Source organism: Equus caballus, unplaced genomic scaffold, assembly GCF_041296265.1.
Source record: "Equus caballus isolate H_3958 breed thoroughbred unplaced genomic scaffold, TB-T2T haplotype2-0000451, whole genome shotgun sequence".
In the NCBI taxonomy this organism is placed as follows: domain Eukaryota; kingdom Metazoa; phylum Chordata; class Mammalia; order Perissodactyla; family Equidae; genus Equus; species Equus caballus.
In genome coordinates, this window is record NW_027221893.1 from 511,910 (window position 1) to 800,267 (window position 288,358).

Here is a 288,358-nt window from a genome sequence, read left to right on the forward strand (position 1 = left end):
ACAGCAAAATGTTCAGCCACGTGTAAATGTAGTTGGGCCCAGGAGGTTTAAGTGGACCAGGGTTTATTTCCTTCAGGTACAGTCAGACTCAAAGACACAGAAATAACTGTCACGAAGGAAGAAGCTTTCTCTCCTCACAGATTCCGAGCAAAAGAAGGCAGGGTACACCATGGAGGGCCACACAGGGCAGCACCAGGGTCGGTCAGGAGACAGACGGAGCGAGGGGAAAACGTGGGCGAGAGCCTTTCGAGTGGATTCCACGGGAAGGAAGGAGTGAGGCAGGGTGAGCAGGTGTTGGCTTGGCTGGTTTGAATCATTTCAGTGGGCTCAGGGCACAGCAGTGTCCCTGGTTGTCTGGTCCCCGTCCCTGGGGTGACGAGGGCAAGGGAAGAGTGGCCCAGAGTGGAAGAGCCTCGGAGAGGAGGGGGTTGAGGGTGTTGACTCTAGATGATTACGTACGAAAGGATTGCTCAGAGGAGTCATTTACTATCTGTAGCAACTAGTTAACCCTGGCAGGGCAGTTCCTCCAAGGTTGCCGAGGCCTCGGATGTCAAAGCCTTAAATACAGAAACTAGAAAACATGCTCATTTCACTAGGTATAACCATAATTTCAGCTCTTGTGTAAAGTCCATGATGGTTTCCAAACTAGGGCATGTTAGCAGATGTTAAAGTTAGTTCAGAAACTATGTTGTGGAGGCACAAAGGCCAGTTAGAACCCTTTATCTTTTTGCCATATAAATTACTCTAGTAAATTTTCAATTTCTAATTGGGCCAAATTGTGAACCTTTCTGGAATTAGGTCTTTTGTGTGATTGCTTCCTCCGCACGTATCCAGGTTTCTCTCCTTTATTTATCTTTAGATTGGTCTGATGGTCACAGGATGCACTTGGGGCTGGGGGAGTGTCTTTCTGCTCTGCTCTTGTTTATCAGTTTTCCCTCCAGAGAGGCTCAGGTCGGGAGCATCAGGGTTAGGGGCTCTCTCACAGCAATGGTTGTATTTAAGTCAGGTTTGAATTAACACCTTCACTGTGCCACAGGGGTGCTGTGCATTGTTTTCCTCATAACCCTGAGGATCAGAGTTTTGTGCCACCCCGGCTTAGGTGACAGGGTGCATTGGAGGAGCCCAGGGCCCCCAGCATGCAGACGTTGAGGGGTGGAAGCCATCTTCTGCTGCAGCCCTACCTTCTCCCCGCTGGGCACTGCTTCCCTCCCCCCACCTTCTCTCTGTACTTATTCCCTCGGGATATTTTTGCCTGGAGAGTCACAGTGTTTGTGTTTCTCCATCGGATGACATGTGGGCAGAACTTCAGGGTGGTTATGTGGAAAGGAACCAGGTGTCGGGCCTCAAAGACAAGTGTTCTTTCCCTCCAGGAATGCCAGTCAATCTCCCCAGTGTTGAAGTCCACATCCAGGAGGTCATTTTGTCTATGGCCGAGGTGGGGGCCTCGAGCCCCTTGATGACCAGATTAGTCCTTTGGCATGCTGGTCAGGAACAACGCTAAGCACAGCCCAAGTGTGCTGGTTCAGAGTTTCACGTTGGGAGAGAAGTAGAACACCACACGCTCCCCCATAGACACTTGTTCTTTTTGATCTGTGCCTGGGCCATGGGCTCCCATGCTCGTGGACCTCGAAACCCTTATGGGTCTGGAGAGCCCCTGACAGCAGCATGATGAGCAGCAGCACAGGAGATGGGTGAGCTCACTGCCTTTGCCTGAACAGCCCTGACTCTGGAGGGAACCAGGGAGTCATTCTGAAATCTTCCTGGGGTCATGGCCTTCTCCTTTCCTCAAGCCAAACAAGGGGTCATCCCCAGGACTGTGCTGGGGGGACACTTTCCCAAACAGTGTCTCTGTGACCGCCCCAAGCAGCCACTGATGGTCATCAGACTAGACACAGTGACTAAGGAGCATCAGCCTGAGATTCAGGAAATGGAACTCAAGCATCCACCAGTTAGGAGGTTGTGTTGTCGCTGCCCTCAGGTAGGAGGCTGGGAGACCACCTGCCAGACACAGGCCACACCTGATGGCACCTCACTCTGGGATAGAGTCAACTAAGAATAAGTCTTGCTTTCTGGGGAAGAATGAGACACTGGGGTGGGGAAGAGATGGCAGCATCCACTTGAGAGAACAGAACATGAGCTAAAGCCCAAGCTGGCCGGCAATGGGCCCTCACTCCCAAGATAGTAACTGCTGCCAATGACCCCGATAGTTAGCAAAGGAGTAGTTAGTGAGCACTGCCCAGGTGTCCTCAGGTGAGGTTGGGCCATCCTCCTTGTGATGCCAACTGTTTTAGTCACTTCACTCCATTGGTGAGAGGGAGATTTCCACCCTAGACTCATGGGGCTGGCTAAACACAGTACACTCGACAGTGGACAGGTGGAATGGACAGCAGTTTATTAGTTTATCATATATTCTCACAGCCCCAGGAGGAGGACAGCACACACCATGCAGGGCCACACGGGGACTGCACTTGGGAACAGATGGAACAAGCAGAGGTTTGGGTAGGAACAGGACTGTGTGGTAACAAGAGGGTGAAGTGAGCCCTGGTTCCCACAGGAGGGTGTGGTGGGCTTGTTGGAATGATTCTCTGATAGGGAACTGAAGCCTGAGGTCAGGAACAAGCAGGCACTGTGTCTGCTCCCTGTGATGAGAAGGGGTGTTTGGCCAGGGGCCCTTATCTGCGGGAGAAGAGGGGGCAGAGGAGTGGGGAATTGCAGTTAGGCCATTTGAAGTCCCCTTGATTTATCAGATGTCAAGACAGGTCATAATATTGAATCTTAATTTCATGCTTTATGTCACAAGAAGTTATTAAAAATAATTCTTGGCTCTGGCCCGGTGGTAGTTGGTTAAGTTGGTGCACTCCGCTTCGGTGGCTCAGAATTCACCAGTTTGGATCCCAGACACAGACCTATGCATCGCTTATCAAGCCATGCTGTGGCAGGTGCTCCACATACAAAGTAGAAGAAGATGGTCACAGATGTTAGCTCAGGTCCAATCTTCCTCAAAAAAGAAAATTAAATTAATAAGTAATTCTTCCTAGAAGTGATAACACAGTTCAGCAATATGCTAGGATAGAAAATAAACATGTAAAAGTCAGTTGTATTTCTATGTACTAGCAATGAACATGTGCATAGGACACCAAAATTAAAAGTACACTTGGGATCACTAATAAAAATAAAAGACTTAGGTGTAAATCCAACAAAACATGTCCAGGACTTGTATGGCGAACTCTACACAACACTGATAATAGCAGTGAAACAGCTAAATAAGTGGAGAAAAATACCATGTTCCTGAATTGGAAGACGAAATATAGTAAAGATGTCAATACTCCGTAACTGTTATACAGATTTAATGCAATCAAAATCCAGTAAATTGGTTTTGTAGCTAGAGACAAAGTAATTCCAAAATCTGTACAGAAAGAGAAAGGAATTAAAATAGCTTAAACAACTCTGACAAGGAAGAAGTGGGAGTAATCGAGCTACTCAGTTTCATAACTTATTACACAGGTACCGTAAGCAAGACTGTGTAATATTTGCAGAGGGATTGACACATAGATCAATGGAACTGAACAAAGAACCCAGATATAGTCCCAACAAATATGCCCCACTGATTTTTGACAAAGGAGCAACAGCAGTTCAATGGAAGAAAGTTGGTCTTCCAAGAGACTAGAGCTACTTAAGGCTTGGGAGCAAATCACAGGTCAAAACTTAGGCAAATGGAAACACAGGGAAGGAAGAAAATGGTTGACTGAGGTACTACCAGGTGGTGATGGAAAGGGAGGGATAGTTGGCGCCTAGCTCAGGAGTAAAGTTGCAACTACCCAATGAGAGCTTATTTCATCTTTCTGAATTTAGCTGCTTCTGATTGACCATTTCCACAGACGCTGGTGATTTTCCCGTCAGCTACCACACTCCAAACTCAGGTCACCACTAATTGTGTATACGGTGCCCCAGACTCCGTTAGCCTGCCCATTAGCATCGTTCTCAGGCTATATGAGATGGCAAGATGGCTCTCAGTAGCTTGAAAGGTACATCCTCCCAGGTTCAAGTCTGGCCAAAAAGAGAGCTCTTCCAGACTTAGTAACTCCTGGTTTGGTTCAACTCCTTGGACTCGTTCAGATTGGACTCACCTGGTCACCGCCCTCCCTTGCCCCAACACACACATACACGCAATCCTAAAGTATCACTGGGGTGTTCTGGGTATCATTGCCAGGCCGCGGTAAGGTTCTGCCCCCCGTGCCAAGCATGGAGCCTCATGTGATACAAGTGGACTGAAAGGAGAGTTTAGTTCTTCAGAATAAACTCTAGCTGTTGTTCGAGCAGAAAGCAATCCTGGACAGCCAAGGCAGCAAATGTCCACTTGAGCCTCATGGGGAGAAAGGCCATGGTTCATGCCCAGCTTTCTCTCCCAATATTAGTGTTCACAGGGATCGAAACTCCAGTTTCTCTTTTCTTGACTTTGTCAGAGGAGACAGACTAGCCGGCAGCCACCTTCTCTGGCTGGGACATTGTTCATGGCTCCCCCAGTACAGTCGCAAACTTGGAGGCATCATGCAGCTTGAGATGGTTAAGCTCACCATTTCCAGACTCTACTGCTATGTCCTAAAGTTTCAGCCCCTTGATCAGGAGCTTAAATGGAATGAGCTGGCCCTGCCTGAGGGAAGCCTTTGGGGTGGCCTCACAATGAAAAACTGACCAGAGTCCTCTGAATCACCAGTTTTTCTGAATCAGAGGCTCAGCAAAGAACACAAGAATTCTTTGCTCATCGATCAACAGAGGTGTATTGGTGCGGCTGCCTCCACCTTCTTCCAGTCCCCCTCAGCCTCCTCATCTAGACGGATGGGATACACACCTTCTACTGTGTGTTGTTGACACTTCATACCCACTCACACGTGTGGACTGTGTATGCTGCTGACCTCGACGACTATGCTTGTTGAGTGGCTTGCAATACCCTCTAGGCTGAGGATGAGTCAAAGAAAGTGGTGTATTTCATCTGCTAACCTCTCCGCTTGGCTAAACTGCCCCACCTCAGCCTCGCCCAAGGTCATTTCTACTTTGCAAATCAGTGACACCCATTGGTTCCTCAACTGAATGAACGGGAAGCAAGCTTTTAATATCTGATCTCACCCCGAGGGAGACAGGAGTCCTGGGTTTCTGTTGTTGTGGTTGGTTGGTTGGGAGGTGTCCACGTCCGCCGCCGGAGGGGGGGCGGGGCAAAGGCCAGGGAGCATCTGGGCGGCGGGCGTGCGCGCGCGCGAAGAGCGCGCGGCTGCTGGGCCACCTTGCGGGGAGGCGTCCGCGAGCCGCGCCTGGCCAGAGCCGAGCCCGGCGGAGTCCGGCCGCGCTCTGCTGCTCTCTCCCGGGCCGGGCTCGTCCGTGGACGCCGCTCCGTGTCCCCGCTGGGCACAGCAGCCCGGGCCCTCCACAGCCATGGCCGCTAGCCTGAGGAGGCCCTCCTTCAGCTCCCGCTCTTCCTGCTCGCCGGACACGGACGACCAGGGCGCCTGCGAAGACGATGCCATCTGGGAGAGGTACCTGGGGGCGTGGGCCTGGGGGCTGGTGGGAGGCGAGCGTGTCCCTGAGGAATAGGCTTGTGCGCCGAGAGGTGCCCGTCAGGTCGCGGGACAGCTGTGCGGCGCGCGGAGCGAGGGGGGGCGTCTCTTCGTGCGCGTCACACGTTCATGGAACGGGCGGTGTGTGCCGGGCACGGGGCCAGCCTGGGGATGCGGTGCCCGGGAGTCGGGCGCTGAAGCGGCCCCCGTGGTCTTGGCTCCTTGGAAGGACAGACGCGAAGTCGATAAGGACACTGGTCTCGATGCGTTCTGAGGAGTGCAGGTCTCCCTGTTTTAGAGGCTACGTTCCGTTGGGGTTTTCATGAAGCCTGTTGTGCCCCTGAAGCTGAGGCCGGTTCAGGGGAAGTGGCCTGTCCAGGGCCACTTGATATTTGTGTGCAGAGCCAGTGATTTCCAAAGCCCTTGACTGTGCAGAAGTCTACCTGTTAGGGGTGGAGTTGGGGCTGTCCGGGGAGCGTTGTGAGCACAGGTTATGTGTCCCACACTTGAAAGTCTGGCAAAGAAAGCGTGAGGCTCGAGGGTGCTCCGTTCGTTCCCGCCTTCCACAGAAAGTCCGGAGAGTTGACTTTGGGACAAGTCCTTCCTTTCCTCTGGTCGGTGCGTGTTCAGTGGTCTGGACACTTGGTGAGCAAGACTGACAGGGTGTTTGACGTACTGGGCCTCACAGCCTAGTTGGAAAGGACAGACAGGCAGCAACTAATTACCTAGGAGATACGTGAAAGCAATTTTGTGTTGAGTGTTGAAAAATACAGCATTTACTGTTAGACTTTGTGGCTTAGGCAGTGATGTTCAAGCTGAGAGCAGATGCCTAAAAGAAAAGGAGGACTTGTGCGGGAGAGTGTTGGGACGGGGCAAGGAAGGAGTATGGCCTGTCAGAGGAGCTGAAAGAGTGCCCTGGAGACTGGGGCCGCGTAGGGACCTTAGGGTGGGGAAAACAAAACTTTTCGATTAAAGCTGGCGCTTTCTATAGGTTTATGGAGACCAAGCATGGTGATTCAGAACATGGACTCTGGAGCCAGACTCTGTCAAATGGGTCCTAGCTCTGCCACCTATGGGCTGTGTGAACTTGGGCAAGTTACCGTACCATTCTGTGTGTCAGTTTCCTGATCTGTAAGATGGGGATGATTATAACACACCCTCCATAGGTGAGTGTAAAGCTGAAAGGATATTTCCTATCAGTAAAGTACTTAGAGCAGTGTCTGGCCTATAGTAGGTGTTAGTAGTGGTTGATTAAATAAATGGATAAATACATACATAAGTATTAAAGGCTCGGAGGCTGTCCCTGGTGAAACGTGTGAACTTGAATGGATTACACCCAACTTTATTTCCTTTCCAGCTTGCACTTGCTACTGACCGCATCTGTAGCACTGTGGAATTAGAAATAATCTCTCTCAAATTGGCTGCTCTTGGTAAAAGAATCTACTGCTGTCAAAATTATCCCAGGGAAATAAAAGCCTTTTCAGTAGCATTTTAGGGTTAGGCTTATTTAATACGTATTGTTTATATTGGTTTGTTTACTATTTGTTGGTAACTTTTTTTTTTTGCAAAGCTGCTCCGTTAAGAAAAGCAGATTAGCTATAAAATAGTTCAGACACAAAGAAAAGTAGAGAGTCGTGTAAGCAGAGCACGCCTTTCCTTGACTATCTGTCGAGAGCTTGTGTGATTCCAGCTGCTCTCTGCCTCAGACACGGTGCCCTCTGTGTGTGCAGTCATGTAAACAGTGCAGGGTCTGGAACCGGGGAGAATCTAAGGCAGTACAGTCATGCTTTGCCTAACAGTGGGCAGAAGTTCCGAGGAGTGTGTCATGGTCAGGCAATCTCGAGACTGTGCAAACACCATGGAGTTCCTAAACCTAGATGGCAGAGCCTCCTACACACCTAGGCCACATGGGACTAATCTTCTGGGACCCCCGTTGTGGACTGAAACGTCCCGATGTAGGGCATGACCGAACTGCCCAACTCCAAAGGCACGGAAGTGTACCCTGTGGGGCTTTTTAAAAGAACAGAGATGCTCAAGGCCTACTCTGGACCCACTGACTCAGAATCTACTGGGATAGTTCCCGGCTTTAAAGACCAGACATAGTCCTCATCTGGAGACATCTCATCAACGGTTTTTCACACTGGGTTTTCCCTCATCTGAAAAAACGTGCAAAGAGATTGTGAGGATCCATAATTAGTGTTTTAATACATTTTGCAGGACTCAGTGTTTTTCACGTTCCGTGATGCTGTGATCTGCATCTTCCGGGTAATGTGTTAAACCTTTAAATCTTGTCAAAAAGTCATGTCATGACATAGAGAATCCTTCTGTGAATTCCAGGCAGATTGCCATCTTTCTGCTTCCGCCTCCTCACCTTTAAAATGGGGAGAATAACGGTAACCTAGCTTTTGGATGTGAGGATTAAATGAGATAGTTGGTGCAAAGCAGTTAGCACAGGATCTGGCACAAAGTGAAGCCTTCAATAAATTATGATTATAGTAGTTTTGATTTCCCTCCAGTCGGAGTATAATTTAGTTGAAGTTAGTGGCTATGTCACAGCTGTTTCTCAGGCTGGTGTCTGCCACCCTGAGCTAAGCCATACAAATCCCTAGAATAACTTTTCAAAAGCCTGTTAGTCTCTTGAGGCTCCTATACTTCTTTAGTTTATTTTATTTTATTGCAGTAACAGTGGATTCTAACATCATATAGCTTTCAGATGTACGTTGTAATATATTTCGAATTCTGTGTAGATTACATCATGTTCACAACCCAAAAACTAATTATACTCCGTCACCTCACATGGGAGCCTCATCACCCCTTTTGCTCTCTCCCCTCCCCCCTTCCCCTATGGTAACCACCAATCCAATCTCCATGGCTCTGTGTGTGTTTGTCACTGTTTTTATCTTCTACTTATGAGTGAGATCACACGGTGTTTGACTTTCTCCCTCTGATTTATTTCACTTTACATAATACCCTCAAGGTCCATCCATGTTGTCACAAATGGCCAGATCTCATCATTTCTTATGGCTGAGTAGTATTCCATTGTGCATACGTACCACATCTTCTTTATCCATTCTTCCCTTGATGGGCACCTAGGTTGCTTCCGAGTTTTGGCTGTTGTGAATAATGCCACAGTGAACCTAGGGGTGCATGTGTCTTTCTGCATCGGTGTTTTCAAGTTCTTTGGATAAATACCCAGCAGTGGGTTGGCTGGATCATATATACGGTAGATGTATTCTTAGTTTTCTGAGGATACTCCATACTGCTTTCCATAGTGGCTGCACCAGTCTGCACTCCCACCAGCAGTGTAGCAGAGTTCCCTTCTCTCCACATCCTCTCCAACACTTGTCTCCTGTCTTGTTAACTAGAGCCTTTCTGAGCAGAGTAAGGGGACCTCTCCTTGTAGTTCTGATTTGCATTTCTCTGATCGCTAATGATGTTGAGCACCTCTCCATATGCCTGTTGGCCATCCGGATATCTTCTTTGGAGAAGTCACTGCTCAGATCTTTTGCCCGTTTTTTAAATTGGGTTGTTGATTTTTGTTGTTGTTGAGATGTATGAGTTCTTTCTGTCTTTTGGATATTAACCCCTTATCCGATATATGGTTTGCAAGTATCTTTTCCCAGTTGTTAGGTTGTGTTTTGGTTTTGTGGATGGTTTCCTTTGCCGTGCAGAAGATTTTTTTACTTTGATGTAGTCCCATTTGTTCATTTTGCATTTTGTTTCCATTGCCCAGTCAGACATGGTACTTGAAAATAGGCTGCTAAGACTGATGTCAAAGAGCATACTAATGGATAGATCCTAACTGGCTAAAGTTTTGGGGATTTCTGACTTATGGCCATTGTTTTGCAGAGAACTTTCAGAGGGAGAGTGATGCACAAAAGTGGAAGGAACAAAGCTTTTCTGTGATTCCTTTCTACAGGGGACACTTTTTTTTTTTTAAGATTGGCACCTGGGCTAACAACTGTTGCCAATCTTATTTACTTTTTCTTTTTCTGCTTTATCTCCCCAGCCCCCTACCCCGTACACAGTTGTATATGTTAGTTGCAGGTCCTTCTAGTTGTGGGATGTGGGATGCTGCCTCAACGTGGCCTGAGGAGTGTTGTCATGTCCGCGCCCAGGATCTGAACCCTGGGTCGCCGCAGCGGAGTGCGTGAAATTAACCACTGGGCCAGGGAGCCGGCCCCGAAGGGACACTTGTTGAACAGCAACCATCAGTCTGGCTTGAGGCCATTGAACATAATGGAAGTCAGATAGGCTGATAATTGCGCTTCATTTCTTCCTCACGTTGCTTCCTTTGATCTCAAATGGGACAATATTTTTCTTTTCCCGTTTAACTCACCTATGGCCCTTTTGATCCCATCCTGAGGGACAAAGACCAGTTTCCATCTCTCTACCAGACGGCCCCCAGAAACACAGCACTGGCCCTTGGTATGGTTTGGTTGAGGCTGCATTTTGACTAGATCTGGGTTGTGCTGGCTGTTTCAGAAGACAAGAAAGGGGTTCAGTTTCTATGGGACTTGAGAAAAGAGATGTACCAGAGTGGCATCTGTGTGGCCTTTGTTGAATTGATTTCTGTCACTGACAGCATATATTTCTCATTGGCCTGGTAATAGCATTTCAGGATTAGCGATTCATCAGCAAATGTGGTTGTCATTTATGGTGACTCTGACTCACTCATAGGACTGAGCTTTTCAAAGGGGAACCTTTTGGTGACAGGCAAGTCTGATCAATACATTGCCTTGGGATTTTATGTTCCGTGAAAGTTATTCCATGCTTGATACGTTCCATGGGACTCTCACTTTTTGACAACCACACAGCGAGATCCCTGGTTTGAAACAATTTCTCCAGAAAGTTACCCCTTCTAAACACCCAGAAGACTTCTACCTCACTAAATTACGGAACCTGCACTTTGATTGCTTGATTTCTGAAACTGAATGTAAAAATTTGGAGGACTGTCCTCTCAATGCCTCTTTTGAGTCTCGCCCTTTGCATAAGTTTGATATGGCCATGGCTGGCGGGAGTAACTGTGTATAAAATGCTGTCTGTGCTGTGGCCCAGACCCTTCATAAACTTCTTTTGCAGCCATCAGAAATGCAATCAATAGGGAATGGGGAGAGGCTGGTTGTTTACCCTCAGTAGGTAATGTTCCAAATCAAGCTGCTCCTTGTCTGATGGTCTATAAATTTTATATCTTGTCCAAATACATAGTCAAATGTACTTTTTTCAGGACGTCAGTATGAAATCAGCGTTTGGGGTTCTTTTTTCAGACTTATACCAGTTTCTTTACTAACTTCAGTGCTTAAGACAGAGTTCTAGTCTTAGAGTCTTTCAATTTCAACTTGTTTGTGTAGAAATAATTGTAAAGAAAAAGGTGACAATGGCAGAGATAGAATTTTGGAATTTATGGGCCAAAGGGAACTCTTTGAGTCACAAAGAGCCTCAGAGTCTTGCCAATATTGTCTTTCTTTTTTCATTATTGTAGGTTTGGACTTCTTCCATGATGGCCTTAAATGATAGTAGAGAGAACTCTAGTGCTCGAATTGCTTATGTCAGTTCTGGCATGCTAGTAGCTAACTTAAATTTTTTATCTTATGCATATATATATATGCATGATATAGAAATGGTATATTTATATATGTATATGTTTCACCTTATATCACAATTTCTTTAGGCAGTATTTTTATCCCCATTTTGCAAAAGAGTTAAGAGAAGTTTTGAGAGACTGCTAATGACAAATGAGAGAGGCTGAATTTGATTCTCTGGTCAATATTTTCTGAATGCTATGCATAGATATTTTTTGATTTTCATGTTCTCCAAGCATCTCCTCAAGGAGGTGACTGACAGGGGAAGTGCCTATGTAGGGTCTGATTCTATAGTGGATAACTTACCATGTTTATCTCATAAAAATATATGTATCACATATGTAAATCACATACATACTATATGATATTTAAATATCAGTTTAAATTTTTGTTTTAGGTTATCAAGTTACTTCCATATGGGTTGCCTCTTTTGAATCTTATAATACAAGTGAGTACTTTTAAGTTTGAAGTTAAAAAGAAGAGGGATGTTTCCAATGTCACACAGCTATCAGATCTTTTGTGTCCAAATCCAAAATTCCTTCTGCAGCTCAACTACAGCTTTTCCATCTCCACTCCTTTCGGAAGACCACACAGTTTGACTGCAATGGTAGGGACCAGGTACATCTAGATCAGCAAGAATCTCTGTGAAAGAGTATGATATTCTCAACTTTTCGAACTTTGCTGGTGGACTTGGACTTCAGGTGAAAGTAGGACAATTTGTCCTACAGGCACCACCTTGTCAAGACTTTTCCATCTACGAAGAGTTCATTGATTGGGTCACTGGGTTTAAAGAGGTTGGTTGGAGAGTTTCATTGCTGGATATTTATGACCCATATGTATTTAGAACAGAGCCCAGCGTGGGGATTTTGATGTCCTCCTTCAGCTCAATAGGGCAAGCACAGTCACCTCTTCCAACTCAAGTTATTGTCTAACATTCCTTTCAACTTGAGTAATCTTTCTTTCTTAATGCCTATTAGATAATAAAAATACATGTAATAAAGTGTATGGTTCTATAATTTGTTATGGCTAACATCATACAGTAGTTAAGAGCATCCAGCCCTGTGATCAAAGGGGCTGCTTCTTTTAAATGGAATTTGTTGATTGTCCCTGAAACATTTTGGTTACACAGAACTAGATCATATTTTCAGATTTTAACAAGACTTCCCTCTGATTTCTTCAGAGTCCCTGTTCTGTGTAGCAAGAGCTGTGGCCCTGCATCCAGGCAAGCTCCCCAGTGGAGAAAGGCTGCCTGCTGCTTTGACTGTGCCCTCTGCCCAGAGAAGGAGGTTTCCACTGACACAGGTGCAGATCTGGAGGAAGTTTCCTACTCATCCTTTCGTTTACGTCCTTATTTGTTCCCAAAATGGGGAGGATCGAGAATAGGACTGACATCTCAAAGTTGTTCTCTCATTTACTCACTGATTTCTCCAGTAAAGTTAATAATCTTCCCTATGTAAGGATACTCTTCTCTTTGACCTGGTTCACTCCTACTTATCTTTTGACTCTTTGCATTACCTTCTCAAGAAAATATTTTGAAGGGCTATCCCAGAGTGACCTGTGTTTGTGTCTACCATGGAACCTAACACACGTCATTATGAGTATCTTGGTTTTATTGTATATAAGTCTTTCAACCAAATATGAACACGTTGAAGGGTGCATGTTATTTAGCTTAATTTCTCAAGTTACTAGCACCGATGATGACACACGTAAGTGTTCAGAAACAATGTGCATGACTTAACAAACGAAAAACATATCCTATATTTCTGCTATGAACCAGCCACTGTGAAATATGCTGAGGATGCATTTTAGTACCCCTGGTTGCCCTATCACACTTGTTCTCTGCCAGTTCAGAGTCAGGGAGCAAGGAGATGAACATGATGAGTGATCACAAGGAACATTATAAGGGTCACGATACAAGTGCAGTAAATACAAATATTGGGGTAGTATCTAACCTTACTTTGAGATGTCAGAATATTCCCCACAAAAGAAACAAAAAAGTACAAAAGTGTTTTATTTTAAGTACTGAAAGATAAGTAGAATTATAACAGCTGAATAAAGGAAGACTTCCTTGTCAGAGATAATTAGAATAGCACATTTCTTCCACTATTCGGGGACCTGACAAAAAGGTCTACTGTGGCTGAAAAACAGCAAGTCTAGGGTTGCATGGGACCCCAAGATGAAAGACTGGTCCTGAAGACTTTTCACACAATAACTAACATTTTGGAATTGCCAACAGACATTGCAGTTAAATAATGAAAAACTGAAAATACCATCTACACTTAAATTTGTGGACAACATAAAATGTTCACTTTCATTCCTGTCTTTTAACATTGCTCCAGAGTTCTGGGTGGTGCAACAATTCATGAAACAAAAAGGGTGATATTTATTAAAAAGGAAAACATAAGAAATTAAAATACATCATTTTATACAAAAAATACTCCAAAGAATCAACTGAAACAGTATAATTCCTAAAACTTGAAAGTAAAACCTCCTGGATATGAGATACAAATACAAAAATATATGATTTTTCTTTTTATAACAATAATCATGTAGATAAAATGATAAAATATTCCATTCACATAATACCAGTGTGTAATATAACTCTGGGTAACTTGAAGGAGAGATGCACGGTGATTACCTAGTCAGAGGGGCTGGCCCGGTGTCATAGTGGTTAAGGTCATGTGCTCTGCTTCTGCCGCCTGGGGTTCTCCAGTTTGATCCTGAGTGCAGACCTGCACATCGCTTATCAAGCCATGCTTTGCTGGTGTCCCACATACAAAACAGAGGAAGACAGGCACAGCTCTTAGCTCAGGGAAAACTTTCCTCAAGGAAATAGAGGAATTTTGGCAACAGTTGTTAGCTCAGGGCCCATATTCTCCACCAAAAACAATAAAAATAAGAACAGGCAAAAATGAGCATTTTTGCCACAATTTGGGAAGAAGTTCCGTCTCCAAATAAGCACACAAAAAGCAGTGGCTTTCCGTGTACAAGTAACAACCCTATTAAAGATATAGCAGAAAAATATCCCAATAACATAGGAATAAATTTAAAATACTTAGTAATAAACTGCAAGTGTGCAAATCTGATTTAAAAACTTCTAAAATTTAATTGTTAATATAATACAATTTTTGAATAAGCAAAAGGCTCACATTATTTATTGATAGGACACCTTTATTTATTGATGGAATTGGAATGATAGCAAGCCTTACTAAATTTATTTGTAAATCGAAGGCATTTCATACTGAAATTTGCTTGAAAATGTGGACCTTTATGGAATGTATTTTAAAGTTGATACAGAGAATGATTTGGAGAAAATATTGGAAGAGAATTTTGATAGATAGGAGACTTCTGTTTCCAGACACTAAAATGTGTTCTTAAACTCTAACAATAAAGAAATGAGATACTATCCAAAAATACACACTTAAATATAGAACAGAACATGCAGCTGGGAATTATGTCTAATAAAAATAAATAGGCAAATGGTTAGGAATAGCAAACCTTTGGATAGTATTTATTAGATGCTAGGCACAGTTCTAAGAAGTGCTTTCCACACATCAAATCATTTAACAACAAGTATCTGCATATAAAAACAGATAGTGATATCAACTCCATTTAAAGATGAGGAAATGGTGGCACAGGAGCTTACCCAAAGTCACCCTGCTGGCCACTGTGGAACCAAATTTCAACCTGATAATCTGGCTGAACTGTCCATGCATTTAGCCAACACAGTATGCTGCCTCCTTGACGAATTAATTAAATTTTTTACTTCACAGACCAAATTTCAATAACAGTATCAACCAATATTTCTATTTTCTCTTCCATAGGTCAATTGTAATTTTTTCTAGATATTAACAATACACAGAAAAATATAAAAGAAAATCAAGATCAATATTGACAAAATATCCAAATATGTCAAGGATCAGGAGTAGTGAGCAGTTAGTAGAAACAAAACAATAAAAGGCAATTGATTTTCCTGAAGTTTCTCTTCCTCAGAATGAACATAAACCTTAGTGCTCAGAGGACTTCCACATCTGGAAGGATGGAGCAGACACACTTTTCTCTATTCCGCCCTCTAAGTACAACTAAAACGCTGGGCATATATATAAAACAAACCTACGATGATTCTGAAATGTGAGAGAAGAGACACACTTGTAGGGACCGTGGCACCCAAGGAAGGCCATGGTGGTGAGTTTCCTGGGATTTCTTTTTGCTTCATATGTCCTAGACTTGGGTCTGAAGAAGCCAACAACCTGGAAAGGCCGGAGCACTTACAACATTAAAAAGCCCTAACAAAAGTCTGCTCTCTCTATCAAAAAGATCAGGAAACGGACAGGCTAGCAAGACAGAAAACTTTTAGACAAGAACTGCTCTAATCCACTCAAACATCATGGCAAAATCTGTGGCCCACTCTCACCAGGAAAGGCCAAGTGGGGAGTGTGGACAGCCACCCTTTCCACCTGCAACAAGGCAAGCTGCCAGGGTGGTATCAGAGATGGCCAAGTGGACAGACAGGACATTTCTCACTTCTGGGCAGTGCCCAGGCCCTCTCCTGCCAGGTGGGGTGCATAGACTTCCCCCTACATGCCAACAATGAAGCACCCCTCCCCCCCAACAGGTGTTGTCTTAGAGGAGGCCAAGTGGAGAGTGAGGGCTTCCATCATGGTCCAGTAGTTACAAGGCTCCCTTTCTGTCTCAGGGTAGTGAAGCCACATGGGCAGCAGTAAGGGGGCACTCCCACTCCTCCCAACCAGGGAGCTGCCATGGAGGCCTAGTGGGGAATCAGAACTCCTACCCCACCCAGAAGAAATGGGGACATCTTCCCTCATCATGTGTCAACAGAGGCTGAGTGGAAATCTTGGACTTCTCCCTCCCCTGCAGTAACAAGGAACCACTTTTTCCTTTTCCTAGCCAGAACCTTGGCAGAAGCAGCCAGATAAAATAGAAGGTTTAAATAAAATCCAGAGCTGCATATCACAATACCCAACATGTTCTGGTTTCCATCAAAAATCACTCATCATAACAAGAACCAGGAAGATCTGAACTGAGTGCAGAAAGAAAACCGATAGATGGTAACGCCAAGATCACAGAGATGTCAGAATTGTTTAATAAATATTCTAAAGGAACTATCATAAAAATGTTCCAGTGAGCAATTATGAACATGCTTGAGAGAAATGAAAAAGTGGAAAGCCTCAGCAAAGAAATAGAAAGTTTCACCAATGAATGAATATTAGGGTCAATATCCTGGTGGTGACATTGTACTAGAGTTTTGCAAGGTGTTACCATTGGAGGAAACTGGGTAACGGGTACACGGGATCACCCTGTGTTATTTCTAACTGCATGCGAATCGACAATTACCTTAAAATAAAAAGTCTAGATAAAAAGTTAGACAGCTCAGACTTAGGAAAACAGACCAAAACTTAGCATTTCAGTGTCAATTAACACCTAGAAATTTAGGCTCATTGAAGATGTAAGTGTGGCTATTTTTGCCAATTCGTTGTTGATAATTCAGTCAGTTACTCAACAAGTAACTGTATTTGTATTCAACGATACATATGTTCAAGAAATCAATATTGAGTTCCTATTAGGTGCAACATACCAGATAAAGAGAAAGTAATGCTAAATACAAATACTAGTTATTGAGAGACTATGGTGCAGGTACATACACATATACTCATTTTTTCCCATAAAAATAGCTATGGGGGTAAGTGTATCATCATTACTATTTTTCTGTGAGTTTAGTGCACTTTGAGCATAAATTTTTAAAAATTAAGTCCATGACTTTCAACATTATGGAATAAACACGTATCAATGATTTTATTTAACTAATTAATTAATGTGGAAATCAATGAGATGATAAAAGTGGTTCTAAGAACCACAAACCTTTTTTGTGAAACAGCGGTTTCTATAGTTCATCACTAGAAGCATTTTTTTGGTGTGGAAGATTAGTCCTGAGCTAACATCTGCTGCCAATCCTCCTCTTTTTGCTGAGGAAGATTGGCCCTGAGATAATATCTGTGCCCATCTTCCTCTATATGTGGGACGCCTGCAACAGCATGACTTGATAAACAGTGTGGAGGTCTGTGACTGGGATCCCAATCAGTGAACCCAGGGCCACCAAAGCAGAGTACATGAAATTAACTGCTAAGCCATCAGGCCAGCCCCACTAAAAGCATTTTTGACAATACAACATCAACAAAAGAATGTTAGAATACAATTGCTAGGTTACATAGAAAAATGGTTAATGTCCTACAGGGCAATAAAACCATAATCTTTGGGTTTATCTTTCTCCTGGCTGCCACTCCCCAACAATGTACAGATTAACATGTAACTACACAGTGTTTGGGTTCTAATGAAACAATAAATCATTAAGTCAAACAGATATATAGTCCTAGATAAATAAATAACGCTTGTGTTGGCTGGTTAGACGATGCTAGAGTATGCCACTGAAAATGCATTCAGTCACCCTCTTACATTATTTCAAACTTTTTAATAATTTTTAACAAAATTGGTTAATAAGATTAGACCCCTAGTAAGTGGAAGAGCCCAAATTTTAATACTATTATAAGTCCAAATCTCATTTTCTTTCAAATAAACCACGTTTCCATTGAACATCCCCAGCTTAATAAAATAAGCAGGCAAGTAAATAAAAATTGCAATAAAGTGTAAAACTTGATTGTAGAAATAGAAATAAGATGTGTTGGGAAATATAGAATCAATAAGCCTTACACGAGCAAGGAATGCTACTCAGGTGAGATGATTCCAGCTCAGTCTAGAGACATGGTTGATAGTTAGGTGTAGAAGGGAAGAAAAGAGGTTCCAGGAAGAGAGAAAGAGAAGTTATACACACAGATATGAGGTTAATGGAGCATTTTAAGATTTAAAGACGGATTTCTTTTAAGATTTTAAGTGTTAAAAGCTGTAAAAAGGCTATTAACCAAAAAAGGCACTAGGTCCAGATAGGTTTCACATGGGAATCTCATCAAACATTCAGAGACAAATTTCAGCCAATTTGAACTACACCATAAAATTTTTTAAAAAGAAATCTTCAGAGTTTTTGTTATTTCTTTTTGTTTATTATAATTCAGTGTAAAATCAATGCGAACTTTTGGACAATTTTGAACTCAGTTCTACCTCATTGCAAGTTGAATGTTCTTTCAAGTTCTTCCATTAAAGCATTTAAAAAGCCCTAATTGTGATGTGTTACTTTTTAATGGACCTGAATACATTATCTAATATTTTATTTAAGGATTTAGCGTTTTCATAAATGAGGTTGGCCTACAGTTTTCTTTTTAGTGATGAATTAAATTTATGAACTTAAACCTATAGGAACTCCTCTTGAGAAAAAGTATCAAAATACAGAAATTTATCTAAACCCTATAATTTTATGAGAATTACAACTTTTTAAGAGAAAAGGTGGTGATGAACATTAAATTTAGCAAAAGGCATGTAATGGGAAGATCATCTGCTTTGAAGTCAGACAGTCTTGAGTAGAGCCAGGACTAGGGAAAGGTAGGTGAGGTGCCTGGGTGACAAAATTTAAGGAGGCACTCACTCTCAGGGTCAGGCAAGGGCGGGGTTGGCACCTGAAAGTGAGTGCTTCCTTAAATTTTGCACCTCTGGGATCTCACTTCCCTCACCCTAGTCTGACCTCCTGCTCTGAAGTCTGGATCCCAGCCCAGCCTTCACTATCTCCAAGATCTCAGGTGCGTTACTGAAGCTCTTTAAGCCTCAATTATTTTCTCTGAAAAATGAGTCGATACTGTCTAGCTACCTCACAGACTGTGGGAGAATTGAGATATATTTTTTCATCTGTCAAGTAAATTGCTTGGGATAGCACCCGCGCACATTAAAATTTGTTCCTTTATCCTTGCTATCCAATCCCTCACAAAAAAGTTGCTACAGGAGAGGTAGGTAGAACCTAGATAATAATGGACCTTTTGTGCATTGCTAGGAGTTTGGATTCCACCTAGAATGGTGGGTCTCAAAGTGTAGTATCTATACCAACAGCATCAGCATCACTTGGGAGCTTATTAGAGATGTAAATTCTGAGTTTCCAAATCAGGAACTCTGATAGTGTGGGCCAGCACTCTGCTTTAACAAGCCCTCCAGGTGATTCTAATATGCACTAATGTTTGAGACTTGTTTCTTTACAAATGTGAGAATAATTGTGGCATTTTAAGCGAGAAAGGTACGTGAATGGGTTTAAATAATAGAAACCTTAATTAGTACAATTGAGTTGATGAGACGTAAGAGGGCTTCAAGACAGAAGATAGGGTGACTCGTTAGGGAGTTGTCTTGTTAAAATAGAAGGGATTCAAATCTGAACAGAAATAGTAGAAGCTATAATGAATAGGAGATGTTTTTTAATTATTTGGCTATCAGAATTAATGCAATTTTGAAGCTTAAGTGACAGTTTACGTCTTGGCCATCTCTATATCTGCAAAACTTTGGAAGCTCCATGCGTCACTAGAGGTTATCAATAAATGCTTTCCTTTGAGTGAATGAATCCAGGATATGTGCAATCCTACCTCTATTTAAGTGGTATAGATGGGTGTAATTTTTATTTGTAAGTTAAAACTTGTTCCTCTGTGTCTGGAAGATGAACAAGAGATGATGTTAGGGCTCCTTGGCCTTTGATATAGCAAGAAAAAAATAGACAGCATTAACTTGGAATTTTTCTTCCTATAACATTCTTTAGTTTGGTGTCTAATTATAGCAATTTGTCCAAATGTGAGTATTCTGGGGCTCATGAGAATCACTGAACCCAAGTTAACGGCACTTTGCTTTTCTTGCTAGGTATGAAGCAATGTATGACATATCCAGACAATCAATACCCAAATCGTAATCAAGGTCATTGCCTCTTAAAGACTGTGACCTTATTGGCCTACGAAGATCCTCTGGGGATGGTACTTGCCTGTGCAGCCCTTTGTCTGTCTGCCCTAAGATCTGTGGTTCTTAGGATTTTTCTGAAGTACAGGGACACCCTCACAGTCAAAGCTAATAACCAGTCTCTCAGTTACATCCTTCTCAAATGCCTCATCCTCTGCTTCCTGTGCTCCTTGCTCTTCAAGGGCCATCCCAACACTTCCACTTGCATCCTGCAACAAATGACATTGGAGTCATGTGGACTGTAGCTGTTTCCAGATTTTGGATAAAACCATCGCTGTAGTTCTGGCTTTCAAGATCACAACACCAGGGAGAAAGATAAGGCAGTGGATGCTGTCAGGGGCACATAATTCCATCATTCCCATCTGCTCATCGATTCAAGTGATTTTCTCCCTTTTGTTCACCTAGATGCACATTCTGAGCCTACGCTCCTTATCATGTGTGCAAAAAGGGCTCTGTCATCATTTCTACCTTTCCTTAGGCTACTTGGGTTCCTTGGCCCTCGTGAGCTTCACCTTGGCTTCTCTGGCCAGCAGACTCCTGACAATTTCAGTGAAGCCAAGTACCTGACATTCAGCATTTTGGTGTTCTGTGGTGTCTGGATCACCTTTCTCCCCCGTATACAAGCACCAAGGGGAAGAGCATGGTAGCTGCAGAGATCTTTTCTATCTTGGCTTCCAGTGCTGGGCTACTACGATGCATCTTTGCCCCCAAGTGCTATAATATTCTGCTGAAGCCAGATAGGAACACCCTGCCAGGATTAAGTGGTAAAACAAACTCTCACAGAAAATAAATACAAGATTTTAATTCACGGACTTCATGAAACATTTAGAAAGCTTGAAAATTATATGATACCTTAAAGAGTTCTTGCCCCACATCCTGCCATGGGTAGCTACATGTTCTAACATCTTCTCCTGGTTTGGAATGTCACGGTTATTAGTATCAGATTCCTGTATATAAATCTGTGTTCTGGACTCACTGTTCTTTCATTGATTCTTTCCCTGAATGAATACCACACTGTTTTCACTTTCTCTATTTCAGAGCATGTTCTGACAGCTGATAGCACCTGTTCTTGCTTGCTGCTCTTTTTCAGTTATCTTGCGTTCATTCTTACAAATTTTCTCCTTGATTTGACTTTTAGAATTGTTTTGGCAAAGTCCATAATACACATTAAGAGATTCAGATTCAAATTTATTGAACTTAAAGACTAATTTTATTAAGAACTGACTTCTTTGCAATAAAATGTTTCCCATTCAAGAATGTGTTTTATCCCCATTTATCTCACCATTTTCACTTTATTTATCAATGTTTTATTCTATTTCGGACTGGTCATTTGGGCTGTTACATAGTGTATTGTTTGTCATACATTTCTGGAGGTTACTTGTTGCTTCCATTGATTTGTAAGTTGATTGTCTTGGACTTCTAAGCTGTGAAAAACAATAAAATGATTCTTTCTGCTCAAGCTTTATCCTTATTGCTTTCTTATTGCATTGGCAAGATTCTCTAGTACAATGTCCAACAGTAGTCATAATTGTGAGCTTTTATTGCTCTTGGTTTTAGTGGAAATGTTCCTAAAGATTTTATCTGTTAAAATTTAATCCCACAACTAGAAGGACATGCAACTATGATATGCAGCTGTGTACGGGGTTGGGGGGGGTTGGGGAGATAAAGCAGAAAAAAAAATTTATGTTGGTGGTACATTTCTGATCATACTTTTTTTAATATTTCATATGAACTTTATCTTTTTATTGAGGTAAAAGTGATTTATAGCATTATATAAATTTCAATTGTATCATTATATTTTGACTTCTATATAGGCTACCTTGTGTTCACCACCAAAAGTCGAGTTGCGATCCAAACAAATATCTCATTAATTATGAGAGTGCCCTGTCTGTGCTTTGTACATAAAATTTTTAAATGTGATAAAATACGCATAACAAAATTTACCATCTTAACCATTTTAATTGTATGATTCAGTACTTTTAAGTACTTTCACATTGTGTGCAACAAATTTTAGTCTTTTCATTTTCTGAAAATGAAACTCTGTACTCATGGAACAATTCCTCAAACCCTCCTTCCCCAGCCCCTGACAACCACTATTCTACTTTCTATCTCTATGAATTTTACTACTCTGTGCATCTCCTATAATTGGAATCATATAGTATGTGTCTTTTCACGGATGGCATATTGCACTTAGCATATTTTCCTCAAGGTTCATCCATGTTGTAGCATGTGTCAGAATAAGAACTTTGATAGTCTATTCTCTTAGCAGCTTTCAAATATTCAATATGGTATTTCGTGTTGTGTGTGTGCTTTTTGGTGAGGAAGATTGGCCCTGAGCTAACATCTGTTCCCAATATTTATCTTTTTTCGTTTTTCTTCCCAAAACCCCAGTACATTGTTGTATATTATGTCCTTCTACTTCTTCTACGTTGGACGCTACCTCAGCATGGCTTGATGAGCGGTACTAGGTCCATACCCAGGATCCAAACTGGTGAACCCTGGACCACCAAAGCGGAGCATGTGAACTTAACCACTATGCCCTCAGGCCAGCCCCCCAATATGGCATTGTTAACTATAGTCACAATGCTGTATATTGCATCCCCAGAATTTATTGATCTTACAACTGAAAGTTTCTAACTTTTGACCACCTTCACCCCCAGCTCTGGCAACCATCAATCTCTTCTCTGTATCTTTGAGTTCCATTTCTTTAGATTCCTCATATAAGTGAAATTGCACAGTATTTGTCTTTCTTTGTCTGGCTTATTTCACTTAATATAACACCCTCAAGGTCCATCCCTGTTGTCACAAATGTCAGAATTTCCTTCCTTTTTATGGCTGACTAATATCCCATTGTATATATATATATTACATTTTCTGTATCCATTCATCCATAGATGGACGCTTCAGTAGTTTCCATGTCTTGTCTATTATAAATAACACTACAGTGAACATGGGGATGCAGACATCTTTTCAAGATAGTGATTTCACTTCCTTTGAATATATACCCAGGAATAGAATTGCTGGATCATATGGTGATTCTATTTGTATTTTTTGAGGAATCTCCACTCTGTTTTCGATGGTGGATGTGCCAGTCTACATTCCCACCAACAGTGCGCATTGATTCTCTTTTTCCACATCCTCTCCAACACTTGTTATTTCTTGTCTTTTTAACAAGCCATTCTTCAGGCATGAGGTGGTATCTCATTGTAGTTTTCATTTGCATTTATCTGGGGTGTATTGCTATTGAGTTGTATGAGTTCTTTGTGTGTTTTTGATAGTAACTAATTTTCAGATTTATTATTTGAAAATATTTCTCTCATTTTCTAGGTTATCTTTTCATTTTGTTGGTGGTGTCACATGCTGTGCAGAAGTCCTTTAGTTTGATGTAGTCCCAGTTGTTTAGTTTTGCTTTTCTTGTTGCTTCTGCTTTTGGTATTAAGCCCAAAACATCATTATCAAGACTAATGTCCCAGAGCTTATCCCCTATGTTTTCTTCTAAAGATTTTATGGTTGCAGGTCTTACTTTTAAGTCTTTAATCCAATATGAGCTGATTTTTCCTAATCATATCCCTAAAGATTAGTGATGCTGCACATATTTTCATGTGGCTGTCGGCCATTTGTACAACTTGTTTGGAGAAATGTCTAGACAATTCCTTGATCATTTTTTAATCAGGTTGTTTTATTGCTGCTTTTGAGTTGTAGTCATTTTTATATATTTGGATATATATATCAGACAGTTGGTTTACAAATATTTTATCTCATTCCATAGGTGGTCTTTTCACTCTCCTGATTGTGTCCTGTGCTTAACAGAACTGTAAATTTTGATGTTGTCCAATTTATCTCTTTTTACTTCTGTGGCCTGTGTTTTTCTATCATATCCAAGAAATCAATGGGCAAATACAATGTCATAAACAATTTCTTCTATGATTTCTTCTATCAGTTTTGTAGTTTTAGCTATTACGTTTTACTTTTTGATACATTTTCAGTTATTTTTGTATATGGTGTAAAGTAAGCGTCCAACTTCATTCTTTTGCATGTCCAGTTTTCCTAGCACCATTTAGCGAAACAAACTGTCCTTTCCCTATTGAATGACCTTGCCCCCTTGTTGAAAATCATTTGCCCATATAGGTGAAGGTTCGTATTTGAGCTCTCTGTTCAGTTCCGTTTGTTGATATGCCTGTCTTTATGCCAGGGCTGCACTGTTTTGATCACCATGCTTTTGAATTAAAGTCTCGAAATCAGGAACTGGGAGTCCCACAGCTTTATTCTCTTTCAGGACTGTTTTGGCTATTTGAGGTCCCTTGATTCCATATGCATTTTAGGATAGGTTTTTCTTTCCTGAATAAATTCCAGTGGGATTCTGGTAAAGATTGCATTGATTCTGTAGGTCACTTTCAGTAGTATGGACATCATAATAACAGTAAGTGTTACAAACCTGAACCCGGAATATCTTCTCAGTTATTTATGTCTCCTTAATTTCTTTAAGCAGTGTTTTCTATTTTCTCTGGACAACTCTATCAATTCATTGGTTAAGTTAATTCCTAGATATTTTATACTTTTTGATTCTTTTTGTAAATGGAATGAATTTGGACCCTTACCTGACACAATATATACAAAAGTTAACTGAAAATATATCCAAAATCTAATGTAAGAGCCAAAATTGTAAAATGCTTAAGAAAATCTGGGGGTGAAGCTTCATGGTTTGCCAATGGCCTCTTGGATATGACACAAAAAGCACAGACAACAAAAGTAAAAGTAGATAAATTGGAATACATCAACATTTAAAAGTTCTGTTCATCAGAAGACACAACCAACAGAGGGAAAAGACAAACTATGGAATGAGATAAAATATTTGTGAACCATCCATTGGCTAAGCAGTTAATATCCAGAACATATAAACAATGATTACAATAACATAGTTTTATATCTCTTTTCAAAAGGAGCCCACATAAAAACTGTATTATTTACTTTGGCACATGCCAGAAATACACAAATAACCATCCGTACTCTTCACTTAGATTGTTTCATTCTCCAATGATTTTATAGGATTCCTGACAACGTCATAGTTGCGTGTGTCGAGGGAGAGGTAGCTGAGGAACAATCCCCTGTCTCTAACTGGGATTGTGAGCCGGCTGTGTATGCAACACCCTTGTGCCTTCAGAAACCACCCAGGCCCAGTTTCTGTAAATATTAATTCCCCCTGGTTGTGGAGTGTTACAGGGTAAATTCAACCTTAGGGCTAGGTGGTTGAGATGACACCCAACTCATGATCATTGGCTCACCTGGTTACAAAATGCCAAAAGCTGTTTCTCAAAGGGAAGATACTTACTTGTCAAAGAGAGTACAGCTGTGCTGTCAAACCTTAAGGGTCATTCTTCTGAAGAAGGTCCCAGGGCTTCCTGACATTTTTATCTAGGAGAGGTAGTATGATATAGAAATTTGTCCCTCATTTTGGCATCCCTCAGACTACTACACCTCAGGAAAGTTCATGGAGATATTAGCCCTCTGAATTTGACTGGTATTAATCCCTGAATATCTGACACAAAATGAGTCTTACAAAGTCATCAATTGTGTTATACATTTTTAGGTCTCTTCCCCTCTCTGAATGAGACTTCATTAATGTCATGGGGATAGTAAAGCAATCTATGTCCTGTCACTTATTTATCCATGTAACAAATACTCATTGATCACTTCTTTCATGTCAGGCTGTTTTATTGTCTCTGGTGAGACAATAGTAACCCAAACAAAGTCCTAGCCATCAGGGAGCTTACATTCTAGTAAAACAGACAAAAAATATAATATAACAATACAGTGCAAAATCATGCAAAGAAGGGTTACAACGTGGATGCAGGGGACAGAGAAGGGTGAGTGCCATTTGGATAGGTTACTCAGGGAAACACATTAGGGCAAGCTTACATTTAAAAAGAGATAAAAAGGAAATGAAACAGGGTCTACCACTTTCAAGACTTGATCTTGGGCTTCTCAGTGTCTAGAATGGTGAAAAATTAATGTTTGTTGTTTAACCCACCCAGTCTATGGTATTTTTGTAACAGCAGCCCGAATGGACTAAGGTAAGTACTCTATAGTGCTTGGAGGCCTGAGACCAAGTTAGAAGACTGGAATTGTGTGTTGACCACTTCATTTATGCAGCAGTCATCAGGGATATGGACCCTTGAAAACTCTTAGGGGCTTGCCCAGATCAATCCGAGGAGGTTATCCCATTCCTCTCTTACACTCAGAGCAACTGCAATTGCTGTCTTTAAGTGATAACATCTCTCCCCAGCACTCTCCTCAGAGCCTTCGCTACATTCTTATTCCAGAGAGTATACATTAAAGGATTCAGTGTGGGAGTAACGATACTATAGAACACAGAACCAACTTCGCCTTGCAATGGTGTGCGCTTGGACCTGGGCCTCATATATGAGAATATGTAGGCACCAAACCAGAGGGAAACCACAGTGAGGTGAGAGCTCCAAGTGGCAAAGGCATTTCTCTTACCCCCAGCTGAATGCCTCTGAGTGACACTATGGAGGATGAAGATGCAGGATGTACAAATTGGAAAGATGGGGAGGAGGAGAAGCAGGACACTGCTGACGCACACAGTGGTCTCATAAGCAGTAATGTCTCCACGTACCAACTTCACAACAGCTGGAAACTCACAATAGAAAGGGTGGCTTTTTAGAGGCCCACAGAAACGGAAGTGCATCAAGGACACTGTGTGAAATAGGGAGTTTATGGATGATCCCAACCATGACATGACAGCCATCATCGGTCCCACCCTTCTGTTCATGAGAACAGTGTAATGCAGTGGATGACAGATGGCAACATAGCGGTCATAGGACATGAGAGCTAGGAGGAGACACTCCGCACCAGCCACAGACAAATAGAGGAAGTGCTGGGTCACACAGCCGGCAAAGGAGATGGACTTCTTGCCAGATAGGTAGTTGGTAGCCATCTTGGGGACGGTTGTGAAGACATACATCAGATCCATAACGGAGAGCTGGCTGAGCAGCAAGTACATGGGTGTATGAAGCGGGGGATCTGCACAGATGAGGAGAGTGGTGAGGGTGTTGCCACTCACTGCAATCAGGAAGACCATCAGGGTCAAGGAGAAAAGAAAAAGGTGGGTGATGGAGTCATCAAAGAGACCTTCAAGGATGAAGTCTGCCAGAGAGGTCTGATTCCTCTGCCACATCTCCCCTTTCTGTGTCCCTTGGGAAACAGGAAGTGGAAAGGAAGAGCAACATCAGAAATACTGGGGTTCAGCATACCTCACAATATGACCTTTTGATCTACAAAAGAATCTTTGAAGAAAAATTTTTCTATTTCTAATTATACAACAGGTCAAATTGTTGAAGTAACCATTTAGAAAAAGTGAGAACTTCAAATTTCTCTTCACAAACATGGTCACTCTGAAATTCTAGAATCTTCTGGCCCCTTTAAGTGCCAAACTTCAAAACAATAGTCTCTCCTCATTAAGTAAGAAATATATAACCACCTATATATATAAGTACATATACACACAAATACACTTTTATAAAATATGTAAACACATATATACAGTTTCATATTTTTGTAAACATTTGTACTTTTATCCTTATGTATACAATAAATTTTCTATATATTATATTTATATGTATAAATAATACATGAATACTATTTTTGCTTATTATACCAGTCAAGGTTTAACCAGAGAAGCTGAACCACTAAGAAATTGATAGATACGTAGACATATACATTTAATAGATTGTATGGAAATTTGGCCCTGTGAAAGTGTGAAAGCTGGTTAAGCAGTCTGTGTGAGGCTGTTACCTTTGTGTCTGATGCTGGACATTGATAGGCCTTGTGGCAAGCAGTCACGAAGGGAAGATGGGTATGAAGTGTGGTAGATCAATTGCAGGCTGGAACCCACATGCTTCAGCTGTGACCCTGCAACGTGGACTGAAATTCATGTCCTTTCTTGCTGTCTCTGGAATTTGTGGTATGGCTATCTTGTGGAAGCTGGGGTCCTTCTTCATGAGGCTGAACACACACACCTGGCCCAGAAGTCACAGATGCTAAAGGAAGGTTGAGGGCAAGGTAGAGCCAATCTCAGGCCCAGATGCTGCTTCACAAGAGTGAGGTGAGGCAGCATATCACCAACTTTACGGTCTGTAAACAACACAGCAGCTGCTTCCCTTCAGCCTCGACATCTCCCTGAGAATCTTTCCTGTGGCTCCTCTTAGCCAGAAACACACAAACGTGGGAACTCTGGGAAATGTAGTTCATCCTAGCCACATTGACACATTACAAAGCGACCAGAGTCCATCCCATGTCAATTTGGTACACATACACATCTCCTTAAAGCACACTTAATCACAAAATAAACAGGACAAAGTCATCCTCCTGCCTAACATGGTATAACTATCCTGCATACAACCAAAATCATGCCAAACATTCATAAAAAACAGGGAAGAAATGCCCATTACTATTGTCCACAGAATGAGTCCTCCTATCCACGTGCTAACCTATTCTGTGGATGTCAGTTAGGACTCTTCCTCAGTCACTCCTGTTCATGCAAATGGACCCACAAACAAGGTAGCCATGGAAGACATGATGGAGGCTACACATGGACTCAGCAACATGGACTTCCACTCACCAAGTTCCACTGTTGGGTGCCCAACCTGCCAGCAACTGAGACCAAGATTGCATCCTTGATACGGTATTACTATCCAGGAGAACAGCCAGCTACTTGGTGGCAGAGTGGGTCAACTGGATAACTTTCATCGTGGAAGGGACAGTGCTTTGTTTTTATTACAATAGACGCTTACTCTGGATATAAATTTGCCTTCCTTGCGTACAGTTGCTGCCAAAAAACCACCTGTGGACCTATAGAATGCTTTACTCACCATAGTGGTACTCCATGAAACATTGCTTCTGCCTAAGGAACTCATTTCACAGCAAATGAAGTGTGGGAATGGGCCCATGCTCATGGAATCCACTGGTCTTAGCATATTCTCCATCTTCCTAAAACAACTGGCTTAATATGATGGTGGAAAGGGCTTTTGAAGACTCGGTTATGGCAACAGCTGGTCGGAAACACCTCATATGGCTGGGACAATGTCCTCCAGGATGCAGTAAATCCTGTTAATCTGCATCTAATTTCTGATGCTGTTTCTTCCATCAATCAGTTTCTCGGGACCAGGCATCAATAGGTAAAAATGGGAATGAGTCCTCTCACTATAAAATTTATAATTATGATCCACCAGGAAAATCTTTGCTTCCTGTTTCTGCACTTTTAGGCTCTGCTGCGTTAGAGGTCTTTGTTCCAAAGGGAAGTATTTTTCTACCAGGTGACACAACAAGGATTTCATTTACTGATAATTGAGCCTGCTACCCTGCCACTTTTGGCTCCACATATCACTGAATCAACAAGCTAAGGAGGTACTATATACTGGCTGATGTGACCGATCCTGAGTAGCAAGGGGAAATTCAGTTGCTACTACACCATGGAGATAAGGAGGAGCATGTCTGCAATGCAGGAGATGTTCTAGGGAGCCTCTTTGTGATGAAAGTCAGGGGAAACCCATAACCACCCAATTCAGACAGGACTACTAAGGGCCCAGATCATTCCGGAATGAAGTTGGTGTCACCTCACCTGACAAGGAAGCTGACCAGCTGCACACTAAGGGAATATGAAATGGGGAGTGAATGAAGACAGCTGTAAACACCAGCCGTGCTCATGTGAGCTGCTGCAAAACAAAACTGTAACAGTACAGCCCTTTCTTCCTTGTTTTGATATGAACGTTTGGTTCACATATATTAACTAAATATTTTTGTCTTCATCCTCTCCATCATCACCTTTTCTAACATACGATATAACAAAATGGTTAGATTCATATCTCGGTATTTAAGTTATATGACATAAAAGGAGGGGTATGAATCAGATAGGAGTAAATGAATTTTGCCTAAAAACCTAAAAGGATTTTGTATCCTCTTATGGGGAAAGGCACAGTGTCTTTTATATCCTCTTCTTGAGAAAAGGTTAACATGTTTTTCATTGTACATGGAAAGCTTTATCATGTTAGGTGGAAGGAAAACTCAGTACTGTCTTTATTTGGAAGTTAAGAATAGTTTAAAGAAATATGAATAGGTGCCAGGTTGAAACATAATAAAGCCATTGTACTTATGTACTTAAAAACAAACAGGATATGTGTCCTAGGTAGACCTGAGAGCCTTCAAATTATAGATCAGGCTGATAAAACTAGGATTATAATATTTAATCAACCAAATCTCCCAATCAGCCCTGTATCTAATTCTCATATGCACACTTCTCAAAATGAGAGTTGGCAGCCATGGTGAAGCCTAGTGCAAAATACTAATCTACATTGATCCTCAAAATATCCACTCTATCCCTCTTTGTGTTTTTCCTCCTAAATGTTTCGCTAGCTCTCCATGCATTCCACACTATCTACTTAGTTTCTAAAGTGAAGAATTCAGAACAGAACGTATTCTTTAAAGTATAATTCGACCATAAGAAAGAAGTCACATGTATTAACTCTCTCCATATTAATGCAGCCTAGTATCATTATATTGGCTGTCACCTCACACTGTTATTTCAAATTCAGCTTCTTGTGGACTAAGGGCCCAAATCTTCCGCATTCCCCCTGATCGCTCCAGCCCTAACCAGACATCCACACATTTCCCTTTTACTAAAATATTCATATATTTCCTATCTCTTTCCTCATTTTTTCCCCCATTTTTCTCTGTAAATCTCTGTAGCGTAACTTTTCCATCATCTGATTCATGTCGTCTCTCTTTCTGCCCCAGGTAGCTTTTATAATAATTTCCCATTCCAATTTGCAGCTCTCAACTGGCTTTTTTTTCCTCTGCCTCATCAGGCAGCTTTCCTCATGAACTGACTAATATCACCTTCATATTTAAGGAATGAGGACATAAACTGACAATGTCAGAGTGTGCGCCAGTTTCTGAAAAGGATTTCATGGATACCTGAAACACCAACATTACCTTACCTGAAATTTCCTCTGCAGAGGCTTGTGGGCAGAACAAGTATAGAAGTGAAATAGAGAGGCCAGGATAGGCCCACGCTGACTCACACATTGGCTATTGGTCATCCAAACAAGTCTTTTCTGAGGTGCTCATCAGACTTCCTTCTCTAACCCTGGAACTCTCTTTTTACTGGTGGAATGGCATAGACTATATTGTCCTCCACAGTCAGCACTGATTATGCTAACTATCCTAGTGACAGACCATCATCAAGAGCAAGAGTGCATGTAATTCTGTAAGGCTCTGGCAAGGTATGCTCAGGTTTTGAGCTCCATCAGCACACGCCAGGATAGATTAAGTAACTGGACTTCCTTAACGTCTACTAGTTGGGTCTTTGAATCATGCAAATGCTTCTGCTGCCTCTAAACCTATATTTCAGATGCCTCTCCATTCCAAACTGGCCATGCAAGCTTAGGCAATAAGAATTTCAATTAATGTTACCTGATTAAGAAGCTACATCTAACACCAGCTTAATCATCAATGGGCCTAGAGTCAAAAGAAAATCTGTTTTGTGTTTTCTGCTATTTTGAATCGTTGAAGGCACTCTCTTCTTAGCTTTATACCCCCTTTTCTATTTAATAAAACCAGAATTTGCCTTTAGCACTGGTCTTTTTAGAATTAGCCCCTTCATGACTCCATGAATGTTTTCTTATCAGGAATGAGACTTGGTCTGAAACAAGGCAAATGTGAGGGAAGAGGAGTACTGTCTGTGAGAAATGAATCAAGCCATAGTCCAGAAGACCTATGATGATGTCACCTGAGGCAAATCAAAGACACTAAGTAGATGGCATCAGAGATTCCAACCCAGAGGACACATCCTGAATCTCTTCTGAAAACCATTACTCAAGATGCCAATTACACTTGTATGCACGGAGATGAGCATTCCCAAAGGGCTTTCCTGGACTCAGTCTGTAGAGGTCAGGAGAACTAGTTATCTCAATGAACGTGGCTCTGAAGACAACATGGGGACATCTTCTCTAAGGGTCAATTAACCGTGGAGAGAAATATTCCCTAGAGTCCCTGGCTTTTTTCCATCTTGGAACCAGGTTCTCTGTACTCTTTTTGTATCCAACACTTGTGAGAAGACAGTGAGAAAGATCTAGCCTCTATTACCCACAAGACACTTTTGAGGTTTCCCCATGTGCCATATCATAGAAGAGAAGTCAAGGAATGGAAGCAGGAAGTTACTGCTAGCATTCCTCACTCTCGCTGTTGGTCATACTCCAATTTTATACACTACATTAATATAACATGTGAAAAGATTTCAGATACAGAAGTAAAATAACATCATTAGCTATCAGGGAAATGCAAATCAAAACTACAAAGAGGGATCACCTCACTCTGGTCAGAATGGCTATAATTAACAAGACAGGAAACAACAAATATTGAAGAGGATGTGGAGAGAAGGGAGCGCTTGTTCACTGCTGGTGGGAGTGCAGACTGGTGCAGCCACTATGGAAAGCAGTATGGAGTTCCCTCAGAAAATTAAGGATAGATCTACCATATGATCCAGCTATCCCACTGCTGGGTATTTATCCAAGGAACTTGAAAACACAAAGGCACAAAGATACTGGCACCCCATGTTCGTTGCAGCGTTATACACAATAGCCAAGACTTGGAAGCAACCTAGGTGCCCATCAGGGGACGAATGGATAAAGAAGATGTGGTATTTATACACGATGGACTACTACTCAGCCATAAGAAAAGATGAAATCTGGCCATTTGTGACAACACGGATGGGTCTTAAGGGTATTATGCTGAGTTAAATAAGTCAGGGCGAGAAACTCAAATTCCATATTATCTCCCTCATAAGTAAAGGATAAAAACAATGACAAACAAACACATAGCATTGGAGATTGGATTGGTGGTTATCATAGGGGGAGGGGGCAGGGGGGAGGGCATAGGGGTGATGAGGCTCCCATGTGAGGTGACGGACTATAATTCATTTTCTGGTGGTGAACACGATGTAATCTACACAGAATTCGAAATATATTATGATGTACATCAGAAAATAAATAAATAATTAATTTTAAAAAAAGAAACGTGACAGCTGCATCATGGTAAAGTCAGTTGTTCTCTTTGTCTGTCCACTTTATGTTACACCTAGTGGGACATCAATTGACCAAAAAAGGACTCGCTGCAAAGAACACCAGAATGCCTGAGACTTCCGTGCATCTATACGTCAAAAGGTTGGTGGGCTAGAGCAATGGAACTAGGGAAGCAGCCCCCTCCCCCTCCGAAGGCAGTGGCAATACAAAATGTGTATGCTGCCAGCGGTGGTTCTGGTGTCCTAACCTGAGGAGCACAGCTGCATGCATCAGCAGCCTGAGGCTACAGGAGCAGGCATGGTGCTTGTTGCATAGCCCCTCTTTGTCCCAGCAGTGGTGGGTCGTGCACACGACCTGAGGCTTCAGGACACACAGCAGTGCCAGCGACCCAGCTCCCTCTCTCTCTCTCTGACAGTGGCTCTGGTGTTTCCAGCCGTGGGTACAGCATCCACAGCACAGATATCCACAGCAAGGGTGGTGGTGCTCTGACCTGAGATTTCAAAATGCTCACCAGCGCGGGCCAGTGACCAGAGACTGCAGGAAGAACAATGACATTCGGTTTAGCCCTACCCCACCCCCCACGATGGTGGGGGGCGCCCATGCCCTGACACTGCAGGCAACACAGCAGTGCCAGTGAACGAGCCCCCTCCGTTTCCCCAGGCAGCAATGACTCTGACCCTGGTCTTTCAACATCAAGGGCTGCATTCAAAATGCAGATACCACTGGCAGAGGCAGTGGTGCCCTGATGCGAGGTTTCAAAAATCACACTTACCCACAACAACAACCAGAGGCTATAGGAGGAGAAAAGGTACTTCTGGCTTCACACCTGCCCCTCCCACAGCAGTGTAAGGTAGCATCTTCAACCTGAGGTATCAGGAGCCACAGCAGAACTTGTGACACAGCCTCCAGCGGCAGCACCTCTGACATGGGCTCTACCACCATTGGGGGCTGCATACCGGACCCTGGGCCCATGCAACACCCATAAATCCAATGCCTCTAACCCATGTGTTTCTCTGGCAGTTCTCTTTGCCCAGGCAGAAATGCATCTGTCTTGGGTGGCTGTTCCAGTTACCTTTAGCTAGTTAACAAATTATCCTGAAACTTGGCAACTTGCAAGAATTGTTTTATTTTTCTCACTATTTTGTGGGTCAGGAGTTTGGGAAGGGTTTAGCTCGGCAGGTCTTCCGTGGGGACTCTCGTATTGTTGCCATCTGATGTTGTGCAGGCTGTGTCATCACCAGGCTAGACTGGGATGATCATCCAAGATGCCGTTTCTTCTTCTTGTCCTCTTTTAAGCCTATTTATTTTTATTTTTATTTTCAGTGATTATGAAGACACATATCTATTGAAGCTTCAGGTCATTAAGCCAATGCACTCCAAATTCATTTTCTCCTATGCTGGCTGTGTCCACCATTCCCTCATCCCCTCTAACTTAGTCTGTCTCTTTCCATTTGCCTTTTTCCCTTTAAAGTTGGAGAGAGGAATCAATTTTTCTTCCTTTGGTCTTACTTCCCTTCTGCTTTCACACACCTTTCCCTTCAGGACCTCACATTAGAACTCTCCACACACCTCTTCTCTTCCTGTGTGGCCAGAGCATAAGCGAGATGGGGGATACGAATCAACCTCTTTTGTTCTGGGTCCACTCCTTCCTGCCATAGGTGTTACTAGGAATATAGGACAAGTGGTTTTCCTCAGGAATGCAATCTTTTCACAAGAGGGCAGTGCTTACAGGCTACAGAAAAATTTTCTCCTACAGAGTCATATATCTGCTAATGTGTCCAAACTGAGGATCATTGATAATATCCTTATAGAGAAGCTCTAAGCGTCTGTGTCCCACCTGCAGAAACAGAATTCTTATATAAGGGTCAGTTTAATTTGAGAAATACCTAGACTTTCTCTATATTTTACTAGGAATGAGCCAAGTTTCCTATGTTTGTATGCCAGGAAAGGGCAGGGAATAAATAATCTGTGAGGTCTTTCCTCTCCATTAGATTCTGTTTCACTAATGGTTTCAGGAACAATAGAGTTGGGCTTTCTCTTTTTTCCTACATTTAATCAAACTGCACTTGTCCTATGTCTGATTGACTGTTAATGTCATGATGCTGCCACATTTTGTTTTGCTCATGAGTAAGATGGAAATTCACATCCAAGTCCCATTACCCCTTCACGTTGTCAACATTTATATCAGTTGCCATATGAGTTAAAGTCACTACTTCTGCAGGTAGAATTGCATCTGGAGAGGAAAAGATGAAGTAAGTCCGTATAGGTCTGAAGTTGGACCTCTTCTTGCTCTTTGATGTCTTCTGCATCTGTCTGCCTTTCTATTCTTTTCTTAGTATTTGTCTAATATCTCTCTCATTCTCTGACCCTCTCTTGGGCTTCCCGCGCTTTTTTCTCCACAAGTTTTCAAAATGTAGTTCAGAAACATTTTTATCACTGTGTTTGTTTTATGTATATTCAACGTGCCATGTGTAGCTGGAACTGCTGACATTGTTCCAGGATAAGTGAAGTCTAGGGAAATTTCAGCCTCACTCAACCTACTCATTTACGTATCCTCTTTCTCTCACTCTGCCATCTCACGTCTTTGCTACTATTTTCTGATTTTTGTCTTTGTTTCTGCTCTTACCCAAGAGCCCTTTAAGAAAGTGACCATTATGTTAGAAATGATTAGATTTGTTCCCTACTTTGAAATATTAAATGAAATGCTTATGTGGCCTAATACATTAGATCCCAAATCTGACCGCTTGCTTGCTGAGCAACTGAATTAGATTCTCTAGGTTAGAAAGTGTGATCTATTTAACTATTCATTTTGTCAAAGACAGAGGAAGTGTGTTATAGTTTTAATTATTTCATCTGACCCCTCTACTAAATCCTAATACTTGTAGGAGTAATATGGGTTTAAAAACATTTTATTAAGTATACCATATATTCAGAGAACTGAACAAATCATAAGGGTACAGCATGATGAATTTTCAGAAAGTGAATCCATAGGGTAACCAGCACACAGATCAAGACAAACAATGTCACTTGCCCCCCAGAGGTTCTTATTATTCCGCTTTCCATCAGTGTCCCACAGGGGTAACTACTATTTGACTTTGAATACCAAAGCTAAATTGAGCCTGGTTTTGAACTTGATAAATTTAGAATCGTACAGGACATACTCTTTTGTGTCTAACTTCTTTGGCTCAATATTTTGCTTCATGAGATTCATTCCTGCTGTTGTGTTTAGACATTTGTTCTCGTTACTGAATAGATTTGCATTGTGTGCCTATCCCACAGTTTAATTACCCACTCTAATATTGATGGATATTTGGATAGTTTCCACTTTGGTCTGTTATAAATAGTACTCGTATGAAAATTCTAGAACAAGACCTTGGTGGCCAAATACTAGCATTCCTGTTGACTGTATGCTCATTCTCAGCTATAGCAGATACTGACAAAGTGTTTCACAAAGTGGTGGTTGTAGTAATTTACTCTCCAACCTGCAGTGTATGAGAAATCCAGTTGTTCCACTTGTTCAATCTCCTTGCCAAAATTCGGTTGGTGTGTCTGTATTTTTTATTTTAGCCATCATAGGAGGTGAGTGACTCTATTTCAAATGTAGGTTTACTTTGCATTTCTCTGGTGACTAATCATGTTAAGAGCCTTTCATATGTTGATCAGCCATTTGGATGTTCTCTGTTGTGAGTGCCTGTTCAAATGCTTTGCCTATTTTCTATTGAGTTGTCAGCTTTTTTCTTAGTGAGATTGTAAGGGTTCTTAATATGTTTTGCTCATGAGTTCTTTCTTCAACCTAAGTATTGATACCCTTTCTCTCCTCTGTAACTCTCATTTTTAGGCTTTATATGGTAATTTTTGATAACTGGAAGTTCTTAATTTTAATGTAGTGCAATGTTTCTATTTGTAGCCTGTATAGTGTTTTAACGTCCTGTTTAAAAAATCTGTCCTACTCCAAGCTCATAAATATTTTTCTATTTTTTCTTCTAAAAGAGTTTTTACTGTTATATCTTTCACATTTAGATTTTATATCCACCTGAAATTGATGTTTGTGTATGGTGTGAGGTCAGGATCAAAATGTATTCTTTCCATATTCACATCCAACTTACCCAGCATTATTTATTGAAAAGAACATCCTTCCCCCGCTACATTGTAACATGATCTGTCTTATCTGTAGGTGTGCTTCCACACTTCTATGTTCCATTTGTCTGTGTATATAACGTTGTGCCAATAGCACACTGTTTCAATTATTATAGCTTTAGTCTAGATATTTAGCAGTGTAAGTCCATCGCTTTTATTTTTCTTCTCCAAGAGTATCATGACTATTTTTGGCTCATTATGTAAGTCCCTCCACCCACCACCCATAACTGCTTTTAGTTTGATTGCCATTACATTGACTCTATAGAAAAATTTGGAGAAAATTGACATCTCTAAGTACACAGTCTTCCAATCCATGAGCATGTTGCAGCCCTCCTTTTATTTAGGTCTTTTAAATTTTTCTTAAAAATATTTTGTTGTGTGTAATCTAGGGGTCTTCTACATATTTCATCAAATTCAATCTTTCATATTTGAAGCTTTTGCTGTTATAGTTAATGGTATAATTCATAAAGTCTAATTTTCTGTTTGTTTATTATTCCCCTTTTTGTAGGGTCCTTGTAAGGTTTTGGTATCAAGATTTTACAGTCCTCATAAAACAAGTTGGAAAATTTTCCCTCTTACTCAGTTTGCTGGATAGCATTATTTAAGATTCACATAAAATATGGAAGCTGTGGGCCAGCCCCGTGGCCTAGTGATTAAGTTCACGTGCTCCTGTTTGGCAGCCCAAGGTTTGCCAGTTCGGATCCTGCATGTGAACCTACACACTGCTCATCAAGCCATGCTGTGGAGGCATCGCACAGAGAAGCGCTAGAATACACAACTATGTACTGGGGCTTTGGCAAGAAAAAAAAAGGAGGAAGATTGGCAACAGATGTTAGCTCAGGGCCAATCTTCCTTACACACACACACAAAAAAGTAACACAGATTAAAGTGATGATCAATGTAAAGTAAGAAACTATTCTAAGAATTTAAACACATTTTTTTAAAAATACGGAAGTTTGGATCCAGACTGTAATTCTAAATTTTTGTGTATATTATGATGTACATCATAATATATTTCAAATTCTGTGTAGATTAGATCATGTTCACCACCCAAAGACTAATTACAATCCAACAAGACACACGTGTGCCCAGCCACGCCTTTCACCCTGTTCCCTCCCTCCTTCCCCTCTGGTAACCACTACTCCAATCACTGTTGATATGTGATTGTTTGCTGTTGTTTTTGTCTTCCACTTATGGGTGAAATCATACGGTATTTGACTTTCTCCCTCTGACATTTTTCACTTAGTATAATACCCTCAAGGTCGATCTATATTGTCGCAAATGGCCAGGTTTCATCATTGCTTAGGGCTGAGTAGTATTCCATTGTGTATATATATACACCACATCTTCTTTATCCATTTGTCCCTTGATGGGCACCTAGGTTGCTTCCAAGTCTTGGCTATTGTGAATAATGCTGCCATGAACATAGAGATGCATGTATCTGTATGCATTTGTGTTTTCAAGCTCATTGGATAAAGACCCAACAGTGGAATCGCTGGATCCTATGGTAGATCTATTGTTAATGACCTAAGGATACTCCATACTGCTTTCTATAGTGGCTATGATACGGACCCTGATATCAGTTTCCTCACATTAAACCCAGAATATATGGGTTTAAAATCACACTCATTCCTTGCTTACTCTCTGGCTTCCTGGCTCCATAATCCACTATCCTCCATGGAGACAGATACCATCAAGGACAAGCACCTGGATTATCTCCTCCCCGCAAAGAGATACAGTCTGGTGGGAAAGCTGCTGACCAGCAAGGTCACAGGCTTCCTCTTCTCTGCAAGTAGTCTCAAGGCAAAAGACAGGCTGGTGGGAAAGCTCCGACCAGCAAGGCCATATGCTCCCACTCCCCTACCTAAAACCCCAAATAAAAACCCTTCCTTTTACCTTTGTGGGGAGTTTGGGATTTCAGCGTTAGCTTCCCTCTCTCCTTGCTCAGCGCTGTGCAAAAATAAAGTTCCTACTTTCTTCCACCACACCCAGTGTCAGAGATTGGCTTGCTGCGCAACAGGTGAGCGAACTCACATCAGGTTCAGTAACAAATCTGGCTGACCTTTCAGGGGACAGACTCATCTCCCGTGGCCCACTGAAACCTCAGATCTCCACCTGGGGAGGCAGTTTTCCTCCACTGCTCAGAGTCGTCCGTCATCCCGGCGGGTCCCAACATGCAGCTCATGTTCTGTCCACACTGTGTCCAAGAACCAACTTTCTCCAGTTTCCCAGAGCCCGAGCACAGTCTTCCCTGGCCACCCTTCCAGCTAGGAGTCTTTTTCACTGAAGCTGGCCCCTGCCCAGGGACAGGGCTCCTGTGCTTCCCCCACCTCACCGGGCCCTGCCCTCAGGCGACACCACACCCTGCTGGTACGGTGTCCGTCATCTCCTCTTACGCCATCCAGAGACCCGGTCTGCAAGTCTGGGGCTTGGGTCAGCTGCTCCTAAGCTCCCTGCAGCAATGGGAGAACTCGGGAAAACAAGCCTCAGGAGCCAAGTTGAGGGTGGCGATCTGAGGCCAGCAGAGAACCAGGGTTGAGGGCACCCCGGCCAGCCACCAGCCACATCCATTCTGTTTTGCTGATGGTCTGAGACTGCTGCCCTCCTGACCATGCAGCTCCCTGCATGGGGGCTCCCCCTACATCTGCTCTCCCTCCTGCAGGCAGTAGGTCCCTCCCCATCCCCGTGGACCCTGACAAGTCCAACATGGCTCTAACCTGTGTCCCTTCCAGGGTGGAGAGCCATCATCCATGTCTGCTTCATCCTGGAGAGGGACCAGTGCATCAGCGACTTCAATGAAAAGATGAATAATCAGGACGTGCAGATGAAGCTCTTCAGTGGGGTCTCCGTGGGCAGGAGGGGCCTTAGGGACAGTGGCGTGGCTACAAGGAGTGGGCCGTCAACATCAGCCAGCACTAGAGGCAGCTGTGCTCAGCCTTTGGGCCAACAGCACCCTGTGTTCTGATCACAGTGTGTGTGTGTTCATGTGTGTGTGCATCGAGGTGGGTGTGCAAGCCAGCCCTGTCTCTCTCTACACCACCACTGTGAGTCGACCCCTCTTGGTCACTCTGCATCCACCCAGAGGATCCTTCTGACATCCCAGACCCTTGTGGCCCTGCCTCCTCCCTCCTCCACTCGAACCCCACCACCCACTGCCCTGGCCTCACAGAACACATTTAAACATCTCCACCATGACTGACACCCCTTTTCAGGCCAGCCACCTCTAGCCAGCACCCACTGGTGTCGTTCCTGCCCTCTCACTGTCGGTTCCTTCCCCCAACACCTCCTCAGCCCAGTGGGTCTCCGTCTGCCACCCTTGCTCCATGCCCACTTTCCTTTCCCTACATCACATCCTTCCTTTCCCAGCACACACTGAGCTCTGGGACAGCCCCACGCTCCCAACCCACAGCTCTGCCCATTCCTTCCATGGTCCCGGCCAGGTGAAATCCGTCCTGGGAGCCCAACTCTGTGCCTCTCCTGCACCTGACCCCAGCAGTCAGAGGGGCCGAGGCTGGTGCAGAGCGCGGGCTGCTCCCACCTTCACATCATGACTGCAGATGTCAAGGCCCCCAGTGCCGACCATATCGTGCCCTGGCTCCCCTGACTCCTGCCTGCTCTAGGCAGCATTTCACTCGTCTGTCCCCTCCTCACCATCCACCCCTGCTTCCCTGTGCAGCACAAACCTTCACCCCAAACAAGGCTCAGTGCATGGATTGTGCACACTGCAGGCGGACACAGCTCGGTGGCGCAAGATGTGAGTGGAAGCACATATTGCTAGCTGGGAGGAGCCCAGGTGCAGCTTCTGAGACCCAGACTCCCCCAGGGAGAGGCCAGGCCCAAAGGCTGAGAGGGGTAGATACCCTGGAGTGGACAAAAGCCGCACTCACGGACTCTCTCCTCTTGAGCTTCTGGGGGAGTTCGGATTCTAATGGGTCAGGCTGGGAAGATGGGGCTCCACCCAGGGGAGGCTAGGGGCTGATTCAGGGCAACAAGGAGGAGGGCAGAAGGTCACGGGTCCCTGGAGGACAGGCACTGACAGCATGAGCCCCCTCCTCTTAATGTACTCCCCCCACAAGCCATCAAATGCAGGGACATTCCTCATGGAGGGTCTGTGTCAGGGCCGACAGAGCACTCCGGAGCCCAGGGACTTCCACGCCGTCCCATCCACAGAACGTGACTCTCTGCTCTCCAGGGCCAAGGGACCCCCTTTCATGTGGAGTCTTGAGATAAGGGAAACACCCCAGGAGCCTCAGCCACCCAGGCAGCTCCTCAGCTTGGGTGGCTCCCATCCCAAATAGAAAAATGTACAAGGAACAGTATAGAAAGGACCCATAATCCCACCACTGATCTCCAACTCAACTCGCTCCCAGAGATGGTCCTTTGTGTTTGAGGGAGGATCCAACTGGGAAATTTGTTTTTGGCTTTTCATGGCCTAACCGTCACCCTCCCAACTCTCCAGTGTCCTAGCTGGAAGGGTGAACCATCTAGAGATCACCTGGTTAGTTCACCTCCTGTGTTTACAGATGGCAGGAGCTGAGATGGGGAAGGAAGGAGGGGACTCAGGCCTGGGACCCTCCCCTCTGCACCTCAGCATCAGCTCTGCTCTGTCCCCTCACCCTCACCTGGAGAACGTGTCTTCACTGGATCCCCATCCTGCTCCTCCCTCCGCCACTGGCCACCATCCACCAGCTCCCTCGCCCAAACATGGAAGAACAGCAAGAACAACCGCAAGAGCCCTTGTTTATGGAGTTCTTGCCCTGTGCCAGTAAGGAATGGATCCTCCCACTAAGTAAGAGACAGCTTCCATCTTCAAGCCAGCCTACAGATGAAGAAAGTGACGCTTAGAGAGGTAGTCCCTTGGCCAGGGTCTCCGAGGCTGGAAGAGGTTATATCTGGGCTATGCATCCAGGTCCTTAATTCCAGAGCTTTGCACCAACCACTATGCCTTGCCTTGGGACTAATCAGTCAAAAAGGGTACAATCACAAGATTGGATTGGCAATTGGGAGCATAGCATACATACCAGAAACTATGGAAATCATACTTGCATAGCTCCATGAATTACCCAAAGGGAACACATCCGGCAACCGGTACCCACAAGAAATAGAACATGAGCTGCCCTTGAACGGCCACCTGATGCCCCCTCCCAGGTCCCTGCCTCTCCCCCAAGGGAAATCAATATTCTAACTTTCCATTTGTCTTTCTTGTCTTTGAGCTCTATTGACATGGAATCATTCTGTGTGTCTCCTTCTATGTCGAGCTTCTTTCATTACGCTTGTAAGATTCATCAATATTCTTGAATGTGGCTGTGGCTGAACATTATTTCTGTATGGTATTGCACTATGAAACATAACCCATTTTATTTGTCCACTCCACCACTGATGTCCAGTGAGTTGTTTCCAGTTTGAGGATATGCCAAAAGATGCTGCTCTGAACATCTTGTATAAGTCTGCTGGCCAACATAGGAACACGTCTATGTTGGGGACATCATTGTTGGGTCATAGACTATGTGCACGTCCACCTCTAGGAGATACTACCAGAGAGCTTCAAAGTGGATGAAATAGTTTACCCTCACAGCTGTGTATGAGAGTTCTAGTTGCTTCACAGCCTCATTAACACTGGCTGTTGTCAGAGTTTTTGATTTTGACCATTGTGGTGTACATGTAGGGGTATCTCGTCGTCATTTTAATTTGCATTTTCCTCACGAGTAATAATGTGGAGCACCCATTCATCTAATGATTCCCATTTGGGTATCTTTTTTGTGACATGCCTAGTCAAATCTCCTGCCCATTTCTTTTCATGGTGGATTGCCTGTGTGTGTCTTTATCAATTTATAGGAGTTAGTTACACATCCTAGAATCGTCTTTTGTCAGATAAATAAATGGTAAGTATTTATGCCCTTCGTGCCTGCCTTCTTTACTCTCTTAGAAGTTTCTTTAGACAAAAACAAGTTCTTCTTTTTAATACTTTCCAATTTATCCTTTTGTTCTTTACGATTAGTATGCCTTTTGTTCTATGAAATGCTTGCCTGCCCCAAGTTCTTGAAAATATTCTCCTAAGGTACGTGTCGCAGAAGGTATTTTTATAACTTCCATTTGTATTTAAAATCCATCTGGAATTGGTTTTTGTTAGTCCAGCCATTACGTAAAAACAATTTGGAGTTTTCTCCAAACATTAAAAGTGGAACTGTCATATGATGCAGCAATCCCACAGCTGGGGGCACATCGGAAGATAACAGAATCTATGTCTTGAAGTAACTTCCGCACTCATGTGTGCACCACAACATTTGTCACAACAGCCACCACAGGGAGCAAACCACGGGGCTATTCATGGATGAAGGGACAAAAAAATGTGGTGCATCTACACAACTGTATATTATTCAGCTTTCAAAAAGAAAGAAATCCTGCCTTTCCTGACAACGTGGATGTACCTGGAGGACATTATGCTGAGTTAAATAAGCCAGACACAGAAAGGGAATTACTGCATCGTCTTACTTATATGTGGAATCTGAAAAACTCAAATTCATAGAAACAGACAGTAGAATGGTGGCTCCCAGGGAGCGGGGGTGTGAGAGGGGAACGAGGAGATGTTGGTGAAAAGGTGCAAACTCTCAGTTAGGAGATAAATAAGCTATTGAGATCTAATATACAAAAAGATGACTATAGTTAATAATAATGTATTCTATACCTAAAAGTAAGTCATGGATAAAATGATTAGAAGATGCTATATCATGCAAACATTAAAAACTGTAACTGTGAAAAGTGTACCAACATGGGGGTGGTCCCATGGCCTTGTGGTTAAGTTGGGCGTGCTCCACATCAGGGGTCTGCATTTGGTTCCCCGCTGCAGACCTACACCACTTGCCAATGGCCGTGCTGTGGTGGTGACCCACATACAAAACAGAGGAAGACTGGCACAGATGTTGGTTCAGGGCAAATCTCCTCAGCAAAGAAAAAACATTCTACCAACATGGAAAAATGGTTTCTGTAATTTGAAATGATAAAACAAGCATAGAAAGCCACATCTAGGTTAAGACTGCAGTGTAAATGATGGACACATAGGAAGAAGGACTGGGGGAAAACAGGAGACAATGAGGCAAAGACGGCTTCATGTGGTGGTGGGATTATTGAGGACTTACATGAGATTTCATCTTAAATTTAATGGCCCTCCCTCAGACAAATATCAGAGACAGAAAGATTCAGCATACAAGGCTGAGAAAGCTTGTCCCTCATTCTTCCCTTCATTGATCACATTCTTCTCAAATCAGCTACAGTTGAGCTCCCTTTAGGTGGCCCCTGTGTCTTCTTTGAAAGCGTCAGGCAGTCTCCTGTGTCTCTGAAGAGAAAGGCTCAGAACTCCTTTGTGGAGGGGAGGCTCTAATCCCCCGTCCAACCCTCTGGCAGTTCCTGTCCATGGGAGCTGGGGCTGAGGGGAAATGGACCGCACAAAGAGAACTGTTCCCCAGGAAGTGATGGGAGAGGGAAGAGTGAAAGGAAGGCAGGTGGTTCCAGCCCCTGAGAGCCCTACAGCTCACAGCTGCATACGGCCCCTCCCAAGGGGGTGTGAGGGCACTATCTGTTTGTCCATCTGTGCCCCATCCACTAGAACAGACTTCTCCTCTATCCCTCAGCAACAGCCTATGGTCCTGACCACACGCAACCTATCAGACAGAGCGGAGGTTCATGAGAAGAAGTCTCTGGAAGCCCAGTGTCCTAGTCGACGGACCCAAAGCACAGTAGCATTCCCTCATGCTCCCTGATGGGGCCGGATCCAGGCAGGCTGCCCCACACGGCCTCCACATCGGATTCTTTCTCAATCGACTGCAGCCTGGCTTCTGTGCCACTGCACAGAAAGTGCTCTTGCTAAAGGAGGGTGCCCGACATCCTAAGGAGCAAACCCGAGAGCTCCTCCATCCCACTGCATCCCTGAGGAAACACTCCCTCCTCCAGGAGCCTTTCTCTTCCCCATCCATCTCTTCCTCCTCTCTAATAACTTCCAATCTGTGTCACTAGCTCAGCCTCTACTCCTTACCCTTCAGTGCTGGAAGCCTTCTCCAAGGTCTGTCTTCTGCCCTCTTCTCTCCTCACTATTTACTCCCCTGGGAGGCAGCATCTGTTCCCAAGACTTTCACTCTCGACTATACACTGTTATGTCCGGTCCCCAAAAGTCTACTGAGTTCCAGATCTATTTTTCTACAGCCTAATGAAAAGCACCTTTAATGACTGCTTACCATGCCTGCCACTGTGCTAAGACAATATCCAAGACCATCTAACAAGAAACTGAATCTCAGAGAAGGTTGGTAAGTTGTCCAAAGTCATCCAGTTACTATTTGGGGAAGCAGGGACGTGAACTCGCATCCATGTGACTTTGAAGCCTGTGCCAGAAGCACTACACTCTACCGCAACCCTAAAAGCAGATACACTCTCTACCTCCTCCTCGCTTCCCGCTCCCACCCAGCCCAAGCCCATTCCTCCTCTGGGACTCCCCGATCTGGGCTGAGAACATCAGCAGCAGCTCTTTGGCCTGTGGAGTCATGCTCGACTCCCTCTAGCTCACTCCATCCATCGAATCAAGCCCCAAATCCAGTCAATTCTCCTTACACGTCTCCCCACCTGTGTCTGCCGCCCGCAGCTCCCCAAGCGGCCTTCACCACCTCCTCCCCCAACTCCACAAAATCCTGCATCACTCACTCTCCACCTGTCCTCCAGCCTCTCCCACACCACTGCCCTGGAAGCAGATCAGACTCCAGCAGCCCCACATGCTCTCAGCAGTTAAAGCCTGCCCCTGCCCCTCCCCTTCGCCATGGAACCTTTCCTGCCACCCATCCCCAGTCTACCTGGTAAATTCCCCTGCCACCTCCCCCACGATGCCTTCTCTCTCGTGTGTTCCACCCTGGGAGACTTACCAATTCCTCTTTTGCTACTCTCACAGCACTTTCTGTTTGCATTCACTTATGGATTTAAGTATTGACTATGGGTACCTACCATGTGCCAGGCACTGCCCCAGGGATGAAAATAAAATGGTGAGCAAGACAAAGGCAGCCTGGAACACACACAGTGCTGGGATACAGTCTGGCGCAGCTAGTTTTTTTAAGCTTTTTCTGCCACAAGAGTGTCATTCCCCCCCAAACATTATCCCCTGCACAGGCTCCTGCAGGAGAACTGTGGCCAAGTGAGGCCCCACCATCCATGCAGGAAGAGCCGTCCTTGCACAGGATGCTGCAGGAAACCTGCCGCCAGCTGAGGCCCCACCATCCATGCAGGAAGAGCCGTCCTTGCACAGGATGCTGCAGGAAACCTGCCGCCAGCTGAGGCCCCACCATCCATGCAGGGAGAGCCATCCTTGGAAAGGCTACTGCAGGACACCGGCAGCTGGCTGAGGCCACACCATCTGAGCAGGGATAGCCATCCCCTGCACAGGCTCCTGCAGGAAATCTGCAGCCGAACGAGGCCCTACTATCCATGCAAGGAGAGCCATCCTTGCAGAGCCTCCTGTAGGAGACTTGCAGGGGCCTGAAATCCCACCTTCTGTGCAGGGAGAGCTATCCTTGAACAGGCTCCAGCAGGAAACCTGCCACAGGCTAGCCACCACCATCCAAGCAAGGAGAGTCTTCTGCAGACTCTGGCAGGAGACCTGCAGCTGGCTGAGTCGCAACTAACTGAGCAGGGAGAGCCATCCCCTGCACTGGCTCCTGCAGGAGACATGCAAGCAGCTGAGGACCCATCCTCCATGTAGGGAGAGCCATCCTTGCACAAGCTCCTGCAGGAGATCTGCAGCCGAACGTGACCCCACCCTCCATGCAAGGAGAGCCATCCTTGCACAGGCTCTTGCAGCAGATCTGCGGGGAAATGAGGCCTCACCATCCATGCTGGGAGAGCCATACCCTGCACAGCCTCCTGCAGGAGACCTTCTGCCAGCTGAGGCCCAACCATCACAGCCAGGGGACCCCTCCCCTACACAGGTTCCTGCAGGAGACCTGCCACCGACTGAGGCACCACCATCCGAGCAAGGAGAGTCATCCCCTGCACAGACTCTGGCAGGAGACCTGCAGCTGGCTGAGTCCCAACTAACGGAGCAGGGAGAGCCATCCCCTCCTCTGGCTCCTGCCCGGGCCCTGGAGCCAGCAGAAGCCATAGCCAAGGAGCAGAGAGAGCCATCCTCTGCTCTGGCTCCTGCTGGGGCTGTGGAGCCGGATGAAGACATAGGCGTGGAGCTGGGAGAGCCATCCCCTGCTACAGCACCTGCTGGGGCTCTGGAGCCGGCTGAAGACATGGCCATGAAACCAGGGAAAGCCACCCTCTGCCCCAGCTCCTGCCAGTACCCGGGAGAAGGCTGAAGGTGTGGCAAGGGAGCAGGGAGAGCCACCCCCTGCTACGGCTTCTGCTGGGGCTGTGCACCCAGCTGAAGCCATGGCCACAGACCAGGGAGAGACATCCCCCACTCCCCCACCTGCTGGGGCTGTGGAGTCAGCTGAAACCTTGGCTGCAGAGCAGGGACAGCCATCCCCTGTCTGGGTCTTGCTGGAGCTTTGGAAACAGCTGAAGATGCAGTCGTCAAGCATGGAGATCCATCCCCGGTTCCGGCTCATGCCAGGACCCAGGAGCCGGCTGAAGTTGCAGCCAGGGAGCACGGAGAGCCATCCCCTGCAACGGCTCCTGCTGGGGCTGTGGAGCCAGCTGAAGACACAGCCAGGAAGTGGGGAGAGCCTTCTCCTGCTGTGGCTCCTGCCTGGTCCCTAGAGCTGGCTGAAGTGGCGGCCTCGGACCAGGAAGAGCAACCCCCTGTTGAGTCTCCTGCTAGGGCCCTGGAGCCGGCTGAAGATGTGGCCACAGAGCAGGCAGATCCACCACCTGCTCAGGTGACTGCCAGGGCAAAGGAGCTGGTGGAAGCCACGGCAGCGGACGAGGGAGAGCAATCCCCTCCTCTGGCTCCTGCTGGGGCTGTGGAGCCGGCTGAAGATGTGGCCGTGGACCAGGGAGAGCCATCCCCTGCTGCAGCTCCTGCCAGGGCCCTGGAGCGGCCAGAAGTGGTGGTCTTGGATCAAGGAGAGCCATCCCATGCTACGCCTCCTGCTGGGGATGTGGAGCCGAGTGAATACGCGGCCATGAAGCATGGAGAGCCATCCACTGCTCTGGCTCATGCAAGGGCCCTGGTGCCATTGGAAGTCATGATCAGGAAGCAGGGAGAGTCATGCCTGCTCTGGGTCCTGCTGGCGCTTGTGCGGCCAGCTGAAGCTGCAGCCTCAGACCAGGGAGAGCCATCCCCTCCCCTGGTTCCTGCTGGGGCTGTGGAGTCAGCAGTAGCCTTGGCTGTGGATCAGGGACAGCCATCCCCTGCTCTGGCTCCTGCTTGGGCCCTGAAGCAGCCTGAAGCCATGGACTCAGACCAGGGAGGGACATGCCCTGCTATGCCTCCTGCTGGGACTGTGGAGTCAGCTGAAGCTGTTGCTGCAGAGCAGGGAAAGTCAACCCCTGCTCTGGCTCCTGCAGTGGCCCTGGAGCCTGCTGAAGTCTCTTCCGTGGAGCAGGGAGAGATATCCCCTGCTCCGACTCCTGCCAGGGCCCTGGAGCCTACTCCCACCCAGCCCTTTGTGGAACCCTTCCCATGCTAAGTCTGGGCAGGAGCTCCACGGGGTAGCGGCCCATGGGTTGACAGGCGCTAGAGGGATTGATAGGTTTAGACACCTGAAGACACCCTTAGCAAGTAGGTACTAAACGACCCGCACTGCACACATGGGGGCATGGGGAGGCCCTGAGAGGCACATGGCTGTCCAGGGGGACATCACTGGCAAGAAGGAGGAGCCAGGTCTGACCAGCTCTGCGTCCCCAACGCTGGCTTCTGACTCGAGCCAGGCCTCCTCGGGGGCGGTGGGATGGGCTGTGTTGGTGCAACTGTGGATGGCCGTGGTGTTGGGATGGAGGGTGAGCAGTCAGCGGCCCAGGGGGCCCTTAGGGAGGTCTCGTGTGAGCAGGAAGCCTAGGGAAGGGACCCCAGGCAGCGACCTCACTGGGCCCAAGAGAACTTGGAACCCTGGTCTCTAGGCACCCAGCTCCTAGAGACAGCCCCCAACAGCTCACTCGTCTAGCACTCGTCTAGAAGGAGCAGCATGTTTCTCTGCTGTCTGCCTATCTGCCGGGGCCGCAGCCTCAGCAGAGCCCGCAAGGAGCGCCCTGGACGCAAAGGCGGGCTCCTGTCCCGCTCGAGACGTCTCTGGACGTTCGTGCGGAGGGACACAGAGGTAACACAGGGACGCCCGGGGTGGGCCAATCCAGGCCAGGCCACCACTGTGGTCCCACTTGCACAGCCCTACGTCCCCTCCCTGGGTGTGTGTGTGTGTGTGTGTGTGTGTGTGTGTTAGTGTGTGTGTGCATGTGTGTGTGTGTGTGTGGAAGGGTGGTTTGTGTGAGTGGACCACCGCGAGGAGGAGCAGGCTGATGAGTGGTTAGAAGCCTGGTGGGCCGGGCCCATTCCCACCCCAGCTCATGGCTGATCGGGTGGGGCGTGGAGTGCCGGGCAGCACCGTCTGCCCGAGGTTTCTCCCGAGCCCCTGAGGTCTATCTGTTTCATCCCGGGGAGAATTCTGCACAGACACAGGGTGTGCCTGATGTGGGAGCATTAGGCGCAGAGGGCAGAAGAAAGAGCAGGGGCAGCTGAGCAGGGCTCTGATGCTTCTGGGCTGACTGTTGGTCACTGTCTTTGCAGAGGTCCACTCAGGACACGGAGTCCAGCTCCCCGAGGGAGGAGAAGCTGGGCAGGAACAGCGTAGCGGCAGGCGTGGGGAAAAGGCTGCCGTCCTCAGGGACTGTTGCACAAGGATCAGAGCCAGCACAGGCCCCAGCCCGTGTGCGGGGAGCACAGTCACATCCAGCAGCTCCTGCACAAGGGCAGGAGACAAGCAGCGCCCCAGGAAGGGAGCGGGGAGAGCCAGCCCCTCCTCAGGCTCGGGCAGGAGCCATGCAGCCGGCTCTCATGGAACCAGCTGAGCAGGGAGAGCCATCCCCTGCTCCAGCTCCTGCCAGTGCCCTGGGGCAGGCTGAAGTGGTCGCCAGGGAGCAGGGAGAGCCATCCCCTGCTCTGGCTCCTGCCAGTGCCCCGGGGCAGGCTGAAGTGGTCGCCAGGGAGCAGGGAGAGCCATCCCCTGCTCTGGCTCCTGCCAGTGCCCCAGGGCAGGCTGAAGTGGTCGCCAGGGAGCAGGGAGAGCCATCCCCTGCTCTGGCTCCTGCCAGTGCCCCGGGGCAGGCTGAAGTGGTCGCCAGGGAGCAGGGAGAGCCATCCCCTGCTCCAGAGCCTCCTGGAGCCCTGGAGCCTGCTCAGGCCCCAGCATTGTCCCCGGGAGAGCTCACTCTCCAACCCCCTTCATCCCCAGCTCCTGACCCATCCCTTCCACCTGCTCCCTCACCACGACCTCCCTTCCTCTCCCTGCTTCCCCTGTATGTCTGTGTAGCCGTTTATGTTGCTCGTTTTCTTGTCTTTCTTTGGTCTTTATGTAAATTGTAAAATAAATTTATTTATATTTTAAGAACTCTGCATTTTCTCCTTTTCAAGTGTACAATTCCCGAGCGTTAAGTACAGTCCCAATGCTCGGCCTCCATCACCACTGTCCGCTTGCTGGACATTCCCTTCACCACAAGGGAAGCCTTTTCCCAAAGCGCTCATGCCTCATTCCTCCTTCGCTCCCTGACAACACCTATTCTGTGTTCTGGCAGGTTTTGGTCAATCTTTTCTGGATGTATCCGATAAGCGGTGTCATGCAATAGGTGGCCATCCTAGTCTGCTTCCATATTTTCAGAAGCACTGATCCATTTTTCATTTCTCTTTCTACTTGAATAGCATTTTTCCCAGCTGATAGGAAAGTCCCAATGGCTTATGGATTAGATGCTTCAAATGAAGCCCTTTTAGTAAACATGTGCATTATGTCAGGCTACAGACCGCTCTTCTAAGGGGGACACCAGAGCCACAAGCCACACAGGAAGTGCCTGGTTCTTCCTGCGGCCAAAACACAAACAAGAAAAAGGGAGACAGCTGGAAAGACAAACCAGAACCTCGAAAGCATTCCTCCTAAACCAAGGTGAGAGAAAGGTGCAACCTCCCTCTGGACCAAAGAACTCCCGAAAGTCGTTGTTTTCAAGGGACAGAGAGTAAACACATGCAATTCCCCCGAGAGGCGATACATAGGGACGTAGGGACGGCATATGTCAGAGATGCTCGACCTCCCCTAGAGGACACGTGCAAACGTAAACACCATGGAGACGGCATTGGTCACCAGCAGACTGCCAGGTTTCTGGTCTGGTTGCGACCAGGCCTGGTGAGAATTTGGGGAAGCAGAGGCCCCCGCAGATCCCTAGAGAGCAGGGGGAAAGGGCACTGCTCTCTGGGAGAATAGCCTGCAGGACCCTTCCAAGTTCCCCAGGACCCCACCTTTGCTGGCAGTGCCAATGCCAGGAGTGTGGCCCACAGGAGGTCTTGCCCAAGGTTCCCAAGATATCTTTTCAAGAGTAGTCATGACAGCACTGGTTGCAATGGCTGGGAGCTGGGAACACAACTCAGGTTCATGGAGAGGCAATGGGACCCATGCGGCCCATCCGTCAGAACACGGATATGTGACATCAACAGGGAGACAGACATCTATGAAAATGAATGTGCGTGTGAGAGAGAGACAGACAGAAGGAGACAGAATGAGAGCAACCGCGCCAGGGAGATATGCACCAAACTGTTCACGGGGCTCGCGACTTTCCAGTCTTATCTGCTCCTGGCGGGATGTCGAAAGTTCTGTAGAATGTGCGTGTCTTCCTTTCCTAATTCTAAAAAGGTGAATATCACAGCTTCAATGAAATCCATTGATGATCCATCTTTGGAATAAAGTACATTCTTTAGTTTCTATTTTTGAAGATTTCTATTCCAAGACAATGAACGTTTATTGTAGTAAAAGAATGAATTTTAAGAGACTGAAGAATTAAGGAAGTGGCAACTCAGGAGTGCCCTTCACAGGTGGTCTTCACCTTTCCAGTCCTTTCCCTTGGTGTCCACGTGTGTGTGCACGCGGGCGTGTGTGTGTGTGTGCGTGTGCCCGTGTGCCCGTGCGCGGGGGTGCATGTGTGTGGGGTGATGCATATTCACACCTGTGCTGCGTGTGTGCACATGGATATGCCGGTGTGTGCGTCAGAGTGCGTGCATCCTGTGGGTGCTGAGTGCGGAGGCCTGCAGGGCGTGTGCTCCTCTGGATCTGATTTCTTCACGGGCGGACCCTGGTCAGACAACACTCTTCCTCTTGGATATCCCGGCATCCGAATTTCCAAATGGCCCCGATGTGGAACGTGCCCCGTTTCTGACTTTCCTCTCCCCTCCTCACGCTGATGGGAACATCAGCCTACCTCAATCTCTGATCCTGGAGGACATATCCCCAGAGGGGGAGATTCTGGTGCATGATGTCAACACGGTGTTCCGCTGTCGGTCACTCTCTGACCTTCGAGGTCTCCTTCTCTGCTGTGAGCCTGTTTTGGGAAAGTGGGGATGCAGAGAGCCTGGGGCAGAGAACTCAGGGAGGGATGGACAAGGACTGGCTGCTAGGATGCAGGTGAGGAAGGCACCAGGGGTGATCTGCCCAGCTAGAGGGCTCCCCTCCTGCCCTCCTGGTCCTGCTGCTGGCCTCATCCCTGGTCCCACCCTCCACCTCCCTAGCCCACTTTGGCCTCCCAATGCCCCTCCCGGCCTCTAACTCTCCTGAGCTGAGCAGCCTGACCTGCTGACCAGGACAGAGGATGAGGAGGGCCCGCACAATCCTGCCTGCTCTCTCTCCCTCCAAACCCCATCCTCCAGGCAGGAAAGCACATCTAGGGCAGTGCACAGAGTCACGGGGACCACCTCGAACGTGCTCCGTCCAGGGCTCGTTCTCAGCTGCATGCGCAGGACCCGCTGGACCTCGTGTGAGCAGAAGGGACTTTGACAAGGTATGGCGGAGGCCTCGTGGAAGGTGCCAGAGCTCTAAGCCTGGGGCTGGGGGCTTTAGAGAAGGTCATTGAGCACAAAGCAGAGCTAGGGTCCTCTAGCAGTGACCCTTGCCTCAGGCTCTGTGCCAGCCCCTGGTCCACACAGCCAGCAGACTCTGCTTCTGGGAGGGAGGGGCTCTGCTTAGTAGGGATGAGGGAGAGAGCCCTGGGCACCTTGGCAAGGGACTGCCATTCGAACCTCGCTTTCCTCCCCTGTGCACTGGGCTGGCAGCCGACCTGCCGTGGTGGTGTGAGACAAGTTCACGGAGGCTGCACTTGGAGTGGCTGCTCCTTCGAAGAGCTCCACAGCTACTAGCTCCCATGATGAGGAATCCCAGGAGGAGAACTGGGCCGGGGGCCTGGATCCCACCCGGACTGGCAGACCGTCATGGCACCGGATGGGGTGGAGAAAGTTATTCCAGAGAAACAAAGGAGTCAGAGCGAGTCGGGCATGCCTGGTGGGAGAACAGAGTGGGCAGAGGCCAAGGGCCCCAGGGGCTCTCCTGGGGGTGACGTCAGCAGGATCGGCTCCTGGGCATGAGCTCAGACCACACCTCTGTTCGCCACATGAGCTGTCTCTCCGAATCCTCCTGGCAGCCCAGTGGGGCACGAGGGATTCTGGTCTTCAATTCACTGATGAGGAAAGCGAGGCTTAAAGAGACTGGGTCCCTCTGTGCCCAACAGAGGAGCAGAGCCAGGACTGGAAGCCAGTGCCTGTTAGAGCCCATGGGCCCCCCTGACCAGGAACGACCTCTTTTCCCTAAAGTCCTGACAATCTTTGGTGCTGGTGCCCAGAGAGACCTCATCCTGTGGGGGGATAGGCTGGTCCTGGTCCTCGGAGAGCCCACAGTGTCTGTGGCTGGCCAACCTGGTCACCACCCCAGCCCCAGGCAAACGGGATGGCCCTGGGCCTCGAGTTCAGTGAGGGCTGGAGGCCGGAATGGGGCAGGCCCCAGGAGAGACAGGAGCCCTGAGCTCCAGGAGGTTGCAATGTGGGACACTGGGCAGAATGACCCCGGGCCGGAGAGACAGGGGTCCTGGGCGATGCTCAGCCTTTCTCTAGCTGGCGACTGCAGGGGAGGCCCTGAGCCTCAGCTTCCCCTTCTGCGCAATGAGGAAATGACTGGGCCTCGTGACGGGCTCTTGGGAGACTCCGCTGAGGAAGGACTTGTGGATCTCTTGCCTGGTGTCCGGAGCGCATTGGGAACCACCTGCCAGGCTTTCACAGTGGTCCTCCTGGGTGCAGGGTCCAGGGAGTCCCTCCTCGGCTTCCCTCCTGCTGCCCTGTCCCCAGGAATAGCCAGCATTCCTTGAGGTGGAGCTGAAGAAGATCCAGGCAACTCTGTGTTGCAGGTGACAGGGGCTCAGAGCCGGAAGGACAGCTGGACACGTTCCATGCCGCTGTCCAGGGCCTGCCCTGTGACACCGGAGCCCACCAGAAATCAAGTCTCCTCCTCGGTGGATCCCAGCTGCTGTGGCTTTAGGCACTCCCTCACTCATTCACTGAGGCTTTCATTCCCTCCTTCCTTCCTTCACTCACTCACTCAGTCATTCATTCATTTCTACTCTCACTCATACCTTTCACTCATTCAGCCCAAATCCTCTGGTCCCTGCTGTGCACCCAGCAATGTGACCTCACCAGTGAGTGTGATCCGGCGTGACCCTTGTCCCCGCGGTTCACATCTGCTGTGTGACATGGAAGACGGCCATCTCTCGGGTAAGGGGGAGTGATGAGCACCAGCAATCCGCTTCTGAACAGAGAGGCCAGTCATGCACAGGAAAGAATGGAGAGAACACGTGCACGGCTCCTCTGCTAGAACAAGAAAAGAAGGAAAAGTTAGGACAAAGAAATATGCCCTATGTTGAACAAAACATGGGCTCTGATTACAAGTGTGCACTGATTCCTAAAACCAACAAAGAAGAAATTCAATGGATTGGGGCTTGGTGACACCATTTTTCTGACCAACAATGGCATTTGAGGAAACATCTTCTAGGGCTCACACTTTTCCTAAGGCCTCTTTCACCTCCTAGCACTTCAATCTTCCTCCTTGGAAGCCTCTGTCCTGGTCCCTCCTCATCCAATGGCTCCTCTGCTGCTCGGGGGCCTGCCCTGCGAGGCCACCCTCATCCATCCGGGACTGTCCCTGCCATTGGGACAGGCTGCCCGCATTCCCCCCTGGGTCTCATGAGCTCCTGCTTCTTTTGCAAGGCTGGCACTTTCACTTAGGATCACTTGGCGTCTTTCTTTGCAGTGGTTTGCATCGTCACACACTGGGTCCCCCCGATGACTCCCTGAGGGAGGCCATTTGTCAGCATCTTCCAGGCGAGGAAGCTCAAGTCCAGCAGGCTGTACAGCCTGTCCAGAGACACGGCCAGTGTGGCGTCTCAGCAGAGTTTGGTACCCATGCAGAGGAGGATGGAGGGGAAATTGTTTGCAGGTCTTCCCAGGAAGCCTGAAGGAGGACGCGGGGAATGAGCCTGGAGGATTAAAGCCTTAGCGGGGCCTGAAGAACCAGCACCACTGTGGTGAGCATCACTCTGTCCCAGCAGGAGACCAGGTCCTGCCTGGACTGGCTCGGTCCCCTCAGGTGGAGGGAACACCCCAGGGCATTCCTGCAAAAGGCCGCACAGCCTTGCAGGAGAGGAAGGGCCCATGGGGCAGGAGAGCCCTCAGGCAGGGAGGAGGGATGCAGGCACTGCAGGGGGCCGCTATCAGTCTCCTGGGCACTGGCTCCCAGCTGCAGGGGCACTCAGGTGGGCTGAGGGAACAGGAGTGCGACCACAGCAGTGTCTGCGGCTGGGCTCTCCACAAAGGTCCCGCCCTTCTGCCCAGAGAAAGACTCATCTGCATGGCATTTGTCCTTCCAACACAAAGTGGGGTCCAAGACCACCCCTCCACCCCACCTGCCCGATTCCTTTCCACTCATCTCAAGTGACAAGCAATTCCGAATATTTGATTGGTGTTGGATGCCCAGATACAGTGGTTTTTGGGGCCCACGTTGTAACCTTGCTGGCATTTTCAAGATCTCAGGATTTTGATGCAAAACAGGAAAATGCTGAGGACCCCAGAGAGCTTTCCGGAAGCAAAAAGCTTTGCAGTACTGCCTTCCCACCAGCTCTTCTCAAAATCCTCCAGGCCCCGGAGTCTCCATCTTGGGTGCTCAGATTGCTGGAAGGATGTGCCTTCCAAACGTCCTCAGGGTGGGCTGGCAAGACAAACGGAATGGTGGAGCGAGGAATTCAGCAAATCCGCCTCCCGCACAGCAATGACCATCCTGGAGAAGCTGGCAGAAAACCACCAGGTCAGCACTCTGCCAAGAGACCGAAGGCACACAGCCCACTGAGGAGCACCTGAGGCTGAGGGAGACCAATGAGAGTCTGTGGTGTTTTCACCCAGGGCAGCTCCCGACCCCACACCCTCAGTGTCAGGGCCCTGTGACAATGGCAGGCCTGAAGGCGGCTGCTTCCCTGTCAGAAGTTGCCTACTTGGTTTCTGCACGGGTGGGGAATCCCCAGCCCCTGAGCATTTCTGGAAACTGTAGCCATCTCAGCGGCAAGCTGCCATGGAAGATCAACTTTGTAGCTGCCTGAGGTTGGATCCAGAACAGAGCCACAAACTAGCCAGAAAGTGGAGAGGGAGAACCAGGCAGTGAGACAGACACAAGGACTTGATGGGCTCCACGCATCCCTGGGGGTCTGGACGGTTTTGCGCACGTGCAGGCCTGTACACACTCAGGAGAGACCAGGCAGGTGCGCATTGTGGGGAGGGTTAGAGACCTGCCACCAGCCCAGGCCTTGGCCCCAGGCCTTGCTGCCTCCCAGAGGGTCCCAGCTGACTGAGGGGCAAAGCCCAGCCCTGTGGGGTCCCTGTCCTCTCTGGGGCTCGCATGCAGAGAGGCCTTCCCACCTGGAAACTTCTCCCTGGTCTTCTTCAGAGGGTGAGCCGAGGAGCTCTGAAGGTAGAGAAGGTGGGGAGCAGGGAGGAGAGGCTCCCGAGGCCTCAGCCCTCCTGGGACAGGAAGAGAAGGACCTGGGAGTGGGGAGGGGGACCCTGCTTTCTCGGCCCTCAGTCCCCCTCTGTGTACACCTCCCTCTGAGGAGATGGAGTCCAGGAAAACCTGGAGAGCAGAGCTGGTCCCGATGAGTAACACTCCCAGGGAGGAGGATCGGAGCTCAGCCCAGGACGAGCCCAGGGAGGAAGCGAGCCTTTCACCGCGGGACACTCCACTCACGGTCAGTGTGGCCCTGGCAGGCATGCATGTCACTGCCTGTCCGACACACCCCTGTGGAGCCGCTCAGTGGGCAGGGACTGGCCTCTGACCGACAGAGCACAGCACAAGCGATAGATCAGCCCTCCAGATCTCATTCCCCAGGCTGTCCTTCCCACTTCCTCCCGCTCTTGTGTTCCCTCCTTCTCTCTCTCCCTTTGTTTCTGTCTCTCTCTCAGTCTCTCTTACCCATGGACCTGGGGACCATGCATGGATGTCCTGAGCTCCCCTATGTAGAGGCCACATAGGGATGAACCAGGGGCATGCCCTGGCCAACAGGGAGAAAGGAGCTCAGCTCTCAGTGAAGCTGATCATGACCACGCCCACGGGAGTGATCTCCATAGCAAATCTCACCCTAGCACAGCCTCAGTTGAGGCCACAGCCCCAACCTGCAAGACGCCAGGAGGCAGAGACTCCAGCTCAGCGGTGCTGGCGTCCGTGGCCCACAGAGATGGCGAGATCGTCAGTATTTGTAGTTGAGAGGTGCAGGGTTGGGAGCAATGGAGTCCAGGAGGAGCAGATCCCTCGCGCTGCCTCCCAGGCCCTGGGTCTGGCCTGCCCTCCTCCCTCCGCTCTCCTCCAGGCTCTCTGCAGCCACACTGCCAGCCTTTCCAACCTCCTCTGGCAAACTCACTTAGGCCTGCATGTCTCTGCACCAGCAGTGCCCTCTCCCTGGCACACTGCTCCCGGCATGTGCAGGGCTGGCTCCTCCTGTCACTCTGCTCACAGCCAATGTCACCCCGGGGAGGCCTTTCATACTCTCCTACCCTGTGAGACCCCAGCCCTCCCTGCAGGACACTCTTTCTTGTCGTTCCAGTTCATGCTCTTCTCTTTCACATGTCTCGGATGTGGTGCTTTTGCCCGTCTCCCTCCAGACTGAGCTCCTGGGGCTCAGGGACCACTAGGCACTTTTTAGCACCACCCCAGGGCCGACCAGGGCTCCTGGCCCAGGGTGAGGGCTTGGCACACAGCTGCTCGATGAGTAAACAGGGGGATCTTCGGTTTCTCCTTCCTGCTTTTGACCTGCTGCAATGGTGGAGACGAACGCTAGTAATAGGAGGTGCAAGCGGGTTCTGAGGCGGGGGGATGGGCAGCGTGACTTCCACATGACTCCTCCTTTGTTCAGTTGCTCCAGCACAGCTCAGTGGGCCCCCCTGACACTGGAGGTTCCCCCCAGTGGCCAGTACTGGACAGAAGCCACGGCAGGGACAGCACAAAACCACACATTCACCTCTACTGGGGCTTCTCAAGACGGTGGCTCTGTAGGTTCTCGGTGGGACCTACGACACCAAGGACAGTATGAGGGGCTTTGGAAGCTTCCTTCCCCCCGCCCATGTATTCATTCAGCGGCGTCATCTTCACTCACGAGGCATCCTTGCCTCAGCTAGGACAATGACTCACCTCGACTTCCAAAAGAGCACCCCAACAAAAACCATCTTTCCTTCTACTTTGGCCTTGCTGCACGGTGCTCTGGCATGTCCTTCTCTAGCCCAATCCTCATCCACCAAAGCCCCTGAACCTCTCCCTAATCCACAGGCCTGCAAGGTCTGGGAAGCATTATCCCAGGGTCTTGGAGCGTAGTGGGTCATTGATGGAGAGCCAAAGCCTACAGACACTTTGCAGTCATGTGGATCACTGACTTCAAGCATCCTAATTTATACAGGAGACACTGTGGCCTCTCTCCTCTAGCCCTTGTCTACACTCAGGTGTGTGGGGTCCTGGAAGTTCCAGATGCCCACAGAGGTTGGTAACTTTCCATTTGAAGATCCTTCACTTAATCCCACTGGGATAGCGACTTTTACCATGAAGGTAACACATATACAGGCTCTGGGGACTAGGATGTGGACATCTTTGGTGACAGCCATCACCAAGCCTACTCCATGGGAAAATTGATCATCACCAGGGTTGCAGTCAAGGAGCAGGGTAACCCTAGGGAGAGATGTGTCCTCAATAGACACTGCCAGGGGAGTGACAGAGACAGAAGTGCAGGGAGTGCCGTGGGGTAGCATCTTCCATAGTGTGGCCTGGGGAGGTTTCTCTGAGGAGTTGATTTAAATATGTTTTATTTATATATTAATTTCCATACCAAAAAATTCACCATTTTAAAGTGTATAATTCACTCTGAATAGAGAACACAATGTTGAATGAGAAGAACAAAGTTGGAAACTACTTGACTTCAAGACTTACTAGAAAGCTACAGTAATCAAAACAGTGTGATATTGGTGAAAGAAACGACAAATCAATCAATAGAACAGAATAGAGAGTCTAGAAATAAACCCACAGGAATATAGTCAACTGAGAATTGACAAAGGAGCAAAGGCAATACACTGGAGCCAAGATCAGATCTTCAATCAATGCTGCTGGAACAATGGACATCCACCTGCAAAAATATGAATCTGGACACAGATCTTACACCCTTCACAAAAATTAACTCAATATAGATCATGCATCTAAATGTAAAATGGAAAACTCCAAAACTCTTAGAAGATAACATAGGAGAAAACCAAGATAACCTTGGGTATGTTGATGATTTTTTAGACACAACTCAAGGCACAATCCATGAGAAATGGATAAATTGGACTTCATTAAAAGTAAAAAGTTTCTGCTCTGTGAAAGATGATAACAAGGGATTGAGAAGATAAGTAACAGACTACGGTAAAATATTTGCAAAAACACATCTCATAAAGGACTGATATAGGAAATGCATAGAGAACACTTAAAACTGAATAATAAGGAAACAAACAACCTCATTAATCAATGAGTGAAAGATCTGAACAAATGCCTAAGTGGTTGCTGAAGATTGATGAGGGCAGGAAGAGGGGTGAATCTGCAGAGCACAGAGGATTTTTAAGGCATTGAAAATACTCTGTATGATAGCCTAAAGATGGATACATCTTATTCTCTTGTCCAGAGTTATAGAATGAACAAGGCCAAGAGTGAACGTTAAGGTAAACTATGGACTTGGGGTGAGTATGATGTGCTAATGTAGGCTTATCAATCATAACACATTTACCACTCTTGTGGGACATGTTGAAAATGGGGGAAGCCATGCATGTGTGGAGGCAGGGGGCACATGAATAATTTCTGTGCTTTCCCCTCAATTTTGCTGTGAACTTAAGACTGCTCTAAAAAATAATCTTAAGTTTTAGAAAGCGTATAATTCAGTGGTTTTTAATATATTCACAAGGTTGTGCAATCATCGATGCTAATTCCAGAATATGTTCATTACCATAAAAAGGTTCCTCATACCCATTAGCAGTCATACTCCATACTTCCTTCCCCCCAGCCACTGGCATTCATTAATCTACTTTCTGTCCTTCTGGATTTGCCTATTCTGGACATTTCCTATAAATGCAATCACACAACAGGTGGTATTTTGGGTCTGGCTTCTTTCATTTTGCATAATGTTTTCAAGGTTCATCCATGTTGTACCAGGTATCAATACCTCATTCCTTTTTACAGCTGAATAATATTCCATTGTATTCATATATCACTTTTGTTGAGCTATTCATCAGTGTAAACTGCCAAACTATTTTCCTGAGCAACTCTACCTTTTCACATTCCCACTGGCAAGCAGCGAATGAGTGAGGGTTCCAAATTCTCCATATCCTCACCAACACTTGGTATTATTTGACTTTTTTATTATAGTCATCCTGGTGTGTGTAACGTGATATCTCATTCTGGTACTGATTTGCATTTCCCTAACAACTGATAATGGGGAGCATCTTTACCTGTACTTATTGGCCATTTGCATATTAATCTGGAGCAATGCTTATCCAAATGCATTACCCATTTACAATTGAGCTATTTGTATTTTTATCATTGAGTTGCAAGAGTATATTATATGTACTCAACGGTAGACCCTTATCAGATATGTAAAGATGTGCAAATATGTTCTCCCCTTCTGTGGGTTGTCTTTCCACTTCCTTGACCATGTCCTTTGATGCACAAAAGTTTTACTTTTGATGAAGTTCAATTGACCTATTTTCCCTTTAGTCGCTTGTACTTTGGGCGTCATATGTAAGAAACCATTGCCTAATCCAAGGCCATGAAGTTTAGTTGTACATTTTCTTCTAGGGGTTTTGTAGTTTTAGATCCTACATTTACATTCCTGATCCATTTTGACTTAAGTATTGCATACGGTGTGAGGTAGGGGGTCAACTTAATTCTTTCACATGTGGATATGCAGTTATCCCAACACTGCTTGTTGAAAGACTATTCCTTTGCGATTTTCTTGGCATGTCAACTAATTCTAGAATCTGTGTGTGTTGGGTGTGGTGTGACTTACAGTTCCTTGGAATCATTCTTTATACAAAGGATTTTTTTTTTCTGGCCTTGTGGACTTTCCAACAATACATATGTAGACTAGCCATTAGTGAAGAAATCATTTCATTTATTCTGACCAGTTTTCTCTTTGTTTGCTGTGGGTATGTAATTCCACACCCTGTTACTCCCTGATGGCTGGTAGGCCTCATTGCACCATCGTTCTGGACTGGATTATTGCAGCACCTTTCAAAGTAGTTTCTCTGCCTCTATTTTTGCCCCACAAATTTATCCTCAATGCAGCAACTGGAGTGATGTTTTAAAACCAGAAGTCAAATTCGTTGTAAAATCTCACCAGAGGCTTTCTATTACTCTCAGAGTAAAAGTTAAGGTCCTTATCATGGCCTACAAGCCCAACTGAATCGGTCCCACCCTCTCTCTGACCTCATCTCTGGCCACTCTTTCCCTGTATTAATCTCTCCAGTCCCTCTGCCCTCCATTATGTCCCTGGTGCATGCCAGGCACTCTTCTACCCAAAGACTTGAACTCTATGTTCCTTCCACCTGGAATTCTCTTCCACCTGTTGATTTCATGGTTCATTTCCTTCATTATCTTTAATTCTGTGTTCAAATGTCACCTTGGTGAGGCTTGTCACAACCATGCCATTTAAAATAAAACTATCCCCTTGTCCTGACACTCCTTAAACAACTTGTTCCACTTAGATTTCTCCCCATAGCACTTATCATCTTTTAAAATAATATGTAATTATGTGAATCAATGTTCAATCAGGACACAGAAACTATACAAAAGATTGAGCAGGAATAGTTTCTATAAGGAAAAATTAAGTATAAAAGTGTGAAGAGAACTATAGAGAATAGCCCAGAATTACAGTAGAGTAGCTAAGAAAGAAACAATTGTGGGAGGGGTCCACTTCTGCAAGGCCGGGTTCAGACTTTGTCGGAGAAGGTGTGGCTGCAGTTCAGGGATGGTGGAGGAGTTTGCCGGTTGCCAAGGGCCAGAGCTGGTCCATGGTCAGAGCAGCGTTCAGCGGGTAGGGAAATGTAGGCGGACAGTGGCAAGTGCCAAAGTTCTGTCCCCTACCAGGGGCAGGTGGGCTGAGGTTATGACACCTACAGGACTCACCGGGATTCCACTTGTGGGGGTGCCACTCAATCCCCCTAGGAAGCTATCCAAGGGGATCCACTGATTCCACTGTCGATCACCCACTGTGGGTGAGTGCCTGTGGACATCCCCAGATTGTGCCACTGCTGGTTGTACACGAGGAGAAAGAAAATGAAAAAACCTGGAAGCACCCTGGAACCAGGAAGGAAGCCCCTTTGCCCTAAGCCTTCTGCTAGCAAAGCTTAACCCCTGCCAGGTGCAAAAGAGAAATGCCTACTGGGTCCAGCTCCATTATTGCAGAGCAAACAATGGAGGGCAACACATTGATGTTGTATTACAGAGGCAATCCCTTGATAACTGGTAACATAATTCACTGATTTATTTTGTTTATGTTTTCCATGCTTTTACTTCCAACTTACCCCTATTGTTATATTTCTAGTAAGTTTTTTGAAGACAGCATATGGTTGTATCATGGTTTTTAATCTACTCTGCCAATCCCTGTCGTTTAGTTTGCATGGTTAGTCTATGTACATTTGCTATAATCATTAATATGTAAAGGCTTGTATTCGTTTCCTAAGGCTGCTGTAAACAGTGCTATAAGCCAGGTGGCTAAAACATAAACATTCATTCTCTCACAGTTCCAGGAGGAGAAGTCTGAGATCAAGTGAGATGGGGAAGGTAGAAAATCCAATAAAGGGTATGCCAATGAGATGGTCACTATTGTGGGCAACTGGGACTCACTCTTCCTGAAGATTCTCTGAGACATAGGGTGGAACCATCTCAAGACTGTCCCAGGGGAACAAAGAGCTGAGGACTATTAGCCCATCAGTTACCATCTCTACTGACTTGGTAGGTGAATTCACCTGCACTTCTAGTGTCACCATGTGTGCATAGGAAGCATAGGGGAACAGAGGATGCAGGCATTGGGTTGGGAAGCTGTGACCCTCTCAGTGTGCAGGAACTACAGGTGCAGTGGGCTGAGGGGGTGGGCCATCAGCACTGTCAACCATAGTCCACCCCTTGCACTGCACTGATGCACTCATGCTCCAAACCAAATCTGTTCTGGTGAATTATGGAACTGAGGCTTCAGGGTAGTAACCAGCCACAATCTCTAAAATAATGACAGGAGATGGTTAGTAGAAACAAGCTGCAGTCCCAGCTTTCCGGGTGGTCTGGGGGCTTTAATTTGCAGCCATCCTGCCTCCTCTCCTACCCCTTCTACATGCCCACCTATCCCAGCCAGCAAGCCCTCTGGTCTTGGTGATTGTTTGGTAGCGCCATGAAAACCTTCTTGTTCCCGTATGCCAAGGAAGGCCCAGACATTGTCCCCCTTAGTGAGACATCTGGGAAGTAGCAGCTGTGAGGAGCTGTGACCACTCTGAGATTCAAAGGAGAGGTTGTGAGAGGTGTCACCAGAAGTGATAAGAGCTACAGCTGTGGAGTAGACGCAGTCATCATGGTGTGGGTGGTATAATGGTCTCCCATCATAACGGGATGCAGCCATCCAAAGAAACGCCTCAGGCCATTGTGTACTGGGGGGCGGAGATAGGTCTCCCCTCCTGCCACTGTTCTCCCAGTGGTGTCTACCACCAGTTGAACACATCCAGTATCCAAAAAAACACCACACAATTGGAAAGCTCTGTAGAGTTCACCTGAGGTGGCACAGCACAAGATGGTGGACGACGGGCAGCCCCTGGAAATCTCCAATTGCACTAAGCATAGGGTTCATGGGGGCAGCCCTGTCCTCCCAACGACCCCTACGTGGTGTTCCATCATCTTTTTCAAGGATGGAATTAAATTTGTCAATGTCATAAGATGCTTAGATCAGTGACTCCATATAATGAGGGAAATCAAGGTCTCTGGGGTACAGTCAACAAGAACAGGACAGAGGAAAAGCTCTCCCATTGACACAGAGACTCCAGCATGTTTACTAATCTCTGGTCCTAAAGTGCACTGGCCTCGCCCTTTCCTACTCCCAGGACGGAAGGTTTTCTGCTCAGCAGCACCTTCCAAGTTGGCAGTTGATTACTGGATCGTGCCAGCACCCTCAGTACAATCCCCCAGGGGTTATTAGAGAGGGCTAATTATTGTTATTTAGTGAGTACTTGGGGGTGTGCAATCGGCAGTGGTGTCCAATCTTCTGCCAGAGAGTCACAAAGCTGCCCTTGTGTGGCCGTAGCACCTGTGTACAGGGTCTACGTCAGCTGTGGGTCTCAGCGGAGATGATTCAAGCCCAGGAAGTACAGGGTCAGGGAGGGAGAAGGCCAAATTCTTGCTCAGAAGGCAGCCAGGACTGAGACCAGCAGAGCCAGGTGCCCAAGTGTGCTCAACCATGAACTCAGAGCACAGGCCCCTCGTGGCCTGTTTGTGCCTCACTCGGCCCATTTATCCAAAGGGAAGGAGATGTGAGGCCTGTCTTATAGTACATGAGGCAGTCAAAGCTGAGGAGGGAGGTGAAAGCATTTTGGAGAGTCGGGGTTTTAGAAGAATGAATGTAAGCAACTTGCAGTATTAGGGGTTTGGACAGGCTCTGATGGATCCTGGTCCCTGGCCCCACTCCAGGCAGAAGGAGGGAGGAGCCCTCATTCATTGAGCCTTGTACATGTCAGGGGAGCTGGGTCTTCGCAGGCCCACTCAGCAGAGCCTTACAAAGATCCAAAGTGATCGAAGTTGTGGGTGCCCCTGTGGGGGCGGAATCCTCTGAGGCTCAGAGAGATTCAGTAACTGGTTTATTCTTGAATGAACGAACGACCAAGAGCACCTAGCACGTGGATGGAGCTCCTCCCTACAGGCCATCGAACTCATGAGACCCGGGAATCAAGCCTTTCCCTTTGGGGAACTTAATTCTAACAGAGAAGATGGGCACTGAACACTCATGGGGAGAAATGAGCAGACAATCCAGAGAGTAATGAGTGCTCTCCGGGAAACACAGCCTGGCCTGGGGGTCCCAAATGAAGGGGGTGGCACAGCCAGATCGCTCCCTCCTGTGGCCTGGGGAGGCCCCTCTGAGGAGGTGATATTTAAACTGATCCTGAGACACAAAATAGTGCCCCAAATGCCAGGAAGAGGTGGCCTGAGGGGCCCAGGCCCAGGACGAGCAAATGCAGGGGCCCCAGGGCAGGAGAGAGCTCGGACTCTGGGGACCCTGTGGGAATCAGCTGATTGCACACCCTGTCTCTGTAGTTGTAAAGCTCAGTCCCTCTCCCCTCAGCAGTGAGAGGCCAGTTACCAGAGAACTGGCGGAAGATCCAGCCCTGGGATCCTGGGGGAGGGGGATGGGCGGGGGTGTAAGGAAGCCCTTGGCCTTCCCTCCATGACTGGGAGTGCAGACACGCACCCCTGCCCCTTCTGATAATGTCCTCATCCAGATGGCTCACTTGGAGTAAGCACCCTGGAAGGCAGGAAAAAGGGATGGTATTATGTGTCTTTTATTCTGTGGGTGGCACTTAATTGTCACTCATCAGATTCCAACAATAATGACAGTCCACCTCCCCTGATGCAGAATTGCCAGGATGCTAGGTGGGAAGGGTGTGGCCAGTGCCAAGTGTTCATGGGCAGGAGCCGAGCTGGGTATAAAGGGCAGCGCTGTGAGGACTCGCACAGCCTCCTCCAGACCCCAGTGACCTGCCGGCGGCTGTGAGCACAGACCCCTGGAGATGAAGGTTCTGTTCCTGACCATCACGCTTGGCCTGATCACAGCCCTGCAGGCCCAGGACCCTCTGTTCTTCCCCTCAGAGAACGAGAATGTGAGCCCAGGGAAGGGCGGGAAGAGAGGTATGGGGGAAAGGCGGTGACTACCTGTTGGCCAGCAGTGACCAGGGGCCTTGTGTTAGGAGGTGTCATTCAAGGTCGAAGTTCTGACCCTGTGCTCCCTGCAGAGTGTGGTCAGAGGAGCAGGAGGCTCTGTTCTTGTGTCTGCAGACAGCGCTCCTCCTTGGGCCCAGAGGCTGAAGCAGGGGAGTGGGTTCAGCATAGGGACTGTTGGTCTGACACTTTGGGAACCCAGAGGCACTGAGGACCCTGTGGAGTATAGACTCATCCAGGGCCAGGGCCCGGTCTCAGCAGAGAAGAGACTCATGGGGTGAGAGACCCCCTGCCTCTGTTTAGGGTCGGGAGCCCTGAGTGCTGGGCTGGTTCTAACAGAGCACAGGGTGTGGATGTACGGGACCCAGCCAGCCTTTGGAGGACAGCACCTGGGGTGCTGGGGATGTCTGGTGATGGCTGCAGCCCATGCACAGAGGATGGGGGTAGTGGGGTGAGGAGGAGATTCTGGGCTATGTCCGTGCTGGACTCATGGCCCCCACCCTGCTCAGATCATAGGGACATGGTATGTGAAGGCCGTGGTGGCTGACAAGGACCTGCCTAAGGAGAAAAGGCCCAAGAAGGTGTCCCCCTTGACAGTCACTGCCCTGGATGATGGAAACTTGGAGGCCATGGGCACCTTCATGTGAGTGTTGCCTCCCAAGGGTGCTGCTCTCCCCTCCTCCTCCCTCTCCCCAGGCTGCGAGGTGGCCCAGAGCAGCCCCTCTTTGTGCCTCTTCCCATCCCACTTTGGGATGTGGGTAAAATGAATGTCCCCCTGACATAGAAAGGAGAGAGTCCAGACTGTGGGGATGACAATGGAACTCGTGGGGACACCAGGGCAGAGGCCCATGTGCCAGGTGAGCTCAGGTTGGCTCGAGTGTGTTTCCTGACAGCCTTCCCCTCTGCCTCCCGTTTTCCAGGAAGGGGGGCCAGTGCCACGAGAAGCGAGTTGTGATGCACCAAACCGAGGAGCCTGGCAGATATAGCGCCTGTGAGTCCAGACCAGGCTGTGCCACATTCCCTGCCAGAGCCCAGGCCTCCCCTTCCCCTGAGGCTGCCTGCTGCCGGGCAGTCCCTGCCCTGTCCCCTCCCAGGAGCAGCTAGCCACTCCCTTCCCAGGAGTCTCCTTGTCCTGACATTGGAAAGGTTTCTCCACAGCAAGGATGACAGTACCAAACCCTCCCTCTGGATGGTCCTAGCAATTCAGCTTGCAGAGAACCAAGGGTTGAGGATGAGGATGCAGGGCGGGGCAGGTGCTGGGTGAACAAAGGAAAGAGCCCCAGCCTCTGATGTCTTCTGGCCTCTGGTGACTCCACTGCTTGGGTTGGAACCTTCCTCATGAAGAGTCTCCCTCTCCAGAGTGTGGTCCATGGTTCTGAGCAGCAGTGTGTCCTGGGCACTGGACCAGCTTGGGCACCTGGATTACGGGGCAGTCAGTAGAGCTAAGGTGGCCGAGAAACTGAAACGTTCCAAAATGTTCCCTAATGTCTCAAATATTTTCTGCAGGAATGAAGACACTAAAGACCAATTTTCTCTATGTCTGTCTGCAGTTGGGGGAAAGAGGCACATGTACATCCTGGACTTGCCAGTAAAGGACCACCGCATCTTCTACTGCGAGGGCCAGCTCGGAGGGAAAGCAATCCGCATGGCAAAACTCGTGGGTAAGAGGCTGCTGCCCCAGGTCCTCAGAGATCCACCTCTCCTGACCCACCCCCACAGGCTCTGCTTCTAGAAGTCAGTGGAACTGGCTTCAGTCCTGATTCTGGGGAATACGAACACCCTGCTTCTGTCTTTGGGGGCCTGGCACAATTTGCTGCCCTGGGGTGTCCAGTCCAAACTCCCTCAGTGACCTGACTTCTCACCAAGGGGATATGGACGCAGCTGCTAAGTCCCATCTCTTGGGGTCTGGGGCGTGAGGCCAGGTCAGCATTGGGGAGTGCACTGTTGCTGACAGAGGTCTTCTTGGAGCAATGACCCTCCAGAGTGGGGTGAAGTCCAAGAATTTTCTGGCCAGAGAGCATCACAATTCCTCCAGGCCATCAGCTTCTTCCAGGTCAGGGGTGTGACCCTGCAGATCGGTTTTGAGTGGGCCTGGGACCCCAGGGGCCCTCAGTGTCTCGGAGTGTCTCCCTGGCTATCCTCCTTCACAGGAACCTCTCACCTGGGTGGTGGCCTGTCTCCTCTGGGCCTACTCTGTATCCACTTTCGGGGGAACCCTCCATCTCAGCCTCAGCCATTACAGGACAAAGCCCCCCAAGTGCTAGGAGGCACTGTCTCCTCTTGGGGTCTGCTTCCTGAACCTGAGGCTCACCTGGTCACCTCTCCTACAGGTAGAAATCCCGACATGAGCCTGGAAGCCCTGGAAGAATTTAAGAAATTCACAGAGCGCAAGGGATTGCCACAGGACATCATCATCATGCCTGTCCAGACAGGTAAGAGGACAACTCTGCCCAGGTTCCCTGTGTCCACTCTGCATGTCCCTTTGTCCCCTATGTCCCTCCCTGTGTCCCCAACAGATTCCTCGTGTCCCACTGTGCCCTTCAAGTCCCTCTGTGTCCCCCATGACCTTCCTCGCCCCTTCCCCTGCCCCCCGCCATGGGGGAGACATCAGCGCTGTGTTGTGTCACAGGGGCACAAGGGCCCCACTCCGGGTCTCTGCTATTGGTGTCAGAGCTGCAGCTTGATGGGGTCTGGGCCCTTGGCTAGGGTCTCTTCTCATTGCTGAATTTTCCTTGGTTTCTACAGAAAGCTGCATTCCTGAAAGTGACTAGGGTAAGTGACCCTTGAAGCAAACAAGAGTCCTGGGTTCAAAGGAACGTCAGGAGTCACCAAGGCACCCCCAAGGTGGAGACAAGAGGGACTCCATGTGAGCCAGGCAGAGCCTTGTCTGCTCTGAGATCCTTTCTGGGATTTGATCCTTACTTGGGATGTCTGTCCCCGAACATCATTCCTGGGACATTTAGGGACTCCTTCTTTTCTCTGTCTCTGTAACTTGGGACCAATGGGCCAGGGTCTGTCCTCCACCACACCCATGCACCTGGTGGAAGTGGGAGCCTGCCCTCCATGCAGCAGCCCTGAGAGCATTACATATGCCCCCAACACTGCCACCCCTGAGAACCCCACACCTGCCCCCCCTCCCCTCCCCTGTCCTGGACTCACTGACCCTCTCCCTTCTTTCTAGGGCAGGGGACATCAGCACCCCACAGCAGCCCCAGGGCAGCACCATCAAGACCCTCTGTCCTGCAGGCCATGGAAGGAGCCCCTGCCTCTAGAGCCTGACCTGCTCTGCCCCTCCAGTTACCTTGACTCCCCTTCCTCCCCCAGCCATGCATCCCCTCTCCTAGTTCCACATAAAGAGCTTCAGCAGTTCCTGGTGACTCTGCCTGTCTGTGGGGGTCCCTCGCGTGGGCTGGGAACTGGGAGGAAGTGGGCAAGCCAGAGAAGGCAGGACAGGAGGACCCATCTATGTCTGCATTCTCCTTGAAAGTTGGACCAATCCAATGGGCATTAGGGTCCAGGCCGAGGGATGGGTGCTACAGCTCTGACCAAGGGTCTAATGGGGGACAGGTCTGACACCCAAGAAGCTCAGGTTCTGGGTGGTCACGTGGTGGGGGAGAAGGGATGTGAAGATAACAGGGTCAGATACAGCCCAGAGGTGATGACATGTGTGCAGGTGGGGATCACCTGGCCCCCTGATTCCCAACTGCCTAGATGTGGTGACAGGAGTGCTGGGAGGCTGCCTTTGAGGGTGCAGGCAGGAGACCAGGCTTCCAAAGGCCATCAGGATGGGGACAGCAGGACCCTGGAATCCCAGCCTGGGTGGGACTCTGCTCCTGCCCCTTCCCCCTAGGCCTGGCTGGACACATGCACTGCCCCTGGGGAGGGAGCCACTTCAAGAGGGACCTTGTTCACAATTGTAATGTCATCACTATGGTTTCCCAAATCACCCTGGGGCTTTGCAGTGACAGCCAGCCAACTGAGGTCAGGGTCTCCTTGCTTGTGGTAGGAGAGGTGAATGCAGCCCAGCTTCCCTAGAGACAGGGGGGTGCCTGGAGCTCCCTTCATGCAGGGTCAGTGCACCTTCCCAAGTCACAGGCCCAAGGTCCCCGGTGGGATGGCGAGCATCCCTGGGCCTCTCCTGAACACAGCAGGCCCCAGATGCAGACTTCTGGCACCCTGGTACTTGTAGGTTCCTTCCTTGACAACGAAATACTAGGTAGGGAGTCCCTGCATGGTGCAAGCCCCCCACAGGTTGAGGCGGTGCCCAGGGGGCCAGGCAATCACAGGTTACAACTGCCTTGGCTTTGTTTTTTCAGCTTCCATAAGGATGACAGTTCTTATACCACTGTCCCTGCAATGGCACGAGGCCATCAAGGCAGGAGCCTGGGAGGAGGGAGTCGGTGGAAGACTCTGTGCACGCAGGCCCGTGTCCTGGGATTCCAGGACCCTGTGCCATTTGTCCACCTGGTGCTGACGTGCCCCTAAGCAGCGGTGTCCCTCTGATGTGGCAGCCCCAGGGGTCTGTGCAGAGAAGGGGCTGTGAGATGGCCAGGGTCAGGGTTCAGGGTCCTCAAGGGTCGAGGGGTTAAGACTTGGGGTAGGGATGCTAAGACCTGACAAGTGACAATCCTCAGCAGAACTTCCCCAGGGTACATCCCTCCAGCTGGAGAACAAGTGGGCAGAGCTGAAGAATCCCTGTGCCCAGCCCATGGGCTCATACAGAGCCGATTTTCAGGGTCTGTCTTCCTAATTGGGGGGCAACAGAATTCCTACATGAAGTCTTTTCTTTGGTCTGGGAATCCAAGTCCAGTACCTGCCCCAGCACTGTCTGCACCACAACAGCCTTGGCCCTGCCTGCAGGCTGTCCAGGTGCCTGGTCTGTGCTGGGCAGTGGTTTTCAGTGGATTCCTGGACCCTGGAGGGCCTGGTGTCCGGGGAGGGCCTTCATGGGCAAGATGGGGCAGAACAAGTGGAATCTTAACCGAATCCTGCAAACCACACTTCCCATGGGACAGGACCCTGTATGGACCCCAGGAAGACCACAGACTTTCTCAGAGAGGCAGCTGGCATCCTGGGGACTCAAGTCCCTGCGGTCAAACCACCATGCTTTACTCCCCACGTGGACTTCATTCTGGGTGGAGCCCAAGGAGCATCCCTGAAATGAAACCACCCCAAACAGGTCCAGGTCTGAGGTCCTAGCTGTCGTGGCCTCAAAGCAATGGGTGGACAGACAGAACGAAGAGTAAGAAGCGGACCCCACATAGAGTTCATCGTTCCTACAGACAGGACCCTTCTATTTCTCCCTTTCTCCTCTGGCTTGTTTACCTGATTTCTTGCTCAGTTGGTTCCTCTGAGAATTGGCCACTGAGCCGGGTAAGAGAGCAAGAGGGGCCTTGGGGTTGATACCTGAGAAAGATCAGGAGGGAGGAAGCCAAATGAGGCAGGAGACTCTCCAAGGAGCCGAGCTGGCCCAGCGGGGAGTTGGGAGCCATGGCTGCCCATGGAGGAGCCTGCATGGTGGAAAGGCCAGCTCAGCACTCTCCTCCCCAAACTCCCAATGGGCTCGGTCCTGGGGTGCTGCCACTGGTGTCTTTAGCCAACTGTCATCCTTGCAGCTCACTGGCAGGCTCTCTCCTGAAGGGGCTCAGAGCGTCACCCTGCGTGGACACTATAGCCCACCTGTCATGTCCTGAGCGCATGTAAACACCTCTGCTCACCTTTAGGGAGCAGCTCCTCCAGGTCCTGGGAATCCTCCTTTCAAGAGGACACTCAGAAGAGAGAAAACAGCGGTCAAACCACAGCCCCTGACCCACTGTAGCTGGTCCTAGGGCCAGACTGACCCACACAGCCACCCTTCAGTAGTTGCTTCTCTATGCCACACACCCTGAGACCCCCTCCATCTCAGTGGGGCCCAGATGGATGACCCAGTTGTTCCTGTTTACTTGCTGGTTGGAGGGCAGCGTATGTCTACTCATGCTCACCACACATGGGAGCACCACGTCTGCACAGATGAGCACTCGACCCCTGACCTCTAGTTAAGAAGGGGTTGGGAAGAACCATCTAGAGCAGGAATCAGGCTGGTCTCCTCCCGAGGGACCCAGTTCAGGTCAGCTCTGCACTTAAAAGGCCCTGCTGTGCAACTCAGCAGAAGGAAATGACTCCCCACTGCCGAGGAGCTGCCTCTGTGGGGGCTCACTGACCTCAACTCACCCCATCTAGGGTCAGCCTCGAGGGGACCCAGGCCACAGGTGGGGATTGCCTAGGCCACTTGGCCAGCTACCATCACTGACCACTGCACTTTCGCTCCACATCAAGTTCAGAAACTCCACACAACTCCTGCCATCTCCTTCTGAGAGGCACAACCTCACCCTCACCCCCGTCACTAATTCCAGAATATTTTCATCACCCCATAAAGATTCCTCAGGCTTTAGCAGTCACTTCTCATTCCTCCCTCTTCTGTGACCCCTGGCAATCACTAATCTACTTCCTATCTCCCTAGATTTGCCAACTCTGAACATTCTCATAAATGGAATCCTGCAATATGTGGCCTTTGGTGTCTGCCTTCTTCCACCCAGTATCACGTTTCCAAGGTCCATCCACGTTGCAGCTGTGTCAGAACTTCATTTGCTTTATGAGTGAATGAGATCCCACTGCTTGGATAGATCGCATTTGGTCATCCATTCTTCAGCTGGTGGACATCAGGGTTGTTTCCACCCTTTGACTACTGTGAATAGTCAAACCTGACCTTTGTCGGGACCACCATCAGCGGTGATGAACGTCCAGCAGAGGAGCAACATGGCCAGGGCTGGAGGGTTCTGGGGCCTGGTAAAGGTGGAATCATGAATCCTTTGGAGCAAGAACTGGATACCTACCTGCACTTGGTTAGGGTCTCAGTCCTGTTATTCTGAGCCCCACATGGACCTGGGCCAGAGTTTTCTCTTGTGTCCTTGGTGACATCTCCCAGGCACAGCAGAGCATCTTCCTGCCCTCTAGTGGAGTGGGGACCTCAGTGAGGCCTTGGACAGGTTTTCCATTCACCATAGGTCCCTCCACCCTTTTCAGCAAGAACTGTACCGGGTAGCAGTGGGAATGTTGTGGAGCCTTCTCCTTACCATACCCAGGCACACACACACACACACACACTACAGACACACTTGCTGCACAATGTAAACACAGAGAGACACATACGCAATTGTGCACATGCACACACTCAGACAGATACACAGAGACTATTATGCACACAGAGAGACATATACACACATGTGCATGTGCACACGTGTGTACATGTCTACATACGGATATACATGTGCACAAATGAACATGTAAATTTGTGTACAAATGCATACACGAATGCACACATAGACAGACAGACACATATGCAGATACACATACATGCACACACACACTTAAGCACACATCCACAGGGACAAGATGATGCCATTTGCATTTGGTGGAAAGTTCTGGGAGCAAAATGGAGGAGGAATGAGGGACAGGGAAAGCAGAGGCCACTCAGGATATTTCAGTCAGAGATCTCATCCCAATACTTCCAAGTCTCGAGGTAGGAAAGGGGCAGCAGCAGCAGAGGGAGGAGGTGGACTGCGGGCATGCATCTGAGCAAGGCCCCAGGTGGTGTGGGGAACAGAAGTGAAGGGTACAGAGGGTCAGTGAGGTCTCCCAGGGTCTCACTGGGAGCAGTGATGAGAATACAGAACACAGGAGCCAGGGTACATTTGAGAGGAAGGAGATCAATTCCGCCTGCAGGGAGAAAGGCAACTGCAATGGGAGCCGTGGGCATCCTTGTGGGGATGTTTAGAGCGGGCTGGATGCTTTGCTTGGAGTTCAGGAGGTCTGGCGGGAAAGGGGAGGTGAGGGGACGTCAGCTCCAAGGTGGGATCTGTAGCCTGGACTGGACCAACTCTCCCAGGGATGCTCGAGGGACGGGGCTTGTCGAGGATCCCTGGGGCTCGTACAATAAAGGCCAAGGCGAGGTGGAGGATACTCACAAGGAAGCCATTGTTTATCTTGCTAACTCTCAATGCAGATGTTTACTACTTCCCATTCTGATGACATTCTCCCTTCCAGATATGTTTTTTTCAGAAGGAATCAAACCCAAGAGTAATGATGGCTAATTACAAAAATTTAAGAACATCCATTCACAGGATCCAAACAATATAATCACCAACTACACGGCAAACTTGAAGGGCCTTTATGAAGGTCAGGGAGTGGCAGGATCCTGTCTCCAGGTCAGCCTAAGCCAGAGGATAAAAGGGCAGCTGGCAGGCCAGGTGAGCAGGGAACAGATATAGGGGCTCCCACTGGGCCATGCAGCCCTCCCTCCTGAAAGCATGGCTAAGTCTGCTCTCTGTGCTATGAGAAGAGGGGACCCAGTTTATTCCCACCCACACTGAAAAGGTGAGGTGAGAATATCAGTAGGGATGAGCAGTTGGCCTGTACAGGCCCCAGGTCAGCCACCTTCACTGGCTTAGAGTCTCAATTCTGTTATTCTGAGCATCAGGTGAGCTTGGGCCAGAGTTTCCTCTCGTGTCTTTGGTGATGTCTCCCGGGGAGAGCAGAGCATCTTCCTGACCACTGCCTGAGTGGGCAGTTCAGTGAGGCCTTGGACAGATTTTCATCCACCATAGGTCCCTGCCAACCCCTTACTTCTGGTGAAATTATGGGCAAGTCAGGTAGCCTTTCTAAGATGTAGTTTCTTCAGCAAAGTCATGGTTTGGAAGGAACTTTGCATATTTTAAGTCTACCTATTAATGTGAAGAATGTTGTCCCTATTATGTGCTTATATTTTGCAAGGTACTACACTGTGGTCAATATTAAAAGTCAAACACATTATTATCAAACATGTTATAAATTTCCAAAATCCATAGTGCTGTTGAAACAATATTTGAGGTCTGCAAATATCTAGATGACACCAAGTTCCCAGTCCCTACACGGGGACCATCACAGCCTCACCTCCCTGGGACCCCTCTGTGCCTCTTCTTGGTATTTTTGTGACCTGGACCGCCCTGACACTCGGCCTTGGGCTCCAGGCCTCCCTAACACCTCACCTCCCACTAAAGAGTCCAGCGTTTCTTCCCCCTCTCTGCCCATTTGTCTCCCCATGTCCACCTTTCCTCTCTGGGTGATTGTCAGCTTTCCAGCCTAACTCTTGTCCACCTGGGCCTGAGGAGACAAGTGGCCCCCTCTCTTTGCCTTTTCTCTGGTATATGCCCATGTCTGGATCTTCCCTCTCCCTCACCCATGAAAGGATTGTTTCATTCAGTCCTGAGATTTAACCTCAGCCTCTCAAGGAACGTGAGCCGCAGAAGACACAGGGATGAGGCAGGAGCTGGTGCTGGGAAACCAGATCCTGGTGGGTGGCCATGTCCAAGATCTTGGGAATAGCATGAGTATGTGTGCTCATCATCGGAACAAAACTGCACTTGATTTCAGGGGACAGAGCTTGACAATGGTAATGGTTTAGAGGATCTGGAGCCCTCAATAGTGTCAGGGCAGAGGAAGGGCCGGCAACACAGTCATAATAATTTTTATCCTATGTTCCCAAATTACCTAGTAAATGGATAGAGAGATGGTGAATAAATGGATAGTGGGTGGGTGGGTGGATGAATGGATAGTGGATGGTTGATGGAAGGACTGAAGGATGGTGGGTGGATAGTAGGTGGATGGATTGATAGTAGGTAGTGAATGTATGGTGAAAGGATGGAAGGATGGTGGATGGATGGTGGGTGGATGGATGGATGGTGGTTAGGTGGGTGATGGATGGATAGTGGATAGATGAGTAGATGGATAGATAGATCAATGTATGGAAGGATGGATAGATGTTGCATGGATGGGGGATAAATGACAGGATTTTGAATGGATAGTGGGAGGAGGGATGGATGATGGCTGCCTGGCTGGATAGTGTATAGATGAGTAGACGACTGGATGGATGGATAGATGAGGGATGCATGGTGGATAAACAGGTGGATGGATGGATGGATGGATGAATGGATGAATGGCTAGATGGATGGAAGGATGATGGATGGATGGATAATGGATGGATGGTGAATGAATGGATGAACAGATGAGGGATAGATGAATGGATGAATAAATGGTGGATGGATGGCTTGTGGATGTGTGCACGATGGATGGTGGATAGATGGATGGATGGATGGATGGCTAGATGGATGGATGAATGAATACCTATGAGGCAACGATTGCCAAGGCACACTTGGACACTTCTAAGGTAAGTGAGTCTAATCCAATTGAGCATCACTGTGAGCTCTATGCACATCTGCTCCATCTACTGCTCTTCCTTTCTCGTCCCTTCCTTATTCTGGATTGGGGAGATGTCCAATTCTGACAAGGTTGTGGTCCTTTCACAGTTCTCCTCTCAATGAGCTCATCAACAGCCCCTCCCCTTCAGGATATTAGGGTCTTCGCAGTTTCTGTGGAAATCTCATCGGACATTTCCCACTAGTGTCAGCTTCCTCAGCTGACGCGATGGGACGGCAGACTCAAGTGGAGGGACAACTTGCTGTTTGCCTCTCGTATCTCCATCAACCATATGATCTCTTTCCTTGTTTCACCTGACTTCACAGCCCACTTTCCTGAGCTATGGACATCTGCTCTGATATTAGTCATTTTAAAGACATCTGGGCTCAGTCCCTTCAATCTTGTTACATTTTTCTCCATAAAGCCCTTATTACCGACATCTTTTTTCCCAAGCTTTCAGGAAAATGGTATACAAAGTGCTGAGCAGGAACCATTGATATCACCAGAGTAAAGTGATGCCATCCCTGCCACCCTTCGGCTTCAGAATGAACTTCAAGGTTTTTGGAATTCAGAACGCACAACATGGGGGTGTCCCTCCCTCTCGTCCCACCCCTGAGCTCCCCAATACCAATCCTGGGGTACTGGAAACAGGCCTCATCTCCTACCTGCACATTGGAGCCAGGCAGTGGCCTGCCATATAGGTCCTATGTCTTCTAATTATTAATGTGCTGGTGTTTCTAGGACACTTCACACGATAAAGATGGTGGTGGTGTTAATGAAAATAAGGGAGAGTCACCACCATGTACTAAGAACTAATTACAGTGTGGTTCCCTGGGTAATGCTTTACTTGCCTTCTCTCATTCACAACCCGCAAAAGCCCAGTGCTGTGGGTATTTGAGGAAGTGGAGGCTTCACAGTTCTCACATGAGCTGGAAGGTGAATAGACTGATAGGCACTGGGGATCTCTGAGCCCAGAGTGCGAGCTCTGGACTGGCTTCTGCTGAGACAAAGAACAGAGGCCTCTTGTCTACAAGACAGGTGGGCAAATGGGCCAGGGGCAGCCATTGTCATCCTCTTGTACCCAGTGGGGCCCCTGGTGGACTCACCTGGCAGCTCAACTCTGTAAGCGAGATGGGCAAGGAAGAGGTTTGGGGTATTCTCCATAGCACACCAACAGCCTCTCTAGGATCCTGTTGGGAACTGTCAGCAAGACAAGAATTATGTGTCCTTAGACTAGGCCTTATGGGGGAATTGTGAAAGTCACTTAGTGAGAGGCAAAATGCTCTGTTCCTCAGGGGGAAGTGGGGCTAGTCAGGGCATTGACTGTTCCGTTAGCTCATTCCATTCAGCCTACCACATGTGCTGGGTGTTGTTTACACCATCCTGGGCACTGAAGACAAGGTAAATAAGATGAGGTCCCCACTCAAACTTTCAAAGTCTTCTTGAGTGGCAGATGGGCAAGCTTTACCCAAGAGGAATGCCAGTCCTGAAGCCTGCAACCCACAGCCTCACTGTGCTTGAGATGGGAGGACTTCACCCAGGAGTGATCTCCTGGCTGAGGTTGGGGGAGGAGGAGTTTGCAAGATTCACTGGACAGTCTCCTGACCATCCATGCTATGCAGCCACATCAGCAATGCCTGGGGACATTTGTGAGGGAGGTCACGGAGGTTCACATGCTTCAGGAGATCATGGCAGTAGAGTGTGATGAGAGGTGATGACAGGGGCTATGGGATTGAAACTATCCTTTCATTTTTTTTCAGCAAAGATGCTGCAGAACCCCAGTTCAGTGTCCTTGGTGTATTGGGGTGGGACTGACAAGGCAGGGGCTGGGCTTAATGGATAAAATGGTGGCACAACCCTGGGTTGGAAGAGGCAGGATAGGCATTGAGAGAATGAGGAGCGTGCCCTTTGGTTGACAAGTCAGTATTCACACCCTGGAAACCTTGGGATGCTTCCAATGCCAGAACAGATCTCGAAGGCAGCTCCTGTTTTCTAGGAAGGCAAGTGGATGCAAACTGTTTATAATGCCCTTTGTGGAATCATTGCCTCAAAATTCAAAATCTGGTAGTGGCCACTGGCTCAACTGCATGGATGGCCTTGGCTTCCAGGGGGCAGCACTTTTGCTGGAATGTGCCAGGTGACCACCCAGTCTGTGAATCTGGGTGAACCACCATGTGACAGACTCAGCTCCTACTGTACTGTGGAAACCTCAGATCTCTACTTGGGGAGACAGTTTTTCCTTCACTGCTCAGAGCTGTCAATCATCCTGGCTCCTCCCCACCCATAGCTCATGTTCTTTCCACACCCCATCCAAGGACCAACTTTCTCCAGTTTTCCAAAGCCCGGGCACGCCCTTCCGTGATCCCCCCTCCACCTGTGAACCTGTCTCGCTGCAGCTGGCCTCGTGCCCAGGGACAGGACAATTGTGCTTCCCCGGCCTCACAGGATCCCCACCCTCAGGGGACACAAAAGTTGCTGGTACAGAGCCTGTCACCTCCTCTTATTTCATTCAGAGACCAGGTCAGGAAGTCTCAAGTTCAGGTCACCTGTTCCTAAGCTCCTGCAGCATTTGAGAGAACTCGTGAAAACAAGCCTCCGGCAGCCTTGACTGATGACAGCGATCCTGAGGCCAGCAAAGAGACGCAGGGTGGACAGCCTCCCTGCCGGCCACCAGCCGTCTCCACTCTGCACTGCTAGGGTCTGGGCCTGCATCCCTCCTGGCCACGCAACTCCCTGCATCGGGGTTTCCCCCACGTCTGCTCTTCCTCCTTCAGGCATTAGGACCTTCCCCAACCCCACAGGCCACAAGGAGTCCAACATGGCTCTAACCCATGTCACCTCCAGGTGGCAACCCACCATCAACGTCTGGTTCATCCTGGAGAGAGACCATGGTATCGAGTGCTTCAGGGACAAGATGAATAATCAGGGCATGAAGATGATGAAGCTCTTGAGTGGGGCTCTCCACAGAGCAGGAGGCACCTTAGGGACAGTGGCATGGCCACAGAGAAGGGGCTGCCCACAAGGGCTGGCACCTCTGGCAGCTGTGCTCAGCCATTGGGCCAAACTGCACCCTATGCGCTGATCAGGGTCCCTGTGTGTGTGTGTGTTCATGTGTGTGTGTGTTCGGGTGTCTGTATAAGTCTTCACTGTCTGTCTCTTCACCATCACTGCGACTCGACCCTTCTTGGTCACTCTGCCATCCACCCAGATGATCCTTCTTACATCCTGGACCCTCAGGGCCCTGTCCACCCTCCTTCACTCAACCCCTGCCACCCACTACCCTGGCCTCACTCCACACATATAAACCTCTCCAGCATGACTGATAACCCATTTCAGGCCAACCCCTTCCAGTCGGCACCCAGTGGTGTCTTTGCAGCCCAGTCACTGTGGGCTCCCTCTCCTCACTCCTCCTCAGCCACTGGGTCTCCCCATCTGCAAACTTGGCTCCACGTTCACTCTCCTTCCCCTCCATCACGTCCTTTCTTCCTCTGCAGACACTGAGCTCCGGGACAGCCCCACGCTCCTGACCTGTAGCTCTGACCGACCCCTTCCACGGTCCTGGCCAGGTGAAATCCACCCTGGGAACCCAACTCTCTGCCTCCTCCGCATCTGCCCCCAGCCGGGAAAGGGGCAGAGGCTGGTGCAGTGAGGGCTGGTCCCACCTTCACATCACAACCACAGACTACAAGGGCCCTCAGTGCTGCCCACACCTCTCCCAGTGTCCCCAGAGGACCTCATTTCTCCCTGTTCTACATACATTTCACACATTCCTTCTCTCCTCACCATACACCCTGCCTCCCTGTGCAGGACAAATCTTCACCCCACACAAGACTCAGTGCCTGGATTGTGTGCACTATATGTGTACATGGCTTGGTGGGGCAGGATGTGGGTGTGACATACACATTGCCAGCTAGGAGGGGCCTGAGGTACAGCTTCTGAGACCCAGATTTCCCCAAGTAGAGGCCAAGCCCAGGAGGCTGGGAGAGACTGACATCCTAAGGGAGACAGAGTCCACACCAGGGGACTCTCCCTTCTCCAGGATGCACGTCTTGGGAAGGGGAATTCGTGCTCTAATGGTCCAGGCTGGGAAGACGGGGTTCCACTCAGGAGGGGCTAGGGGCTGATTCAGGGTGAGAGGGAGGAGAGTGGAGGCCCTTGGAGTCTGGGCACTGGCAGTCTGAGCCCCCTTCTCTTGATGCCCCCCCCCCAGCAAGCCATCGAATGTGGGGATGTCCCTTAAGGACAGGCTGTGGCAGAGTGGACAGAGCACGCCTGAGCCCAGGGGGTTCCATCCTATCCCATCCACAGGGTGTGATTCTCTGCTCTCCAGGACACAGGGGGCTGCCTTTCATGTGGAGTCTTCAGATAAATGAACCACCTCAGGGTCCTCAGCCACGCAAGCAGCTCCTTGGCTCAGGCTACTTCTGTCCAAAATGGAAAAACGCACAATGAAGAATATAGAAACGACCTATAATCCCACCACCGATATCCAGCTCCCTTCACGCCCAGACCTGGTCCTTTGTGTTTGAATGGGGATCAAACCGGGAAATTTGTTCTTAAATTTTCGTGGCATTTCTATTGCCCTCCTGACTCTTCAATGTCCGAGCTGAAAGGACTAACCAATTAGAGATGACCTGGTTCAGTTCCCTTCCTGTGTTTACAGATGGGCAGGAACTGAGACAGGGAAGGATGGAGGGGCCCCAGGCCTTGGACCCTTCCTCCCGCACCTCAGCATCAGCTCTGCTCTGTCCCCTCAGGCTCACCTGGAGACTGTGTCTTGACTGGATCCCCCTCCTGCTCCTCTCTCTGCCACAGGACACCATCCACCAGCTCCCTCACCTAAAGAGATAAGAACAGCAAGAACAACTATAAAAGCCGTCATTCAAGGAGTTCTTGCCCTGTGCCAGCAAGGAGATAATTATCTCACTAAGTAAGAGGAACCAAAATTAACTCATTTTACAGATGAAGAAACCAAAGCCCACACGGTTAATCAATTGGCCAGGGTCTCTCTGACATAAGAAGAGGTTAAATCCAGGATATGAACCCACATCCATAATTCTGGAGTCTTGCACTAATAACTATGCCTTGGAACTAATCAGTAAAAAAGTCTATAATCATGCGATTGGATTTGCAATTTGGAGCATAGCATCCATACCAGAAAGTATGGAAATCGTACTTGCATAGCTCCATGAATTATCCAAGGGAACACACCCGGCAACCATACTCACAAGAAACAGAAGGTGACTAAGCCTCCAGTGGCCCCCTGATACACCGATCCCAGGTCACTGCCCTCACTCGCCCAAGGGGAACCAATATTCTAACTTATGAATTTGCTTTCCTTGTCTTGGAACTGTGTTTAAACAAAATCATGCAGAGTTTCTTCTTCTATGTCTGACTTCTTTCATTATGCTTGTAAGATTCATAAATTTTCTTGAATGTGGCTGTGGTTGATTTTTATTTCTGTATACAATTCCATTTTAAAACATATAACCCATTTTATTTATCCATGCCACTGCTGATGAACATTGGGTTGTTTCCAATTTGAGGAGGTGGAAAAAACCAAAGTAGTATCTTTAAAAGTACACATTTTTGTAAGAAAGTGATTTATATATACTTTGTAAGTATGGTCATGCATCGCGTAATGACGGGGATACATTCTGAGAAATGTGTCGTAAGGCGATTTTGTCGTTGTGCAAACATCATAGAGTGCACTTACACAAACCTAGATGGAATAGCCCGCCGCACACCTCAGCTATACGGCACCAGCATCAGATACACGGTGGATCATTGACCGAAACGATGTTATATGGCACACGACTGTACTGAAAAATTTAGGGAAGAACATACGCTAAACTATTAGTAAGAGTTATCTTTGGGTGAGAGGACTTTTTTGTGCTGTCAGCATTTTCTCATTGTCTTCACTGAGTATGTATTGCTTAAATAATAACAATTTAAGTGAAATCCTACTGTGTCCCAGGTGCCCCAACAAGCGCAGGGCAGTTAGGAAGACTAGGACCCGACCAGGACCAAAATGCAGGACTTGATAGTGAGACTGGCATCCAGACCAACTCGTGTTAGGATCAGGGTGACCCGGGGCAAGTGACTTAACTTTCCCTACCTCAGTTTCCTCCTGTGTAAAATGGGGATAAGAACAGTCTCGCTCCTGTTATTATGGAAACATGTTTATGATTTATTGAGTAAAATAAAATTTAATGGGTGTAGAGTTTCACATCTAGAAGATGAAAAAGTTCTGGAGATCTATTTCACAACAATGTGAATATATTTTACTGAACTTCAAAATGCTTAAGACGGTACATTTTATAGCATGGTTTTTTTTTAACACAATAGAAGAGAAACAAATTAAACTACTTTAAAAAAGCATCCTCTCTCTCATGGGGTGGTCACGAGGACTGTTTTTGGGGAGATAACGCATATAAAAGTTCCTGGCGGGCATGATGAGCATGCTTGTTATGCTCCTCTACTCCATGCCAGGTAACTCTGCAGCAGGAGTGCTGGTGTCAGAGCTTTGCAACGAGGCAGTAATGTTATCACTACACTTTTAGCCAAAGTTCTGTTCACGAAAACACTTTTCCAAAGGTAATTGTTAACCTCAGGGGGCAAAAAAAATTCTTCGCTAGGAACAAAAGGGTGGCCGTGATGTCACTGAATAAACCACTGTGTCTGCGAGCAGCCCCTCTCTGCACAGACACGGCACAACCGAGGCAGAGGGTCAGAAGCATCCCTAAGCAAGATGATGGAGAAGGGTTGCCTTCCATCCCTCACACTGCCTTCAAATAGCCTAGGTTGAAGGGATTTTTCTGATCCCCTTATTTTTAAAAAATACACAGCCCAGGGCAATTCTCATGCCTTGGCTGCCCCATGCAGAGAGGGGAGGCTGAGTCACTGGGTCTCAGAAGCTGCGGGCTCACAGCAGGGCTTGGAAAATCAGTATCTGTCTCTGAAGTGATCCGAAGTGCTGAGACCTTTACCCCAAACGGCAGTAGGCAGACATTAGCAACAGTCTTTCACAGCCTTCGAAGATGTGGGTTTCCTTCCCAAACAGCCTCGAAAGGCAGCAACGGGAGCTATCCTCTAAGATGCAGACATCTAGAATTCGGCTGCAGAAGTGCTTTCCAGAGAATCCCAGCTCTGTCTGCAGACAGGCACAAGAGACAGCTGGACTCTGGGTGACTGTGGATGGACCTACACCTGAGCATCTCCTCTCTCAGAGAAGAGCACAGCACTGTGGCTAACAGAACACCCTAAATGCTTATCTTCGAATCTAGGTCCCGTCACTAATGACCTGTGAACCTTTGGGTATCATTCTTCCCCACTCTGTGCCTCAGTTTCCACATAACATACAGCACCTCTTACTCAACAGGGCTTGCCCTGAGGATTAGCTCAGACAAAGGAGGGGCAGGGACGCATCGGGGTTTTCTTTTAGTCACATAAGCACTCAAAGGAAGTTAGCTACTCTTCCTAAGAATGCCTAACATGCAAAAGCACAATTACTGGAAAGTGAAAATCACAAAAATTAACTTCCTGCATAATCTACTGGTTTTTAAATTTTGCCTTTTCCTGAAATAAAAGAGAATTTTGAGGAAGTCTTCAGACTCATCAAATCAGTCACAAGAAATCTGGATGAGCATTCTCTTTCTGAAAACCAGCGTTCAAATACATGGGCCCAACAGAGACTGGAGGACCAGCAATAAGTGGTATTGTGTTACTCCTCCTCGTTCCTCCAGCTCCTTCACCTCCACCCGGCAAACCCTTAAAGGGAAAGGTCTGTGGTCTTCTTCTCAGGGGAATGAGGAAAGAGCCAGACTCCTCCTCCACAGCCAGGACAGGGGCGGGACCAGGGGGATCCTGTCAGGGAAGGCTGGAGCCACAGAAAGTTCAAGAACCATACCGGAAAGTGACCTGGACCTGACAACTGACCCTGGGGCTTCACAAGCCCAAGGTCCACGAGTTCCCAAGGCTTCCCTAGAGAGAGCACCTTCAAGAGACACCTTTAACACAATACACACGCACACACACAAACGCACACACAGAGGAAGACAACGTCATTGTGTGCTAATGAGAAACCCAAAAAGTACACGAAGTATTTTTAAATACAACCTATTTTTAAACAAAACATCAAGACACTAGATTTAATAAAGGAATTTTTTTCTCCCAAAATGTGGATTTCTATAAAAACTCTTACAAAAGCATAAAAGACTGAATCACACTTAAATCTATATCGTAGGCCTTACCACAAATGAAAGGAGGAAAATGACACAGAAGCAGGATGTTCTAGAAATTCCGGGCAATCTAGTTGTTGTATTAAGACTGATGAAACACCAAATCATTTCTCCCTCTCCACTTGAAGTGAATCTGGGCAGGAAGATGAACGTACGAAACCATTTCACTTGCTATTTGAGGAATTCTCTTGTAAAATGTACAATCCCTTTACATTTTCCCAGGCAGCTGCTAGGGGTTGCTAAGGAAGTGATGGAAATAGAAAATATTCTAAGTAAATAATTAGTGATTTCTGAGGGGCAGGTTCTTTAGATATTTTTCTCAGAATTGAACAGCTCTTAGGCACAGAGACTAGACAAGTTTCCTTTCTTGCTTTCCCTCTCTCTCTCTCCCCTTTCTTTCCTTCCTTTCTTTCTGTGTTAAAGAAGAGATGCAGAGTCTCCAAGCAGTGAGCTGGCAGAGGGAGATCTGGAGCCATTCTACTTGTGCCCACCTCAGGAGAGCCACAGAAGAGGATCCGGGTCCCCCATCTCCACGCAAGCCAGCAGAACTCTCGGGATGTCTGTTTTATTCATTGGTACTTCGGTGAAAGATGACGTTTGAACAGTAGAGTCTCAAAACAGACATCTGTTGTTTTGGCACCAGCGTGCATTTCCCTTCTTTGATGACCGTCTGCTGGCTTTGCTTTGGGAAAATGCCCCCATTTCATCCTCTGTGCCCGCAGGAGAACTGCCTCCCACCTCTGCTCCAGGGAGGCAGTGCCTCAAACCCCACACCCCCTCTGGCACCAAGAACTGCTTGCTGGATGTGCACGTGACCCCTAAGGAAGCAATGAGCTACCCTGAGGCGTTAGCAGAGACTTCTGGGACAAAGATGGTACACTTTTCCTACTCCATTTGGGGCAAGAAAATTGGGCTGGCACCCGCTTATGACCACAAGGGGACAGGTTTTAAGAAAGCAGCCAACCACCTCAGAGGCAGCAGAATCCAGAAGTGGGAGATCCAGTGACACTGTTTAAGCCCTAATGAGGCCACCCCTTCCCAGGACTTCTCAGATACATAAGCCATTAAATTCTTTTTCTTTTTCTTTTCTTTGGTGAGGAAGATTGGCCTTGAGCTAACATCTGTTGCCAATCTCCCTCTTTTTACTGGAGGAAGACTGTCCCTGAGCTAACATCTATGGAATCTTCCTCTATTTTTTGTATGCACACACGGCCACAGCGTGGCTTGATGACCAGTGTGTAGGTCCGCGCCTAGGATCCGAACCTACAAACCCCAGGCCACAGAAGTGGAGCACGCCAGCTTAACCACCACGCCACCAGGCCGACCCCTAAATTCTTTTTTGATTCATGCTTATTTCAGATTTCACCTGGAATTTCCGTGTGTTATAACCAGAAGAATCCTACCCAATAGATTTCTGCAGCTAAAGCTAAGTTTCAAAACACTGGGAAAGATTTTCTTTAAAAGTGCTCTAACATACCATGACTTGGGGCAATTTCTTCCTCCTGGAGGATGAGAGGTAAAGGGACTGAAAAGAGACACAAAGCCAAGAAAATCTAGGAGCATCAAGGCCAAGAGTTGAAGGTAAACCAAAACACTAGACTTTCAACCCAGCAATTCATAAGTGAATGAGAACCAGTCAGTACGGACAGAACAAACTCTCTGTTTCACGCTAAATAAGGAAATCAGCGGTTCTGGGTGAGGTCATGCGGTTTGTTGGTTGAACCTGTCATGCGATTCTCAGAATCTAAGTGGGTAGTTTACCTATTTAATATTGGGCATATATGTTATAATAATAATTTCTAATATTAAATGTCTTAACATATATTTATGGTAACGTGGTATGTTCATTGTCCATATTCAGACAGTAACAGGAATATTCTCTCTGTATCTGAACACAAATGAAAAACTAGCTAGAAAGTGGGTAGAGAACAAAAGATACTCAACTATACTTGAGTTTGCTTTAAACATTGCTTTTGGTGTTTGTTTATTATTTACTGAAAGTGAGCCTTTCCTAAAGCGTCTTATTTTCAGGGGCAAATGTGGAGGGTTAACCTAGCTTGGAAGGAGCAAGGAGCCACACACATCCCACATCTCAGGAAAACGCCTCACTCCGGACTCAGCCTGTATCGCATCACCACCCCCTAGAGGCAGTCTACTTAAATAACAGGAACGGCTAAGAGTTACCTAAGCATCTTTTCAATTGACCACAGCAACATCGAGGTCATTTTGTGCCCCCAGATCAAAGCAAGATCTTCCGTCAAGAATGGGGGGATTAAGAACCAAGAAATTAAGACACCAGAACGTTGGGTTGGGGTAGTGTAACTGGGGAACGTAGGCAAATATTAATGGCAATATTGTGTTTACCAGCATTTTCCAATGAGTGGAGCTCTTTCTTAGCACCAAGAATGTACAAGGGGAGTCCAGACAGTACAAGAAAAAGCCATATTGAGGAGGGAGGGACAGCCCAGCAGAGGCTCGAATGAAGGAGGGATGCAAGCCAAGAAATTATCTAAGGAAAAAGCATTAAAGGCAGAGCGGGCAACAAGTGCAAAGGTCCTGAGGCAGGGCCATGTTTGGCTTCTCAGATGCAGCAAGGAAGCTAATGCGGCTCAAGGAGAGGAGCACAGAGAAGATGACAAGTGAATGTGGCTGAAGAGGTTGGCAGGGTCAGATCCTGTAGGGCCTTGTAGATCATGGCCAGGACTTAGAAGTTTTCTCTAGGTTGACAACAAGCCATTGGAAAATTTAAATTAGGAGAGTGATGTGGCCTGCTTTATGTTCTAAAAGGATCACTTCCCCCAGCCACTGTGTGGAGAGCAGATTACAGAGGGCAAGAAAGTCAGCGGAACAAGAACAGAAGTCGGCTGCAGCAGCCTGGGCGAGGGATGAGGGGGTACCAAGGCAGGTGGTGCCAAATAAATAGATACACAGAGAAAGAGATATCTACTGATAGCTACCGACACACACATATACATAGACATGTATGGACATGCACGTCTATCTCCACCACAACAACACACTTATAGTATGATATAGTCTTTACAATGATTGAAGAAAATTATTTTTCACATAAAAAATCAATATAGGCAAATACATCTATATGGAAAAAGAAAAAATAAAGAAACTTGCAGGAATAATACTCACGACTGAAGTTTAGAAGATACCAAACTCTTGATATCAAAATACACACTATCAGAGCTTTGGGTAAATTTTATGTGTGCTCCTAAAATATCCTGTGACCTCCTAAAATAGTTCTGTGTTCCAACTGCAAAAAATAATTAAAAAAATACCTCGTCAATTTATTTCACCCTGCCAATTGGATTGACTTCGGATAGAAGAGCATAATGAAATACAGTATGACCACATCCTTGCGTGAGTTACTGTAGCAGACAGCTGACTGTCCCCAGACTCGTTCTCTCCTCCTTCCTGGGCACACAGACACTCAGTAAGTTCCCCAGAGTCCTCTGCAGCTGGAGGTGGCCATGCAACGAAGTCTCCCCAGCAGAAGGAGAGCGGAAGTTATGAGCGTCACTACTGCCTCACCTGCTGAAGAGGAATCCGCTCCCGGCCTTCTGCCCTCGCTGCTTCACGGTGGCTGCAATGCAGACAGGGTGCAGTCCCAGCTCCCATCACGCAGCAGAGAAAACTCTCTAAGGCAGGGGTTCTCGATCAGAGGGAGTTTTGGACCCCAGGGGACATTTGGTAACGTCTGGAGACATTTTTGGTTACTAAAACTGGGGGAGGGCCTAACTACTAGTGTCTGGCGGGGTAGAGGCCAGAGAGGCTGCTAAACATCTTACAATGCACAGGACAGCCCCCCGCAACAAAGACTTTCCTGGCCCCAAGTGTCACTGATGCCGAAGTGGAACCACCTTGCCGTTAGGCCATTTTTCTCAAACTTCGTGCATAATAATTACCCAAGTATTGTCTTAAAACATAAATTCTGCTTCAGAAAGTCTGGGATGGGATCTGAGATTCTGCTTTTCTAACAAGTTCCCTGGGGGGCTCTGGACGGCAGAGCAACCAGATGGGAAGAACAGAACGTGGGTCTCTGAACGGTCTCCTGGAGCACAGCTGCCCCCGCAAGACTGGCTGGAGTGCTCATGCACGGCTGCTGTTCAAACACACACGCCTGCACTCACTGTGGTCAGCTTGGGTCTCTCAGAGTGGCTGGTCGCCACGCAGCCCTGACTGCTACAAACTGTGAATATCAACTTTTGTTGCGTAGTAGAAAAATCATCGTCTGTCTTACGGAAGCCACTGTGTTGGGGTCTCTTTGTTTTCACCCTAACTCGTACAGTTACCATCTGCAAATATTGGATGGGTACATCTTTTGCGCTGTTTGGCGAGAGAACTAAACAGCCCCAGAGGGGGTATTTTCCAGAAAGGGAGACGAAGCAAAGGGAAGAAATGGAATGAGATGGAGACCGTTCGAGCTATCTGAGTAGAGCGTACTGCTGCTGTAACAAATGACCATTCACCGATGGCTTAACTGTTCTGGACGCCAGAACCCTGACACGGGTCTCCACGGGCTAAAATCAAAGTGTCCACACGCTGCGTTCCTCTGGAGGCTCTAAGCAAGGATGGATTTCCTTCCCTGTTCCCTAGCTTCTAGAAGCTTCCTGAATTCCTTGGCTCATGACCCCTTCCTCTATCTTCGAAGCCAGCAACAGCAGGTTAAGCCCCTCTCATGCTGCCATCCCTCTGACTCTCGCTCCGTGCCTCCCTCTTCCACTTAAAAGGACCCCTGGGATCACACTGGGCCCATCCAGACAATCCAGGATTATCTCCCATCTCAAGGTTAGCTGTCTAGAAATCATAATTCCATGTGCAACCTTAATTCCCCTTTGCCACATAATCTAGCATATTCACAGTTTCCAGAAATTAGGACGTGGTTATGGGGGGGGGGCATTATTCTGCCTTCTATAGGTGAGAAAGTAGGTTAGTCAGGCAGCCAGAAGGTAAGAAGTTAATATGCCAACCTGGAAAAGAGACAGGGTGCAGAGAAAAATGAAATGATAGGTCATTTGAGAGTAAAATGGAAGAATCTCCTGGTCACTCCCAAAGTTCGGGAGCCGCAGCGCAATCCTAAGAAGCAAGTGTACCCCACCGCTCTGTACGTTTTCAGTACAAAAGAATGACGCATCAGTGGTCCTGAGCTGGGTGAAAGAGTGATGCAGACAGAGGTTCTCCAGAATTCCGGGATCTTTATGCAGTCTGCCCTAACGATGTTTGATATCCATAGTGTGTAATAGTTTCTGTAAATTAAGCTTCTTAATCTAACTTTATGATAAGAATGCTCATCCTGTATTTCAGGTACTCCCTGGAGGGCAATATTCCAGAAAACCAGTTACCTGGGGGAATTCACGAAAACGTGCATGGATTAATAACAACTAACAGACGTAGACAAAGCAGATCCCAGCACAGCATCATCATTCTATCCTTGCAAAAGCACCATGGAATTATTAGAGGCTGGTACTCCCATTTGAGAGATAAGAAAACAAAAGCTCAAAGGCTGAACACTTATCTATGTGCACAAGGCAAGGTAGACACAGAACTCAGACTCAAAGCCTTAATTCTGACTTCAGGTTCAGCTTTTTCTTTCAAAACACAACATGGCTCCAAACAGTCCAACTGCCCTGTGACAGAGGCGCTCAGGCAGTTAGGCTCAAATACTTCCTCAGCTCCAGCGACTCCCAACCCTCCAGCCCCCTGCAGAAGGCTCAGCCAGGAGGCACCGGGAAGGGTGCCCCTGTACCTACAGTGAGTGACATATCAAACACGGGCCTCAGCGTAATGTTTTGATTGTTAAATGCCAACTATGTAATTTCGATAACGCATTTAGAGAAACATAATCCACTCTTAGAGCATAACGGTCTATCGGGAGTAATTGAACTCTTCTAAAACTTCGGCAGCATCAGCAACAAAGGCCAGGAACCAAAAGCCACGTGTTACAGTGAAGACACCTGGCTTGTGCCAGCCTGCTGTGTGACGCTGGGACTCCTGCCCGCCCTTCCAGGTCACATTCACTTTCTGTGTAACACTGGGATAAGAAAGTCTCGACTTCACGAGGCTGCAGTGAGGAATAAAGGAGGTGATGTCCTGTGCGGTAGGCAGCTTGTGGGAGACTGCTGAGCCCACATGGTTTGTTTGAGTGGGTTTCTCTTTCTTGTACCCAAAATAGTCTTGCAAAAATAGGACGTGAAAGAGCTGACAACAATTCTTAGCCAGAGTTCCCAAGAAACGTTAGTGTCATTTCTTTTCAGAAGCCTGGAGTTTTGCAAGAAAAGTTAGCACACAACAGGCCCTCCTTCCATTCAATAATTCATTGATTCAGAATTAGTGATTAATAAACTACCATGACTGAGTGCCTGCTGGGTGCTAAGCACTGTTCTGGGCACCGGCAAGGAACGAGATGGACAAGACCCCCACTCTCATGTAATCTGCCTTCTGGTGAGGAAGAAGTAACTAAGTAGCATGATTTTGGAAAGCAGTAAATGCTCTGAAGAAAATAAAACAGCGTCACAAGCTCAGACGTGGAAAAGGGTCTTTAAATTAGGTAACTGGGAGAGGTATTTTCCAGGAGCTGAAATTTGAGCCGACACCTGAAGGACAGATAAGGAGCCTAGGGTAGTTTAAGGATCTGGGACCGAGTATTTCAGGAGAAGGGAACAGTGGGAATGAGCCTGGTCCCAGAATGGAAGCCAGTGCCACAGTTTGCTGCTGGGTCCAGACCGCCTCAATTAGCCCATCTGGTAGGCAAGCAGTCCATCTGCATGCGGAAAATCACAAGCTCCTAGCAGGGAACGCCAGCAGTGATTATTCACTCCCGTGATGCTGGAAGACACCACCTCCAGTGGGAAAGAGATTTGAAACAAATAAAAGGAAATGCTGCATGTTTGTGACCAAACACCTGGGTCTGAATCTCAACTCCACATTTCGAGCAAGTTACTTGACCTCTCTGTGCCTCAGCTCCCTCGCCTGTAAAATCACAGCGCCTATCTCGCCAGGTCCTCTGAAGACTGAATGACTCCACTGCTTGGAGCAGAGCCTGGTGCACACACAGGAATACAATATGTGTCTATCACCATGCTGTCACCACCACCACCACCATTACTCTTTCCCATCCACACCGTCATCTCCCTGTCCCACTGAGAATAACCATCACTTGTCCCTGACTGGACTTTTGCTTTGCAGCAACAGGAGTGCATGTAAATTTACTGATTTACACCAATTCAACTATTAATCCACATCTTGGCACAGTCCTACCACCCCTGAATTTGGGATAGAAAACAATCAGCACCCACCGCACTGTTTATGAATCTAAACAGTAACAGCTGTCTTACCATCTTCTCCGTAATGTGGAAAGTAAGGGAATTCTATAAATGAAGTACAACATTTTCGCCACGTTCATATAACCAATACTTTCAGACCACTCTCAAACACACCCTCAACTTAGCAGCAAAGAACTCTAATCAAAGGAGGAGGGAGGGGGGAGGGAGGAGGGAAGAGCCAGGGACAAGATGAGAGGGATGGAGGGAGGGAGGGGGGAGGGAGAAGGGAAGAGCCAGGGACAGGATGAGAGGGAGGGAGGGAAGGAGGGAGGAGGAAAGAGCCAGGGACAAGATGAGAGGGAGGGAGGGAGGAGGGAAGAGCCAGGGAGAGGATGAGAGGGAGGGAGGGAGGGAGGGAGGGAGGGGGGAGGGAGAAGGGAAGAGCCAGGGACAAGATGGGAGGGAGGGAGGGAGGAGGGAGGGAGAAGGGAAGAGCCAGGGAAAGATGAGAGGGAGGGAGGGAGGGAGGGGGGAGGGAGGAGGGAAGAGCCAGGGACAGGATGAGAGGGAGGGAGGGAGGGAGGGAGGGGGGAGGGAGAAGGGAAGAGCCAGGGACAAGATGAGAGGGAGGGAGGGAGGAGGGGGGAGGGATGGAAAAAAGACATGCTAGCCAAGAGAAAGAGGTCACTTTCCATTTACTCCTCTTTCTTTGATGCCCCTCCATAAAGTACTAAAATTTGGTTCTTACAAGTCCCTTGCAACTTTTGCTAAATATATTTCAAGTTATTCTGTTTGGTTGGCTGGTTCTATAAATAGAATATTTTCTCTCATTATATTTCCAAAATGGTTCGGGTAGGCATATAGGAAAACTACAGATTTTGCATAGTAATTTCCTCATCAATGCCCTTAATGAACCCTATTATTGTTTCTAATAGATTCATGGGGGGATTGGTTATCTTAGATTTTCCAAAAGAAATGAAATTACTGGCAAATGCTGATAATTCTACCTCCCCCTTTCTTATTCTTTTTTGTATCTAACTGCATCATCTATTAATTACTGAGCAATGGTAAATAATAGTGATGATAATGGGCATTCTAGTCTTGCTCTGGATTTAATGGCAATGTTTCTAGTATTACACCATTAAAGATGATGCTGGCTTTGGGGAAGATCCCATTTTATTAGGAGGTGTTCTAAAAATTAGAGATAGATGCTAATTTAATCACATGCCTTTTAGCATCCATCAAATAAATCATAGAATTTTTCTCATTTACCCGTACTAAGAATAAGCCAAATTATTAGATTTCCTAAGATTGAACCATCCTTCCATTCCTGGAATAAACCCCACTGTGTCAGGACTTTTATTACTTTGTGAGGTAACCATTCACTTGTCCGTTTCTCCACTCTGCAGGCTCTTTCAGGTCACCGGCCATGACTGATTCATGTCTGCCCCAGCACAAAGTTGACAGTCAATACATGGTTAATGAATAAATAAATGAATGAATAACTAAAATAACAAGTGCATGGAACCTCCCAATATTAACCCTTTGTCCCTCTTTCTGGGTTAAAATACTCAGAGAGATCATACACCTGTCCCAAGTAGATCTTTATAGGTTTAATAAACATGTGGCTAGACTGGTCCCCACTTCTAGCAACAGAACCCTTGAACACCTCATCTTCATGGGGAAACTATTCCCTATGGTCTCAGTGGGACTAGCCCTGGTTGCTTACTCCCCCCACCACTCCAGGCCAAAGGGGTGGCTACATCAGCCAGGCCCGATGAGGGTACTACACAACGACAGCTTTAGGAATGAGCACATGACCCAACCTGGACCACAGGCATCTCCAGGAATTTCTTGCAGAAGCTCTTAAGAAAAGTTTTTTCAAAATCACTTATCTACCCTAAGTTTCATGTAGCCTCATTATTAGTTATCTCAGTGATCAGACATCACAAATGTGAACTTACATTTATAAGTAAAGTACTTTGTTCAGTGTGCCCAGACATCTTTAGATCAGCAAAACTGTACTCATGAAAATATGGGTCTACGCTTCTCCTTTGGAGGCAATCCATCACGGAATCTTCTTGGCCTTCGGGAACTCAGCTTTGCTTGAATGTGTGCTCATTTCATATGGGCCTTTGTGGTGGAGCCGTCTGTGTTTTAATGGAGAAGTTATTTTCTTCTCTATGGTTTACTACTGCTTTTGGTTGAGGGTATTTTTACGTGAATAGAGCTAGCTGAAAATTTTCAAGAGACCAAGAAAAGAGACTATAAAATTTAGAAAATTTTATATTTCTGGAATTTGCAATAGCATTTACAATTCAACACAATGCAGAGGAAAACAATACACTAGAGACTTCCGTAATGGGGTTTAACAATTCTGTAATTTGGGGGAAAGCATAAACCTCTCAATTTAAAAAAAATGTATTACTTCCAAAAGAATTAAATAAACATATAATGTTTGTCTCGGGTTGCTGCTTACCATCTTGCCTAAAATGTAGTGAGATAATCTATCTGAGAATGAGGCAAGGTAGAGACAAACCCGGCAAAGAATGGAAAGAGACAGAGACCTTGTCAAATCACTCACGCCCCTGGATTCAGCTTTTCCTGAAGCCACTTACCCCACAGACTTCCTAATTACATAAGCCAATAAAGCATCTTTTTTTTGTTTATAATAATTTAAGCTCAATTTCTATCATTCACAACCAAAAAAGTATTGCCTAATTGATGTGCTGCTTTGTTTCCCTGTAAATATGCTTTACACATTCTTAAATAAAGATTGAAAAAAAAAAAAGTAAAGGTAGGCAACCCTAACTAGTGAGTGTTAAGAAAAAAAAAAATCAACCGCTTGCTTTTAATGAATGGCAAGATGGGCTGAAAAGCTCCCTTAGTGAATTATAATTTCAGACTGAAATTCCCAAGACAGTTACAGAGGAGCTTGTCAAACCGCAGAGACCAATGGAATCAAGAGATTACTTGAAAGATCGTTGGTTCAATCAGTTTCAGAAATAGCATCCATTATGCAAACCCAAAACCTTTAAAACTTTCTAACGTACAACCCTGGCAATCTCTCATTCACCTAAAGTCTCAAGGCCCCTCTCCTGACTCAATTTAAAACTAAAAATGCCTGGTATGATTTACAAAAGTTAAAATAATTAAGTCATGTTATGATGGCTGGAGAACTCCAGGGAAAGTGGCCAAATAGCAACGTAGGGAGTTTGGCGGGGTCTGCCAGAACAGTCCTACCTTCTCCAGTGCCTTCAGCTCTGCAGAAAAATGGAAGGCAAAGCATGCCCTCAGCATTCTAAATGCCTCAGTCTCTCTCCACTGCAAGCGGCCTCCTTCCTACAGTGGGCTCAAGAAAATATGAGAAGGAAAGCCCCGAGAGCCTGCCCCCTTCCATCCCCCGTCCCCTTAGTGGAGAAGGCTGGCTGCAGGTACCCCAGGAAATCAGACTCTTCTCCTCCTTCGGCTCATGTCACAGTAGACCCAATTCTGGAATCGGTTTGGATTATTCTCTGGAGAGCTACTTAAGATCTGCTTCAGGGTTTGAGATCCCTCATTCAGACATAATCTTGAAATGAAAGATGATTTGCTAATGAAAAATGCATTACAGCTTTCTCTGTAGGGCCTTCTGTACTGATAGGCAAGATAAAAGGAAGGAATTGAAGGAAAATGAAGGAGAAATGCAAAGGAAAAGGAAAATTAGGAAAGAGAGAGAGGAGAGAAGGAGAAGAAGAAATTTATCATGTCATACACTCTGCGTGGGGGCACTTTTTAAGGGCCACTTCATTTCACCCTCACATAATCACTTACAAGTAAGTAACATTGAGCCCATTCTGCAGACAAAAAACTGGAGGCTTGGTGATATTAAGTAACTTGTCTAAGGTCACACAAGGAGGATGCAGTGGATTCTGACTCAGAGATACAAAAACTGGCTCCAAATAATGTTGCTCCTACAGTGCTCTCCTGCTTCCTCTGAAGGGTCTAACACAGACGTCTGCTCCAGAACCAAAGCATTTTAGTGGGCGAATGGGCCCTACGGAGACAATATAACCTCATCAGAAAAGAAACAGGGATTTAAAAAAAAAAGATGAAAAGAAAAGAAAAGGAGAGAAAGAAACAATTTAATATAAGTAACCCAACGCCCAACAGAACTAGGATGGGGCAAGGCAAAGCCAGAACTCAATTTTTCTAACTCTCAGGTCTTACTCAATCCACCTGACCAGACCCTATTACATAAGTACAGTTTATCAATATGGATCAAATAGGGGACTGCCTCGTTAATGAGTGAAAAGCTGAAAATTTTCTCAACTTATGGAAAATGTTCATTGGGAACAAATGGGAAATTTATTGGGGAATTGTCTTTTTCTGCCTCGATGTTCCTCTTTCTACCCAGCTCCTTTTGCTGTTGTTGCAATGTATCTGGGAGGTATTTGCCCCATGCTCTTGCAACATCTGCAAAGGGGGAAAACTGTAACCTAAAACAGCACACAGAAGCCACAATTCTGACAACCACAAAGGGTACGGGTGTGCCAGTTACTTTCCAAAATGAGTTTAAGCCAGAGCCACAGACTGGTAGCCGGCTGGCTGTACCGAGCCCACAGGTGGGTTTTGTTTGTCTGCAGTGCTGGCCCACACTGCGCTCGGAAGAAATTTCCATCTGTTGCCAGCATTAAACACCAGATAATTTCACATCAAAAACTGGATTTCCAGTTTCTCTTACCAACTGGAAGATCTGATAACCCTGATGCCACATTTGCACGTGGAAAAGAGTAGCTGCCCCTTTAGACAGAGCTTGTGCGTCCCAGTTTCTCCCCACCTGGTCTGTTTCACTCATTTATACAATCGCTGTGGGCCCAGAAGGCATGTGAGTTGGTGACCCTTGGTTTAAGAGGTTAAGCAGATGTAGACTGCAAAGCCAATCATTATTAGACTTTTCCTAAAAACACCCCCAATAACAGACTCTTCTCTCACTATTAAGACAGCTGTGACAGAAGGTAAGGCATATGAGACCAAAAGGATTTGAGAAATGGAAAAACCCAGCAGTTGAGTCCATTTGGATTTTTGGTCTAGGATACTCACTTTTTGCTTAGAAAATACATTCACTTTTATTATTTCATTTATTCCTCTCAACAATCCTGCAAGGCAGGCATTATTCTCAGATAAACAAACTGAAAATGAGTGATGTTAAATCAGTTATCCAACCAAGACCATCTAACTAGTAAGTTGCAAAACCCAATTTTGTCCAGCTACAAACACCTTGCTTTTGAAATAATGAAAGAACACTCTGTAAGGCCATAAGGCCTGTTTCCACCTCAGGGCCTTTGTGCCTGCTGTTCCCTCTATTGGAAACCTCTCCACCTACATATCCACATGGAAGGATCTTACTCTTTCACTTCATTTACATCCCCTCCCCAGAGAGGTTTCCCCTAACCATTTGACTTAAAATAATATCTGTGCATGCACACACACACACCCCAATTACTCTCTAAACTCCTGCTTCTCAAAGTGAGGTTCAGGGATCAGCAGCATCAGCATCAACTGGGAAGTTAGAAATGCAGAGTCTGAGGCCCCTCCCCAGACCTGCTGAATCAGAATCTGCATGTTAACAACACCCCAGCTGATCCATGTGCATTTCAAGTTTAAAAAGCACTGCTCTACAGGAGCCCTGCCCACTGGAAATGCAATGGGAGTCACAAGTGTCATTTTAAGTTTTCTACAGCCACATTAAAAAGGTTAAAAGAACGACTCGTTTGTTTGCTGTCTCCCCTACCACCCTACTAAAAGATGCCATTTCCACAAGAACAGGTCCTCCCTCTGTCTTGTTCTCCACTTTATCCCCAGTACCTAAAACAGTACTGGGCACATGGTAAACGTTATTAAGTGTTTGTTGAATGAAAGAAGGAAAAGACATTCCAGTACTTTCTGAGTGGCAGCGTGGCACAGGGAAAGAAACCAGCACTCTGAAATTGGACAGATGTGGTCAACTCAACCACTGACCAGCTGAGCAACCTTCAGCCAGTGGTTCACCCTCCGGGAGCCACCTGGAGTGTAAACCAGGAATATTGCTGTTTAACTCACAGCCTCATCATGACACCCCGATGTGATAACATGTCTGTGAAGCACCAACCACCACAATCACAGGCATTCAATCAATGCCAGCGCCTTTCCATTGTCCTCTTTCATTCTCTCCAAATACCACATGCGAATAATGGTGCTGACCACTTTCCTCTGTGTGGCATGAGCATGACTGAAGCTGTTTTCCTGAGTTATTTTCCCCCAGCCAATGGGACCTGCCTATTAACTGCTACCACTGCAGACAACTGGAAACCGTGGAGGGTCCCTTCTCAGCACCCTGGAGCTGAGTGGCTTCCAGAGCAAAGTGGTCACGGTTACTGTTCAGTCTGTAAACCACGAGGGAGGCCACAGCTCGAGTCGTCTCTCTCACTTTGATGAGTTCTGCCGTGGCAGCCAGTTGGCCTGCCACAAGGTCCCATCCCTTAGGAGAGTTCAAGGCCTCTGCCCAGCCAGAGTGTATCGGCTCATACTGAAAGGTGTGTTCTGGCTTTGCCCTTTTATTTGGGGGGTGGACAGAGGAAGGAGTGGAGGGTTTAATCTACTCCCACTTATTAATCACTGGCCTCTGTCCATCCACCAAGTGAGGCTTGCTTCTCCATAGCTTTAACACACACATCCTAATCCATCAGTCCATACTGCCCTGAAAATCCAATGCACGTGTTCTCAACTCAGATGTGTCTTTGACTCACGTTAGATCAACAGCACAGAAGAAAGCAAAACCCAGATTTAGATACAGCCTGAGGGACACCAGAAATAAAACTGCTAGGGCTGCCTAGTTGGATATGAGGAAACCCCAAGCCAGCTGTGCCGAGAGCAGCCCCAATTTCTTCTCGCTCTCCCTCTTGCTGAAAACACAACCAGAACAGAAACACTAGCAGAATTAGTAGGCTATTGGGAAACACACTGAAAAGAAAAACAAAAACAAAATAAATATATGGGGGAAATCAAAGCCTTTAATTAACCTGTGGATCTCTAACCAGTTAAACAGTAGAGTAAGATTTCAGGCAGAATACGTGGTATAACCATTTAAGTAGCGATGCCACCACTGAAAAGACGCAGTTGCATCAGGGAACCAAGAGGAAGGGTTTCTGTTACTGGTTTGAATCAATGCCACTGTTTCCTTTCCTACAATAGAGTGAGGTTGTCATCCCCTCTTCCTACATGGGAGAGAGAGGAGCCTGAAGAGGTGCAGCAAGGAAAAATCCCACAAATGTCCTCAAAGCACTGCTGTCCCTCATAAGGCTGGAGAGCGGTCCAAGGCCAGTGCCAGCCCACTCGGCTCCTGCAGGTCCAAGGGGTTTCTGGGAGTCTTCTCAACAGCCAGGTTTGGGTGGCTAATGATTACCTCTATGTTAGACAGATTCTCCTCCCGCACTTCCAATCGGCACCACTGAACATAAGGGTCTCCCACAGGCAAGTCACTGGCATAGCAGATCGAGGACACAGAGACACCGCATGGTCCTCTGAAGTGAGGATCAAGAGGATCCAGTTCTGTCCACACCTCTCCAGTGGAACAGTTCTACAGGTGGCTACCAAATACTGACACCCAATACCACAAGGCCCAAATACCACAAGTGATGGCTGAGAGTACCACCGAGCTGGAATGACATCTTCAGTAGCCATGTCACGACAGCGAGGCCAGTTCATACCTTCCTTTCCAAGCCACAGTGTAAAAACAACATGAGAAAATCTGGCATCTTCTATCCTTTCATTCAGAAAATTCTCCAGACCCTACGATGGGACTTCCTGACAAGCACTCCACCACGCACACGTCATCAACATTATTTTAAGTCACCTGAATCAAACACCCCATCTCTATTTCCAGCTGCCACAAAGCAACACAACACATGTTGGAAAGGTCTGATCCTCAGGCCTTCCTCTCCCCCAAAGGGCATCTGACACTTCTCACAAGATACACAGCTTTAAAATCAGAACTGGAAAAGACCACAGTGACCCTCATAGGGCTGAAGCTGCCCCACAGCAGAAATCAGAACATTCCTACAACCAACAATTAAACAACCGAAACCTTCCCAAACATCCCCTTCTTTCTCTGGTTTGCTGTTGCTGCATTAATCATCCTGACACCTTTTTAATTATAATCGCAAACTCGAAGCCATGACTTGCAATGTTATAAATACTGATTTTCCAGTTCAAGCAGGCATTGACTGGTTTCTGTTTTGATAGGAAGCGGCTGTTTGAAGCCTCCTAAAATGTTGCAATTAGTTCTCTCGGTTGAAACAGACAAGACATTAACAGACACATTTGCTGTTTCCATTTAACCTGCTGGAATGTTTATGCCTAAGTGTACTTTTCTCAAGCTTTGAAAGCATAAGGGGTATTTTCTAAAGCGGAAGAAATCAATCAATACATATTATATATTCATATATAATAGATATTATATAATACATACCTATAGTAATATATATTATTATATAATACACATTTGCTATATATTTCTGAAGTTAGGTTATTTCTAAAACTTTCACAGGCTGTAATTTAAACTTAGAAAGCACATCTCTTCAACAGCAAGGCAACTTGTCAGGAAACAATCCTTATTTTACCTATTGGCCTTGTGAAGATGATAATACCACTTTAGCTGACAAAGCCTGTGTTTGTCTGACAATTCCAATTAATTACTGAGACGCAACAGAGATGGGACCAGCCATCCAGATGTTTTTCAGAAAGAGATAAAAAGGGGGGGGGGGAGCAAAGGAGGTTTGCCTTTTGGGAATCTGCTCCAGTGTTTTTTAAATGTAATGGCGGGCAAGAAAGCCGGATTACTAATTTATTTTACCTGCACTTAACTTTCTACTCTCCTCTCCTTTCCCTCACCGCTGGGAGACGGTGGAAGACAAGGGAGATGAACACCTCACAAGACAGAAGCTCTAATCTGTTGCCAAGGAGGCGACGGTTAGAAAGGGCAGGGGTGCAGGATGTAAAAACTCTTAGGGCACCGACTGTCCTGCAGACCTCGATGCTCCTGATGCCAAAGCAACCCAGGGTTGCTGGAGATGGGGAACATCCTCAGTCTTTTCTAGCAAGCCAAAACTCGCCAGCATCATCTTTTTAACTGTTCCCTGTTCATTTTGCTCTAACCTGAAAATACTAAAGTCGGATTCCAGACACGCAAATACGTTTGAGGGCGATTTTGAGAGATTCCAGGAGATCTCAAAGCCCTTCAGTCAATCTAGCTATCCTGCTTCATGCCTTAGCGTCCCCAACGCAGCAGCGCTGAGCCCCACAAGAGACTGGCCTGCGAAACACCCCGTGGGCACCTGGGCTGGGGATTTCCAGGCGTGGAGCTAGGCAGCTTCAGAAAGCACCTCCCTGGGTGAGGAGCCTGAGGCAGGCAGGGCAGTGTGACACCAGCTCCCCTAGCCCTGAAATACAGTGATCCCTGGCCAGCCTCCAGTCCTCTCCGCGCTCCCCCGAGCAGCCCCGCCAGGGTCCGCACAGCCCTCGTGGGGCGAAGGGCTCTCGGGGAGGTGCCTGGATGTCGAAGGGCGTGAGAAGCCGCAGCTTTCCCTCTGGGTCTTCCCCACCCATCTATCGCCTGCGCCGAGCCCAGGGTCCTACCTGTACCACTCCAGCCCCTTTTCGTAGTTCCTGTCGAAGAAGCGTGGCTCTACGCCCACGGCCCGCACGTCCGGGTGGACTCGGATCGCCTCCAGCAGCTCGCGGGTGCCTCCTTTCTTGACCCCGATGATGAGCGCCTGTGGCAGCTGCTTCTCCCCATAGTTGGGGGTGCTGAGGGCGCCGCCCCTCTCGCTGCTCCCATTCACCGCTCTCCGGCCTGCGAGCTCCTCGTGGGTGGTGCTGGACTTCTGCGCTTCCCTCTTCAGCAGCGCGCTCTGCGCCGTGATCATCTCGCCAGGGGCCACAGGGGTCCGGAGCCAGGGGTCCCTAGCGAACCCGCTGCCGCTCGCCAGACCCCAGCCGTCGGCCCCGGGGGCAGGGGGCTGCTTGGAGGGCTCCGGAGACTCCTCGCGGCTCGCGTTGTCCGGCGGCAGCGCGGAGGGCTGTGACGGGGTGCCGAGGCGCATGGGGGGCGGCAGTAGAGAGGGTGGCGGCGGGCTCGGCAGGGGCTCGGCGGCAGTGCCGGCGGCTCCTGCAGCACCACGGGGAACTGCAGGGTGCCCGAGCCGCCCAGGAGGCTGTAGCACAGGTAGGTGACAGACAGGGACAAGGCGCAGAGAAAAAGCAGCTTGCGCGCCAGGCGGCGGCGGCGCGGCGAGAAGTGGAGGCAGAGGCGGAGGAGGTGCGGGCCACGGGGTCATCGCGGCTCCGGGCTCGCTGCGGCAGTGGCGGCGGCAGCCCCCGACGCAGCCAGGACATGGTTTCAGCCGCCGCCAGCGCCCCCGCCCGGCCCCCCCTCCCCCAGCCGCCCAGGCTGCATGAAGTGACGCCACTGCACCCCGGCCCTGGCCGCTGTCGCGCTGCGCCGGGGAAGAGCCCGGCTGCATGATCCCCCTCCCCACTCTTCCCACGGAGTCCGGGTGGCCCCCCACCACCCCCCTCAGCCTCCGGCAAGGGGACCAAGGGGGGCGCGTGGACCCGCCGGCTGCACCTGCTCCGTCTGCAGCGCCCCCGCTTCCCCGGCTCCGACGCGGCTCCTACTTCAGTCTCTGCCGCCGCCGCCGCGCCCTGTTGCAGCCCCGAGTTCCCTCCCCGCTGCTAACTTTCTGCGGGAAGAGAAAGGCGTGGATGGGAGGCGGAGGGGCCCGGGCGCGCGGTCCGCGCCGCCGAGGGAAGGGGGAGTGCGCCTCGAGCGCGCCTGCAGAGGGGGACGTAGAACAGAGGCGGCGTGCGCTAGGCCTGGGGCACCCGGCAAAGCGGAGATCGTGCCCCCCTCCCCCGCCCCGCACCACATTCATGCTGGAGAGGTTCCCCTCCCCTGGGAGCCTGGGACGCCAGTTTCTCCTTCCCTCTCCTGATACTTTCAGAGACTTAGAGCCCGACGCCTGCCGCCAGTGCCGCCCAACAGGTAGCTGGCGGCCACAAGGCGGTGAGCTCTCGCTTCCCCTTTTCTCATGGGACTCCAGGTAAACTCGGTCCATCCGTGACCCGCCCTTCTCCCTTCCTGGACATCCTCCTGCCTTTGACCCAGGAGGAATTTCTTGTCCATACCAGGATTCCCATGCCAACTTCCATCTTTCCAGCCTCCCCATCGTAACTTGAAGCTCCTGATTGGCGGAGCTTTGACACAAACCCACAAATTTCCTTGCCCTAGAGCTTCTGCCTCTGTCCCGCCACCGGTTGGTTGACTGTGCTTTCTGCTCCAAAAGGAGAGGCTGTCTCCTCCTGGACACCCTGAACCACAGATGCACATGCGCCCTGGATTTCCCTGGACCAAAATAGACTGAGACTATCATCGCTCTAAACACCTTATAAGCAGAGAGAAGTTGTGTTGCTGTGTCTGTGCATCGCTTCATTGAATTACAAAGTATCTTCTTTGCAGAGAGATTTCTGTCCCTCACGTCCCTCTCCTGGGGGGAATGGTAAACATCAGAAAGCTTTGGAACATTCAAAACTACACTTTGCTTCCTGTTTCCTTTTGCTCAGGGAGGTAGAGGAAACGCGAGGCTGGAATGGCAGGAACAGGCAGAGCTATCAACTGAGGCACTCCAGCGAACTCTGCTTCCTGGGGGCAGGGGCTGGCCCTGCACGCACCTGGCGCCAGTCTTTCCCAGAGGCTGGCTCCAGTGAGTCCTGTTTACCCTGCTAGCCACAGCTGGGTGCCTGGAGGGTCTGCTTTCACCTACAGGGCTGATGTGCTTGGCATCTCCGGTTTTGTTTGATCACATAACGGGGACAACAGTTGAAAGAAAATGTATATAGTGTCTAAATATTAACTAGATACCTAGTGCCAAAGAGAGAAAAAAATGTTGCTCCAATAACATGAACACAGACTTTTCCCTGAGTGAACAGAAGCTCACGGCTGCTCTCAGCTGGACATGAGCTTCCTTCACTGCAGCTTCAGCTCAGATAAAGATTATTCCTTTAGAATATATTTTTTATGGTACACCGGAGACCTCTGAAATGCAGAGTCTGGTGTCCTGTAAATCATTTCGTGGAACTAGGGATGCTTTTTCAAACACCACGCAACTGCACTCCTGTAATGTTAATGGGAAGGGGCCAACTGGAGCTGGGAGCAGCACAGCTTGCCCATCCCTCCTTCGGCTCCAGGCCCAGCTCTGGGTGGTCGCCCAGGAGGGCCCGGTTGCAGCAAATATTGTCACTGCTGTCGTCCATCTCCCTTTCAAAGCTAAGGCACCAGGATGCCCAGCACGTGGTCCAGGGGCCTCCCTACAGTCCCTGCCCGGCTCCCAGACTTCTCTATCCAAGCTCTCGGCAATCCAAATGAACTTGCTCTGTAGCTACTTTTACTAAAGATGTGCTTTCAAATATGGAAAGGTTTTGATAAAATGGTACTAACATTTAACCTAGAGGTGGCAAACTGGTAACAAATTAAGAACTGAATGTGGCCAGCGCAGTGATATTAAGAAGTTGAAACTGGTTGCAATGTTGTAAAATTGAGGACTTTCCCAAAAAATTTGGCTATGAGGTTTCTGCTGAAATAGTAGATCCTGCAACTTTGGGCCCCTCAGCCAGAACCGAGAGGCCCCCCTGACATGGAGCATGTGCCCTGTTCTTCACGGTGCCCCCCCAGAGTGCCCTCATACATTTATGTTACTTGCCTGGATGCTGCTAATGAGGACACTTCCCAGTGTCGCTTCTCCCTCTTGTCCACAGATAGTCCTACTTAAATAAGAGACTCTTGAAAGAACGGAACCCCGTTGGTGAAATGTTAGGCCCCACAACTGATGGGGAAGAGGTGATTTTTGGGGAGAGGAGCTTTGTAGATTTCTCACTTGGGCACTTACCTGTTTTGTTCTCCATCCAGGTTTTTTCTGGGAGCCAGTTCTTGAGAAACCTATAATGGAAAGTACGAGCTATCTACATAGGGAGAACTCAGACTTCGTTCAGCAATTCCCTGGGCGTCTGGAGACTCGATAGAATACTTTTTTCTTTTTCCGTTGCCAACACCCATGCCCATTCAGGCCTATGAGAGTTTTTACAATGCTGCTCCAACTGGTCTCCAGGCCTCCAGCGTGCCTCATTTCTCTTCATCGTAGAGGACAATAGCAGATCAATGTTTCTGAGGCATGGCTCCACCAGTGCCCTCTCTGATGCAGAAACCTTCCTCTCACTGCCTACCTGATAGACTCCAACTCTCTGCCTTAGCACTCAAGGGCCCCTCCGCCTTGCATGTATCCCACAGTCCTGCCAAACCGAACAGTACCCACTACCCAAAAGCACACATTGCATTCTTCTCTTTCACCTCTGCCTGATCAGATGATGGAGTTGAAACAAAGCCATCATTTGCTAGTTAAGTGACTTTCGGACAGGTCATTTCACCTCCCTGACCCTCAGTTTCTGCATATGTAAGTGATGAATAGTAAGACTCACCTCATATTGTTTTTATAAAGAATTAAATTGACTTAGAGAGCATATGCAAAAACAGCTGGCTCCCTGCCTGACATGCTGCAGCCACCAGTAATTATTCGGACCTAAATATTGGCTCATGCCATGCCCTGCTTCTTTTCCTATTAAAACCTTATCCTTGAAAAATCGGTGTGTACCCTTTCTTCAAAACCAGCCCAAGGTGTAAACTGAAGTTCACTTTCCTAAGCCGCTTAGTGACATTTATAACGCCAAATCTAATGCCTTAGTTTTTTTTTTTAAGCGAAAGAAGCTAACTCTGGCTAACTTCAGTTTTCTTATTAAAGAAATTGACTAGAAGGATTTATGGTAACTCACATAACTGAAGGGAATTTTTGAAAAATCAACAAACAAAAAGCAAAAATAAGCTTTGGAAGGCACAATAGAGCACAGTGTATAGTTATTATTACTGCTGTTCACCAGATATTGTCGGCTCTTCTCTGGCCCACAGAAGGGATGTATCTTCTTGGCCCCTTAAAGTCAGAGGTGACTCTGTGAGCCTTTGGCGAATGAAACTTGAGCAAAAGTGAGGTTGTCTCTTCCAGACAGAACCTTTGGCAAACAGTGGGAGTGTGTTTTTCCTGCCTGGCAGTTGTGCAAGAAGTTGGATCGAGCATCTTTTAGCTGCCATCTACTCAATCCTCCAGACTGAGCAAGGATAATACAGAGCCAGCCCCTGATGACATGGAGCATGTTTGAGAAATAAACCTTGGTTATTTTTAGCTGAGACTTAGGAGTTTGTTGTGAATACAGCACAACATGGACTATCTGACTGATGAAAACATACATATTATCAATTTCCTCTGCTGTTGACCAAAATGACTTCAGTGAGCCAATATTAGAATTCCTTTTCACAAAGGTGGATAAGTGACAGATTAGAAGTCTACACTGCCCCAGGAGTGTAGACTGATACCACGCTTATATATAGCAAAGATATTTCCTCATTTTGTCCTTTACTTGTCAATAAAAAAGTATATCTATAGAAATCTGGAGGTAAGGCTCCAGACAAAACCAACATGGTGACAAGGAGGAACATTACATACTTGTAAAAGGAGCGACAGATGAGAAAATAATAATAATGGCCGGGAACTTATAGAACCTTGCGTTGAAAGGGATCTCATATGGAACTTAGGAAATATTATAGCTGTAAGCACTACATGACAAAATCTGGTGGACGGAATTAAACAATACTTCGAAGAAAGATACCTTCAATATACTTATCTAAAAAGAAAAATTAGAAACCAACGAGCTGCTTGCTCAAGAAGCTAGACAAAGAGCGAGACAGTAAAGTCAGGAAGAAAGGAAATGATAAAGATAAATGCCAAACCTTTGTTTCTATTTATTTGCTCTTTATTTATTGCTATGGACTGAATTCTGTCTCCCCACAGTTCATATAATGGAAGCCCTGACCCCCGTTGTGACCATGTCCAGACACAAGGTCTTTAGGAAGTAATTATGGTGAAAATGAAGTCATAATGGTGGAACCTAAATCAGATAGGACTGTGGCCTCATCAGAAGTTGAAGAGATCTCTCTTTCTGTTTCTTCACACGCATACACACACCCCGCCATCTGAGGACTCAGTGAGAAGGGGACCTTATGCAAGCTGAGGAGACAGCCCTCGCCAGAACCTGACCATGCTGGCATCCTGCTCTCAGGCTTCCAGCCCCCAGAATGGTGAGAAAATAAATTTCTGTTGTTTAAGTCACCCACGCTATGGCATTTTGTTATGGGAACCCAAGCTAAGACGCTTATCTTTCACAGTTTGTTCCTGGGTTCTGGTACCAATTCCAATGTGTGTGGGGTTGGGGGTCGGGGGAGTCCCCCACACCAACAAGCAATTCTTGGGACACCAGCTGGGTGTCCTACAATTCAACTCGATTCTGACACTATGTACCCAGAGACAGCATCACACCCCACAGGTTAAGGGTTCAGCCCCACAAGACTGCCCCCACTGCAGGTGCCAACAGCAAGTCTGGGTTGTCGCCTATGCTTCTGAGCAACTGGCTGTCAGTAGGAGGTTCCCAAGACTCTCTACTCCGGTTCGACGAATTTGCTAGGGCGGCTCACAGAACTCAGAGAAACCTCTTACTTACTAGATTACCTGTTTATTAGAAAAGGATATGACTCGGGAATAGCTCGATGGAACAGACGCATAGGGCAAGACATGGGGAAAGGGCACTGAGCTTCCACGCCCTCTCCAGGTAACCACTCTCCCAGAACCACCTCTCTCCCAGACCCTCCACATGGTCACCAACCGCGACGCTCTTGGAAATCTGTCCTTTTGGGTTTTTATGCATAAGCCGTTTATTTATTCTCTTACCCTCGGCTGCTGTTTTTCCTTCCCCATTTATAGCCCAAAGCCAATCAAAGAAGGACATGTGCAGTGTGATGCTGTTCCTGTACATTTTTTAAGTGCATAACAATGTAAGAATTTGTTCATGGAGACATACACATGTATGTCTTGACTATGCATAAAAATGTAATCTTTTGTTAATGGAGCCATGCACATGGATATTCTTGGAATCATAAAGAATGTAATTAATTTTAGGATACTGATACCTATGATGAGAGAGGGAGGAGAACGGGATGGAAATGTGAATTTTAGGTGTGACGGCAACATTTTGCTTCTTAAAAACACAGATATCATTGTGGGCTGAATCATGTCCCTGAAAATTCATATGTTGAAGTCCTAACTCCAGGACCTCAAAATAGGGCTGTATTTGGAGAGAGGGCCTCTAAAGAGGTAATTAAGGTCAAGTGAGGTCACATGGGTAGGCTCCAATCCAATGTGACTGATAGTCACGTAAGAAGAGAAGATTAGAACTCAGACACACACAGAGGGAAGACCGTGTGAGGACACAGGGAGAAGTGGCCGGGGAGAGAGGCCTCAGAAGAGACTATACCGGCCAACGCCTTGATCTTGAACTTCGGCCTCCAGAACCGTGAGAAAATAAATTTCTATTGTTTAAGCCACCCTACGTGTGGCATTTTGTCATGGCAGCCCCAGCAAATGAATGCAACATCGGAAGCAAATAGGGCAGAATTGAACGTCTGTTCTTTCTGGGTATTGGGGCCGGAGATAGAGGTCATACTATGTACTCTTCTGCATATTTGAAATATTTCCATAATAGTTAAGAAAATAACAAGCAGATCCCGAAAAAGAATAACCAGAGAGTAGAAATTTATGTGTGATTACCTTACAGGCCAAGGTGGGTTTCGCGTTGGGCAGGTGGTTCTCTTCCACAGGGTGTGTCAGTCACCCGTGAATTCCCGTCTCTTGGCTCCGCCATTCCTGACGCCTGTATCATTGTCTGCAACCAATCTGCACAAGGAGAAAGAAGGAACACGGAGAAGACACACCTGCTTTCAAAAGTTCCAACCTGGAAATGGCACACACCACTTCCACTCCCATTGCATTGGCTGAAACATAGTCACACGCCACACCTCACTGCAAGTTGCTGGGTGACTGCCTTCCTGGGCACCCAGGACAAGGATGTGGACAAACAGCCAGTAGTCCCACCCACAATGTCATCAGGTTGACCCTGGTCTTCATGCTGCTGCTCAGTCCACAGCGTGTCTGCCAGGCCTATGGTTAGGGTTTAGATATTTTACAAAGGCGCGGGGTTGGGGGTCATGGTTTGGGACTTCAAAGAGGAGGAAGCCAATTCACAAGGAGACAGAAAACCAAATGTTTGCTGGGCCATCTCTAAACAAATGAGAGAGAACTTGTGTAAAATGGGCCCGGCTAGGTACCTTCTTCTCTACCACATCTAGAGTTCCCTACGTTGACAGCTCCTTCCTGGAACAGGCCTTCTGTCTTAAATTCTTTTAGGCAGTTAGGGGTGAGGCCAAAGTTTCTTTCATATATAAATTTTGAGTGTATATATGTAATTTATAGAACTAAATAAATGAATTTAAATATAGATACAATGGATTATATATTCTATTATATAGCAATATTAATATATATTATATATAGATAATCTCCTTGGTTCTCCAGAGAACCCTGACGAATACAGGAGGAGTTAATATTCTTTTATCGATGGCATTTACATTTAATCATTTGAAATTCTTAGTTATGACATTGTTATGGCTTGCAAGGAAGTGTCCTTTTCAGTGTTTCATTTAGAGGCCTCAAGATACCAATGTTAAAAAGTTTCCCATTTTACTTGTTTGGTTTGATAGGCTTTTTCCAATTGAGTGCACAGATAAACCAATTTAGGAATTTCAAAGGAGCCCCATTTAGGCCAGTGAAGCCTTAAATCACCCTGAGTAATCTGAGCCCAGTGGAACAAAAATCTACATGTAGAAGGTCTGTATTCTTTAAAGACAAAACCAGCAGGAGTCCCAGAGTGGGGCTGTTCTTTGGTGGTCCTCTTAGAAAATGGATTTCTCATCTGTATGAACTTACCAAAGGATCAAAGGCCCAAAAAAGGAGTGAAAGAAACAGAAGTTTCTAACAAAGCTGACAACGGAAGGATGGCCAGAACCAGTATCAAAGGACGCCTACAGAAAGAGTCTGGACCTCTACCAAAAATGGGAGGTCCAGGCCCAGGAGGACTTACCACCAGGAACCAGAGCCACCAGGAGGAGACGACAGAGCACAAAAGATTCTTTGCAGGCACCTTGCTTGTGTCTGTGAAGTGGCACCAGAATTGAAGGTCAGTAGCTAGGGATCCCACTTCTGTCACCATATAAAGTCAGCAAATAAGAGGCATAAACTGCAAAAGAACCAAAAAGTTTATTTGGGGTCTCAAGAATTGCAATTCAGGAGATGTAGATTCGAGTAGAAGCTCAAATGTGCTCCTAGGAAGACAAAGGAGGCAGGGGTAGATAAACGGAAAGGACACAGGCTTACAAAGGTCTACAGTGAACAGTTACTGACTGGTTCTGGCATGGGGTGAGCTGACTTGCCAGAACATAGTTGGTCCTAGGCAGACTGTCCCTTCTTGGAATGAGGAAACACTTCAAGATGTGACCTCTGCTGTCAGGTAAAGCTCAAAAGTTCAGTTAACATCTGGTGGTGGATGTGGTGTACAAGCATAAGCCCCACTTCCTTAATGGCCTCCCAGCTCCATTTTAGAAGCCTTGAAAATGGTATTCCGTTTTGTCATTGTCATCCACCACAGTCACGCACCACGTAACAATATTAACGATGTTTCGGTCACTGATGGACCACATATATGACAGTGGTCCCATACGGGTAGCACCACATAGCCTAGGTGTGTAGTAGGCTCTACCACTTAGGTTTGTGTAAGTACACTGTGTGATGTTCACACAACAGTGAAAGTGCCTAATGATGCATTTCTCTAAACATTTCCCTTTCATTAAGTGAGGTACGCCTGTACTGATTTTAGTCTTGTGAGTGTTGAATAATGAATTACTCATTTCAATTATTTGAGTCAGCCCCACTGGCTGAAGATGGTAAAGGCTGACTGAAGCAAAAAACTAAAATTTGTTATTCAACATGCACAAAACCAAATGAGTAAAGAAGAACTTTAAGTTCTATATCAGGGTTCATGTAAGGCAAAAACATTCTAAAGGAAAGATGGATTTGAGGACATATATGATTCTGAGTGTAAATGTCTGGGTACAAGCAAAAATTCCAGGGAGCATTTCAGACTTTCGAGGCAGTGGAATTGGTGAAACCAAAGTCAAGCTCTCCAAACAGTAAAGGGGGCCCAGGTAATATCTGGAGTACAGGTGGAACAGGCAGAAAATTTCATTAATGTAATTGTATGATTTCATGAATGGACAGAGTTGGAAAATAGGATGGCAGGGTAGGGCAGAGGGACCTGGAGGGCCCAGGATGGATGGAGAGATCAGCTGGGCTGGTGGGAGGAAGGGGCCATGGGCACACCCTCTTCATGTCCCCTCCCCCACCCTCTGAAACCCTTTGTGACTCTTCAGTGCTCTGTGATACAGGCCTGGGATTATAGGCAAGTGCGGACACTCTCAGAGCTCAGTTGCCTCAGGCAGCCTTGCGATTCAGAAAATGGAGTTCAGTCAATGGAATGTTCTCTCATTTCTGAATAGCCATATGGAGTTGTTTTTGAGCATCTGCTCAACATTCTTAGATAGTGACTATAACCTCACCATCGTGTGTGGGTTGTGGTTGCTTCTTCTGTTCCTGTGCTTCCTGGTGGGGATTCCATCTTTACCAACCTTGTGGAAAACCAAAATCTACCAAAAGGTAAGGATCCCTGGGCAAGCCACCAACAGGGATTTTTTATTGTTGTTTCCATTTCTAGTCCCACATTTTTAAATGAGTTGGTCCAGAGAGACTCCTAAGATGGCAAGTCTGAATAGAGGATAGAACATCATCCTTCTAGGGGAATAGGCCAGGCAGGACTAGGGGTTCAGCTGGGACTGTTTCCCATTTAAAACTCACAGACCATCTGGGTGTGGTGGAGGATTCCCGGATAAAATCCCATCAGTGATTTCACGGCCCTGCATTAGGTTATTTAGAGAGTTTGGGTTCTGTGTAGGAGAACACTGTTCCCAACACTGGATCACGAGTCACATTCCCATGACGGGCGTCATTCGACCAAACCGTCCTTTGTATTGGGCAGATCAGGAGAGCAGGGCTGAGCCTCTGAGCAGACACTGGAGTGTGAGCTCTGTCCCAGGATACAGGGTCCTATCTGAGGAAGCACAGATGTGACTGGGGGCCTCAGAGTCTATGCCCTCCTTGAGCAGAGGACTTCTGACTGAGAATATCAAGTGTGGACTCTAGCCAAAAATCCTCCTTCGAGTTTTTCAAAGAAGGAAAAATTGAAAGTATCTTATCACCTTTAGAAATTCAGAAAGGGAAAGCACACAAAGTGCTAGTAATAAAAATAGAGAGTGACATTAATCTTGGATGAATATCTGAGTTTCCTAGAGAGAGGAGCAAGCCAACTAAGTCCTCGCTCCTCATTCTTTTCTTTTTGTTCTCAGCGTCAGGGCAGAGCCAAGAGGAGAAGAAAAGGTGGAACATCAAGTGGTAAGGTTCCACCTATCCCACCTGAGCTCTCCAAGGGTGACACATCCTGTCCTCTCCATGAGGTCCCAGGTCCATGGTCTCTGAGGATGTCAGTCGCTAGATAGAGTCCCTCTCAGAAAATAGAGGCCTCAGAGGAAAGGCTCATGGGAAGGTAGTCAGAACCCGAGACATTTCTCAGATTCCTGCTCTGCCCAGCTCTGGGCATGAAGCAGTGATGGGCCTGGACAATGGGTGTTGCCCAGTGGGTTGCCGTGGGAGACGCCAAGAGTCAGAACTTCTGTGTCCTGACCTTGTGAAACTACGTTGACTTCCTGGATGATCAGACTCCTCTTTGAGGTAACCATTGACCTATGTTCCTCACATGGTGGTTTTGAACATCCCATGGGATAATGTATGTGACAGTACTTTATAAATGAAGCAACAAACACATGTGAACCTTATTAATATTATCATTGACCGTTTGACCACATCTACTGATTCTTGGGGCTTTCAGAGTTAATATCCCGTTAATATCCCAAGGGTCTCCCATAAAGGGACTCCCGTGTAACACCTATGCTTCTACCTTTATTACATGTAATTCACTCTTCTGGTTTCCCAGGTTGGAGAAACTACCAGAGGGAAACAGAGGAGAAAAGGAGGCTAATTTCTATTCTGAAAAGGTGACCAGTCTTTTCTTTCCTGATCCCTCTTTGACATGTTCTCTGCAATTCCAGGGATTCAGTACAGCCTGCAGTAGTCATGGGAGGGGTTTGCCATAGGAACGGGTATGTGAATGAACGCCTTGGGGTGAGGGCTGCTGAGTGTATGGTGAAGTCATTGATGTGGGGCATTGTGAAGGGGCAGCAGGCTTCAGGTGGCCCCTCCCCTGACAGGCCAGCAGGTCCTCCTTTCCTTGTTCTGGTCCTGGCTACAGTTTTCTACTTCCTGTCTCCCGCAGGCCCCTAGGCCGGCCTCTCGATACCACCCGCATTCGTCAACTATTATGCCCAGACCCCTCCTGTGAGGTGTGTAATAGCACAACTGCTGAAATCAATCGGCTGCTGTTCCTGGAGGACCTGGAAGATGATACTGCCTCTGTGTCCTCTATGGCTTCCACAGCTTCTGGGACTGAGTCATCATTCACTCTGTCCTCTGCCTTCTCAGAAGTCCCTCCAGGAGACCTAACACCATCCCCTCCACCTGACCCTTCCCCACCGCCCCCCTCCGTTCTCTCACCTAACCCAATGACACCCTTAGCTGACTTTCTTTCACCCTCACCACCGGGTCACTCTATGCCACCAGAGCCTATTCCTCCCTTGGAGTCCAAATTCCCAGCAGACCATTCCCCACCCCAACCCATTGCCCTTCCCCCTCTCCCACCACATGACACCCAGGCAACGGGTCCTATTCTCCAACCAGAGGCCACTCTGTCTCTGAATACGATCTTCTCTCTTGACCGCACCCTTTCCCAAGATATTAACCCCTTACCAAATTTGCCCCAGATAATGAATCCCAATGACTCACTGGCTTGTCATCACGCACCACCAAGCCTGTCTGTCTCACCACCGACAGACCACCCTTTAACTGTGACTCAATCTAAATCGGTTTCCATCTTATTGAAGTCTGTTCCAGAGAACTCATCTCCAGATAGCCCTGGTGGGTTGTCCACTTATGTCCCAACAATCAGAGGCACTGACCATTCAAGCCTGTCAATTTCAGAATTATCCTGGTGGCAAGCTTGTGCCAAAGACTTGTTCTTAGCACCTTCCACCTTGGCACCATGTGATTTTAATCGAGAGTTTCTTGCCCTCCATTCTCCAGAGTCCTCTCTGGAGAGACACCCTACAGCTAACCTTATAGAGCCTGGTAACCTCTCATTTCTCAGCCCTCATGTCCTGGCACTCCTGGAGAGACAAGTCCGAAAGAGGAGTGATTTCCTGATGTGGAAGGAAAAGGAGAAGGAGAAGGGCTCTTTTCCAAAACAACTTAGGCCAGGCCACCAACTAAATCCTTTGGGGAAAATGTCAGAGTCAAATGCTGATGAGTGTGACTCAGCATTCTCCCTTCCTTTCTGGAGCAGTGCAGGCAAACCAAAGGAGCTGCACATGCATGAGCAGCCCCCATATCCTAAAATCTTGGAGGACCATTTACAGGAAAAATGTATGCAGCTCTTCTGGGGTCTCCCATCTCTGCACAGCGAGTCCTTGCCCTCTGCTATCCGTGACTCACGTGACTGCACCACAATCTTCCTTTTCAATACCATCTCAAATGCCTCCATGGGCCAAGAATCCCCAGTACCTCTCCATCGCCCACCTCCATCCTTGCCTGAGATCCAGCCCCAACCCTTGCCTCAAACCCTGCCCCAATCCCAGCCCCTACCTCTCACTCAGGTCAAGTCCCAGGCCCACCTTAAATCCCCACTCCCAATCCTACCATCTGGTCCTCTACCCCAGAGAAGGATCTGTGGAGTGTGTTACCATAGACCCCCGGATGAATCAGAGTCTCTCACCTCATCTGAAATTCAACAACTGGAATGGAAAGTGTTGCAGAAGCAACAGGAAAGTTTGTGGGGTTCCCCCTCTGTAGTCCAAAGATCTCAGGAAGAATTTTGTTCTTCAGCTCCCAACTTTCCTTACCATCAGGCCTCCCAGGCCCATGCCTCCATCTCCACCCTTCCCGTAGAGTTTCCTCTCAGTGATGAGCTGAGGAAGAAACTGGAACATCACCTTCGAAAGAGGCTCATCCAACACCGGTGGGGCCTGCCCCGCAGGATCTGTGAGTGTCTGTCACTGATGATGCCTCCAAGAGATTTCTCAGAGATAGCTAAGTCAGAAAGCAATCGTGGACTCTCACGGATCTCGGTGAACAAAGATCTAAATGTTGGATTGAGCCAATCCAAAAGCTTCCATGAGAGGGGTTCAGAACTGCTTCAGGTAGAGAAGGAGATGGGGAAGGATCAGGGGCATAGCCCAGAGAACGGCCCAAAAGCTCATCTGTTGAGTGACCCAGAGAGCTCTTCAGATAAGGATCCGGCATATGACTCTGAGAAAGACCTAAATAGTCACATGGCAAGTCTGTCAGGGAAAGCTTCAAGGGCCTTGGAGGAAAGTCTAGATCAGAAACAACTTGAAAATGTCCTGAAAGCACATTTGAGCAAGAAGTTTGAGGAAATCAGTGAGGCTCGGCTCCCTGGGACGGTGCGCAGTTCATGGCATGCTAGCAAGCAGACATTGCTGCTTTCTGACAAACCCCGCACCCAAATAACTCAGAGGAGTTTGCCACCTTCAGTGGGTGGGGACTCCTCCCTGAATACCTTCCAGGAGCTTTGCTTCATTGATTCCAGTGCACAACAGATGATGGAAACCCATATTAAAAGTTTCCGTATGAGGATGGAGTGGGGCCTGCCCTGCAGGGTCCTTGAATCCATACAGGCGTTTAAATTGGAAGATGCTGCATCCCAGTCCTTGCCCTATTTCTACTGGCCCCCCTCAAATAACCCAACTTTGGAAGTCGACTCCAAATCCGAGGGCTTCGAGCCCCACAGAGGAAGCTCTAAATCTGTTCTTCAAGAAAAAGCGGAAACAACAAATTCAGCCCTGGTCCTGGATCGTCATTGCCCTGCTACATCACCTATGGGCAGGGAAGGACAAGGGGTGCCGAGACAATCACCCTCTGGTATCAACCAAGAGATTGCAGAGGTTGTTCAGAGGAGTAAGGGTGCCAGGCAGACTCATCTGCCTGTCACATGTGGCATCACAGGCAAAACGAGTCAGAAATTTACTCAACTAGGCAACAGATGCCCCCCAGAGCTGCCTGCAAGGCAAGCTGGTGCCAAACCTGAGACAAAAGATGAGAGAGTGAGTTCCAGTGATAGAAGAGAAGGGCGACAGGACAAAAAGATGAAGTCGGAACCCTTTTCCATGTACAACACGGCCAGGGACATATTCAGGGCCAAGGAGCTCAATGCTCTGCAGTCAAAAACTGGTAGTGTGTTGACAACCAGCAAGCCAGGAAGCTCCCAAATGATACGTGAGAATCACAGTAAAATAGAAATTACTGGGACCATTGAAAGCCCTGCACCAAAAAGACAAGTTCCCCAAGACCCAAAGTCATCGGATCTTAAGGAACATCTGTTTGGGGAATTAAAGTCAAAACTAGAGAGGAGGAATCAGAGCCAGGTCCAAGGCCAAGACACTGACAGGTCCCCTGCCTCAGAGAGCTTGACTTACAAGGCCTCACTGACTCATGCCCACGGTGTCTCCAGTGGGGACATGGGAGCTTCCCAGGTGCTGCGTGTCCATCTGGAGGACAGTGGGATCAGCAGACAGCAGCGGCAGGAGCCTTGGGTCCCTAAGAAAGACCTAAAGAGGTCCGAGGATAAGAAATTCCCACCAGCTACAATGAGACTGAGCCCTCCGGGCCCCAACAAAGAAGAGCTTGGTGGAGGGGATGCAGGGTTGGGGACATCCCAACCTACAAGAAAGAGTTTCCCTACTCAGATCACAGCATCAGAGGAGACGCTTGGGAGCAAGTCTTCCCAGACCTCATCACAGAAGGCACAGCCTCCTCCTGAAAGTCTGTTCAGAAAAAAGATGAACGACATTTTTCAATGGCTTCGTCCTGGGACAAAAGGCAAAAAGCAAGAACATCCCCCGGAAAAGGGCCGCCCCATATCATCTGCACAGAGCAGAGGCCTGGTTAAAGGGAGAGCTGCCGTTACTGGGACCACCACGGCTCAGAAGACCAGGACGGTCCCTGGGAAGTTCCCAGTGGAGAAACTGGGGCAGCGGTGTGCAACAGAGGTCACCCGCCCTCAAGAGCCCCTTCCTTCCCTGAGGAAGTTTGTGAAAACTGAGCAGAAGGCAGAAGAGCAGGCCCAGGCAGAGCCCGTCCAGGGGCATCCTTCCAACTACAGGGCTCCCTCCTGTAAAGTGCCAAACGCCAAGTCCTGCCACCAAGAAGTTGTCTTTGCTGGCCAGAATTATCCTACATGTTCTAGACGGATCAGAGACCACAACAGACACCCTCAGAAAGTCGTGGCGCTTAAAGATCAGCTATTGGATCAGAAGCGTCCCTTATCTGTGCCCCGCAGGGAGCATGTGCCCCATCCAAGCTCCACCTGCAGGCGTCAAGCCGGCCCAGGGGCCTCCAGCTGTTCTCACCACTGCTAAAGGCACTATGTTTAGGGATCCGTCTCTACGTCAACAGAAAACGCTTTTCCAGCGTTTCGAGAGCGGAAAATTTCCCACCACAAAATAATTCCTTCTCGTGGAGAATATTAATTCTCCCCAATAAATGATTCTCTAATAATAGTGATGTCTTTTCTGTGTCCTGTGTTGGGGGCATGGGTTTCAGGTAACTCAGGGCTTGTGCTTAGGGAAAAGGAGGAGTGAGTTCAGCTCTTACTGATTGCTTCCTCTGGCTTCTGAAAGGTCACCAGTGCTCTGCAGCTCTTGTTGACAAAGCGATATCACGTGCCCCCAAAAGCCCATTTCCTCCCTGATGAAGTTTGAGGAGGTGGGCTCTGCCTCCTGCCTCTTCGCTTAGCCTTAACGAAAGTGTAGAGCAGCCCACACCTTCCGCTCACTGAATGTTTTACATCCTTCAGAGAGTAGGGAAGACAGGTGTTCTCTATCCGAAGAGGGCCAAGAATAGGTATGCAATTCATAAAACAACAATGAAGAAAAAACAGTGGCTTCATCATGATTTAGAGGTCAGTGACCAGAGGACCCCACAGGGGGTGAACCCTAAATGGGATTTGGGGGGTGGGGGAGGGTATTGCTGCAGTGGATCCTGGGCTGGTGGGGGAGGGGCTAGCAACAGCACAGACACGCCTTAAGAATCTGTCATGTGAGTCATATTAATGTGTTAGGGAAGAATACTTTAAACTTTACACTGAGGTTTCCCTACTGGAAAGGCACCTGGGGGAAGTGGTTCCCCTCTGTAGGTATTTCTTCAGACTGCCAAATGATATTTTGTTGCAGAGCAAAAGCATCACTCAGCTGCCAGTAGTAACAATGTTGACCAAGTAGCCACCTACCTCCCAGGATAAAATAAAGCTGAGAGTAAGGAAAAGATGACTTGGAGTAAGCCAGGAGGAAAGAAAAAATGAAGAGGGGAAAGAAGGACCTTGCTGGTAGAACAAAGCTTTATGCCACATCATCATCCATATGGTGACCCTGTCCTGTTCCCCCCGCCCCCTCCTCAATCTGATCCAGGCATCACCACCTTGAGGCTGATCCAGGCACTGCACAGCACACTGATGCCTTATTCCAAAAAGGCACTGGGCTGTTCTTTGAATACTAAACACTATCTGCAGGGAGGTCATCAGGCATGGCATCCCCCTCTTTGGGAAGGTGATCTTGCTGCCTTCCGTCCATCTATGCTTAATAGGAATATACAAGATCTTGCCCTTAATGTGTACAGTTCACCTATCAGGATGGAAGTGCCGCCTCTGATATTCACGGCCTTGGTGGAGCCATGGTTGGTCTCCCCCAGAACATCTGCAGCTCATGAACCAGAGGTGAGTCCCAGACTATGCACCAGGTTACAGATATATGGGGGTCTCACCATGGACTGCACACATACCCACCCTTACAATAGGGGTTTGGAGGAAAGGCAACTCCACTTAGACAGACTGGGACTCAAAAATTGGCTGAGTGTCAACTGGGGCAAAATTCAAAAAGCATTATGATGGTGAGCGTGAAATACATTAAGTTGTAGATGTCTAAGTAAAATAAAGATGGTTACAAGGGTGGAAAAATAAAATACCAATTTTGTTTTCTAAAAACAACATGATTTTAAAAATGGAAGGGAGGAGAAAAAGGGAAAAATAGAATAAAATGATTGTTCTGTAAGTAATAAGAGGGGGTCAAGACATAGGTGACAAACGAAATAAGACTCCAAGTAAGGGAAAGGAATTTGAGGTTTCCAAGCCCCTTGAGGGAAGCTCTAAAAGTTTTCAGGGAAATAAGGTGCAAACAACGAATTCAGTCCCCATCCTGGATCTTCCACTCCCTGCTACCTCATCTGCGGGCAACGAAGGACAGGGGGCCCTAAAACCATCCCACTCTGATAGCGACCAGGAGCTTGCCAAGGACATCCAGTCAATCGAGCATGGCAGACAGACTTCAGAGATCCTCACACACAGCTTTATAGACAAAGTGAGTCAGAGTAAGACTGCACTAGACAATAACAGATGCAGCCGAGAGGTGCCCACAAGGCAAGCTGGGGCTGGACATGTGCCAAGGGATGAGAATGTGAGTTCCAGTGATAGAGAGGACATGATTCAGGGCCAAAAGATGGTGGAGAAGAATTGAAAACATTTTTCCACGTCCACCATGAACTTCAGGGAGATATTCAAGGCTGAGGAGCTGTGCGTTCTTACATCACAATCTTGTGACATCTTGACAACCAACAAGTTGGGAAGCTCCCAAATGGTAAATATCAATGTGAGCAAAGTAGAAACTACCCTGACCAGTCAATGTCCCTCACCAAAAATACCAGTTCCCCAAGATTCCAAGCCATCAGACATTAAAAAACAGCTCCTTACCGAGTTGAAGTTTCAATTGAAGAGCAGGGAACATAGCCAGCCTAAAGGCTCTCCCGCTGACATATCCCTTACTTCAGATAGCTTGCCTTCCGACTCCTCACTGACTCAGTCCCAGAGCGTCTCCAGTGGGGACATGGGAGCTTCCCAGGTGCTGCAAGTCCACTTGGAGGACAATGGGGATTGGCGGGAACCCTGGGCCTCTAAGCATGTCTCATGGAAATGCCAGGATAGGAATTTCCCACCAGCTGCAAAGACAGTGAGACCTCTGGACTCCAGAGCAGGAGAATGTGGAAGCGAGGATTCAGGAGTTGGGACGTCTAAAGCCAGAAAGAAGAGCCACTCTATTGAGGACAGAGAATTAGAGGGCACTTTCCCGTATCTGTCACAGAATGAACAGTTTCCTCCTGAAAGTTACTTCAGAAAAAAAATGAGGCAGTTTTGTCAGTGGATTAATTCCAAGAAAAAAATCACAGGGCAGGAAAGTCCCCAGCAAAAAGCCAAGTTCACGTCAACCTTTGCACCGCTCCGAGACCCAGCTCAAAGTGCAGCTCTCGTGAGCTGTGGGCCTCCTGAAGCTCATGAGCTCATGGCAGCCATCGGGAAGATCCTAGAGGAGAAACCGGCATGGAGATACGAACCTGAGGCTGCAGAGTGAAGTCAGCAGAAGGGGGAACTGCAGGCCCAGGTAGAGCCTGACGAGGGACATCCCTCCAACTACGGGGCTCTCTCTGACCCACAGCCAGGGGAATGGGCAAGGACCACATCCTGCAGCCAAGATGCTGTCCCTCCTGACAAGAGTTTTCGTACAAGGGTTAGACAGAAAAGAGACAGGATCAGACAGCCCTGGAAAGTTGTGGCCTTCAAGGACCAGCATTTATGCCAGAGTCAACCCCCTTCCCCACCCTAAAGGGAGTCTGTGCCCCATCCAAGACCCACCTGCATGCATGATGTATGCCACGTCCCTCCGGCCACCCTCACCTCTAATGAAAGCACTGTGTTCAGAGATCTGACTCTTCTATTCAAACAGGAAATGCTTCTCCAACACTTCCAGGGAGGAAAAATGTCCCCAAAGAAATCATTCAGTCCTTGTTGAGAAAGCATTGCCATTTTCACGAGAACACATCCTCTGATGAGAACCATGGTTAGCACAACCAAGAATACTGATCGTCCTCAATAAATGTTTCTGCTAGGAGAGAGTAGTGTTCTCTGTGTGGTGCTTTGGGGGAGTGGGTTTGGGGTTCCCAGCGCTTATGCTCAGGGAAAGGAAGGAGGGAAGTCAGCTCTGACTGATTTCCTCATTTGGTTTCTGCAAGATGACCAGTCCCTTGTAGGGGGCCTGACAGTGGCTTTCTCAGTCTTATCTTGGGTCCTGTATTTGACCTTACTCACATGTCCTGTACTTAAAACACTTTACTTTTTCATAAAAAGTACAAAAAGTTTACTCTAAAAACTTCCGGGCCTTCTCAAAATGAGAAGAACCCTTCAAGTCCAGAACTTGGCTCAACTTGTCTTTCCATCTGCTCCCTCACTATCCTGAACTATACACAGCTGCAGGGTGGGATGCGTTCCTCTGGAAGGATACAGCCAGAATTTCCCCTTGTTGCCTCAGAAAGTTTTGGAATTGGAAGTGTGGGGGTGTTTAGGCCCTGAGGTGAGTGGCAGGGGGAAATGTTGCTCTTGGATCTCTTGGTGAGGAATGAATGTCACCTGCTCCTAAGAGCCTTTCTCTCCCTCAGGAGGTCTGGGTGGTGGGCCGCGTCCCCACGCCTCAGCTGACCCTAACGAAAATGGGGGGCAGTTCACCCTTCCCCTTCCTCTACCCTTCCTGGAGCAGACGGGAGGAGAGACCTTGCAGCTCTGAAAAGGACCAGAGATATGAATATTTTCCTGAAAACGGTAACTTACCTTCATTTAGAAAAAGTTGCTGATTCCTGAGTATCTCACAGGTGAGCAGTCAGTGCAGGTGTGCGTATGGGTGGGTTTTGCGATTGTGGACACTGGAGTGGCCAGGGCAGGGTCCAGGAACTGGGTGGGTCCCACCGAAGAATCTGTTATATGTGGGGTGGTAATCTGTCTGGAAGGCACATTCTGAGCTCAACAATGAGGTCTCCCTGCATGTGAGGACACCTCAAGGAAAGGGCAGAGACGCTCCCGAGGGAAACTTCCTCAGGATGCCCAGCTTGGTAGAATTATTGCAAGACCAAGAGATCACCTGGCTATCATTTGTAGGAATGGTCGTCAGGCAGCCACCCAGAATTTGGGGCAAAAGGAGACAACAAGTAGGGAAAAAGGAATGGTGGAGTGAGTGGAAAAGGAAAGAAAAAATGAGGAGGGGAAGAATGACCTTATCATCACACCTCATGATCCCTGAGGGTCACTTCGAGCTCAAAATGTCCCTTCCAGACAGATTAACACCCCACATCCTGGCCATCCACTCCACCCAGCATTACCTTACCTAGGCCTCACCTCCTGGAGACTAATCAGGGCTGGGGGGAGCACAATGATACCACTGCAGCTAAGAGAACTTGGGATAGTCTTCGAGATTGAAGACAGTATCTCCAGGAATGCTGTCAAGGAGGTTGTCCTCTCATTTGGTGCCTGCCTTCCCAGCCATGCTACATCTTACACCAAGGTTACAGTAATTTAGGGGTGTGTTAGTTCCTATATAACAAATACCCCAAAAGTTAGTGGCTTAAAAAACCAAGTATTTATTAATTCATAGTTTCTGTTGGTGAGGGATCTAGGCAAGGCCTACCTGGGTTCTCTGCTCCAAGGTCTCTCACAAGGCTGCAATTAAGGTGGCAGCTGGGGCTGGGGTCTCAGCTGAAGGCTTGACTGGGGAAATACACACTTCTTCGCTCACTTCTATAGCTGCTGGCTGGATGCAGTTCCTGAAGGCCTGTTGGACAGAGAGCCTCAATTCCTGGATGGCTGTTGGCTGGAGTTGGCCGGAGGCAACCTTCAGTTCCTTGTCATGTAGGCCTCTCCAACATGGCAGCTTGCTTCATCAAAGCCAGGAGAGAGTCTGCTAGCAAGACAGAAGTCACAATCTTGTAAACTAACGAGGGAAATGATATCCCATCACCTTTCCCTTATTCTATTAGTCAGAAGCAAATCACGAGGTCCAGCTTACACTCAAGGGGAGCAGTTTATACAAGGGTGTGACTAGCAAAAGAAGGGATCTTTGAAACCTTCTTAGAACTCTTCCTAACACAAGGGTTTCTTCTTGGACATCCCACTGAGTTCACTGAAGCAAAAGTGACCAAAGGGACCAAGTGGATCCTTGTGCTCATCCATATCCACGTCATCAAAGGTAAAGCTGTTTAATGGCTAAGCGGAGAAACGTCTGGTAAGAAAAACATCAAAGAGATTGAAGCATCCAAAGAAGCAGGGAAAGGTGGCATGGAGGTAAAGGCGGTGTGGGGTCATCATGAACGGTAAAGTGAAAGGAGCCCTTAGAACCACCTGCCTCACCACTGCCAGTATTCAGACTTAGAGGGGAGGAAAAATTAGGAGCAAGACGGCTCATCCTCGCTTCGCCACCAAATCTCCACTCTGCTCTAGCTCCCCGACTATAGGCCTAAAGAAGCAACCTTCAGTTCCCATAGAGATAGCCAGGCTTATCGAGGAAGCAAACCCTACAGCTTGCAAGGTTTAACTTCTGCTCTTATTGGTATATTTAATATAGCACATCCATCATTTCAAATTTGCTTCTCACAGCTTGAACATCAGAGAATGGATCACACAATCGATGGCAAAGCCAGTACTAGGGAATTCAGCATGTAGCTCCCATTCTGGGATGTTTTCCACGAACCCATTGCCAAAGAGCTTCTAACCAAGGGAGAGGTGGTGGCTCAAAAGGGCTGACTTACTGGCTGGGGTCACAAGACAAGTCATACCTGGTGCCCAGATATTTGCTTCTATTCAGAGAAACACTGGATGAGGCAACGAGACAGAATTTGCACACTCAGCACATCTAGGCAGTGAACTGTCCAAATGAGGTGACAGTACCGCCCAGGAGTGATCCCACACTCTTGTTCTGCTTCTAGTACTGTTTTCCTTTCTCCCAGATTCCAGTTCCTATGGGAAAGCAGGACTCTTACCAAAAGAAGGAAAACGTATTAGCTGAACAGTGACTGGAGAGATGAGGAGGAATTTCTCTAGATTTCATGGGCTTGCTGCTTATACCCAGAGATCAGTGCTGTGCAGCTTGGGGGGCGTGGGGGGTGGGGGTGGGGGTCTCATTTACATGGTACTCTGTGGCACCTGAAGAATTTTCAGTGACATAGAATGTGATGGGAATGGGTTACCTGAATTTTTATACCCTCAAGCCCACACTCCAAACCTAATGTCAGGGCGAATAAAATGCATGAATTGACTGGTACCTTGATGTGGCTTGGGTATGGGAACCCCAGATCTCAGCTTCAGGCACTGTGAATTTCTCTGGTACCAGGTGCTGCCTAAGGGAATCAGCTTTCTTGAGGCAGCCTTCACATGGATTAACACTCAGAACTGTGCCGTAATCTGCAGCCACAATGAAGGGGCCCAGGCTATGAGAAGGGGCTCTTCTCTCTCTCTTTTTTTTTTTAAAAGATTGGCACCTGAGCTAACAACTGTTGCCAATCTTCTCCTTCTTTTTTTCTCCACAAATCCCCTCAGTACATAGTTGTATATTTCAGTTGTGGGTCCCTCTAGTTGTGGCATGTGGGACGCCGCCTCAATGTGGCCTGAGGAGCAGTGCCACGTCCACACCCAGGATCCGAACCAGTGAAACCCTGGGCCGCCAATGCGGAGCGTGCGAACTTAACCACTTGGCCACGGGGCTGGCCCCGGGGCTCCTCTTGAGGCCTTTCCTCTGGAACTTCCATTGGCCCTGGATCAGAGCCTAATTTAGGCTATTTTCCTGGGGTCACAAGGACACGTTTGGTCTTCCTTAGGGAGGCCAAGTGGAAGCTCAGAGATTTGTGGAGGCTGCCTCCCTATCTCTCCCAGGAGACTCGGGGTCTGTTCCTTCCTTCTATGGGGGCCAGGAGGTAGAGAAGGAACTGAGTATTATGCAAGTTTAGCAATGCTTCACTGTGGGAGGGGGTTGGGCTGACAAGAGTAGGTAATTTTCCTTTGCAGGGATTCTTGCCCAGCTTGAGGCAACCTTCATTTGAAGCAGGATAATGCTGTTTCTACCCTCCACCTGAGGGGATTCCAGAAGGAATAAAAGTTACCTTTCCTCATTTGTCTTACAGGAAGTTCTGGGCTTCTGGGTTCAGGAGTTATTAATGGCTTTCATGTTTCCTGAACCCAAGCAGAAGTTGTGAGATACCTGTTGTACAGTCCTGTCCAGACCCTCATGTGGGAGGAGACTTTAGCTGGCTGCTCCAAGGAGAGAGGAGATAGGGGTTGACACAAGTGCTGGGGTGAGAGAAGGAGAGTTGCCTAAAGGTAGCAGTGGCTCCAAGACCCTGAGAATCAGGATGTAGAGATGAGTCCCTTAGGTGGACGGGTTCTGTGTGGAAGTCCTCTAGGAGACAGCACAATGTTTTAAGGGATGAAGTGATGATGCTGAGATGACTAATCATCAAGCCCCATCATCTTGAGAGCTGTCGCAAGACACGGCATTGCTCACACTTAGCACAGAGGCTGTGCAGCCACTGGCCTTTCAATGGGCCTGAAGGGCTTGGGCAATGAAAGTCCCAGGGGCAACCAAGATGGACTCAAGATCACAGGCTCTTACCTACATATTTGATGGTGAATACTTAACTAAATAGGCAAAAAGCTCCCATTAATGACTAATATTGCATATCTTCCTACCCTTTAAAATGGGGTCTTTGAGCCAGATTTAATTTAGAAAAATTAAGTACTGCTTATTGTACTTCAATGTTGTGAAACAAATTTATGCTTTTTATGTATATTATCCCATTTAAACTTTACAATGCTTTGAAGTAGGTTTCTTTACCCTCTTTTATAGAACGGCACGACCTGAAGGACAGAGAAGGTAATATATATTCAGAGTGCTAGCACAGAAGAGGGAGCCAGGGATGGAGAGCCCCCTTACGCTGTGAGGGATTCTTTGGATGTAAATGATAGCAAGCGCAATTCAACTGACTTTAAAAACAGGATCTGTTGACTCAGGCACCTGAAAAAGGTCTGGGAGTAAGGCTGCCCTCACGCAGGAGGATTCATATTGGGGCTCAGCTGATGTCATCAAGTTTCAGTTTCTATCCATTTCTCTGCTCTAGATTCTGGACTGGCTACCTTGTAAGTCTGTCTGGCAAGTTCGTAGCTACATCTTCCAAACTAAAAGCGCAGCTAAAAATGGGTTGTTTCTCCCACTAGTCCCTTCAAAAGTCCCACTGTGCCTTATTGTTTCCTGTTGGGTCACATGCCCATCCCTGACCAATCACTGTTGCCAAAAGCATGGACCAATCTTTTTGGCCAAGCCTGACTTCAATGCCCTCCTTTAAAGTAAGAGCGTTAGTGATAAACAGCTCCACTTCACATGGACTGAAACTGACAACGGGGTTAGATCCCCAGAGGGCAAAAGAAGGACTATTTTTAGAAGGTGAGTGAATGCTGAGTGTCAAAATAAAAACAAAAACAAAACGGATGTCTACTTCAACCCTCTCTCTCACCACCCCATTTCTGCCTTCTTGTCCAGAGTCATGCCATGGACTGAAGGTTAGAGTTAGAGGAAATGCCAATTCTGTGGAGGACAGGAAAGGAACTCAAAGGGGAAGGAATCAATCAGAGGCCCCAACATCCATGCAGATAGACCATCCAATGATCTGATCTCTCACTGTCTGCTCCTTCTCATCTTAGAGTCCTTTACCTTCATTCCAGTTCAGTTATGGCCATATCCTAGAACTTATCACCAGCAACACTTGTGTGTTCTGAAAAAATACAGTCTGACATTCCTCCCTTTATCCTCTCAGCTTCTGCCCTCAGCATGCTAATGCCTCAACCTATTCAGGAACTACAAGCCCCTCCGTACTTTCCCCTGCTTACCTGACAACCTTTGTCTTCATTTCCTCCCTCTCCAAGGAAAACTTCATGGGGCATCATTTAATCCTAAACCTAAATATACTGCTCTGCTCTAAACAGCCTACCCCCTTCTTTCATTCGTCCTGTCTAGCAAAATCCAACTCTGCCTGTTTTAGAACTGCCTTCAAATAAGGGCCTGCTTCCTCTTGGATAAAATCACACAAGTGTGTTTGTGCCCCATAAACTTCTGTTCTACATCTGTTGCTCAGCTCCACCACTGCCTCAGAATCCAGTCATTCCTCCTGTGTTACCATGTGCCAGACGCTCTTCCAAGCACTTGGGACACCCAGTGGAGGCAACAAACAGAGGCCCTGTCTCGGGGGAGCTTCTGTGATTGTTTTCTCAGTCAACTCGCTTGCCTAAGTTCTCAAAACAATTCCACTTTCCTACACCTTGTCCACACTCCTCGCTCATTGATCATATGTGCTGGACCACCAGAGGGAAACAGAGAAGTCATCAGATGGGAACTTTTCTTCATAAAAACTTCAAAAACAAAACAAAACCAAAACCAAAATGAGATCCTCCATCTCTTCTTTCCTCCTTCCTTCCCACCATACTGAAAGGTTTCCCTCAATGCTTTCCTTAATCCTCCCAACCTGGGATCTGCCCACCCTTTCCAAGTCACAACACTTTCACATGTGTGGACTATCTGCCTTAATTATCTACTTTTCCAGAGGACCAAGACTACATTTACCTCATCACAGCTGGAAACACCAAGCAGAGCTCAGAATCCTCTGGAGGAATACATTGGCAATGGGAGGGATCTATGGGGAGGTCCTGCCCAGCATGCTCTGGGGCGGGGCCACGTCCGGGGGCAGGGCCTGAGAGACTCTGAGAGCCTGTTTGGCTTCTTGAGGGCGACGGCACTAGCAACACGGCCAGACATCTCACCTCAGGCTTCTGGAAGATATGAGTTGAGATTTAATTCAAAGACAGGTTCTGAGGAAGGTTTCTGGATGCCTGAGTGACCTTCCCCACTGCCCAGCCTGAAGGATCCTTTCCTCCATCTGCCATTTCCAATACGGTGGGCAGGCCCTCACAGCCCCTGGGCCCCCAAACTCTCACTCCAGGCCCAGCCTGAGAAGGCGCTCAGAGGCCTGGGGGCGGGCTGTGCCTGCCCAACACCACCCCCTTTGACGATGGCACTCTTAGGAACTCCACCAAGGTGAGAATAGTAATAAATAGAGTAACAATATTGACAACTGTTAAGGCTTCACCTTACACTGGCTGCCTGGCCTTGCACAAGTAGCCTGAGTCTCAGATCTCATCTATTATGTGCAGATACTGATGTGTACTCATAGGGTTGGTCCTCGGAACTGGAATGAATGAGTAAAGAGTTTTGAACAGTGTTTACCTAACACTAGAAGTTTAATATGTGCTACCCCATTATTATCACTCATTTAAAATGCTAGGCCTCCTCTTTATTATTTTAGAAGTATCAATTTACCACTCATTCATTCTTCCTTCCTTCAGAATGAATTTATTTAGTACCTAACATGTGCCAGACACTATGCCAGGGTCTAGAATACAATGGCAAGCAAAAAGGTAGAGTCTCTGCCTTCATGGATCTTACAGTCTAGAGGGGAGATCAGGCAGAAATTAATCATACGAGATTGTGTAAATGTCCCATGTTACATTCTATGAAGGGTTCATGAGCTGGTTGTCGGTGCCAAGGGAGTTTAAAACATGGGGATTTGGCCTAACCAAGGAGAAGAGGGTCTTCCTCACCCACCCCTCAGGAGCTGATAAGGCTTAAGAGGTAAAAGGTGAGTAGGAGACAACTTGGCAAAGCAGGGAGGGAGAAGTGTTCCAGGCAGAGGAATCTGGGTGATGAGAGCAGGGAGAGTGAGGAGGGAGGAACGTGATGCAGCAAGAAGAGGGAAAAGCGTGGGAGGCACCGATTAAGCAGAGTTCTCTGGGCCAAATGAACTAGTTAAGTCTTTGGAGCAATGGGGAGCCAGGGGAAATTTTTAAGTTAGGATTTCTTTATATGTGTAGGGTATTCAGATTTTAGTTGTATTATTTGAGTTTCCAAAAGATTACTGTGAATTAATACTGTGAATTAATGAATTACAGTGATTTAATGTGAAGAATGCTTTGGATGGGGTAAACAGGATGTGAGAGACCAGTGAGAAGGCCACTGCAGTAATCTACGAGAGAAATGATGTCAGCATGGACCACAATGGTGGTGACCAAAGTGGAGTAACGTGGACGGATGTGAGTGGCATGACTTCATTAATTCTAATAAGACGGAACATTTTTCCTTTTGTTTCGCTCCAGTGCCCAAGAGGTACAGGTTGGTGCAAGATGTGGGGTCTTTTATAGAGTTGGACAAGTCAGCAGACACGAAACATTTGAAAAGGCTGCTTGAACTGCTGACTAGCCAAAATCAAAGAGGAGTTGACCTTCAACCCTTTGTTTTATTCCAGCTGCAGAAGTCATTTTCAGTTACTCTCTGACTCAAGTAAACACCACTCCCTGTCACCTTATCCCTTTGAGGGTTGGTTCACTTCTACATTTTCACTGGGACATGATTCTCACCGACAGTAGAAAGTTCGGCACCCAGACCTGCAGATGTGAAGACACTTGCTCCTCTCTCGAACTATTAGTACTTCTGGGAAACACGTCCCAGTGCCAAACTGTCCTGGTCCTGAAATGACCCTGTTATTTGGGGAGGTAGTAAAGGAAATTACATGTGTTAAACCCCGAGCGGCACTCTCTTTGGACATCGAAAGGTGTAAATGATAAAATACTTACTAGACTTAAAGACCAGGGAGTAAACGGGGGGCTGGATGCTGCCCAGACTCTGTGTGTCAGCAAAACATATCTGAGCTCAGCGAAGTAATCCAGGACCAAGTGTTTTCCTCAGTGGAATAATTAGACAACAGAGGTGGGCAATTTAGAAAAGATAACTTCTTCTGTCCCTGCTTTAGAATTTCTATTACAAACAAAACCCAAGCCTTAGCAAGATTTAAGAGCATGGGACAAAGACGGCTAGATGTTGAACTGCTGGGAGTGGAGCCCACGTTTTATTTATCTTTGTATCCAAGCACATCCGCAGTGCTTGCCACAAGGCAGATACTCAGTGAATGTTGGGTGGATCAAGGATTCCTCTGTGTTTTCATGGGGTATTTATATGGTATGGGAATTCAGTCATTTTTTGCCCCACTAGGTAGAGATGGATGCTTTCTGTTCTCCATGTTTACTTTGAACACCATTTAGCTACAGGGATGTTCTAAAATGAAATAATAAGGAAACCAGCTTTAATACGATTTTATATATACAGACAGATACACTTTCTGACCACGTGCAGATATGAATGCTCTCCCTGGAAGATGCTTTTGTAACCTAAATTGCACTAGAATGAGGTTAGAGATGGGGAAGAAAGGGAAAGTAAGGCAAAACTCACAGCTTAATTTCTAGACAGGATTGCTGCTTTAAAAATGAATTTCAGGTGCTTCTTGGCATACTTGGCCCAAGCACTGGAGATTTAACAGTGATTTGTGATTTGGTGTGACCCAGAACATGGCCCAATGGTCCTCTATCCTTTGAAGCCGTCAGTCTGTTTTCTTGATTGCTGTTCTGGACTTTCTCACCGTCACTAACCATCAGGGCCCCCTTCCTTCTGCTCTGTCCTAGTGGAACAGTCCCTTGACCTTCATTCTCCCACTACTCTAGTCTCGACTTCTCCTTGTTGCCAGATTACTCTATTATTGCTTCTCAAATTGTGGTTCCCAGACCAGCAGCATTAGCATTGCCTGGGAACTTATTAGAAATGCAGATTCTCGGGCCTCACTCTGGACCTACTCAAGAAGAAACTTTGATGTGGGGCCCAGCAATTTTAACAAGCAAGGTAATCTCCAAGGTGAGAACCACTGCTGTACGTAAAGCTCAGTTCTGAGCATATCACCCCTTTGCCCAATACCCTTTATTGCTTTCCTGCCGACAACCACATGAGAGTGTGTGTGTGTGTGTGTGTGTGTGTGTGTGTCTCTGTGCGCGCCCTTCTATCCAAGGCCTTCTGCAATCAAGCACCAGCTCAGGTGTCCCCACGCAGGGAGGTGTGTTCCACAGTCATCCTAATGGGTCACCTGCTCTTCCCTCTGCTCTCCTGCCGCCTCTCTCTGTTAATGTTGGGTCCTCTGCTATAAATACCCACCTCCTCCCTCTCCTTGGAGAAACCTTACTCATTCTTTAAGGCTCACTTAAAAATTAATATTTATCTAAGGAATCCATACCTGTGCCTTTAAAACCAAATAGTACTGAAGGCTTTATAAAGAACCACGGCAGGCCCTCCCCCACCTCACAACCCCAATCCTTCCTATCCCCCCAGTTCCATTCCCCATGGAAACCACTTGAGCCGTTTCTATCATAGTTGTTCTGGTGTTTACCTCTATTTATATAACTAATACGCAAATACTTGTATTTAAAAGTAATTTTAAAATATTAGACACTAACTTCTTGCCGTGGTAGATAAAATTTGAGTAAGTAAAATTGCAGGTGGATGAAATTTGGTCGACACCCCATTCCCCTCTTCACTCTTCTCAATCTTTCCTCACTTAAATCTTTATTCATGCAAAGTTCATCTTGGCATGGAAGGTGACTCCTTTCCTGGAACGTGTTCAGAGACTGCTCCTCCCCTGCTCCCACAGAGCTGTGTATCTCTCTTAGTGCACTGTCCCCCTTGCCCTTCCACGTTTGTATGTATGTGTCTCCCATTCCCACCAGCTTGTAAGAGCCAGAAAAGTCTAATCCGTCTTTTACTTTCCCAGAATCCTCCCAGGGCAAAGCACAGGGCCTGGGATATAGCACACACTGAGCAAACGTGGCCAATTTAACCGTAAAGTAAAATATCTGCCTGACCTTTGAAGCTTGCTGGTGTGACAGCAGTACTTGGAATGAGTCTTCCCGTTCCAATGTGGTTTTCCAACATTATTGTGGGAAATAGTAAACTGGAGTCAGGAGACTTGAGCCACACCACCTTCTTGGTGACTTCTTTTAAGACCTTGGGGAAGGCACTTAATGGTTTTGCTTCCGTTTTTTCATCTATAAAGTGGCAACAATAATATCTATGGACAGAGTTGTAGGGAGGACCAAATACAACAGCACAGGTTATCAGGTATAAGGCATTACATTGATTCCTTATGTTTAAAACAAAAAGGCAAACCATTTTCTGGTAGCACATAGGGCTATAATGAACATTAAAACCAACCTTTAAATAGAAAACTTTATTTTTAGATGATCCAGGGGGTCTTTCTTCCAAGATCAGCCTAAGATTTTTTCGGAGGAAACTGTATTCTCATTGTCCTGAAATTTGAAGCAAGAAAACTCAATCGTTTAAGACCATTTGCCTATTCTTACTTGTTGATGAGAAATCACGACTACTGCCACCCTTTTAGCCTCTGAAGGAATTGTAAGCTTTGTCTTGATTTGATGGCTCAAAAATAAAATCTACCAAAGGTACGTTTTCTAAGCCTCGTCTGGCTCTACCCATTAGAAAAGTGTGAGCTACTGTTCTATCAAAACTAATTATATTTTAAATCTACAACCAAGTCTCAATTACCAAGGTTAATGGGACTACATACATACATAATTCTCTCTTACATTTATCCAGTGTTTTTAACTTCTTCAAAGCACTTTTCACTGTACTGCATATATAAAACAGATGCATTTTTTTAAATCCACAAATAAGGTAAAAAATAAATCTTCAGATCAATAATTTCAACTTTGTACCTGTCAAAAGCTATTAGAACTTGCAAAATTGTCTAATAGGACTTTCATTGCCCTACTCTCCTCTCGACCCCTCTCAACTAAGGCCAGAAAAGACCGAAAGATCTGGAGGAATCTCCAGAGGAGAGGAAGCCAGAGAGGGAAGGAAGCCAAGGACCTGGGCCATCCACAGCCTGGATCATTAGCTCCAGCGTAATTGAGAATAACTGACTGTATGTGTGACTATGGCCAGAAAATCCAGAAAGAGATAAAAAGGCAAAGAAAATGACGTGTGAGTAACAGTATTTACAGGGTCTGCCTTTGTCATTCTCTCAACAAGCATTACTGAGTGCCTACTGTAATGACAGGTGCTTTCAACAAAGAGGATGGACACAGCATGAACAACCCAGGCAAGACTGCTATTTTCATAGTGATGACCTTCCTGAATGGTGCAGACAGACAACAAACACAAAGACACACAACTTCACATAAACGAGATAACTTCAGGTGGCACTAAGCTCTGTGGAGTCCATAAACACAGGAATGTGATAGAGCCTTGGGGAAGGGATGCTGTTGTAGATAAGGTTGCCAGGGAAGGCCTCAGGGTATGGGAGCTGCAATCTGTGAGAAGAGCCCACCCTGTGCAGGTCTGCAAACCAGATGATGGAATGAGTGAACTCGCCAAGTATGCTAGAGGGAGAGGGGTCCAGGCCAGTTTCAAGGGGTTCCAGGAAAGTCACTGTTCTGTGGTTATTCACTTTGTGTCCTTTTAGGGATATTACTAAAACCTCTCCAGGACCCCGGATTTATTGCCTCTACAATGCGGGTTGCTAACACTGATCACCTGGACAGGGGAGCGCTGAGAAATAATGGGTAAACAATTGTGAGGAGCCACATAAATGCTAAATAATGCTCATGGTAATAAGCTTTTATTAAAGTCAGCACCTTGATAGGCAGCTCACAATCGGATACCTTGGCAAATGTGTAAATTGACGTGGCTGCTCCCTGTGCACACCAGCACCATCCTTTAAAACAGAAAAAAATAAATGAGCCTATGGTCATGATATTCGAAGTAGTTAGTGATCAAACAACTGTCTGGAGAGAAAGCTGGTGTGTGAAGTGTACAATGGGAGCAGGAAGATAACGGCACATCACAGCCCAGCTCACGCAGAGGATAACTCATGAATTGACTGGATGCTTGCTGGTGCACACACCATCCGCTCCAGGGTGGTACTCTAACCCCGTCAGGACTAGGTGCTGCCACCAAAAGGCCCAGCAGACAGGAAGGGGAGTGAGAAGGAGCCAGAACAGAAGCATCTCTGGCAGCAGCCCTCTCTGGCCCTCTTGGCCTTGGAAAGCCACCCCTGGGGGAGGAATGAGCAGCCAGCACCAAGGGCCCTACCTTGGAAGGGCACCAAGGAAGTGGTGGGGGGTGTGAGGGAGGAGGGATGAGCATTGCATTTCTCCCTACGAGAATGAAATATGCCAACGCCAGGAGAGACTTCAGTTGTCGTTATAACTGAGCCTCCCCACACAGAGATATGAGTCCACCCCTTAGAAGCAAATCTTCCTCCCCCAAAACCTCCCCCCAAAATATAACATTAACATCACAAAAAATGAATTCTTTTTTGTGGGTCCTACCATCTCTTTGATATAAATACACAAGTGCCTAAACATTCTTTCCCATCTCCCATCCCACATCGGCAATCAGATTGTGACACACACACACACACACACACACACAAGCACATGCTCACACAAATACCACACACACCCAATTCCTTTGTTAAGCCCTGGCTCAGCTATTATAAGGTACCTGTGGAGTGTAGGTCACATAGTAGAAAAGTTTAAATTACTGTTGCTTCTACTCTGAAAAGCAGACAGGAAGAAAAGACAATAAAAAAGAAAACACTTATTTTAAGGCTGATACTAAACACTCTACTCCACGTTCACTGAGGTCAATTTCCCACCGTGGGATGGGGAGAATCGAGATGATCTCTGAGGTGCTATGAACCCACAGTGCAGACTTCACGTTTTGAGGCTTGACTAGAAACGACGGGGACATGAAAAAGAACATGGCGAGATAATCCTAGTCTTCAGGAAATTATGGTTTAAACTGGGCTGGAGAAAGACCAAGATCCTCAAAAAAATCTAATTGATTTTAACCAAATGGAGTAATTTTAAAATGTTAAATACACTGGGATATCATATTAAAAGTATTCTGGGAGAGCATGCCGCATGGGACATGGTAAGTGCTGAATTTCCTGCTGCTAAGGGAGGCATTCCTATCTGCCAGTGTCTCATGCTGCTCAGACCTGAACCATTCATTTAGGTAGACCATTTGTCCAAGTGCGTCATTTCCCAAAATAGCCAATGGAGGACTCCAGGGAGAACTGTCCTGAGGAGATGTGGTCATCCTCAAGGCCAAATCAGTCTAGACTAAGATGGTTCTTAGCAAGACTGCCCAAAGGGCTTCTAGACTTTGTTTGGTAAGTGTTGTTAATGCCTTGGTAACAATGGACTGTTGATAAGGTGGGAGATAATGTCAGAAGGAAGGAAGGTATCCGCTCACATCTTTTGCTTTTAACTTAAGCTAACCCATAAAATCCATTATCAAACCCCAAGGAATGCTCCCAATTATTGTCTTGGACCCTTCATTTCGCTTTGCTTTGTCTTTTTTTTTTTTTTTTCAACTCTCTATTTCTGTTTTTACCTGGCACTGACTCGCTTGACTCCTCTTCTCCTCTCAGCTTCTGGCTCTGTGCTCCCCCTTTAGACTTGATGAGTAATTTTGGTTTTCCTGCTTTTCACCTTTGGCACCCCTTCAAAAATGGGTTAGGTTTATCTTCTGGCTCTTTCTACTTCTGACTGCTTGGAAGTTTGGATCATACTTAGCCAAGTTTTGATCCCAGGACCTTTCCCTGGCTTTGACCTGTCTCAGTGGCATCTGTGCTGGGCTTGACTCCTCCAGGTGAGGGCGTCGGCAAGAGGGAGGATCAAGCAAAGATCAAGCAAGGAAACAGGAAGAATACCTGGCTCAGCTTAAACTGTGCAGGGCACTGAGGCCTTGCTGGCCGTCCAGTCTCTGCCTCCTTCTTCCTCTGCTGCTTTCATTCCCTCCCGTCTCTGACTTTCAATTTTTATTAAGTTTCCACCTTCTGACTGCTCAATCCTCTTCTAGCATCCCTTTGTAAGATTGAAATGGGAGTGGGAGTGATATCCATTAGCCAAAATAAGTTCCATAGCTGGGAGAAACTGCTGAATCTCTGGTGTCTTTATAGCACTTATCAAATCCCAATTAACCATATTAGTTGGCAAACTGCTCTGGCTTCCCAGGCAGTCAGCTGGTAGGTGAGTCAATAAATATCTGTCAGATGGATGGATGCACACTCACTAGTTGTGTAGCATGGCATCAGGTACTTTAAATAATACAAAGTATAAGACTTCATCCTTGGCTGAAGAAGGACATCTTCTCACGGCCATTCACAAAAGGACTGTTTGGAAACATCACCAAGCGCTAGACCAGCTTTGCTACTTCTTCTAGAAAACAAGAAGAAATCTCTTGTTTCAAGAGATGTTTGTGTCATCTCTTAATGCACAACTGGCTTCATGTGGGCAAAAGGGAACATGAGCAAAGCCCTGGTTAAAGCATAACAGACACCCTTGGGCTAATGAACTGTCGAAGGTAGTAGTGTCAGCGGATTTTCTACATAACTGCTTTGTAAACAGCAACACGCATAAACCATAAACAAGGAGAATGAAGTGAGCACCCACAGACCCACCACTCATGTCAAATCATACAATGTTGATATCACCCCAGAAGCCTCCACTCTCCTGTCTGATAATCTTTCACTTACTTTTCTTTATAATTTCATCACCTTTATAGACTCCCATAAAACATTTAGTTATATCCAGTTTGGGGATCAAAATAGATTAAAAAACAACAATTGCAGGTGCATTCAACATCGGACATGAAAAAGAAAACTGGTTTTTTAATAAGATACTTCAAGTGTACACTTTCCGTAGGTGATCAAGACATTTACTCTTTCGTCCATTTTTATGTTTGCTGACTGCCAATCACTCTACTCCTTAATACTTCAAAGGTATTTTTCCCAAAGCTGCCTTTTGTCTTACACTAATGCTTTCCCGGACTCAAGTGAATTTTGAAGGAGACTGAGCTCATCATGATGAAATGGATGTTGACATTCCATAACCATCACTGTAATTATTCCTAATTTGTACTTTGCTTCAAAAACTCTCTTCCCTTGCCCCCTAAAGTCTGTACTTTCAGAATAGCATCTACAGCTTTAATTATACCTGACAATAAACTACTCTCACCACAAAATCTTGTTAATCACGGTGTACGTTACTATCTTCAAGTATCCTGTTTTTTTAAAACTGCATTTATATCAGGTTCCCAAAGAGTTACAATATTAGCAATGAATGTTTTAACTGTTTCTGTAATTACTGTTTGTAATTACTACAAATCAAAGTTGTACAAACTTTGGATTGGAGGCTGGTTGAATTATCTACCAAACTGGGGTGAATGGTCTTTTAATCAACTGTATACTGAACAAATCTACAGAGTAAAAACTGAGATGGAATTTGAGTGACTTGGTGTCCATCGAGAATCAAATCTGATGCTGTAGTGTTAACAAGGGACTTCAGGTCCAGAATGATTCTGTTAATCACACGTCTTCCAAATTAGTCAGTTAATGTTGTGGGTCCTGATGAGACAGGATTTAGGAAGGCAGAGAGCGGCGGGGAATGCTCCTGGTGATAGGATCCTTAGAGCAAAGGACAGAAGACAAAAGGAGAAGGCTGTATTCATGAGAAGTGAGCTGGACCATAAGCGCTATAATTAGAAGCTTATAATGTCACCACACTGCTTTCTGTAATGTAATATTTTTGTTGTCTGTTATTTTCCTTGATTCAGGTTTTGTATTTTTCATGATGTAATAGTGAGATCTAGTCTCATTTTTCTGTGTATTTGGATACACTGAGTAGAGTGCTCTGGCTGAGTAAAGAGTTTCACATATGGGAGACTTGAGAAACAAGAGTGGCAAGGAAAGTTAGGTCAGATTATGAAAATTCTTAAAATGTTTCTATTGGACTTAATCCTTCAGAAGTCATTTAGTGTTCTCTTTTCTTTTTTTGTAATTGAGAGCACCAGGAGGAAAGGAGTGTTTTTGATGATCTATTTTATTTTGTTTCTTTCTCTTTTCTTGGAGGAAGATTGGCCCTGAGCTAACATCCGTGCCCATCTTCCTCCATTTCATCCGTGGCTCGCCTGCCACAGCATGGCCTGATCAGCAGTGTATAGGTCTGTGCCAGAATGGGAACCTACAAACCCCAGGCCGCCAAAGAGGAGCACACAAACTTAACCACTACACCACCGGGCTGGCCCCATTTTTGATGATTTCTAAGGGGTAAAAACTAGGCAGGGAGATTAGGTAAGATGATATAGCAAAAATTCAGGCATTAAGAAATAAGGTTAGACTAGGCTGGCGATGGCGGCCATGGATTGGAAAGGAAGGAAGGATGGATGCAGCATCATAAGGGAAAAATTTGCTTCTTTCCCTTTGTCTTTTCAGCCATTTGGGCTTAACGGTGTTCAGTGCTCCTGATTTATTTCCCTTCCCATTTATATTTTCCTTCTTCCCTCGATAATCTACTTTTGCTTTCCCATTTTTCCCTCTCTTCTCTCCTTTGCTTGCATTCTTATCACCTTCCCTGATAGGACGATGACTGAATCGGGCAGGTAGGCATGAAATGGGAGATCTGAGTAGAAACTAACTATAAGATTTACTAATTAGAGTATGTTGCTGCTTAACACATTTTTTTTTAACCTTTCATCTGCAGTTAAAAAGAAGAAAAGAAAGGTGAGGAGGCAAAAAAGGAGTAGAGAGGAAAAGGGAGAGACTCATTTATCCATTCATTCAAGAAGTGCTGTGTTTCCAGAGAAAGAGAGAGTGCCAAAGAGATAGAGAAAACACCATACAATAATTTGTGTTATTGTAGTTGTATCATCTATTTCCCCTTCTAACTCAGTTGGGTAAAGTAGAGATGCCAGATGGGAGGCTAAAGACTAAGGTGAGATGGGCAGTCTCCCTCCCTCCCTTATTGCCTGCTGCTTCTCATATCAAAAGATGGAGTCTACATCCCTCCCCCTAGGCCTCAGTGACTGGCTCAACCAATAGGATGCTGTGGAGGTGACTTTCTGGGACTTCTGAGGCTAGGCTGTAAGAAGCCTGGTCTTTTGGAATATATCCTCTTGGGATGCTTTCTTTTGGAACCCAGCCACCACTTTGAGAGATGCCCAAGTCACATGAAGAGGCCACATGCAGGCCCTCCAGTTGGCAGCCCCGAATAAGATAACAGCCAGCATCCTCAGCAAACACAGAAATGAACCATCTTGACATCCAGCACAATAGAGGCAAAGAGGATTTCAGCCCAAGCTGACATCTGACTGTACTTCCTAGGAGACCCCAAGCAAGAACTGCCCAGCGAATCCCAGCCAATCCACAGAACAATAAGAGACAAGAATAAGTTACTGTTTCAAGCTACTCTACTTTGTTGTGGTTTGTTATACAGCAATAGATAACTTTTTTCATCCTTACACGAGACACAAAGAATATCGAAAGTTTGAAGATTCATGATGCCACCCGGAATGCATGTATATTTTTTACGTATTTTTTTCCTTTTAAAGGTCACTTTCTTATTCATTAGCCTTGAAATTGGAATTTGAATTGACCTTGATCAGAAATCCTAAGAAATGCTTAAGCAAATATTTTAAGCACTATCATATTTTGAGTACTAGTTCAGGATAAAGTGGTATTGATGTGACAAGAATAATGGATGTGTAATTAGAAGATGGAGTTTAAGTCCTAGTTCTGTCATTTATTACTGTGTGGCCTACAACAAGTTATTTCACATTTCTGCTTCCTAGTTTCCAATGCTATAATGTAATCGAAGGTATTTAGTGATGCATGACAAAACACAAACATTCAGTGAATTTCCATTTCTTTCCTTCCTATGAAAGTCCTGTACTCATAAGTGCAACCATATCAGAGCCTATCATACTGCTTCCTAAAACTAAATATTTTTATTATGTATCAAATGTTTCCCTTGATAACTATTGCATAAGCTTCCATAGTGTTGCCTTTACTAGTGTGATCTGCCTCACTTTTCCTGTGGGATAGTTTATTTAATAGATTTTGGGGACTCATCCTGTTGCTGGATTCTTACAAAGACTCTTTTGTGATAACCTTCTTTGGTTTTCAAGGACATGACCCTGTTTCTCGAGTGTGGTTCCCTACTGTAGCATAAATGTTAACAAGTTAAATGCATATCACATAAGAATTTTAATTGTTCATCATATGTTTATGTATTGAAATATAGAGTCGAATTGATATAATTGGTAACATTACCCATTTGCTTTGATTTGAGATGTCAAGTGATTGAAAAAATTTTTAATTCAGAATTGAATTACCTTGCTTATTTGAATTTATCATTTTTGCGTAATTAGGATGAACTAATTTTTTTTTTATTAATGTTATGATAGATTACAACCTTGTGAGATTTCAGTTGTACATTTTTGTTAGTCACGTTGTGGGTACACCACTTCCCCCTCTGTGCCCTCCCCCCACCCCCCCTTTTCCCTGGTAACCACCGATCAGATCTCCTTATCAATATACTAACTTCCACCTATGAGTGGAGTCATATAGAGTTAGGATGAACTAATTTAATTTGCAGTTATCCTTAAATGACTTAACTGATGTCTGCTGAGGTTCTCAAGGCCACAGGATTATGGAGTCATGCTGAACATCACTCTGTCTCTTAGGGTTGGAAGTACAAGTGCACCTTGTGAAGCCTGGAGACAGAAGTTACAAGCTTGATTTTTTCTCCATTAATGTTTTTTTTCTGTTTTGTCCCCCTCACCTCACTCTAGGCTGCGTCATGTTTCCCAGAAGGACCACATATTGCATTTGGAGGTGGTCCTCCTTTTCCAACTTTGTTCTGATTTTATGTCATTTTTACTTGGTGTTGAGCTCACATCTCAGTTCTGCAAAGGAAAGCTGGTTATTTATCTGGTAACTTGTGGTTGGAATCCCCAAGAGAGTGCTCTTTATAGAGACTGAGGGTCCTTTAGCAAATATTGCTTTTTGATGATGCATTTTAATAAGCCTTTTAAAAATCTGGATACCAGACTACCGGCTAGGGTACCTGGAAGCAATAATTTTAAAATAGTGCTTTTCAAACTGCAGGTCCTGACCAACTAGTGGATTATGAAATAATTCTAGAGAGTGTGACAAGCACTTAAAAAACAATGAAACAAAATGGAATAGATAATATTAGAGTGTATTACACGTAAAAAGGTAAGAACAGTTTCATAAAATTTTTATATTCCTTTGGTGTGTGTGCGTATATACTGATTTACAATAAAAAATAATTTATAGATTTATTTTGTGAGTTGCCATCAAAAGAATTTGAAAGTCACTGCCATGGATTTAAAGTTATCTGAAACACAGTTTTGTAATATAGCAGTTTGAAATGAAGCCCCAACAATATATGTAACAAATAAAAGCGTAGATAGGTTTTAGCTGCAAATTTTAAAGGGATTGGCAAGTTACTTTTCCTGAGAAGTCTAGCCCTGGGATGACTGGGTATTTTCCAAAGGGCCAGGAACCAGTTATCCCAATAAACGGTAGGGGCCTCAATGCTCTCTCCCTGGGAGGCTCTGAGGTAACGTTCCTCATCTCACTTGTAATGCTGCTGTTGCCTTGCTGCAGTGGCTGTTGGAAGTACTGCGTCTTCCCTAACCAGATCAGAAGGACCCAGTTTTCCCAAAGTCTTGGTCTGCCAGAAAGATGGCATTGCACTTCTCCCCGATTTGTGGGACCTGCACCCAGCTTGGAGAGCTGGAAAACTCCAGCCCTTAACTCCCCTCTTTGCTAGGGAACCACGTTTTCCTTCCCACTGGGTCCTTGGAAGATGGGAAGCAGCAGTAAGGTTACTTGTGTTTTATCCACACCATGTGCGTCTGTGTTTTTGTGTGAAGGCTGACTCACGTGGAGGAAAGTTCTATGCCTAGAATTATAAAATTAATGCTAATCAGAGTAATGCAGCATGCCACTTCCAATCTGCTAATGAGCTTTGGGGAGAGATGGCACATCTTCCTGCAGCTGATGGATGCCCCTTTTAGAGGATCTACGACATCCTCCCCAGGTCTTCACTCAGCTGGGCTAACACACTTCAGAACAAAATAATCCTCAGGGCAGGATGGGACCCCTTGCTTTTTGGTTCTTGTCCCTTGAATCAGTCTACTCTCTGTGCCACTAAAATGGCTGCCTATTAAACTCATCAGTGGAATCTGCCATACTGTGTCACTTAAACTTTTTCCATCTGCTTATGGTTTTTACTTGTTTTTCATAGAAAGCCCTGACCTAAATCTCTACTCTTCTTTTATAATGCTTTCATTTTGACCTTACTACTGCTGAAAGTCAACCAAACTCATTCATCACTGTCCCTCCCCCCAATCTCCATGAACATTATCCTGTTATCCAGGTTTTTAACATCCACTCAAGAGATTGTCAACAAAAATGGACTAAACCTTTACATGGAACTTCTTTACCCCCACATGGGACATTTTCAAGAATAGGAGCTTTCAGATGAATTAGCAATGTAGATAAATTTGTTACCAACACTAGAATCTCATTCTAAAATATTTTCTACAGCTCAAAACATGGCATAAGGCAGATTCCTATTTAAGAGAAAGGGCCTTCTTTTAAGTTGTCTTGAAGATTCTGAGACTGTCCTTACGAGCAGTGCTATGAGAGGATATGAGGCACAATCTCAGTCACCCCAAGAGTTAATTTAAATGGAGAAAGTGAGATGGTTTCCCAAAACATTGGAATTGATTTTTCCCTGAGTCTCTCCATAGTTGTAGATTCTGATAATCACAGAATATAGAGAAGGAAGAAACTTGGTGTTCCTTCTAACTGCCTCATTTCACAAACCAAGAAATTGAGGATCAGAGACATGAGGTCATTAAAGTCATCCAGTTACTTAGTTGCTTACTTCGACTAGGGTGGTTTCAGAAAGGATGCAGAAAAGTACAAGTATTTGAGAGCTAGTTAGGGACTGTATTAATCAACACTGTAATAATCAGCTCTGTGTCCTTGGGTGCTGCGACAGCTGGGGGTCCACTGCTGCAGCTGACAAATAAAGTGTGAGGAAGAAACAAAAACTGAGGGAGTCCATCGCCACTAGACCTGCCTTATAAGAAATGTCAAAAAGAGCTCTCCTGTCTGAAATGAAAAGGCAAAGGATACAAAGCTTTAAACAAGTTGATAAATAGATAAAATCAGAAAACTGCAACTCTGTATCAGAACATGTTAGTAAACAATTATGATGCAAAGGTTAAAGGGAAAGAAAGCATTAAAAATAACATTAACCATTCCAATTTGGTAACAAATTCACAATACAGAAAGAAAGAATTTTGACAACAAAAATAGCAAGGGAAGAAGAAAAGGACAGAACTTGCCTAGTCAAATGAAGCAAAAATGCTATCAGCAGAAAAAGAACTATCTCATCTGTGAGACCTTTTATACAAACCTCATGGTAACCACAAAACAAAAATTAAGGCAGAGTCACGAAACATAAAAAAAGAGGAAACTGAAAAACACATCACCAAAAACCGTCAAGCTGAAATTGTAGTGAGAAACACAAGGAAAAAGAAACAAAGGAAATATAGAGCAACCATAAAACAAAAGATAAAATGGCAATAGTAAGTCCCTATATATCCATAATCATCCTAAATGTAAATGGATTGAATGCACCAATGAAAAGACAGAGAGGCTGGACAGGTTAAGAAAAAGACCCAAAAATGTGCTGCCTCCAGGAGACCCATCTCAGCTCTAAAGAAAAACATAGGCTCAGAGTGAAGGGGTGGAAGATGATACTCCGACCAAATGACAACCAAAAGAAAGTGAGTGTAGCCATAATTCTATCAGACGAAATAGACTGCAAGCCAAAAAAGACAAGAGACAAAGATGGGCATTATATAATGATAAAGGGGATAATCCATCAAGAAGACATAACATTTATTAATATATATGCACCTAACGTAGAAGCACCAAAGTCTATAAAACAACTATTAACAGATCTAAAGGGAGAAACTGACAGCAACACCATAAGAGTAGGGAACTTTAATACCCCACTTACATCAATGGATAGGTCTTCTAGAGAGAAAAATCAACAAAGAAACGTTGATCTTCAATGAAACACTAGACCAGATGAATTGAACAGATACATATATAATATTCAACCCAAAAGCAGCAGGATATACATTTTCTCTCAAGTACACATGAAACATTCTCAAAGATCCACTGTTTGTTGGGAAACAAAACAACTCCCAATAAACTTAAGAAGACTGAAAAGATATCAAGCATCTTTTCCAACCACAATGGTATGAAACTAGAAATCAACCACAAGGAGAAAGCTGGAAAAGTCACAAATATGTGGAGCCTAAACAACGTGCTATTCATTAACTATTGGAACAACAACAAAATTAAAGGAGAAATGGAAAAATATCTGGAGGCAAATGAAAAGGAAAATACAGTGTACCAAAATCTATTGGATACAGCAAAAGCAGTACTAAGAGGGAAGTTCCTAGCAACACAGGCCTACCTTGTGAGACAGGAAAAATCTCAAATAAACAATCTAACAATACATCCAACAGAATCAGAAAAGAAGAAAAATGAAGAGCCCAAAGTCAGGAGAACAAAGGAACTACTAGAAATCAGAGCTGAAATAAATGACATGGAGAGTAAAAAGAAAATAGAAAAGATCAGCGAAACTAAGAGCTAGTTCTTTGAAAATATAAACAAAATTGACAAACCTTTAGGTAGAATAAGACAAAAAGAGAGAAGCCTCAAATAAATAAAATCAGAGAAGAAATCACAAGCAATATAACAGAAATACAAAGGATTACAACAGTATTCTTTATCAATGTTATAAACTACATTAACAAAATGAAGAATAAAAATCACATGATCATCTCAACAGACGCAGAGAAAGAATTTGACAAGATTCACCACATATTTATGATAATAACTCTCAATAAAATAATTATAGAAGGAAAGTACCTCAACATAATAAAGGCCATATATGACAAACCAACAGCTAACATTATACTCAATGGTGTAAACTGACAGCTATCCCTCTAAGAGCAGGAACAAGACAAGGATGCCCACGCTCACCCTTCTTAGTCCTAGCCAGAGCAATCAAGTAAGAAAAATAAATAAAACATATTCAAACTGGAAAGGAAGAAGTAAAACTGTCACTACTTGTGGATGATGAGATTTTACATATAGAAAACGCTAAAGAATCCATCAAAAAACTAAAAACAAACGAGCAGAAATAAAAAATCAAGAATACAATCCTATTTACAATCACAAAAAGAATTAAGTGGGTAGGAATAAATTTAACCAATGAGGTGAAAGACCTATACACTGAAGACTATAAGACATTGTTGAAAGAAATTAAAGAAGACATAAAGAAACAGAAGGATATTCTGTGCTCATGGATTAGAAGAATCAACATAGTGAAAAAGTCCATGTTACTTAAAGCAATCTGCAGATTCAACGTAATCCCTATCAAAACCCCAATGACATTTTTCACAGAAATAGAAAGAAGAATTCTAAAATTTACTGGAAACAACAAAAGTCCCCAAAGAGCCACAGCACTCCAGAGAAAAAAGAACAAAGGTGGAGGCATCACATTCCCTAATTTCAAAGTATACTACAAAGCTGTATTAATCAAAACAGCACGATACTGGCAGAAAAGCAGACACAGATCAATGGAACAGAATTGATAGCCAAGAAATAAACCCATACATTTAGGAACAGCCAATTTTCAACAAAGGAGCTAAGAACATACAATGGAGAAGGGAAAGTCTCTTCAATAAACACTGTTGGGAAAACGGACAGCCGCACACAAAAGAATGAAAGTAGACCATTATCTTACACCATGCACAAAAATTAACTCAAAATGGATTAAAGACTTGAATGTAATACCTGAAACCATAAAACTCCAAAGAAGAAAACATAGGCAGTAAGCTCTTTGCTATCATTCTTAGCAGTGTCTTTTTGAATATGTCTCCTCAGGAAAGGGAAACAAAAGAAAAAATAAGCTAATGGGACTACATCAAACTAAAAAGCGTCTGTATGGCTAAGGAAACATCAATACAATGAAAAGACAACCTAGCAATTGGAAGAAGATATCTGCGAATCATTTATCCAATAAGGGGTTGCTATCCAAAATATATAAAGAACTCAACAACAAAAGAACAAACTTAGTCAAGAAATGGGCAGAGGATTTGAACAGACATTTTCCCAAAGATATACAGATGGCCAACAGGCACATGAAAAGATGTTCAACATCACTAATTATTAGATAAATACAAATCAAAACCACAATGAGATATCACCTCATGCCCATCAGAATGGCTATTACTAAAAAGACAAGAAATAAGAAGTGTTGGAGAGGGGCCAGTGCCATGGCCGAGTGGTTAAGTTCGTGTGCGCTACTCACTTCAGCAGCCCAGGGTCTTGCCGGTTTGGATCCTGGGCCTGGACACGGCACCACTCATCAAGCCATGCTGAGGTGGCATCCCACACAGCACAGCCAGGATATACAACTAGAATATACAACTATGTACTGGGAGGGTTTTGGGAGAACAAGAAGGAAAAAAAGATAGACAACAGATGTTAGCTCAGGTGCCAATCTTTACAAAGAAAACAGAAGTGTTGGAGAGGATGTGGAGAAAAGGGAGCCCTCATACACTGCTGGTGGGAATGTAAATTGGTGCAGCCACTGTGGAAAATAGTACAGAGATTCCTCAAAAACTTAAAAATAGAATGACCAGGCATGACATCAGCATCACGGCGGAGTGAGCTCTTCCCTTAGACTCTCCTCCCTAAGAAAGAATGAAAAGGACATTCATAAACCAACAGAGGACAGGCACACAACACAAAAGACATCTGAGAGACCCATGCAGCCAAATGCCTGAAGGTGGAGGTGCTGGACCCCCCAGGAGGAAGGAGGAGGAAGTAAGGGGATCTCCTCTCCCTCCCCAGCAATGACCTAGGGCACAGGACCATGCACAGCTCTGAGAAAAGAGGGGCCTGGGGGGAGACTCTGTAGGAATGCCTTCGCTCTCCAAGTTCCCTCACATCCCATAGGAAAGCTCCACAGAGGAGGCTAAGCTATTGTGGGGTTGTCTTCATGAAGCCAGCACGCCAGGAGGACAGACAGCGAGGGCAAACAGAGAACACCCACGGGATGGCACATGCAAAAGAAGTGCCCCTCCCCCTGCTGGGCTCACAAGCTCAGCCAGTCAGCCAGGGCAAGGGACCCCGTCTAGAGTGCCCGTGCGTACATTAGCAAAGCAGCAGCTACAAGCAGGCAATCGCAGATGGGTCCTGTCAGCATAGATTCCAAAGGACAAGCACAGACACCAGGGATCACAGCAGGCTCAGAATACACAGCTCCTGAACCTCCTCCAGTGGTGGCAGGTGGAATCTGCAACCAGATACTATCTATGTGAAGGCACAAACCAACCCCATCAAATAGTATGAAGAAATATATTAATAGTCCAGACCAGAAGGAAAATGAAAAGCACCTAGAAATCAATCCTGAAGGCACACAAATTTACAATGTAAACGACAGAGAATTCAAAATAGCTAACATTAAAAAACTCAACGAGTTACAAGAAAATTCAGATAGTTCAATTAAATCAGGAATAAAATTAATAAACAGAGGGAATACTTCACAAAAGAGATTGACCCTACAAAGAGAAACCAATCAGAAATGTTGGAGATGAAAAACACAATGAGATAAAGAAAAATCTGGATACCCTGAATTACAGAGCTGACGTTATGGAAGACGGAATTAGCAATCTGGAGGACTGAAATATAGAAAGGCTTCAGATGGAGGAGGAGAGAGAATTAAGACTAAAAAGAACCGAAGAAATTCTCTGAGAAATATCTGATTCAATTAGGAAATGCAACATAAAAACTACGGGTATTATAGAGGGAGAAGGGAGGGAGAAAGGAGCAGAAAGTCTGTTCAAACCTGGAAAAGGAGCTGGAATTACAAGTAAAAGACGCTAACAGAACTTCTGATTACATCAATGTAAAAAGACCTACTCCAAGGCATAGAGTAGTAAAACTGGCAAAAGTCAGTGACAAAGAAGAAATATTTTTAAAGGCAGCAAGGCAGAAGAAAATAACTTACAAAGACCATATCAAACTTTCAGGAGATTTCTCAGCAGAATCTTTACAGGCTACGAGAAGGTAGAATGAGATATTCAAAATTCTGAAAGACAAAAACCTTCAGCTGAGAATACTCTATCCAGGGAAAAATATCCTACAGATATGGTGGAGAAATACAAACTTTCCCACATAAACAAAAGCTGAGGTAGTTCATCACCACAAGACACCCCAAACAGGAAATGCTCAAGAAGACCTTCATACCTGAAAAAGAAAAAAAAGAGTTCACAAAGCCTTGAGCAAGGAGATAAATAGGCAGCCAAAGTCAGAAAATTGCAACTCTCTACAAGAAGAGGTTAGCAAAAACTTAATTATGACATGAAAGATAAAGGGAAGGAAAACATCAAAAATAACTATAATCTTGTGATTTTAACCACAAAATCACAACACAAAACAGAATGTGTTATGACCAACAAATCAGAGGAAGAGGAAAGGGATGGAACTGGCTTAGACCAAGGAAATAAGAGGCTATCAGAAAATGGTATATCTCATCTACGAGATTTTTTATACAAACCTGATGGTAACCACTAAACAATCAGAACAGAGACACAAATGATACAGAAAAAAAGAAAACTGAGGGGCTGTCCCAGTGGCATAATGGTTAAGTTCACATGCTCTGCTTCAGCCACCCAGGGTTTGCAGCTTCAGGTCCCAGGCACAGACCTATGCATCTCTCATCAAGCCCTGCTGTGCTGGCATCCCACATACAAAAAACAGAGGAAGATTGCCACAGATGTTAGCTCAGCAACAATCTTCCTCAAGCTAAAAAAGAGGAAGATTGCTTACAGGTGTTAGCTCAGGGCCAGTCTTCCTCACACACAAAAAAGAGAAAACTGAGAAAACCATCATAGAGAACTACCAAACTGAACTGGCAGTCCAAAATACACAAGACAAGAAACAAGGGAAATACAGAGCTGCAAAACAAGTGATAAAATGGCAGCGTTAAGCCCTTATATATAAATAATCACTCTAAATGTAAATGGATTGAATTATCCAATCAAAAGACAGAGTGGTGGGATGGATTGAAAAACAAGACTCATCAATATGCTGCCTCCAGGAAACACTCTTAGCTCTAAAGACAAACACAGGCTCAGAGTGAAGGGACGGAAGATGATACTCTAAGCTAATGGCAAACAAAAGAAAGCAGTTATTGCAATACTTATATCAGACACAGTAGACCTCAAGATAAAAAAGGCAATGAGAGACAAAGAGGGGCAGTATATAATGGTAAAAGGGACACTCCAACAAGAAGACATAACACTTATAAATATACGTGTACCCAACAAAGGAGTACCAAAGTACATAAACCAACTATTAACAGACCTAAAAAGAGATATTAACAACAACATAATAATAGCAGGGGGCCCCAACAGTCTACTTACATCGATGGATAGATCATCCAGACAGAAAGTTAACAAGGAAATAGTGGAATTAAATGGAAAACTAGACGAGATGGACTATATAATAGATATATATGGAACATTCTGTCCAAAAATAGCAGAATACACATTCTTCTCAAGTGCACATGGAGCATTCTAAGGACAGACCATATGTTTCGAAACAAGATAGGCCTCAATAAATTTAAGAAGATTGAAATCACATCAAGCATCTTTTCTGACCAAAATGCTATGAGACTAGAAATCAGCTACAGGAAAAAAGCTGGGAAAGTGACAAATATGTGGACACTAAACAACATGCTACTGAACAACCAATGGATCATTGAAGAAATTAAAAGAGAAATCAAAAAATATCTGGAGACAAATGAAAATGAAAATACACCATACCAACTCATATGGGATGCAGAAAAAGTTGCCCTATGAGGGAAATTCATAGCAATACAGGCCCAGCTTAAAAAAACAAGAAAGATCTAAAATAAGCAATCTTAAAATACAGTTAGAAAATGGAGAACCAACAAAGCCCAAAGTCAGCCGAAGGAGGGAAATAATAAAAATCAGAGCAGAAATAAATGAAATTGAAACCAAAAAAGAAAAAAGAACAGTAGAAAAGATCAGTGAAACAAAGCGCTGGTTCTTTGAGAAGATATGCAAAATTGACAAACCCTTAGCCTGACTCTCTAAGAAAAAAAGAGAGAAGGCTCAAATAAATAAAATTAGAAACGAAAGAGGAGAAATTACAACAGATACCACAGAAATATAAAGGATTATAAGAGAATACTATGAAAAACTATATAGCAACAAACTGGACAATCCAGAAGAAACAGATAAATTCTAAGACTCATACAACTTCCCAAAACTGAATCAAGAAGAAACAGAGAATCTGAATAGCCCAATCACAAGTAAAGAGATTGAAACAGGTAGCTTAGTGGGAAACTACTTACCCTGACAAGGTTACCCACTCAAAGCTAACAGCCAACATCACAATTAATAGTAAAACACGCTATATTTTTCCTCAAGACTGACTTGATTTCTACTATTTCAACTTCTCCTTTTCCTTTAATGCATGGATCCTGCTAAACCTTATAAATCCATTACAATATAAAGTGGGGAATGAATAAAGAGCTCACCTGAGGGATGTTCACTCTCTGTGGCTCCTGGGCGAGTACAGAGGACTGTGGTTCAGCTGAGGGGACAGAAAGAAGACAGGGGTCCTGAGATTTAGCTGTCTTACAGCTCTTAGATTCACCTCCTCAAATCTCAGCACCCCAGTTGGGGATCATCCTCCCCATAGGCACAGGGCCCTCTGGGCCTTGAAAAGGCACAAGAAGGATCATGGACAGGCAGCAACACCTGTCTTTGTGTGATTCTGAAATGACCATGGAGCTGAAATCTGCAGTTTTTTACTGAGTGAACATAAACTTTACTCGATTGATTTAACAATAACGCATGCGTCCTTCTGGATAACAGAAAGAAATAAAAACAACCGATCAGTTGAATTAAAGGACGCCAAACGCCAAGACACTATTCCTTCATTAAAGTTAACTTAGCAGAAAAATGCTCAGTATGCATCATTTATCTATTTTTCTCAGTAATATTATTCAACCCCTGGTATACACAATCCACGGAAAGCCTAGTAAAAGAGATGGGAGGATTTAAGGCAGGAATTTGTAATTGTTCATTTCAGCTGGGAAGTATTTCTCAAAAGGCCCTTTCGATAGATGCTTTTGGTAACTTACCTGTGAGAGAGTGAACTGTCACAAACTGCGTTTCCCTGGACAAGTCACTGAAATTTTCAGGCCCAATGTCTTTAAATCTTTCAAAAGAGTTAGAAGTAGGTGACCTTGGAAAACTCTTCACAGATCATCATTCTTGGATCCTGTGACATCAGGATAACGTCACTAATGTCACATGTGGTGGTGGACATGTGTGACAGCAGCGCATCTGTAAATAGCGGGGGCCATTTAAGGGGACCGGAGACAGAACTTCCTCCCTCTGCCTGGTTGTCCCTTACCCCCAGACCTTGCCCTCACGGCTCTCCAACAAAGCAGGCTTTCCTGAGCAGCCTGCCCCTGGGCCACCCCAGCTCACCTGTACTTCCCAGGGACGGCCCAAATGCCCCACTGTCACACAGTGTGGTGGCTCCTGAAGGTGGCATCATCAAGTCTGGTTCATTCTGGGCAGGAGGATCAAGACCTGCTTCTGATCTTGCAAATCTAGCATCTGCTCCTTTCTGGGCTCTTGTCTCTGCTCTGAAGCTCTGGAGAGAGGTCTAAGGTCAGAGGGGCGCTCTCTTCCAGGTAAGACTCCCTCACAGAGGCCCCCTGCTTCCTGCCTCACAAGGGCTGGTTTGTTTCAAGGCAACTGGGACATGGATCTGAGAAATAAATTCATCTTAGGGGCAAAAAGGCTGACTCTTAGAATTCATTATAACGTCAGACTTCAAGGACAGAAAGCCTGACAATGCAGAGGGGGCCAGGCACCTCTGTCTGACCCAAGGGACCTGAAGAGACACTAGAAATCCCAGGATACATGTGACACATGGTGGGATTCCATCCACATCCTTTCCTTTACATCCCTGGGGACGCAGGGACAGGCCATGTTCCTAAGTGCTGTGAAGGCTGTAATGCCAGTCTTGGGCAGGTGTGACATCAGACAAAGCCTGAGACTGAAGCCAAGCACACCTGCCCTCGAATCCAAATTCCCTGGCTGGGAGCTCCTGACTCGAGCACATCGGGCCACCGACCCGAGCCTCGGTTTCTGGTGAAGTGGTTGTCAGGGTACATTAAACTATCCAGTAAAAAAACAAAGCGTCCTCTAACTATAACAGCAGTTGTCACTTACTTAAGGCTTCCTACCTGGCACTTGTCTAAAATAGTGATGTATGTTTCCAAACGTCGCCGTGAAACAATCATTATTAATATTTATAGATGAGAACCCTGACTCTCGCCCAGGTTCCTTCTGTCGCCCCTGCTAACAGGTGACAGAGCTGGCACTGACCGGGCCTGTAGTGCTCCAGAGCTCGGGCTCCACCGCAGACCCACGGTCACCGTCCGCCTGATAAACGCACTCCTCCCTCCCGCACCCACCGCCGCCGACATGGGCTTCTCTCCGGTCGGGCTGCAGGCGGGCTGGTCACACGATCCTCGGGCATCCCGGACCGCCCCGAACACCTGCGCCCCCCGGCAGCCCGAGGGCCGGGGTCTCCCCCATCGGCCTTACCCGCTCTGACGGCCCGCCCGGGTTTATACACCGCCGCGGGGGGCGACGAGGTCCCAGACACTTCCTGCTCCCATCCCCAAGCACAGGCACACCCTTCCCAGCTAGTCCCTCGCCCTCGGTGCGCACCCTGCATTTTCCGAGCACACCCCAAAGTTCCCCAACGGTTCTCTGGAGTCCTGAGAAGACAAACGAGGAGGCTACGGCTGCACATGCGCAGAAGGAGCGTGGCGTCCCGTTCCCGGAGTCCAGACGGTGAACCTCACCTATTTAAAACTACATTTCCCATAGGCCTCCGCGTCTACATTTCAAGTCACTTTTGGCCTTTCCGCGAAAGCGGGAGGACGGTGTTCTTAAATCTCTCCTGCCCAGGGTCCTCCGAGCCCGAAGAGGTTAAGGGTTAAGCCTGAACTCTGCTGTCAAATGCAAAGGGTAGTCCGCTATTGGCTCCCGATTAAAATAGCATTTTTTTCATAAGTCATTTGGAGGTAATTGGGGAAATTTGAATACGGATTGGATATGGAAAATATTAAAATATTACTTAGATGGTGTGAAAAAAATTTGGAGTTAGGAAGGAAAATTGACTTTGTAAAAAGAAAAAGACATGACGACTGAAGTAGTTAAATTATATAGCTGTAAAATTATAATTTTACAATTTTTCAACCTGGGACCTCCACCCTGTTCCTTTACAGCCGCCGGACCCACCAACCCCTGAGCCCCATCCTGGCGCGCCTGGGGCCCAGTGTGCAGATTCTACTGAGGGTCTGCACAGGTGCTCCAGGGGTGGATGTTTATAGGAAATCTGTTGGGTCTTCTACATTAACATTGATTCTTGCTGAATTCTCTTATTGTTTCATAAATTTTTATGTTAAATATCTTGGATTTCCATGCACATAACGACAAGTTTGCTTGCTTTTTGCTGACGTTTATAATTCTTTGTCATTCTTTACCAAATTACAGATAAAAGCACAAGAACGCTGGTTAAACTATATTAAATCAATCATAATAGACTTTAACATAAAGATCACGAAGGAGAGAAAGTGGTCACACATATGTCGTTTAACAAACATTTATTGAAAACTGACTGTACAATCGACATCATTCTAGGTGCTAGGATAGCAACATCAAATAAAAGAGAGTAAATTCCCTACCCCCATGGAGTTTATGATCAGGCTTGTTGTGGGGCCTATTAGTCAGGGTCCCCTGAAGAAACAGGTGTCAGTTGTCAAGAAACCATGGGACACTTGAGGAGAGTCTAATAAATAGGGCTCTAAAAATGTGGGTAGGGTTAGTGAAGCATCCTGTAACTAGTGTTGGTAGAGAGTTATTATCACCCCCAGGGCTGTAGTGAGAGTAGGTAACATTATCAGAACTTAGCACAAAAGGCCACCCTTATGAGAGCTGTGGTCTTAGGAAGAGAAACATTGTGAATGCCCATTACATGGCTCAGCACGGAGAGCCAAAGGAATAAATACCCAACACCTCACTTGTTCTCTTCCCTCTGATATCCTATCCTCCGTTAAGCATTTATAAACCCCATTCAATACCTATTCTTAGAATTCCATCCGCATGTGTCTCTTCTAGACCTTTTGGTCACCAATTTTCCAGTCTTATTCTTGTTTAGCCCCCTACTACCTGTCAACTCACTGAGCTACTGGACATAAATCAGTATAAATCGAAACTCAAGTACATGTCAGTTCTTCACAAAGTGAACTAAATATACCTCCTTAAACTCTACCCACTGGGAAGATTTTTTTTTCACCACACATTTCAGAACCACCCCTAAGTGAGACTGTAATCGTAGCAGCCATAATTTCCAATGATGCCACCATACACTGTAAACCCAGTTTGAAGGAGAGTTGATGGGTATGTGGCCACAGGTCTCCCTTGGGGAATGTTTATTTGTATATTCTTGTGACCAAGTTATGAGGAATTTTGTCAAAGGGACCCAGCCTTCCCTTTAGTCAAAGCCTCCTGTCTAGAAAGTAGGATATATCAAGGATTTAGAAAGAGAATCTAAATCCCTGTTGTGGTGATTTGTGTTCGTTTTCTGCCCACAAGATCCAGAATTTCACATGTATATAGATATATATCTCAAGAAGCATCTTAGTAGAATACCCATCTATTTCATTTCAATGAACTTCATGATCAAAGAGCCACCACCACTGATCCCTTCATATCACCACAAAAGATGGCTGCACATGAGAAACACTCTAAGAGTTTCAAAAAACATTTGTCAGTATCCCATTAGAGAAAATACATATTTCATTGCTTTGAAATGCAACATGGGCTGCTCCTGAGTCCACAGGGAGTATACTCATATTGATTAATTTGAGCCTATCCAAACATAATTCATCCTTCCTAATCTAATATGGTAAGGATCCACCCCCTTATGTGCTACCTAGTTTCTGCTTTATTGGGCAAGATCTTGAGTTCCTTTTGTGTTTTTGGTTTTTTAATTTCTGGATTTCTTGCAATTTTACTCTGAACATAGCTGGTTTTTTATTCCTATTATGGGCCTGGAGCCAGTAAGGAAGTTCGGACAGGGCCTGAGGATAGTGTGTATCTCCTTCAGGGGTAACTTATACTAGGATCACCCCTTAGGATTTGGAGAGAGAGAGAGAAGTGAGACAGACACTGTCAGAATTCAGTTACTCTTCACTTCTTTTTCTAAGCTCCTCAAAGCAGTGACTTTTAGTATACCTTAAAGGCCTTAAAATTGCAGAGTGTGTGGCAGGTACAACAAACTTGAACTGTCTAATAAGCCTCAAAGCTGTGCAGAGGCAAGTGTACACCTGCCAGGCAAAGTGCACAGAGTTTAGAACATCTGTTCTGACCAAGTAGTAGTATATGTTTGACCATATCCTTCTCCTCTGATAATAACTTTGGGCTTCCTAGATGCTCGGTAAATCCATGTAAGTGAAGGAATACAATTTCTTCACCTTAATCTTGACCTCACACTGATCCATCCTCGCAGTAATTGGGGGAGGTGTACTTACCTGGCATTCACCCTCATATGGCTAGTGATCATTTTATAAAATATTGAGGAACATAATGTCCCTCTTGAAGATATTCTTGTATTCAAACCTTATCTGAGTGAGTAATTGAGGCAATCTATTGAGAGCCCCAGTATATTGGATCACTTTTCAAACTGTTCAGACACCTCCATCTGGGAACTGTTTCTCTCTACACCTGTCAATATTAGATTAGTTTTATCTTTTTAGGGTTTCATGCAAAAGGAATCATACAGTGTATTTTTGTGTGGCTTTTTTTTCACTCAGGATAATGATTTTGAGATTCATCCTATAGTTGAATACCAGCAATGAAGGAACAGCCTCACACAGGGAGAAACAACTGCTTATGAAATCAAGGGAGACTCATTGTGCCCAATGAGTTCAGCTATATGTGAATCCAAATACATGTAATCATTCCAATTTCCAGGTTCCTAGACTTTCCCAGTAAATGTCCCAAATCTCATGTAATACACCTCCTCAAATTGTGGATCTAATAGTTATTGTAATTGTTTGAAGAAATAATGTCCAAAACTTCCCAAAGTTGATGAAACAATGTTAATTTACACATCCAAGAAGCTTACTGAACTCCAAGTAGGATAAATACAAAGATATAGTTTTACCTAGACACATCATAGTCAAACTGTTGGAAGCCACACACAAAGAGAAAATCTTAAGAAAGAGAAAAACAACTGAACATGTACAGGAGAGCATCAACATAAATAATATCTAACTGCTCATCAGAGAAAATAGACCCTAGAAGGCAGTGAAATGGCATATTCAAAATACTGAAAGAAAAAATGGTAACGAAGAATTTTTTTATCCAGCAAGACTATCCACTAATTATAAAGGTGAAATAAGGACATTCTTAAATTTAAAAGGACTGGAAGAATTTCTTGATATCAGAACTGAATTGTGAGAAATACTAAAGGAAATTCTTTGGGCTGGAAGAAAATGACATCAGACAGTACCTCGAATCAGCTGGAAGAAATTAAGAGAGCCAGAAGTAATAAATTTCTGGGTTTTAAAAAAAAGAATCTATAAATATATTTTCTCATTTCTTCTGTTAAATTCTTTAAAAGACATGAGATTGTACAAAGAAATAACTGTAACATTCTAGTATTGGTTTTGTAACATATATAGATATAATATATATAAAAACAAGAGCACAAGAGGGGAAAGTAACAGAGTTACATTGGAGGAAACATTCTATATTTCATAGGAATTAAGTTAATATTCGTTTGAAATAGACCATAGTCAGTTAAAATGCATATTGGAATCCCTACCACAGACACTAGGAAAATAGCTCAAAAACAGTAAAAAATATTCAATAGAGGAATTAAAATGATATACTGAAAGATTTATTTAGCACAAAAGAAGTTAATAAAGGAAGGACAGAGAACAAAAAAGCCTGAAGACAAAGAAAACAAATAGCAAAATGGCAAATGTAACTCTGATCCTATCAATAACTGCACTAAATGTGAATGGTCTAAAAAAAACAATTAGAAGACAGAGATTGGGAAAATGAATAATAAAGCAAGATCCAACTATACGTGATCTACAAAAGACACATCTTAGATTCAAAGACAAACAGAAGTTGAAACTAGAAGGATGGAAAAGACACATCACACAAATAGTTACCAAAAGATTGCTGGAGGGTTGTGTTAATACTGGACAATGTAGATTTTAAAACAAGAAATATTATTAGAAGCAAAGAGGGACATATCCAAATGACAAAATGTCATTAAATCAGAAAGATATAAAAATTATCAATGCTTACAAATGTAACAACAGAGCTTCAAGATACGTGAAGTAAAATTTGACGGAAACGAAAGGAGAAAGAGACAATTCAACAATACTTGGAAATTTCAACTGCCTCCTGTCCATAATGGATTAAAAAGAGGAAAGACAATCAGCAAGGTTATACAAGACTTGAACAGCACTATCAACCAAATTAAATTAAGTGACGTGTATAGATCACTGCACTCAATGACTACAAAACACACATTCTTTTCAATACCACATGGAACATGCTCCAGGATAGACCGTGTACTCAGCCATAAAATAAATTCAACAGATTTAGCAAGAATGAAATTATATAAAATATGTTCTCCAACCACAATGGAATGTGAGCTATCAAGAATGGAATATATCTGGGATATCCACAAACATTTGGAACTTAAATGACACCCATCTGAATAACATATGAGTCAAAGAATAAATTGGGAACAAAATTTGAAAGTACTTTGAAGTGAATGAAAATTTAAAAAATAGAATATCAAAGTCTATGGGATGTGCCTAAAGCAGTACTTAGAGAGAAATTTAGAGTATTAAACACCTATAGTGGTAGAGAGGAAAGTCTCAAATCAATAATTTAAGTTCCTACCCTAAGAAAGGAAAGAAAGGAAAATAAACCAAACTGAAAACAAGCAAAAGAAAGGAAATACAAAAGATTAGAACACATGTCTGTGAAATACAAAACACAAACATCAATAAAACCAGAAATTGGCTGTTTACCACATAAAGTTGACAATCCCTTAGCTAGCATCCCCAAGGAAGAGAGAAGATAGAATTTACCAAAATCAGAAATTAGAAAGGGACACCCACAGAGAAATTAAAGGATTATAAGAGAATATTATGAACAACTTTATGCCACAAATTAGACAATTTATAAGATATTGGCAAATTCTTAGATCCAAATTTCCAAAACTGACTCAAAGAGAAATAGAAAATCTCCATAGATCTGTAACAAACAAGAAAATTAAATTAGTAATTAAAACCCTTTCAGGGAAGAAAAGCCCAGATTCAGATGACTCAACTGGTGAATTCCATTGACTATTAATGGAGAAAATAATCCCAATCTCCCACCATCTATTTCAGAAAATATTAGAAGGAGAGAGCTGGTCTCACATCATTCTATTAGGCCAGAGTCACCTTAATTTCAATGGCAAGTGAAGACATCACATGCAAAGACAAGACCACTATCCCTCATGAATATAAATGAAAAAGCCTTAACGATGTGTTAGTGAGTGATGTCACCAAGATGGGGGAGTAGGAGATGTTAGCCTCTGTCCTCCCAGAAAGATCAACAATTAGACTGCTACCTACCCATGATCAAAAAGAGTTCTGGGAGAGCTCTAAAGCCCTCTTAAGAAACTTTAGCAACATAGCGGAACAAAAAATGTGAGAATAACCACACATAAAGAGAAAGAAGAACAGCTTCATTTTGCCTGCATCACCCCGTCCTTTAAGCTGGCATTACTCAGTGCTAAGAGGGAACTCCTCAGCTAGAAAGAGCTCTCCTTTCAGGGAAAGAGAGAGCAGAGTGAACGACCGGCGTCCCAGCCTTTCAGGGCACACAGGAAGTACCCACTTTGGTTTCCCCCCACCCAGAGACTGGCAAAGCAGAGAGATATAGAGATGGCTAGGGACAGGGAAGAAGAGCAGGGTTTACCAATATCGGGCACACAGCAGTAAAGACCACAGCTGTGTGACCTGTTCTATAGATAACCCCAACGTGGAAGGGCAAGGGGAACAGTGCACTAAGAGAGATACACAGCTCTGTGGGAGCAGGGGAGGAGCAGTCTCTGAACACGTTCCAGGAAAGGGGTCACCTTCCATGCCAAGATGAACTTTGCATGAATAAAGATTTAAGTGAGGACAGACTGAGAAGAGTGAAGAGGGGAATGGGGTGTCGACCAAATTTCATCCACCTGCAATTTTACCTACTCAAATTTTATCTACCACGGCAAGAAGTTAGTGTCTAATATTTTAAAATTACTTTTAAATACAAGTATTCGTACTAGTTATATAAATGGAGGTAAACACAAGAACAGCTAGGATAGAAATGGCTCAAGTGGTTTCCATGGGGAATGGAACTGGGGGGATAGAAAGGACTGGGGTTGTGAGGTTGGGGAGGGCCTGTCACGGTCCTTTATAAAGCCTTCAGTACTATTTGATTTTAAAGGCACAAGTATGGATTCCTTAGATAAATATTAATTTTTAAGTGAGCTTTAAAGAATGAGTAAGGTTTCTACAAGGAGAAACTTGTAGTTTCTCAGTTTACTTTTCCTGCCACTCTAGTGCCTACGACCACAGGGCGTGGGAAAGCCCTGGCCCCGGCTTCAGAGTGGCTGTGGCTTCACGGGAACATGGATGATCTGTCCCTGTGGTACCACAGCATCACGTCTGCCTGCGATCCTGCTCTAAACCAGCAGCCTCTGATACTGCCAGAATCCCAGCATCATCCCCGCTGGCAGTTCTTCATGCCAGGCCCCACCCACTGGACCAGACTCCTGAAATGCTGAAATGGACCTGAATCCCTACTTTCTCCATCCCTAGTTCAGCCTCTTCTTTTTATACGTGGCCCACGTCAGCCTCTGGACAGCATCCACGATGCACTGATGGTCTCCCACCAGAACTCATTTGTACATTTCTGCCTGTTCCTCCTTCACCCGCTCTCTTCCTGCAGAATGGCTTGGCTGCTCCTTGGAGCTCATGCAGGATCGATGTATCACTTAGAGCAGCTCTAAGGAAACATCTGGTGAGGGGGGAACAGGACTCACTCCAGGCAATTACCAGACGTAGGAGGTACTGCCGATTTCCACAACCAAATAATGCACTGCACCAAGCTCCAAGGCAGGAAAGGGCAGAGATCCTAGAGCCAGGCTGCTGACGTTGGAATCCCTATAATACCACTTACCAGCTGTGTGATTTGGGGCTCTTGATTGAACCTCTCTCTGTCTCAATTTTCTAATCTGTAAAATGGGGCTACTAATGGATCATGGAGGATCCAAGCCGAAGATACTGAAATTGGTTAAGAGGTTCTTGCATTAATCCAGACAAAAGACAATAAGGGTCTGAACTGAGGCAGTGACAGGGAGGATGAAGCTGAGGAGACCGAATTAGAAAGTTATTTCGGAGGCTGAATGGCACAATTTGGTACCAAGTGACCATGGGGGATCAGGCACCAGAAGAAGGGGACAGGTAGGAGGAGAGAGAAACCATTTAAGTGTAGCTTCTAATTTTTTTATGAGGGTAGCTGAGTAAATGTGGATGCTATTAACATTGACAGTTCACAAAAGAGACTCATATTTGCTGTGTGTGTGGCAGGGAGGGGCATATTCCAGAGAGTTCTGTTGTAATGATGACGTATCTCCTTTCATTTTCATCACCACACTGTGGTTCCGATCCTCAGATGATGAAAGTGTGTCTGCAGCCTGACATTTGTTACCTCACTTAATCCTCACACGAGCCCCATGAGGTAAACGTGCTGCTATTATCTCTGTGACGTAACAGGGTACTTGAGTCTCAGAGAGGTAAAGCAACCTGCCCAAGATCACACAGCACCTTGGCTGGGATTTAAATCCAAGAGGATTGGACTCCTTGAGCTATCAGCCTTCCAGTATTGCACATTGCCTCTCAAATACACTCTTCCAGAGAGGCGTCCTAGATATTTTCATCTGTGCAGTCCTCCTGCATGAAATAGTTCAGATTCTTCTACCTAATTTTCATTTGAAACTCTCCTTGTATACTCTAGAATTTGTCCCAGCTGGTGAAAAGGTGTCTTACCATATTATATACTTGTCACAGCTGCTCTATAAACCTGCATGTGTGCACTGTGTTGGCACGGTGTGGTTTCTGTGTCTAATTACAGTGTTGAAAGCTACTACATGCACAGATAGATATGTATATAGAGATTAGGAACACAGAGCGGTTCCCCTTTCACATAAAAGTGCATGTGCTGTAGAGGAAGAATAGCATATTTTTAACTCTTGAGCACTATTTGCTTAGCTGATAGCTAAGTGAAATGAGGGGGTGTTAGAAAGCTGTGAATAATGTTCAATATGAATATTATAGGTTACCTGGGAAAAAGGGGTTTTACAGTATAAAATGATACTGCCAAAATCCAGCAAAAGGCTTAAAAGTCCAAACCACTCTAAACATTGATTTGACTCAATCGTGCCATTTAGAACATTCCATTTCCCCAGAAAGAAGTCATTCCTGAGAAAAACTGTGCAAATGGAATGTAAGAAGGAGAGAGAAGAAAAAGTAAGATTGCAGATCCACAATGAACAGCGTCCACTTTCACCTTTTGGGAAATTTATTTCTACCCCTCAAAAAAAGAGAGCCGCAAATAATGGTTTTCCCGATGAAACCACCCCAGCTGGATCATGCTAAAAAGCTTTCAGGAGGGAAGCAGTAAGTAAATTCAACTGTTCAGATGCATTTGGAAGTCATCCTAAAGCAGCAGCCCCAGTAATCGCTGCGCCATCAACAACTAAAAGGATCCAGACTATTAGATGTGGACAACAGAGAAATAATGGATGCTAAAGAGGTCGGAAACAGAAATGATGGCATTCACCCACTACATAGCTTCAAAGCGGATGACGGGAAAATGGAGGCTCCATTTTCTAACTACTGAACTATTAAAACACACACACACACACACACACACACAGACTGATAAATGCCAGTATCAGTTTTATCACGTAGGTGGTTAAACAGTCACTTTCTTCTTCAATATTTTGAAATATACAAGGACTTTGGTCTTCTACTAATTTCAGAGATGAAGAGGCAGGACGGCTTCCTTCTCTGCCAACGTGCAGACTGGGAAGATGTGATGCTGGGGCACCCAAGGTTCCAGAACCTTGGAGGCAGGATGCTGGAACATAAGGCAGGCAGGGACGCACAAAATGTCTATCCATGAGCTTAAAGAATTGTTGGATAAGAACCAGTTCTGCTTCTCCAGCCAAGCTTTCGCTACTTGCCAAGAACATTATGCTTTGGTAGCCCAGTGATTCTTGCAGTAAGGACCCACGAAGTCTGCTTACATCAGAATCAGCTGCATCCCTTGTTGAAATGCAGATGCCCAGGCCCCAACCTACTGAAGCAGAATCTGTTGAGGTGGGGCAAAGATTCTCATGCCACTGTCCTTGAGACTTAGCAAGGTAATTAATGTGACCAGATGTCCTGGTTTGACTGGGACAATCCGAAATTCCAAGATCTTCGAAGTATTATGATATAGACTAGGGGTCCACAAACTACAGCCCATGGACCAAATTTGGCTGCCGTTTGTTTTTGTAAATGGGTTTCAATTGGAACACAGTCATGTTCGTTCATTTTTGTCTTTGGCTGTTTTGACCCTACAACAGCAAAGGTGGATAGTTGCCACAGAGACTGTATGGCAGGCAAAGTCTAAAATATTTACTATCTGGCACTTTACAAAAAAAGCTGGTTCACTCCCAATGTAGACCAAAGGTTTTCAACCATTTCTGCACATCAAAATCATGTAGGGATTTTTATAACACCACTTCCCCAGACCTAGTCCCAGAGTTTCTGAATCAATTGGCCTGGGGTAGGACTGGATATAGCTATCATTTAAAAGCCTGTTCAGGTGATTCTAATGCGTGGCCAGGAAGAGGCCAATTGCTCTAAGGGAGACTGCACATACTTTGGAACCAGGCTGAAAAGACTCTGCTCCATAACCCCTCCCTTCATAATCCGGCTGAGTGCCCTTGGGCAGCCCGTGTAACTTGCATGAGTCTCAACTGCTTTATCTGTAAAACAGAGCTACCAATAGTCACTTTGTTGGGCGAGGTATTAGGAAGATGAGAGACTATATACGCACACCTCCCGAGACAGGGCTTAGCATCCTGTGAGACTAAATAAATGGTACTGGCGGTGATGAGGAGGATGATAATGATGATAACCATGATAAAGGGTAATGCCTATGGCTTCAATAATGCAATTGGATATACATTCATTAAGCACTGTCTGTGTGCTCTGGAAGGGGAAACCTTGATAAATAAGATGTGATGACCACCTGAAGGAGCTCACAGTCAAGTAAAACAAACAGGCACGTAAGATAGTGACAGCAAGAGAAAAGAAAAACGGGCCAAGAAGATGGAAAAACGAGTCACAAGAGAAACTAAATTCTAATAAATATAGACAAACATGTAAACTTCAGCAATAATCAGGGAAATGAAAAACAAAACTCGAAGGAGACATTTTCTCCCAGCAAATAGGCAAATATTAAAAATATCCCACCTTCACAGAAGCATAATTTTTACAGGCTTTTTAAAGGGTGAATTGACAGGTTAAAATCTGCACACTTTTCAAATCCTCTATTTCCCTTCTAGGTATGTAGTCTGGAGAAACACATATGCTCTAACAGACCTGTGTAGGAACTTTCACTGTGGCATGGCTGCAGCAATGTGAACCATCTAAATACCCATAAGATGGGGAATGGCCAACTAAATCTTCATGCCTTCATTCTATCTAATTCAATGCTAAATTATTTTTTAAAGTGATTTAAATGCATACAGGTACAAAACAGACAATCACACAAAGTACTCTGTGTCAAAGATGCAAATCATAGAAAATGCCAGAACATAGGTATAATAAAGCACACACATGCACACTCAAAACAAAACTTTACTTTTTTATCCATGTATGTGTATGTAAATTCCCAGACAAGATTACTTCTGGAAAGGAAAGGTAGATTTTGAGAGTAGCCTAGAGGAGATCTTTCGCTTACTATATTGTTTGAATATTTAATAAAGTGAATGTATTCATGTACTGCTTATGTACATCTTTTAAAAGAAAAAAAAACACCAGACAATAATTGAATGTAGTGAGTATTATCAGAGAAGTATGTGTAAAGCATGATGGGGGAACCAAAAACAATGCTGCTGGGGTGGGATGGAGAGGAGGAGGTGCCGCAGAGATAGGGTAATGCTGAGCTAGGCCTTGAAGGAGATGATGATGGTGGCATCCCAGACAGAGAGGGGACCATATGCAGGGGCTCAGGGGCATGGCATGTATGCTTTCATTCATTCATCCCATTATTCACTCAACAAACATTTGTGGAGTGTCACCTCTGAGCTCAGGAGTGTTCCAGGTGCTGGAGAGACAGCAGGGAACAGACAGACAAAGGTCCCTGCCCGCACGTTGCTTCTCTTCTAGTCTGTCTAGATAGATAACGTGCAAGAAACAATCAAGACGCATAGTGTGACGGGGAGTGCTGTGCGGAGAATAATGCAGGGAAAGGAGGTGGGAGATGCTGCGGTGGGAACGGGGCCCCCTATTTTAGTTGGGGTCACCAGAGAAGATTGTGCTAGGAAGTAGCATAAACAGAGAGCTGAAGGAGCTGAAAGAGCTAGCCATGGGGACAACCAAGGGAAGAATGTTCCAGCCACAAGGACAGCAGATGCAGAGGACCCCATGCAGGGCTGAGCTTGACGTGTCTCAGCGACCACCAGAAGGACAGCATGGCTGGAGTGGGTCAGCAAGAGGACAGAGAGACGGTGGATGGAGGCTGGGAGGTGTCGTGCAAAGCTTTGCGAAATGTGGAAAGGATTTTGACTTTTCCTCTGGGCGGGGTAGGTGGGGGTGGGGAGCGGTCACCGTAGGCTTTTAAACTGGGAAGTGGCTTGATTCATTATATGTTTAAAGATACCTCTGGATGCTTGACTGAGAGGACTCCAGGGGGCTAACGTGGAGGCAGGGAGACAGTTGGGAGCCTCCGGCATTTGCAGGGTCTGCTCAGGGCCTGGGCAGCTGAGTCACGGGGCGCTGGGTCACTAGACACAGGGGTGGGAACATGGGATCTCAACAGCACGTGGACATCACTGGCCTCTTCCTCGGGTAGCAGCATCCTGATGCTCTTTGACCGACCTGCCTATACCCTTGCAGGACCCAGAGGAAGCGTACAAATGAAGGGCCATATACCACATGCCCAGGGATTTGAAAGTGATAAAGCAATCTATTAAAGTGTCATTTAAAATATGTACTATCCTCCTATCTTCATAATGACCTGGAAGGCCAAGTTCAAATTTGGAATCCTCTGGCTTCTCAGATTTTCTTGCCAGAATATAGCAGCATGGGGAGAGCTGGCTCCTGGCTTATGGCTCCCGGATCCCTACCCTCAGCCTGTTCCCCACTTCTCTTCCTACTCCCAGCTCTGCCCATCACTGTAGTGGCTTTTTGTACGTGTGTGAGTACATCATAACCTGCACAGTGAAAATGGGTGGACAGCAGTCTTTACATCCCCTCTGGCTTTCATGAGCCATGTGCCCTCGGGAGGACAGATCCAGGGAAGAGCCAACTTGGGCAGGGAAGTCCAGGGTCTCTGTGACCAAGAGAATGGTCCAGAAGAGAGGGTGCAGGTTGAGGTGGGCAAGTGCCCTTGGCCTGTGGCCTCCTTATCCCCTGGGAAGACGTGATGGGAGAAGGACTAGAGTGGAGACTTCTAGGGCGGATGACTCAGTGCAGGGATGTTTTCTGCATGGGCTTAAGAATGGCGCGGCCCTCCGCAATCAAGCCGGCTGAGCTTAGGTCACTGCTCCTTACCCAAGGGACGTGGGACACCTTGGTTGGGATTTCCTCTAAGAAGCCACACAATGGTGGTGGGAGGTGGTTCTTAGGAATTTAAATCATGAATGGAGGGGCTGAGGGAAATGTCTTGGAGCTGGTTTGTACCAGCCACAGCGTCTTGAAGAGAGTGTCGCTTAAGTCCTATTCTCTGGATTATTGGAGGTCTGCTGGTTCCAGTCCTTTCTTAGGCTTCTTTGATCAGCTATGCCTTCCATTCCATGAGCTTTCTAAGGCTTGCACCATTCAGAGATAGTTACTGTGCCTGTAACCAAGAAACCCTACAAGATGCAGGCTGTGTTACAAAGAATTCCATGTGCCACATTAGAGCGGCTGAACTTTAGTCTGCAGAAAATTGGAGGCTTTTAAACAGAGAGCTGGCTTTTTTTTTTTTTAATGTCTCTAGAGAGACACAGAAGATGGGCTGAAAGGGAAGAAACTCATCTGGCCTTCCTTGCTCCTCCAGCACTTCAAACGGTGGATTAAACAGAGGCACCTATTATGAAATATAAGTTCAACTTCAAGAAAGAAAGAAGAAATCTTCAGGGTAGGTAGGTGAGAGAGACACCAGGAGACTGGCGATGAGCAATTGAGCTCATTTTCAGGCAAGAACAAAGATTCAAGGCTGACTCCCAGGAATTAGAGATCGGGTAGTACAACATCATATCCCAGTTCAATTCTAGAAGACATTATAGAACAGATGGTTTCTGAGCAGGGAGAAGCCAACGGAGGTTCAGTATGACCAAGTCATGCCAGACTCCTGTCAGCCCCAGCCTGCTCCTGTATAGCTCCATGAACTGGAAGTCTTCAGCAGTCAGATGCATATTAGGTGCCTTGGCCTCACCACTAGTGTGGTCTTACTAACGCTGCCCTAAACTTGATATACGTGCCCTGATTCCACTCAGTCAGCTTTTCCCTAAGCCTCTAAGGTCTCTTAGTCTCTTGCTGAAACCATTATCTCAGCCCACCTGTACAGGGTCTTGAAATCCTGTTAATCTCTTGCAAAGTTCTTCCTTGACAAAACTCTCCCTTGAGAGACTGTCCTTGTAGTGGATGTCTGCTGTCTCTCCATGACCAGCATCCACTTCTCCTTGTGCTGTAACAGCTTCGTACCTGGCCTTGATAAAGGATCCTTCCTCCACTCCCACTTCCGTGCTCAGCTCGGGGGAGCTCACTTTGTCTCCAGCTCTAGAGCATATCTTTATCATATGAGCAAGGAGCCGCCACTGAAGAGTTTTAGTATGTCCCTATGAGGACAGAGTCAATGGCAGGATGGTGTGATCAGAGACGCATCTGGGGAGAATCCCTCTGGGTGCAGGGTGAGGAAGAAACTGCATGCAAGAAGACCAGCTGGAAGACTGTGGGGAGTTTTGAGGAAAGAAATGGCAGTTTGGACTAGCATATTGGCAGGAGGTGGAAGAGAAGTAGATCGACTCGAGTGACTTTTAGGAATTAAAGTCAACAGGCTGGTGATGAATTGGAGATGGGGGATGGAGGGAGAAAGAGATGTCACAAATGATTCCTAAGTTTGCGCTTTGTGCAAGTGAATGGATCACGGTGACTTCACCGATAGAGGGAAATCAGAAAGAGAAGCAGACTTGAGGAAGGGAGTCATGAAGAGCATGGCTTCAGTTCGGAGTATTTTGAAACACCTAAGAGAAAGTGTTAAGAGGCAATTGGATATACAAATATGGAACACTGAGGATGTATCTGAGTTGGAGATATTAACTTGCCAGTCCACGTAGAAAGCCAAAGACGTGCATTATATCAGTGAGAGGAGAAGAGCGAGCCAGAGACCAACCTCATAACTGCCCCCTCTGTGTTCCCTCCGACAACACTCTCTTTCCATCTTACATTTATGCTCTTGGTTTTTCTACCTCTCAAAATGCACGCACACATGACTTGTTCCTACTTAAACCCAATATCCCCCCCTGCTAATTTCTGCAGATGGTATTTTGACTTTGTTAAATATTTTTCATGGCAGAATCATAGCAATGCCTTGCACAGAGATGGCAAAAGAGATGTGGGCAAACGATGAGGCTAATTCTACTTTGTCTTTTATTGGTTCTTGAAATGGAGACACCAGGCATCTGGAATCTGAAACCCTGTACTCTATGCATCCAGACCTCCTATTCCATACTTCATGAAGCATCTCCAGTTTGGGAGATTATACATTAGGACAGGAATGGATGAACTAGTTTATGTCCTGTGGACAAGGGTCCAGCACAGAGAGCAGGCTGGAAGCCATGCAGGATGGGGAGCAAGGTAACTTGGGGATATTATCTGACTTATTCCATGTGGTCCCAAGAATAAGGGCAGGATCCATGACTTACGCCTCTTGTGTTCTTGGGCCAGGACAGGCCTGTTACAAAGCGGGCTTCAATAAATGTGTGTTAATAACTCTGCAGATGATGAATATACGGAGCAGTGATGAGGCCTGGCTGAGGATGCTGAAGATGTCATTCAGACATCCTGGCATATATTACCCTTAAGTGCTGCCTCGGTGGTTGGGCATCTGCACTTAGAACCCAGCAGAGTCTTGCCCCTGATATCAAGATATCCATGGGCCTGCCTCCCGCCGTCCCTCCCTCACCCTACCCTCCGCCCAAGAACCTGTGGAATTCAGTCAGACGCCAGAGACTCCAGGAAGGTCCTAGAGAAGAGGTGATCAGGGGTGAGACTCTCTCAATCATTTATTGCAGCTCTCATTGGCTTTCCTAGAATCAGCCAGAGCTGAAATCTGATTGTGGAACCTTGGATTCTGGATTGCGGGGGTATGGACCCAGGGAACATTTATTAAGCAAGACTATATGTAATGTCCACTTAATTCTCACTGCACACTGGCGTTCTTATTACTTTTGCTTAGGGAACTGAGGCTCAGAGAGGCTGAGATTGTCCAGCCTGCAAGCAGTGGAGCATGCATCAAATCGAGACCAGCCCAATTCCACAGCCTGTGTTCATTCCACTCAACTTCACAGCCTCTCTTCAAGGTCTTGATGAGGGGGTCTCACCTCATACACACTCTTCAGTGAGTGTAAAGAGAACACCTGAGCTAGAGCCACTTTCTCCTAACGTATTATGAGGATACTCTGGCTTAGAGTAGAAATCAGAACTCAAACCACACCTTACTCTCCGCTGGGCCATGCTGCCGGTGAATCAGGCCAGCGCCCCTTGTTGACACGCTTTCTAAATGATCATTCTTCTCTTTCATTTTTTAAATTTGGAACCAATTTGCTCCTCTCTGCTTGATAAGGATCTAACACTTGCCTAGTCAAAACAAATGGAGTGATAATCAGAGCTTGCTTTTGTGCAGCGTGTTGCAGTGGCTGCCAGCCTTCCCCAGCCCCTCCCTGGCTGGAATACAAACACCTTCCTCAGGTAAGCTAAGCTCTACCACGATTCTAAGCTTACTCTGATAGAAAAGAGTGAGATGAGAGCCTCATCTCTGCCTGAGGGAGTCGGGGGGCATTCTTCCTGCTGCTGCATAAGTGGAAACTGCCACGTGACCTACAGCCATCTCCTTCCCCTCGTTCTGCTGGAGAGATCCACGCACCTGGTTTTCACTTCAGCAACTCTGCTCATCCTTGCTGTGGCAGATCCCTCTTCTCAATCCCAGCAGCACGCCTGGGCAGGAGCAGGGACAGGCAGTCCCGCTCCCAATGGAGCCCTTGGCTAGACCCACAGTGTTCCCACCCACCTGACTTGAAAATATCCACAGCCGTTGCTTTCCTGAGCGTCTGCTATGTAGGGGCCTGTCTCCATGCTAGGTACTTTACATAAATCATGCTATTTAATTCTCTCAACAATCCCTTCCTTCAAATATTTATTTTGCACTTCCTGAGTGCTAGGCACTGTCCGAGGGATGCAGCAAAGAACCAAAGCAAGCAAACCCCTCTCCTTGTGGAACTTATGTTCTTTTGTGGAGGAGCACCTCTCTAAATGATACTGCTACCCCCATTTTTAAAGAGAAAAATAAGGTTCTGGGAGTTTTCATAACTTGGAATTTCACACAGCTGGTAAAGAGAAGAGATGAAATGTAAGCGCTGGCTTCTAAGACCCGAACCTATGCTCCTTCCCTTACATCCTACCTCTTGCAGCTGCTCGCAGGTCTTACTCCCAGAATTCCTAGGATTGAAGGGCTAAGATCAAGATATAACAGCTTGTGCCTGGGTTCGCACAGCTAGCAAGTTCCCGGGGGCAGTTGCAAACTGGTCCTTACTGATTCTAAAGGTCTTTCAGTTAATCAGGTCACAGAGCGTGGAAAAGCATCATAATTCTAGCTTATGGACAAGAGTACCCACTCTGCAAAGGCATGGCTCCAGCTGCTGTGTCTGCATGGGTTCATCTGCTCCTCCTAGCTGACCTGTGAATGTAGGTAATTTTAGTATTATTTCCTTCTTACAGATGAGGAGACTAAAGGATTGAGTGTTTATGAAACTCCCCCAAAGTCATGGAGCTAGGAAGGGGCAGAGCTGGGATGTGAACCCAGGCTGGCTGGTGCCGGGTCCAATTCCTCCCCACTATGTCTACTCACTCCTCAAAGATGAGATACAAATTGATCTTGCATTAAAGGAAGCCTAGATTCCCAAACGTCTCCAGGGCTATACTATCATGCCACTTGCTCGCAAGTTTGAAAGGTCTTTTCTCATAAAGAGCAAAAGATGTGGAGGACTAGGAGTTCAGTCTTGACAGGCATGCAGGGGAAAAGTGTTACTGGCAAGAGGAAAGGGTGTGCAAAGGTCCAGGGGTAAGGAAGAGCACATCCTGGTTCCCCAAAAAATGGTCCAGATGATCACTCACTCCTTTTGACACCAGATGTGGAAACGGTGCTCTCCCAACCAGGAAGAGCCCCTCCCTGGCCAGCTCCTTCCGGGGAGCATCTTTCTCCTCCTGGGACTGGTGCTGTAACATGTCCAGGGGATCTCCAGGCAGAGCAGCTACAGACTTTGTGGGGCCCAGTGCAAAATGAAAACGTGAGGACCCCTGTTCAGAAATTATTAAGAATTTCAAGATGGCGACAGTAGATCATTAAACCAAGCGTGGAGCTCTCCTAAGCACAGGGCCCTGTGCAACTGCACAGGCCACATGCCCACAAAGCCAGGCCTGCCCCTGGTCTCCCTGAGCTACAATGTCACCTCCCTTATCTCATTTTTTCTTCATGACAATTCTGGGAACTGAGTATTGTCACGCCCAAGTTCCAGCTGAGGAAACTAAATCTGTAAGGCCAAGAATGACTTGATCAAGTTCTCGGAATTAGTAACCATGTCAAGATCAGAATAATAATGAAATGACAACTAATGCATAACATTTGTGGAGTCCCGGGGCTCAAAGCTGAAATCCTCTGACGCCAAAGCCCATGTTCTAACACAGTCTGCTACTATGCCTCCTGCCCACAGCTCAGGGCTTCTGTGTCTAATCCTGACTTCAGACGGTTTTGTGCCTGGATTGTAAAAAGGGCCTGGACCAGTTAGGCTTTGCCAAGAGATGGAATCAACACATGTCAACAACCATCCAGTGCCATGAACATCTTCCCAAAGCCTAGAGAGGAAATCCAAGTGGAGACGCCGGGTAGCCTGAACTTCTTAACAAACTGTTGTTGCTGCCGAGGCCACCTCATCCCTGGGCTATCCCAGGGACCAGGCCTCCACGCTGCACTCAACAAGCAGATCGAGAAGCTTCTCTCCTTGATAACCAAACACATCCATTCAAGGCAACAGAGTTTTCTATTCAATTATCACAAATTTTAAGGAGGTTTAAAAACAGAACCCCAAGTTCACACCCACTCACTCTTTTACCCTATTTAGTCCATTTAGACCAAAATTAAGAAGACTCTGTTATCCAGGTTGTTTCTTTCCCGTGTGATGGAACATAATCCAACCACATCCTGAGATGTGCAAAGTGCTTAAGACCCTGGAGTCGGGCATAACTGAGTTTAGGCCCAGCCCCTCGTGGTACCAGATGTGTCAACTTGAGCAAGTATCAAACCTCTCCTCAGTTTCTTCATCGCGTAATAAAGGAATGCCCAGTTCATAAGGTTGCGACTCTTAAGCGCCCAGCACATTGGTAACGTGCTTCATGGGTGTTAACCATTAGTAGCGGCGTGATTGGCAGTAATGTTATTAAGTTGTTCTCAGCTAACTCCTCTGCTGGTTCAGTCACGTATTCATTCATTTATCAACATATAGAAATATTGCTGCATACTTCCTATGTCCAGCTCTGCACCACAGTTTGGAGAAACAGAATGAGATTGAGGCCCAGATCCAGAGGAGCTCACAGACTAGTCAGCAAGGAGGAGGTAAATGTGGACCTAAATAACTAGACTACAGAGAAGACAATGTTCATGGAGAACTGGAAACAGGACCTCAGACTGGGTGAACTAAGGAAGTCTTCTTGGAAGAGGAAATATTAAGCTGGGCTGTTAGACTGAACAGTAAGAACTCAGTAGGTAGTGTTTCAATTACCGGCCAACGAAAGCCACACTACCTCTTAAGAATGGACCTCTCTATAGTTCCCCGATGGCATGGCTGCATGCAGATATTCTCCAGCTCAGAGTTTGACTTTCACTTTTGAAAAGGTAAAACAGATTTTACTTCTGAAATTAAAAAGAGTATTTTTTCATATTCCAAAGGTGTATAGTTGGGACTCGGGCAGTAGAAATTTATGAACAGGGGCCCTTTGAACGAGGAGGGAAGACAATGACTTAGGACTAAGGATTCTATCATGTGTCGCAGGATATTTTCTAAACGCTTAGCCCACAGATGTATGCACATAAAAAGGTTTGTCATTTATCATTTAAGTGACCCATAACGACATCCACTCTCCCCTTTGCCCTGTGGCAGCAGGTTCTCGTGGCTCCTTCTTTGATGGCTTGAGCACCAGTGTCCATTTCCCCATCTGCCTTAGAGGACACATCTGATTAATCCAAAACAATTATGATGATCCCATTTCTCTTGCCAGTGATTCATGCAGGGGAGCTATGTGACCCAATTCTGGAGAACAGACTTGAGCAGAAATCAGCTGGGCGGCTTCCGAGAAAGGTTTCCTCTCTGATAAAAAAAAAAAAAAAAACGGCACCAGAAATGTGGTGTCATATCTTGTTTTTCACGTTCTTGTTCTTTTGGATGGTGTTGATTCTGGGTGTGATGCCTAATATTGCTGAATCTACTTCACGACCATGAAGAAAAGCTAGCTTGTACAGAAAACTGACCTATCACAACAGGAGAGGAGAAAGCCAAGAATAACCAGATCACCAGTGACATCATTGAGCTGCTGAATTATCCAACCTTGGCGCCACCCTACCTTCCAAACTTCTCCTTATGTGCAGTAACGAACTATTCTTATTGTGTAACCTGAAAGAATCAAAGCTCTTTGTTACGTGTGGCTAAAAGCACGCTTTCTGATGAAGCTCTAATATAGCGGCTTTTGAAATCAAAGAATTGGTCCTGGAAAGGCCTTGTAATTTTCATTATATAGGTCCTTCACTTCCGTAGTTAAATTTACCCCAATCTATTTTTATTCTTTTTGTTGCGATTGTGAATGGTATTGTATTCTTGAGTTCTTTTTCTGTTGGTTCATTACTGGAGTATAGAAATGCTACTGATTTATGCAAATTGATTTTATACCCTGCAACTTTGCTGTAGTTGTTGATTACTTCTAACAGTTTTCCAATGGATTCTTTGGGATTTTCTATATATAAGATCATGTCGTCTGCAAACAGCGAGAGTTTCACTTCTTCGCTCCCTATTTGGATTCCTTTTATTCCTTTTTCTTGCCTGACTGCTCTGGCCAGGACCTCCAGTACTATGTTAAATAAGAGTGGTGATAGAGGGCATCCTTGTCTTGTTCCTGTTTTCAGAGGGATGGGGTTCAGTTTTTGCCCATTGAGTATGATGTTGGCTATGGGTTTGTCGTATATGGCCTTTATTATGTTGAGGTAGTTTCCTTCTATGCCCATTTTGTTCAGAGTTTTTATCATAAATGGCTGTTGGATCTTGTCAAATGCCTTCTCTGCATCTATTGAGATGATCATGTGGTTTTTATTCCTCAGTTTGTTGGTGTGGTTTATCACGTTGATTGATTTGCGGATGTTGAACCATCCCTGTGTCCCTGGTATGAATCCCACCTGATCCTGATGTATGATCCTTTTGATGAATTGCTGAATTCTGGTTGCCAAAATTTTGTTTAGAATTTTTGCATCTATGTTCATCAGTGATATTGGCCTGTAGTTCTCTTTTGTCGTGGCGTCCTTGTCAGGTTTTGGTATCAGCGTGATGTTGGCCTCATAGAATGTGTTAGGAAGTGTTCCATCTTCCCTAATTTTTTGGAATAGCTTGAAAAGGATAGGTATTAAATCCTCTCTGAAAGTTTGGTAGAATTCCCCAGGAAAGCCATCTGGTCCTGGGGTTTTATTCTTTGGGATGTTTTTGATTGCTGTTTCAATCTCTTTCCTTGTGATTGGTCTGTTCAAATTGTCTGCCTCTTCTTGAGTGAGCTTTGGGAGATTGTAGGAGTCCAAGAATTTATCCATTTCCTCTAGGTTATCCATTCTGTTGGCATAGAGTTTTCTGTAGTATTCTCTTATAATCTGTTGTATTTCTGCAGAGTCTGTTGTTATTTCTCCTCGCTCATTTCTGATTTTGTTTATTTGAGCTTTCTCCCTTTTTTTCTTTGTAAGTCTGGCTAGTGGTTTGTCAATTTTATTTATCTTCTCAAAAAACCAGCTCTTTGTCTCATTGATCCTTCCTACTGCCTTTGTCGTTTCAATAGTGTTTATTTCTGTTCTGATTTTTATTATTTCTCTCCTTCTGCTGACTTTGGGCTTCATTTGTTCTTTTTTCTCTAGTTCACTTAGGTGTGCTTTAAGGTTGCTTATTTGGGATTTTTCTTGTTTGTTAAGATGTGCCTGTATTGTGATGAATTTTCCTCTTAACACAGCTTTTCCTGTATCCCATATGAGTTGGTATGGCATGCTATCATTTTCACTTGTTTCCAGGTATTTTTTTATTTCTTCTTTAATTTTTCTTCAATGATCCATTGCTTGTTCAGTAGTGTGTTGTTTAGTCTCCAAATCTTTGTGCCTTTCTCAGCTTTTTTCTTGTAATTAATTTCTAGCCTTATAGCACTATGATCTGAGAAGATGCTTGTTATTATTTCAATTTTTTTAAATCTGTAGAGGCTTGCCTTGTTTCCCAACGTATGGTCTATCCTAGAGAATGTTCCATGTGCACTTGAGAAGAATGTGTATTCAGCTCTTTCAGGGTGGAGTGATCTATATATGTCTATTAAGTCCAATTGTTTTAGTTTTTCATTTAGCTCCACTATTTCCTTGTTGATTTTCTGTCTGGATGATCTGTCCATTGATGTGAGTGGGGTATTGAGGTCCCCTACTATTATTGCGTTGCTTTTAACATCTTCCTTTAGGTCTGTTAATAGTTGCTTTATGAATCTTGGTGCTCCTGTCTTGGGTGCATAGATATTTATAAGCGTTATTTCTTCTTGATGAAGTGTCCCTTTGATCATTATATATTGTCCCTCTGTGTCTCTCTTTACCTGTCTTATTTTGAAATCCACTTGGTCTGATATGAGAATTGCAACACCTGCCTTTTTTTCCTTGCTATTTGCTTGAAGTATCGTCCTCCACCCCTTCACCCTGAGTCTGTGTTTGTCCTTGGGGCTGAGGTGTGTTTCCTGGAGGCAACAAATTGTTGGATCGTGTTCTTTAATCCATTTTGCCACTCTGTGTCTTTTTATTGGAGAGTTCAATCCGTTTACATTGAGAGTGATTACTGATGCATGTGAACTTAATGCTGTTAATCTGTCGCTCATTATCTTGTTTTCCTGTGTTTCTTTTCCTGTTTGCTTTAGACTACCCATTTAATACTGCAATTTCCTATGCTGGGTTTCTTAGATTTTTCCTTATTTATGATTTGTGACTCTGTCCTGTCCTTTATTTTAGTGTCTACCTTGAAGTTTGTATTTAGAATCTCGTGTATAATATAGTCTATTCTCTGGTGGTCTCTTACTTACTTGACCAATACTGATTTAGACCCTTTGCTCTTCCCCTCCTAAATAATTATTTTCATTTTTTATTCCAACTCGTCTTACTAATTTGTAGTTAGAGTGCTAAGATCGTCCTTGCTTTGGTAGTTTCCTTACCTTTACCCTAATGCTATAATTGAATATTTGCTATCCTGTTCTGGTCCTATCCATCGGTCTCCCTAGTCTGTGGATTGTGTCCCCTTTCTCCCTTTTTTCTTTTTTCAGGTATGAGCGCCTTCTTGAGGATTTCTTATAATGGAGGGCTTTTAGTTACAAATTCCCTTAACTTTTGTTTGTCTGGAAAAGATTTAATTTCTCCCTCATATCTGAAGGAAATTCTTGCTGGATAGAGTATTCTTGGCTGAAGATTTTTATCCTTTAAAGCTTTGAATATATCACTCCATTCTCTCCTAGCTTGTAGGGTTTCTGTAGAGAAATCTGCTGACAGTCTGATAGGGGCTCCTTTATAGGTTATTCTCTTTTTTTCCCTTACTTCCCTGAGTATTCTCTCCTTATCTTTCCTATTTGCCAACTTTACTACTATGTGCCTTGCAGTAGGTCTTTTTACATTGACAAATCTAGGAGATCTAAAACCCTCCTCTACACACATTTCTCCATTGATCCCTAGATTTGGGAAGTTCTCTTTAATAATTTCGTTAAGCACACTTTCTGTTCCATTTTCCTTTTCCATATTCTCGGGAATTCCTATGATCCTTATGTTCTTACTCCTCATTGAATCCATTATTTCTCGGATATTTTCCTCATTTTTATAATTCTTAGCTCTCTTTCTTCCTCTGTCTGGCGCCATTCAGCCTGTCTGTCCTCGATTATGCTAATTTGCTCCTCTATGTTGCCTACACAGGAATTCAGGGCATCCGTATTCTGTTTTATCTGGTCCATTGTGTTTTTCATCTCAAGTAATTCTGTTTGCTTCTTCTTTATGATTTCATTCTCTTTTGTAAAGTAACTCCAGAACTCAGCTTGTTTCTCTATCTTTCTCTCTACCTCATTGAGTTTTTTGATTATAGCTGCTCTGAATTCATTATCACTTAGTTTACCTAATTCCAAGTCCTCAGGACTTAATTCTGTGTTTTTATTGTTTTCCTTCTGGTCTGGGGCTTTTATAAATTGCTGGATGGTAGAGCAGCGTTTTTTTCGCATGGTAGTAGAATTCAGTTGCAGTCACAGCCTGTCGCCACTAGATGGGGGTCAAGAGCCGCGTGTTATGAGCTCTCCACCTTGGGACAAGATGGCTGCGCCCAGTGGTTTTGCCGGGGCGGGGGGGGGGGGGGGTGCTGTTACTCACACGCACCAGTCTGGGTTCAGATCAGTTCTGTTCTCTGGTCTCCCAATGCCCTTGATTTATGGGGTCCCCGTGGACGGAAGCTTTCCCCCCGTCAGCGGGTCTCCACTGAATCAGCGGCAGGAGTCCTGGATGGTCCCCCGGTCGCGCAACCCCTCCCCTGCTTCTTCCCGACCCGCGCCGCAGCGATCGCAGACTCTAGGGGAGGGAGCGATGTTCTCTCTACCGTTCCAGCGCCTCCGAAGGTGTAAGCAAGGTTATGATCTCCGCCTTCTTGGTATTGTAGGTCTCTAACAAGCTGGCATTATGTTTATTCTCTGAAATTCAGTTCTTCCGATCTTTTGTTGTATTTTGGAGGGGAGAGAATCCCGGGTCAGCTCACCCTGCCGTTTTGCTCCTATGCTCGAGTAGAAGTCAGGCTTGAGAGGCAAGATGGAGGGGAGATCGGATGAGAAAGAAAAGTTGAGTAGCTGGCAGCTTCCACTTGCAGGATAAGAATGTGATGTTTGCCATCCTTTGCTAGGGGTTGCAAAGTCACATGACTACGGGAGACAGGTGGTGCCACAAAGGGAATGGAGATGGGGTGACTGTGTTGAAAGTAAACACCTGCTTGCTATTCAGCTCCTGTCAGTTTTTTGCCACGAGGAAGCATGGGCCCAGCGTTGCCAGATCTTCTGATTTTCAAGAGAAACTTGAAAACTTGATGTTTGTCTGAATTTCCCAATTTTCCAAACACTATGTGAGCCAAATACAATGTTTTTGAGGACCAGATATGGCTCCTGATGCACTAGTTGTGGTCTTTGGTGTAGTTTCTAATACTTAAAAGCAGAGGTCAGGATATTGTGTCCTTTCCTGACCTTGTCAACAGCTGGCTGTATTACCCTTCCCTCTCTAGGACTCAGTTTCCTCATTTGTAAAATAGAGTCTTCTAGGCTGTAAGCACTTTGAGGGCAATTATTATGTCTCTTTTGCTCACCATGATCCCCCCAGAGCACAGCAACATGCCGGGAGCATAGCTAGTGCACAGAAAATGTTTGTTGAATGACTGAATAAATGAAAGAATGAGTGAGGGTCCTAACATCCAGTCTTCTGGTTCCTTACTGTCAGTTCTGACCAGTCTTCTCTCTGCAACTCCTCGTCCTGTTGACCAAGACATAAACCCTGGTCCCCAACTCTGCTGCTTGCTCAATTTATATTTCCCTTTATCCACTTTCACTCATTTAGTCATTCATCTATGAAATCTTAACGTAGTCCCACTCTCCTAGGTTAGGTCCCGTGCTGGGCACTGGGCATAGAGACAACGACCTTAGCTCTGCTCTCAAGCAGCACCCAAACTAGAGAGATCGAATAATAGGTGAGCCTGGAAGAGGAATGCCATGTGATCAACTCTCTAGTGGAGATGTGTGCAAGGAGCCATTTTGGCATATCTTTTTGACTCAGCTGTCTAACTCACCCATAATCCTACCTTAGAAAACACATTCGAGAATCCTGGTGCTGCTCCCTGACTTCTGAAAATTCATGTCAGAAGTCCCTCTCTGCTCCCTCCTGACAGTTCTTCTCAGCATAATCCTGGCTGTCCCAATCTCCCTCGGGTACCATCCATGGAGCCTGCCTTTCCTTCCAAATTGTGTTTTCTTCTCAAGGCTCTTGCCCCCCTCAGCCCTTCAGCATTAAATATCCTAAACCTATATCTTAGCCTTATTCATCAAGGGAGTTCCTTGAAGACTCTTTCCAACTTGAAGAACCCTAGTTCTGATTTCACATGAACTCCATGATTCTGCTGATGACTGATCCTGGAGACGTGCCCTCCTGACACAGGGGACTTCATTTAAACAGTAACTCCTCAACAGAAAGAGTCAGCTCCGGACAGCGCTGCCATAAAGGGTTTCCGTTTTTGCCAGAACTACATATCTCCTGTTCTATGACTATGATTATGCAAACAATTGCTGGAATCTCTTTATTCATTTATTTTTTATTTCTGACTACAAACTGACCAATTTTTTCCCAGCTCATTGCTTTCACACAATATACTGCCACATGCAGCCAACACACACTCCTAGTATGTTATTTTCCAATTCTTTCTTAGAGCCATCAGTCAATCACATACATGGTCTGCCTCCCAAGTTATCACAAGGGACAGTGTGACCAAATGTTTGCTGCTGCCCACTAGGGAGAACCATGCTAGTGGCCTCTGACAGCAGTTTCCAGGCGCCTCATCTTCCAACTGCTAAGCTAATGCTGCATATTTTCAGTTGTTGTTATAAAATCACCCCACTCCTGGTACTAATTTCTGTGTTGCAAACAGAGCTAGGCTATGTTGTAATAACAAACGAATCCTGAGGTGTCAATTGTCTAATGCAGACAATGCCTACTTCTTGCTCATGCCACGTGCCCAGTGTTGGCTGGCAGGAGATGTGCTCTGCCCCCACCTCAGGGAGGCTCCACCAGAAAGTGCTTACGGTCCTCTCAGCACATGGCTTCTGGGTGGATGGTGGCTGAGTGACAGTGGGGAGATCATGCGGGCTACTCCCTGCCTCAGCCTGCCTCTGAGCCAGGACTAATGTCCTGGCCCTGTCTACCTGCAGGAAAACGGGACAGAGTCCCCTTGGATGCCCAAAGGGAGGACCAGATATGAGTGAGCACCACAAGTTTCTACCACATTTACTTAATATTGTCTTTCAATTGAATGACTTTTACATAAAAAGCTCTCATTTAAATTAGAACTTGTACTTCTTGAGAGAAATTATATGTATAAGGAAACTTAACATAACTGGTATCATTTGCCAAAAATAGATGGTAAGCACAAATATATCAGAAACAGAAACGAAGTACACTTTAAAATTTTACGTAGATATTGTCGATAAAGGGTCCAAGTCGAAAACCACTCTTTCTTTATAAAAAACAAGGAGGGAAGCTAACGATAGAGAGGTGTTAAAGATACACTAGCCCCAAACTCAGACACTCTCCTTGGCAAAATCAGACAGAAAGAGAAGTAAAATGTGAGTAACGTCCTAATTATGTGACTCGGTGTTATTTAACGCCCTGTCCACGTAGCTTCTAGAATGATGTAGTATATACCAGCCGTACTCACACCTGTGAGCTACTCTGACCTAAAGCATGTCTGGGTGAACAGAATCAGATATTTGGGGCCTGGTCTGACCGCCACATTTGTAGGCAGATTCCTATATCCTTACCTATAAGGACAGCCTCATCAGAGTTGCTGTGTTTGCAGGAGCAAGACAGCATCTGAGAGGGCAAAATCGGTCTGCTCATATTTTGGTAACAGTCGCACCACCTCCCACCACAGTTGTGACAACCAAAAATGTCTCTCCTACCTGGCAATGTCCCTGGGTGGGATTCCAAGAACTCTTAGCTGAGAAATGTTGGTTTAACTTAAATCCAAAAAATTGGAGAGGCAGCTTGAGGAGTAAGGAATTTGGCCTCTAGAGAGAGGTCTGACCTTTGTCCTCGCTCTTGGGAGAATTTCCTGAGTGACTGGAATGTCTCTGTTATTCATGAGGGGCCGCACCCGAATAGTTTATGCTAATGAAGTTCCTCAAAGGGGGCCCAGAGATAGTTTATAAACTGTTACCCAACTGCCTGAGAGGGGGCTGGCCCTGCCCGGACCACAAAGACCAACCCTGTGCTCAGAGGCTTTGAGCTTCACAGCAGCAGCCTGACGTGGGTGGAGGGGAGGAGGGCTGGAGATGGAGCTCAACCACATGGGCAATCACTCAATCAGTCATGCCGAAGTCATGGAGCCTCAATGAAAACTCTGGACAACAAAGCTTGGAGGAACGTCCTGCCTTGGCAATACCACATGCGAATGGCCACACTTGATGTCCGGAGGATGAGGCATCTCTGAGGAAGACAGAAGCTCTGCATTTGGAACTGCCTGCCTGATTCTGCCCTATACGCCTCTTCCTTTGGCTGGTTCTGATGTGTATCTTTTTGCTTTAATAAAGCACAATCATAAGTATAGCACTTTCCTGAGCTCTGAGAGTCATTCTACTGAAATATTGCACCCGAGGGTAGTTGTGGGAACCCCAAAATTTGTAACCAGCTGGTCTGAAGTGAGAGGGGCCCTGAGGATCCCTGAACTTGTGGCTGGAGTCAGAAATCTTGGGCAGACTGGGCATCTAGAAGACTATATCCTTAACCTCCCGTTTGGCTAACTCCAAGTACAGGTGTAATAGGGTCATCTATTTTTAACCATCAATTTTATTAATTTTGTCTTAAAAATCTTTTCTCTGGTGGCTCAGCATAGCTCCTTTGGGGGAAGGGCTGTGTTCCAGAGCTTTAGCTCACTGTAACAGCCAGGAGTAGTTTCCAACACATTAAGTCACATAGGTGTGGTGGAAATAGCCTGGACCTCGGAATCATGACTATAAATCCTAATTCTGTCCCTTTGCTTATATATAGTGGGCAAGTGACTTGACCTTTTTGAGACATGCTGTCCTCATGTGTAAAATGGTGATGACAGAACTTTCATTCGTCCATTCACTAAGTATTCAGGGAGTGCCCACCATGTGCCAGGCACTGAACTGGCCCCCAGGGTACAGCAGCGAACAACACGAGGTCCCTGCCCTCAGGGAGTTCACATTCCAGTAGGAGAGATGGACCACAAATGAACAACTTCAGATGATGAAAAGCGCCACCAAGGAAATGAAGCAGGTAAGGGAAGAGAAAGTGACAATAGGAGTGGGTGTTCTTTTCAACAGAGCCCTTCGAGAACACCTGAGGAGAATCATTTGTGCAAAGGTCCTGAGGTAGGAACAAGTTTGGCATATTTGAAGTACAGAAAAACACAGTCATCAAGGATTAAAGAAAATTAAGCCTACAAAATTAATGAACTCAATACCTGGCACTTAAATGAAAATTCAAGGATCTTTTAGGTGAATCTGCATAAATGTGTGTCGAATGTTACCAGAAAACACCCCAGGAATAATACTGATTGGATTCTATTGTGTGCTTCCCATAGATTTAATATCAACTAATGTATGTGATGCTCACAACAACCTCCTGAGGGAGATAACGTTCTCTTCACCATTTTGATAGATGAGGAAACTGAGGCAAGTGTCTTAAGTGAATTGCCCAAATTCACACAGCTTTTAAGTGGTAAAACTAGGAATAGGAACTGGGCAGTTGGCTCTCGATGACCTTGCCCCCGACCACTCTGCTGAACTGCACGTTTTAACAATAGCTCCAATCTAAGATCTGGTCTCTTTGTTGCGACCTCTCCAAACACACTTGGGCTTTTACCGTGAATTTCTTATTTAGTAAATTTATTTATTCAACAAGCATTGATCAAACACCTGCCAGGTTCCTGGCCCTTGAACAGGCACGGGGAATATAAAGAATGTGGCCCGGCCTCTATACCTCCTGGAGCGCAGGGGTAGAGACAAGGGCAAAATTATAATGTACTATTTCAAGCCTCGAAATGCCATTTAACTGTCTCATGCTCTTCAGCTTGTCTTCCCAACAGGGACATGTCAGCCGAGGCTGTGATGTACAAAATTTATTGCTAGGGTACCTGGACATTTTCATAAACAATGGAAAAAATATTAGTGGCTTCTGAGAAACAAAAAACTGTGGTAGTGGAACTACAAATTTCAGGAAATCTTCAATAGTGCTTAGAAAAGATTCCGCTAACCAGGTTTTCTCAGCTGCCTGAATCTTGATTTTCTTCTCCCTGGAGCTTTCTTTATTAGATTTGGCTCATTGGATGAGGAACAAACCTTCCTTTCTTTTTAGTGTTCTTGCATATCATTTCTCCTCTCCCTGCTCCTCAAACTCATACACTTTGACAGGAAAATGCTGAGTCCTTTCCGCAGATGCCACGTGAGAGGAGGTAAGACGTGAATCTGTGTCTTCCTGTTTGACGGTAAAATGGGCTTGTCTGCAAGCCACTCTCTGCTGGCTTATCTGCTGAGACACAGGCCCTGTTGCCTTGGTTAATTAATCCTTGAGATTGACTTGGAACTTGTACATATCTCCTTCACAATCATTAAAAAGGCATTAACTGATTATTCAGGTGTAGAATCTACTCTCTTCTCCAACTTTACAGCCCTCTCAATCTCTTCCAGAAACTCCAAAGGCTCTTTGACCCTGGCCCGGCTTTCATTAATTTTGGTTTGAATAACACATGGGAAGGGAAGCCTGGAATCTATAGATTTCATATCCTCACTTCTGTAACTCAGATCTCAACCTCATATAGCCCTTGTAATTTTGCCTCCCTTTCTATCATAATCCCTCACATTGTCTCCATTCCAAGCCCGTTTTCTGCATGCACACGCACACAAGCACACACACTCATGACCACACACATACCTGTTATCAGGCTGTTATTGGCAGTCCACCAGCCAAACCCAGCCTGAAGTCATGATTTATTGTACCTGCTCGTGCGTTTTAAACAGTTAAATTTCAATGTTTTCAGGCAACAGGTGGGCTCTCCAGTTTGCCATAGTCTCCACCCATCTTTATTCTCTGGTTTCACTTGCTGATCTTACCTGCCTGGCCCCTGGAGGAATTTGAGTTAGCAATCCATAGCTCTAGTCACATTGAACTACTTCCACTTTCCTAACCATGCCAAGCTGTGTCTTAGCTTTCTGCCACTGCACACGTACCTCCATACTTGGACTCTTTTTTCCTTCTCAAGCTGGTAATGATAACTGCGAATGTGGTATGTGTGCTAACCGTTCTCGCAACAGGGAGTGTTGTCATGTCCATTCTTACAGAAGAGAAACCCGGGCTTAGAGAGATTAAGAGAACTGTTTAATATCATGTAGCTGATCAATGGCAAATCCCAGACTAGGAATCAGCTATCAGCTCCAAAACATACTCTCTCTTCTAACAAGTTATCTAGTCATTCTGCCTTCTTCTTCAATACCCAGTTCAGACAATCTCTCCTCTGTGAAGGCTTCTTTCACTTCCCACAGGCAGAATTAGTCATTCCCTCTTGAGGATTCCCTCAGCACTATACATAACGTGTCTTTGTGAAGTCATCAGACTTTGTTGCATTTATTTGATTCCATGTAAATATCCCCCTAGACGAATACTTCTCAGACTTGACAGTGACAGACATCCAAGAATATATCCAGAGATTGCCAGGTTTCCTTGAACCTCAATTTAAAAGCCCTACCTTAACAAACAAAACTATATTTAAAAATTACACTTTCCACACTGTAAAGCCACTTAGACTATAAACACATTAAAAACTCCCACCCATACTAGTCTATAGACCTCTTGAAGGCAGGGACCACACCCTACTCATCTTTGGCCTCATTGCTCACCTTGGGCCTGGCCCAGAATGCAGTTTCTGAAAATGTTAGTTGAAGGAATGGAAGAATGGATGCTAATGTGGGCTTCCTAAGAGCAAGGGAGATGTGGCCCACGCTGCCAGGATAAATTAAGCTAAAATGGAAGGCTGACTTGGCAGAGTTGATTCCCCAAGGTCAGTGGCTGTAGTTCACACAGGTCTTATAGCCAAGACGGTTAAACTGGTTTTTACACAGGAGCATTGCACTTCCCACCCCACTGAGGTTAGGCAACAACATGTGACCTGCTTTAGCCCATACAATGTGAGTAGAAGTGAAATATGTCACTTCTGGGTGGAAGGCTATTTAAGAGCTGGTGCACATTTGGCCACACTGACCATGCAACAGTCCAGATGGCAGAGGCTGCCTCTGCCTACAGATCTGCGAAAGGATGACATGCGGCAGAGGCTGGAGCCTACTGCTGTCGACAAGAAGCGTGCCTGAAGGGGAAAGACCCCTTTGCTCTGTTAAGCCACTGGAATCTGGAGATTGCTACTCCAGGAAAACCTATTCTCTCAGTCACTTGAAAATATTTATTGAGCACCTAATATGTTCTAGGCACTATGCTGGGAGCTAAGGATATAAAGGTGTGCAAAATCAGATATGGCCTTTGACCTGAGACAAGTGCAAGTCTATCGGGGAAGACAAATACTTATTAAAGAGACTACAGGGTAACAATGACAGACGCTTTGAGAGGAGGAGCATGAGGTCATGAAACAAACTAACAGAATCAGGTGATCAGAAGACATTTCCCTGAGGAATTCACAATTGAGCAGAGAGCTGAAGGAAGGGAACAAGTAACTAGATAAAGGGTTTGGGGGAGAGGAGAGGCACACATGAGACAGAGGAAACAGCATGTGCAAAGACTCCAGGACAAGACCCCACCGTTTAAGGAGCTGCGTAAAGGCCAGTGAAGCACCAGCGAAACTAACTCAGAACGTCCCACTTTCTCTGACCACCGGCAGGACGGAAGCTGCCAAGTGAGACAGTACAGGAGAAATTACTCAGGACCTCAAGGTCCTAGGAGCTAATTCACAGACGCCAGCTGAGTCTGAATCCGTGCTGCATGTCCTGAATGCCTGACTTCCTGCTTGATTTGTGTGTGTGTGTGTGTGTGTGTGTGTGTGTGTGTGTGTGTGTGTAACGGGGGCACTGTATCTAACTGCCTTGGTCCCCAGAAGTTTGTCCTTGAGGGGAAAGAGAGAAAAGTAGTGTTGAAGCAGCTTCCCTTGATATCGCCTCATAAACCCCCATTTCCCCTCATAGTTCATGAAAACAAAGCGTGGCGGCCCTGACGGCCATTGTCAGCTGATGGATAGAGGCTCCGGTCTCCAAGGCCTGAAAAGATGCAAATGAGAAAGAGAGGAAATGGCCTAATCTTATGAGTCTGCGCACCTTCGGAACAGAAGCCCAGGGGCATTTGAAAAAATGAGACAGAGGAGCAACATTTATTAAGTTCTAGGGCTTTCAGATATGGTCCCTTTTAAGTCTCTAACTTCTCTAAATTGTATATGTTAACATTCCCATTTTGCAGATGCTCCTGAGGCTAAACCATACAACAGATAAGGAAACTGAGACACAGAGAAGTCTCAAAAGCGGTAATGGTCAAGCCAAGACCCAAGTTCAGTTCCATCTGAGCCCAAATCCTCCTGGCGTGAAGGGATACGCTTCTGACAGTGCAAAAGTTAAAGCAGGAGTTAGAAAAGCAAATGCCTCCAGGAGCCAGTGCAGGCAAATGAGACAAGCAGCCTGGGAGAGACACAGCAGAGGGGGGCCTGGACAGCATGTGTCTTTTTGAAAAGGGACAGCTACTAACCACCTCCTGTTGGTAATTACCATGTGGCACTGAGGACAGATCTCCCCATATTTCAGGAGAACCCCAAAATGCAGATAATTACGTGAAATCTCCAAACTATTAAAATGCTAGCATCTAATACAACGACATACACACATACATACATGCCTACCTCTGCAGGGACCAAAGCTATATTTGAGCCTCATTTAACCCAGTGGTTCTCAATCCGGTGTGATGCTGGCTCCCAGGAGATAGTCGGCAATGTCTGGAGACACTTGTTTGTCAAAACTTGGGGCAGGAGTGCTACTCTCCTCTGCTGGAAGGAGGCCAGGGATGCTTCTAAACATCCCCGCCATGCACAGGATAACCCCCACCAAAGAACTATCCAGCCCCAAGCGGCAATAGTGCTGAATTTGAGAAACCCTGGTTTCACATGTGGTCCCTCGAGCTCTGATGCCTGGTTTAAAGTTTTCTTCATCCAGCTAAGTCTTCTCCGCCTCTTATTAACCCTCACAGCTGTCCTATGCCAGGGATGGCATGATACTTGCTTTTCATTTGGTTTGCCTTGTTCCAGACCTGGGCTAATTCTTGAGTTACACTTGCAAATCCAGCTTAACGTTCAAGTGTATAAGAAACAGGAGCAATTCAACTCCAGTCAATAAAGTAAACAAAGCCTGGTTTAGATAAAGCCCATTACCAGGCCCGAAGTGGCCCGGGGCACCTCTGCTACTGCTGATTAGCCTAAATGCTAAACACAAACCAATTAACACACTCTAAGGCTGCTTATCTCCCATCACTTACTGTGGAAATAAAGCCCAAGGCTAAATACACATATTGATTTAGCCATTAAATCCAGCATCACTCAAAATAAAACTCATTATATTATTGAGTAAAAACAAAGTCACCTTAGTTTTCAGGATGGGGTATTATTAAGAAATTCCACTTTTACACTTTCCCATTGATTTCCCAAACCGGCCTGAGCACTTCCTTCTACCTGCCACCTTCTGGGTCTTAACCAGCCCCAAGGCTAACTTAGATAGTGGAGTTTTTGTATTCACCTTAACAGGATCTTTGCTTTTAGCCCTAAAAATACACACTCATATGGGAACCCTTTTTCTTTAAAATGCTATTTCAGCATAGGCGGGGAAATTTTATGCTTGAAAGAAAAGACATTAAATGGGAAGATGAGCTCGGATATTAAGTAACAACAACAAATACAAAAACCACAGGCATTATAATAAAAATGGGTTAACTCTGAACATTAACCACAGGCACTGAGCTGATGCTTATGGACAAAAAAACAGAAATATCTTCCCAGTTCAGGTGGAAACCACTAACTGAAGAGTCTGAAAAAACGTAATCAGGAAATCACTTTGACCAGGTATTTTAATTTATTCTGTATAACATGCTATATGTCACATCCCACAGTGGGCCTTTTACTATTTTGGCAGCCATCACATTTTACCAAAATATTTTAGTCCTTCTAATGGGAAACAAAGCCCCAGTGGATGCTCTGTTTTATTCACCTTCATATCCCACATGCTGGCCCAAGGTGCTGGCACCTAGAAACACTGTTGCATATGTAACGCAGAGACATTGGCCATGAGATGTCTCATGAAATGGATGCTTCCAGAAGTGCCCACAGAAGTTAAGCATCTGCTTCTTGTGTTGAGTTTCCCCACAGATCTCATTTAAGGGCTCTTTTACCTTTATTTATGATTAATAAGACTGGACACATGATCTTAACCATTGTACATCTCTCTACCAAATGCTGTCCTTACCACAGCATCTTTAAGGGTACTTACTAACCAGTTTCTTCACCAGCTGCTCTTAAAGCATAGTCTGCTGTGCCTCCCATCAATGGTAGAGAAAGAAGCGTCCTCACTGCTCAGGGAAGCAGGCAGAATCCATAGTCTCTCCTATTTATCCAACACATCTTATTGAGGGAAACCGTTATACTCGAGAACAGTATTTGTCAGCACGGCAGGAATCACCGCCTTAAGAAAACTTTCTGTAGGGCATCAAGATTACAAGGTGGAATGAACATGTGCATTCTTCTCCTTTCTCTCCAGAAAGTCCACTAACATGACTGTAAATACACGTTAAGTAGCGTAAATATACACGGATAAAGTGAACTTGAGAGGGGACAAGAGTGGGTGACAAAACTGACTTGGCAGCATGGAAAAAGCTGGAATTAAGCACCCACACTGGCAGACACGAAAAAGGAGCAAGCAAATTTGTTCCAAAGGAACGTGGAAGGCCTGGGACTTGGGGGTACCAGGCACTTGCAAGAGGTGAGTGCGTGGCATAAAGCTAAATACAGCAGGATTGGTTCAAAGTCTACTTTTCTCGTCCTGCACTGCCAGGCCATCCCTTCACCCGCTTCCAACCTACCCTCTCAAGTGTCACGATGAAAATACCTTCAGTATGAAAGAGAAGCAAACACAGTGTTTGGCTCCAGAGGGAACATTAGTCTAGTTCATTCCACTGCCCTTAGTGACCAGTTCAGTGATGGCCATTTTACCTAGTTCCAGTGAAAGTCACCCTCGGAACCTTTTTTTTTTTTCTTTTAAAGATTGGCACCTGGGCTAACAACTGTTGCCAATCTTTTTTTTTTTTTAATTTTTTTTAAGGATTGGCACCTGGGCTAACAACCGATGCCAATCTTTTTTTTTTTTCCTGCTTTATCTCCCCAAACCGCCCCTGTACACAGTTGTATATCTTAGTTGCAGGTCCTTCCAGTTGTGGGATGTGGGATGCTGCCTCAACGTAGCCTGACGAGCGGTGCCATGTCCGCGCCCAGGATCCGAACCCTGGGCCGCCGCAGCAGAGCGCGCGAACTTAACCACTCAGCCACAGTGCCGGCCCCTCGGAACTTTTGCTGGAAATATTAAGCAAAAGACACATTCCTTCTGCCGGGATTGCTAACCTGGTAGCATCGAGCCTGCAGCTTCTGGTGGTTGTCTTTGCACAGGGGAGAGCTTGCCTGAGATCAATGTCAACAGGAGAGCCAGTCCAAAAACTGGCAGAGGCAGATTCATGCAGGGCATTGTTGGAACACCAGTTACTGCGGGATAAAATTAGCCAACGCTTACTAGCAGTTACTCTGTCAGACCCTGTTCTAAAAGATTTACTGATATTAAATCAATTAACCCTCATGCAGCCTTATGACGTAGGTACTATAATTGTCTCTGTTTTCCTGATGAGAAAACTGTTTGGATAAGTAAGTAGTGAAGCAGAGATTCTAACTCAGGGTGTCAGGTTCCAGAGCCTAAAAGTTTAAACATTATACTGCATAATCCCTGGTGGTGAGTTCCGTGAGTCAACACACTCGTTTAAGTCAGTTGGAGGTGGATTTCTGTCCCTTCTGTCGGAGAGAGACTTAACCAGTCAACTATCTCGTCTACCCGGAAATCTTTACTGATGGGAACCTGACAAGCAGAGAAAGACTATTTGTGTAAAATGCCTTAATAAACACTTCTGTGACTCGTTTTCAAGTAAGGAACTCTAGCGATGCGTTTGGGCAGCTAAAGTCCTTTCTCTGGAAACATGGAATGATCCAATTCTTGTGTTCTGTCTAAAGGCATATGTTCAACAGCTCTTATTTCTGGATAGCCCCCAACACCTAGGCCCACCTTTCCACCATTCGCCTGGATTTGCCAGCTACTCAGATTTCTGGTCAGCAAGGAATTTAAGTCTTAACCTCTTCCACCATTTCTGAGTTATTTCCTCGGTAATAAACAAACTAGGACTTTGCCCAACTTGTCCCACTTGGCTTCATGAGATATATTTCAAGCGTGGTGAATTTTTATTGTCCCAGGAGCTCTGGAGTGATCCATAAAAAGCAATGATCCCAGAGTCCTCTCCTTTTTCATGCCTCCACTTTTCCTGAGGAAGTCCAGCCGTCCCCAAGGCTTTATGACCACCTATGCCCTGAGGACCCGCAAACTTCACAGGGCGTCTTGACTCTTCTTCTCAACACCATACCTCTCATTCCAATCTCCTACTCAATACGTGCAACTGGAAATCCCTTAGAGGCAACAACGCCAAAACAACCTCATTCTCTTCCACGTTGCTCCAGAAGCTCCATCCACCCACTTCTCTACCTCTATTTCAGTTCCGCTAACGGCATTATCGTTCATCAGGATTCGACAGCAGACAACTTGGCTTTTTCATCATCCTTGCCCCGGCTTCCATGTTCAATTAGTTACTAAGTCCTGATAATACTCCCTTAAATATCTCCCAGAGACATTCTCTCTTCTCTTCCCCTCATTGTTTCTCGGCAGAACTATTGCCAAGAGCCCACTAAATACCCTCCCACCTCCAGGTCATCTCCATTCTAATGTGCCCTGGCCATCGTAAACAGCACAATCTCTCTTTAAAAGGTGTTTCCGATTTTTAGAGAAAAGGGCACAGCAGATATAAGCAGTGAGGAAACCCTTTCCTGAATTCCCTTGAAAATGCCCTCAAACAACCAATAAGAGCATGGTGTGAGATCTCTGCCAACAAGATGAAATCAATCGCGTTCTGAATCAGGGCTGAGTTGACATTAATTGCAGTGTCTTTTGAAATAGATTTAAAAATGTATCGTATATCACAAGCTTGTTGAAAAACTTCAATTACTTTGCTATTGCCTAAAGAAAGACAAATCCCAATATATTTTTAAACGTTACATTTGGAAATAATTTAAAACTTACAGAAAAGTTGAAAGAATAAAAATATTACGAAGAATACCTGTATACGCTTTACTCAGATTTACCTATTGCTAACATTTTACTTTATCATTTGCTCTATGTAAATATTCAGACACACCACACAATTATTTTCCAGAACCACTTTAGAGTATGTCATACATATCACGGCCTTTTACCTTTAATAGTTCAGTGTGTATTTCTGAGAATAAGAGGTGTTTTTACGTCACCACTGTCCAGTTATCCTCTTCACTAAATTTAACACTGATTCAATACTTTTATCTAATCTAACGTCTGAATTCCAATATCGCCAAGTGACCCAATAAAGTCCCTTACTGCAGTTTTCTTCCTTCTAGTACAGGACGTAGTAGATCACAGATTGCATTTACTTGCTGTGTCTCTTTCGTTTCCTTTAATCTGGAACATTCCCACAACCTTTCTTTATCTTTTATGACATTGACTTTTTTTTGTAGAGTCCATTTTTTTCTTTTAAATGGAACTTTCCTCATTTGGGTTTGTCTGATGTTTCCTCATGATGAGATTTAAATCAACCATTCCCCGACTGGATGCCACATAAGTAAAACCCTGTCCTCCTTAGGGTGACATGTCTAGGAAGCCCAAATATTTTCAATGTGGCATTCAAGGTCTCTAAATTTTGACTCTTCCTAGAGTCCACACATTCCTCCTTTTGATATTACCCATGAACCCTGTCTGACTGAACACCTAGGGATCAGCCATTGTGGAATCTGTTTGCCTGTCCAATATCCATTCCTTTGGGGAACGCCCCCCCCAACCCTGAATTCCTTACTAATGCTGCTCAATCTTCATTTTTTCCATGGGGTAGATCCCACTTCTGTGGTTCTAGAGATATCATCAGGGACCAGGAATGGCCAATCAAGGTCCTTCCTCTCCTGAGCCACAGAAATGCAAGGATGGGCACATATCCCAAGTTGAGCTGTCCTGGGCTTTCTCCGGACTTCACAGGACGTACCTCTTTTCCTCAAGCCTTGTGAATTATAAGGAGTGCATGTGTGGATCTGTAGAGGAAGGGCAGCTTATTACAATACAGAGAGAGAGGATAATAAGGGAAAACATAGCTACAACTTGAAGTGTGTGTGAAAGAGAAAAAGAGAGGACGAGATATGTGATGACATCATTTAAGCAGCTGATTGCATCATGCCTGTATCCTTCATTACCCAGGACTTTTCAGTTGCATGAGTGGGTAAATTCCTGTGTGGATTAAGCTAACTTGTCAACTGCAAGAATCTGACTTGATGCTCTTTTTTCATACTGGCCTGTGTTGCTGAAGTCCAAGCATGGTAACAGACTCAGGTGATAATACACACACTTACTCTTCAACGTTGTGCACATTTACCTACAGAACAGATCAACATTTCTTAGATTCTGCGTTCACATATTTCTGTAAACACTGTTCAGCTTTGCTCATGAGTAGTCAGGTAGAAGACGTAAGTACATAATTATTTAAAATTATACTTTAAACAGAAAGTTCAATATGAATTCCTGAGAACCCCTAGGATGTATCAAAGGAGGTCTCAGAGGAAAATTCATAGTTCTAAATGTTATGAATTTTAAATTATACAAATGAAAATAAATTATACTTAACTCAAGGAAAACAGATGGCAGCACTTTCCAAAGATAAAAGCAGAAATTACCAGATTATGAAATAGAAAAAAAAAAAAGTTGAAATGATGAATACAACTCCAAACATGGTTTTCTGGGGAAAAAAAAAAAATCTGTTCACTTAATAAAGAGAAGAAGAATAAAATTCAAATTCTCAATATTGAAGAATGGAGAAAGGGTCTCAGACACAGAGGCAATCCAACTTTGCAAGAAAAAATACATGCCTAGAAAGCTTCAGAAGTGAATTCTGTCAAATCTTCAAGAAATAGAAAAGTCTTATGTCATTTAATCTGTTATAGAACATTCTTTTAAAGCATAAGGTGATAAATGCTCACAGAGAAACATTAAAAACTTATCAGGGCACTTCAGCAGGAGCATTTTGCTAGTTCTCAAAATTAGACTATGGATTCGTCAAATGGATGGGAGAGGGACGTTCATCCCAGGCAATGGGAATCTGGAGGGCAAAGGCTCGGAGGGATGAATACATGGAGGAAATAAATATTCATCAAATGACACAAGCCTGAAAAGAATGAAAAAAGGACTAAATGTCAGGACTAGGAATGGAAAATAGTCCAATAATCTGGAGTGATGGAGCTGATTCTAAAAATACCAAATATGGTACTAAACTTTGGTAGATAAGACCGGGAAAGTAGTCACATCTGTGATGTCAGTTATTCAACACTAACTCAAAAGGACTCAGAAATATGATGTGGTTAGCAAAAACGTGAAGAATCTTAGGTTATACTGCAAAAGTATACTGTCTAGAAAGAAGAAGATAATAGTCTCCCTCCACAGTGTTCTGGTCAGTACACTTTAATATAGTACTCAGTTTTAAAGGAATATTAATTTCTTAAAAAGAGAGAGAACATATCCAGAGGAAGACTAGGATAATGAGAAGTCACTCGGTGGAACGTGTTGTTTTGCTGATTCTCATTCTTTAGGGAACAACACTTCATTTTTCCTTAGGGAATCATCTCTCCCATCCCCATTCTTAGCCCACGCTGGGCCTTAAAATCAGCCAGAGCAATAGGCATATAATCCAGGCATGTCCCGTCACAGTTTTATCCTCTGGGCAAAAGCGACTGATTAGTTTTGAGGCTCATGGTCACCAAATCAGATCAGGATTTCAGTTGGAACTATTAGGAAAATGTGCACTTTCTGTTTGGCTTGCTGCATTGAGGGGACGTAAGTCTGGGGTTACTAGAGGACAGTGTGGCCATGAAGCCAGTGGAGAGAATATCACAGATGGAGAGAGACAGGTTCCTGATGTCATTAATGAGAACCTTGGTCCAATCGTTCCTGAAGCCAACATGAACTTTACAGTTATTTGAATTTACAAATGTTCTTTACCTAGTTTAAGTTCAGTTTCTGCCATTTGCCGCCATAAGATTTCTACCTAATTCAACCTTAAAACATGTCTTATGAGATACGAGTAAAGGAACTGTTAATTTTGAAATTGAAATGGCACATGGACATCAGGACTGCTCTCCTTAAACTCTCAAAAACCATTTCATTGACATCAAGAACAAGGTAAAGATGCTCTGCACACGAGCATTAATTTTCATTTTGGGGGAGGTTTTATAAAATACAATAAGACAAGAAAAATGAATGATTGCTGAACTACTGGAAAAGAAGAGAAAATTTTTTTATCTTTGCTGACACGATTATAAATATAGAAAGTCTAAGAGTCTACACACAAAAACCATTTTAGCAGCAGTTAGCTCAGGGCTAATCTTCCTCAAAAAAAAAACAAAACATTTTAATTTGATAAAGTGGCTGTATGTAATATAAATACACAAAAATCAATACATTTCTAAATTGAGCACTCAGAAATAAAAATGGGAAAAACATATTCATAAACATGATAAAAGCTAGGAAATATTTAGAAATGCATTAAACGCAAAGATATGGGAATTAAATGAAGAAATCTATAAAATTGTATTTAAGAATATGAATGTAGATACAGTAAGTGGGAAGATAAATGTCCATGGATGGCATGACAATGTATTAAAATATCAACTATTTGAAAATTATCATATTAATTCAATATAATTTCAATTTGGATACCAAACTTTTGTCAATTTTATAAAATGATGGTAATTTTCATTTGGAGAATTAATTTCCCCAAATAACCAAAAATACAATAAAGAAGAATACTGAGGAATGACATGCCTTGCAAGGTATTACAACATATAATGAAATTATCATAATAAAAACAATGCGGTATTAACATAAATAAATAAATAGATGGGGGGGTGAACCTTGAGATAAATTGCATTATAGATGACAATTGTAAATAATGAAAAATGCCAGTAACCAAAGCATACTTTTATTTAACAAATAGTGTTGGCACAACTGCCTTTTATCTGGGAAAAAAATGAAATCCGTTACTTTATACTGTATATTAAATTTTAGATAGATTAAAAATCTAAATGTAAAGAAAAAATAATATGGTTAAATCCTATCTTATAATTTTAAATGATATGCATCTCTCTAGATATTTAAACCACACAAAACAGCTCTAAAATTCTCTCCTAGCACTTTCTCTTGTCCTCAGTCTTATCCCAGCCCTCTGGTAGAACAGGACGGGTATAAAGCAATCAGTCATACAACAAATTAAGGATTCTCCTGAGAACCTAGGAAGGTATCAGGATAGAATGTTACCACCACCAATGTCTGCAGAGAATTGCTATAAACAACAATTAGAAAGCATTTTCATCCCAAATCTTATCTGGTCTCGGATCACATTTCTGTTTTGGTTCTCAGCAAGGAAAGAATTTCCTGTATCATTATTTTTACTGATTATCTCCTGCTCCATCTTATCTACAAATATACCATTTTTTATAAGGAGGAAGAACAAATCAACTAAAGCAACTACGCTTCTTACTAAGGTGACACACCATTGCTGTTCCAATACATACTCCTGGGAGAGTCTGGGAAAAATGGAGGTGGAAGCATCAGAAGAGAGTAAGAAAACTCACACTTATTGTTCACCCACTACATGCAAAATATTTTTGACATCTCATCCAAACCACAAGCAGAGTAAGTATGTCATTCTTCCTGTCTCATAAATAAGGAGAACAAGGCTCAGCAAGGTGAAATAATTTGCTCAAGGTCATTGTGATAACTTTCTTGATGAAGCTTCCTGACTGTTCTCTCCTTTCAGGACTCTTGATTTCTCTTTGAGAAACTATCCACCCCCATTCTGAGTCCTTGTGCATCCAGGGATGCGCACATGGCTGAGGCAGAGCCAATCACTGTGTTTCCCTCCCTGGACACAGAGATTGGTTCAGAGATAGGCACGAGACCTAGCAAATGCTACCTTTGAACTCTGCATATACATAGACTGATAAATTCCTCTATTTACTTAAATCACTTTACATTGGGCTGCTGTCCCTGGTATGGAAAATGTCTTGATTAACCGAGTCACCACAGAGCCAAGAAATGATAAAGCCAAGATATAAACGTCTTTCTTCTTGACTCCAAAGGTCATGATCTTTCTACAAGGCCCTGTTTCCTGGTAAAACACTCTTAGCTGGAGGAAAATAGTATAATTCACTCAAGAATCTGCTGTGATACCTGACACGTCCTCAGCCTGCTGTGAACTCTACACTGTCTTTGATTAGTGAAGAACATTCTGGGAAATTTGATGGAAATGAGATTTCAATTGTCCTGAAAAAAAACAGTGAAGTCCAGTTCCCAAGGATTTGGCTTTATTCAACAGGTGCATGGTCCTGAAGCAAAAGAACATGTTAACATGGAAAGAACAATGGGCTCTGAGTCAAAAGAAAAGAAAGAGAATTCTGCTTCCACCATTCAGCTATGCGATTTGAGTCAAGAGGGTGCGCTTTTCTGAACTTTAATTTTTTCTCTTCCTCCTGGCAGAGCTTTTGCGAGACAAAAATAAGATCGTGGCTATTAAAGTACTTTTATTTATTTTTTTAATTGCAAAGGGCTCTAATGTAATATTGCTAAATGTTGCTGGGGTATCTGGGTACAGCTTAGAGTTCCAGTGCCATTATTACAACAGATAATCACCGAGTATTTAGACCCAGCATTAAAAACAAATAACATATTTAAAGAAACGAATATTGGTTAAAAAATAAATAAGTAGGATCAACTTAATTGCATTTACTAATAGAAGAAATTCGCTCAAAGGCAGTCTTAGAAAGATAAAAATGGTGACTAGAAAATAAACACTGTATATCATGTTCTCTTTACAATATCGTACGAAATGGTAAGCTATGTAGATAACATAAAATAAAATGGGTAAATAGAGAGAATAAGTTATAATAAGATTGAAAAAATAAATCTAAAACATTAAAAATACCAAACAAGACTACATAGAACAAAAAGAAAAATATGATAAGGTAATAATAGGAAAAAGGAAGATATCATACAGCTAACGGAGTTGAATAACATACTAAGAGGAGCAGAAGGATTCAAAGCCAGGCAGCTCACTGGATCTGCTGGCGGTTACCGCGTGGACGGTGTGTGACAGGTACGGGGGGTTTTATGTCCCGTATCCCATCTATCCTACCAATAGCACTGCAAACCCAGGATCAACATTCCTATTTCACAAAGAGGGAAGCTGAGGCCCGGAGTGACTAAAAGATGTGCCTGAGGTGTCACAGCGCGTGGAAGTGCAGCTTCGACGGGAACGCCGGTGTTGGGGTTTCTAGAGCAGACTGGCTTCCTTCCACGCGACCCCTGAAACAGCTGGGGCTCCCCCTCAGCGTTTCCCCAAGGCTGGTGTTTGTCGTGTGTGTCACTGGGATTTCAAGAGAGGACTGATATCCTTAGGGCATGAGGTAGTCTCGCAAGAGCCCGGGATCCACCCCCCATCCTTTCAGTTACAGCCCCATTTCCCCCCACCGGAACCGTGTCTTGGACACGCGCAGCCCCTGCCCAGCTGGCGTGGAGCGCCCAAGCCCGGCCTCAGCCAATCAGCTTATCGCATTGCCTTCACAACAGCGAGTGTTCCAGGGAGAGCAGTCGGCTGAAGCAGGCCAATCAGAGCCAGGGGTCTCAGATGGCAGGGCTTCCATTTGAGCTTAGGTTGTCGCTCGCATCCCACCCCATCCTGCGTATATGGTCGGGACTTCAACCGACAATATGAAGAATCACAACGGCGAGAGCCATCCACCCCACAAGGGGGAGCACCTGCCTGGGAATGGGCCACATAGGGTGCAAGACGGAGCCAGGCAGTGGAGAAAGAACCACCATTCTGCTGGCACTGCTTTACCCTCAGTCACGCCAACGCGAAGGCAAAATGCTCCCCGCACCTTACAAGCGCTTGAGCTGGCGAGCCCGGGGATTCCTTCCTCACAACCTAACATTTACAGAGACATCCCCTTGAAGCCTTACATCGCTGTGTGAGAAACCATGAAGGAAGCCAAGAACAATTCTCACGCCTAGCTTCAAAGCCCTAAGATGCTGACTCTCTGGGACCACGGACGTCACTGTCAGACCACCAAGGCACGAACTAGGAGCCGTAGGCATATCTCAGACTACTTGGATGCTTGCTTTGAGGACTAGATATTTTAATTATGTGGCTAAGAAGAGCACGGGTTCCCTTTTGTGTTGGGTTTCAATAGAAAGCGTCAGATAAACCTGGATTCAGACATTAGCTTTGTCACATACTAGAGACACGAGCCTTGGGAAGTTAGTGGTTCTGCCCTACCACTGTGCCTTGGTACATAATATTCCCTCTACCTGGCACACGCTTCCACCCCTCTTCCACCTCCCCTGTTTGCCTGGCTGAGCCCTGGTCATCATCCAGATCTCAGCTTAGACATCACTTCCTCCAGGAAGCCCTCCTTAACTTCTCACCCTAAGGTCTAAATGAAGTTTGCCTTTTCCAGGTTCCCAGAGAACCTCCATTCTCTGCTTGTCCCAGCACTTGTTTCACTATTATAATCATCAAAAATAATCATAAATATCTAGTTCCCCCACCAGAATAGAAGCTTCCTGAGGGCAGGGAGTGTACTATAGTATTCACGATCTAAGCCCCGTCGTGAACTAGCAGGGCGCAAAAGTTTTACTGAATGAGCAAGTATCTCAGTCTTTCCATTTCCTCCTCTGTGTAACGGACATCACTGTAGCCAGCCTCACAGGACTGCTTGGAGATTTAATTCAGTATGTAGATAGCCCAGCACACACCTGGCACACAGTAGGTGCTGAATAAATGTTAATTCCCTTCTACTTCGTTTACCCTTTCCAAGAAATGTGCGTGTTAAGGACTCATTCTTTGCTAATCAATAACTTGATCTCCCTGAGTGCCATTAATAAAACTAATAAAATCCTCACTATTTCCTCAAAAGACCAAGGCAACTCAGGGGTCAATGATCATCTGTCTCAGCTTGACAGTAATTCCTGGGTCACACTCACCGTGGAAAGCTCTTTTTCTCTCAGTAGCTGTCAACATGGAATAAAGTGATTAAAAGTGTTAAAAATCATATATAATAAATGGCGCCAATATAAAACTTAATGCCCCTAATATTTCCTCAGAGTTGCTACCTTTTCATTAATTGAAGCAAGAAATGTTCCACTTAGTTAAAATAGCTACTTAGTATCCTGCTCAGAAACACATCTGCAGCCCCAGTTCACTGGTTCAGTGGGTTTAAATTAGTTGGTATCAATGTTATTGATGATATGAGGATTCAGAGCGCGTGCTGAGGCTGTGAGGAGGGTGATGCTCTGGGCTTCCGTATTCTCCGCACGCACGGACTCGGGGCTCTGCCGGGGTGTGCTGGCGAGCTGACCGCAGGGTCTTATAACAAAAGCTGCAAGGAGGACAACCACAGGCCACCTGATGGAGACCCTGGCATCACAGTAGATCCTTTGCTCCAATGAATGGAAACTGATCCTGCTGTGTGCCTGAGGGAGAACAACACTGTTATTGAACATCTATCTAATATACAAGGCAAGGCAGAGCCCAGTGGTTAAAGGCACTGACCCCAGAGTCAGGCAGCTTTGGGTTTCAATCTGGCTCTGCCACTCCCTACACATCCTTGGGCACAGCAGTTAATCTCGCTGAGCTGCTGTCTTTATCTGCAAAATGGAGATAGTAACAGCACCTGAGTCCCGAGGTTATTGTGAGGATGAAGTCCACCTGTCACTTAGCACAGCGCCAGGCACGTGCCAAAGCTTAGATATTCTCCTTTTCCGAATACATGTGTGATGTCATTTCACCTTCACACTGGTCCTATTAGATACGCATTATTATCCCACTAGAAGGTTCACTGGATTTAGAGCCAAAACATCTGGGTTCAAAAGTTTTTTAGACTGGCCAAAATCCAGACCACTGACACCACCAAATGCGAGTGAGGATGAGGAGCAGCAGGAACTCTTGTTCATTGCTGGTGGGAATGCAAAATGGTCCAGCCACTGTGGAAGACAGTTTGGCGGCTGCTCACAAAACTAAGCATACTCTTACCAAGGACCCAGCAGTTGTGCTCCTTGGTATTTACGCAAAGGAGCTGAAAACTTATGTCCACACAAAAACCTGCACGTGGATGTTTACAGCGGCTTTATTCATAACTGCCGAAACCTGCAAGCAATCAAGATGTCGTTCCACAGGTGAATGGATAAATAAGCTGTGGGACATCCAGACAATGGAATATTATTCTGTGCTGAAAAGAAATGAGCTATTAAGTCATGAAAAGACACGGAGGAAGCTTAAATGCATATTACTAAGTGAAAGGAGCCAATCTGAAAAGGCTACATACTGTATAATTCCAACTATATGACATTCTGGAAAAGGGAACACTACGGAAACAGTAATAAGATGCGTGTTTCACAGGGTTGGGGGGCCGGGAGAGAAACAGGCAGAGCACAGAGATTTTTTAGAGCAGTGAAAATATTCTGTATGATACTACGATGGTGGGTATATGTCTTGAGAAATGTGTCCAAACAAATTTATGTTGTACACAGAATGTACGACACCAAGAGTGAACACTAATGTATACTCTGGACTTTTGATGACTAAACAAAAAACCTGTCCCAGAGATAAAGTAGCTGTGTCACCTTAGCTCATGCATTCAAGCTCTCCCAAAGTCATGTTCTTATCCATAAAATGGGAATAAATAACCCAGGTGAGGTCACTATGAGTTTAACTGAGGTCATGCCTTAGAAAGGGTAAGGGGACCAATAGGTCACTGGTAGACCCAAAATAAAAGGCACCCACAGTTCCATGGGGCCTCAGCTTGGGGAGGGCACCTGTTTCAGGAGGCACAGCCTGGGGCTGGGAGACCTGGAAGCAGGCACAGAGCCAGCGCTGATGGGAGGAAGCTGGAGTTGTTTACATTCCTAATTACAGGAATCAAGGCTTCAGCACAGCCAGGTGTCATTCCAACAGACAAGGTTGATAGGATGTGAACGGGCCCAGCTGCCACCACTCTGCTCGCGGACGACAGGCGTGGCGATGAAGTCAGATGAATTACCCTGCAGCCTGGCCGTGCTGGTCAACTTCAGCTGCTTGGAGGCACAGATTAAAATTCAGTCTTGCAAATTCTACGTTTCTACCAAAACCTCCTCGCGGTTGCCTTAGGTCTGTTCCCCAGAAAGGCGCCGCCACGGGGAGCAGTGTGCAAGTCAGACATTTGGCCGGTGGCCTCAAATGTGGTCCCCTTTCCCCCTCCAATGGTGAAGTTCAGGAAGGAGGAATGTACTAAGAGCACCAGCTTCAGAGTCCAAACCCTGCCACGTGCAAGGTGTGTGAAGTGCCGCCAATCATTTAAGCATTTTGGAATTCAATTTCCTCATCTGTAATATGGGAATAGTCCTTTTAGGGTTGCTGTGAGGATAAAGCACTTACAGGCACATAGGAATCTAACTCAATAAATAGTAGTGAAAATTATTAGCAGTATTGCTTTAATGGGCTACCTGGGCAAGTTCTGAGCCCAGGCATCCATCAATTTATAGTCCGCGCCCTACCAGCCGGCAGCCGCTTTAACTAGACCGATTAACAACCTGTTTCTGATCAATGATTTATCACTTATGTTTCCCTGTTAATGAAATGTAATTGCCAAGCCCGAGATGTAACACGGCAGCAAAACAAACCACCATCTGAAAATTATATCCCTGGTCCCATAAGTAAAGCGGCAGCAACATGCTGGAATGCCTTATGATCAGAGGGAGCGTCACCAGGCCTGGCCTTCGAGGCGCTTGTTCTGTTTGAAGGTGGAAGAGGTACTCCTCGCCAGTGTATTCTTCTCCATAAAAATTAACGCTGTAACAGGATGCCAAATGGCTTCAGCTAATGTGCTTTTGAATGAGGACTAAATTTTATTCATAAGCATCAGTGTCAGGACTAAAATAACATTTTTATGGACGCTGCAAGCATAAACAGCAGTGCTGACTGAAACAGTACTGCCACTGAACTGACTTGTTTCCCTCCGCGTGGCTGCTCAGACAGCAGAGGACTGGGAACCAGAGACCCTGGCCACGGGTCTCGCTTCTGGTCTCTCCTGTTTTGTGACATTGGGGGCAAATTAACTAAAAACGAAAATGAAAACAAAGCACTCCCCCTAACCTTCAGCCTCATCGTCTGTAAAGTGGGGTAATAATACAACTGACCTCCCAGAGATATTGTGAATATTAAGCTCATTTATTCATTCATCCATAATGCCAGTTTCCAGGCTTGGTTCTGGGCACACGGAAGTAATCAAAACAGAAACAACTGCTTGTGTGGAACTTACATCCCAGTGGGAGAAGACAGACACTAGGAAATGAATAATTACGTTGGATGCTACGTTAGGGAGAGGTAACTGTTACTGAGAAAAATTAACTGAAAGAAGGAGACTGGGGATGCTAATGGGCGGTGGAGGATGCAGGCAATTTTAAATAGAGTGGTCAAGAAGGTCATACTGAGAAGGTGACATTTAAACAACCTGGTGGGTCTACATGCATCAGGACTTGAGCAGAGAGCCAGACTCACACAGTAAATATCCAATAGATGGTAGGTATTGCTGTTCCCAGGAGAATGGTATGAAAATACATATATGAGAGAGCTTTCAAAACGGCAGAGCTATATAATCCAGATGAGTGGGTTAATGTGTGTGAATGACTGAGTAGACTTCTGACACCCCATCCTGCAATCAAGAGTGACCCTAAGATGGATGCCATGGGCAGGAAAAGCTGCGTTTGACCCCAGGAAGGCCAGAGGGTCCTGGGTCATGTGTTGAACAACAGGCGGCCTCCTACCTCCTACAGTGTCCACATGTGGTGGGCGCTCAGCTGTTGGCCCAGAGACTGAACGAGGCCAAGGGGTGTGGAGAGACAAGGAGGGGCCTTGGTTTCCCCAAGAGCTACCTGAATTCCTAAGGGCTTTTATGGATGGAGGAGGATGCTACCGTGTCATTTTAGCCCTTGAATTTCTAGAGATTCCTAGAGTTGAACTTCCTAGATTGTGATTTCCCCTGTCTGGAATCAGAAGACCAACATTCAAATCTGGGCTTTGAATCTTCTTAACTGTGTGATATTGAAAGATGTCACGTATCCTAAAATGTGCACCGTGAGAGTAGCTCATGAGTCACAAAACCAGTACAGGGTAGAAGTGGGACCTAAAGGCAGGTGTTTCTGACTCAAAACCCCACATTGACATGGATTTGGGATGGTGGGAGCACAGCTCTGTTAGGACGAGGTAAGACTCCACACGATTCAGCCCTGCCTTAGCTATCTAATTGTCTTTCCCCCCAACAAAGAGCTTTCTGATAAAAGGAGGGCCATGTCTCCGGATTCAGAGCACATTACACGTGTTACTTACCTTCATCTGAAAGGGGGGAGTCAAACTAACCTCATGTCACTGAGGGAAATAAAAATAATACGTTTATCGAATATTAATGTGACAGACACAATGCTAAGCACTCTCTGGGCATCACTGGCTTTAATTCTTTTTTTTTTCTTTCTTTTTTGTTTTTTTTTGAGGAAGATTAGCCCTGAGCTAACTGCTTCCAATCCTCCTCTTTTTTGCTGAGGAAGCCTGGCCCTGAGCTAATATCTTTGCCCAGCTTCCTCTACTTTATACATGGGACGCCTACCACAGCATGGCTTGCCAAGCTGTGCGATGTCTGCACCCGGCATCCGAACTGGCAAAGCCCCGGCCACCGAGAAGCAGAAGGTGCGCACTTAACCGCCGTGCCACCGGGCTGGCCCCCACTGGCTTTAATTCTTACAGCGAGGTGGTACTATTATTCCCATTTTTCAGAACAGGAGACTGAGCCCTGGAACGTGAAGATTTTGCCCAACATCACACAGCTTGAAAATGACGATGAAACTCAAGCATCCGCCTCCAGAGACTGTGCGATGACTCTCGACTATCCATAGCCCTTCGAGGAGCTCGATCACTTGTGGGCACACAGCAGGGACCTAATCAAGAGACACTAGCCCTAACCTTTCTGTGAGGGCAAACCCTCTCCTCAGTGCCCCTGCACACATCTTCCCACATCTAAGTCTTTGCGAAGAAGGGGCTCCCTGCCTGAAATACCTTTCCTGTTTCTCTCCTCACCACAATACCCTCCATGTTTATCAAGGCCAAAGGGAAGATCTGCCTCCTCCAGGAAGCCAACAGGGATCACACCGGGACAAACGGGTTAATCTGAAACTCCAAATATTCTATCTGTAGTGAAAGTATGTTTTCTCTTTTATTGCCTGCCTATGTCATTAATCACTCCTTCTGGAAGTAACCTCCAATCTTCTTTTGAGGGAGCCAGCACATCCAAATTATCAGTCCAGGTGATTTACCTGAAGCTCAACTCCAACCCCAGGCTCCAAGAATGAGATACCACCAAACCTGGGCCAACTACCGGACCTCAGGATGTTTGTTAAACCTATGTTGGGAAATAGACACAATTTTTATTCTGGGGAGGACAAGCTGGTAGGGTGTAGACCCTGGAGATGCCTGTGCCCATCTTTTCCCTTACTGAGGAGAGACTGGTTAAGAATCAAGAATAAAACAAAAGGAGACATACGCCCAATGGCATTATTTGAACTCATTGATCCAGCCATATCTGAATCAGTTAAGTGTTCCAATACATGTATTCTTGTCTCCTGAAGCCATTTTGAGTTGAGTTTCTACCACTTGCAACTAAAACACTCTTAATGCACACACACTCTTCAACATTTTAGCCCTGCAGACTCACCCTTTCATAATTTTCTATTACAAACAATGTATTCTATAACCCCAGAAATCTTACAGGCTCCTTAAGGACAGCAGCAGATTCCTTTTCTAAGGGACCAAGAACTTATACCAGAGTTCAGGGTACTTTGTGCCTGATCACGTTAATTGAAATAACCTGTTTAGCACCTATGGCACTATGCACAGAAATGGGGATATAAAGTCAGGTTCTAATACTGATTCTACACTTTACTACGTGGGTGACCTTGGCAAAGGCCTTTCATCCATCTAAGTCTCAGTGTCCTCATATAAACTGGAGACAATAATGTCCAGGACTTTGGGTGTAAGAATCAAGTGATCTAGGCTACTGAAAAGGCTTTTATTTCCCTGGGATAATTTTGACAGCATTAGATTGTTTTCCCAAGAGCAGCCAAGTCGAGGGAGATTATTTCGAATTCCACGGTGCTACAGATGCGGTCAGTAGCAACTGCAAGCTGGAAAGGAAACAAAGTTGGGTGTAATCCATTCAAGTTCGCACGTTTCACCAGGGACAGCCTCCGAGCCTTTAATACTTATGTATGCATTTATCCATTTATTTAATCAACCACTACTAACGCCTACTACAGGCCAGACGCTGCTCTAAGTACTTTACGGCTATGAAATATCCTCTCACCTTTACACTCACCTATGGAGTGTGTATGATAATCATCCCCGTTTGACAGATCAGGAAACTGACACACAGAATGGTACGGTAACTTGCCCAAGTTCACACAGCCCGTAGGTGGCAGAGCTAGGACCCGTTTGACAGAGTCTGGCTCCAGAGTCCACGCTCCGAATCACCACGCTTGGTCTCCAAAAACCTATAGAAAGCGCCAGCCTTAACCGAAAAGTTTTGTTTTCCCCACCCTACAGTCCCTACGCGGCCCCAGGCTCCAGGGCACTCTTTCAGCTCCTCTGACAGGCCATACTCCTCCCTTGCCCCGTCCCAACGCTCTCCCGCACAAGTCCTCCTTTTCTTGTAGGCATCTGCTCTCAGCTTCAACATCACTGCCTAAGCCACAAAGTCTATCAGTAAATGCCGTATTTCTCAGCACCCAACACGAAATAGTTTTTACGTATCTCCTAGGTAACTAGTCGCTGCCTATCTGTCCTTTCCAACTAGGCTGTGAGGCCCAGTACGTCAAACACCCTGTCAGTCTTGCTCACCAAGTGTCCAGACCACTGAACAACGCACCGACCAGAGGAAAGGAAGGACTTGTCCCAAGGTCAGCTCTCCAGACTTTCTGTGCAAGGAGGGAACGAACGGAGCACCCTCGAGCCTCACGCTTTCTCTGCCAGACTTTCAAGTGTGGGACACATACCTGTGCTCACAATGCTCCCCGGACAGCCCCCACCGCACCCCTAACAGCTAGACTTCCGCACAGTCAAGGGCTTTGGAAAGCACTGGCTCTGCACACAAACGTTACGTGGCCCTCGACAGGCCACTTCCCCTGAACCGGCCTGAGCTTCAGGGGCACAACAGGCTTCATGAAAACCCCAACGGAACGTAGCCTCTAAAGGAGGGAGACCTGCACTCCTCAGAACGCATCGAGACCAGTGTCCTTATCGACTTCGCGTCTGTCCCTCCAAGAAGCCAAGACCCCGGGGGCCGCTTCAGCGCCCGACTCCCGGGCACCGCGTCCCCAGGCTGGCCCCGTGCCCGGCACACACCGCCCGTTCCATGAACGAGTGACGCGCACGAAGAGACCCCCCACCCCCCCCGCTCCGCGCGCCGCACAGCTGTCCCGCGACCTGACGGGCACCTCTCGGCGCACAAGCCTATTCCTCAGAAACACGCTCGCCTCCCACCAGCCCCCAGGCCCACGCCCCCAGGTACCTCTCCCAGACGGCATCATCTTCGCAGGCGCCCTGGTCGTCCGTGTCCGGCGAGCAGGAAGAGCGGGAGCTGAAGGAGGGCCACCTCAGGCCAGCGGCCATGGCTGTGGAGGGCCCGGGCTGCTGTGCCCAGCGGGGACACGGAGCGGCGTCCACGGGCGAGCCCGGCCCGGGAGAGAGCCGCAGAGCGCGGCCGGACTCCGCGGGGCTCGGCTCTGGCCAGGCAGGCGCGGCTCGCCGACGCCTCCCACGCCTCCCGCGACGGTGGCCCGGCAGCCGCGCGCGCTCCTCTCCTCGCGGGCGCGCGCCGCCGCCCAGACGCTCCCAGGCCGTTGCCCCGCCCCCTCCGGCGGTGGACTGCGGACAGGGACAGGGACACCCTCCTGGGAGAACTCCTGGGGCCCCGCCCACACGCTTCGGACCTTCGCGGAGCGGGAAGGTGCGCTGACAGGGACGCAGGGTCCCCGCCAAGCTCGCTCTCGGGGAACTGCAGCCTCCTCCCTCGGGTTTTACTCGAACGTCAGACCCGAAACCACGCAACGTCTACAAGCAAACCCTTTGACATCAGTCTTAGCAGCCTATGTTCAAGTACCACGTCTGACTGGGCAATGGAAACAAAATACAAAATGAACAAACGGGACTACATCAAAGTAAAAAAATCTTCTGCACGGCAAAGGAAACCATCCACAAAACCAAAACGCAACCTAACACCTGGGAGAAGATACTTGCAAACCGTATGTCGGATAAGGGGTTAATACCCAAAATACAGAAAGAACTCATACACCTCAACAACAAAACAAATCAACAACCCAATTAAAAAAACGGGCAAAAGATCTGAGCAGTGACTTCTCCAAACAAGACATCCGGATGGCCAACAGGCCTATGGAGAGGTGCTCAACATCATTAGCGATCAGACAAGTGCAAATGAAAACTACCATGAGACGTCACCTTACTCTGGTCAGAATGGCTCTAAGTAGCAAGACAAGAGACAAGTGTCGGAGAGGATGTGGAGAGACGGGAACTCTCCTGCACTGCTGGTGGGGGCGCAGACTGGTGCAGCCACTATGGAAAGCAGCAGGGAGTATCCTCAGAAAACTAAGAATAGATCTACCGTTATGATCCGGCTATCCCACTGCTGGCTATTCATCCAAAGAACTCGAAGACACAAATGCAGAAAGACACGTGCACCCCTAGGTTCACTGCAGCATTATTCACAACAGCCAAAACTTGGAAGCAACCTAGGTGCCCATCAAGGGAGGAATGGATAAAGAAGATGTGGTACGTATACACAATGGAATACTACTCGGCCATAAGAAATGATGAGACCCGGCCATTTGTGACAACCTGGATGGACCCTGAGGGTATTATGTGAAGTGAAATAAATCAGAGGGAGAAAGTCAAACACCGTGTGATCTCACTCATGAGCAGAAGATAAAAACAATCACAAACACACACAGAGCCACGGAGATTGGATTGCTGGTTACCATAGGGGGAGGGGGGGAGGGGAGAGAGCAAAAGGGGTGATGAGGCTCACATGGGAGGTGACGGACTATAATTAGTTTTTGGGTGGTGAACACGATGTAATCTACACAGAACTCGAAATATATTACAACGTACATCTGAAAGCTATATGATGTTAGAATCCACTGTTACTGCAATAAAATAAAATAAAATAAAATACAATACAATAAAATACAATACAATAAAGAAGTGTAGGAGCCTCAAGAGGCTGACAGGCTTTTGAAAAGTTATTCTAGGGATTTTTACGGCTTAGCTCAGGGCGGCAGACACCAGCCTGAGACACAGCTGTGACACAGTCACTAACTTCAACTAAATTATATTCCGACCGGAGGAAAATCAAAACTACTATAATAATAATAATTTATCAAAGGCCTCACTTTGTGCCAGATCCTGTGCTAACTGCTTTGCACCAACTATCTCACTTAATCCTCACATCCCAAAGCTAGGTTACCGCTACTCTCCCCATTTTAAAGGTGAGGAGACGGAAGCAGAATGATGGCAATCTGCCTGGAATTCACAGAAGGATTCTCTATGTAATGACGTGACTTTTGGACAAGACTTAAAGGTTTAACACATTACAGTGAAGATGCAGATCCCAGTATCACAGAACGCGAAAAACACTGAGTCCTGCCAAGTGCATTAAAACACTAATTATGGATCCTCACAATCTCTTGGCCTGTTTTCTCAGAGGAGGGAAAACCCAGTGTGAAAAACCCTTGATGAGAGGTCTGCAGAGGAGGACTACGTCTGGTCTTTAAAGCCGGGAACTATCCCAGTAGATTCGGAGTCAGTGGGCCCAGAGGAGGCCTTGAGCGTCTCTGTTCTTTGAAAAAGCCCCACAGGCTACACTTCCGTGCCCTTGGAGTTGGGCAGTTCGGTCATGCCCTACATCGGGACGTTTCAGTCCACAACGGGGGTCCCAGAAGATTAGTCCCATGTGGCCTAGGTGTGTAGGAGGCTCTGCCATCTAGGATTAGGAACTCGGTGGTGTTTGCGCAGTCTCGAGATTGCCTGACTGTGACACACTCCTCAGAACTGATCCCCACTGTTAAGCAAAGCATGACGGGACTGCCTTAGATTCTCCACGGTTCCAGACCCTGCACTGTTTACATGACTGCACACGCAGAGGGCACCGTGTCTGAGGCAGAGAGCAGCTGGAATCACACAAGCTCTCGACAGAGAGTCAGGGAAAGGCGTGCTCTGCTTACACGACTCTCTACTTTTCTCTGTGTCTGAACCATTTCATAGCTAATCTGCTCTTTTTAACCGAACAGCTTTGCAGAAAAGAAAAAAAAAAAAAGGTTACCAAAAAATACTAAACAAACCAATATAAACAATACATATTAAATAAGCCTAACCCTACTATGCTACTGAAAAGGCGTTTATTTCCCTGGGATAATTTTGACAGCATTAGATTGTTTTCCCAAGAGCAGCCAAGTCGAGGGAGATTATTTCGAATTCCACGGTGCTACAGATGCGGTCAGTAGCAACTGCAAGCTGGAAAGGAAACAAAGTTGGGTGTAATCCATTCAAGTTCGCACGTTTCACCAGGGACAGCCTCCGAGCCTTTAATACTTATGTATGCATTTATCCATTTATTTAATCAACCACTACTAACGCCTACTACAGGCCAGACGCTGCTCTAAGTACTTTACGGCTATGAAATATCCTCTCACCTTTACACTCACCTATGGAGTGTGTATGATAATCATCCCCGTTTGACAGATCAGGAAACTGACACACAGAATGGTACGGTAACTTGCCCAAGTTCACACAGCCCGTAGGTGGCAGAGCTAGGACCCGTTTGACAGAGTCTGGCTCCAGAGTCCACGCTCCGAATCACCACGCTTGGTCTCCAAAAACCTATAGAAAGCGCCAGCCTTAACCGAAAAGTTTTGTTTTCCCCACCCTACAGTCCCTACGCGGCCCCAGGCTCCAGGGCACTCTTTCAGCTCCTCTGACAGGCCATACTCCTCCCTTGCCCCGTCCCAACGCTCTCCCGCACAAGTCCTCCTTTTCTTGTAGGCATCTGCTCTCAGCTTCAACATCACTGCCTAAGCCACAAAGTCTATCAGTAAATGCCGTATTTCTCAGCACCCAACACGAAATAGTTTTTACGTATCTCCTAGGTAACTAGTCGCTGCCTATCTGTCCTTTCCAACTAGGCTGTGAGGCCCAGTACGTCAAACACCCTGTCAGTCTTGCTCACCAAGTGTCCAGACCACTGAACAACGCACCGACCAGAGGAAAGGAAGGACTTGTCCCAAGGTCAGCTCTCCAGACTTTCTGTGCAAGGAGGGAACGAACGGAGCACCCTCGAGCCTCACGCTTTCTCTGCCAGACTTTCAAGTGTGGGACACATACCTGTGCTCACAATGCTCCCCGGACAGCCCCCACCGCACCCCTAACAGCTAGACTTCCGCACAGTCAAGGGCTTTGGAAAGCACTGGCTCTGCACACAAACGTTACGTGGCCCTCGACAGGCCACTTCCCCTGAACCGGCCTGAGCTTCAGGGGCACAACAGGCTTCATGAAAACCCCAACGGAACGTAGCCTCTAAAGGAGGGAGACCTGCACTCCTCAGAACGCATCGAGACCAGTGTCCTTATCGACTTCGCGTCTGTCCCTCCAAGAAGCCAAGACCCCGGGGGCCGCTTCAGCGCCCGACTCCCGGGCACCGCGTCCCCAGGCTGGCCCCGTGCCCGGCACACACCGCCCGTTCCATGAACGAGTGACGCGCACGAAGAGACCCCCCACCCCCCCCGCTCCGCGCGCCGCACAGCTGTCCCGCGACCTGACGGGCACCTCTCGGCGCACAAGCCTATTCCTCAGAAACACGCTCGCCTCCCACCAGCCCCCAGGCCCACGCCCCCAGGTACCTCTCCCAGACGGCATCATCTTCGCAGGCGCCCTGGTCGTCCGTGTCCGGCGAGCAGGAAGAGCGGGAGCTGAAGGAGGGCCACCTCAGGCCAGCGGCCATGGCTGTGGAGGGCCCGGGCTGCTGTGCCCAGCGGGGACACGGAGCGGCGTCCACGGGCGAGCCCGGCCCGGGAGAGAGCCGCAGAGCGCGGCCGGACTCCGCGGGGCTCGGCTCTGGCCAGGCAGGCGCGGCTCGCCGACGCCTCCCACGCCTCCCGCGACGGTGGCCCGGCAGCCGCGCGCGCTCCTCTCCTCGCGGGCGCGCGCCGCCGCCCAGACGCTCCCAGGCCGTTGCCCCGCCCCCTCCGGCGGTGGACTGCGGACAGGGACAGGGACACCCTCCTGGGAGAACTCCTGGGGCCCCGCCCACACGCTTCGGACCTTCGCGGAGCGGGAAGGTGCGCTGACAGGGACGCAGGGTCCCCGCCAAGCTCGCTCTCGGGGAACTGCAGCCTCCTCCCTCGGGTTTTACTCGAACGTCAGACCCGAAACCACGCAACGTCTACAAGCAAACCCTTTGACATCAGTCTTAGCAGCCTATGTTCAAGTACCACGTCTGACTGGGCAATGGAAACAAAATACAAAATGAACAAACGGGACTACATCAAAGTAAAAAAATCTTCTGCACGGCAAAGGAAACCATCCACAAAACCAAAACGCAACCTAACACCTGGGAGAAGATACTTGCAAACCGTATGTCGGATAAGGGGTTAATACCCAAAATACAGAAAGAACTCATACACCTCAACAACAAAACAAATCAACAACCCAATTAAAAAAACGGGCAAAAGATCTGAGCAGTGACTTCTCCAAACAAGACATCCGGATGGCCAACAGGCCTATGGAGAGGTGCTCAACATCATTAGCGATCAGACAAGTGCAAATGAAAACTACCATGAGACGTCACCTTACTCTGGTCAGAATGGCTCTAAGTAGCAAGACAAGAGACAAGTGTCGGAGAGGATGTGGAGAGACGGGAACTCTCCTGCACTGCTGGTGGGGGCGCAGACTGGTGCAGCCACTATGGAAAGCAGCAGGGAGTATCCTCAGAAAACTAAGAATAGATCTACCGTTATGATCCGGCTATCCCACTGCTGGCTATTCATCCAAAGAACTCGAAGACACAAATGCAGAAAGACACGTGCACCCCTAGGTTCACTGCAGCATTATTCACAACAGCCAAAACTTGGAAGCAACCTAGGTGCCCATCAAGGGAGGAATGGATAAAGAAGATGTGGTACGTATACACAATGGAATACTACTCGGCCATAAGAAATGATGAGACCCGGCCATTTGTGACAACCTGGATGGACCCTGAGGGTATTATGTGAAGTGAAATAAATCAGAGGGAGAAAGTCAAACACCGTGTGATCTCACTCATGAGCAGAAGATAAAAACAATCACAAACACACACAGAGCCACGGAGATTGGATTGCTGGTTACCATAGGGGGAGGGGGGGAGGGGAGAGAGCAAAAGGGGTGATGAGGCTCACATGGGAGGTGACGGACTATAATTAGTTTTTGGGTGGTGAACACGATGTAATCTACACAGAACTCGAAATATATTACAACGTACATCTGAAAGCTATATGATGTTAGAATCCACTGTTACTGCAATAAAATAAAATAAAATAAAATACAATACAATAAAATACAATACAATAAAGAAGTGTAGGAGCCTCAAGAGGCTGACAGGCTTTTGAAAAGTTATTCTAGGGATTTTTACGGCTTAGCTCAGGGCGGCAGACACCAGCCTGAGACACAGCTGTGACACAGTCACTAACTTCAACTAAATTATATTCCGACCGGAGGAAAATCAAAACTACTATAATAATAATAATTTATCAAAGGCCTCACTTTGTGCCAGATCCTGTGCTAACTGCTTTGCACCAACTATCTCACTTAATCCTCACATCCCAAAGCTAGGTTACCGCTACTCTCCCCATTTTAAAGGTGAGGAGACGGAAGCAGAATGATGGCAATCTGCCTGGAATTCACAGAAGGATTCTCTATGTAATGACGTGACTTTTGGACAAGACTTAAAGGTTTAACACATTACAGTGAAGATGCAGATCCCAGTATCACAGAACGCGAAAAACACTGAGTCCTGCCAAGTGCATTAAAACACTAATTATGGATCCTCACAATCTCTTGGCCTGTTTTCTCAGAGGAGGGAAAACCCAGTGTGAAAAACCCTTGATGAGAGGTCTGCAGAGGAGGACTACGTCTGGTCTTTAAAGCCGGGAACTATCCCAGTAGATTCGGAGTCAGTGGGCCCAGAGGAGGCCTTGAGCGTCTCTGTTCTTTGAAAAAGCCCCACAGGCTACACTTCCGTGCCCTTGGAGTTGGGCAGTTCGGTCATGCCCTACATCGGGACGTTTCAGTCCACAACGGGGGTCCCAGAAGATTAGTCCCATGTGGCCTAGGTGTGTAGGAGGCTCTGCCATCTAGGATTAGGAACTCGGTGGTGTTTGCGCAGTCTCGAGATTGCCTGACTGTGACACACTCCTCAGAACTGATCCCCACTGTTAAGCAAAGCATGACGGGACTGCCTTAGATTCTCCACGGTTCCAGACCCTGCACTGTTTACATGACTGCACACGCAGAGGGCACCGTGTCTGAGGCAGAGAGCAGCTGGAATCACACAAGCTCTCGACAGAGAGTCAGGGAAAGGCGTGCTCTGCTTACACGACTCTCTACTTTTCTCTGTGTCTGAACCATTTCATAGCTAATCTGCTCTTTTTAACCGAACAGCTTTGCAGAAAAGAAAAAAAAAAAAAGGTTACCAACAAATACTAAACAAACCAATATAAACAATACATATTAAATAAGCCTAACCCTACTATGCTACTGAAAAGGCGTTTATTTCCCTGGGATAATTTTGACAGCATTAGATTGTTTTCCCAAGAGCAGCCAAGTCGAGGGAGATTATTTCGAATTCCACGGTGCTACAGATGCGGTCAGTAGCAACTGCAAGCTGGAAAGGAAACAAAGTTGGGTGTAATCCATTCAAGTTCGCACGTTTCACCAGGGACAGCCTCCGAGCCTTTAATACTTATGTATGCATTTATCCATTTATTTAATCAACCACTACTAACGCCTACTACAGGCCAGACGCTGCTCTAAGTACTTTACGGCTATGAAATATCCTCTCACCTTTACACTCACCTATGGAGTGTGTATGATAATCATCCCCGTTTGACAGATCAGGAAACTGACACACAGAATGGTACGGTAACTTGCCCAAGTTCACACAGCCCGTAGGTGGCAGAGCTAGGACCCGTTTGACAGAGTCTGGCTCCAGAGTCCACGCTCCGAATCACCACGCTTGGTCTCCAAAAACCTATAGAAAGCGCCAGCCTTAACCGAAAAGTTTTGTTTTCCCCACCCTACAGTCCCTACGCGGCCCCAGGCTCCAGGGCACTCTTTCAGCTCCTCTGACAGGCCATACTCCTCCCTTGCCCCGTCCCAACGCTCTCCCGCACAAGTCCTCCTTTTCTTGTAGGCATCTGCTCTCAGCTTCAACATCACTGCCTAAGCCACAAAGTCTATCAGTAAATGCCGTATTTCTCAGCACCCAACACGAAATAGTTTTTACGTATCTCCTAGGTAACTAGTCGCTGCCTATCTGTCCTTTCCAACTAGGCTGTGAGGCCCAGTACGTCAAACACCCTGTCAGTCTTGCTCACCAAGTGTCCAGACCACTGAACAACGCACCGACCAGAGGAAAGGAAGGACTTGTCCCAAGGTCAGCTCTCCAGACTTTCTGTGCAAGGAGGGAACGAACGGAGCACCCTCGAGCCTCACGCTTTCTCTGCCAGACTTTCAAGTGTGGGACACATACCTGTGCTCACAATGCTCCCCGGACAGCCCCCACCGCACCCCTAACAGCTAGACTTCCGCACAGTCAAGGGCTTTGGAAAGCACTGGCTCTGCACACAAACGTTACGTGGCCCTCGACAGGCCACTTCCCCTGAACCGGCCTGAGCTTCAGGGGCACAACAGGCTTCATGAAAACCCCAACGGAACGTAGCCTCTAAAGGAGGGAGACCTGCACTCCTCAGAACGCATCGAGACCAGTGTCCTTATCGACTTCGCGTCTGTCCCTCCAAGAAGCCAAGACCCCGGGGGCCGCTTCAGCGCCCGACTCCCGGGCACCGCGTCCCCAGGCTGGCCCCGTGCCCGGCACACACCGCCCGTTCCATGAACGAGTGACGCGCACGAAGAGACCCCCCACCCCCCCCGCTCCGCGCGCCGCACAGCTGTCCCGCGACCTGACGGGCACCTCTCGGCGCACAAGCCTATTCCTCAGAAACACGCTCGCCTCCCACCAGCCCCCAGGCCCACGCCCCCAGGTACCTCTCCCAGACGGCATCATCTTCGCAGGCGCCCTGGTCGTCCGTGTCCGGCGAGCAGGAAGAGCGGGAGCTGAAGGAGGGCCACCTCAGGCCAGCGGCCATGGCTGTGGAGGGCCCGGGCTGCTGTGCCCAGCGGGGACACGGAGCGGCGTCCACGGGCGAGCCCGGCCCGGGAGAGAGCCGCAGAGCGCGGCCGGACTCCGCGGGGCTCGGCTCTGGCCAGGCAGGCGCGGCTCGCCGACGCCTCCCACGCCTCCCGCGACGGTGGCCCGGCAGCCGCGCGCGCTCCTCTCCTCGCGGGCGCGCGCCGCCGCCCAGACGCTCCCAGGCCGTTGCCCCGCCCCCTCCGGCGGTGGACTGCGGACAGGGACAGGGACACCCTCCTGGGAGAACTCCTGGGGCCCCGCCCACACGCTTCGGACCTTCGCGGAGCGGGAAGGTGCGCTGACAGGGACGCAGGGTCCCCGCCAAGCTCGCTCTCGGGGAACTGCAGCCTCCTCCCTCGGGTTTTACTCGAACGTCAGACCCGAAACCACGCAACGTCTACAAGCAAACCCTTTGACATCAGTCTTAGCAGCCTATGTTCAAGTACCACGTCTGACTGGGCAATGGAAACAAAATACAAAATGAACAAACGGGACTACATCAAAGTAAAAAAATCTTCTGCACGGCAAAGGAAACCATCCACAAAACCAAAACGCAACCTAACACCTGGGAGAAGATACTTGCAAACCGTATGTCGGATAAGGGGTTAATACCCAAAATACAGAAAGAACTCATACACCTCAACAACAAAACAAATCAACAACCCAATTAAAAAAACGGGCAAAAGATCTGAGCAGTGACTTCTCCAAACAAGACATCCGGATGGCCAACAGGCCTATGGAGAGGTGCTCAACATCATTAGCGATCAGACAAGTGCAAATGAAAACTACCATGAGACGTCACCTTACTCTGGTCAGAATGGCTCTAAGTAGCAAGACAAGAGACAAGTGTCGGAGAGGATGTGGAGAGACGGGAACTCTCCTGCACTGCTGGTGGGGGCGCAGACTGGTGCAGCCACTATGGAAAGCAGCAGGGAGTATCCTCAGAAAACTAAGAATAGATCTACCGTTATGATCCGGCTATCCCACTGCTGGCTATTCATCCAAAGAACTCGAAGACACAAATGCAGAAAGACACGTGCACCCCTAGGTTCACTGCAGCATTATTCACAACAGCCAAAACTTGGAAGCAACCTAGGTGCCCATCAAGGGAGGAATGGATAAAGAAGATGTGGTACGTATACACAATGGAATACTACTCGGCCATAAGAAATGATGAGACCCGGCCATTTGTGACAACCTGGATGGACCCTGAGGGTATTATGTGAAGTGAAATAAATCAGAGGGAGAAAGTCAAACACCGTGTGATCTCACTCATGAGCAGAAGATAAAAACAATCACAAACACACACAGAGCCACGGAGATTGGATTGCTGGTTACCATAGGGGGAGGGGGGGAGGGGAGAGAGCAAAAGGGGTGATGAGGCTCACATGGGAGGTGACGGACTATAATTAGTTTTTGGGTGGTGAACACGATGTAATCTACACAGAACTCGAAATATATTACAACGTACATCTGAAAGCTATATGATGTTAGAATCCACTGTTACTGCAATAAAATAAAATACAATACAATAAAATACAATACAATAAAGAAGTGCAGGAGCCTCAAGAGGCTGACAGGCTTTTGAAAAGTTATTCTAGGGATTTTTACGGCTTAGCTCAGGGCGGCAGACACCAGCCTGAGACACAGCTGTGACACAGTCACTAACTTCAACTAAATTATATTCCGACCGGAGGAAAATCAAAACTACTATAATAATAATAATTTATCAAAGGCCTCACTTTGTGCCAGATCCTGTGCTAACTGCTTTGCACCAACTATCTCACTTAATCCTCACATCCCAAAGCTAGGTTACCGCTACTCTCCCCATTTTAAAGGTGAGGAGACGGAAGCAGAATGATGGCAATCTGCCTGGAATTCACAGAAGGATTCTCTATGTAATGACGTGACTTTTGGACAAGACTTAAAGGTTTAACACATTACAGTGAAGATGCAGATCCCAGTATCACAGAACGCGAAAAACACTGAGTCCTGCCAAGTGCATTAAAACACTAATTATGGATCCTCACAATCTCTTGGCCTGTTTTCTCAGAGGAGGGAAAACCCAGTGTGAAAAACCCTTGATGAGAGGTCTGCAGAGGAGGACTACGTCTGGTCTTTAAAGCCGGGAACTATCCCAGTAGATTCGGAGTCAGTGGGCCCAGAGGAGGCCTTGAGCGTCTCTGTTCTTTGAAAAAGCCCCACAGGCTACACTTCCGTGCCCTTGGAGTTGGGCAGTTCAGTCATGCCCTACATCGGGACGTTTCAGTCCACAACGGGGGTCCCAGAAGATTAGTCCCATGTGGCCTAGGTGTGTAGGAGGCTCTGCCATCTAGGATTAGGAACTCGGTGGTGTTTGCACAGTCTCGAGATTGCCTGACTGTGACACACTCCTCAGAACTGATCCCCACTGTTAAGCAAAGCATGACGGGACTGCCTTAGATTCTCCACGGTTCCAGACCCTGCACTGTTTACATGACTGCACACGCAGAGGGCACCGTGTCTGAGGCAGAGAGCAGCTCGAATCACACAAGCTCTCGACAGAGAGTCAGGGAAAGGCGTGCTCTGCTTACACGACTCTCTACTTTTCTCTGTGTCTGAACCATTTCATAGCTAATCTGCTCTTTTTAACCGAACAGCTTTGCAGAAAAGAAAAAAAAAAAAAGGTTACCAACAAATACTAAACAAACCAATATAAACAATACATATTAAATAAGCCTAACCCTACTATGCTACTGAAAAGGCGTTTATTTCCCTGGGATAATTTTGACAGCATTAGATTGTTTTCCCAAGAGCAGCCAAGTCGAGGGAGATTATTTCGAATTCCACGGTGCTACAGATGCGGTCAGTAGCAACTGCAAGCTGGAAAGGAAACAAAGTTGGGTGTAATCCATTCAAGTTCACACGTTTCACCAGGGACAGCCTCCGAGCCTTTAATACTTATGTATGCATTTATCCATTTATTTAATCAACCACTACTAACGCCTACTACAGGCCAGACGCTGCTCTAAGTACTTTACGGCTATGAAATATCCTCTCACCTTTACACTCACCTATGGAGTGTGTATGATAATCATCCCCGTTTGACAGATCAGGAAACTGACACACAGAATGGTACGGTAACTTGCCCAAGTTCACACAGCCCGTAGGTGGCAGAGCTAGGACCCGTTTGACAGAGTCTGGCTCCAGAGTCCACGCTCCGAATCACCACGCTTGGTCTCCAAAAACCTATAGAAAGCGCCAGCCTTAACCGAAAAGTTTTGTTTTCCCCACCCTACAGTCCCTACGCGGCCCCAGGCTCCAGGGCACTCTTTCAGCTCCTCTGACAGGCCATACTCCTCCCTTGCCCCGTCCCAACGCTCTCCCGCACAAGTCCTCCTTTTCTTGTAGGCATCTGCTCTCAGCTTCAACATCACTGCCTAAGCCACAAAGTCTATCAGTAAATGCCGTATTTCTCAGCACCCAACACGAAATAGTTTTTACGTATCTCCTAGGTAACTAGTCGCTGCCTATCTGTCCTTTCCAACTAGGCTGTGAGGCCCAGTACGTCAAACACCCTGTCAGTCTTGCTCACCAAGTGTCCAGACCACTGAACAACGCACCGACCAGAGGAAAGGAAGGACTTGTCCCAAGGTCAGCTCTCCAGACTTTCTGTGCAAGGAGGGAACGAACGGAGCACCCTCGAGCCTCACGCTTTCTCTGCCAGACTTTCAAGTGTGGGACACATACCTGTGCTCACAATGCTCCCCGGACAGCCCCCACCGCACCCCTAACAGCTAGACTTCCGCACAGTCAAGGGCTTTGGAAAGCACTGGCTCTGCACACAAACGTTACGTGGCCCTCGACAGGCCACTTCCCCTGAACCGGCCTGAGCTTCAGGGGCACAACAGGCTTCATGAAAACCCCAACGGAACGTAGCCTCTAAAGGAGGGAGACCTGCACTCCTCAGAACGCATCGAGACCAGTGTCCTTATCGACTTCGCGTCTGTCCCTCCAAGAAGCCAAGACCCCGGGGGCCGCTTCAGCGCCCGACTCCCGGGCACCGCGTCCCCAGGCTGGCCCCGTGCCCGGCACACACCGCCCGTTCCATGAACGAGTGACGCGCACGAAGAGACCCCCCCCCCCCCCCCCGCTCCGCGCGCCGCACAGCTGTCCCGCGACCTGACGGGCACCTCTCGGCGCACAAGCCTATTCCTCAGAAACACGCTCGCCTCCCACCAGCCCCCAGGCCCACGCCCCCAGGTACCTCTCCCAGACGGCATCATCTTCGCAGGCGCCCTGGTCGTCCGTGTCCGGCGAGCAGGAAGAGCGGGAGCTGAAGGAGGGCCACCTCAGGCCAGCGGCCATGGCTGTGGAGGGCCCGGGCTGCTGTGCCCAGCGGGGACACGGAGCGGCGTCCACGGGCGAGCCCGGCCCGGGAGAGAGCCGCAGAGCGCGGCCGGACTCCGCGGGGCTCGGCTCTGGCCAGGCAGGCGCGGCTCGCCGACGCCTCCCACGCCTCCCGCGACGGTGGCCCGGCAGCCGCGCGCGCTCCTCTCCTCGCGGGCGCGCGCCGCCGCCCAGACGCTCCCAGGCCGTTGCCCCGCCCCCTCCGGCGGTGGACTGCGGACAGGGACAGGGACACCCTCCTGGGAGAACTCCTGGGGCCCCGCCCACACGCTTCGGACCTTCGCGGAGCGGGAAGGTGCGCTGACAGGGACGCAGGGTCCCCGCCAAGCTCGCTCTCGGGGAACTGCAGCCTCCTCCCTCGGGTTTTACTCGAACGTCAGACCCGAAACCACGCAACGTCTACAAGCAAACCCTTTGACATCAGTCTTAGCAGCCTATGTTCAAGTACCACGTCTGACTGGGCAATGGAAACAAAATACAAAATGAACAAACGGGACTACATCAAAGTAAAAAAATCTTCTGCACGGCAAAGGAAACCATCCACAAAACCAAAACGCAACCTAACACCTGGGAGAAGATACTTGCAAACCGTATGTCGGATAAGGGGTTAATACCCAAAATACAGAAAGAACTCATACACCTCAACAACAAAACAAATCAACAACCCAATTAAAAAAACGGGCAAAAGATCTGAGCAGTGACTTCTCCAAACAAGACATCCGGATGGCCAACAGGCCTATGGAGAGGTGCTCAACATCATTAGCGATCAGACAAGTGCAAATGAAAACTACCATGAGACGTCACCTTACTCTGGTCAGAATGGCTCTAAGTAGCAAGACAAGAGACAAGTGTCGGAGAGGATGTGGAGAGACGGGAACTCTCCTGCACTGCTGGTGGGGGCGCAGACTGGTGCAGCCACTATGGAAAGCAGCAGGGAGTATCCTCAGAAAACTAAGAATAGATCTACCGTTATGATCCGGCTATCCCACTGCTGGCTATTCATCCAAAGAACTCGAAGACACAAATGCAGAAAGACACGTGCACCCCTAGGTTCACTGCAGCATTATTCACAACAGCCAAAACTTGGAAGCAACCTAGGTGCCCATCAAGGGAGGAATGGATAAAGAAGATGTGGTACGTATACACAATGGAATACTACTCGGCCATAAGAAATGATGAGACCTGGCCATTTGTGACAACCTGGATGGACCCTGAGGGTATTATGTGAAGTGAAATAAATCAGAGGGAGAAAGTCAAACACCGTGTGATCTCACTCATGAGCAGAAGATAAAAACAATCACAAACACACACAGAGCCACGGAGATTGGATTGCTGGTTACCATAGGGGGAGGGGGGGAGGGGAGAGAGCAAAAGGGGTGATGAGGCTCACATGGGAGGTGACGGACTATAATTAGTTTTTGGGTGGTGAACACGATGTAATCTACACAGAACTCGAAATATATTACAACGTACATCTGAAAGCTATATGATGTTAGAATCCACTGTTACTGCAATAAAATAAAATAAAATACAATACAATAAAATACAATACAATAAAGAAGTGTAGGAGCCTCAAGAGGCTGACAGGCTTTTGAAAAGTTATTCTAGGGATTTTTACGGCTTAGCTCAGGGCGGCAGACACCAGCCTGAGACACAGCTGTGACACAGTCACTAACTTCAACTAAATTATATTCCGACCGGAGGAAAATCAAAACTACTATAATAATAATAATTTATCAAAGGCCTCACTTTGTGCCAGATCCTGTGCTAACTGCTTTGCAGCAACTATCTCATTTAATCCTCACATCCCAAAGCTAGGTTACCGCTACTCTCCCCATTTTAAAGGTGAGGAGACGGAAGCAGAATGATGGCAATCTGCCTGGAATTCACAGAAGGATTCTCTATGTAATGACGTGACTTTTGGACAAGACTTAAAGGTTTAACACATTACAGTGAAGATGCAGATCCCAGTATCACAGAACGCGAAAAACACTGAGTCCTGCCAAGTGCATTAAAACACTAATTATGGATCCTCACAATCTCTTGGCCTGTTTTCTCAGAGGAGGGAAAACCCAGTGTGAAAAACCCTTGATGAGAGGTCTGCAGAGGAGGACTACGTCTGGTCTTTAAAGCCGGGAACTATCCCAGTAGATTCGGAGTCAGTGGGCCCAGAGGAGGCCTTGAGCGTCTCTGTTCTTTGAAAAAGCCCCACAGGCTACACTTCCGTGCCCTTGGAGTTGGGCAGTTCGGTCATGCCCTACATCGGGACGTTTCAGTCCACAACGGGGGTCCCAGAAGATTAGTCCCATGTGGCCTAGGTGTGTAGGAGGCTCTGCCATCTAGGATTAGGAACTCGGTGGTGTTTGCACAGTCTCGAGATTGCCTGACTGTGACACACTCCTCAGAACTGATCCCCACTGTTAAGCAAAGCATGACGGGACTGCCTTAGATTCTCCACGGTTCCAGACCCTGCACTGTTTACATGACTGCACACGCAGAGGGCACCGTGTCTGAGGCAGAGAGCAGCTGGAATCACACAAGCTCTCGACAGAGAGTCAGGGAAAGGCGTGCTCTGCTTACACGACTCTCTACTTTTCTCTGTGTCTGAACCATTTCATAGCTAATCTGCTCTTTTTAACCGAACAGCTTTGCAGAAAAGAAAAAAAAAAAAAGGTTACCAAAAAATACTAAACAAACCAATATAAACAATACATATTAAATAAGCCTAACCCTACTATGCTACTGAAAAGGCGTTTATTTCCCTGGGATAATTTTGACAGCATTAGATTGTTTTCCCAAGAGCAGCCAAGTCGAGGGAGATTATTTCGAATTCCACGGTGCTACAGATGCGGTCAGTAGCAACTGCAAGCTGGAAAGGAAACAAAGTTGGGTGTAATCCATTCAAGTTCGCACGTTTCACCAGGGACAGCCTCCGAGCCTTTAATACTTATGTATGCATTTATCCATTTATTTAATCAACCACTACTAACGCCTACTACAGGCCAGACGCTGCTCTAAGTACTTTACGGCTATGAAATATCCTCTCACCTTTACACTCACCTATGGAGTGTGTATGATAATCATCCCCGTTTGACAGATCAGGAAACTGACACACAGAATGGTACGGTAACTTGCCCAAGTTCACACAGCCCGTAGGTGGCAGAGCTAGGACCCGTTTGACAGAGTCTGGCTCCAGAGTCCACGCTCCGAATCACCACGCTTGGTCTCCAAAAACCTATAGAAAGCGCCAGCCTTAACCGAAAAGTTTTGTTTTCCCCACCCTACAGTCCCTACGCGGCCCCAGGCTCCAGGGCACTCTTTCAGCTCCTCTGACAGGCCATACTCCTCCCTTGCCCCGTCCCAACGCTCTCCCGCACAAGTCCTCCTTTTCTTGTAGGCATCTGCTCTCAGCTTCAACATCACTGCCTAAGCCACAAAGTCTATCAGTAAATGCCGTATTTCTCAGCACCCAACACGAAATAGTTTTTACGTATCTCCTAGGTAACTAGTCGCTGCCTATCTGTCCTTTCCAACTAGGCTGTGAGGCCCAGTACGTCAAACACCCTGTCAGTCTTGCTCACCAAGTGTCCAGACCACTGAACAACGCACCGACCAGAGGAAAGGAAGGACTTGTCCCAAGGTCAGCTCTCCAGACTTTCTGTGCAAGGAGGGAACGAACGGAGCACCCTCGAGCCTCACGCTTTCTCTGCCAGACTTTCAAGTGTGGGACACATACCTGTGCTCACAATGCTCCCCGGACAGCCCCCACTGCACCCCTAACAGCTAGACTTCCGCACAGTCAAGGGCTTTGGAAAGCACTGGCTCTGCACACAAACGTTACGTGGCCCTCGACAGGCCACTTCCCCTGAACCGGCCTGAGCTTCAGGGGCACAACAGGCTTCATGAAAACCCCAACGGAACGTAGCCTCTAAAGGAGGGAGACCTGCACTCCTCAGAACGCATCGAGACCAGTGTCCTTATCGACTTCGCGTCTGTCCCTCCAAGAAGCCAAGACCCCGGGGGCCGCTTCAGCGCCCGACTCCCGGGCACCGCGTCCCCAGGCTGGCCCCGTGCCCGGCACACACCGCCCGTTCCATGAACGAGTGACGCGCACGAAGAGACCCCCCACCCCCCCCGCTCCGCGCGCCGCACAGCTGTCCCGCGACCTGACGGGCACCTCTCGGCGCACAAGCCTATTCCTCAGAAACACGCTCGCCTCCCACCAGCCCCCAGGCCCACGCCCCCAGGTACCTCTCCCAGACGGCATCATCTTCGCAGGCGCCCTGGTCGTCCGTGTCCGGCGAGCAGGAAGAGCGGGAGCTGAAGGAGGGCCACCTCAGGCCAGCCAGCGGCCATGGCTGTGGAGGGCCCGGGCTGCTGTGCCCAGCGGGGACACGGAGCGGCGTCCACGGACGAGCCCGGCCCGGGAGAGAGCCGCAGAGCGCGGCCGGACTCCGCGGGGCTCGGCTCTGGCCAGGCAGGCGCGGCTCGCCGACGCCTCCCACGCCTCCCGCGACGGTGGCCCGGCAGCCGCGCGCGCTCCTCTCCTCGCGGGCGCGCGCCGCCGCCCAGACGCTCCCAGGCCGTTGCCCCGCCCCCTCCGGCGGTGGACTGCGGACAGGGACAGGGACACCCTCCTGGGAGAACTCCTGGGGCCCCGCCCACACGCTTCGGACCTTCGCGGAGCGGGAAGGTGCGCTGACAGGGACGCAGGGTCCCCGCCAAGCTCGCTCTCGGGGAACTGCAGCCTCCTCCCTCGGGTTTTACTCGAACGTCAGACCCGAAACCACGCAACGTCTACAAGCAAACCCTTTGACATCAGTCTTAGCAGCCTATGTTCAAGTACCACGTCTGACTGGGCAATGGAAACAAAATACAAAATGAACAAACGGGACTACATCAAAGTAAAAAAATCTTCTGCACGGCAAAGGAAACCATCCACAAAACCAAAACGCAACCTAACACCTGGGAGAAGATACTTGCAAACCGTATGTCGGATAAGGGGTTAATACCCAAAATACAGAAAGAACTCATACACCTCAACAACAAAACAAATCAACAACCCAATTAAAAAAACGGGCAAAAGATCTGAGCAGTGACTTCTCCAAACAAGACATCCGGATGGCCAACAGGCCTATGGAGAGGTGCTCAACATCATTAGCGATCAGACAAGTGCAAATGAAAACTACCATGAGACGTCACCTTACTCTGGTCAGAATGGCTCTAAGTAGCAAGACAAGAGACAAGTGTCGGAGAGGATGTGGAGAGACGGGAACTCTCCTGCACTGCTGGTGGGGGCGCAGACTGGTGCAGCCACTATGGAAAGCAGCAGGGAGTATCCTCAGAAAACTAAGAATAGATCTACCGTTATGATCCGGCTATCCCACTGCTGGCTATTCATCCAAAGAACTCGAAGACACAAATGCAGAAAGACACGTGCACCCCTAGGTTCACTGCAGCATTATTCACAACAGCCAAAACTTGGAAGCAACCTAGGTGCCCATCAAGGGAGGAATGGATAAAGAAGATGTGGTACGTATACACAATGGAATACTACTCGGCCATAAGAAATGATGAGACCCGGCCATTTGTGACAACCTGGATGGACCCTGAGGGTATTATGTGAAGTGAAATAAATCAGAGGGAGAAAGTCAAACACCGTGTGATCTCACTCATGAGCAGAAGATAAAAACAATCACAAACACACACAGAGCCACGGAGATTGGATTGCTGGTTACCATAGGGGGAGGGGGGGAGGGGAGAGAGCAAAAGGGGTGATGAGGCTCACATGGGAGGTGACGGACTATAATTAGTTTTTGGGTGGTGAACACGATGTAATCTACACAGAACTCGAAATATATTACAACGTACATCTGAAAGCTATATGATGTTAGAATCCACTGTTACTGCAATAAAATAAAATAAAATACAATACAATAAAATACAATACAATAAAGAAGTGTAGGAGCCTCAAGAGGCTGACAGGCTTTTGAAAAGTTATTCTAGGGATTTTTACGGCTTAGCTCAGGGCGGCAGACACCAGCCTGAGACACAGCTGTGACACAGTCACTAACTTCAACTAAATTATATTCCGACCGGAGGAAAATCAAAACTACTATAATAATAATAATTTATCAAAGGCCTCACTTTGTGCCAGATCCTGTGCTAACTGCTTTGCACCAACTATCTCATTTAATCCTCACATCCCAAAGCTAGGTTACCGCTACTCTCCCCATTTTAAAGGTGAGGAGACGGAAGCAGAATGATGGCAATCTGCCTGGAATTCACAGAAGGATTCTCTATGTAATGACGTGACTTTTGGACAAGACTTAAAGGTTTAACACATTACAGTGAAGATGCAGATCCCAGTATCACAGAACGCGAAAAACACTGAGTCCTGCCAAGTGCATTAAAACACTAATTATGGATCCTCACAATCTCTTGGCCTGTTTTCTCAGAGGAGGGAAAACCCAGTGTGAAAAACCCTTGATGAGAGGTCTGCAGAGGAGGACTACGTCTGGTCTTTAAAGCCGGGAACTATCCCAGTAGATTCGGAGTCAGTGGGCCCAGAGGAGGCCTTGAGCGTCTCTGTTCTTTGAAAAAGCCCCACAGGCTACACTTCCGTGCCCTTGGAGTTGGGCAGTTCGGTCATGCCCTACATCGGGACGTTTCAGTCCACAACGGGGGTCCCAGAAGATTAGTCCCATGTGGCCTAGGTGTGTAGGAGGCTCTGCCATCTAGGATTAGGAACTCGGTGGTGTTTGCACAGTCTCGAGATTGCCTGACTGTGACACACTCCTCAGAACTGATCCCCACTGTTAAGCAAAGCATGACGGGACTGCCTTAGATTCTCCACGGTTCCAGACCCTGCACTGTTTACATGACTGCACACGCAGAGGGCACCGTGTCTGAGGCAGAGAGCAGCTGGAATCACACAAGCTCTCGACAGAGAGTCAGGGAAAGGCGTGCTCTGCTTACACGACTCTCTACTTTTCTCTGTGTCTGAACCATTTCATAGCTAATCTGCTCTTTTTAACCGAACAGCTTTGCAGAAAAGAAAAAAAAAAAAAGGTTACCAACAAATACTAAACAAACCAATATAAACAATACATATTAAATAAGCCTAACCCTACTATGCTACTGAAAAGGCGTTTATTTCCCTGGGATAATTTTGACAGCATTAGATTGTTTTCCCAAGAGCAGCCAAGTCGAGGGAGATTATTTCGAATTCCACGGTGCTACAGATGCGGTCAGTAGCAACTGCAAGCTGGAAAGGAAACAAAGTTGGGTGTAATCCATTCAAGTTCGCACGTTTCACCAGGGACAGCCTCCGAGCCTTTAATACTTATGTATGCATTTATCCATTTATTTAATCAACCACTACTAACGCCTACTACAGGCCAGACGCTGCTCTAAGTACTTTACGGCTATGAAATATCCTCTCACCTTTACACTCACCTATGGAGTGTGTATGATAATCATCCCCGTTTGACAGATCAGGAAACTGACACACAGAATGGTACGGTAACTTGCCCAAGTTCACACAGCCCGTAGGTGGCAGAGCTAGGACCCGTTTGACAGAGTCTGGCTCCAGAGTCCACGCTCCGAATCACCACGCTTGGTCTCCAAAAACCTATAGAAAGCGCCAGCCTTAACCGAAAAGTTTGGTTTTCCCCACCCTACAGTCCCTACGCGGCCCCAGGCTCCAGGGCACTCTTTCAGCTCCTCTGACAGGCCATACTCCTCCCTTGCCCCGTCCCAACGCTCTCCCGCACAAGTCCTCCTTTTCTTGTAGGCATCTGCTCTCAGCTTCAACATCACTGCCTAAGCCACAAAGTCTATCAGTAAATGCCGTATTTCTCAGCACCCAACACGAAATAGTTTTTACGTATCTCCTAGGTAACTAGTCGCTGCCTATCTGTCCTTTCCAACTAGGCTGTGAGGCCCAGTACGTCAAACACCCTGTCAGTCTTGCTCACCAAGTGTCCAGACCACTGAACAACGCACCGACCAGAGGAAAGGAAGGACTTGTCCCAAGGTCAGCTCTCCAGACTTTCTGTGCAAGGAGGGAACGAACGGAGCACCCTCGAGCCTCACGCTTTCTCTGCCAGACTTTCAAGTGTGGGACACATACCTGTGCTCACAATGCTCCCCGGACAGCTAGACTTCCGCACAGTCAAGGGCTTTGGAAAGCACTGGCTCTGCACACAAACGTTACGTGGCCCTCGACAGGCCACTTCCCCTGAACCGGCCTGAGCTTCAGGGGCACAACAGGCTTCATGAAAACCCCAACGGAACGTAGCCTCTAAAGGAGGGAGACCTGCACTCCTCAGAACGCATCGAGACCAGTGTCCTTATCGACTTCGCGTCTGTCCCTCCAAGAAGCCAAGACCCCGGGGGCCGCTTCAGCGCCCGACTCCCGGGCACCGCGTCCCCAGGCTGGCCCCGTGCCCGGCACACACCGCCCGTTCCATGAACGAGTGACGCGCACGAAGAGACCCCCCACCCCCCCCGCTCCGCGCGCCGCACAGCTGTCCCGCGACCTGACGGGCACCTCTCGGCGCACAAGCCTATTCCTCAGAAACACGCTCGCCTCCCACCAGCCCCCAGGCCCACGCCCCCAGGTACCTCTCCCAGACCGCATCATCTTCGCAGGCGCCCTGGTCGTCCGTGTCCGGCGAGCAGGAAGAGCGGGAGCTGAAGGAGGGCCACCTCAGGCCAGCGGCCATGGCTGTGGAGGGCCCGGGCTGCTGTGCCCAGCGGGGACACGGAGCGGCGTCCACGGACGAGCCCGGCCCGGGAGAGAGCCGCAGAGCGCGGCCGGACTCCGCGGGGCTCGGCTCTGGCCAGGCAGGCGCGGCTCGCCGACGCCTCCCACGCCTCCCGCGACGGTGGCCCGGCAGCCGCGCGCGCTCCTCTCCTCGCGGGCGCGCGCCGCCGCCCAGACGCTCCCAGGCCGTTGCCCCGCCCCCTCCGGCGGTGGACTGCGGACAGGGACAGGGACACCCTCCTGGGAGAACTCCTGGGGCCCCGCCCACACGCTTCGGACCTTCGCGGAGCGGGAAGGTGCGCTGACAGGGACGCAGGGTCCCCGCCAAGCTCGCTCTCGGGGAACTGCAGCCTCCTCCCTCGGGTTTTACTCGAACGTCAGACCCGAAACCACGCAACGTCTACAAGCAAACCCTTTGACATCAGTCTTAGCAGCCTATGTTCAAGTACCACGTCTGACTGGGCAATGGAAACAAAATACAAAATGAACAAACGGGACTACATCAAAGTAAAAAAATCTTCTGCACGGCAAAGGAAACCATCCACAAAACCAAAACGCAACCTAACACCTGGGAGAAGATACTTGCAAACCGTATGTCGGATAAGGGGTTAATACCCAAAATACAGAAAGAACTCATACACCTCAACAACAAAACAAATCAACAACCCAATTAAAAAAACGGGCAAAAGATCTGAGCAGTGACTTCTCCAAACAAGACATCCGGATGGCCAACAGGCCTATGGAGAGGTGCTCAACATCATTAGCGATCAGACAAGTGCAAATGAAAACTACCATGAGACGTCACCTTACTCTGGTCAGAATGGCTCTAAGTAGCAAGACAAGAGACAAGTGTCGGAGAGGATGTGGAGAGACGGGAACTCTCCTGCACTGCTGGTGGGGGCGCAGACTGGTGCAGCCACTATGGAAAGCAGCAGGGAGTATCCTCAGAAAACTAAGAATAGATCTACCGTTATGATCCGGCTATCCCACTGCTGGCTATTCATCCAAAGAACTCGAAGACACAAATGCAGAAAGACACGTGCACCCCTAGGTTCACTGCAGCATTATTCACAACAGCCAAAACTTGGAAGCAACCTAGGTGCCCATCAAGGGAGGAATGGATAAAGAAGATGTGGTACGTATACACAATGGAATACTACTCGGCCATAAGAAATGATGAGACCCGGCCATTTGTGACAACCTGGATGGACCCTGAGGGTATTATGTGAAGTGAAATAAATCAGAGGGAGAAAGTCAAACACCGTGTGATCTCACTCATGAGCAGAAGATAAAAACAATCACAAACACACACAGAGCCACGGAGATTGGATTGCTGGTTACCATAGGGGGAGGGGGGGAGGGGAGAGAGCAAAAGGGGTGATGAGGCTCACATGGGAGGTGACGGACTATAATTAGTTTTTGGGTGGTGAACACGATGTAATCTACACAGAACTCGAAATATATTACAACGTACATCTGAAAGCTATATGATGTTAGAATCCACTGTTACTGCAATAAAATAAAATAAAATACAATACAATAAAATACAATACAATAAAGAAGTGTAGGAGCCTCAAGAGGCTGACAGGCTTTTGAAAAGTTATTCTAGGGATTTTTACGGCTTAGCTCAGGGCGGCAGACACCAGCCTGAGACACAGCTGTGACACAGTCACTAACTTCAACTAAATTATATTCCGACCGGAGGAAAATCAAAACTACTATAATAATAATAATTTATCAAAGGCCTCACTTTGTGCCAGATCCTGTGCTAACTGCTTTGCACCAACTATCTCATTTAATCCTCACATCCCAAAGCTAGGTTACCGCTACTCTCCCCATTTTAAAGGTGAGGAGACGGAAGCAGAATGATGGCAATCTGCCTGGAATTCACAGAAGGATTCTCTATGTAATGACGTGACTTTTGGACAAGACTTAAAGGTTTAACACATTACAGTGAAGATGCAGATCCCAGTATCACAGAACGCGAAAAACACTGAGTCCTGCCAAGTGCATTAAAACACTAATTATGGATCCTCACAATCTCTTGGCCTGTTTTCTCAGAGGAGGGAAAACCCAGTGTGAAAAACCCTTGATGAGAGGTCTGCAGAGGAGGACTACGTCTGGTCTTTAAAGCCGGGAACTATCCCAGTAGATTCGGAGTCAGTGGGCCCAGAGGAGGCCTTGAGCGTCTCTGTTCTTTGAAAAAGCCCCACAGGCTACACTTCCGTGCCCTTGGAGTTGGGCAGTTCGGTCATGCCCTACATCGGGACGTTTCAGTCCACAACGGGGGTCCCAGAAGATTAGTCCCATGTGGCCTAGGTGTGTAGGAGGCTCTGCCATCTAGGATTAGGAACTCGGTGGTGTTTGCACAGTCTCGAGATTGCCTGACTGTGACACACTCCTCAGAACTGATCCCCACTGTTAAGCAAAGCATGACGGGACTGCCTTAGATTCTCCACGGTTCCAGACCCTGCACTGTTTACATGACTGCACACGCAGAGGGCACCGTGTCTGAGGCAGAGAGCAGCTGGAATCACACAAGCTCTCGACAGAGAGTCAGGGAAAGGCGTGCTCTGCTTACACGACTCTCTACTTTTCTCTGTGTCTGAACCATTTCATAGCTAATCTGCTCTTTTTAACCGAACAGCTTTGCAGAAAAGAAAAAAAAAAAAAGGTTACCAACAAATACTAAACAAACCAATATAAACAATACATATTAAATAAGCCTAACCCTACTATGCTACTGAAAAGGCGTTTATTTCCCTGGGATAATTTTGACAGCATTAGATTGTTTTCCCAAGAGCAGCCAAGTCGAGGGAGATTATTTCGAATTCCACGGTGCTACAGATGCGGTCAGTAGCAACTGCAAGCTGGAAAGGAAACAAAGTTGGGTGTAATCCATTCAAGTTCGCACGTTTCACCAGGGACAGCCTCCGAGCCTTTAATACTTATGTATGCATTTATCCATTTATTTAATCAACCACTACTAACGCCTACTACAGGCCAGACGCTGCTCTAAGTACTTTACGGCTATGAAATATCCTCTCACCTTTACACTCACCTATGGAGTGTGTATGATAATCATCCCCGTTTGACAGATCAGGAAACTGACACACAGAATGGTACGGTAACTTGCCCAAGTTCACACAGCCCGTAGGTGGCAGAGCTAGGACCCGTTTGACAGAGTCTGGCTCCAGAGTCCACGCTCCGAATCACCACGCTTGGTCTCCAAAAACCTATAGAAAGCGCCAGCCTTAACCGAAAAGTTTGGTTTTCCCCACCCTACAGTCCCTACGCGGCCCCAGGCTCCAGGGCACTCTTTCAGCTCCTCTGACAGGCCATACTCCTCCCTTGCCCCGTCCCAACGCTCTCCCGCACAAGTCCTCCTTTTCTTGTAGGCATCTGCTCTCAGCTTCAACATCACTGCCTAAGCCACAAAGTCTATCAGTAAATGCCGTATTTCTCAGCACCCAACACGAAATAGTTTTTACGTATCTCCTAGGTAACTAGTCGCTGCCTATCTGTCCTTTCCAACTAGGCTGTGAGGCCCAGTACGTCAAACACCCTGTCAGTCTTGCTCACCAAGTGTCCAGACCACTGAACAACGCACCGACCAGAGGAAAGGAAGGACTTGTCCCAAGGTCAGCTCTCCAGACTTTCTGTGCAAGGAGGGAACGAACGGAGCACCCTCGAGCCTCACGCTTTCTCTGCCAGACTTTCAAGTGTGGGACACATACCTGTGCTCACAATGCTCCCCGGACAGCTAGACTTCCGCACAGTCAAGGGCTTTGGAAAGCACTGGCTCTGCACACAAACGTTACGTGGCCCTCGACAGGCCACTTCCCCTGAACCGGCCTGAGCTTCAGGGGCACAACAGGCTTCATGAAAACCCCAACGGAACGTAGCCTCTAAAGGAGGGAGACCTGCACTCCTCAGAACGCATCGAGACCAGTGTCCTTATCGACTTCGCGTCTGTCCCTCCAAGAAGCCAAGACCCCGGGGGCCGCTTCAGCGCCCGACTCCCGGGCACCGCGTCCCCAGGCTGGCCCCGTGCCCGGCACACACCGCCCGTTCCATGAACGAGTGACGCGCACGAAGAGACCCCCCACCCCCCCCGCTCCGCGCGCCGCACAGCTGTCCCGCGACCTGACGGGCACCTCTCGGCGCACAAGCCTATTCCTCAGAAACACGCTCGCCTCCCACCAGCCCCCAGGCCCACGCCCCCAGGTACCTCTCCCAGACCGCATCATCTTCGCAGGCGCCCTGGTCGTCCGTGTCCGGCGAGCAGGAAGAGCGGGAGCTGAAGGAGGGCCACCTCAGGCCAGCGGCCATGGCTGTGGAGGGCCCGGGCTGCTGTGCCCAGCGGGGACACGGAGCGGCGTCCACGGACGAGCCCGGCCCGGGAGAGAGCCGCAGAGCGCGGCCGGACTCCGCGGGGCTCGGCTCTGGCCAGGCAGGCGCGGCTCGCCGACGCCTCCCACGCCTCCCGCGACGGTGGCCCGGCAGCCGCGCGCGCTCCTCTCCTCGCGGGCGCGCGCCGCCGCCCAGACGCTCCCAGGCCGTTGCCCCGCCCCCTCCGGCGGTGGACTGCGGACAGGGACAGGGACACCCTCCTGGGAGAACTCCTGGGGCCCCGCCCACACGCTTCGGACCTTCGCGGAGCGGGAAGGTGCGCTGACAGGGACGCAGGGTCCCCGCCAAGCTCGCTCTCGGGGAACTGCAGCCTCCTCCCTCGGGTTTTACTCGAACGTCAGACCCGAAACCACGCAACGTCTACAAGCAAACCCTTTGACATCAGTCTTAGCAGCCTATGTTCAAGTACCACGTCTGACTGGGCAATGGAAACAAAATACAAAATGAACAAACGGGACTACATCAAAGTAAAAAAATCTTCTGCACGGCAAAGGAAACCATCCACAAAACCAAAACGCAACCTAACACCTGGGAGAAGATACTTGCAAACCGTATGTCGGATAAGGGGTTAATACCCAAAATACAGAAAGAACTCATACACCTCAACAACAAAACAAATCAACAACCCAATTAAAAAAACGGGCAAAAGATCTGAGCAGTGACTTCTCCAAACAAGACATCCGGATGGCCAACAGGCCTATGGAGAGGTGCTCAACATCATTAGCGATCAGACAAGTGCAAATGAAAACTACCATGAGACGTCACCTTACTCTGGTCAGAATGGCTCTAAGTAGCAAGACAAGAGACAAGTGTCGGAGAGGATGTGGAGAGACGGGAACTCTCCTGCACTGCTGGTGGGGGCGCAGACTGGTGCAGCCACTATGGAAAGCAGCAGGGAGTATCCTCAGAAAACTAAGAATAGATCTACCGTTATGATCCGGCTATCCCACTGCTGGCTATTCATCCAAAGAACTCGAAGACACAAATGCAGAAAGACACGTGCACCCCTAGGTTCACTGCAGCATTATTCACAACAGCCAAAACTTGGAAGCAACCTAGGTGCCCATCAAGGGAGGAATGGATAAAGAAGATGTGGTACGTATACACAATGGAATACTACTCGGCCATAAGAAATGATGAGACCCGGCCATTTGTGACAACCTGGATGGACCCTGAGGGTATTATGTGAAGTGAAATAAATCAGAGGGAGAAAGTCAAACACCGTGTGATCTCACTCATGAGCAGAAGATAAAAACAATCACAAACACACACAGAGCCACGGAGATTGGATTGCTGGTTACCATAGGGGGAGGGGGGGAGGGGAGAGAGCAAAAGGGGTGATGAGGCTCACATGGGAGGTGACGGACTATAATTAGTTTTTGGGTGGTGAACACGATGTAATCTACACAGAACTCGAAATATATTACAACGTACATCTGAAAGCTATATGATGTTAGAATCCACTGTTACTGCAATAAAATAAAATAAAATACAATACAATAAAATACAATACAATAAAGAAGTGTAGGAGCCTCAAGAGGCTGACAGGCTTTTGAAAAGTTATTCTAGGGATTTTTACGGCTTAGCTCAGGGCGGCAGACACCAGCCTGAGACACAGCTGTGACACAGTCACTAACTTCAACTAAATTATATTCCGACCGGAGGAAAATCAAAACTACTATAATAATAATAATTTATCAAAGGCCTCACTTTGTGCCAGATCCTGTGCTAACTGCTTTGCACCAACTATCTCATTTAATCCTCACATCCCAAAGCTAGGTTACCGCTACTCTCCCCATTTTAAAGGTGAGGAGACGGAAGCAGAATGATGGCAATCTGCCTGGAATTCACAGAAGGATTCTCTATGTAATGACGTGACTTTTGGACAAGACTTAAAGGTTTAACACATTACAGTGAAGATGCAGATCCCAGTATCACAGAACGCGAAAAACACTGAGTCCTGCCAAGTGCATTAAAACACTAATTATGGATCCTCACAATCTCTTGGCCTGTTTTCTCAGAGGAGGGAAAACCCAGTGTGAAAAACCCTTGATGAGAGGTCTGCAGAGGAGGACTACGTCTGGTCTTTAAAGCCGGGAACTATCCCAGTAGATTCGGAGTCAGTGGGCCCAGAGGAGGCCTTGAGCGTCTCTGTTCTTTGAAAAAGCCCCACAGGCTACACTTCCGTGCCCTTGGAGTTGGGCAGTTCGGTCATGCCCTACATCGGGACGTTTCAGTCCACAACGGGGGTCCCAGAAGATTAGTCCCATGTGGCCTAGGTGTGTAGGAGGCTCTGCCATCTAGGATTAGGAACTCGGTGGTGTTTGCACAGTCTCGAGATTGCCTGACTGTGACACACTCCTCAGAACTGATCCCCACTGTTAAGCAAAGCATGACGGGACTGCCTTAGATTCTCCACGGTTCCAGACCCTGCACTGTTTACATGACTGCACACGCAGAGGGCACCGTGTCTGAGGCAGAGAGCAGCTGGAATCACACAAGCTCTCGACAGAGAGTCAGGGAAAGGCGTGCTCTGCTTACACGACTCTCTACTTTTCTCTGTGTCTGAACCATTTCATAGCTAATCTGCTCTTTTTAACCGAACAGCTTTGCAGAAAAGAAAAAAAAAAAAAGGTTACCAACAAATACTAAACAAACCAATATAAACAATACATATTAAATAAGCCTAACCCTACTATGCTACTGAAAAGGCGTTTATTTCCCTGGGATAATTTTGACAGCATTAGATTGTTTTCCCAAGAGCAGCCAAGTCGAGGGAGATTATTTCGAATTCCACGGTGCTACAGATGCGGTCAGTAGCAACTGCAAGCTGGAAAGGAAACAAAGTTGGGTGTAATCCATTCAAGTTCGCACGTTTCACCAGGGACAGCCTCCGAGCCTTTAATACTTATGTATGCATTTATCCATTTATTTAATCAACCACTACTAACGCCTACTACAGGCCAGACGCTGCTCTAAGTACTTTACGGCTATGAAATATCCTCTCACCTTTACACTCACCTATGGAGTGTGTATGATAATCATCCCCGTTTGACAGATCAGGAAACTGACACACAGAATGGTACGGTAACTTGCCCAAGTTCACACAGCCCGTAGGTGGCAGAGCTAGGACCCGTTTGACAGAGTCTGGCTCCAGAGTCCACGCTCCGAATCACCACGCTTGGTCTCCAAAAACCTATAGAAAGCGCCAGCCTTAACCGAAAAGTTTGGTTTTCCCCACCCTACAGTCCCTACGCGGCCCCAGGCTCCAGGGCACTCTTTCAGCTCCTCTGACAGGCCATACTCCTCCCTTGCCCCGTCCCAACGCTCTCCCGCACAAGTCCTCCTTTTCTTGTAGGCATCTGCTCTCAGCTTCAACATCACTGCCTAAGCCACAAAGTCTATCAGTAAATGCCGTATTTCTCAGCACCCAACACGAAATAGTTTTTACGTATCTCCTAGGTAACTAGTCGCTGCCTATCTGTCCTTTCCAACTAGGCTGTGAGGCCCAGTACGTCAAACACCCTGTCAGTCTTGCTCACCAAGTGTCCAGACCACTGAACAACGCACCGACCAGAGGAAAGGAAGGACTTGTCCCAAGGTCAGCTCTCCAGACTTTCTGTGCAAGGAGGGAACGAACGGAGCACCCTCGAGCCTCACGCTTTCTCTGCCAGACTTTCAAGTGTGGGACACATACCTGTGCTCACAATGCTCCCCGGACAGCTAGACTTCCGCACAGTCAAGGGCTTTGGAAAGCACTGGCTCTGCACACAAACGTTACGTGGCCCTCGACAGGCCACTTCCCCTGAACCGGCCTGAGCTTCAGGGGCACAACAGGCTTCATGAAAACCCCAACGGAACGTAGCCTCTAAAGGAGGGAGACCTGCACTCCTCAGAACGCATCGAGACCAGTGTCCTTATCGACTTCGCGTCTGTCCCTCCAAGAAGCCAAGACCCCGGGGGCCGCTTCAGCGCCCGACTCCCGGGCACCGCGTCCCCAGGCTGGCCCCGTGCCCGGCACACACCGCCCGTTCCATGAACGAGTGACGCGCACGAAGAGACCCCCCACCCCCCCCGCTCCGCGCGCCGCACAGCTGTCCCGCGACCTGACGGGCACCTCTCGGCGCACAAGCCTATTCCTCAGAAACACGCTCGCCTCCCACCAGCCCCCAGGCCCACGCCCCCAGGTACCTCTCCCAGACCGCATCATCTTCGCAGGCGCCCTGGTCGTCCGTGTCCGGCGAGCAGGAAGAGCGGGAGCTGAAGGAGGGCCACCTCAGGCCAGCGGCCATGGCTGTGGAGGGCCCGGGCTGCTGTGCCCAGCGGGGACACGGAGCGGCGTCCACGGACGAGCCCGGCCCGGGAGAGAGCCGCAGAGCGCGGCCGGACTCCGCGGGGCTCGGCTCTGGCCAGGCAGGCGCGGCTCGCCGACGCCTCCCACGCCTCCCGCGACGGTGGCCCGGCAGCCGCGCGCGCTCCTCTCCTCGCGGGCGCGCGCCGCCGCCCAGACGCTCCCAGGCCGTTGCCCCGCCCCCTCCGGCGGTGGACTGCGGACAGGGACAGGGACACCCTCCTGGGAGAACTCCTGGGGCCCCGCCCACACGCTTCGGACCTTCGCGGAGCGGGAAGGTGCGCTGACAGGGACGCAGGGTCCCCGCCAAGCTCGCTCTCGGGGAACTGCAGCCTCCTCCCTCGGGTTTTACTCGAACGTCAGACCCGAAACCACGCAACGTCTACAAGCAAACCCTTTGACATCAGTCTTAGCAGCCTATGTTCAAGTACCACGTCTGACTGGGCAATGGAAACAAAATACAAAATGAACAAACGGGACTACATCAAAGTAAAAAAATCTTCTGCACGGCAAAGGAAACCATCCACAAAACCAAAACGCAACCTAACACCTGGGAGAAGATACTTGCAAACCGTATGTCGGATAAGGGGTTAATACCCAAAATACAGAAAGAACTCATACACCTCAACAACAAAACAAATCAACAACCCAATTAAAAAAACGGGCAAAAGATCTGAGCAGTGACTTCTCCAAACAAGACATCCGGATGGCCAACAGGCCTATGGAGAGGTGCTCAACATCATTAGCGATCAGACAAGTGCAAATGAAAACTACCATGAGACGTCACCTTACTCTGGTCAGAATGGCTCTAAGTAGCAAGACAAGAGACAAGTGTCGGAGAGGATGTGGAGAGACGGGAACTCTCCTGCACTGCTGGTGGGGGCGCAGACTGGTGCAGCCACTATGGAAAGCAGCAGGGAGTATCCTCAGAAAACTAAGAATAGATCTACCGTTATGATCCGGCTATCCCACTGCTGGCTATTCATCCAAAGAACTCGAAGACACAAATGCAGAAAGACACGTGCACCCCTAGGTTCACTGCAGCATTATTCACAACAGCCAAAACTTGGAAGCAACCTAGGTGCCCATCAAGGGAGGAATGGATAAAGAAGATGTGGTACGTATACACAATGGAATACTACTCGGCCATAAGAAATGATGAGACCCGGCCATTTGTGACAACCTGGATGGACCCTGAGGGTATTATGTGAAGTGAAATAAATCAGAGGGAGAAAGTCAAACACCGTGTGATCTCACTCATGAGCAGAAGATAAAAACAATCACAAACACACACAGAGCCACGGAGATTGGATTGCTGGTTACCATAGGGGGAGGGGGGGAGGGGAGAGAGCAAAAGGGGTGATGAGGCTCACATGGGAGGTGACGGACTATAATTAGTTTTTGGGTGGTGAACACGATGTAATCTACACAGAACTCGAAATATATTACAACGTACATCTGAAAGCTATATGATGTTAGAATCCACTGTTACTGCAATAAAATAAAATAAAATACAATACAATAAAATACAATACAATAAAGAAGTGTAGGAGCCTCAAGAGGCTGACAGGCTTTTGAAAAGTTATTCTAGGGATTTTTACGGCTTAGCTCAGGGCGGCAGACACCAGCCTGAGACACAGCTGTGACACAGTCACTAACTTCAACTAAATTATATTCCGACCGGAGGAAAATCAAAACTACTATAATAATAATAATTTATCAAAGGCCTCACTTTGTGCCAGATCCTGTGCTAACTGCTTTGCACCAACTATCTCATTTAATCCTCACATCCCAAAGCTAGGTTACCGCTACTCTCCCCATTTTAAAGGTGAGGAGACGGAAGCAGAATGATGGCAATCTGCCTGGAATTCACAGAAGGATTCTCTATGTAATGACGTGACTTTTGGACAAGACTTAAAGGTTTAACACATTACAGTGAAGATGCAGATCCCAGTATCACAGAACGCGAAAAACACTGAGTCCTGCCAAGTGCATTAAAACACTAATTATGGATCCTCACAATCTCTTGGCCTGTTTTCTCAGAGGAGGGAAAACCCAGTGTGAAAAACCCTTGATGAGAGGTCTGCAGAGGAGGACTACGTCTGGTCTTTAAAGCCGGGAACTATCCCAGTAGATTCGGAGTCAGTGGGCCCAGAGGAGGCCTTGAGCGTCTCTGTTCTTTGAAAAAGCCCCACAGGCTACACTTCCGTGCCCTTGGAGTTGGGCAGTTCGGTCATGCCCTACATCGGGACGTTTCAGTCCACAACGGGGGTCCCAGAAGATTAGTCCCATGTGGCCTAGGTGTGTAGGAGGCTCTGCCATCTAGGATTAGGAACTCGGTGGTGTTTGCACAGTCTCGAGATTGCCTGACTGTGACACACTCCTCAGAACTGATCCCCACTGTTAAGCAAAGCATGACGGGACTGCCTTAGATTCTCCACGGTTCCAGACCCTGCACTGTTTACATGACTGCACACGCAGAGGGCACCGTGTCTGAGGCAGAGAGCAGCTGGAATCACACAAGCTCTCGACAGAGAGTCAGGGAAAGGCGTGCTCTGCTTACACGACTCTCTACTTTTCTCTGTGTCTGAACCATTTCATAGCTAATCTGCTCTTTTTAACCGAACAGCTTTGCAGAAAAGAAAAAAAAAAAAAGGTTACCAACAAATACTAAACAAACCAATATAAACAATACATATTAAATAAGCCTAACCCTACTATGCTACTGAAAAGGCGTTTATTTCCCTGGGATAATTTTGACAGCATTAGATTGTTTTCCCAAGAGCAGCCAAGTCGAGGGAGATTATTTCGAATTCCACGGTGCTACAGATGCGGTCAGTAGCAACTGCAAGCTGGAAAGGAAACAAAGTTGGGTGTAATCCATTCAAGTTCGCACGTTTCACCAGGGACAGCCTCCGAGCCTTTAATACTTATGTATGCATTTATCCATTTATTTAATCAACCACTACTAACGCCTACTACAGGCCAGACGCTGCTCTAAGTACTTTACGGCTATGAAATATCCTCTCACCTTTACACTCACCTATGGAGTGTGTATGATAATCATCCCCGTTTGACAGATCAGGAAACTGACACACAGAATGGTACGGTAACTTGCCCAAGTTCACACAGCCCGTAGGTGGCAGAGCTAGGACCCGTTTGACAGAGTCTGGCTCCAGAGTCCACGCTCCGAATCACCACGCTTGGTCTCCAAAAACCTATAGAAAGCGCCAGCCTTAACCGAAAAGTTTGGTTTTCCCCACCCTACAGTCCCTACGCGGCCCCAGGCTCCAGGGCACTCTTTCAGCTCCTCTGACAGGCCATACTCCTCCCTTGCCCCGTCCCAACGCTCTCCCGCACAAGTCCTCCTTTTCTTGTAGGCATCTGCTCTCAGCTTCAACATCACTGCCTAAGCCACAAAGTCTATCAGTAAATGCCGTATTTCTCAGCACCCAACACGAAATAGTTTTTACGTATCTCCTAGGTAACTAGTCGCTGCCTATCTGTCCTTTCCAACTAGGCTGTGAGGCCCAGTACGTCAAACACCCTGTCAGTCTTGCTCACCAAGTGTCCAGACCACTGAACAACGCACCGACCAGAGGAAAGGAAGGACTTGTCCCAAGGTCAGCTCTCCAGACTTTCTGTGCAAGGAGGGAACGAACGGAGCACCCTCGAGCCTCACGCTTTCTCTGCCAGACTTTCAAGTGTGGGACACATACCTGTGCTCACAATGCTCCCCGGACAGCTAGACTTCCGCACAGTCAAGGGCTTTGGAAAGCACTGGCTCTGCACACAAACGTTACGTGGCCCTCGACAGGCCACTTCCCCTGAACCGGCCTGAGCTTCAGGGGCACAACAGGCTTCATGAAAACCCCAACGGAACGTAGCCTCTAAAGGAGGGAGACCTGCACTCCTCAGAACGCATCGAGACCAGTGTCCTTATCGACTTCGCGTCTGTCCCTCCAAGAAGCCAAGACCCCGGGGGCCGCTTCAGCGCCCGACTCCCGGGCACCGCGTCCCCAGGCTGGCCCCGTGCCCGGCACACACCGCCCGTTCCATGAACGAGTGACGCGCACGAAGAGACCCCCCACCCCCCCCGCTCCGCGCGCCGCACAGCTGTCCCGCGACCTGACGGGCACCTCTCGGCGCACAAGCCTATTCCTCAGAAACACGCTCGCCTCCCACCAGCCCCCAGGCCCACGCCCCCAGGTACCTCTCCCAGACCGCATCATCTTCGCAGGCGCCCTGGTCGTCCGTGTCCGGCGAGCAGGAAGAGCGGGAGCTGAAGGAGGGCCACCTCAGGCCAGCGGCCATGGCTGTGGAGGGCCCGGGCTGCTGTGCCCAGCGGGGACACGGAGCGGCGTCCACGGACGAGCCCGGCCCGGGAGAGAGCCGCAGAGCGCGGCCGGACTCCGCGGGGCTCGGCTCTGGCCAGGCAGGCGCGGCTCGCCGACGCCTCCCACGCCTCCCGCGACGGTGGCCCGGCAGCCGCGCGCGCTCCTCTCCTCGCGGGCGCGCGCCGCCGCCCAGACGCTCCCAGGCCGTTGCCCCGCCCCCTCCGGCGGTGGACTGCGGACAGGGACAGGGACACCCTCCTGGGAGAACTCCTGGGGCCCCGCCCACACGCTTCGGACCTTCGCGGAGCGGGAAGGTGCGCTGACAGGGACGCAGGGTCCCCGCCAAGCTCGCTCTCGGGGAACTGCAGCCTCCTCCCTCGGGTTTTACTCGAACGTCAGACCCGAAACCACGCAACGTCTACAAGCAAACCCTTTGACATCAGTCTTAGCAGCCTATGTTCAAGTACCACGTCTGACTGGGCAATGGAAACAAAATACAAAATGAACAAACGGGACTACATCAAAGTAAAAAAATCTTCTGCACGGCAAAGGAAACCATCCACAAAACCAAAACGCAACCTAACACCTGGGAGAAGATACTTGCAAACCGTATGTCGGATAAGGGGTTAATACCCAAAATACAGAAAGAACTCATACACCTCAACAACAAAACAAATCAACAACCCAATTAAAAAAACGGGCAAAAGATCTGAGCAGTGACTTCTCCAAACAAGACATCCGGATGGCCAACAGGCCTATGGAGAGGTGCTCAACATCATTAGCGATCAGACAAGTGCAAATGAAAACTACCATGAGACGTCACCTTACTCTGGTCAGAATGGCTCTAAGTAGCAAGACAAGAGACAAGTGTCGGAGAGGATGTGGAGAGACGGGAACTCTCCTGCACTGCTGGTGGGGGCGCAGACTGGTGCAGCCACTATGGAAAGCAGCAGGGAGTATCCTCAGAAAACTAAGAATAGATCTACCGTTATGATCCGGCTATCCCACTGCTGGCTATTCATCCAAAGAACTCGAAGACACAAATGCAGAAAGACACGTGCACCCCTAGGTTCACTGCAGCATTATTCACAACAGCCAAAACTTGGAAGCAACCTAGGTGCCCATCAAGGGAGGAATGGATAAAGAAGATGTGGTACGTATACACAATGGAATACTACTCGGCCATAAGAAATGATGAGACCCGGCCATTTGTGACAACCTGGATGGACCCTGAGGGTATTATGTGAAGTGAAATAAATCAGAGGGAGAAAGTCAAACACCGTGTGATCTCACTCATGAGCAGAAGATAAAAACAATCACAAACACACACAGAGCCACGGAGATTGGATTGCTGGTTACCATAGGGGGAGGGGGGGAGGGGAGAGAGCAAAAGGGGTGATGAGGCTCACATGGGAGGTGACGGACTATAATTAGTTTTTGGGTGGTGAACACGATGTAATCTACACAGAACTCGAAATATATTACAACGTACATCTGAAAGCTATATGATGTTAGAATCCACTGTTACTGCAATAAAATAAAATAAAATACAATACAATAAAATACAATACAATAAAGAAGTGTAGGAGCCTCAAGAGGCTGACAGGCTTTTGAAAAGTTATTCTAGGGATTTTTACGGCTTAGCTCAGGGCGGCAGACACCAGCCTGAGACACAGCTGTGACACAGTCACTAACTTCAACTAAATTATATTCCGACCGGAGGAAAATCAAAACTACTATAATAATAATAATTTATCAAAGGCCTCACTTTGTGCCAGATCCTGTGCTAACTGCTTTGCACCAACTATCTCATTTAATCCTCACATCCCAAAGCTAGGTTACCGCTACTCTCCCCATTTTAAAGGTGAGGAGACGGAAGCAGAATGATGGCAATCTGCCTGGAATTCACAGAAGGATTCTCTATGTAATGACGTGACTTTTGGACAAGACTTAAAGGTTTAACACATTACAGTGAAGATGCAGATCCCAGTATCACAGAACGCGAAAAACACTGAGTCCTGCCAAGTGCATTAAAACACTAATTATGGATCCTCACAATCTCTTGGCCTGTTTTCTCAGAGGAGGGAAAACCCAGTGTGAAAAACCCTTGATGAGAGGTCTGCAGAGGAGGACTACGTCTGGTCTTTAAAGCCGGGAACTATCCCAGTAGATTCGGAGTCAGTGGGCCCAGAGGAGGCCTTGAGCGTCTCTGTTCTTTGAAAAAGCCCCACAGGCTACACTTCCGTGCCCTTGGAGTTGGGCAGTTCGGTCATGCCCTACATCGGGACGTTTCAGTCCACAACGGGGGTCCCAGAAGATTAGTCCCATGTGGCCTAGGTGTGTAGGAGGCTCTGCCATCTAGGATTAGGAACTCGGTGGTGTTTGCACAGTCTCGAGATTGCCTGACTGTGACACACTCCTCAGAACTGATCCCCACTGTTAAGCAAAGCATGACGGGACTGCCTTAGATTCTCCACGGTTCCAGACCCTGCACTGTTTACATGACTGCACACGCAGAGGGCACCGTGTCTGAGGCAGAGAGCAGCTGGAATCACACAAGCTCTCGACAGAGAGTCAGGGAAAGGCGTGCTCTGCTTACACGACTCTCTACTTTTCTCTGTGTCTGAACCATTTCATAGCTAATCTGCTCTTTTTAACCGAACAGCTTTGCAGAAAAGAAAAAAAAAAAAAGGTTACCAACAAATACTAAACAAACCAATATAAACAATACATATTAAATAAGCCTAACCCTACTATGCTACTGAAAAGGCGTTTATTTCCCTGGGATAATTTTGACAGCATTAGATTGTTTTCCCAAGAGCAGCCAAGTCGAGGGAGATTATTTCGAATTCCACGGTGCTACAGATGCGGTCAGTAGCAACTGCAAGCTGGAAAGGAAACAAAGTTGGGTGTAATCCATTCAAGTTCGCACGTTTCACCAGGGACAGCCTCCGAGCCTTTAATACTTATGTATGCATTTATCCATTTATTTAATCAACCACTACTAACGCCTACTACAGGCCAGACGCTGCTCTAAGTACTTTACGGCTATGAAATATCCTCTCACCTTTACACTCACCTATGGAGTGTGTATGATAATCATCCCCGTTTGACAGATCAGGAAACTGACACACAGAATGGTACGGTAACTTGCCCAAGTTCACACAGCCCGTAGGTGGCAGAGCTAGGACCCGTTTGACAGAGTCTGGCTCCAGAGTCCACGCTCCGAATCACCACGCTTGGTCTCCAAAAACCTATAGAAAGCGCCAGCCTTAACCGAAAAGTTTGGTTTTCCCCACCCTACAGTCCCTACGCGGCCCCAGGCTCCAGGGCACTCTTTCAGCTCCTCTGACAGGCCATACTCCTCCCTTGCCCCGTCCCAACGCTCTCCCGCACAAGTCCTCCTTTTCTTGTAGGCATCTGCTCTCAGCTTCAACATCACTGCCTAAGCCACAAAGTCTATCAGTAAATGCCGTATTTCTCAGCACCCAACACGAAATAGTTTTTACGTATCTCCTAGGTAACTAGTCGCTGCCTATCTGTCCTTTCCAACTAGGCTGTGAGGCCCAGTACGTCAAACACCCTGTCAGTCTTGCTCACCAAGTGTCCAGACCACTGAACAACGCACCGACCAGAGGAAAGGAAGGACTTGTCCCAAGGTCAGCTCTCCAGACTTTCTGTGCAAGGAGGGAACGAACGGAGCACCCTCGAGCCTCACGCTTTCTCTGCCAGACTTTCAAGTGTGGGACACATACCTGTGCTCACAATGCTCCCCGGACAGCTAGACTTCCGCACAGTCAAGGGCTTTGGAAAGCACTGGCTCTGCACACAAACGTTACGTGGCCCTCGACAGGCCACTTCCCCTGAACCGGCCTGAGCTTCAGGGGCACAACAGGCTTCATGAAAACCCCAACGGAACGTAGCCTCTAAAGGAGGGAGACCTGCACTCCTCAGAACGCATCGAGACCAGTGTCCTTATCGACTTCGCGTCTGTCCCTCCAAGAAGCCAAGACCCCGGGGGCCGCTTCAGCGCCCGACTCCCGGGCACCGCGTCCCCAGGCTGGCCCCGTGCCCGGCACACACCGCCCGTTCCATGAACGAGTGACGCGCACGAAGAGACCCCCCACCCCCCCCGCTCCGCGCGCCGCACAGCTGTCCCGCGACCTGACGGGCACCTCTCGGCGCACAAGCCTATTCCTCAGAAACACGCTCGCCTCCCACCAGCCCCCAGGCCCACGCCCCCAGGTACCTCTCCCAGACCGCATCATCTTCGCAGGCGCCCTGGTCGTCCGTGTCCGGCGAGCAGGAAGAGCGGGAGCTGAAGGAGGGCCACCTCAGGCCAGCGGCCATGGCTGTGGAGGGCCCGGGCTGCTGTGCCCAGCGGGGACACGGAGCGGCGTCCACGGACGAGCCCGGCCCGGGAGAGAGCCGCAGAGCGCGGCCGGACTCCGCGGGGCTCGGCTCTGGCCAGGCAGGCGCGGCTCGCCGACGCCTCCCACGCCTCCCGCGACGGTGGCCCGGCAGCCGCGCGCGCTCCTCTCCTCGCGGGCGCGCGCCGCCGCCCAGACGCTCCCAGGCCGTTGCCCCGCCCCCTCCGGCGGTGGACTGCGGACAGGGACAGGGACACCCTCCTGGGAGAACTCCTGGGGCCCCGCCCACACGCTTCGGACCTTCGCGGAGCGGGAAGGTGCGCTGACAGGGACGCAGGGTCCCCGCCAAGCTCGCTCTCGGGGAACTGCAGCCTCCTCCCTCGGGTTTTACTCGAACGTCAGACCCGAAACCACGCAACGTCTACAAGCAAACCCTTTGACATCAGTCTTAGCAGCCTATGTTCAAGTACCACGTCTGACTGGGCAATGGAAACAAAATACAAAATGAACAAACGGGACTACATCAAAGTAAAAAAATCTTCTGCACGGCAAAGGAAACCATCCACAAAACCAAAACGCAACCTAACACCTGGGAGAAGATACTTGCAAACCGTATGTCGGATAAGGGGTTAATACCCAAAATACAGAAAGAACTCATACACCTCAACAACAAAACAAATCAACAACCCAATTAAAAAAACGGGCAAAAGATCTGAGCAGTGACTTCTCCAAACAAGACATCCGGATGGCCAACAGGCCTATGGAGAGGTGCTCAACATCATTAGCGATCAGACAAGTGCAAATGAAAACTACCATGAGACGTCACCTTACTCTGGTCAGAATGGCTCTAAGTAGCAAGACAAGAGACAAGTGTCGGAGAGGATGTGGAGAGACGGGAACTCTCCTGCACTGCTGGTGGGGGCGCAGACTGGTGCAGCCACTATGGAAAGCAGCAGGGAGTATCCTCAGAAAACTAAGAATAGATCTACCGTTATGATCCGGCTATCCCACTGCTGGCTATTCATCCAAAGAACTCGAAGACACAAATGCAGAAAGACACGTGCACCCCTAGGTTCACTGCAGCATTATTCACAACAGCCAAAACTTGGAAGCAACCTAGGTGCCCATCAAGGGAGGAATGGATAAAGAAGATGTGGTACGTATACACAATGGAATACTACTCGGCCATAAGAAATGATGAGACCCGGCCATTTGTGACAACCTGGATGGACCCTGAGGGTATTATGTGAAGTGAAATAAATCAGAGGGAGAAAGTCAAACACCGTGTGATCTCACTCATGAGCAGAAGATAAAAACAATCACAAACACACACAGAGCCACGGAGATTGGATTGCTGGTTACCATAGGGGGAGGGGGGGAGGGGAGAGAGCAAAAGGGGTGATGAGGCTCACATGGGAGGTGACGGACTATAATTAGTTTTTGGGTGGTGAACACGATGTAATCTACACAGAACTCGAAATATATTACAACGTACATCTGAAAGCTATATGATGTTAGAATCCACTGTTACTGCAATAAAATAAAATAAAATACAATACAATAAAGAAGTGTAGGAGCCTCAAGAGGCTGACAGGCTTTTGAAAAGTTATTCTAGGGATTTTTACGGCTTAGCTCAGGGCGGCAGACACCAGCCTGAGACACAGCTGTGACACAGTCACTAACTTCAACTAAATTATATTCCGACCGGAGGAAAATCAAAACTACTATAATAATAATAATTTATCAAAGGCCTCACTTTGTGCCAGATCCTGTGCTAACTGCTTTGCACCAACTATCTCATTTAATCCTCACATCCCAAAGCTAGGTTACCGCTACTCTCCCCATTTTAAAGGTGAGGAGACGGAAGCAGAATGATGGCAATCTGCCTGGAATTCACAGAAGGATTCTCTATGTAATGACGTGACTTTTGGACAAGACTTAAAGGTTTAACACATTACAGTGAAGATGCAGATCCCAGTATCACAGAACGCGAAAAACACTGAGTCCTGCCAAGTGCATTAAAACACTAATTATGGATCCTCACAATCTCTTGGCCTGTTTTCTCAGAGGAGGGAAAACCCAGTGTGAAAAACCCTTGATGAGAGGTCTGCAGAGGAGGACTACGTCTGGTCTTTAAAGCCGGGAACTATCCCAGTAGATTCGGAGTCAGTGGGCCCAGAGGAGGCCTTGAGCGTCTCTGTTCTTTGAAAAAGCCCCACAGGCTACACTTCCGTGCCCTTGGAGTTGGGCAGTTCGGTCATGCCCTACATCGGGACGTTTCAGTCCACAACGGGGGTCCCAGAAGATTAGTCCCATGTGGCCTAGGTGTGTAGGAGGCTCTGCCATCTAGGATTAGGAACTCGGTGGTGTTTGCACAGTCTCGAGATTGCCTGACTGTGACACACTCCTCAGAACTGATCCCCACTGTTAAGCAAAGCATGACGGGACTGCCTTAGATTCTCCACGGTTCCAGACCCTGCACTGTTTACATGACTGCACACGCAGAGGGCACCGTGTCTGAGGCAGAGAGCAGCTGGAATCACACAAGCTCTCGACAGAGAGTCAGGGAAAGGCGTGCTCTGCTTACACGACTCTCTACTTTTCTCTGTGTCTGAACCATTTCATAGCTAATCTGCTCTTTTTAACCGAACAGCTTTGCAGAAAAGAAAAAAAAAAAAAGGTTACCAACAAATACTAAACAAACCAATATAAACAATACATATTAAATAAGCCTAACCCTACTATGCTACTGAAAAGGCGTTTATTTCCCTGGGATAATTTTGACAGCATTAGATTGTTTTCCCAAGAGCAGCCAAGTCGAGGGAGATTATTTCGAATTCCACGGTGCTACAGATGCGGTCAGTAGCAACTGCAAGCTGGAAAGGAAACAAAGTTGGGTGTAATCCATTCAAGTTCGCACGTTTCACCAGGGACAGCCTCCGAGCCTTTAATACTTATGTATGCATTTATCCATTTATTTAATCAACCACTACTAACGCCTACTACAGGCCAGACGCTGCTCTAAGTACTTTACGGCTATGAAATATCCTCTCACCTTTACACTCACCTATGGAGTGTGTATGATAATCATCCCCGTTTGACAGATCAGGAAACTGACACACAGAATGGTACGGTAACTTGCCCAAGTTCACACAGCCCGTAGGTGGCAGAGCTAGGACCCGTTTGACAGAGTCTGGCTCCAGAGTCCACGCTCCGAATCACCACGCTTGGTCTCCAAAAACCTATAGAAAGCGCCAGCCTTAACCGAAAAGTTTGGTTTTCCCCACCCTACAGTCCCTACGCGGCCCCAGGCTCCAGGGCACTCTTTCAGCTCCTCTGACAGGCCATACTCCTCCCTTGCCCCGTCCCAACGCTCTCCCGCACAAGTCCTCCTTTTCTTGTAGGCATCTGCTCTCAGCTTCAACATCACTGCCTAAGCCACAAAGTCTATCAGTAAATGCCGTATTTCTCAGCACCCAACACGAAATAGTTTTTACGTATCTCCTAGGTAACTAGTCGCTGCCTATCTGTCCTTTCCAACTAGGCTGTGAGGCCCAGTACGTCAAACACCCTGTCAGTCTTGCTCACCAAGTGTCCAGACCACTGAACAACGCACCGACCAGAGGAAAGGAAGGACTTGTCCCAAGGTCAGCTCTCCAGACTTTCTGTGCAAGGAGGGAACGAACGGAGCACCCTCGAGCCTCACGCTTTCTCTGCCAGACTTTCAAGTGTGGGACACATACCTGTGCTCACAATGCTCCCCGGACAGCCCCCACCGCACCCCTAACAGCTAGACTTCCGCACAGTCAAGGGCTTTGGAAAGCACTGGCTCTGCACACAAACGTTACGTGGCCCTCGACAGGCCACTTCCCCTGAACCGGCCTGAGCTTCAGGGGCACAACAGGCTTCATGAAAACCCCAACGGAACGTAGCCTCTAAAGGAGGGAGACCTGCACTCCTCAGAACGCATCGAGACCAGTGTCCTTATCGACTTCGCGTCTGTCCCTCCAAGAAGCCAAGACCCCGGGGGCCGCTTCAGCGCCCGACTCCCGGGCACCGCGTCCCCAGGCTGGCCCCGTGCCCGGCACACACCGCCCGTTCCATGAACGAGTGACGCGCACGAAGAGACCCCCCACGCCCCCCGCTCCGCGCGCCGCACAGCTGTCCCGCGACCTGACGGGCACCTCTCGGCGCACAAGCCTATTCCTCAGAAACACGCTCGCCTCCCACCAGCCCCCAGGCCCACGCCCCCAGGTACCTCTCCCAGACGGCATCATCTTCGCAGGCGCCCTGGTCGTCCGTGTCCGGCGAGCAGGAAGAGCGGGAGCTGAAGGAGGGCCACCTCAGGCCAGCGGCCATGGCTGTGGAGGGCCCGGGCTGCTGTGCCCAGCGGGGACACGGAGCGGCGTCCACGGGCGAGCCCGGCCCGGGAGAGAGCCGCAGAGCGCGGCCGGACTCCGCGGGGCTCGGCTCTGGCCAGGCAGGCGCGGCTCGCCGACGCCTCCCACGCCTCCCGCGACGGTGGCCCGGCAGCCGCGCGCGCTCCTCTCCTCGCGGGCGCGCGCCGCCGCCCAGACGCTCCCAGGCCGTTGCCCCGCCCCCTCCGGCGGTGGACTGCGGACAGGGACAGGGACACCCTCCTGGGAGAACTCCTGGGGCCCCGCCCACACGCTTCGGACCTTCGCGGAGCAGGAAGGTGCGCTGACAGGGACGCAGGGTCCCCGCCAAGCTCGCTCTCGGGGAACTGCAGCCTCCTCGGGTCTGACTGCAATGCCACACCCGAAACCATGCAACGTCTAGAAGAAAACATAGGCAGTATGCCCTTTGACAGCAGTCTTAGCAGCCTACTTTCAAGTACCATGTCTGACTGGGCAATGGAAACAAAGTACAAAATGAACAAACGGGACTACATCAAAGTGAAAAAAATCTTCTGCACGGCAAAGGAAACCATCCACAAAACCAAAACACAACCTAACAACTGGGAGAAGATACTTGCAAACCATATATCGGATAAGGGGTTTATATCCAAAACACAGAAAGAACTCCGACAGCTCAACAACAACAAAAAATCAACAACCCGATTAAAAAGACGGGCAAAAGATCTGAGCAGTGACTTCTCCAAAGAAGGTATGCGGGTGGCCAACAGGCATATGGAAAGGGGCTCAACATCATTAGCGATCAGAGGAAGGCAAATCAAAACTACAAGGAGAGGTCACCTTCCTCTGGTCAGAATGGCTCTAATTAACAAGACAGGAGACAAGTGTCGGAGAGGATGTGGAGAGAAGGGAACTCTCCTACACTGCTGGTGGGAGTGCAGACTGGTGCAGCCACCATGGAAAGCCGTATGGAGTATCCTCAGAAAACTAAGAATACATCTACCATATGTATGATCCAGCTAGCCCACTGCTGGGTATTTATCCAAAGAACTGGAAAACACCAATGCAGAAAGACACATGCACCCCTAGGTTCACTGCAGCATTATTCACAACAGCCAAAACTTGGAAGCAACCTAGGTGCCCATCAAGGGAAGTATGGACAGAGAAGATGTGGTGTGTATACACAATGGAATGCTACTCGGCCCTAAGAAACGATGAGATCCGGCCATTTGTGACAACGTGGATGGACCTTGAGGGTATTATGCGAAGTGAAATAAATCAGAGGGAGAAAGTCAAACACCGTGTGATCTCACTCATGAGTACATGATAAAAACAATGACGAACACGCACAGAGCAACGGAGATTGGATTGGTGGTTACCGTAGGGGGAGGGGGGGAGGGGAGAGAGCCAAAGGGGCGATGAGGCTCACATGTGAGGTGACGGACTATAATTAGTTTTTGGGCGGTGAACACGACGTAATCTACACAGAATTCGAAATGTATTACAACGTACCTCTGGAAAGCTACGTGATGTTAGAATCCACTGTCACTGCAATAAAGTAAAATAAAATAAAATAAAACAAAATAAAATAAAGAAGTGTAGGAGCCTCAAGAGGCTAACAGGCTTTTGCAAAGTTATTCTAGGGATTTTTACGGCTTGGCTCAGGGCGGCAGACACCAGCCTGAGACACAGCTGTGACATAGCCACGAACTTCAACTCGACTATATTCCGACTGGAGGGAAGTCAAAACTACTGTAATCATAATTTATTGAAGGCTTCGCTTTGTGCCAGATCCTGCGCCGACTGCTTTGCACCAACTGTCTCGTTTAATCCTCACATCCAAAAGGTAGGTTACCGTTATTCTCCCCATTGTAAAGGTGAGGAGAGGAGGCGGAAGCAGAAAGATGGCAACCTGCCTGGAATTCACAGAAGGATTCTCTAGGTAATGACGTGACTTTTGGACAAGACTTAAAGGTTTAACACATGACAGTGAAGACGCAGATCCCAGTATCACAGAACGTGAAAAACACTGAGTCCTGCCAAATGGATTAAAACACTAACTATGGATCCTCACAATCTCTTGGCCTGTTTTCTCAGGTGAGGGAAAACCCGGTGTGGAAAACCGTTGAGGAGATGTCTGCAGATGAGGACTATGGCTGGTCTTTAAAGCCGGGAACTATCCCAGTAGATTCTGAGTCAGTGGGTCCAGAGTAGGCCTCGAGCGTCTCCGTTCTTTGACAGAGCCCCACAGGCTACACTCCCGTGCCCTTGGAGTTGGGAAGTACCGTCAGGCGCTACATCAGGACGTTTCAGTCAACAACGGGGGTCCCAAAAGATTAGTCCCATAGAGCCAAGGTGTATAGGAGGCTCTGCCATCTAGGTTTATGAACTCCGTGGTGCTTGCACGCTCACGAGATTGCCTGACCGTGACGCACTCCTCAGAACCTAGCCCCACTGTTAAGCAAAGCATGACCGCACTGCCTTAGATTCTCCACGGTTCCGGACCCTGCACGGTTTAGATGACTGCACACGCAGAGGGCACCGCGTCTGAGGCAGAGAGCGGCTGGAGTCACAAAAGCTCTCGACAGAGAGTCAAGGAAAGGCGTGCTCTGCTTACACGACTCTCTACTTTTCTCTGGGTCTGAACTATTTTACAGCTAATCTACTTTTTTTAACCGAGCAGCTTTGCCAAGAAAAAGTTACCAACAAATACCAGCCAAACCAATATAAGCGATACCTATTAAATAAGCCTGACCCTACTAGGCTACTGACAAGGCTTTTCTTTCCCTGGGATAATCTGGACAGCATTAGATTCTGTTACCAAGAGCAGCCAAGTCGAGGGAGATTATTTCTAATTCCACAGTGCCACAGATGCGGTCAGTAGCAACTGCAAGCTGGAAAGGAAACAAAGCCGGGTGTAATCCATTCCAGTTCACACGTTGCACGAGGGACAGCCTCCAAGCCTTGAATACTTATGTATGCATTTATCCATTTATTTAATCAACCACTACTAACGCCTACTGAAGGCCAGACACTGCTCTAAGTACTTTACGGACATGAAATAGCCTCTAACCTTTACACTCACCTATGGAGTGTGTGTTATAATCATCCCCGTTTTACAGATCAGGAAACTGACACACAGAATGGTACAGTAACTTGCCCAAGTTCACACAGCCCGTAGGTGGCAGAGCTAGGACCCATGTGACAGAGTCTGGCTCCAGAGTCCACGTGCTGAATCACCACGCTTAGTCTCCGAAAGCCTATAGAAAGCGCCAGCCTTAATCGAAAAGTTTGGTTTTCCCCACCCTACAGTCCCTACGCGGCCCCAGTCTCCAGGGCATGCTTTCAGCTCCTCTGACAGGCCATCCTCCTCCCTTGCCCTGTCCCAACGCTCTCCCGCACAAGTCCTCCTTTGCTTTTAGGCATCTGCTCTCAGCTTAAACATCACTGCCTAAGTCACAAAGTCTAACAGTAAATGCCGTATTTCTCAGCACTCAACACAGAATGGCTTTTACGTATCTCCTAGGTAATTAGTTGCTGCCTATCTGTCCTTTCCAACTAGGCTGCGAGGTCCAGTACGTCAAACACCCTGTCAGTCTTGCCCACCAAGTGTCCAGACCACTGAACACGCACCGACCCGAGGAAAGGAAGTCCCAAAGTCAACTCTCCAGACTTTCTGTGGAAGGAGGGAACGAACGGAGCACCCTCCAGCCTCACGCTTTCTTTGCCAGACTTTCAAGTGTGGGACACACACCTGTGCTCACAATGCTCCCCGGACAGCCCCCACTGCACCCCTAACAGGTAGACTTCTGCCCAGTCAAGGCCTTTGGAAAGCACTGGCTCTGCACACGAATATTATGCGGCCCTCCACAGGCCACTTCCCCTGAACCGGCCTGAGCTTCAGGGCCACGACAGGCTTCGTGAAAACCCCAACGGAACGTAGCCTCGAAAAGAGGGAGACCTGCACCCCTCAGAACGCATCGAGACCAGTGTCGTTACCGACGTCGCGTCTGGCCTTCCAAGAAGCCAAGACCACGGGCGCCGCTTCAGCGCCCGACTCCCGGGCACCGCATCCCCAGGCTGGCCCCTGGGCAGGTGCCCGGCACACACCGCCCGTTCCACGAACGCGTGAAGCGCACGAAGAGACCCCCTCGCTGCCCGCGCCGCGCAGCTGTCCCGCGGCCTGACGGGCACCTCTCGGCGCACCAGCCTATTCCTCAGGGACACGCTCGCCTCCCACCAGCCCCCAGGCCCACGCCCCCAGGTACCTCTCCCAGATGGAATCCTCTTCGCAGGCGCCCTGGTCGTCCGTGTCCGGCGAGCAGGAAGAGCGGGAGCTGAAGGAGGGCCTCCTCAGGCTAGCGGCCGTGGCTGTGGAGGGCCCGGGCTGCTGTGCCCAGCGGGGACACGGAGCGGCGTCCAGGGACGCCGGGGGAACGGGCGAGCCCGGCCCAGCAGAGAGCAGCAGAGCGCGGCCGGACTCCGCCGGGCTCGGCTCTGGGCAGGCAGGCGCGGCTGGCCGACGCCTCCCCGGACGGCGGCCCAGCAGCCGTGCGCGCTCCCCGCGCGCGCGCGCGCGCGCCGCAGCCCAGAGGCTCCCTGGCCGCTGCCCCGCCCCACCCCCCCCCCCCACCCTCTCAGGCGGTGGACTGCGGACAGGGACAGGGACACCCTCCTGGGAGAACTGCTGGGGCCCCGCCCACACGCTCGCTCTCGGGGAACTGCAGCCTCCTCGGGTCTGACTGCAATGCCACACCCGAAACCATGCAACGTCTAGAAGAAAACATAGGCAGTATGCCCTTTGACAGCAGTCTTAGCAGCCTACTTTCAAGTACCATGTCTGACTGGGCAATGGAAACAAAGTACAAAATGAACAAACGGGACTACATCAAAGTGAAAAAAAATCTTCTGCACGGCAAAGGAAACCATCCACAAAACCAAAACACAACCTAACAACTGGGAGAAGATACTTGCAAACCATATATCGGATAAGGGGTTTATATCCAAAACACAGAAAGAACTCCGACAGCTCAACAACAACAAAAAATCAACAACCCGATTAAAAAGACGGGCAAAAGATCTGAGCAGTGACTTCTCCAAAGAAGGTATGCGGGTGGCCAACAGGCATATGGAAAGGGGCTCAACATCATTAGCGATCAGAGGAAGGCAAATCAAAACTACAAGGAGAGGTCACCTTCCTCTGGTCAGAATGGCTCTAATTAACAAGACAGGAGACAAGTGTCGGAGAGGATGTGGAGAGAAGGGAACTCTCCTACACTGCTGGTGGGAGTGCAGACTGGTGCAGCCACCATGGAAAGCCGTATGGAGTATCCTCAGAAAACTAAGAATACATCTACCATATGTATGATCCAGCTAGCCCACTGCTGGGTATTTATCCAAAGAACTGGAAAACACCAATGCAGAAAGACACATGCACCCCTAGGTTCACTGCAGCATTATTCACAACAGCCAAAACTTGGAAGCAACCTAGGTGCCCATCAAGGGAAGTATGGACAGAGAAGATGTGGTGTGTATACACAATGGAATGCTACTCGGCCCTAAGAAACGATGAGATCCGGCCATTTGTGACAACGTGGATGGACCTTGAGGGTATTATGCGAAGTGAAATAAATCAGAGGGAGAAAGTCAAACACCGTGTGATCTCACTCATGAGTACATGATAAAAACAATGACGAACACGCACAGAGCAACGGAGATTGGATTGGTGGTTACCGTAGGGGGAGGGGGGGAGGGGAGAGAGCCAAAGGGGCGATGAGGCTCACATGTGAGGTGACGGACTATAATTAGTTTTTGGGCGGTGAACACGACGTAATCTACACAGAATTCGAAATGTATTACAACGTACCTCTGGAAAGCTACGTGATGTTAGAATCCACTGTCACTGCAATAAAGTAAAATAAAATAAAATAAAACAAAATAAAATAAAGAAGTGTAGGAGCCTCAAGAGGCTAACAGGCTTTTGCAAAGTTATTCTAGGGATTTTTACGGCTTGGCTCAGGGCGGCAGACACCAGCCTGAGACACAGCTGTGACATAGCCACGAACTTCAACTCGACTATATTCCGACTGGAGGGAAGTCAAAACTACTGTAATCATAATTTATTGAAGGCTTCGCTTTGTGCCAGATCCTGCGCCGACTGCTTTGCACCAACTGTCTCGTTTAATCCTCACATCCAAAAGGTAGGTTACCGTTATTCTCCCCATTGTAAAGGTGAGGAGAGGAGGCGGAAGCAGAAAGATGGCAACCTGCCTGGAATTCACAGAAGGATTCTCTAGGTAATGACGTGACTTTTGGACAAGACTTAAAGGTTTAACACATGACAGTGAAGACGCAGATCCCAGTATCACAGAACGTGAAAAACACTGAGTCCTGCCAAATGGATTAAAACACTAACTATGGATCCTCACAATCTCTTGGCCTGTTTTCTCAGGTGAGGGAAAACCCGGTGTGGAAAACCGTTGAGGAGATGTCTGCAGATGAGGACTATGGCTGGTCTTTAAAGCCGGGAACTATCCCAGTAGATTCTGAGTCAGTGGGTCCAGAGTAGGCCTCGAGCGTCTCCGTTCTTTGACAGAGCCCCACAGGCTACACTCCCGTGCCCTTGGAGTTGGGAAGTACCGTCAGGCGCTACATCAGGACGTTTCAGTCAACAACGGGGGTCCCAAAAGATTAGTCCCATAGAGCCAAGGTGTATAGGAGGCTCTGCCATCTAGGTTTATGAACTCCGTGGTGCTTGCACGCTCACGAGATTGCCTGACCGTGACGCACTCCTCAGAACCTAGCCCCACTGTTAAGCAAAGCATGACCGCACTGCCTTAGATTCTCCACGGTTCCGGACCCTGCACGGTTTAGATGACTGCACACGCAGAGGGCACCGCGTCTGAGGCAGAGAGCGGCTGGAGTCACAAAAGCTCTCGACAGAGAGTCAAGGAAAGGCGTGCTCTGCTTACACGACTCTCTACTTTTCTCTGGGTCTGAACTATTTTACAGCTAATCTACTTTTTTTAACCGAGCAGCTTTGCCAAGAAAAAGTTACCAACAAATACCAGCCAAACCAATATAAGCGATACCTATTAAATAAGCCTGACCCTACTAGGCTACTGACAAGGCTTTTCTTTCCCTGGGATAATCTGGACAGCATTAGATTCTGTTACCAAGAGCAGCCAAGTCGAGGGAGATTATTTCTAATTCCACAGTGCCACAGATGCGGTCAGTAGCAACTGCAAGCTGGAAAGGAAACAAAGCCGGGTGTAATCCATTCCAGTTCACACGTTGCACGAGGGACAGCCTCCAAGCCTTGAATACTTATGTATGCATTTATCCATTTATTTAATCAACCACTACTAACGCCTACTGAAGGCCAGACACTGCTCTAAGTACTTTACGGACATGAAATAGCCTCTAACCTTTACACTCACCTATGGAGTGTGTGTTATAATCATCCCCGTTTTACAGATCAGGAAACTGACACACAGAATGGTACAGTAACTTGCCCAAGTTCACACAGCCCGTAGGTGGCAGAGCTAGGACCCATGTGACAGAGTCTGGCTCCAGAGTCCACGTGCTGAATCACCACGCTTAGTCTCCGAAAGCCTATAGAAAGCGCCAGCCTTAATCGAAAAGTTTGGTTTTCCCCACCCTACAGTCCCTACGCGGCCCCAGTCTCCAGGGCATGCTTTCAGCTCCTCTGACAGGCCATCCTCCTCCCTTGCCCTGTCCCAACGCTCTCCCGCACAAGTCCTCCTTTGCTTTTAGGCATCTGCTCTCAGCTTAAACATCACTGCCTAAGTCACAAAGTCTAACAGTAAATGCCGTATTTCTCAGCACTCAACACAGAATGGCTTTTACGTATCTCCTAGGTAATTAGTTGCTGCCTATCTGTCCTTTCCAACTAGGCTGCGAGGTCCAGTACGTCAAACACCCTGTCAGTCTTGCCCACCAAGTGTCCAGACCACTGAACACGCACCGACCCGAGGAAAGGAAGTCCCAAAGTCAACTCTCCAGACTTTCTGTGGAAGGAGGGAACGAACGGAGCACCCTCCAGCCTCACGCTTTCTTTGCCAGACTTTCAAGTGTGGGACACACACCTGTGCTCACAATGCTCCCCGGACAGCCCCCACTGCACCCCTAACAGGTAGACTTCTGCCCAGTCAAGGCCTTTGGAAAGCACTGGCTCTGCACACGAATATTATGCGGCCCTCCACAGGCCACTTCCCCTGAACCGGCCTGAGCTTCAGGGCCACGACAGGCTTCGTGAAAACCCCAACGGAACGTAGCCTCGAAAAGAGGGAGACCTGCACCCCTCAGAACGCATCGAGACCAGTGTCGTTACCGACGTCGCGTCTGGCCTTCCAAGAAGCCAAGACCACGGGCGCCGCTTCAGCGCCCGACTCCCGGGCACCGCATCCCCAGGCTGGCCCCTGGGCAGGTGCCCGGCACACACCGCCCGTTCCACGAACGCGTGAAGCGCACGAAGAGACCCCCTCGCTGCCCGCGCCGCGCAGCTGTCCCGCGGCCTGACGGGCACCTCTCGGCGCACCAGCCTATTCCTCAGGGACACGCTCGCCTCCCACCAGCCCCCAGGCCCACGCCCCCAGGTACCTCTCCCAGATGGAATCCTCTTCGCAGGCGCCCTGGTCGTCCGTGTCCGGCGAGCAGGAAGAGCGGGAGCTGAAGGAGGGCCTCCTCAGGCTAGCGGCCGTGGCTGTGGAGGGCCCGGGCTGCTGTGCCCAGCGGGGACACGGAGCGGCGTCCAGGGACGCCGGGGGAACGGGCGAGCCCGGCCCAGCAGAGAGCAGCAGAGCGCGGCCGGACTCCGCCGGGCTCGGCTCTGGGCAGGCAGGCGCGGCTGGCCGACGCCTCCCCGGACGGCGGCCCAGCAGCCGTGCGCGCTCCCCGCGCGCGCGCGCGCGCGCCGCAGCCCAGAGGCTCCCTGGCCGCTGCCCCGCCCCACCCCCCCCCCCCACCCCCTCAGGCGGTGGACTGCGGACAGGGACAGGGACACCCTCCTGGGAGAACTGCTGGGGCCCCGCCCACACGCTCGCTCTCGGGGAACTGCAGCCTCCTCGGGTCTGACTGCAATGCCACACCCGAAACCATGCAACGTCTAGAAGAAAACATAGGCAGTATGCCCTTTGACAGCAGTCTTAGCAGCCTACTTTCAAGTACCATGTCTGACTGGGCAATGGAAACAAAGTACAAAATGAACAAACGGGACTACATCAAAGTGAAAAAAAATCTTCTGCACGGCAAAGGAAACCATCCACAAAACCAAAACACAACCTAACAACTGGGAGAAGATACTTGCAAACCATATATCGGATAAGGGGTTTATATCCAAAACACAGAAAGAACTCCGACAGCTCAACAACAACAAAAAATCAACAACCCGATTAAAAAGACGGGCAAAAGATCTGAGCAGTGACTTCTCCAAAGAAGGTATGCGGGTGGCCAACAGGCATATGGAAAGGGGCTCAACATCATTAGCGATCAGAGGAAGGCAAATCAAAACTACAAGGAGAGGTCACCTTCCTCTGGTCAGAATGGCTCTAATTAACAAGACAGGAGACAAGTGTCGGAGAGGATGTGGAGAGAAGGGAACTCTCCTACACTGCTGGTGGGAGTGCAGACTGGTGCAGCCACCATGGAAAGCCGTATGGAGTATCCTCAGAAAACTAAGAATACATCTACCATATGTATGATCCAGCTAGCCCACTGCTGGGTATTTATCCAAAGAACTGGAAAACACCAATGCAGAAAGACACATGCACCCCTAGGTTCACTGCAGCATTATTCACAACAGCCAAAACTTGGAAGCAACCTAGGTGCCCATCAAGGGAAGTATGGACAGAGAAGATGTGGTGTGTATACACAATGGAATGCTACTCGGCCCTAAGAAACGATGAGATCCGGCCATTTGTGACAACGTGGATGGACCTTGAGGGTATTATGCGAAGTGAAATAAATCAGAGGGAGAAAGTCAAACACCGTGTGATCTCACTCATGAGTACATGATAAAAACAATGACGAACACGCACAGAGCAACGGAGATTGGATTGGTGGTTACCGTAGGGGGAGGGGGGGAGGGGAGAGAGCCAAAGGGGCGATGAGGCTCACATGTGAGGTGACGGACTATAATTAGTTTTTGGGCGGTGAACACGACGTAATCTACACAGAATTCGAAATGTATTACAACGTACCTCTGGAAAGCTACGTGATGTTAGAATCCACTGTCACTGCAATAAAGTAAAATAAAATAAAATAAAACAAAATAAAATAAAGAAGTGTAGGAGCCTCAAGAGGCTAACAGGCTTTTGCAAAGTTATTCTAGGGATTTTTACGGCTTGGCTCAGGGCGGCAGACACCAGCCTGAGACACAGCTGTGACATAGCCACGAACTTCAACTCGACTATATTCCGACTGGAGGGAAGTCAAAACTACTGTAATCATAATTTATTGAAGGCTTCGCTTTGTGCCAGATCCTGCGCCGACTGCTTTGCACCAACTGTCTCGTTTAATCCTCACATCCAAAAGGTAGGTTACCGTTATTCTCCCCATTGTAAAGGTGAGGAGAGGAGGCGGAAGCAGAAAGATGGCAACCTGCCTGGAATTCACAGAAGGATTCTCTAGGTAATGACGTGACTTTTGGACAAGACTTAAAGGTTTAACACATGACAGTGAAGACGCAGATCCCAGTATCACAGAACGTGAAAAACACTGAGTCCTGCCAAATGGATTAAAACACTAACTATGGATCCTCACAATCTCTTGGCCTGTTTTCTCAGGTGAGGGAAAACCCGGTGTGGAAAACCGTTGAGGAGATGTCTGCAGATGAGGACTATGGCTGGTCTTTAAAGCCGGGAACTATCCCAGTAGATTCTGAGTCAGTGGGTCCAGAGTAGGCCTCGAGCGTCTCCGTTCTTTGACAGAGCCCCACAGGCTACACTCCCGTGCCCTTGGAGTTGGGAAGTACCGTCAGGCGCTACATCAGGACGTTTCAGTCAACAACGGGGGTCCCAAAAGATTAGTCCCATAGAGCCAAGGTGTATAGGAGGCTCTGCCATCTAGGTTTATGAACTCCGTGGTGCTTGCACGCTCACGAGATTGCCTGACCGTGACGCACTCCTCAGAACCTAGCCCCACTGTTAAGCAAAGCATGACCGCACTGCCTTAGATTCTCCACGGTTCCGGACCCTGCACGGTTTAGATGACTGCACACGCAGAGGGCACCGCGTCTGAGGCAGAGAGCGGCTGGAGTCACAAAAGCTCTCGACAGAGAGTCAAGGAAAGGCGTGCTCTGCTTACACGACTCTCTACTTTTCTCTGGGTCTGAACTATTTTACAGCTAATCTACTTTTTTTAACCGAGCAGCTTTGCCAAGAAAAAGTTACCAACAAATACCAGCCAAACCAATATAAGCGATACCTATTAAATAAGCCTGACCCTACTAGGCTACTGACAAGGCTTTTCTTTCCCTGGGATAATCTGGACAGCATTAGATTCTGTTACCAAGAGCAGCCAAGTCGAGGGAGATTATTTCTAATTCCACAGTGCCACAGATGCGGTCAGTAGCAACTGCAAGCTGGAAAGGAAACAAAGCCGGGTGTAATCCATTCCAGTTCACACGTTGCACGAGGGACAGCCTCCAAGCCTTGAATACTTATGTATGCATTTATCCATTTATTTAATCAACCACTACTAACGCCTACTGAAGGCCAGACACTGCTCTAAGTACTTTACGGACATGAAATAGCCTCTAACCTTTACACTCACCTATGGAGTGTGTGTTATAATCATCCCCGTTTTACAGATCAGGAAACTGACACACAGAATGGTACAGTAACTTGCCCAAGTTCACACAGCCCGTAGGTGGCAGAGCTAGGACCCATGTGACAGAGTCTGGCTCCAGAGTCCACGTGCTGAATCACCACGCTTAGTCTCCGAAAGCCTATAGAAAGCGCCAGCCTTAATCGAAAAGTTTGGTTTTCCCCACCCTACAGTCCCTACGCGGCCCCAGTCTCCAGGGCATGCTTTCAGCTCCTCTGACAGGCCATCCTCCTCCCTTGCCCTGTCCCAACGCTCTCCCGCACAAGTCCTCCTTTGCTTTTAGGCATCTGCTCTCAGCTTAAACATCACTGCCTAAGTCACAAAGTCTAACAGTAAATGCCGTATTTCTCAGCACTCAACACAGAATGGCTTTTACGTATCTCCTAGGTAATTAGTTGCTGCCTATCTGTCCTTTCCAACTAGGCTGCGAGGTCCAGTACGTCAAACACCCTGTCAGTCTTGCCCACCAAGTGTCCAGACCACTGAACACGCACCGACCCGAGGAAAGGAAGTCCCAAAGTCAACTCTCCAGACTTTCTGTGGAAGGAGGGAACGAACGGAGCACCCTCCAGCCTCACGCTTTCTTTGCCAGACTTTCAAGTGTGGGACACACACCTGTGCTCACAATGCTCCCCGGACAGCCCCCACTGCACCCCTAACAGGTAGACTTCTGCCCAGTCAAGGCCTTTGGAAAGCACTGGCTCTGCACACGAATATTATGCGGCCCTCCACAGGCCACTTCCCCTGAACCGGCCTGAGCTTCAGGGCCACGACAGGCTTCGTGAAAACCCCAACGGAACGTAGCCTCGAAAAGAGGGAGACCTGCACCCCTCAGAACGCATCGAGACCAGTGTCGTTACCGACGTCGCGTCTGGCCTTCCAAGAAGCCAAGACCACGGGCGCCGCTTCAGCGCCCGACTCCCGGGCACCGCATCCCCAGGCTGGCCCCTGGGCAGGTGCCCGGCACACACCGCCCGTTCCACGAACGCGTGAAGCGCACGAAGAGACCCCCTCGCTGCCCGCGCCGCGCAGCTGTCCCGCGGCCTGACGGGCACCTCTCGGCGCACCAGCCTATTCCTCAGGGACACGCTCGCCTCCCACCAGCCCCCAGGCCCACGCCCCCAGGTACCTCTCCCAGATGGAATCCTCTTCGCAGGCGCCCTGGTCGTCCGTGTCCGGCGAGCAGGAAGAGCGGGAGCTGAAGGAGGGCCTCCTCAGGCTAGCGGCCGTGGCTGTGGAGGGCCCGGGCTGCTGTGCCCAGCGGGGACACGGAGCGGCGTCCAGGGACGCCGGGGGAACGGGCGAGCCCGGCCCAGCAGAGAGCAGCAGAGCGCGGCCGGACTCCGCCGGGCTCGGCTCTGGGCAGGCAGGCGCGGCTGGCCGACGCCTCCCCGGACGGCGGCCCAGCAGCCGTGCGCGCTCCCCGCGCGCGCGCGCGCGCGCCGCAGCCCAGAGGCTCCCTGGCCGCTGCCCCGCCCCACCCCCCCCCCCCACCCCCTCAGGCGGTGGACTGCGGACAGGGACAGGGACACCCTCCTGGGAGAACTGCTGGGGCCCCGCCCACACGCTCGCTCTCGGGGAACTGCAGCCTCCTCGGGTCTGACTGCAATGCCACACCCGAAACCATGCAACGTCTAGAAGAAAACATAGGCAGTATGCCCTTTGACAGCAGTCTTAGCAGCCTACTTTCAAGTACCATGTCTGACTGGGCAATGGAAACAAAGTACAAAATGAACAAACGGGACTACATCAAAGTGAAAAAAAATCTTCTGCACGGCAAAGGAAACCATCCACAAAACCAAAACACAACCTAACAACTGGGAGAAGATACTTGCAAACCATATATCGGATAAGGGGTTTATATCCAAAACACAGAAAGAACTCCGACAGCTCAACAACAACAAAAAATCAACAACCCGATTAAAAAGACGGGCAAAAGATCTGAGCAGTGACTTCTCCAAAGAAGGTATGCGGGTGGCCAACAGGCATATGGAAAGGGGCTCAACATCATTAGCGATCAGAGGAAGGCAAATCAAAACTACAAGGAGAGGTCACCTTCCTCTGGTCAGAATGGCTCTAATTAACAAGACAGGAGACAAGTGTCGGAGAGGATGTGGAGAGAAGGGAACTCTCCTACACTGCTGGTGGGAGTGCAGACTGGTGCAGCCACCATGGAAAGCCGTATGGAGTATCCTCAGAAAACTAAGAATACATCTACCATATGTATGATCCAGCTAGCCCACTGCTGGGTATTTATCCAAAGAACTGGAAAACACCAATGCAGAAAGACACATGCACCCCTAGGTTCACTGCAGCATTATTCACAACAGCCAAAACTTGGAAGCAACCTAGGTGCCCATCAAGGGAAGTATGGACAGAGAAGATGTGGTGTGTATACACAATGGAATGCTACTCGGCCCTAAGAAACGATGAGATCCGGCCATTTGTGACAACGTGGATGGACCTTGAGGGTATTATGCGAAGTGAAATAAATCAGAGGGAGAAAGTCAAACACCGTGTGATCTCACTCATGAGTACATGATAAAAACAATGACGAACACGCACAGAGCAACGGAGATTGGATTGGTGGTTACCGTAGGGGGAGGGGGGGAGGGGAGAGAGCCAAAGGGGCGATGAGGCTCACATGTGAGGTGACGGACTATAATTAGTTTTTGGGCGGTGAACACGACGTAATCTACACAGAATTCGAAATGTATTACAACGTACCTCTGGAAAGCTACGTGATGTTAGAATCCACTGTCACTGCAATAAAGTAAAATAAAATAAAATAAAACAAAATAAAATAAAGAAGTGTAGGAGCCTCAAGAGGCTAACAGGCTTTTGCAAAGTTATTCTAGGGATTTTTACGGCTTGGCTCAGGGCGGCAGACACCAGCCTGAGACACAGCTGTGACATAGCCACGAACTTCAACTCGACTATATTCCGACTGGAGGGAAGTCAAAACTACTGTAATCATAATTTATTGAAGGCTTCGCTTTGTGCCAGATCCTGCGCCGACTGCTTTGCACCAACTGTCTCGTTTAATCCTCACATCCAAAAGGTAGGTTACCGTTATTCTCCCCATTGTAAAGGTGAGGAGAGGAGGCGGAAGCAGAAAGATGGCAACCTGCCTGGAATTCACAGAAGGATTCTCTAGGTAATGACGTGACTTTTGGACAAGACTTAAAGGTTTAACACATGACAGTGAAGACGCAGATCCCAGTATCACAGAACGTGAAAAACACTGAGTCCTGCCAAATGGATTAAAACACTAACTATGGATCCTCACAATCTCTTGGCCTGTTTTCTCAGGTGAGGGAAAACCCGGTGTGGAAAACCGTTGAGGAGATGTCTGCAGATGAGGACTATGGCTGGTCTTTAAAGCCGGGAACTATCCCAGTAGATTCTGAGTCAGTGGGTCCAGAGTAGGCCTCGAGCGTCTCCGTTCTTTGACAGAGCCCCACAGGCTACACTCCCGTGCCCTTGGAGTTGGGAAGTACCGTCAGGCGCTACATCAGGACGTTTCAGTCAACAACGGGGGTCCCAAAAGATTAGTCCCATAGAGCCAAGGTGTATAGGAGGCTCTGCCATCTAGGTTTATGAACTCCGTGGTGCTTGCACGCTCACGAGATTGCCTGACCGTGACGCACTCCTCAGAACCTAGCCCCACTGTTAAGCAAAGCATGACCGCACTGCCTTAGATTCTCCACGGTTCCGGACCCTGCACGGTTTAGATGACTGCACACGCAGAGGGCACCGCGTCTGAGGCAGAGAGCGGCTGGAGTCACAAAAGCTCTCGACAGAGAGTCAAGGAAAGGCGTGCTCTGCTTACACGACTCTCTACTTTTCTCTGGGTCTGAACTATTTTACAGCTAATCTACTTTTTTTAACCGAGCAGCTTTGCCAAGAAAAAGTTACCAACAAATACCAGCCAAACCAATATAAGCGATACCTATTAAATAAGCCTGACCCTACTAGGCTACTGACAAGGCTTTTCTTTCCCTGGGATAATCTGGACAGCATTAGATTCTGTTACCAAGAGCAGCCAAGTCGAGGGAGATTATTTCTAATTCCACAGTGCCACAGATGCGGTCAGTAGCAACTGCAAGCTGGAAAGGAAACAAAGCCGGGTGTAATCCATTCCAGTTCACACGTTGCACGAGGGACAGCCTCCAAGCCTTGAATACTTATGTATGCATTTATCCATTTATTTAATCAACCACTACTAACGCCTACTGAAGGCCAGACACTGCTCTAAGTACTTTACGGACATGAAATAGCCTCTAACCTTTACACTCACCTATGGAGTGTGTGTTATAATCATCCCCGTTTTACAGATCAGGAAACTGACACACAGAATGGTACAGTAACTTGCCCAAGTTCACACAGCCCGTAGGTGGCAGAGCTAGGACCCATGTGACAGAGTCTGGCTCCAGAGTCCACGTGCTGAATCACCACGCTTAGTCTCCGAAAGCCTATAGAAAGCGCCAGCCTTAATCGAAAAGTTTGGTTTTCCCCACCCTACAGTCCCTACGCGGCCCCAGTCTCCAGGGCATGCTTTCAGCTCCTCTGACAGGCCATCCTCCTCCCTTGCCCTGTCCCAACGCTCTCCCGCACAAGTCCTCCTTTGCTTTTAGGCATCTGCTCTCAGCTTAAACATCACTGCCTAAGTCACAAAGTCTAACAGTAAATGCCGTATTTCTCAGCACTCAACACAGAATGGCTTTTACGTATCTCCTAGGTAATTAGTTGCTGCCTATCTGTCCTTTCCAACTAGGCTGCGAGGTCCAGTACGTCAAACACCCTGTCAGTCTTGCCCACCAAGTGTCCAGACCACTGAACACGCACCGACCCGAGGAAAGGAAGTCCCAAAGTCAACTCTCCAGACTTTCTGTGGAAGGAGGGAACGAACGGAGCACCCTCCAGCCTCACGCTTTCTTTGCCAGACTTTCAAGTGTGGGACACACACCTGTGCTCACAATGCTCCCCGGACAGCCCCCACTGCACCCCTAACAGGTAGACTTCTGCCCAGTCAAGGCCTTTGGAAAGCACTGGCTCTGCACACGAATATTATGCGGCCCTCCACAGGCCACTTCCCCTGAACCGGCCTGAGCTTCAGGGCCACGACAGGCTTCGTGAAAACCCCAACGGAACGTAGCCTCGAAAAGAGGGAGACCTGCACCCCTCAGAACGCATCGAGACCAGTGTCGTTACCGACGTCGCGTCTGGCCTTCCAAGAAGCCAAGACCACGGGCGCCGCTTCAGCGCCCGACTCCCGGGCACCGCATCCCCAGGCTGGCCCCTGGGCAGGTGCCCGGCACACACCGCCCGTTCCACGAACGCGTGAAGCGCACGAAGAGACCCCCTCGCTGCCCGCGCCGCGCAGCTGTCCCGCGGCCTGACGGGCACCTCTCGGCGCACCAGCCTATTCCTCAGGGACACGCTCGCCTCCCACCAGCCCCCAGGCCCACGCCCCCAGGTACCTCTCCCAGATGGAATCCTCTTCGCAGGCGCCCTGGTCGTCCGTGTCCGGCGAGCAGGAAGAGCGGGAGCTGAAGGAGGGCCTCCTCAGGCTAGCGGCCGTGGCTGTGGAGGGCCCGGGCTGCTGTGCCCAGCGGGGACACGGAGCGGCGTCCAGGGACGCCGGGGGAACGGGCGAGCCCGGCCCAGCAGAGAGCAGCAGAGCGCGGCCGGACTCCGCCGGGCTCGGCTCTGGGCAGGCAGGCGCGGCTGGCCGACGCCTCCCCGGACGGCGGCCCAGCAGCCGTGCGCGCTCCCCGCGCGCGCGCGCGCGCGCCGCAGCCCAGAGGCTCCCTGGCCGCTGCCCCGCCCCACCCCCCCCCCCCACCCCCTCAGGCGGTGGACTGCGGACAGGGACAGGGACACCCTCCTGGGAGAACTGCTGGGGCCCCGCCCACACGCTCGCTCTCGGGGAACTGCAGCCTCCTCGGGTCTGACTGCAATGCCACACCCGAAACCATGCAACGTCTAGAAGAAAACATAGGCAGTATGCCCTTTGACAGCAGTCTTAGCAGCCTACTTTCAAGTACCATGTCTGACTGGGCAATGGAAACAAAGTACAAAATGAACAAACGGGACTACATCAAAGTGAAAAAAAATCTTCTGCACGGCAAAGGAAACCATCCACAAAACCAAAACACAACCTAACAACTGGGAGAAGATACTTGCAAACCATATATCGGATAAGGGGTTTATATCCAAAACACAGAAAGAACTCCGACAGCTCAACAACAACAAAAAATCAACAACCCGATTAAAAAGACGGGCAAAAGATCTGAGCAGTGACTTCTCCAAAGAAGGTATGCGGGTGGCCAACAGGCATATGGAAAGGGGCTCAACATCATTAGCGATCAGAGGAAGGCAAATCAAAACTACAAGGAGAGGTCACCTTCCTCTGGTCAGAATGGCTCTAATTAACAAGACAGGAGACAAGTGTCGGAGAGGATGTGGAGAGAAGGGAACTCTCCTACACTGCTGGTGGGAGTGCAGACTGGTGCAGCCACCATGGAAAGCCGTATGGAGTATCCTCAGAAAACTAAGAATACATCTACCATATGTATGATCCAGCTAGCCCACTGCTGGGTATTTATCCAAAGAACTGGAAAACACCAATGCAGAAAGACACATGCACCCCTAGGTTCACTGCAGCATTATTCACAACAGCCAAAACTTGGAAGCAACCTAGGTGCCCATCAAGGGAAGTATGGACAGAGAAGATGTGGTGTGTATACACAATGGAATGCTACTCGGCCCTAAGAAACGATGAGATCCGGCCATTTGTGACAACGTGGATGGACCTTGAGGGTATTATGCGAAGTGAAATAAATCAGAGGGAGAAAGTCAAACACCGTGTGATCTCACTCATGAGTACATGATAAAAACAATGACGAACACGCACAGAGCAACGGAGATTGGATTGGTGGTTACCGTAGGGGGAGGGGGGGAGGGGAGAGAGCCAAAGGGGCGATGAGGCTCACATGTGAGGTGACGGACTATAATTAGTTTTTGGGCGGTGAACACGACGTAATCTACACAGAATTCGAAATGTATTACAACGTACCTCTGGAAAGCTACGTGATGTTAGAATCCACTGTCACTGCAATAAAGTAAAATAAAATAAAATAAAACAAAATAAAATAAAGAAGTGTAGGAGCCTCAAGAGGCTAACAGGCTTTTGCAAAGTTATTCTAGGGATTTTTACGGCTTGGCTCAGGGCGGCAGACACCAGCCTGAGACACAGCTGTGACATAGCCACGAACTTCAACTCGACTATATTCCGACTGGAGGGAAGTCAAAACTACTGTAATCATAATTTATTGAAGGCTTCGCTTTGTGCCAGATCCTGCGCCGACTGCTTTGCACCAACTGTCTCGTTTAATCCTCACATCCAAAAGGTAGGTTACCGTTATTCTCCCCATTGTAAAGGTGAGGAGAGGAGGCGGAAGCAGAAAGATGGCAACCTGCCTGGAATTCACAGAAGGATTCTCTAGGTAATGACGTGACTTTTGGACAAGACTTAAAGGTTTAACACATGACAGTGAAGACGCAGATCCCAGTATCACAGAACGTGAAAAACACTGAGTCCTGCCAAATGGATTAAAACACTAACTATGGATCCTCACAATCTCTTGGCCTGTTTTCTCAGGTGAGGGAAAACCCGGTGTGGAAAACCGTTGAGGAGATGTCTGCAGATGAGGACTATGGCTGGTCTTTAAAGCCGGGAACTATCCCAGTAGATTCTGAGTCAGTGGGTCCAGAGTAGGCCTCGAGCGTCTCCGTTCTTTGACAGAGCCCCACAGGCTACACTCCCGTGCCCTTGGAGTTGGGAAGTACCGTCAGGCGCTACATCAGGACGTTTCAGTCAACAACGGGGGTCCCAAAAGATTAGTCCCATAGAGCCAAGGTGTATAGGAGGCTCTGCCATCTAGGTTTATGAACTCCGTGGTGCTTGCACGCTCACGAGATTGCCTGACCGTGACGCACTCCTCAGAACCTAGCCCCACTGTTAAGCAAAGCATGACCGCACTGCCTTAGATTCTCCACGGTTCCGGACCCTGCACGGTTTAGATGACTGCACACGCAGAGGGCACCGCGTCTGAGGCAGAGAGCGGCTGGAGTCACAAAAGCTCTCGACAGAGAGTCAAGGAAAGGCGTGCTCTGCTTACACGACTCTCTACTTTTCTCTGGGTCTGAACTATTTTACAGCTAATCTACTTTTTTTAACCGAGCAGCTTTGCCAAGAAAAAGTTACCAACAAATACCAGCCAAACCAATATAAGCGATACCTATTAAATAAGCCTGACCCTACTAGGCTACTGACAAGGCTTTTCTTTCCCTGGGATAATCTGGACAGCATTAGATTCTGTTACCAAGAGCAGCCAAGTCGAGGGAGATTATTTCTAATTCCACAGTGCCACAGATGCGGTCAGTAGCAACTGCAAGCTGGAAAGGAAACAAAGCCGGGTGTAATCCATTCCAGTTCACACGTTGCACGAGGGACAGCCTCCAAGCCTTGAATACTTATGTATGCATTTATCCATTTATTTAATCAACCACTACTAACGCCTACTGAAGGCCAGACACTGCTCTAAGTACTTTACGGACATGAAATAGCCTCTAACCTTTACACTCACCTATGGAGTGTGTGTTATAATCATCCCCGTTTTACAGATCAGGAAACTGACACACAGAATGGTACAGTAACTTGCCCAAGTTCACACAGCCCGTAGGTGGCAGAGCTAGGACCCATGTGACAGAGTCTGGCTCCAGAGTCCACGTGCTGAATCACCACGCTTAGTCTCCGAAAGCCTATAGAAAGCGCCAGCCTTAATCGAAAAGTTTGGTTTTCCCCACCCTACAGTCCCTACGCGGCCCCAGTCTCCAGGGCATGCTTTCAGCTCCTCTGACAGGCCATCCTCCTCCCTTGCCCTGTCCCAACGCTCTCCCGCACAAGTCCTCCTTTGCTTTTAGGCATCTGCTCTCAGCTTAAACATCACTGCCTAAGTCACAAAGTCTAACAGTAAATGCCGTATTTCTCAGCACTCAACACAGAATGGCTTTTACGTATCTCCTAGGTAATTAGTTGCTGCCTATCTGTCCTTTCCAACTAGGCTGCGAGGTCCAGTACGTCAAACACCCTGTCAGTCTTGCCCACCAAGTGTCCAGACCACTGAACACGCACCGACCCGAGGAAAGGAAGTCCCAAAGTCAACTCTCCAGACTTTCTGTGGAAGGAGGGAACGAACGGAGCACCCTCCAGCCTCACGCTTTCTTTGCCAGACTTTCAAGTGTGGGACACACACCTGTGCTCACAATGCTCCCCGGACAGCCCCCACTGCACCCCTAACAGGTAGACTTCTGCCCAGTCAAGGCCTTTGGAAAGCACTGGCTCTGCACACGAATATTATGCGGCCCTCCACAGGCCACTTCCCCTGAACCGGCCTGAGCTTCAGGGCCACGACAGGCTTCGTGAAAACCCCAACGGAACGTAGCCTCGAAAAGAGGGAGACCTGCACCCCTCAGAACGCATCGAGACCAGTGTCGTTACCGACGTCGCGTCTGGCCTTCCAAGAAGCCAAGACCACGGGCGCCGCTTCAGCGCCCGACTCCCGGGCACCGCATCCCCAGGCTGGCCCCTGGGCAGGTGCCCGGCACACACCGCCCGTTCCACGAACGCGTGAAGCGCACGAAGAGACCCCCTCGCTGCCCGCGCCGCGCAGCTGTCCCGCGGCCTGACGGGCACCTCTCGGCGCACCAGCCTATTCCTCAGGGACACGCTCGCCTCCCACCAGCCCCCAGGCCCACGCCCCCAGGTACCTCTCCCAGATGGAATCCTCTTCGCAGGCGCCCTGGTCGTCCGTGTCCGGCGAGCAGGAAGAGCGGGAGCTGAAGGAGGGCCTCCTCAGGCTAGCGGCCGTGGCTGTGGAGGGCCCGGGCTGCTGTGCCCAGCGGGGACACGGAGCGGCGTCCAGGGACGCCGGGGGAACGGGCGAGCCCGGCCCAGCAGAGAGCAGCAGAGCGCGGCCGGACTCCGCCGGGCTCGGCTCTGGGCAGGCAGGCGCGGCTGGCCGACGCCTCCCCGGACGGCGGCCCAGCAGCCGTGCGCGCTCCCCGCGCGCGCGCGCGCGCGCCGCAGCCCAGAGGCTCCCTGGCCGCTGCCCCGCCCCACCCCCCCCCCCCACCCCCTCAGGCGGTGGACTGCGGACAGGGACAGGGACACCCTCCTGGGAGAACTGCTGGGGCCCCGCCCACACGCTCGCTCTCGGGGAACTGCAGCCTCCTCGGGTCTGACTGCAATGCCACACCCGAAACCATGCAACGTCTAGAAGAAAACATAGGCAGTATGCCCTTTGACAGCAGTCTTAGCAGCCTACTTTCAAGTACCATGTCTGACTGGGCAATGGAAACAAAGTACAAAATGAACAAACGGGACTACATCAAAGTGAAAAAAAATCTTCTGCACGGCAAAGGAAACCATCCACAAAACCAAAACACAACCTAACAACTGGGAGAAGATACTTGCAAACCATATATCGGATAAGGGGTTTATATCCAAAACACAGAAAGAACTCCGACAGCTCAACAACAACAAAAAATCAACAACCCGATTAAAAAGACGGGCAAAAGATCTGAGCAGTGACTTCTCCAAAGAAGGTATGCGGGTGGCCAACAGGCATATGGAAAGGGGCTCAACATCATTAGCGATCAGAGGAAGGCAAATCAAAACTACAAGGAGAGGTCACCTTCCTCTGGTCAGAATGGCTCTAATTAACAAGACAGGAGACAAGTGTCGGAGAGGATGTGGAGAGAAGGGAACTCTCCTACACTGCTGGTGGGAGTGCAGACTGGTGCAGCCACCATGGAAAGCCGTATGGAGTATCCTCAGAAAACTAAGAATACATCTACCATATGTATGATCCAGCTAGCCCACTGCTGGGTATTTATCCAAAGAACTGGAAAACACCAATGCAGAAAGACACATGCACCCCTAGGTTCACTGCAGCATTATTCACAACAGCCAAAACTTGGAAGCAACCTAGGTGCCCATCAAGGGAAGTATGGACAGAGAAGATGTGGTGTGTATACACAATGGAATGCTACTCGGCCCTAAGAAACGATGAGATCCGGCCATTTGTGACAACGTGGATGGACCTTGAGGGTATTATGCGAAGTGAAATAAATCAGAGGGAGAAAGTCAAACACCGTGTGATCTCACTCATGAGTACATGATAAAAACAATGACGAACACGCACAGAGCAACGGAGATTGGATTGGTGGTTACCGTAGGGGGAGGGGGGGAGGGGAGAGAGCCAAAGGGGCGATGAGGCTCACATGTGAGGTGACGGACTATAATTAGTTTTTGGGCGGTGAACACGACGTAATCTACACAGAATTCGAAATGTATTACAACGTACCTCTGGAAAGCTACGTGATGTTAGAATCCACTGTCACTGCAATAAAGTAAAATAAAATAAAATAAAACAAAATAAAATAAAGAAGTGTAGGAGCCTCAAGAGGCTAACAGGCTTTTGCAAAGTTATTCTAGGGATTTTTACGGCTTGGCTCAGGGCGGCAGACACCAGCCTGAGACACAGCTGTGACATAGCCACGAACTTCAACTCGACTATATTCCGACTGGAGGGAAGTCAAAACTACTGTAATCATAATTTATTGAAGGCTTCGCTTTGTGCCAGATCCTGCGCCGACTGCTTTGCACCAACTGTCTCGTTTAATCCTCACATCCAAAAGGTAGGTTACCGTTATTCTCCCCATTGTAAAGGTGAGGAGAGGAGGCGGAAGCAGAAAGATGGCAACCTGCCTGGAATTCACAGAAGGATTCTCTAGGTAATGACGTGACTTTTGGACAAGACTTAAAGGTTTAACACATGACAGTGAAGACGCAGATCCCAGTATCACAGAACGTGAAAAACACTGAGTCCTGCCAAATGGATTAAAACACTAACTATGGATCCTCACAATCTCTTGGCCTGTTTTCTCAGGTGAGGGAAAACCCGGTGTGGAAAACCGTTGAGGAGATGTCTGCAGATGAGGACTATGGCTGGTCTTTAAAGCCGGGAACTATCCCAGTAGATTCTGAGTCAGTGGGTCCAGAGTAGGCCTCGAGCGTCTCCGTTCTTTGACAGAGCCCCACAGGCTACACTCCCGTGCCCTTGGAGTTGGGAAGTACCGTCAGGCGCTACATCAGGACGTTTCAGTCAACAACGGGGGTCCCAAAAGATTAGTCCCATAGAGCCAAGGTGTATAGGAGGCTCTGCCATCTAGGTTTATGAACTCCGTGGTGCTTGCACGCTCACGAGATTGCCTGACCGTGACGCACTCCTCAGAACCTAGCCCCACTGTTAAGCAAAGCATGACCGCACTGCCTTAGATTCTCCACGGTTCCGGACCCTGCACGGTTTAGATGACTGCACACGCAGAGGGCACCGCGTCTGAGGCAGAGAGCGGCTGGAGTCACAAAAGCTCTCGACAGAGAGTCAAGGAAAGGCGTGCTCTGCTTACACGACTCTCTACTTTTCTCTGGGTCTGAACTATTTTACAGCTAATCTACTTTTTTTAACCGAGCAGCTTTGCCAAGAAAAAGTTACCAACAAATACCAGCCAAACCAATATAAGCGATACCTATTAAATAAGCCTGACCCTACTAGGCTACTGACAAGGCTTTTCTTTCCCTGGGATAATCTGGACAGCATTAGATTCTGTTACCAAGAGCAGCCAAGTCGAGGGAGATTATTTCTAATTCCACAGTGCCACAGATGCGGTCAGTAGCAACTGCAAGCTGGAAAGGAAACAAAGCCGGGTGTAATCCATTCCAGTTCACACGTTGCACGAGGGACAGCCTCCAAGCCTTGAATACTTATGTATGCATTTATCCATTTATTTAATCAACCACTACTAACGCCTACTGAAGGCCAGACACTGCTCTAAGTACTTTACGGACATGAAATAGCCTCTAACCTTTACACTCACCTATGGAGTGTGTGTTATAATCATCCCCGTTTTACAGATCAGGAAACTGACACACAGAATGGTACAGTAACTTGCCCAAGTTCACACAGCCCGTAGGTGGCAGAGCTAGGACCCATGTGACAGAGTCTGGCTCCAGAGTCCACGTGCTGAATCACCACGCTTAGTCTCCGAAAGCCTATAGAAAGCGCCAGCCTTAATCGAAAAGTTTGGTTTTCCCCACCCTACAGTCCCTACGCGGCCCCAGTCTCCAGGGCATGCTTTCAGCTCCTCTGACAGGCCATCCTCCTCCCTTGCCCTGTCCCAACGCTCTCCCGCACAAGTCCTCCTTTGCTTTTAGGCATCTGCTCTCAGCTTAAACATCACTGCCTAAGTCACAAAGTCTAACAGTAAATGCCGTATTTCTCAGCACTCAACACAGAATGGCTTTTACGTATCTCCTAGGTAATTAGTTGCTGCCTATCTGTCCTTTCCAACTAGGCTGCGAGGTCCAGTACGTCAAACACCCTGTCAGTCTTGCCCACCAAGTGTCCAGACCACTGAACACGCACCGACCCGAGGAAAGGAAGTCCCAAAGTCAACTCTCCAGACTTTCTGTGGAAGGAGGGAACGAACGGAGCACCCTCCAGCCTCACGCTTTCTTTGCCAGACTTTCAAGTGTGGGACACACACCTGTGCTCACAATGCTCCCCGGACAGCCCCCACTGCACCCCTAACAGGTAGACTTCTGCCCAGTCAAGGCCTTTGGAAAGCACTGGCTCTGCACACGAATATTATGCGGCCCTCCACAGGCCACTTCCCCTGAACCGGCCTGAGCTTCAGGGCCACGACAGGCTTCGTGAAAACCCCAACGGAACGTAGCCTCGAAAAGAGGGAGACCTGCACCCCTCAGAACGCATCGAGACCAGTGTCGTTACCGACGTCGCGTCTGGCCTTCCAAGAAGCCAAGACCACGGGCGCCGCTTCAGCGCCCGACTCCCGGGCACCGCATCCCCAGGCTGGCCCCTGGGCAGGTGCCCGGCACACACCGCCCGTTCCACGAACGCGTGAAGCGCACGAAGAGACCCCCTCGCTGCCCGCGCCGCGCAGCTGTCCCGCGGCCTGACGGGCACCTCTCGGCGCACCAGCCTATTCCTCAGGGACACGCTCGCCTCCCACCAGCCCCCAGGCCCACGCCCCCAGGTACCTCTCCCAGATGGAATCCTCTTCGCAGGCGCCCTGGTCGTCCGTGTCCGGCGAGCAGGAAGAGCGGGAGCTGAAGGAGGGCCTCCTCAGGCTAGCGGCCGTGGCTGTGGAGGGCCCGGGCTGCTGTGCCCAGCGGGGACACGGAGCGGCGTCCAGGGACGCCGGGGGAACGGGCGAGCCCGGCCCAGCAGAGAGCAGCAGAGCGCGGCCGGACTCCGCCGGGCTCGGCTCTGGGCAGGCAGGCGCGGCTGGCCGACGCCTCCCCGGACGGCGGCCCAGCAGCCGTGCGCGCTCCCCGCGCGCGCGCGCGCGCGCCGCAGCCCAGAGGCTCCCTGGCCGCTGCCCCGCCCCACCCCCCCCCCCCACCCCCTCAGGCGGTGGACTGCGGACAGGGACAGGGACACCCTCCTGGGAGAACTGCTGGGGCCCCGCCCACACGCTCGCTCTCGGGGAACTGCAGCCTCCTCGGGTCTGACTGCAATGCCACACCCGAAACCATGCAACGTCTAGAAGAAAACATAGGCAGTATGCCCTTTGACAGCAGTCTTAGCAGCCTACTTTCAAGTACCATGTCTGACTGGGCAATGGAAACAAAGTACAAAATGAACAAACGGGACTACATCAAAGTGAAAAAAAATCTTCTGCACGGCAAAGGAAACCATCCACAAAACCAAAACACAACCTAACAACTGGGAGAAGATACTTGCAAACCATATATCGGATAAGGGGTTTATATCCAAAACACAGAAAGAACTCCGACAGCTCAACAACAACAAAAAATCAACAACCCGATTAAAAAGACGGGCAAAAGATCTGAGCAGTGACTTCTCCAAAGAAGGTATGCGGGTGGCCAACAGGCATATGGAAAGGGGCTCAACATCATTAGCGATCAGAGGAAGGCAAATCAAAACTACAAGGAGAGGTCACCTTCCTCTGGTCAGAATGGCTCTAATTAACAAGACAGGAGACAAGTGTCGGAGAGGATGTGGAGAGAAGGGAACTCTCCTACACTGCTGGTGGGAGTGCAGACTGGTGCAGCCACCATGGAAAGCCGTATGGAGTATCCTCAGAAAACTAAGAATACATCTACCATATGTATGATCCAGCTAGCCCACTGCTGGGTATTTATCCAAAGAACTGGAAAACACCAATGCAGAAAGACACATGCACCCCTAGGTTCACTGCAGCATTATTCACAACAGCCAAAACTTGGAAGCAACCTAGGTGCCCATCAAGGGAAGTATGGACAGAGAAGATGTGGTGTGTATACACAATGGAATGCTACTCGGCCCTAAGAAACGATGAGATCCGGCCATTTGTGACAACGTGGATGGACCTTGAGGGTATTATGCGAAGTGAAATAAATCAGAGGGAGAAAGTCAAACACCGTGTGATCTCACTCATGAGTACATGATAAAAACAATGACGAACACGCACAGAGCAACGGAGATTGGATTGGTGGTTACCGTAGGGGGAGGGGGGGAGGGGAGAGAGCCAAAGGGGCGATGAGGCTCACATGTGAGGTGACGGACTATAATTAGTTTTTGGGCGGTGAACACGACGTAATCTACACAGAATTCGAAATGTATTACAACGTACCTCTGGAAAGCTACGTGATGTTAGAATCCACTGTCACTGCAATAAAGTAAAATAAAATAAAATAAAACAAAATAAAATAAAGAAGTGTAGGAGCCTCAAGAGGCTAACAGGCTTTTGCAAAGTTATTCTAGGGATTTTTACGGCTTGGCTCAGGGCGGCAGACACCAGCCTGAGACACAGCTGTGACATAGCCACGAACTTCAACTCGACTATATTCCGACTGGAGGGAAGTCAAAACTACTGTAATCATAATTTATTGAAGGCTTCGCTTTGTGCCAGATCCTGCGCCGACTGCTTTGCACCAACTGTCTCGTTTAATCCTCACATCCAAAAGGTAGGTTACCGTTATTCTCCCCATTGTAAAGGTGAGGAGAGGAGGCGGAAGCAGAAAGATGGCAACCTGCCTGGAATTCACAGAAGGATTCTCTAGGTAATGACGTGACTTTTGGACAAGACTTAAAGGTTTAACACATGACAGTGAAGACGCAGATCCCAGTATCACAGAACGTGAAAAACACTGAGTCCTGCCAAATGGATTAAAACACTAACTATGGATCCTCACAATCTCTTGGCCTGTTTTCTCAGGTGAGGGAAAACCCGGTGTGGAAAACCGTTGAGGAGATGTCTGCAGATGAGGACTATGGCTGGTCTTTAAAGCCGGGAACTATCCCAGTAGATTCTGAGTCAGTGGGTCCAGAGTAGGCCTCGAGCGTCTCCGTTCTTTGACAGAGCCCCACAGGCTACACTCCCGTGCCCTTGGAGTTGGGAAGTACCGTCAGGCGCTACATCAGGACGTTTCAGTCAACAACGGGGGTCCCAAAAGATTAGTCCCATAGAGCCAAGGTGTATAGGAGGCTCTGCCATCTAGGTTTATGAACTCCGTGGTGCTTGCACGCTCACGAGATTGCCTGACCGTGACGCACTCCTCAGAACCTAGCCCCACTGTTAAGCAAAGCATGACCGCACTGCCTTAGATTCTCCACGGTTCCGGACCCTGCACGGTTTAGATGACTGCACACGCAGAGGGCACCGCGTCTGAGGCAGAGAGCGGCTGGAGTCACAAAAGCTCTCGACAGAGAGTCAAGGAAAGGCGTGCTCTGCTTACACGACTCTCTACTTTTCTCTGGGTCTGAACTATTTTACAGCTAATCTACTTTTTTTAACCGAGCAGCTTTGCCAAGAAAAAGTTACCAACAAATACCAGCCAAACCAATATAAGCGATACCTATTAAATAAGCCTGACCCTACTAGGCTACTGACAAGGCTTTTCTTTCCCTGGGATAATCTGGACAGCATTAGATTCTGTTACCAAGAGCAGCCAAGTCGAGGGAGATTATTTCTAATTCCACAGTGCCACAGATGCGGTCAGTAGCAACTGCAAGCTGGAAAGGAAACAAAGCCGGGTGTAATCCATTCCAGTTCACACGTTGCACGAGGGACAGCCTCCAAGCCTTGAATACTTATGTATGCATTTATCCATTTATTTAATCAACCACTACTAACGCCTACTGAAGGCCAGACACTGCTCTAAGTACTTTACGGACATGAAATAGCCTCTAACCTTTACACTCACCTATGGAGTGTGTGTTATAATCATCCCCGTTTTACAGATCAGGAAACTGACACACAGAATGGTACAGTAACTTGCCCAAGTTCACACAGCCCGTAGGTGGCAGAGCTAGGACCCATGTGACAGAGTCTGGCTCCAGAGTCCACGTGCTGAATCACCACGCTTAGTCTCCGAAAGCCTATAGAAAGCGCCAGCCTTAATCGAAAAGTTTGGTTTTCCCCACCCTACAGTCCCTACGCGGCCCCAGTCTCCAGGGCATGCTTTCAGCTCCTCTGACAGGCCATCCTCCTCCCTTGCCCTGTCCCAACGCTCTCCCGCACAAGTCCTCCTTTGCTTTTAGGCATCTGCTCTCAGCTTAAACATCACTGCCTAAGTCACAAAGTCTAACAGTAAATGCCGTATTTCTCAGCACTCAACACAGAATGGCTTTTACGTATCTCCTAGGTAATTAGTTGCTGCCTATCTGTCCTTTCCAACTAGGCTGCGAGGTCCAGTACGTCAAACACCCTGTCAGTCTTGCCCACCAAGTGTCCAGACCACTGAACACGCACCGACCCGAGGAAAGGAAGTCCCAAAGTCAACTCTCCAGACTTTCTGTGGAAGGAGGGAACGAACGGAGCACCCTCCAGCCTCACGCTTTCTTTGCCAGACTTTCAAGTGTGGGACACACACCTGTGCTCACAATGCTCCCCGGACAGCCCCCACTGCACCCCTAACAGGTAGACTTCTGCCCAGTCAAGGCCTTTGGAAAGCACTGGCTCTGCACACGAATATTATGCGGCCCTCCACAGGCCACTTCCCCTGAACCGGCCTGAGCTTCAGGGCCACGACAGGCTTCGTGAAAACCCCAACGGAACGTAGCCTCGAAAAGAGGGAGACCTGCACCCCTCAGAACGCATCGAGACCAGTGTCGTTACCGACGTCGCGTCTGGCCTTCCAAGAAGCCAAGACCACGGGCGCCGCTTCAGCGCCCGACTCCCGGGCACCGCATCCCCAGGCTGGCCCCTGGGCAGGTGCCCGGCACACACCGCCCGTTCCACGAACGCGTGAAGCGCACGAAGAGACCCCCTCGCTGCCCGCGCCGCGCAGCTGTCCCGCGGCCTGACGGGCACCTCTCGGCGCACCAGCCTATTCCTCAGGGACACGCTCGCCTCCCACCAGCCCCCAGGCCCACGCCCCCAGGTACCTCTCCCAGATGGAATCCTCTTCGCAGGCGCCCTGGTCGTCCGTGTCCGGCGAGCAGGAAGAGCGGGAGCTGAAGGAGGGCCTCCTCAGGCTAGCGGCCGTGGCTGTGGAGGGCCCGGGCTGCTGTGCCCAGCGGGGACACGGAGCGGCGTCCAGGGACGCCGGGGGAACGGGCGAGCCCGGCCCAGCAGAGAGCAGCAGAGCGCGGCCGGACTCCGCCGGGCTCGGCTCTGGGCAGGCAGGCGCGGCTGGCCGACGCCTCCCCGGACGGCGGCCCAGCAGCCGTGCGCGCTCCCCGCGCGCGCGCGCGCGCGCCGCAGCCCAGAGGCTCCCTGGCCGCTGCCCCGCCCCACCCCCCCCCCCCACCCCCTCAGGCGGTGGACTGCGGACAGGGACAGGGACACCCTCCTGGGAGAACTGCTGGGGCCCCGCCCACACGCTCGCTCTCGGGGAACTGCAGCCTCCTCGGGTCTGACTGCAATGCCACACCCGAAACCATGCAACGTCTAGAAGAAAACATAGGCAGTATGCCCTTTGACAGCAGTCTTAGCAGCCTACTTTCAAGTACCATGTCTGACTGGGCAATGGAAACAAAGTACAAAATGAACAAACGGGACTACATCAAAGTGAAAAAAAATCTTCTGCACGGCAAAGGAAACCATCCACAAAACCAAAACACAACCTAACAACTGGGAGAAGATACTTGCAAACCATATATCGGATAAGGGGTTTATATCCAAAACACAGAAAGAACTCCGACAGCTCAACAACAACAAAAAATCAACAACCCGATTAAAAAGACGGGCAAAAGATCTGAGCAGTGACTTCTCCAAAGAAGGTATGCGGGTGGCCAACAGGCATATGGAAAGGGGCTCAACATCATTAGCGATCAGAGGAAGGCAAATCAAAACTACAAGGAGAGGTCACCTTCCTCTGGTCAGAATGGCTCTAATTAACAAGACAGGAGACAAGTGTCGGAGAGGATGTGGAGAGAAGGGAACTCTCCTACACTGCTGGTGGGAGTGCAGACTGGTGCAGCCACCATGGAAAGCCGTATGGAGTATCCTCAGAAAACTAAGAATACATCTACCATATGTATGATCCAGCTAGCCCACTGCTGGGTATTTATCCAAAGAACTGGAAAACACCAATGCAGAAAGACACATGCACCCCTAGGTTCACTGCAGCATTATTCACAACAGCCAAAACTTGGAAGCAACCTAGGTGCCCATCAAGGGAAGTATGGACAGAGAAGATGTGGTGTGTATACACAATGGAATGCTACTCGGCCCTAAGAAACGATGAGATCCGGCCATTTGTGACAACGTGGATGGACCTTGAGGGTATTATGCGAAGTGAAATAAATCAGAGGGAGAAAGTCAAACACCGTGTGATCTCACTCATGAGTACATGATAAAAACAATGACGAACACGCACAGAGCAACGGAGATTGGATTGGTGGTTACCGTAGGGGGAGGGGGGGAGGGGAGAGAGCCAAAGGGGCGATGAGGCTCACATGTGAGGTGACGGACTATAATTAGTTTTTGGGCGGTGAACACGACGTAATCTACACAGAATTCGAAATGTATTACAACGTACCTCTGGAAAGCTACGTGATGTTAGAATCCACTGTCACTGCAATAAAGTAAAATAAAATAAAATAAAACAAAATAAAATAAAGAAGTGTAGGAGCCTCAAGAGGCTAACAGGCTTTTGCAAAGTTATTCTAGGGATTTTTACGGCTTGGCTCAGGGCGGCAGACACCAGCCTGAGACACAGCTGTGACATAGCCACGAACTTCAACTCGACTATATTCCGACTGGAGGGAAGTCAAAACTACTGTAATCATAATTTATTGAAGGCTTCGCTTTGTGCCAGATCCTGCGCCGACTGCTTTGCACCAACTGTCTCGTTTAATCCTCACATCCAAAAGGTAGGTTACCGTTATTCTCCCCATTGTAAAGGTGAGGAGAGGAGGCGGAAGCAGAAAGATGGCAACCTGCCTGGAATTCACAGAAGGATTCTCTAGGTAATGACGTGACTTTTGGACAAGACTTAAAGGTTTAACACATGACAGTGAAGACGCAGATCCCAGTATCACAGAACGTGAAAAACACTGAGTCCTGCCAAATGGATTAAAACACTAACTATGGATCCTCACAATCTCTTGGCCTGTTTTCTCAGGTGAGGGAAAACCCGGTGTGGAAAACCGTTGAGGAGATGTCTGCAGATGAGGACTATGGCTGGTCTTTAAAGCCGGGAACTATCCCAGTAGATTCTGAGTCAGTGGGTCCAGAGTAGGCCTCGAGCGTCTCCGTTCTTTGACAGAGCCCCACAGGCTACACTCCCGTGCCCTTGGAGTTGGGAAGTACCGTCAGGCGCTACATCAGGACGTTTCAGTCAACAACGGGGGTCCCAAAAGATTAGTCCCATAGAGCCAAGGTGTATAGGAGGCTCTGCCATCTAGGTTTATGAACTCCGTGGTGCTTGCACGCTCACGAGATTGCCTGACCGTGACGCACTCCTCAGAACCTAGCCCCACTGTTAAGCAAAGCATGACCGCACTGCCTTAGATTCTCCACGGTTCCGGACCCTGCACGGTTTAGATGACTGCACACGCAGAGGGCACCGCGTCTGAGGCAGAGAGCGGCTGGAGTCACAAAAGCTCTCGACAGAGAGTCAAGGAAAGGCGTGCTCTGCTTACACGACTCTCTACTTTTCTCTGGGTCTGAACTATTTTACAGCTAATCTACTTTTTTTAACCGAGCAGCTTTGCCAAGAAAAAGTTACCAACAAATACCAGCCAAACCAATATAAGCGATACCTATTAAATAAGCCTGACCCTACTAGGCTACTGACAAGGCTTTTCTTTCCCTGGGATAATCTGGACAGCATTAGATTCTGTTACCAAGAGCAGCCAAGTCGAGGGAGATTATTTCTAATTCCACAGTGCCACAGATGCGGTCAGTAGCAACTGCAAGCTGGAAAGGAAACAAAGCCGGGTGTAATCCATTCCAGTTCACACGTTGCACGAGGGACAGCCTCCAAGCCTTGAATACTTATGTATGCATTTATCCATTTATTTAATCAACCACTACTAACGCCTACTGAAGGCCAGACACTGCTCTAAGTACTTTACGGACATGAAATAGCCTCTAACCTTTACACTCACCTATGGAGTGTGTGTTATAATCATCCCCGTTTTACAGATCAGGAAACTGACACACAGAATGGTACAGTAACTTGCCCAAGTTCACACAGCCCGTAGGTGGCAGAGCTAGGACCCATGTGACAGAGTCTGGCTCCAGAGTCCACGTGCTGAATCACCACGCTTAGTCTCCGAAAGCCTATAGAAAGCGCCAGCCTTAATCGAAAAGTTTGGTTTTCCCCACCCTACAGTCCCTACGCGGCCCCAGTCTCCAGGGCATGCTTTCAGCTCCTCTGACAGGCCATCCTCCTCCCTTGCCCTGTCCCAACGCTCTCCCGCACAAGTCCTCCTTTGCTTTTAGGCATCTGCTCTCAGCTTAAACATCACTGCCTAAGTCACAAAGTCTAACAGTAAATGCCGTATTTCTCAGCACTCAACACAGAATGGCTTTTACGTATCTCCTAGGTAATTAGTTGCTGCCTATCTGTCCTTTCCAACTAGGCTGCGAGGTCCAGTACGTCAAACACCCTGTCAGTCTTGCCCACCAAGTGTCCAGACCACTGAACACGCACCGACCCGAGGAAAGGAAGTCCCAAAGTCAACTCTCCAGACTTTCTGTGGAAGGAGGGAACGAACGGAGCACCCTCCAGCCTCACGCTTTCTTTGCCAGACTTTCAAGTGTGGGACACACACCTGTGCTCACAATGCTCCCCGGACAGCCCCCACTGCACCCCTAACAGGTAGACTTCTGCCCAGTCAAGGCCTTTGGAAAGCACTGGCTCTGCACACGAATATTATGCGGCCCTCCACAGGCCACTTCCCCTGAACCGGCCTGAGCTTCAGGGCCACGACAGGCTTCGTGAAAACCCCAACGGAACGTAGCCTCGAAAAGAGGGAGACCTGCACCCCTCAGAACGCATCGAGACCAGTGTCGTTACCGACGTCGCGTCTGGCCTTCCAAGAAGCCAAGACCACGGGCGCCGCTTCAGCGCCCGACTCCCGGGCACCGCATCCCCAGGCTGGCCCCTGGGCAGGTGCCCGGCACACACCGCCCGTTCCACGAACGCGTGAAGCGCACGAAGAGACCCCCTCGCTGCCCGCGCCGCGCAGCTGTCCCGCGGCCTGACGGGCACCTCTCGGCGCACCAGCCTATTCCTCAGGGACACGCTCGCCTCCCACCAGCCCCCAGGCCCACGCCCCCAGGTACCTCTCCCAGATGGAATCCTCTTCGCAGGCGCCCTGGTCGTCCGTGTCCGGCGAGCAGGAAGAGCGGGAGCTGAAGGAGGGCCTCCTCAGGCTAGCGGCCGTGGCTGTGGAGGGCCCGGGCTGCTGTGCCCAGCGGGGACACGGAGCGGCGTCCAGGGACGCCGGGGGAACGGGCGAGCCCGGCCCAGCAGAGAGCAGCAGAGCGCGGCCGGACTCCGCCGGGCTCGGCTCTGGGCAGGCAGGCGCGGCTGGCCGACGCCTCCCCGGACGGCGGCCCAGCAGCCGTGCGCGCTCCCCGCGCGCGCGCGCGCGCGCCGCAGCCCAGAGGCTCCCTGGCCGCTGCCCCGCCCCACCCCCCCCCCCCACCCCCTCAGGCGGTGGACTGCGGACAGGGACAGGGACACCCTCCTGGGAGAACTGCTGGGGCCCCGCCCACACGCTCGCTCTCGGGGAACTGCAGCCTCCTCGGGTCTGACTGCAATGCCACACCCGAAACCATGCAACGTCTAGAAGAAAACATAGGCAGTATGCCCTTTGACAGCAGTCTTAGCAGCCTACTTTCAAGTACCATGTCTGACTGGGCAATGGAAACAAAGTACAAAATGAACAAACGGGACTACATCAAAGTGAAAAAAAATCTTCTGCACGGCAAAGGAAACCATCCACAAAACCAAAACACAACCTAACAACTGGGAGAAGATACTTGCAAACCATATATCGGATAAGGGGTTTATATCCAAAACACAGAAAGAACTCCGACAGCTCAACAACAACAAAAAATCAACAACCCGATTAAAAAGACGGGCAAAAGATCTGAGCAGTGACTTCTCCAAAGAAGGTATGCGGGTGGCCAACAGGCATATGGAAAGGGGCTCAACATCATTAGCGATCAGAGGAAGGCAAATCAAAACTACAAGGAGAGGTCACCTTCCTCTGGTCAGAATGGCTCTAATTAACAAGACAGGAGACAAGTGTCGGAGAGGATGTGGAGAGAAGGGAACTCTCCTACACTGCTGGTGGGAGTGCAGACTGGTGCAGCCACCATGGAAAGCCGTATGGAGTATCCTCAGAAAACTAAGAATACATCTACCATATGTATGATCCAGCTAGCCCACTGCTGGGTATTTATCCAAAGAACTGGAAAACACCAATGCAGAAAGACACATGCACCCCTAGGTTCACTGCAGCATTATTCACAACAGCCAAAACTTGGAAGCAACCTAGGTGCCCATCAAGGGAAGTATGGACAGAGAAGATGTGGTGTGTATACACAATGGAATGCTACTCGGCCCTAAGAAACGATGAGATCCGGCCATTTGTGACAACGTGGATGGACCTTGAGGGTATTATGCGAAGTGAAATAAATCAGAGGGAGAAAGTCAAACACCGTGTGATCTCACTCATGAGTACATGATAAAAACAATGACGAACACGCACAGAGCAACGGAGATTGGATTGGTGGTTACCGTAGGGGGAGGGGGGGAGGGGAGAGAGCCAAAGGGGCGATGAGGCTCACATGTGAGGTGACGGACTATAATTAGTTTTTGGGCGGTGAACACGACGTAATCTACACAGAATTCGAAATGTATTACAACGTACCTCTGGAAAGCTACGTGATGTTAGAATCCACTGTCACTGCAATAAAGTAAAATAAAATAAAATAAAACAAAATAAAATAAAGAAGTGTAGGAGCCTCAAGAGGCTAACAGGCTTTTGCAAAGTTATTCTAGGGATTTTTACGGCTTGGCTCAGGGCGGCAGACACCAGCCTGAGACACAGCTGTGACATAGCCACGAACTTCAACTCGACTATATTCCGACTGGAGGGAAGTCAAAACTACTGTAATCATAATTTATTGAAGGCTTCGCTTTGTGCCAGATCCTGCGCCGACTGCTTTGCACCAACTGTCTCGTTTAATCCTCACATCCAAAAGGTAGGTTACCGTTATTCTCCCCATTGTAAAGGTGAGGAGAGGAGGCGGAAGCAGAAAGATGGCAACCTGCCTGGAATTCACAGAAGGATTCTCTAGGTAATGACGTGACTTTTGGACAAGACTTAAAGGTTTAACACATGACAGTGAAGACGCAGATCCCAGTATCACAGAACGTGAAAAACACTGAGTCCTGCCAAATGGATTAAAACACTAACTATGGATCCTCACAATCTCTTGGCCTGTTTTCTCAGGTGAGGGAAAACCCGGTGTGGAAAACCGTTGAGGAGATGTCTGCAGATGAGG

General features: G+C 47.6%; 2 protein-coding genes, 1 long non-coding RNA gene and 1 pseudogene across 3 annotated transcripts; 3 read left to right on the forward strand and 1 right to left on the reverse strand.

Annotated features, from left to right (window-relative positions):
- The first annotated feature begins 5,210 nt into the window (after positions 1 to 5,210).
- LOC138922113 (odorant-binding protein 2b-like) lies at positions 5,211 to 70,061 on the forward strand. The gene is made up of 6 exons (XM_070258936.1): positions 5,211 to 5,528; positions 67,613 to 67,683; positions 68,243 to 68,353; positions 69,023 to 69,124; positions 69,438 to 69,464; positions 69,874 to 70,061. The coding sequence occupies exons 1-5, from the start codon at positions 5,428 to 5,430 to the stop codon at positions 69,461 to 69,463; spliced, it is 411 nt and encodes a 136-aa protein (XP_070115037.1). The 5' UTR covers positions 5,211 to 5,427; the 3' UTR covers position 69,464; positions 69,874 to 70,061.
- On the forward strand, positions 49,353 to 50,771 carry LOC138922112 (skin secretory protein xP2-like). The gene is made up of 2 exons (XM_070258935.1): positions 49,353 to 49,487; positions 49,952 to 50,771. Exons 1-2 carry the CDS (start codon positions 49,356 to 49,358, stop codon positions 50,744 to 50,746), a joined length of 927 nt encoding a protein of 308 aa, XP_070115036.1. The 5' UTR covers positions 49,353 to 49,355; the 3' UTR covers positions 50,747 to 50,771.
- A 4,058-nt stretch (positions 70,062 to 74,119) lies between the features above and the next one.
- LOC138922111 (heparan sulfate glucosamine 3-O-sulfotransferase 4-like) lies at positions 74,120 to 153,510 on the reverse strand (annotated as a pseudogene).
- LOC138922114 (uncharacterized) lies at positions 110,775 to 118,333 on the forward strand. Its single transcript, XR_011435193.1, has 4 exons — positions 110,775 to 112,250; positions 112,997 to 113,042; positions 113,641 to 113,701; positions 113,980 to 118,333. It is a non-coding gene; the product is annotated as an uncharacterized lncRNA (long non-coding RNA).
- Positions 153,511 to 288,358: the final 134,848 nt, after the last annotated feature.

Coding starts and splice junctions, on each gene's coding strand:
- LOC138922113 (XM_070258936.1), top strand. CDS start 5,428: ATGGCCGCTAGCCTGAGGAGGCCCTCCTTCAGCTCCCGCTCTTCCTGC. Junction 5,529..67,612: donor GACGATGCCATCTGGGAGAG/GTACCTGGGGGC, acceptor CCCGTTTTCCAG/GAAGGGGGGCCAGTGCCACG. Junction 68,354..69,022: donor CCGCATGGCAAAACTCGTGG/GTAAGAGGCTGC, acceptor CCTCTCCTACAG/GTAGAAATCCCGACATGAGC.
- LOC138922112 (XM_070258935.1), top strand. CDS start 49,356: ATGTTTCTCTGCTGTCTGCCTATCTGCCGGGGCCGCAGCCTCAGCAGA. Junction 49,488..49,951: donor TCGTGCGGAGGGACACAGAG/GTAACACAGGGA, acceptor CTGTCTTTGCAG/AGGTCCACTCAGGACACGGA.